This window comes from Leucoraja erinacea, chromosome 3 (genome assembly GCF_028641065.1).
Source record: "Leucoraja erinacea ecotype New England chromosome 3, Leri_hhj_1, whole genome shotgun sequence".
In the NCBI taxonomy this organism is placed as follows: Eukaryota; Metazoa; Chordata; class Chondrichthyes; order Rajiformes; family Rajidae; genus Leucoraja; species Leucoraja erinaceus.
In genome coordinates, this window is record NC_073379.1 from 82,282,278 (window position 1) to 82,540,532 (window position 258,255).

General features: G+C 41.9%; 3 protein-coding genes across 3 annotated transcripts; 1 reads left to right on the forward strand and 2 right to left on the reverse strand.

Annotated features, from left to right (window-relative positions):
* The first annotated feature begins 13,926 nt into the window (after nucleotides 1-13,926).
* Nucleotides 13,927-75,648, forward strand: LOC129695778 (retinal dehydrogenase 2-like). The gene is made up of 13 exons (XM_055633083.1): nucleotides 13,927-14,237; nucleotides 15,255-15,359; nucleotides 38,852-38,992; nucleotides 40,965-41,094; nucleotides 44,107-44,168; nucleotides 53,245-53,373; nucleotides 57,254-57,367; nucleotides 58,839-58,941; nucleotides 64,247-64,431; nucleotides 64,906-65,070; nucleotides 68,404-68,561; nucleotides 68,677-68,751; nucleotides 75,277-75,648. Exons 1-13 carry the CDS (start codon nucleotides 14,145-14,147, stop codon nucleotides 75,347-75,349), a joined length of 1,533 nt encoding a protein of 510 aa, XP_055489058.1. The 5' UTR covers nucleotides 13,927-14,144; the 3' UTR covers nucleotides 75,350-75,648.
* Nucleotides 75,649-81,915: 6,267 nt separating this feature from the next.
* On the reverse strand, nucleotides 81,916-137,397 carry tmc2b (transmembrane channel-like 2b). Its single transcript, XM_055633084.1, has 18 exons — nucleotides 136,705-137,397; nucleotides 133,220-133,366; nucleotides 130,657-130,747; nucleotides 128,805-128,886; nucleotides 121,936-122,042; nucleotides 120,023-120,121; nucleotides 119,163-119,305; nucleotides 118,768-118,915; nucleotides 115,061-115,249; nucleotides 110,440-110,619; nucleotides 105,392-105,538; nucleotides 105,006-105,134; nucleotides 104,595-104,662; nucleotides 99,422-99,661; nucleotides 93,960-94,085; nucleotides 89,354-89,432; nucleotides 87,803-87,914; nucleotides 81,916-82,496 (listed from the first exon to the last, which is right to left on the reverse strand). The coding sequence occupies exons 1-18, from the start codon at nucleotides 137,214-137,216 to the stop codon at nucleotides 82,267-82,269; spliced, it is 2,829 nt and encodes a 942-aa protein (XP_055489059.1). The 5' UTR covers nucleotides 137,217-137,397; the 3' UTR covers nucleotides 81,916-82,266.
* A 54,460-nt stretch (nucleotides 137,398-191,857) lies between these two features.
* Nucleotides 191,858-246,787, reverse strand: tmc1 (transmembrane channel-like 1). The gene is made up of 20 exons (XM_055633086.1): nucleotides 246,609-246,787; nucleotides 230,032-230,088; nucleotides 226,113-226,566; nucleotides 223,523-223,666; nucleotides 218,853-218,943; nucleotides 217,998-218,079; nucleotides 213,590-213,696; nucleotides 209,545-209,643; nucleotides 208,164-208,306; nucleotides 204,907-205,051; nucleotides 203,268-203,462; nucleotides 202,462-202,641; nucleotides 202,208-202,363; nucleotides 201,377-201,505; nucleotides 201,159-201,226; nucleotides 199,663-199,902; nucleotides 199,128-199,253; nucleotides 197,269-197,347; nucleotides 195,305-195,392; nucleotides 191,858-192,228 (listed from the first exon to the last, which is right to left on the reverse strand). Exons 1-20 carry the CDS (start codon nucleotides 246,676-246,678, stop codon nucleotides 191,972-191,974), a joined length of 2,910 nt encoding a protein of 969 aa, XP_055489061.1. The 5' UTR covers nucleotides 246,679-246,787; the 3' UTR covers nucleotides 191,858-191,971.
* Between the last annotated feature and the right edge of the window lie 11,468 nt (nucleotides 246,788-258,255).

Consider the following 258,255-nt stretch of genomic DNA (forward strand, 5'->3'; position numbering starts at 1 on the left):
TCGACACACCATTGCCAAATTGTGTTGACCAACTTGTCGCATGATAACGATTTTATGCCGCCCATATGGTTAATGTAGGCCACCACCATAGTATTATCTATTTGTAACCGTACATGCAAGTGATGCATATTTGATGCATATGCTTTTAAACCATAAAAGGCACCCAACATCTCTAGATAATTAATGCCCAGTGTAAGTAGTAATGATGACTCTGGGTTAGTCCATCTACCACCTGTGGTGGATATGGAGTTAGTTGCTCCCCAGCCTTGAGCACTGGCATCTGTTTGGATAACTAACGTAGGGATAGTGATGATAATAGGGCTGAAACTATGCCAAATGTTTTTTGCCCACCACTGTAGTTCTGATATTGCTTCAGTGGGTAACTTCATGACACGATCATAATGACCTGCATGTCGTTTTAGTGCCTGTACTTTTGCTCTTTGTAAGATTTGATAGTGCAAAGATCCGAATTGTGTAGCCGGAAATGTTGCTACCATTTTCCCAATTACTCTTGCTACTTGTCGAATAGTTGGTCGTTCGTTGACCATTAAATTGTTGCATGATTGTGCCAATTCAACTGTTTTGTCTCTTGGTAATGTTACCGTCATGTAGACTGAATTAATTGTGAAGCCCAAGTAGTCCATGGTTGTGGATGGCTTCAACTTAGATTTATCTGGATGTAAGACAAATCCCAGGCCTCTTCCATATCCTTCATTTGCTTTGTGAGATCTTTGCCAAAGAGCAGTGTGTCTGGCTCAGTGGCTGGGGTTTTGCACAACCCCGCAAATTTAGGATTTATGGCAGGTCTTATGATTTGTTTACGAAGGTTGTGGTCATTTCCGTATTGTCCACGGAACGAGCAAACGATGTGATGGCTGACGTCAGGAGCCTGAGGATCCGCTGCAGTTTTAGCTCCTGGTTCCGAATATTTGCCCCAACGTGCCTCCAGATTTGGCTGTTTACAGCCGGCACTTTAAGGGACTCACAGTTCTCTGGAGTTGTATACGTTTCTAAGGCCTCATTGACCACCTGCTCCTGTAGGGGCCTGTTGGAGAGGTGGTTAATGCTGGCCGCTAGTTTGGCCTCTAACAGCCTTCCTGCACGTGGGGTTGCCACGTAGCGGTCCACCACACCCAGCAGCTCTTCCTGTTCCTGCACCCCTTGCATACTCCCGACATCTTCAGCCAGCGTCCCCTCTTCTTGACCAGCCCAGTCCTGGTCACCAAAGCTACCCTCGGGTAAGGAGGAAGCAATGGGCAGTGCACAAGACACTGTGGAGGGAGTGCCTGAGCTCCCTCTGCGAGAGCGCCCCTCACGCAGCGTGACTTGCTGGAGCTCCTGCTCCAGGAGCCGCTCCATGCAACTCAGGCCGCTATTTCTCCCCCGTGCGGGTGGAGAGACATCCCCGTCCGACAAGTCGGAAACAACCGGCCGGCCGCTTCTTCGGTAGCTTTACATCCAGCCCGCTGCTCAGACGCTAGCGGGACTGGGCTCGGCACGGTGTCGGGGATGGTGGAGCGCCCGGTAAGCGGTCCTACCACCTGTTGCTGCCCCCCCCCCCCCCCCCAGATGGAACACTCCTCCATTGGAGTCGAGCGGGGACAGGGTTGTTCAAGAGCCTTTGTTCTCTGCCTGAAATAAAGCAGAAGGCTCTCTTGAGAAAGAAAACCCAACCTCAGGGCACTTACCTGACGGTCCGTTCTTTCACCCTGTAGTGGGAGCGCCTGACTCCCGATGCGGCCGCTGTTGCACTGCTGAACGCAATGCCGCGCATGCGTGCTGAATGGGCTCTTCACGTAATCTCTCACATGACTCCGAAGTAAATCACATTTTCACATATTACATATTTGTGGGAGGAAAAAAAAGAAAAAACAGCAATTTAAAAAAGACACCACACAACAGTAAATTAGTACAGTAAGTTTGTCCCTGGTGAGATAGGAGTTTACAGTCCTAATGGCCCCTGGGAAAAAACTCCTTCTCATCCTCTCCGTTTTCACAGCATGACAACAGAGGCGTTTGCCTGACCGTAGCAGCTGGAACAATCTGTTGCTGGGGTGGAAGGGGTCCCCCGTGATCTTGTTGGCTCAGGAGTTGCACCTTCTGATGTTTAGTTCCTGCAGAGGGGCGAGTGTAGTTCCCATAGTGCGTTCGGCCGAACGCACTACTCTCTGCAGAGCCTTCTTGTCCTGGGCAGAGCAGTTCCCAAACCAAATTGTGATGTTCATCATCTGGTGGTCTTCCCATGCCCCTGCTATACTTGTCATTTGAGGTGGTAGAGGTTGGAAGCTTGGGAAATACTGTCAGAGTAGTCTAGACAAGTAAAGTCAGAGCATTTTGTAAAAAGAGAGCACTAATGGAACCTTTGGTGGTGGAGTGATTACATTTCCAGGCTGGAGGATGGGGTGCACAGGTTCTTTTGTGGTGTGGAGGGCATTCCATTATGTTTGTACCTTGTTTGTGCCTTGTTTTTGGCTTTTGGGTGGCAGGAGATGAGTCACTCATCACAGGGGTAATCAATCTTTAGACTTCGAAGGTGGACACAAAATGCTGGAGTAACTCAGCGGGACAAGCAAAATCGTTCCTACGCAATCTTTAGACGGTGGTGTGGCTGCTGTATTTTATTGGGCTGGTCTACTTGAGTTCCTTGCCAATGGTGACTCCAAGAATATTGATGGTGGGTGATACAGCATGAGTAATGTTGGTGATGGACACAGCAAGTGTAATGTTTTTGCATATCAAGGGTAGTTAATTAGATGTTGGAGTAACTCAGCGGGTCAGGCAGTATCTCTGGAGAGAAGGAATGGGAGATGTTTCGGGTCGAGATCATTCTTCAGTTCATTAGATGCTTTCTAATTGGAGATGGTCATTATCTGGTGTTCTGTAACAGGAATGTTGTTTGCCTCTTATCAGCCCGTGTCTGAATATTGTCTCAGTCCTGTGACACATCGGCATGGGCTTCATCTGCTGAAATTGCTTGTGAAGCTTGTGAAATTGCAGATTGTGCAATTAATCATGAATATCCCTGTCTGACCAAACTGGAATGAAAGTTGATAACAATTTTGTAAGAGGTTGAGTAGGTTGGGTCTCTATTCCTTGGAGCGCAGGAGGGTAAGGGGTGATCTTATAGAGGTGTACAAAATTGTGAGAGGAATAGATCAGATAGATGCACAGAGTCTCTTGCCCAGAGTAGGGGAATTGAGGACCAGAGGGCATAGGTTCAAGGTGAAGGGGAAAATATCTAATAGTTATCAACAAATGAGTCATACAATCACTCACAGTCATACAATCATACAGCATGGAAACAGGCCCTTTAGCCCACCTAGCCCATGCCAACCGAGATGCTCCCTCTACGCTAGTCCCATATGAACATAGAAATTTCTCAGCAATGTTAGCAGTAGTAGGAAATACAAAACTAGAGTGACACAATGTCATCAGCAGCAGAACAGATGTATTTGCAAAGAAATATACAATGAAAATAGTTGTCAACAGTAAATAGCCAACAACAAAATGGTATGCATTTGGCCTGTAATCTCTGATGAGCATGTTGACAATTATGTTGGTAATGCTGTTACAGCAACAGATACTTTGTTCAGTGTATGCAAAAGTTTTTTTTTGCTATCAGATGAAGGTAGCTTGTACATGACGTTCATAGTAATTCATGAAGCTGACATTGAATAACAAACTACATCTACCACCACAGTCACTCTACATGCACAGAGCAATTTGCATACAAAAAGCACAAACACCTAAATTACAGAGCAAGAACTTTAAGCATTTAAGATTATAAGCTTACCTGTTTAATCAAAACAAATGCATAAATAACCATAAATATTAGGAGTTACAGAAATCTATCAGATTACTTAACCAATTCTGGGCACCATGTTATAGTAGCAATGTTACAAAATTTTGAGATTTAAAAAATCAAGTCTGCAATTTATCCCATCAGATAAAGCATAATAATAAGTTTAATTTGACACCTAATTCACTTTCATATCTCAAGTAATAAAAAGGTTATGGCCATTTTCATACTCGGAAATTAGCATCTTGTTCCCTATTGATTTTCTATGGACATAACAAAAAAGCTGTGATCGTGGACAGTCAAAAGCCCATAACCTTCTTAAAAATTAAGAGAACTGAATGAAATGTTCAGTTATCATAGATTGAACCATTCTGAAACAAATATAAAATAATCTAACTTGGATGACCTGAAATTAAAGCATATAATTAGTTAGTTACCCAATTGTAGCTAATTTCAAACTTCAATTTACTAGATCTAAACATCTATCCATTTCTTAATAAATGATTAACATTTTTAAATAGCCCAAGTGTCCAAATAATATTCACAAATAATTCACAATAAAACATGATTTTTAAATCTCATTTACATCAATTTATAGGCCAAATTGAAGGAATTTAGTGTTCAATTGCTGTAAATTAAAGTCAATTTAAATCGGCTTTCTAGTGGGTTCATGTGGAACGCGCTGGTTTAGAACGTTCACATTGCGCTAGATTTATGCCCTCAAATGCCCAGAAAAATACTGCGGGATATAAAGAGCCCAAAATGAGCTACTCGCTATAGAAAACTTTAATAACAGGGTTATATACATGCCCCATTTAATGTAAAAATAAGGTACATACCTTTAATTGTTTGCTTTATAAAACCCTGGGGCTGCGAGAGGTTGCGAGTTTAGAGAGTGATTTTTAAATTACTCTAACTATTTTACAAGGCCATAAAAACTAATAATACCTTTTGCGACGGGGTCTTTCAGCGATTTTCCGTTAATGATTTACTAGGCTGAACATTTTCGATTGCAACAGCCTAGTAAAAATCGCGTTTTAAACCCGCCCCCTCTAAACAGCGCCAAAATCACACACAAGGGGTGGGGCAGATGCTCAGCCACGATTCAGGTAGGTTTTGTAACATACCTAGTTATAGGAAAGATATTGTCAAGCTTGAAAGGGTTCAGAAAAGATTTATGATGATGTTGCCAGGACTAGAGAGTGTGAGCTGTAGGGAGAGGTTGAGTAGGTTGGGTCTCTATTCCTTGGAGCACAGGAGGATAAGGGGTGATCTTATAGTGGTGTACAAAATTGTGAGAGGAATAGATCGGATAGATGCACAGAGTCTCTTGCCCAGAGTAGGGGAATTGAGGACCAGAGGGCATAGGTTCAAGGTGAAGGGGAAAATATCTAATAGGAATCCGAGGTGTAACATTTTCACACAAAGGGTTGTGGGTGCAAGGATCAAGCTGCCAGAGGAGGTCGTTGAGGCTGGAACTGCCCCATCATTTCAGAAACAGACAGGTACATGGATAGGACAGGTTTGGAGAGATATAGACCAAGTGCAGGCAGGTAGAACTAGTGAAGCTGGGACATTGTTGGCCAGTGTGGGCAAGTTGGGCCGAAGGGTCTGTTTCCACACTATCACTCAATGAGTCTATGACAATAACCTTATTTCAAGGTAACATAAATGCATGTTATTTTATTCATCTTCTTTTGTAGCTTAAAATAATGAAAATGATGGTCCATGAATACTTGGTAAATTGTGGGAAATGAGGAATTAATACTGAAAAATTCATGAAAAAATAAAAACACTGGGATTGGAACTCATCACAGCCTAAAACAGAACATGTTCCCTGCTGTCAGTCCAACCTCTCTCAGGTGTATCCACCTATCACTTGCTAGACTTTGTCTTGTCCCCACCACTCGTTTCCAACTTTCTCCCCTCCTACTGCAATTAGTCAGAAGAAGGATCCCAACCAGAAACATCATCTGTCGATTCCGTCCACAGATGCTGCCTAACATGCTGAGTTACTCTAACACATTGTATTTTGCTCAAGATTCCAGTACCTGTGATTCCTTGTGTGGCCAAGTCATTTAATTAATGCATGAGATTGGATGTGAAATGCATGACATTTCTAAGAATTTATTTCAAGAGGTCTAGCATATATAAACAGGGATGTAATGCTGAGGCTTTATAAGGCACTGTTTTGACTGCATTTGGAATATTGTGAGCAGTTTTGGGCCCCATATCAGAGTAAGAATGTGCTGGCATTGGAGAGGAGGTTTACGAGTATTACCCCAGGAGTGATTGGGTTGACATATGATGAGTGTTTGACGGCATTGGGCCTGTACTCACTGGAGTTTGGAAAGATGAGGGGAGACCTCATTGAAATTTACCGAATAGTGAAGAGTGGATGTGGAGATGATGTTTCCACTAGTGGGAGAGTCTAGGATTAGAAGTGATAGCCTCAGAATAAAAGCATGTACCTTTAGAAAGATGAGAAGGAATTTCTTTATCCAGAGGGTGGTGAATTTAAGGAACTTATTGCCACAGATGGCTGTGGAGGCCAAGGAATTTAAGGCGGAGACTGACAGATTCTTGATTAGTACGGGTGTCAGGGGTTATGAGGAGAAGGCTGGAGAATGGGGTTGAGAGAGAAATATAGATCAGCGATGATTCAATGGCAGAATAGACTCGATGGGCCAAATGGCCTAATTCTGCTCCTATAACTTATGAACATGAATTTAGGTATTGATTAGGTGTAAGGTATTGATTGAGCTAGATTAATACAATTACATTAAATAAAGACTGATATGTCAAAATGTTACAGTACTTGCAGCATAGGAAAACAGCATAAATAATTTCACAAAAACTATAAATCTCAAATGCAATTATTTAGTTTTGATTTGAATCAATGCTGTGAATACAAAGTTGATATTATGTGAAAAGATCTGGCACAGTCAAGAATGTTCTCCTTCTATACTATTGGATCTTATGCCAGTCGCTACATTGGAATATGCAACATCTCATTATTTGAAAAGATCTTGAGGTCTCATTACAAAGTTGCCAGTAGATTGGTTGTGAAGGTCACATGGAAAAGTGGACTGAGCTCAATATCGTAATGTTTTTATTCTCTATTTAACCTGTAGAAAATGTTGAATACAGCAATGAAATTTCTAGCTATGTGGGAATTGTGGGAATTTCCAACGATGCAGACATTTGAATTAGACATAATGCTCTACAATGAGATTATGCAAAGCTTTAACTACTCCTATTACATTTTTATCTAAATTGGTAATCTAGTTAAGAAACAAAAGTAGCCCTAGTACTGAGTCCTGGTCACAGATCCCCAATCAGAAAAACGTTTGCACCAATTAGTTAGCTCACTTTGGATTCCACATGTTCTAAAACTCCAGGCCAGCCTGCCATGCTGGAGTTTGTTAAAGGCCTTGCTAAAGTCCACATTGAAAACATCCACCACCCTGCCCTCACCAATCCTCTTGGTGACCACCTCAAAAAACTATATCTGATTTGTGGGACGTGAGTTCTGCACGCTATGCTGACAATCTCTAATCAGCCTATGCCTATCCAAATGCTGGTAGATTCCATTTCTCAAAGTCCCCTCCAAAAACCTTCTCACCACAACGACAGGCTCACTGGCCTGTAGTTCGCTGACTTGTCCTTGCTGCTCTTGAATAATGGTACAACATTCGCCACGCTCCAGTCTTCCAAAACTTCACCAAGAGTGAAAGATAATGCAAATATCTTTGCAAGGACATCCACAATTTCCTTCCTCGCTTCCCACAAGGTACAAGGATGCATTTGGTCAGCCCCTAGGGACTGTGAGGTTATGGATTTATGCCTGAAATTCCTCATCACCAAGTTTTAGAACTTCAAAAGGAATGCCATTCACTTTGAACAAAACACAAAACACTGGGCGGCATGTTGCACAGCAGAAGGGTTGTTGCTTTACCACGCCAGAGACCCGGGTTCGATCCTAACTATGGGAGCATTTGTACATTCTCATGTGTGGGTTTTCTCCAGAAGTTGCGGTTATCTCCCACAATCCAAAGACGTACAGGTTTGTAGGTTAATTGGCTTGGTAAATTGTAAATTGTTCCTAGTGTGGGTAGGATAGTGTTAATGTGCAGGGATCATTGGATGGCGTGGGCTCTGTAGGCCAAAGGGCCTGTTTCCATGCTGTATCTCTAAACTAAACTGAACTCGCCAAGTAAGGCAGCATCTCTGGAGAACATGGAAAGATTGAGGCCTTTTTCAGATTGATTGTAGTAGGGAGGAGAATGCTGGAAAAGAGTGGGACATATATTCCACTTAGGTACCTTACATCCTTTTTTATGTTCTAGCCTTTGTCCACCCATCTGTCAATCAAAAAACTCCTCTCACCTGTATCCCTTGCCAGACTTCATCCCATCCCACCACTTTTCCAGCTTTCTCCAACCCCTGCCCCCCCCCTGCCCTCTCAACACTGCAATCAGTCTGAAGAAGGGTCCTGACCTGAAACGTTGCCTATCCATGTCCTCCAGAGATGCTGTCTGACCTATTGAGTTACTTCAGCACTTTGTGTATTGTAGTACTTTCTATATTCTGCGTTCTTTCCCTTGTGATTTGGTAGTTTCCAATACAGGAAAAATCTCCATTTGTAGTTGATTATCTTCTCCATCTCCTGTTTTTAGTTTAGTTTAGAGATACAGTACGGAAGCAGCCCCTTTGGCCCACCGAGTCCACGCCGATCAGCGATCCCCACACATTAACACAATCCTACACACACCAGGGATAATTTACACTTATACCAAGCCAATTTACCTACATACCTGTGTGGGAGGAAACCGAAGGTCTCAGAGAAAACCCATGCATGTCACAGGGAGAATGTACAAACTCTTTACAGACAGCACCCTTAGTTGGGATCGAACTCGGATCTCAGGACCCCTTGTTCTCGACTTCCACAACATCGGGGACAATCTTCCTGCATCTAGCCTGTCCAACCCCTGAAGTCTAGAGCTCTATGTGACCCCTGAATGACTTCTATGCCATGTGAGAAAAGCTGACAAGGGTGTGGTTGGCAAGGGGGGGAATTGGGAACGATAAACCCAATGAGGGTCACCTTCTTCCAAAATGGAAGGATCTCCTGTGGCATTCTGTCCTGCACCTGGGTGGAACTTTGCTCAGTCAATCATGTAATCTAATGGATGCCAGTGACTAGACTGGAGGTTTTTGTGTTTATCACTCTAACCAAACAGGCTGCTAGTTTTGTCAAGACCATGCTCCATGCATTTTGGAAGGAGGTGACCCTCATTGGGTTTAACTTTCCCTATTCCCCCCCTTGCCAACCACACCCTTGTCAGCATTTCTCACATGGCATAGAGGTCACTCATGGGTCACATAGAACTCTAGACATTTGGTTTAATGGTATGTACCACTGTCATCTTCAAGAGAGACAAGATCAAAATCTAAGCTGACACTTGGGGATTCCAAAAATGGAATTTGCAAAGAGGATAAATCATTTTTAAGAGTGTAAGGTACCAAGTGAGCCATGTTATTGCAGTAACAAGAATAACAAATAGTGCTATGTCAAAATTATAAAACAGTTTTAGCATAGAAAAACAATCCAAGATACTTTTAAAATAAAATCTTAAATCAGGAGCACTACTTCTTAAGGTACACAAAAATGCTGGAGAAACTCAGCGGGTGCAGCAGTATCTATGGAGCGAAGGAAATAGGCGACGTTTTGGGCCGAAACCCTTCTTCAGACTGATGGGGGGTGGGGGGGGAGAAGGAAGGAAAAGGGGAGGAGGAGGAGCACGAGGGCGGGGGATGGGAGGAGACAGCTCGAGGGTTAAGGAAGGGGAGGAGACAGCAAGGGTAGCAAAATTGGGAGAATTCAATGTTCATGCCCTCCGGACGCAGGCTACCCAGGCGGAATATGAGGTGCTGTTCCTCCAATTTCCGGTGTTGCTCACTCTGGCAATGGAGGAGACCCAGGACAGAGAGGTCGGATTGGGAATGGGAGGGGGAGTTGAAGTGCTGAGCCACCGGGAGTTCAGGTAGGTTCTTGCGGACTGAGCGGAGGTGTTTGGCGAAACGATCGCCCAACCTCCGCTTAGTCTCACCGATGTAAATCAGCTGGCATCTAGAGCAGCGGATGCAGTAGATGAGGTTGGAGGAGATACAGGTAAACCTTTGTCGCACCTGGAACGACTGCTTGGGTCCTTGAATGGAGTCGAGGGGGGAGGTAAAGGGACAGGTGTTGCATTTCTTGCGGTTGCAACGGAAAGTGCCCGGGGAGGGGGTGGTACGGGAGGGAAGGGAAGAATTGACAAGGGAGTTGCGGAGGGAGTGGTCTTTGCGGAAGGCAGACATGGGGGGAGATGGGAAGATGTGGCGAGTGGTGGGGTCACGTTGGAGGTGGCGGAAATGGCGGAGGATGATTTGTTGTATTTGCCGGCTGGTGGGGTGAAAGGTGAGGACTAGGGGGACTCTGCCTTTGTTGCGAGTGCGGGGATGGGGAGAGAGAGCAGTGTTGCGGGGTATGGAAGACACCCTGGTGTGAGCCTCATCTATGGTGGAGGAGGGAAATCCCCGTTCCCTGAAGAGTGAGGACATTTCCGATGCCCTGGTGTGGAACGTCTCATCCTGGGAGCAGATGTGGCGTAGGCGGAAAAATTGGGAGTAGGGGATGGAGTCCTTACAGGGGGCAGGGTGGGAAGATGTGTAGTCCAGTTAGCCATGTGAGTCAATGGGTTTGTAGTGTATGTCGGTCAGAAGTCTATCTTGAGCACTACTTCTTAATATGACTGAAATGACAAACAGTTATATCACTATGATGTTTGTATGACCCTAATACGTGCAAATGGATATTAGAATTACAGGATCATTACAGCACCACAAGAAACCATTTGGCCCATTAAGTCCCTTACAGATTCCTAATAGAGCACTCCAGCCAGTCATATTTCCCTGCTCTAAAACTATATTCCTACAAATTATTTTCCCTTTTGAAAGCACTTGCTGGTTTTGTTCCCACCACCTCTACAGGTCATAACCTTGTTATAAATAAGTTTTTATTCACACCTGCCTTGTACATTTTATCCAAAATATTAAATCTGTTCCTCTAGGTCCCTGAGTTCTGCTAAAATAGAAACAGGCCTTGAAGATGTAACTAGGAAAATGGACATGGGAGAGCCAGTGGATGTAGTGTACCTGTAGTGTACTTTCAGAAAACATTAGATAAGGTCCCACATAGGAGATTAGTGGGCAAAATAGGGCACATGGTATTGGGGTAGGGTGCTGACATGGATAGAGAAGTGGTTGGCGAACAGGAAACAAAGAGTAAGGATTAACGGGTCCCTTTCAGAATGGCAGGCAGTGACTAGTGGGGTACCGCAAGGCTCGGTGCAGGGACCGTAGCTATTTACAATATACATCAATGATTTGGATGAAGGGATTCAAAGTAACATTAGCAAATTTGCAAATGACACAAAGCTGGGTAGCAGTGTGAACTGTGAGGAGGATGCTGTGAGAATGCAGGGTGACTTGGACAGGGTGGGGAAGTGGGCAGATGCATGGCAGATGAAGTTTAATGCGGATAAATGTGAGGTTAAAAACAGGAAGGCAGATTACTATCTAAATGGCGTCAAGTTGGGAAAAGGGTAAAGTACAACGGGATCTGGGGGGTCCTTGTACATCAGTCTATGAAAGTAAGCATGCAGGTGCAGCAGGCAGTGAAGAAAGTGAATGCCATGTTGGCCTTTATAACAAGAGGAATTGAATATAGGAGCAAAGAGGTCCTTCTGCAGTTGTACAGAGCCCCAGTGAGACCACACCTAGAGTATTGTGTGCTGTTTTGGTCCCCTAATTTGAAGAAGGACATTCTTGCTATTGAGGGAGTGCAGCGTAAGTTTACAATGTTAATTCCAGGGATGGCGGGACTGTCATATGCTGAGAGAATGGAGCAGCTGGGCCTGCACACTCTGGAGTTTAGAAGGATGAGAGGGTATCTCATTGAAACATATAAGATTGTTAAGGGTTTGGACATGCTAGAGGCAGGAAACATGTTCCCGATGTTGGGGGAGTCCAGAACTAGGGGCCACAGTTTAAGAATAAGGAGTAAGCCATTTAGAACAGAGACGAGGAAACACTTTTTCTCACGGAGAGTGGTGAGTCTGTGGAATTCTCTGCCTCATAGGGCAGTGGAGGCAGGTTCTCTGGATGCTTTCATGAGAGGGCTAGATAGGGCTCTTAAAAATAGCGGAGTCAGGGAATACGGGGAGAAGGCAAGAATGGGGTACTGATTGGAGCTGATCAGCCATGACCACATTGAATGGCGGTGCTGGCTCGAAGGGCCAAATGGCCTACTCCTGCACCTATTGTCTATTGTCTATTTACCTTTCAGTCCAAAATATGCATGCTGAGTATCTATACTAACCATATTGATTTGCCCTTGCCCTGTGGCCTTCTATACTTTGACAATTGAAGTGTATGCTTGTAGTTTGTTGAACTAATGAGAATATCTTGCCTCTATTTTACCCATTCTAAATCAGCCATGATCTTATGTATTTCTTGAATCTCATCTCAACCATATTTATTCCAAAGAGACTAGCCTCCTTTTTTTTCAGTGTAACCCTGGGGCTGAAATTCCGCCTGTGGTCCAATCACAGGTTCAACATAAGTTTGTATTTATGAACGAAGTCACTTTGAAGGACTTTCGACATCTAATTTGTCCGTGTCTCACACTACTCAGAATTGTTGTGCTCACTTTAAATTATCTCGCATAGAAACATAGAAAATAGGTGCAGGAGTAGGCCATTCGGCCCTTCGAGCCTGCACCGCCATTCAATATGATCATGGCTGATCATCCAACTCAGTATCCCGTACCTGCCTTCTCTCCATACCCTCTGATCCCTTTAGCCACAAGGACCACATCTAACTCCCTCTTAAAAATAGCCAATGAACTGGCCTCAACTACCTTCTGTGGCAGAGAATTCCAGAGATTCACCACTCACTGTGTGAAAAATGTTTTTCTCATCTCGGTCCTAAAATATTTCCCACTTATCCTTAAACTGTGACCCCTTATTCTGGACTTCCCCAACATCGGGAACAATCTTCCTGCATCTAGCCTGTCCAACCCCTTAAGAATTTTGTAAGTTTCTATAAGGTCCCCCCTCAATCTTCTAAATTCTAGCGAGTACAAGCCGAGTCTATCCAGTCTTTCTTCATATGAAAGTCCTGACATCCCACGAATCAGTCTGTCTGCCATGATCTATCTGTTCCCACTTTCTCTGTATTAACATTTGACTGCTGGATTATGACCATCTTGCCCACAAGAATGTTCTTGCAATCAACCACTTCTTCACCTTTTCACAGTATGTCATAGGTACAAGCTTTGTGCTATTGTGAATTTGGATTTGCTTTAACTTTACATTCCATTGACTAATATATTGGTCAGCATTGTTTTAATAAACAATGACATCACCAATTATTCCGGGATGCATGACTATTGGTTCATTTGTTTCCTACATTACAAGAGTGACTAGTTTTCTATGATATGCTATTGGATGCAGAATATTATGGACATCTCTACAAATACAGGGCCTGATGACGGGGCCCGGGCCTGAAACGTTAACGGTTTCCTTTTGCCCAACTGCTCCCAGACCAGTTGAGTGCTGTCAACATTATATGGGTTTTTTTGTTTCAGATTTGCAGCATATGCAAGGTTTTTGTGCGTGTTTCTAACAATCGTTTTATAAGAAAACCTGCTTTTCATTCCCCTTAGAACACTGGTTTTAATTGACGTCTATCAATTTGCCTATTGCTAAAAAAAAACCCGCTATGTTTACCATTTTATAAGTACATTTAGCGAATTTAATTTAGATTTTGTATTATATCCAATTGCTAAAGTTGCTTTTTAGTATTTAGTTCTCAAATCTCTTATACAGATCTTACAGGATTACTTGGATCATAGGTTGTTGCAACAAAATATGTTACCATCACATGTTGGAACCTCACGTTCCAAGTACTGATTGGAAAGATCATGAATGTTGTTTCAAGCAGCCGTGACTTGGCTTGTTCTATGTGGCGCTGATGAGGGGTGTGGACTTGCCCTTTGGACGCACCATGTATTGTATCGCACTTTCAGCCAATCGCTTCCAACGAATGTTCCCAGTGTTTAATAACTCTGTTTCAACACCTTGCGACTGACAGCAAGAGCAGGAAAGTACTGCAAATATTTCGGGTTTTATTTTTTGGAAGGGGGTGGGAGGGGGGGTGGAAGAATATTATTTGGAGAGCTTGGTTGTGCCTGAACCTGAACTGTGCCACTCCAGGAACACAAGCGAACCAGCGCAACATGAGTGCCCCGACAGCCGCCCGCGAAGCTACAGCGCCAGGTCCACTTAGTGCGCCCGTGCCGTTGACTGAGTTGGAAATCAGACACACAAAGGTGAGTGCGGTCATTTCACTCCACACTCTCCATACTTCTACAACTTCCCGGACATGAGCAACCCCTGAGCGCCGAGTTACCCCTCTCTTCCATTGTAACCTCACTGAAATCCATCCCCATGCACTTAAATGTTAACGTGGAATAAGTGCCCTCACAGATTATATCGGGCTCATAGGTTTTCCCTTTTACATTCTATTGGCATAATCGGGAGGGGATGGGGGTCAATGGTGGTTAATATTGAAGTTGTTTTCATTTACATTTTCTGATTGGGAAAGAAAAAGCACAAGGTGAAAGTCCTGACTTGCGCCTGATCAGCTACCTCGGTGGACGTGTATGGGAGCCACCTGCCCAGACACTAACGGGCAGACAGTAGGTCTATCGGGGCATCAATTCTTCCCCACCCCTATTCTCAAATTGATATTTTGGGATTACGGGGTCAAAGCCCCCTTCAATTTGCCACGATCTTTAACATTGGAAAGTAGAGCGACACGGGAAAATGCGGATCCTGGAAACTTGAGCAAAACACAAAGTGCTGGAGGAACTCAGTGGGTCAGGCTGCAACGGTGGAGAGATGAGATGGGCAGGCGACGTATCGGGTCGGGAGAACTTCTTCAGACTGGAGCAACAGTCTGCAGCAGAGTCCCCGAGCTGAAATGTCACCTGTCCATTGCCTCCGCAGTTGCTGCCCAACCCGCTGAATTACTCCAATCCCGGCAGCTACAAGCTCTTTGTGTTTTCCTCAATATTAAGAAGCATCTGTGTCAAATGCATGACGATCAGTAGTAACCTTGAGACCCGCGCAAGGTTCGGTATCAACTTGAAAATCAGGTCAATCTTCAAATGGAACCGCTTCAAATGGTTGTTACTTATTTACTCCAAGTCATCAGTAACACTTGGTTGACCGCATCCTGACTGCAGGGAGCTGCACCGTGATGTCTCGGGCTCTCAGCCCGCCCGCCGTGCCGGTTCTAGCTGTTGCCGCCCATTTGCAAGTGTTTGCTTTTTTTTTTGTCGCAGATCTTCATAAATAATGAATGGCATGAATCCAGCAGCGGCAAACAGTTCGCAACCTGGAACCCGGCCACGGGGGAGAAAATCTGCGACGTGGAAGAAGGCGATAAAGTGCGTGTACTTCATTGTTTCAATTACTCCCCCTTTTTCCCCCCAGGCGGGAATGTCAAAGAGCAGAGGGCATAGCTTTAAGGTGATAGGGGCAACATTTAAAGGAGATGTGCAGGCGATGTTATTTTGCACATAAAGTGGGTGGGGGTGGGGCCTGGAAAAGGCTGCAATGGGTGGTGGAGGAGGAAGATAGGACAATGGCACAAGAGGCTTAGAAATAGGCATAGAGGGATATGGATCATGTGTGTGCCAAGAAGATGAATTTAATTTGGCATAATATCTGGGACTGACATTGTGGGCTTAAGGGCCTGTTCATCTGATGCACTGTTCTAAGTAATGGTTCAGATATAATGAGACCACATCTAGAGCAGTGTTATGCCCCTGTCCCACTTAGGAAACTTGAACGGAAACCTCTGGAGACTTTGCGCCCCGCCCAAGGTTTCTGTGCGGTTCCCGGAGGTTGCAGGCGGTTGCCGGAGGTTGCAGGTAGTGGAAGCAGGTAGGGAGACTGACAAAAACCTCCGGGAACTGCACAGAAACCTTGGGCGGGGTGCAAAGTAACCAGAGGTTTCCGTTCAGGTTTCCTAAGTGGGACAGGGGCATTACAATATAGGTCTCCTTAGATAGGGTAGAGCAGTGGATGTTGTCTACATGAATTGCAGCAAAACTTTCAACAAGGTCCCTGGATGATTGAAAGATTAAGGCAAATGTGATCTACAGAGACTTGATAGAATGAATTGAAAATTGTTTATTTTAGTTTAGAGATGCAGCATGGAAGCAGAACCTTCACCCCACCGTGTCCGCGCTGACCAACGATCCCCGCGCACTAACACTATCCTACACACTTAGGCACATTTTACAATATTACTAAGCCAACTGGCCTACAAGCCTGTACGTCTTAGGAGTGTGGGAGGAAACTGGAGCACTCGGATAAAACCCACATAGGTCATGGGGAGAACGTACAAACTCCATACAGACAGCACCGAGAGTCAAGATCGAATTCGGGTCTCTGGCGCTATAAGGCAGGAACTCTACCTCTGCTCCACCGTGCCACACAATTGTTCTGGACATAAAAGAACGAAGATAGTGACGGAGGGACTGGAGGTCTGTGACAGGTGGTGTTCCACAGGGATCAGTATATGAACCTCTTTTTTGTGATATATATGTTTCAGAAGATAATGTAGGTGAACTGATCAGTAAGTTTACAGATAACACACTGTTGGTAGCGAAGAAGGTTGTCAATGGATGATATTGATTAGTTGCTTATATGGGTGGAGATTGAATTTAATGCACACAAGTGTGAGATGTTGCACTTTGGTGGTCAAATGTATGAACAGTATATAGTAAATGGCAGGAACCTTAGGAGCATTGATGTACAGATGGATTTGGCAATGCATTAACATAGTTCCCTGAAATTAGCAACACAAATAAATAGGATGATAAAGAAGGCGTATGGTATATTTGCCTTTATCAGTCAGGACATTGAGTATAAAAGTTGGGAAGTCATGCTGGAGCTGTATAAAACATGGGCCGCGGAACCGGTGGGGCTGGGGGGGAGGGGCTGCAGCCCCTCCACTTTTATAGCTTCATAATCCGAAATTATCCGGCCCGCAGGCGTATTTTTCCCTTCTTCTGAGGACCTCTGCATCGAGAATCTCAGAACAAGTGCACAGAGAGCGCGGCAAAACCATGACCAGCCGTGGCGGAAACCAACTGCCCCCCAAAACCCTCCCTCCCCTCCGCTCATTGGTCAATTACAGCGCGGTTCACAGTCGAGATATGGGGCAGTGAACGAAGTGCCGTGATTAGTCGCCGAGCGGAAGAGAGGGCCCAGACAGAGAGTCGGCTCCGAGAGGGAGGGAGAGTCGGCCCCGAAAGAGAGGGGGAGAGAGAGAGAGAGAGAGAGAGAGAGAGAGAGAGGGGGGGGGGGATGGGGGGTATATCCCCCCCCCCACTTTTTTGAGATGGCCTTTATTATCCCCCATTTTTTTGGAGGTCGAGCAACAACAACCAATAATAATTGTGCCACCCTCCCCCCGCTCCTTCATCGGGTAGCCCCGAGACCGGTGATCAGTGAACGCTCAGCCCCCCCCCCCCCCCCCCCCCCCCCCCCCCCCCCCCCCCCCCCCCCCCCCCCCCCCCCCCCCCCCCCCCCCCCCCCCCCCCCCCCCCCCCCCCTTTCAAAAACATTCCGCGCGCAGCCCCTGCAAAACGTTGGTTAGGCCACATTGTACGATAGTGAGCATTTCTGGTCACCACACCACACCACAGGGAAGATTTGGAGGCTTTGGAGAGGGTGCAAAAGAGGTTAACCAGGATGTTGCTTGGTTTAGAGAGTATTAGCTAAAAGGAGAGGTTGGATAAATGTGTATATAAAAGTATATAAAATTATGCGAAGCATAAATGGCACAGTCAGCCTTTTTTCCCAGGGTGGAAAGAACATAAAGGGCATAGATTTAATTGAGATATGCAACCATTTGTTGAGATATGCAAGTCAAGGTTTTTAAACAGAAAGGTAGGTGCTTGGAACTTACTGCTAGAGGAGGTGAAAGAAGCGGATACGATAGAAAGCATTTACGGTACATCTAGACCAGCATATGAACAGACCACGGTTGGAGAGATATAGACCGTGTGCAGGCAGATAGGATTACTTTAAATAAACGAGTTTGGTATTCCGACTGCGCATGCCCAGGTCATAGGTCACAAGCGAAAAACACTCTTGGCAGCCATGCCGCTGCATGGTCATATAATTGTGCCTCAATTGATCCCGGGTCTCTAGTGCCGCAATCGCTGCCGAACCACCACTGGACCATCCCCGTCCCCTCCCGAGTGCACCCAACCTGTCAGGGGGCGGCCACAGGCTTTGGGAGTCAGACGGGAGCGGCGCCCCCAGGCCCACAGCCAGCGCGGAGAAGCAGCGCTAAATTCAGCTAAACTCTGCCTTTTAACCTACCAGCCCTATCTGGACTTACAGGAACGACGGCCCAGGCTTACAGTCAGCGCGGAGAAGCAGGGTTAACTCCACAGCCCTGGTGTCCAGGCAGGGCTGTAGATTAACTCGTGAGACAGGTAGAGTTGAGCTGGATTTAGCCCCTGCTTCTCCGCGCTGGCTGTGGGCCTGGGGGTGCTGCTACCGTCTGACTGCAGACGTCTCTGGCCGCCTCATGGACGGGGGGGGGGGGGGGGGGGGACTCGGGGATGGGGGGGGGATGGTCCAGTGGCGGTTTGGCAGCGATTGCAGTGCCGGAGACCCGGGATCGATCCTGGCTGCAGATGAGGCGCAGGTCTATGTCCATGTCGCGGCACGGCCGCCGAGAGTTTTTATCGCTTGTGACCTTTGACAAATCCCATGATTCCTTGCATTTTTCGGAATACTGAACTCGCTTATTGACATCACTGTCTGTGCAGACATTGTGGGCCAAACAACCTGTTTCTATGTTACACTGTCCTATGTTCTATTTAAAGAAGAATGTAAATACAATGGAAACAGTTCAAAGAACGTTCACCAGACAGATATCTGGATTGAACAGTTTATGAGAAAAGCTGGGACAGTATTTTTCTAAAACCACAGGACTTAGAAGATTGACTGAAAACTTGATTGAAATATATAAATAGAATCTTGAAGGGTTCGGACAAGATGTGAAATGGATGCTTTCTCTTGTGGGAGAATGTGGAACTAGATTAAAGATAAGAGATCACTCATTTAAGACAGTGAAGGTGTTTTTATTTCATTCCCAGAAGTCTTTGAATCTTTGGAACCCTCTTAGTCATGGAGCCTTACACCAGGGAAGCAGGCCCTTCGGCCTATCTTGAACATGTTGACCAAGATACTCCATTTCAGCTAGCCTGTCTTTGATCCATACCCCTCTAACCTTTCAAGGAAATTGTAGGTAAAATTCTTGAACATTTTTCAAAGCAAAGATAGATAGGTTCTTGAATAACATGGAGTGGAAGCTGTTGGGGATAGTCTGGAGTGTGATGTTAAGGTTACAGACAGTCCAACCATGACTTATTGAATGGCAGAAAAGGCATAAATGACTCAGTATTACTTGTGCATGTTGATTTAGAGTGCGATTTTCGGTTGTGGAACTGGCACACGTGTTTGAAGCTCGTTTTGATCTGGGAGACATTGACTGAAGAAAATAGAATCAGGTTTTCGAGAACTATACTGGATGTTGGTGCAGGAGTAAGAAAGGAGATAAGTTGTATTCTACCATAAAGAGAGGGGGTCATAGTATTACAGCATGGAAACAGACACTTCGGCCCAACTTGCCCACACTAACAAACATGCCCCATCTATACTAGTCCAACCTGCCTGCGTTTGGCCCATATCCCTCTAAACCTATAGTATCCATGCACCAGTCTAAATGCTGAGTCCTCTAAAAACACACATAGAGGACAGTGGCAAAAATGAGCTGTACTGGTCGGTGGCAGGAGTTAAATCCCAAGGTTGCAGAATGTATCACCAGACGACATGTGCACCAACAGGACCACTAGCCACAGACACAGTTTAATTCATTTACCTGGCATTCGCATTCCCTGACTCAAATATTTAACATCGAAGCAAGACTCGGAGACAGATTCCACAGCTTGTACACACTGGCAGCTCTTCAACCCAGATCCGGATAACACCTGAAAATATTGCACAAAGCTTAGCAACTTCCATCACAGGAGGAAACCACAGAGAACCAGAGGTAAGAACAGCTTACAGACAGTAGCTTTATCAGAGCAACCATGACAATTGGATGTTTAATGGGATATGGGTTAAATGTAGGAACATACGACTAGCAAAAATGGGTGTCCTGGTCTGCATGGATGAGTTGGGCTGAAGGGTCTGTTTCCATGCTCTATGACTATGTTCATTCTTACTTTCATCCCCACATCACCTTCCCACTCTTTCCACTCTCTCATTTGATTCACAAGCTATAGATAGCATAACCATGTTCAACATACTCTTCCCTCCACTTGTTGGACCATAACCCAATTCTTAGATTAATGTGTAATTGCAAGACGTAAAGGAGATGGCAGAAAAACATGAAGAATGCAAGTGAAGACTCAGTCTTTTAGTTTGAAACCAACCAATAGCTTGGATACATGTAATTTAGAGATTAAGTCGGGAGTCTTTGTGAATTAATAGCCTGCAGATAGTGCAAGTGAAAAGATAACTCAGGTGGCAGTTTACCCGAAGATAAGGTCACATATGTTCTTCTCCTGGGATTCGGATGAGAACTCGGAAGTGGCAATCTTCATAAAGGGATAGAATATGTAGTCTGAAATTGACAAGCCTGCCAGAAAGACCGTATATGATAAACAAGTGCGGAAGAGTGCGTCCCTAGTCTCTATAAGGGCAATGCCCAAGAGATAGTGGTGACCCAGTATGCAAGTGGTGGGCACTCCATTAACACATGTATGGGGAATTAGCTCAAGTAGCTAATCCTCATTGCACTCCACAATGAACCATCTTTGGAGCACTGAATGTGGGTAGGCAGAGTGTCACAGATGGATTATTTTTACATTTACACAAGCGTGCACAGAAATCCAAAAGTTGCAGAATTTCACAGATTAAGGACAATGCTTTTGAATACCAATACTTTTGCTGCCGTTGTTTCACGACATGCAGGCTATTAAGCTTAGCAGTCAAGAAAATAAGAACGTTTATTTTATAAATAACATCTAGTGCACATGGTGGCACACGCCTTACAGCGCCAGAGACCTGGGTTCGTTCCTGGCTATGGGTGCTTGTCTGTGTGAAGTTTGTACGTTCCCCCTGTGACCTGCCTGGGATTTCGCCAAGAAATTTGGTTTCCTCCCACACTCCCAAGACGTACAGGTTTGTAGGATAATTGGCTTGGTATAAATGTAAAAAATGTTTCTAGTTTAGGATAGTGCATCTGGTCATTGCGGACTCTGTGAGCATTTTCTTCATCTTTTAAGATACCTAAGCACCTCAAGGATCATAAGCTCATCGAGTTCTGGTTACTTAATTATATCGAAAACCATTTTTCCTTATATACGAATCTCATTTATCCAACTTTTACTACAACCTTCTTTTCCAAGATTGGCAAGATATCAGGTAATCGCTTGGATGTGTATTACATTACAAGGTCATCTATTGTTTGTGGTTAATCACTAGAGCCACGATTGATATTTGAAGATTGGGGTGCATGCTTGCTAGATTGCAATTATACCACAAAGTGCAAGGATCATTGAAGGTCACATGAGATTAGATAAAATAAAGTGTTACCCCTGTGTGGTCTATCTGCCTGGCGACCAATTTTACAGATATGATAATGAAGAGATTTTCTGCTTCTACTACAAAATTGCAAGATGAATTATGAAGTGCTACGAGATCCAGTAAAGTGCCTGAATATTTTAAACATGTAAATGTATCGTAAATCACAGTAAAATGTACTTAGTGTAAATTCAATATCTGGAAAAAACTTGCACTTCACATTTTCGTATACTCAGATGACTGATCACAAGTAGTTAGTAATCCTGCCACTCTGGTTCATTGAGTCACATTCTTGTCCATAAATCAAAAGGCTCTGGTTGAAATCCAACCCAAAAGATTGGAATATAAAAATTCTGGGCTGACATCCCAATGAAAGACAGAGGGACTGCTTGAGTGTTGAATTTGATATATTTTAAATGATAGATTAAAGTAAACCTCTCCCTGCTCTTAGACAATGGTAAAATATTTTATGACTCTACTTCACATTGCTATTATGTTTGAATGTTTTTGTTTCTCAATCAACATTACTAAAAAATAACTATTATTAAATGCAGTTTGTGGGAGATTGTGTACAAAATGGCTACATTGAATTTCCTATATTACTAGCTGTCACAACTCTTCTAAACTCGAATGTAAATAGCACCATGAAAAGGAGAATGGAGAATAAGCTTTATTTTATTTTGCTTGGAGCTTTGTTGTATAATGGAAAACTGACTGCAAACTGCATTATAATGTTCTTTGCCAGTATCTTACAAAGTAAAAGCAGCAGTATCATGGATATTGGAGGTGTACGACTTCTATTGTATTTTTATGGATAAACATCTTGGATTCTCCAGTTGAAAAAAAACGGCACTGTCTTTCCTAATCTTAATCAACCTGAAATTAACCTTGCATATAGCACAGCAAAACACAAAGTGCTGCAGGAACTCAGTGGGGCAGGCAGCATCTGTGGAGGAAATGGACAGGCAACATTTTGGGTTGGAACCCTTCTTCAGCCTCATCTCGACAATAATCTTAATCTTACTATAGCACAGTACTGGCACCTGGATGCATGATGTGATGATCCAAATAGCCATTTACTTGATAACTAGTTATACTTTACATTCACTTTACTTTGCAGTTTGCTTTTGTCTCAACTAATGACTTTAGAATGTGAGAAATACTGATCTAATTTATGCACCACAACCTCCCATAAACAGCAGTCTAATAATATTGAGATAATGTTGAACGCAGTGAAAATATTAGCCAGATAATATGGCTACCTACACTGTTCTGCTTTAAATTAGTGACATGGGATATTTTACATTCCATTAAGATCACAGTTGGGCTTTAGTGTAATGCCTTATCTGAAAAAGGGCATTTTCAACCATGTAACACTACAACAGTATTGATTTGGAGTGTCAGCCTAGATGTTTGCACTCAAGTCTCTAGAATGGAACCTGAACCCAGAACATTCTGAATATGGTAAGACCCTCAAACATTGGAAGCACACCCCTGTAGCTTCAGGGACAGTTTCTTCCAAACTGGCAACTGAACCATCCTAACAATGACCAGAGAGCGGTCCTGAGCCACTATCTACCTCACTGGAGACCCTCAGACTATTTTTATTGGACTTTACTGGACTTTACCTTGCACTAAACATTATTCCCTTTATCGTGCATCTATACACTGTGGATGGCTCGATTGTAATCAAAAGCTTTTCACTGTGCCTCGGCACATAGAAACATAGAAAATAGGTGCAGGAGTAGGCCATTCGACCCGTCGAGCCTGCACCGCCATTCAATATGATCATGCTACACGTGACAATGAACTAAACTAAAACTAAATTAAACATTATTATGAATATAACAGCAGAATTAGACCACTCCACCCCTCAAGCCTGCCCCGACATTCAATACGATCATCGCAAATCTTCACTTTGGGCCATTCCCCATAGCACCCCATTCCCTGATCTTTCAAAAATGTATATGTTTCCTCTTTAAATACCCCAATAATTCAGGCTCCACAACCCTATGGGGTAAAAAATTCCAGAATGTCACCATTCTCTGTGAGAAGTCACTATGCACCTCTGTTTTAAATGATCACCCCTAATCGTGTAACCACGTTTCCTGCTCAAAATTCTTCCACTGTAAAAACATTCTAATATGTGAAGATACCAGCCATTTTATTGCAGTGATCATCTTTGTTGTGTATTTGTGTATTTGGATGCTTGGACTTAAATAAGGTTCGAACACGAGATAACGTCTTTATTGCAGAACGCCACATTGAGTCTCCCTGCACATGCGTACTTGCACAAGACATCACAAGACACTAATTACATATGCTAATTATCACATACCTAACACTCCTCCCCCTTTAACTTGGAGGCAGCTAACACCATTTATATTACATACTTAACACTATTTGACATGAAATATAAAGGAAAACCACCAAAATAAGGTTTGATAATAATGAAACCATTCCTGTTCAATTACTAAAATGTAATTACAAAGAACTTTGTTGAGGTAACTTACATAAATATTTTGTTAAAGACGCAAAAATCAATAATTTTTTCAACAATGCAGTTTGTACAATTTACAATTTACAAGCTTCATAACAGCTTGGATCGGGTCATGGGACACAGTCTAAATACAGGATGAGTGCAATTGTTTATAATATTAGGACTGCATTTGACAATTTATGCAGGAGGAAACTTCATTAACCATTCTCCACCCTTTATTGATATTCTGTTGACGGCCCTACTTTGTTTTGGCCTTTTCTTACCTGCAGTTCCCTCCCCTCTACTTTCAGTCTGAAGAAGGGTCCTGACCCGAAACATCACCCGTCTTTTTTCTCCGGAGATGCTACCTGACCCGCTGAGTTACTCCAGCACTTTGTGTCTATCTTCAGTATAAACCAGTATCTGCAGTTCCTTTCCACACATTTCATTAACCTGAAATCTCTAGAATGAATGGCAAAATTCTCTGTTGATTGGCACAAATATTCTTAAAGGTGGCAGTGTAGGTTGATAAGGTGATTACAAATGCATTTGGGATACTGTCTTCAAAGTCAGGACACAGAATACAATAGAGAGATTTTGCTCCAACTTTATAAAACATTGGTCAAATAACTGGAGTACTGCACGCATTTCTGATCATCACACTATGGCAAGATGATAGCACTGGAGATATAGCAGAGAAGATCCACCAGGATCTTGCCAGATATGGGGAGATTCAGTTATAAGGAGAGACTGGGGAGGCTAAGTCTGTTTTCCCTCAAACGGAGGACATAAAGGGTATATGAATTGAGGTTAACAAAATTACAACAGGGTAGACTGCAAGAGTTATTAGAGGTGGATAAAACTAGAAGACACCAACCTAAGGTAAGGGATAGAGGGGTATCTTTCTCACGCAGAGAATGGTGAATATCTAGAATATACTGCATAAGGGATTGGTATGTCACTGACAGCATTTAAGAAGTGTAGGAAAGAACTGCAGATACTGGTTCACATCGAAGAGAGGCACAAAAAGCTGGAATAACTCAGTGGTTAGGCAGCATAGAAACATAGAAATTAGGTGCAGGAGTAGGCCATTCGGCCCTTCGAGCCTGCACCGCCATTCAATATGATCATGGCTGATCATCCAACTCAGTATCCCGTACCTGCCTTCTCCCCATACCCCCTGATCCCCTTAGCCACAAGGGCCACATCTAACTCCCTCTTAAATATAGCCAATGAACTGGCCTCAACTACCCTCTGTGGCAGAGAGTTCCAGAGATTCACCACTCTCTGTGTGAAAAAAGTTCTTCTCATCTCGGTTTTAAAGCTCTCTAGGGAAAACGAATAGGTGAGACCCTTTTTCAGACTGAGAGTCAGGAGAAAGCGAAATGAGAGATACAGAAGGTACAGAAAAAAATATTCATTTCCCACGCCATTACTTCTACTATTTAACTGGCTCCTGTAAGCCCATCACCGTCATTTTGCAAATCACTGCCATGCAGTGGACACAGCTTGAATCAGATTAATCCTTACGCAATCAATCCCTGACTTCAATCGTTTAAGATTTCTCATTAAGGTGAAGAATAAAATCATCTAATCTAAATGATTTACAGCACTTCCTATTCTTCACTAGCAGAAAGCGAGGAATGGTATCTATGAGGATAAATTGTAAATGTAATGTAGAAATTCAAAGAGATGGGCTGATATCGTTAATCATGAGAGGAATAGATCGTGTAGATGCACCGAGTCTCTTGCCCAGAGTAGGTGAATCGAGAACCAGAGGGCATAGGTTTAAGGTGAAGCGGAAAAGATTTAATAGGAATCTGAGGAGGTAACATTTTCACACAAAGGGTGGTAGGTGATGGAATAAGCTTCCAGCGGAGGTAATTGAGGCTGGGACTATCCTTAAATTTAAGAAACAGTTAGACAGGTACATGGATATGACAGGTTTGGAGGGATATGGACCAAACGCAGGCAGGTGGGACTAGTGTAGCTGGGACATTTTGGCCGGTGTGGGCTAGTTGCGCCGAAGGGCCTGTTTCCATGGTGTATCACTCTATGACTATTTCTACTTTATTCTTTAATAAAGTCGAGTTTTCTTTAAAAAATAAGTATGTTTGGGGTATTTTAGTCATAGTCATAACTATGACTAAAATACCCCAAACATATAGGAATGTTACAACATTTTGAGATTTTCAAAATCAGATAAAGCATAAAAATAACTTTAATTTGATACCTAGGTAGACTAAAATGCTGGAGAAACTCAGCGGGTGAGGCAGCATCTATGGAGCGAAGGAAATCGGCAACGTTTCGGGTTGAGACCCTTCTTCAGACTGATGTGAGGAGGGGGGAGGGGGGAAGAAGAAAGGAAGAGGTGGAGACAGTGGGCTGAGGGAGAGCTGAGAAGGGGAGGAGAAAGTAGGGACTACCTGATATTAGAGAAGTCAATGTTCATACCGCTGGGGTGCAAACTGCCCAAGTGAAATATGAGGTGCTGCTCCTCCAATTTACGGTGGTCCTCACTCTGGTCATGGAGGAGGCCCAGGACAGAAAGGTCGACTGCATTAGTGCTACCTCCTGCAACCACACACAACTCACTGACTTCATCCATTTCACCACTAACTTCCATCTGGCACTCAAATACACCTGGACCATTTTATCATGTGATCATTTTATCATGTGATCATTTTCCACTTGTAGCTATTCATAGTTGGTCTTAGGCGTGGAAGACTGAGGTCGAGGGGGGTCGTAGGATGTCGTAGACATAGTTGTAGGAGGTCATAGGAGGTCTTTCACTTAGGCGAGTCAACACGACCTTGACATTTTTTTCAATTCGTCTAGGGTCTTCTAAACTCGTGGATTAGGTCGTCCAAGTGGGACAGGCCCTACTTCTGGTCCTCCTTTGACTTGACAATACTGGCAGCCTCCAGAGTTTCGATTCGTTCTTTGAGGACAAGATTGTCAAATTCGAGGCGTCTCACATCCTCTTCCCTGTCCTTTAGTTTATCATGAACTTTTCTGTACTAGTGAATTGAAACAGCTTTCCTCTTTTTCTTACTGCCACGAAACTTGAGCAATTGTCCGTGTGCTTCTTTGTGTTTTAATATTTTTATTATTTTATACAATTTTTTAACAAAACAGAACAAAACAAACAAAAAAATAAAAAATAAAAACTGAAAAAGCCAACAGGAAAAAAAAGGATGGAAAAAAAAATAATTATAATTTAAAAAAATAATAATAATAAAACAAAGCCGCGAGACATAACAGTATTGGTACAATCCACATCATGCTACAGTCTTGCATTGCAAAAGCAGAAGTAAAGGTCACAGGACTACATCACTGCAGATAATATGAAATTATGAAATTATTGGACTTTGAGATGGTTGATAAATGGTCCCCAAACACTTAAAAAGTTTAAGTCCATGTGCTTCTTTAAGTCTCAAAAACTCTGCCTTGGTTTCAGCAAGCTCTCACGCAAAAATGTTCCCACGTAATTTGGCTTTGAGTTCCTGAATCTTTCTGCCCTTTAAATCTATTTGGTGTGGCTTTCTCTTTAAAGGGGCTGTCCCACTGCGGCGACCTAATCCGCGAGTTCTCACAGGTTTGCTCTCGACTCATACTCGCAGCATGGTCGACACGAGGTCCTAGGAGGTCTTTGTAACTCCCCTTCATGCTCGAGAGTAGTCCCCGCGTACTCAAGGCCTCAGCTAGGTCGTGCCGTATTTTTCAACATGTTGAATAATGCCTGCGAGTAAAAAAAGGTCGCCATGGAAAAAATCAATACTTTTTTTTACTCATAGGTTTAGTTGAAGTAGGTCGTAGTAGGACAGCAGTTTATTCATAGGTAATCGAGGGTAGTCGAAGGTAATCGAAGGTAGCCACCAAAGGTAGTCGTAGTTAGTCTTCAACATAGTCGAAGGAGATCGAAGGATGTCATCTTCACTCTCCACTATTCGGTGTCTAATTTTCCCGAAGCTAGTCGAAGCTAGTCAAAGCTAGTCTTCAACATAGTCGAAGGAGGTCTTCTACATGAGATTTTTAGTGCAAGAGCGACCTTGGATGTGGACAGAAAGTTTAGCCTTTTCTTCATTTTCTGTTTCCTTGGTGAAAGAATTAGAAATTCTCTGCTACATATTGTTGAAACACTAGATGTCGATGGCATTGGTTCAGGTGAGGCAGCAGCTGTCATTGGCGTTGCTAGATTCAGTGGCGAATGCAGACTATGACTGTCATCGTCCATGTCCTCAGTGTCTTGAAATATGGGGGCTTGGCTTTTGGTTGATGTCAAGGATTCAGGATCTTGGGCACCAGGCGGAGGAATATCATCTAAAGAAATGTGTTCACTGCCTTCTGGAAGTTTAAAAGTTTCATCACAAATTTTCATAAATGCTCCAAGTTCCTTGGGATTGCTGAGTTTTTTAAACTTAAGCAATGTCTGGTTAATGAGAGCCTTCACCCTTGAGTTAACAGCAGCAAATGAATATCCTTCTGCATCCGACAAAGAGAAATGTGAACTCAGCGATTTCTCCATTTCAGACAGACTTTTTCCAAACGAGGTATACAAGTACAAGATTTGTCCATTTTTAAGATCCCTCTTAAACTCGGGCATGACAGAGAAATTCACTTCAAGGTGAATAGCTATGCCTTGCTGGGCTTTTGGATTGACAATTTTGCACTTCTTCTTCTGAGACATCTGTTTAAAATGTAAAGAAAAAAAACACTGAACAGCATTAACAAAAACAAGTTATTATTTGCAGTTTTAGAAAAAAAGGTAGAAATTATAAAGTTAAACGCTAAAACAAATAGTAAATACCCAGCAAAAAAATCATATTCTTCAGTTTCATCAAATCTTTCTTCTTTCTTTTAAAGTCTTTTTATTAATTTTTCAAAAAAAAAATAATGATAAACATAACAGTGATATTGAAACATAGGGATCAGGATTACATTAACACCAAATGTAACCTGACTATAAATCCAATGTCAAAATATACACTGGGTATGGGGAATAGCTATGAGTAAATATAGATAAACGGCTAAAAGAGAACTTGTATATATAAAAACAAAAAGTTTTAAAAACAATAGAAAAACAAAACCTCCTAAACTAAAATAAGCAAAACAAAACAAAACAGAATCTGGGCTGCAAAAAAAAAGTCAACAGTTTAGACCCGTTTGTCGTCAAATCCGTTCCACCGTATAAAGGTAAAAAATTATTATAACGGTTGGAGAGGGAACAATTTATACCGTGTGAAAATATTGAATAAAGCTCTGAACTAGGAGCTTTTGAATATTTTTTATCAATTTCTTTAATCTCATCAGCCAATATACGTATTTCATTTTTAATTTGTTTTTTTAATCCCGAGGAGTATGAAATCATTTGTCCACGAATATATGCCTTAAAAGCATCCCAGACTACCCCATGGGATATTTCTTCAGTTGAGTTTGTTGAAAAGAAAAAGGCAATCTGTTCTTTAATAAAATTAACAAAATTCAAATCTTGAAGCAAAGTAGTATTAAAATCGCCATTGTTTAGCACTAGAATTGGAATCACACATTGATAGATAGTTTCAATGGTGCATGATCAGAGATGGCAAATGCATCATACGCACACGCAGTGACCGAAGAGACTAACCGGGAGTCTATTTTACTTCGGAGTCACATGAGTGACTACGCGAAGACCCCGCCAGCACGCATGCGTGACATAGCGTCTCACGCAGTGCAACAGCGACGGGCGGGGGAAGAGCTCTCCCGCGGCAAAGTTTAAAACGGGACCTGCAGGTAATCGTATTCTGAGGTTGTTTATTTCGAACCCTTGCTGTGTTCTGTGTTTCAGCAAACATGGACAAGGGAAGGAAAATAAAGAAGGTCGCGTCCCACACGACTGTGGCGGACCAGGAAGGTTCCAGCAGTGGGGGGGCGACCGACGGCACCGGGAACGCATTCCCTGCGGTCCACAGTCACTGACTCAAACCCTGCTCAGCCGAGCCCAACGCCACATACTGCTCAAATCGAACCAGCGCAGCGGGTTGGAGGCAAGGCGAAGCAGAAGTCGGTGTGGCCGATAGACTCGGACGCGCTGCCCGAGAGCAGCAAAGGTGACCATCTATCCCGCATGGAGCGGTTGATGGAGCAGATGCTCCAGCGAGACTTGCTCTGGGAGATGGAGCAAGCTCGCCATGGGAGTGCTCACACACCCACAACAGCACCGTATTCGGCGCTGTCCATCGCATCTCCCTCGACAGAGGGGAGCGTTTGGGGCCAGAGCTGGGCTGGCCTGGAAGAGGGGATCATGGCTGAAGATACCAGCAGTGTGCTGGGGGTGCAGGACCAGGAAGAGCTGCTGGGAGTGGTTAACAAGTTTGCGGTACCACTGCAAGCGGGACACCATCGCAGGCCAAACTGGCGGCCAGCATAGACTACCTGTCCTTCCACCCTCTGCAGCAACAGGTAGTCAATGAAACAATGGACAAATACATACCTCCAGAGAACTGCATCTCGCTAAATTTACCCGCTGTCAACAGCCAAATCTGGGGGTACATTGGGCTGGGCATAAGGACCCAGGAGGTGAAGCTTCAGAAAATATTAAAACTTCTGAATTCAGCCATAACTTCCTACGCTCGTTCTGTTGATGGGGTTGAAATGACGGGTAACCAGCAGGACACACTGGCCCTACTGTGTAATACACAGTATGAAATAAACTGCCTGCGAAAGAACACCATCAAACCTGCCCTCAACCCCAAATTCGCAGGATTGTGCAAAACTGCAACGGCACAACCATAGATACTGCTGTTTCGAAAAGACTTGTCCAAGCAAGTAAAAGTACTGGACGAAGAGTCTAAAGCCGTTGGGCTTATGAGGGCAGCTGCAGGAACGAGCAAAACCACACACCCCAGACGGCAGCACCCCTATGCATCCACCAGCTGGCATCAACACCAGGGTGCTGGTGAAAGCATGAGGGCTGCACATCAACCACAAAGGTCTTTTTTAGACCAAGGCCCAGAGCGGCCTTCATGGAAGATGGGCCAACCCCACACTCCGGCGCCTCGACCAGTGAAGAAACAGGCCGAAGAAATGAACAAACCACCGGTAACCATGGAGGTAGGTGGGTCTGGTTCCTTCCAGAACATAAAAAGTGTAGGCCCTGTACTAACAGATGGAAGGTTACACTTGTTTTGGGAAGCATGGATGACTATCACATCTGATAAATATATACTACAAAGTATTCAGGGATACAAAATTGATTTAATCCAAAAAAGTATGCCACCAGTTCAACATTTACCTGACATGCAGAGATGGTGAGGTTACATGCTAAAGGAATTATAGAGAGGACGGTGCATGATTCTCTGGAATTTGTATCAAACATTTTTACAAAAACCAAGAAAGATGGTGGATGTCGCATCATCATTGACTTAACTAGACTGAATACTTTTGTTAAGTATATACATTTCAAAATGGAAACATTTGTTACTGCCAAACAACTAGTTTCCAAAGGATACTTCATGGCATGCATCGATTTAAAAGATGCATACTATTCAGTACCCATTCATAAGGATAATCGTCGATACCTAAAATTTAACTAGATGGGGCCACAATGGCAGTATAAAGTGTTGCATAATGGATTAACATCAGCCCCAAGACTATTTACCAAGATATTGAAACCAGCCTTGGCAATACTAAGGAAACAAAAACATATTGTTATGCCATATCTTGATGATATTTTGATTGTGGGGAAAACCCTGGAATTAGCTAAATCAGCAGTTTTAGCTACCAAACATCTGTTTGAAACACTGGGGTATATCATCCATCCAGGTATATCTAAGTTGACACCATCCACAACTATGGACTATCTGGAATTCACAATTAACTCTGTCCACATGTCTGTAAAATTGCCAAAGGACAAAGCAGCAGATTTGGTGAAAGCCTGCAACAAATTGAGTGTTACTGATGAACCATCTATTCGACAGGTGGCAACAGAGTGACAGTGTGATTGGAAAATTAGTAGCAGCATTTCCAGCTACTCAGTTTGGACCTTTGCATTACCAAAATTTACAGAGGGCAAAGGTGCAAGCGCTAAAACAACATGCATATCATTTTGATCAACCTATGCAATTACCAGCCAAAGCAATTTCAGAGTTACAATGGTGGAAGGAAAATATTTGGCATAGTTCCAGCCCCATCGTTATCAGTAACCCATCATTCACATTACAAAGGGATGCCAGTGCTCAGGGCTGGGGAGCAACTAACACTGTATCTAGTACTGGTGGTAGATGGAACACACAAGAATCATCACTACTACAGACACTGGGTATAATTACTTAGAAATGTTGGGTGCGTTTTATGGGCTAAAAGCTTACTGTTAAGCTATGCACCATTTGCATGTCCGCCTACAAATTGACAATACCACGGTGATGGCATATTAATCATATGTGTGGAATAAAATCGATATCGTGTGACAAACTGGGTCAATACAATTTGGCAACGGTGTGTCGAGAGACATATTTGGCTTTCAGCAACTTACCTACCAGGTAAGCTCAATACTGTGGCAGACATCAGGTCACGAAAATTTAATGACAACACCGAATAGATGTTGAACCAAAAAGTATTTGCTGATATTACAATGCGGTATGGTACTCCTGATATCGATCTCTTTGCATCCAGACTGAATCACCAGTTACCAACATATGTCGCTTGGGAACCAGACCCTGAGGCAGCAGTGATGGACCGCTGAATTGGAGAAAAAAAAATTCTATGCCTTTCCCCCCTTCTGCCTCATCAGTCGGGTCCTACGCAAAATACAAATGGACTCGGCTTCAAGTATTTTGGTAGTACCTGATTGGCCTACACAGCCATGGTTCCTTGTGGTCCTCGACATAGTCTCTGAACTGCTCATTACCATTTCCAAAAGACCAGATCTTTTGGTCCATCCTGTTACGGGTGAAAGTCATCTGTGCCATGACAGGATAAATCTGTTGGCTTGCAGAATTTGAAAAGACCTTTCTTGGATCTGGGATTATCGGACAGGACCATGAACATGATCACGGCGGCCTACCGAGAAACTACTAAGAAGCAGTACCTCTCCAGCATTCGGAAGTGGGAATCGTACTGCTCAAGGACTGGGGTAGCATACAAATCAGCTACAGTTACCAACGTCCTGGAGTTCCTATCCAGCCTTCACTTTGATGAAGGACTGAGTTACAGCACTATTAACAGTGCTAGGAGTGCTCTGTCAGCATATTTATGGCAGGCACCGGGGACATCAGTCCATGGGATCCCACCCTCTAGTTGCCAAACTAATGAGGGGTATCTACGACACCAATCCCCCCAGACCAAGGTACACCCAGATTTTGCTAAGGGGTTGGTCACCAGCAATGTCCCTGGCCCTGGAACAGCTCACACTAAAAACAGTCATGCTGATGGCTTTGGTCTCAGCTCAAAGGGTCCAGTCCCTATACAAATTAAGATTGGACAATATGAAAACATCAACTGACAAGATAACCTTCCGTATCTTGGAGTTGGTCAAGCAAAGTAGACCGGGAATTTCGGAACTGAGTTTGGAATTCCGGGCATAACCACCTGGCCCCCGTTTGTGTGTCATGACACACCTACAGCTTTATCGTAAGACAACAAAAGCCTTAAGAGGAAGCAAAATGGCATTATGGGTCAGCTTCAAACAGCCTCATGGACGGGTGTCAGTACAGACCATCTCAAGATGGCTGAGACAGGTTCTGAGGGCTGCTGGGGTGGATACTGACATTTTTAAATCTCACTCCACCAGGGCAGCAGCAACATCGGCGGCCAGAAATATGGAGGTACCAATGAACCACATCCTGGCGACAGCAGGATGGTCTAAGGAAAAGACTTTCCAAATATTTTATAATAAGCCGATCGTCAAACCTGCAGTATTTGCAGAAAGAATTTTAAGTTCTGCAAATATATAATTTAGCCTGAGGGAGTATTATTTTCTTTGTTTAAAAAATATATCGTTATTGTTTTTAAAAAATTGATTCATGTTTAATTACGATAACATACTTCCTCCCTTGGATGACTTCGGCAGTGAGTGAAGCATGGATTTGTTCCACGGCATGAAATCACAGATCTTTAAAATCTTCACGTAGTCACTCACGTGACTCCGAACTAAAATAGTAAGATTAAACGAGAGCTTACCAGTTTGAAGAATGATCTTTATTTTAAGAGGAGTTACGTCGAGGGATTACGTGCCTTCCACGCCCACCCTCTTATAAAGGTCAACTGGTATCCGAGTTCTTCTTATCTTACTATGTTTATTTCATTACTATTACTGTGATTCCACACCGCTGCTTTGAAGAATGTCGCACATGCGTGCTGGCGGGGTCTTCACATAATCCCTCAACGTAACTCCTCATAAAATAAAGATCAAAACTTCAAACTGGTAAGTTCTCTTTTAATCTTACTATTATAATGTAGTCAATCCTGGAGTAACTATGATATACATGAGAGAGAAAAGAAAATTCTTTATCATTTGGGTGTAAGAATCTCCAAACTTCTATTAAATTGATCTAATCAATTAAATTAATCTAAATTCAATTACTAGATCTAAACATCTATTCATTTCTTAAGAAAAGGCTAAAAAATGTTAAATAGCCGAAGTATCCAAATAACAAACTGATCCCATTCACACAAGAATTCACAATATAACATGCTTTTTAAATCTAAATTTGTCATGAATTTATATGCCAAATGGAAGGAATTCAATGTTTAATTTCCATAATTCAATCCAGAAACATCCACTCTCAAGATAAACAAAATCATTATTTTTTGCCCAATACATCTGACTAAAACTGTACTATGGATATTTAGTATGAAAATATTGGTCATGGATAGACAATAACACAAAATATAGATGATTTAGATGTTCTTATGACATGATTGTGCAAAAAAATAATTAATTTGATTATCTTGAGAGTGGATGTTTCTGGAATGTGATCGATTGGAATGTGGCCATTGCTGTAAATTTTAAACCCATATCGGCAGGCAAGACATGGCCGGTTCGTATGGAGGCCTAAATAACATTTTTTGCATCATAAGATTAAAATAACGCCACACCAAAAAGCAAGCTAATATGTTACATAAACGACATCCCTTTTGTTTTGCCCTGATATTGTGATCCGTGGTGTTGAAGACGTTAGAAGTCGCGTTTAACTTCATTCCAGCGATGCAATCGTCAGTAAATTATTTTTTAAAACCGGGAACGGAAGAGGGAACAATTTTTCTTCATCAGCTAACAACCCGAGGAAATCCCTCTCCGACAACCAATATAAACTAGCATTTTAATCCCGCCCTCTCCCACCAAGATTTTGTAACAATGCTAAAACATACCAAATTTTTTAAAGAAAACTCAACTTTATTCTTTGAAGATACAAACAAAGCACTGCATGAATTAATCTTTTTTTTTGGACCTTGCTTTAGTTAGTTCACTGAACTTTTGTTCTGAATGCTAATGACCAAATTGTGAGGGGGCAAAAGTACAAACATAATGATATGTGCAAGTTGGAGCTGCAAATTAAATTATTCTATTTAAAGGGGAGAATTCTGTTTATGGTGAATGAAAAGGTACAAATTGATTTAATAATAAATTACCACCACATTGAGTTTATTTGATATTTGACCGTACAGGAAGCAAAGATGAAATGCAATTTAATTACCTCAGACCATTTTTTTTGGCTGATTACTCAAAACTCGGTTTTAGGTGCATTTATTCACATAAAGGTGGCAGAATGGATAATGTCAGGAGTTCTTTTTTAACCAGTTGTGAGGGAAACAAACTGTTACTGCAATTATTGCATGTTCTAGATTTCCCAAAGAAAAACGTTTATTTCCCACATTCCTTCCATGTTCCTCATCATGTGCTCTGCATGAAGATTATATGAACGTACAGAATGTTATAAATAGCCCATGTTGGAAATGTATAGCTTGCCAGTTTAGTTCTGATCAGCCCATCCCACTTTCACGACCTAATTCACAACTTCTGTCGAGTTTGCCCTTGACATACTCGCAGCATGGTCGTCATAAGGTCGTAGGAGGTCGTATGTAGGTTGTGATGCTAGGTGTAGGTACTCGTGGCATCAAGTAGGTCGGGGCATTTTTTTCTAGCCTGATGAAAAATATCCACGAGTAAAAAAGGTTGTGAATTAGATCGTGAAAGTGGGACAGGCCTTTTATGAAGAATTTCAACCTCAGGTACATTGAAATGATTGCATCTGATCTTGGGATCCTAGTTGGTTATTGTAGTACTACAGTCTTGAGGTATAACCTGCAGTTGTGCTTTTTTTAATTAATAAGTTACCTGTTGCTAGCATTTGTCATCCATTCTATTTTCTCCAAGAAAGTGGCCGTGAGTCTTTTGCTTTGACTACATTGAAGTTTATTGAATTTGTCATTTTCGTAGATCAGTATTTACCAGTATCAGATGTGAAACTGGAGTCAGAAATCAGGTAAGGGTGATGTCCTTCCGAAAAGAATATTAATGAACTAGTTATTTTCATTTAACAGTTCAAGACCTCAATTGACTTGTGATTCAGATCAGTCAGAATATGATAAATAGTGAAATAACTTTAAGGCACTGGAAAGTCAGCCCTCTTTATATAAAGTAAAATTCTGTATTGTGTTCTTAAACCATAGCCACTTCATTTAAAAAATGGAATGTGTTACTAGCAAGTCTTGTGAGTACCCAAGTTTGGTGTAGTAATTCAGGAATTCTTCATTTTGTTTACATGGAATTCCAGTTTCCAAGGTGTAAATATCACCAACAATTTGTTCTGGTCTCAGTGTAAAGATTGCGACGCCCCACGGCAGAGGCCTCTGCAGTCCGTCTGTCTTTTTAAAATTTTTGTCCTGTTGAGTGCATAGTTTGGTTGTAGTTTATATATTGTATTTAGCTGTGTATATGTGGGGGGCGGGGAGGGGGGTGGGAAAACTTTTAAATCTCTTCCCTGTACGGGTGACCCGACCTTTCCCCTGTCGGGTCTCTGTTGTTGTTGGGGCCTAGCACTGTGGAGCGGCCTCCAACCGGAACGACCTGGGGGCTCCAGTCGCGGAGCCTGCGGACTCACCATCATGGAGCTGGCCGGCTTCGGAGCGTGGAGAGCTGTGGTGGCGCGCGGCTGCGACCCGACTTAAGAGCTTCGGAGGCTCCAGCCGCAGGCCCAGTGGATGGTGACATCGGGAGCTTGCGAGTCCCTGGTGGGAGACCGCATTTCAGAGCTCCCAAAACGGTAACTTCTCCCGCCCGAATTGCTGGGTTGAAAACGACCTTAAATTGGGGGCCTTACATTGCCCGGCGCGGCTTTAACGGCCGCGGGACTTGCCATCGCCCGCTGGGGGCTTTAACATCGGGAGAAGAATGGAAAACAGGGGAGAGACAATGACTTTGCCTTCCATAACAGTGAGGAGGAGATTCACTGTGATGGATGTTTGTGTAAATTGTGTTTATTTTATGTCTTGGTTTTTTTTTCTTGTTGTATGACTGCAGAAACCAAATTTCATTTGAACTTCATTTGAGGTTCAAATGACAATAAACGGTATTGTATTTATTATATTGTATTGCATTGATATTACAGTTAAGAGAGCATACCAATGCCTCTACATGATTCAAAGGCTAAGGATATTCATCTTTTCTCCAATGACTGTTACCAATTTCTACAGATCCACCAGAGAAAGCATCCTATCTAGTAGCTTCACAGCTTAGTATGGTAATGGATCTGTATTAGATTGCAAGAAATTAGAGAGAGTTATGAATGCATCCCAGTATATCACACAAACCAACCCCCTCCCAATTAACTTCATTTATATTTCATGATGCGTCAGAAAAGCAGCCAACATAATCAAGGACCATTCACACCCCACCCTTTCTCCCCTCTCCCATCGGGTAGAAGATACTGAAGCAAGTGCCACCAGATTCAAGAACACTGTTATCAGACTCGTGAAAATACATTCATCGACAAGACTGAACAAAATGCAATATGGTACATCGTATGTCTTGTGGGGGCATGCTGTTCACAAAAGTGAAAAACAGCCTCATAAATCAAAGACGCACACCCGAAAAAGCCAATAATTTTACAGCCAATTTTTGTAACGCAAATATTTGTAAATTGAGGAATCACTGCACACCATACTACTTTTTAAAAATGTACTGATGCTGTTGGAAGCAAACTGCAGCATCATACTGAATCTGTATCAAAGGAATAGGTGGTCAGTAATCACAAAATAATGGTGCTGAAGTTCTAGCCATGTTCACTTTAGCCTGAATTATTTTGGTTTATCATATCCCTATTCTTTTAATAGGTCTTTTGATTTGTCATAATCTTTTCTCCTCATAGTGAACAACTATATTTAGACAATAGCAAACTGAATATGTATGGTGAAGTGGGTGTATATATATAGCCATTATGTCAAGTGGTTAGGCAGCATCTGTGGAGACATGAAGAAGGGTTTTGGCCCGAAACGTTGCCTATTTCCTTCGCTCCATAGATGCTGCTGCACCCGCTGAGTTTCTCCAGCATTTTTGTCTACCTTCTGTGGAGACATAACTGGATCCACATATACTGCCTGACCTACTGAGCTAATTCTGCATTTATTTCAGATGTTCAGCATTTGCAGGTTTAGCTTTCAGCAAATGCTTTTTCTTATGAAGCGTCTTAATTTTAAAAATGGTTTTATAAATTATTAAAATGTTTAAACAGTGTCTTTCCCACATTGTGCAATTGTAAAATTCCAGAGTAACAGCTCGCGTTATGAACTGTTTCCCTCAAGGTGGACGTTGATAAGGCAGTGATAGCAGCCAGGGAAGCGTTCCGGATTGGATCCGTATGGCGTAGAATGGACGCTTCTGCAAGAGGAAGGCTTTTAAATAAACTTGCTGATTTGCTGGAAAGGGATCGTGTTGTACTAAGTGTAAGTTCAATGTTCCACTTTCACATTGGTACATATGAAGATTCCACCATTATTTTACTTCTACACCATTAGACTGATATCACATTTAACAAATTGTCTTGTGATTTAGAAATTATTTGCAACTGTGTGAATTAACTTTTCTTTTCCTACAGTTTCATAAAGTTACACTGATGCATTAGACAAACTGTTGCTGGTTAAAATCAGTGGTCGATAAGATTTGATCTTATGCGGTGGTCAGCGATTTGATGTGACTCCAATTAAGAACAAAGATAGACACAGAGTGCTGGAGTAACTTAGCGGGCCAGGCAGCATCTCTGGAGAAAAAGGATGGGTGACGTTTCGGCTTGGAACCCTTCTTCAGACTGAAGTCTGATAGAGTATGAAGAAGGGTCCCAACCCGAAAGGTCACCAATCCTTTTTCTCTAGAGATGCTACCTGACCCGCTGAGTTACTCCAGCACTTTGTGTCGATCTTTGGTATAAACCAGCATCTGCAGTTCTTTGTTTCTGTCGATTAAGACAGTTACAATATAATTGCCTGCATAATATCATTGCACATAAATATGAACATGATAATTATGAACATGTTATCCAACACGGCATATGCTTGAAGCAATTTTTTAGTACAGGTATCAGGTCAAATAACTGATCACTCCATAAGTTCAAATTATACACCATGTTTCTTTCTGAAATATTTGATTATGTTGGTGTTGCAAGGCAGAGAACTATCAAGAAGACTTTGATGGAAGAAGTGCATGAGAATGCTTGCTAAAGTCATCTCAAGTAGCTGAAGTTGACAGAGAATCCCCAATCCCATGTTATGCCATTACAGGTACCCTCCTGAAGAAGGATATCCTGAACTCTAACCTGAATACGTCTTCTCCAACTAGAACATTTTTAAGGCAGAGATAGATAGATTCTTGATTAGCACAGGGGTCAGAAGTTATGGGGAGAAGGCAGGAGAATGGGGTTAGGAGGGAGAGATAGATCATTCTTGATTGAATTCTACTCCGATCACTTCTGATCTTATGACCTTACCTTCTACCTGTACTGCTGCTCAGCTTTCTAAACCAAACCTCTTGATCCAAAGCTTCAACATATACCCTCAAACAGAGTACATGTTTCTCAACACAAAACCTCTCCTAAAACAGCCGGTCCCGAATGGCCACTCCATTAGTGCCTGCCTTCCTTTTATACGCCTCTGCCTGACACTAACAGCTGTTTTGTAAATCTCCCGCACTGCCCCTTCTCTTAGCTCCTCACTCACTGCTGAAGTTGACTTGACCTCGCACCAAAGGATGCTGTTTCCGTAGTAGAGTACTCCCTCACAATACGAATCTGTGTCTTATGGGTGCTAGCAAGTGTGCCACGTGCCGTAAGATACCCAGTGTCCCACCTACCATTGTATGCACAATATTGTTGGTTGATATACTTGAGTTTCTGGTCAACTGTGACCACCAGGATATTCCTATAAGCTCCAGAAAATGTATTCATTATCACAACATCACTATTGAAATGGCTTTGTCTGCTCTTGTGTCAATACTATATACCACCACTAACACACACACACACAAACATTTTCCAATTACAACCCCATGGGAGACTTGAGCTATTTGTCTGTAAATAATTAATGAGGGAGAATTCAAACATCAGCCACAGAGAGACTGATTGAAACTAGTTGCATTACCGTATTTTTTAATGTTACCATAATTAATGGGAATAATCAACTATTTCAATTTGGCAAGAGAAAGGATTAGGTCTTACTTTGTGATTACCATTCAATTAATGGTTAAAATTATACTGAATGGCTGACAACATGAAAAAAAGTTTTTACCTGCTTTGTAATTCTGAAAGTATGATTCATTTTAATTTTTCAGTTTTTCAGAAGATTTTACTGATCAATCTTGCAAAAATGTTCAAGCTGAACAAAGTGTACATCAACAAATTTAAAGTTTTGTTTCTTTGTTTCTAAGACAATTGAATCTATTGATGCTGGAAAGCTCTTCCTTCAGGCATACTTTGTTGACTTAGATGGTGCAATTAAAACATTACGTTACTATGCTGGATGGTCTGACAAAATCCAAGGACGCACCATTCCTGTTGGTAAGTATTTATGGCCAATAATTAACGTTCTGATCTGCCCTTGAAACAGACATTGTGGGAATTTTCTAATAATGTAAGAATGTTTGCAGAAGAATGTTTATTTTTGGCCAAATTATTTTAATCTCCCTTTCCAGAATCAGAAACACCTTATCTTGGTACATTACTCCCAGTACATTTTTTACTTATCTCCCTAATTGTTTTGTTAGAAAGTCAATTTATGTAAAATATTCAATTGTTTCCCTATATCTGACTTCAGAACAAGTAATATGTTTAACTCTTCAGTTCAGGACCAGGTAAAGATAGAAAAACCATAGGCAATTGTGGGAAAAACACAGGCAAATGAAACTGGCTTAGTTATAATACCTGGTCGATATGGACAGGTTTGACGAGGGGTCTATTTCTGTGCTGCACGACTCTATAACTCCTTGATTCTAATAAATGCTGGCATTACCAATTACATCCACATCCAACAAACTGGGGGGGGGGGGGGGGGGGGGGGGGGGGGGGGGGGGGGGTGGGGGGTACACCCATTAAATGCTATATTTAAGAGGGAGTGGTATATTTAAGAGGGAGTTAGATGTGGCCCTTGGGGCTAAAGGGATTAGGGGATATGGAGAGAAGGCAGGTACAGGATACTGAGTTGGATGATCCGCCATGATCATATTGAATGGCGGTGCAGGCTCGAAGGGCCGAATGGCCTACTCCTGCACCTATTTTCTATGTTTCTATAATTAGTTTACTAATATATTCCCAAAAACCTAACATTTATTCTCATTGTACATCATTATTTAGAGTTAATTTACACCCTAATCTGCTGTAAGCATTAACATCTTTGCATAACTTAGTGGAATAGACATTCTTTGTGACCATAAATAATAAATTGTAAAATTGAAAGACATCACCATAGAATAATTTTCTAGGGTTACTTCTTCTTGCGTATGGCGTGCACAGCCTAAAGTTGTAGGACAACTTGGTCTATTTGATCTTACTTGAATTTGTTTGATTGCATTCGTCGAAACAGGGCAGACCACGTAAAGGTTGCAATCTCCCACCCCACTAGGGTTACCATATATCCATACCAATGCATTTTACAGTAGAGATTACTAGCAATACCATTCTGCTCCCTGTTCAGAAATGCTTGTCAACAACAATTACTATGTCAGCTGAGAATATTTAGTGTAGTTGAAACAATAAATCAAAACTTGGAACTCCAAAAGATATCAGTCAATGGTATCCTATAGAAACATCAATTTTAAACTTGTTTTTAATTTTAGCCGACAAAAATATATGTAGGAGCAGTTAGTTCAAAAGGTTCCCATGCCAGAAATCAGTATTTAAGCCCAACGTACCTAGTGACATTATTCAACTTATTAGTCTTCATGGAATTTTTAATATATCTGCTATTTTAAACCTCCAGATTGCACACACTTCTTAGTTTATGTCCTCATTGCTGCATGATGCTCAAAAGTAAAGTGATGGATTAAATTCTGGCAATGATATGGTGCTACAGCCTATGAAAATCTTATTGTAACTACAGTCAAAGGTTGAGAAAAAGTTTTAATAGCTCCACAGGAAAGTTGATGAGTATCTGGATAAAGTTAAAACTTTAGTCATTTCATGGCTATGGTGGACCATGTTTGTACTAATCCAAAGTGTTTCTCAGAATGTAACAGCATCATTAAGGAAGGCTGCTGGCACAGCAAATTCCTGAATTAAATGTTTCTCTTCTATTTTCTGATCTCTTGATATGTTTTAAAATGATCTGCTTATAGTAAATTATGTCAAACGGAAGCATACCTAATTTAAACATCAGTTATCACATCCATGTCTTTCAATGTTTCAAATAACTTGGTCACTGACATGAAACCATTTCCAGTACCTATTACAGTCACAAATAAATCATCTCAGACAGATCAGCAGAGTCAATCTTTGAATGTGGCTTTTTTAACATTAACTTAAGCTTTATTGTTTATTTTTAAGGGCAAATTGCCAACCCGGGGTTTCAATTTAATAGTAAGATCATTTGAGCTAAAAAATACATGCAAATATCATGAATTAAAATTGCAGTAGAGATTTGCAGTAATCCTTTCTACCATGCAGATTCACGTGTTCTTCTGTGCTTTGAGGTATATACAATATTTCACAGACTAAAGGTAAATTGTCCGTGTTCTTCCATATTGTGAAAAGTTCACAAAGTTGCTAAAGATCTATCATAAAACAGAACATCCTACTTTCGTCAAAGCAAAGAAAAACTGCATATGCTGGAAATTTGAAATATAAATGGAAATTATTGAAAATACCCAGGCAGCTTCCAGGCCGAATGAAACCGTATCAGCTCTTCAGGTCATGAATTCTGATGGGGCTTTGGATCAGGATCTCTCTCTCCACAGATGCTGTCTGTCCTGCTGAATGTTTCCATTACTTTCTGTTTTTTCTTAATCACATATTCAGTTCAGTGTTGCTGAAAGCAATTACTCAGATGTTGAGATTTACATTACACTATGCAGTTTAAAAGGAATTTAGAGCTTAAATTCCAAAAGGAATGATTTCTTTTCAGAATGATCTAAATTCTAAACAACGTTGAAATTAATAATAATAATAATAATAATAATAATATATTTTAATGTCATTGCACATAAGTGCAACGAGATTTGGGTATGCAGCTTCCATCATAAGTTACATCATAACTTAATTAACTACTAAAATTTAGATTTTGATACCCCGAGAACATGGTTTGTAAAGGCATTAAACGTGTGTGTGGAGTATTGTGATTGGGTTAATAATATTATTAACATGGTAAGTGGATGCATTTTATTGTGCATGTAATTTTACAATATGATACTTGTCACAACCAATAATTTCCAAACCATATTACAAATGCAAAGATCAGTCAGTTACACATAAATATGTTTTCATGTACATTATTTAAATAAAATATGCAGGGACCGTGCAAATATTTGCTCATGTTATCTCATGAATTTGTCATTGAGTTAAATTAATCTTTTCTATTAGATGGTGATTATCTCACATTCACAAGGCATGAACCAATTGGCGTGTGTGGACAAATTATACCTGTGAGTAATAACTGTAATCTTTACTTTGTAATGATTTCCGTAAGGAGCTTGACGTTCGGTTGTTATGTGCGAAGTAACAAAATAATCATCAGTATGTAAACATGAGGACTAGTTAGTGGTCCTTTTTGGAAAATTGTTCTTTCATATTTGGGAGTCACCTACAGGTTTGTTTCAAATCAAACAGAAATGCCCCTTCAATGTCAAGATTCCCAACCCTTGACACCTCTTGGAAAAATCTTGTATCTCTCTATCTTAACAAAACCCTGAAACCTTATCTGTTTAATCTAGCCATTCACCACTTGTCTCTTCTTTGGTTTCATGTGTGATTATGTAAGAGTAAAGCAATGGAATATTTTCTACATTGCCAGAGCTACATACATATCAATTGTTATTGTTGAAGTTGAAGCCCTTTTTTCCTCCTGTTTATAGATTTATCATGCCCACTTGATAACCCCAATGATATACTTGCATCTACACGATCAGTTTTTTTTTAATGTGCTTGTCAACATGTAAATTAGATAGTACTTTGGCTTTGGGCTTGGTTTACTTGATTGAGCGCTTATCTGGTGTTATAGCACGTACTTTGTGTTTTAATTGTCATTTGTAATAACCCCAAATACACTGAATGTGGATAGTTTAATTACATATGTTCATAAGCAAAATGTTCTAGTACTTTTCATCTTTGGTTGTTTAGTTCATATTCACTGTAATCCAGTGTTACAGATTACAGGCGTGCAACCATTTTCCTTTTCATCAAATTACCCAGCTGTGCTCAGAATACAGCATTTTTCTATGACAAACTTCTGAACTTCACTGACAACTTCGAGTTCAACCATGTTGAAAATGAACTCCAGGGCATCTTGTTAAATTATTAAATTGAGAAAGATGTGAATAATGGAGTTATAAAATAATCCTTTTAGGTTGCCTTGTGTTGTAGCATATTAATCACATCCATTTTTATTAGGTTTTTTCCAATTAATTATTCCCAAGAAATCACCCAACAATGCTTTAAACTATAGGTGTCATATTTATCAAGCACAATGATCATTTATTGCTTTATAAAGTTCAGCCAAATGACCAGCCATTTAATTAGATTTTATTATTAACAGTTGGGCAGGCAACCAAATTAAATGACATGAGTTTGACTGAGGACTAAATATAAATAATGAATGCTTGCTACTTCAAAGATTTCAAAGAATTGTAGGTGCTTGTACATAATCAATTTCTGGTGAATATACTGGTTAATTTACATTGGTTGCACGGGGAGTTAATTTTAAGTCATTACTAACTTACTGATATGTATCACTGCCAAGAGCAAGGTTGGCTGGAAGCTCATTGGCATTTTAACAATGTTATATTTGCAGTTTTAATCACATTAGGATAAGAATTTTACTGTCTTCTGTGCGTCAATGTTGACATTAATTTTGTGGGCTTCCTTTGAACTCATACAGAGCAATATCTTCTCTTGCAATCTACTCGTTGATGCCACATTCACAACGGGAAGCTGGTATTGTAGGCAGTATGGGCCAGAGGATGTTGTTATAGCCTTTAATAGTAAGATTAAACGAGAACTTACCAGTTTGAAGTTTGATCTGTATTTTATGAGGAGTTACGATGAGGGATTACGTGAAGAAGCCCGCCCCAGGACGCATTGCGGCATAACTTCAAAGCAGCGGTGTGGAATCACAGACAGACACGTATTTGAAGTAACATAGTAAAGAATAAAGAGACATCAATTATCAGTTTGATCCATGTAATGAGGGTGGGAGCGGAGGGCACGTAATCCCTCATCGTAACTCCTCATAAAATACAGATCAAACTTCAAACTGGTAAGTTCTCGTTTAATCTTACTATTTTACTTCGGAGTCACGTGAGTGACTTCGTGAAGATTTCAAAGCTCTGTGATTTCAAACCGTGTAACAGTTTTATATCACTCGCTGCCGAAGCCTTTGAGGGAGGAAGCGTGTTATCATAATCAACCAATGATTCTGTTTATAGGAAAAACCAATGGTATTTTTACAATAACACTGAAGAATTTTAAATGCTCCCCTTGGCTAATTTGAACATTTGCAGATTGGAATCTTCCTGCAAATAAAAACAGGTTTTGTCAACAGTTTATAATAATTTATTTCTCTGAACGTTTTACCCCCACTATTCTGCTGTAGCCAGGATGTGGTTTACAGGCACGTCCATTCTTTTGCCGTTGACGTGGAAGCTTCTCCTGTGGGATGACAACTTTGTACATGTTAGTTTTATCCCAGGAGCTTTAACCTGCTTGAGCCATTTCAAAAAAGGCTTGTTACCTGACCACAAGGTTTTTTGTGACCAACCCACAAGGCTTTTCATCTCCCTCGCATAATTAGGTTGTGTCTATGTAAGGTAATAGGGTCTTGGCACATACCGTGTTTTCTGGCGGGTAGCCCGGTTTTATGACTGGATAAGGTGTTCCTGGTCTGGTTTGACCATTCCCTGAACAAATGATAGAGATCTGGTCTGAAGCTGTGAGCATGGTGTCCAGTTGAAAATAGGAGTAGTGACTGGACACTCTGTGCTGCTCCATGTGCCTTTAACATATGTTTTTAGTGCATAGAAGGTTCAGGTTTAGGGCTCTGGCTGGTGGGATCCCCTGAAGTGTGGTTAACCACTGTGACATCCCATATATAGGTGTACCTAGTCTAGGGTTTTAGAGTTTTAATACCCTTCAAATTTACCTCCAGCCAGTGACCCCATGGCCTGTTGTCCTGTAGCTGTTTTGAAAAAGAACAGGCAGGGTAATTCTAGCTGTGTTGATGGCACTGTAGCCGAATCCTTCATCATGATGAAGGTTCTCCAGGAATTCCAGTTCGTAGTACCTGTATCGGATGAGTAGGTTTTCCCCTTTATCCTTGCAGTACTTCTCTTGATGCTGGACAATTGTTGTAGTCCAGTGGATGTTCAAAAGGATGCTGACATGGTGTCGATTATTCAGTATAACAATCCCAGTCCCAGAGGCTTGCGCAGAATCTGCAGCTCAGGAGCTTATTTCTCATGGCACAGGTTGATTTGTGCCCGGCTCCGATTGTTAATAATTCTGGGTACTGGAAAACACCATCCAAGTTTCAACAGCCATGTCATGGCGTGAAGTGAAACAAGGGCTGCGTAAGTCCGTCAGGTACTATCAAATACCTGAAGCAGAATCCTTTTGTACTGTGCGTTGTTCTCGATTGGTGAGGCAGAAGGGAAAAAATACATAGAATTAATTTCACCAATGCAGCGTGAATGCATTTGTCTATCAATATTATAAATACATTCTTGAATGGCAACATGACCTATAGGTCAGAAAAGTTAATATATATAGCTGACGATCTTTCTGCTGGAACTATCTGTCCCAGAGAAATTTTTTAATGAGGATTCCACTGGCCCAGGGTCTGGTTTCCCCCCGCGACATACATAGGACATCCCCGAACACCTGGTGATATAGCATTGATGCAAATAATCAATATCAGTTTCACATTCCATTTTTATTGTCATTGTCAGTGTACAGTACAGCGACAATGAAATGTATTAATATCTGTTGCATCATATAGCTTAATAGTTTTGTTAACTTTATATGAAAAACATCTAATTGATGTAGTCCTTAATATTATGTGACCTGGTGTCTGTCACTGTATCTTGCTTACCGCCCAGGTAAGTTGTTGATAGTCAAATACATCTATGGATATACCATTGCCAAATTGGTTTGACCAACTTCTCATATGATACCGACTTTATGCTGCCATATGGTTAATATAGGCCACCTCCATAGTGTAGTCTATTTATACCCATACATGCAAGTGCTTTAAACTCATAAAATTCACCCGAACATTTTTTAGATAATTAATGCCCAGTATAAGTGGTAACCCCACCACTGTCTTTCTGATATTACTTCATGGTAACTTCATGAGATGCTCAATGACAACCTATATGTTGTTTTTGATACTAACATCTGAATGATGTAGACAGAAATGGTACCATTTTTTCCCAATTACTCTGTTATTTGTCGAGTAGTTGGTAGTTTGACCATTACTTTGTGCTTGTTTGTGCCAATTCAACTATGTTGTCTCTTGGCATCCTTATAGTTACGTGGACTGAATTAATATGAAAGCCAAGATAGTCCAAGAGCGCTCTATATGCTGGTAGGAACCAGACCCACCTACCTCCATGGTTATTGGCGGTTTTGTGTTTTCTGTTTTCTGAGTGCTTTTGTTCTGAGGATGTGCTGGCGACGTTGGGGGGGGGGGCGCATTTTCCAGGGGGTCCGCGGCGGGCCCTGATCTAAAAGATCTTTGGGGATAGTGCGGCCCCAAGCTTTCACCAGTCCCATATTCTAGACATAGACTGGTGGATGCTGTGAGGTGCTGCTGTTAGGGTATCGAAAGTCGTGGTTTGCTCGTCCCTTGGCCTGCCCTCATGATGCCGAAGGTTTTTGATACCTCTTGGATCTCCTTCAGCTTTTTGTTCAGATCTCTCCCAAATAGCAGTGAGTCTGCCTCCGCTGCTGGGCTTTGCTCAAGCCTGCATCTTTGAGATTGAGGGCAGGTGTTGTATTTCCCTTCAGAGATTATTTAGTTCGAAACTTTGGGCACCTTAATACCAGCACTTTCTGGTGGCATGTGTTGATCTCGTTATCTCCACAGAACAAGCATAGGCTGTGATAGCTGACATCAGGAGCCTTCGGATCCGCTGTAGCTTGAGTTTTTATGCCCGCATAAGGGCCCCCACAACTTCCAGATTTTGCTGTTTTAGGCTTATTCCCCTTAAGGCCTCATAGTTCTCTGGTGCTGTATATTCTTGCTGGCTGCCATTGTTTTGGCTCTGGCGGTGCTCCAGCCCGTGGGGTTGCTACGAAGCGGTCCACGACACCCAACAGCTGTTCCTGATCCTGCACCTCATGCATACTCCCGATTTTGTCCGCCTGCCCCATTTGCAGACCAGCCCTGCCCTGGTCACCAATGCTAGCCTCCTGCTCCAGCCCGTGGTATGAGGGTAGCAAAGGGCAGTGCCTGAACGACACTATGGAGGAGGTGCCTGTCCTGTCTCGCCGGGAGCGCTGCTGTTCCCGGTGGACCTTCTCCTCCAGGAGCTGCTAAGTGCAGCTCAGGCGGCTGTCTCTCTCTGCTTTGGTAGAGACATGTCCCCCTCCGACGAATCGGAGACGACCGGCCGTTTGGCTTCCTGGCCGCTTTCCCAGTCCGCCGTGTAGGCTCTGGCGAGACTGGCTTGGCTCGGTCTCAGGGATAGCGAAAACGCTCTGCGAGCGACGCTGCCGCCGGTTGCTGCCCCGCTGGTAGAGTTGGAGCGGGGCAGTTTCTCTTTGCGAGTTTTTTGCGTTGAGTTCCTGAAATCTGTAATAAAACACAACTGCAAACTCACCTTTCCAATGCCCAAGAGCCGCTCCTGCAGCTCAGGCGGCTGTCTCTCCCCCTCCTGGGTGGAGAGACGTCCCAGTCCGATGTCGGCTCCACCACCCGGTTTTACACAGATCCAGCCCGCTGCTCAGGTGCTAGCGGGCTGGCTCGGTCGCGGTGTCGGGTTTGCGGACCGCCCGCTAAGCGGTCCACCCCTGTTTGCTGCCCAACGACGTCCTTTCGTCCTGCGGGCAGGTGCAGCATTTCCCCCCCCCAAGCCCGCAGCTGATGCTGACGGGCTTGGTGCAGAGTCGGGAGCGGGCCGCTGATTAGCGGTCCTCGCTCTATCTGGCAATTCTAGCTGACTCTGCACTCGGGCTGCTGCTCACCTGCACTCGGGCTGCAGCGCACTCCACGCCAGCACTGCACAGTGGGTCCCCCTAACGGCTCCGCAAATGTCGGAAGCCTCCTCCCGCCCGCCTGCCTGCCTCACCTGGACAGTACTCGCGAGCGAGCGAGGACTGAGGGGACCCCAACGCAGTGCTAGCGCCGTCTCCTGCGCTCTTGATGTCGCCCCTGTGGAGAGTTTACCGGCACCGGCACAGCTCCCATTCATGGTCCGCCGGCGCTCTCTCTCCCTAGTAGCGTCTTTCCTCCCCTCCCTCGAACGGAAAACTCCTCCCGGAGTCCAAGGGGGCCGCTTGCACGCCCTGCGGGAAACAAGCAGACGCAAAGGGGCTGTAACAGTAAAGGTAAGTACTTACCTAAACTTAGATTTTTTTTTCTCGTTTCTTCGGGAGCCCTGACTCCCGGCTGCCGCTTTGCATGCCGAAACGTAATGCCGCAATGCGTCATGGGGCGGGCTTCTTCACGAAGTCACTCACGTGACTCCGAAGTAAAATATGTCCTACCATCCTTATTCCAAAGCTAGACCATGCAGGAACTTAGAAACAGAAACAGAAAAATAAAAAAGGAATAGGCAATTCGGCCCTTTGAGACTGCTCTGACATTCAATATAGTAATGGCTGAACCTCTTTTTCACAAGAGACTGCCACACCCTATATAACCTGACTGATTTCTTTGTTATCCCGATAACATGTTAATCCTGCTGGGACTGCAGCTATTTACAATATACATTAATGATTTAGATGAAGGGACTAAAAGTAACATTAACACATCTGCAGATGACCCAAAGTTGGCTGGCAGTATGAAGTGTGAGGAGGATGCTATGAGGATGCAGGGTGACTTGGACAGGTTGGGTGAGTGGGCAGATGCAGATGCAGTTTAATGTGGATAAATGGAAAGAGGAAGGCAGATTATTATCTAAATGGTGCCAAATTGGGAAAAGGGGAATTACAACGATATCTGGGGGTCTTTGTTCATCAGTCATTGAAAGTAAACATGCAGGTACAGCAGGCAGTGAAGAAAGCGAATAGCATGTTGACCTTCATAACAAGAGGAGTTGCGTGTAGGAACAAGGAGGTCCTTCTGCAGTTGTACAGGGCCCTCGTGAGATCACACCTGGAGTATTGTGTGCAGTTTTGGTATCCAAATTTCAGAAAGGACATTCTTGCTATTGAGGGAGTGCAGCGTAGGTTCACAAAGTTAATTCCCGGGATGGTGGGACTGTCATATGTTGATAGGATGGAACAGCTGGGCTTGTATACTGGAATTTAGAAGGATGAGAGGTGAACTTATTGAAACATATAAAATTATGAAGGGATTGGACACACTTGATGTAGGAAACATTTTCCCGATTTTGGGGGAATCCAGAACCAAGGGCCACAGTTTAAGAATTAAGGGCAGGCCATTTAGAACGGAGATGAGGAAAAACTTTTTCACCCAGAGATTTGTGAATCTGTGGAATTCTCTGCCTCAGAAGGCAGTGGAGGCCAATTCTCTGCCTGCATTCAAAAGAGAGTTAGATAGAGCTCTTAAAGATAGCGGAGTCAGGAGATATGGCGAGATGGCAGGAATGGGTACTGATTGTGGGTGATCAGCCATGATCATATTGAATGGCGGTGCTGGCTAGTAGGGCCGAATGGCCTCCTCCTGCACCAATTATTTATTGTCTATTGGAGGAGAAACATTTAGTATTCAGGGTGGTGAATCTATGGAATTCATATGTCACAGAAGGCTGTAGAGGCCAAGTCAATGGATACTTTTAAGGCAGAGATAGACAGATTCTTGATTAGTACGGGTGTCAGGAGTTATGGGGAGAAGGCAGGAGAATGGGGCTAGGAGGGAGAGATAGATCAGCCATGATTGAATGGTGGAGTTGACGATGGGCCGAATGGCTGAATTCTGCTCCTTTCACATCTAAATAAGAACCTCAAGGTCCTACATGGAGAGCAGACAGAAGCCCAGCATAAGTGGTGGAATGAGTACACCACCTGTCGCCACCTGCTCGAACAGTGGAAGTGTAATACGGGTCTACACTGGCCTCCTTATGCACCTCAGAACCCAGAAATCTAGGGTAAAAGCTACTCATTCTCTATCCCAAAGGACTGCATGAGAAGAAGATCACAACCATTTTGCAGTACCCCACCAGTCACTGCCTGTCACATCGAAAATCACCCATTTATTCCCATGCTCTGTTTTCCGTGTCAACAATATTAAGAAGCGTAGATGGGGTGGACAAATCGAATCTTTTTCCTAGGTTGAAAATGTGAAGGACTAGAGGGCGTACTTTTAATTGAGAAGGGCAAAGTTTAAAAGAGATGTGCAGGTGGAAGATTTTTACATAGAAAGTAATGTGTACCTGAAATGGGCTGCCAGGGGTGGTGGTGGAGGCAAATATGAGAATGGCGTTTAAGAAGCTTTAATAAAGGCACGTGGAAATACAGGAAATTGAGGAATATGAATCACGTGCAGACACAGGAAATTAATTTAATTACATCATTTTCGGCTTGGACAATGTGGACTGATGGGCCAATATGGACAGATGGGTTCCTGTGTGGTGCTGTTCTTTGTCCTATGTTCCCTTTCCCTGCTTTTTTAAAGGATATTGTAACTTTTGCCATAATCCGATCTGTGGTAGAATTTATAATGTAAAAACAATGCATCAAATCATTTATGACCACCACTTTCAGTACTGCAGATTATCAGGCCCTTGAGGATTATTTGCTTTTAGTCCCGTGAATTTCTCCAGCAGTACATTGTCACAAATACCAGTTTCCTTTCATTCCCCCTTTGAGACTCTTTCCTTAGCATTTCTGAACATTTACTAGTACAGGTATCATTGAAAGTGAACTTAACCAAAGTTTTTAGAAAATGGCTTTATCTTTTATTTTTTCCCTTTATCAATAAGCAAGTTCGGTATTCCGACTGTGCATGCCAGGTCAAAGGTCGCCATGCATAAACAGCCCCGGGATGCAGTGGACCATCATTTCTTCCATTTTAATACCTCACTTTTTCTTAAATGTTGGGATAGTTTCTGCCTCAACTATGGCAGCTTGTTCCATACACCCACCACCCTTTGTGTGAAAATGTTACCCTTCAGATGCCTGTTAAATCTTTTCCCCTTCACCTTAAACCTTTCACCAACAAATTTATTTGTTGATATTTGACTCTCTCAATATCAAAAATGTTTTACCCCATTATAATATATTATTCAAGTCTACAATTAAATAATTTTGTTCATAGTATTAGCATTCAACCTTGAATTAAAATTAATATTATTAATACAGTACATTTTTTTGTCACTTTAGTGGAACTTCCCACTTCTGATGTTTACTTGGAAGCTTGCTCCTGCCCTTTGCTGTGGCAACACAGTAGTTATCAAACCAGCCGAACAAACTCCACTGACTGCACTCTACATTGGAGCATTAATTAAAGAGGTACTTGGTTAAAATGTACTGATCTTCTGTAGAGATTCAATCATAACATTGCAAGGAGTGTGCTGTGGTAATGGGACAAGCTGTATATTAATAACAGTTCTATGAATGTTGACAGCAGCCAAAGGAAAATGGTACTGATCTTGGGTGAAAATATACAGGGGCAACTAGCAAATAGAAATGAAGCTCTTCCTGCAGATTTTGACAAATGTCAGCTAGGTTTTAGGACTCTTGAATGTACCAAAAAGATGAAGTTTTACGATATCAATCAGTAAGCTATTTGCCAAGATCAAAACAAGAAGCTGTAGTGGTGCCTGCTAGCGCACGCAGATATCGAACCCGGCGTTCGGAAACCGCGGTCACGTGACTCGGGAGGGGCTGTTGTTTTTGCGCAGTTTTTCCCTTGCGCGGGTTAGTTCAGCGCTGACCCCCGATGTGGCCAGACGTGTCTGATAAACCTGTATGCTGCAACTTGGGCTTTCGAATAAAGTCTTGTTGAAAACTTCAGTAGTCGTTTCTCAGACGGCTAAAAAGCTTTATGTTAAAACTGGAGATGCTGCCAGTCACTGCACACACACATTCTTTAGCCCTTTTGCTGAAATTTCAGGCAGATAGTTTTGTGACTCAGATTGCCACTGGGTTACAACTGGCACATATAATATTGACAGTTATGGTCAATTTGCCATATTCCTGCCTTATTACTCATATCAGCCCTGTTCAGAATCCAGATTGATTCTTAATTCAGGCATGATCTTATCTATGCTAGATTTCTAGGTTCTTGATTAATAAGAGGGTCAAAGGTTACGGGGTGAAGGCAGGAGAATGGGATTGAGTGGGAAAGATAGAATAGCTATGATTGAAGGGCAGAGCAGACTCAATGGGTCAAATGGCCTAATTCTGCTCTAATTCTGCTCTAATGAACTTATTTTTCAATCTTCTGCAACACTTGCAGTGTCAAGATTTGGATCATAATTCCTCAATTCATTCTTTCTATTATCCTCGCATTATGATTCTTTTAATCCTTTGGTTGCTGTTTTGGGATCAGCTATCACTTTGGTTTCAAATTGGTTTGATTGCAAATGGTTAAATTCAGCAGCGAGATTGTTATCCATAAGTCACAGCAGGTAAATTATTTACCAGAACTGCAGACATCGAACTGGAATTAGTTGATCGTTTTTCTTTCACTTCATACTAAAGGTCTAGGTCAAGTCAAGCTTGAGTTGTTATCCTCAGGCACCCAACCCAGTAATTGTCATTAAATGATGCAAAGCTTACTGGGTTACTGATTTTGGAAATTAACTGTTAATCTGAGGTATATATTTTTGAGAAGCAAAATTTCAAAGCTATTGTGTTGCATTATATCTGTAAAATTAAAATACTTAACATTGTTACCAAAATGTTCTGAGGTTTCTATTAACATGGATAAAAGAAACTTTCGATTTCTCATCGTCAACTCTACAAACAGACTTTGACATGGTTCCAATTCGTTAAAATACAGGGTGGTTCGTCATTTTCGCTTGTGAAAATTAAAAATTAACTTTCATGGGAAAAGTGCTTTGATTTTTTTTGAAGACAGGCTCAGACAAATGTCCAGGGCAACAGTGTTCTTTGTTTTTCTACTCTGTCTAAAAGTAACGTTGAATTTAAAACTCTACAGATCATTAATTGTATTTCAAATAGCCCCATGAATTGGCCCTTCTTGTTGAGAAATCTAGGTAAAGGACTGAGGCCTTGAGAGCAAACATAAACTGTTTTTACAAACTATGTAACTCAAGAGGTGCAGTACTCATGAGTTACACCAAGCCTGAATTTTAAAAGCCTATTGTGCATTGTTTAAAAATATTGCTTTGCATTTTGCAGTTTATAAAAACCACTCTGCATGATCCAAATAATTGTCCAGACTCACTCAACAATATAGGATCAGTCGGAAATCATCATACTGGCATTTTAAAGGATGTAATATTTTTTAACAACATTTATGACATGATCATATTTTAATATTGTAGAGGATTATGTTTCAAATCATGATTTCATGGGGAAAATTCAGAGTTTTGTTGCATAAAACATTCAGCTTCTTGTTCCTGTTGAATTTTACTCTGCATTATGCAAAAAATTGTAGCAATCTGCTTCTTGTAACCAGCACAAGCTGATTGTTTGCTCAATCTTGTTTCAGATTACAATCAAATCACAATGAGCATAGACAGGCCCTTCAAAGTTAAGTTTAAAGCCAGAACATTTCCTTCCCTCCTCAACAAGGCTAAAGAGCATTAGGTTGGCACACAAACTAATAAGTGGATTAAATGAGGCCCAAGCTTGAAAACATTTTTGGATTTCGTAACTATGACTGATTTCATAAAAATGGATGCACTCTGCTGACCAACTTCCCATTGTCCTTATGTTACTAATATTCAAAACAAACAAACTACACAACTATTAAACTAGATTTTAATGGTTCAATGGTATTATATTGTCAAATGTACCTAAGTACAGCAAAATCCCTTTTTTGCATCCTGTTCAGTAAAAATCGTACTATACTCAGGCACAATCATACTTAAGTACAGGAGTGGAGGAATAGGAGATTATACTGAGACAGTGCACAAGAGTTGCCATGTTTCCTGTGCCATCTTGTACCCTTCAAGTTCAATGTTTTTATACTGTAGTGTCTTAACTTGGCAATAAAGACACGTTGTCGTGTTGGAGTTACAGGGGTCGGCCTGGCCAGGTGATGGTGTCGATGTCTTCCACCACTGCTCCACCACTCCATACTGCTGCAGGCCGTGTCTGATCCGCACAAGTAGCCCAATAGAGCAGATCATGATTCAGTTGATCCCCAAGCTGCTGCAGGGCCTTCAGCGGCCCACTCCACCAACACAGCGATCTGGACATGTTGACCCATTGACAAGCTGCACCTTGCCTCATACGGCCACCAGTCAGCCTCCATGCCCCTTTTACATCTTGATGAGCAGAAGCAAATGTTTAACTTTAAGGGCAGCACAGTGGCACAGTGGTAAAGTTGCTGCCTTACAGCACCAGAGACCCAGGTTTCATCCTCACCATGGTGCTGTTTGTTACTGAGCTTGTATGCTCTCCCTGTGACTGTAGATTTTCTGTGAGTTTAAACTAAACAGTAGCATTTACGCAGTTTAGGGAGGCAAGTGGATATGCAGGGAATTGAGAGATATGGATCACATGTAGACAGAGCAGATTAGTCCAATCTGCCATCATGTTCGGCACAGACAATGGGGGCTGAAGGGCCCATTCCTGTGCTGTACAGATCTATGTTCTATTTGCATCTGGCAGATTCTAGAGAATGGTGCAATGAATAATATTGCAATAATAATAATACCACAAATATTTGTCAGATTTCAACAAACTGGAGTGGCAAGGAGGCGCAGCGGTAGAGTTGCTGCCTGAAAGTGTAGAGTCCCGGGTTCGATATTCACTCTGGTTTCCTCCCACATTCCCAGGGTGTACAGGTTTGTAGGTTAATTGGCTTTTGCAAATTGTCCCTAGTCTGTAAGGCGGAACTGGTGTACGGGGATCGTTGGTCTGCATGCATTCGGTGAGCCGAAGAGCCAGTTTCCAAGCTGTATCTCGAACTAAACTAAACAAATCAAGTGTCATTCTGAGTACCATTTACTGGGATTTAAATGAATAATCTCTTATGATGTGTTGAAAACTAAATTGATAAATACTGCTCCATGAATGTAATTTTCTGCAGTTTCATTTTTGTGAATGTATTCTTAATATTCTAGCAATGTTGGTAATCTAAGACAATTGGATAACAATTATTGAGTATATTACTACGCTTTATAAAACAAATTGCATAAATATCCATACCTAATTCATTGTAAATTCATATGACTATTAATTCACTGTGTAGGCAGGATTTCCTCCTGGGGTGGTGAATATTGTACCAGGATTAGGAAGAACTGCCGGAGCAGTTATAGCCAGCCATTTGGACATAGATAAAGTTGCCTTCACTGGTTCCACTGAGGTACATGGAATTAAGCATTTAAAACTATGCATCATCTCAAAGTGATTTAGATATCTGTTTTACATAATGTTGTTAATTATTGATCTTTCTAAATAAGAACCCATTGAATGCAGAGCATATGTAGAAACTTGTTATGCACAAATTAGCTGCACATTTTATCCATTAAATTGTGATGACTGTTTAAGTATAGCTTCATTGATGGTATAACATGGGGTATTTTGCAATTGTGAATCGATTATATAAATGAAAATCCTCCCTTTCATTGGAAGGGATGGGCTGTCATTACTAAATAATACATGTTCTCCCAAGGCAAAGTGCATAGCAGTTGACACCTAGAGCAGCAGATGCAATAGATGAGGCAGAGATTCACCTGCACCTCCTCCAACCTCATCCATGCATCCGCTGCTCTAGGTGTCAACTGCTCTACATCGGCGAGACCAAGCGCAGGCTTGGCGATCGCTTCGCCCAACACCTCCGCACAGTCCGCATTAACCAATCCTCTGGCTCAGCAATTCAACTCCCCCGCCCATTCCGTATCCCACCTTTCTGTCCTGGGCCTCCTCCATGGCCAGAGTGAGTCCCACCGCAAATTGGAGGAGCACCACCTCATAGTTCGCTTAGGTAGTTTACACCCCAGTGGTATGAACATTGACTTCTCCAATTTCAGGTAGTCATTGCTTTCTCCTTCCCCTCCCCTTCCCAGCTCTCCCACAGCCCACTGTCCCCGCCTCTTCCTTTCTTCTTCCCGCCCTCCCCCCCACCCTCACATCAGTCTGAAGAAAGGTCTCGACCCGATAGGTCACCTATTCCTTCGCTCCATAGATGCTGCCTCACCCGCCGAGTTTCTCCAGCATTTTTATCTACCTTCGATTTTTCCAGCATCTGCAGTTCTTTCTTAAACATTCCACAAGCAAGGATACAGTCCAATTCTCCTACTAGAGCATTGTATCTTTGGAACTATTATGCTGAGGCATTGTTCAATTCTGCAATCTGTATCATTTCCTTCACTCTCTCTTTTGCACTTGAGCTTGACCTGATTGTATTCATGGTTAGTCTTATCTGATTTGATCAGATAACAAAGCTTTTCACTGTCCCTCAGTATATGTGATAATAATAAATCTCCACCTAAACCTAAAGCATTGAGTTTAGCTAAACTGAAATCAATGCTAAGATCTTCTAGTTTGACTGGTACAAACATATTCTGCTTCTACATGAGCAAAGATAATTAGGAAGATTTTTTTAAAAGGCTATTGTCTACTTATGGCTAGGAGCTTTGCCAAAAATCTGACCCATACAAAAATAAATTTCATGGAAAATATTTTCTAATTGTTGCCACCTTTCCATTTGTGCCTATGAAATATCATTCAGTAAATGTCAATGTTATTAATTGTATATGACGCATTTTAGTGCATTGCATATGTAGTTATTTTATTTGGTCACATTCATGAGTATAATTGTCATTTCTACCCAGATTGGTAAAAGAATACAGCAGGCTGCAGGCAAGAGTAATCTAAAGAGAGTGACGCTGGAACTTGGAGCGAAGAATCCAAATATCATATTTGCCGATGCAGACTGTTAGTATTTAAAGTTATTTATTACCTAATATTTCATGCTTCTCAGATAACTTTCCTGTTTTTCTTATTGTGTTCACAAATTTAGGGGATATTAACAATATTGTATTATTCTCCATGCCTTTATTTGTTAATAAGACCTCAATATTGCTTTTGCACATTTTGATTAATGAATAGTAAATTATCTGAGACACGTATTCAAGTCTGGATGTCGAGTGGCTTGTACAATTACTTGAGTGGATAGTGTTTCCATGACTTTGGTACCTTTGTCTTTCCTGGTGATAGATGTTAGCAGTGGGGGGAAAAATGAGCAAAGCACTTACAATGTTACCACACCTCTCCTAGATAATACATAGTAGCTACAGTGTGCTAGAGTGGGCTATGGAAATCAATATCAGTGGCAAGAACACCAATCATTTGGAATGCTCTGGTCCTTGGTGGTGCTGTTCAAGGTGAAAGAGAGGATTGTGTAAACTTTGCTTTGTTACAATTGTTCATTACCTAGCATTATGGAATGTGGATGTCAGTCCAGGTGAATATTGTGCAATTTCTTCATGTTCTTACTTGGTGGAATGTGTTTTATTTGTCCTTGTGTTTTCTTGGACTTTTTTTTTCAAAGTATAATCACTGAGATTATAATTTTAATTTAGTTGTTTAGTTTGGAGATACAGCGAGGAAACAGGCCCTTTGGCTCACTAAGTCTGCACCGACCAGCAATCCCCACACATTAACACTTCCCTGTACACACAAGGGACAATTTACACATACACCAAGCCAATTAACCTACATACCTGTACGTCTTTGGAGTGTGGGAGGAAACCGAAGATCCCGGAGAAACCCCACGCGATCACGGGGAGAACGTGTAAGCGCCATACAGACAGCGCCCGTAGTCGGGATCGAATCCGGGTCTCCGGTGCTGCAAGCGCTGTAAGGCAGCAACTCTACTGCTGCGCCACTGTGGCCACCCGTTAATTAATTTTGCAATTAATATTGTTTCAAAATTAACATGCAATGGGATAGATTTGAATGGTCAGCATGCAGAATATTCAGCTTACACATTAACCACCTTTTCCTCTCTGAACAATTAGTAGTTGCATGTATAGTCAGACATCTTGTATGTATGTTGCATGTATTATATACTGGTAACCAAATACTAAATGCAAATTGGAGAAGCGGTATCTCATATTTTGCTTGGGCCTAGTGATATGAATATTGATTTCTCTAATTTCAAGTAACCCTGACATTCCCTCTCTCTCGATCTCTCCCCCACGCAAGTCGCACCAGCTTCTCATTTTCACCCAACAAACAGCTTGCAATGGCCTGTTTCCTTTCTCATCGTTACTTTTTTGCATATCTTTCATTCATTGTTCTTTATCTCTCTACATGATCGTCTATATGTCTCGTTTCCCTACCCTAACTAGTCTAAAGAAGGGTCTCCACCCGAAACGTCACCCATTCCTTCTCTCCAGTGATGCTGCCTGCCCGCTGAGTTCCAGCTTTTTGTCTCTTCAGTTTAATCCAGCATCTGCAGTTCCTTCCTACATTGCTGAATTTCACCTTTTTACCTGAAAGGGAAAGCCTACAATGTAGTGACATTATAATCAAATTGCAGCAACATTTGGCCGTATTACTACTACTACTATTTCTACTATGACATTTGGCGATAATTGTTGCTACATAGACAGACAGGGCTTAGGCAGAAATTACTGGGGAGTTAGTTACAGAATAATTAATTTTATTTTCTCACCATTTATAAACTTCAAGTGATAAACTAATTTAGGGCTCTGATGGACTGCAATGCAGAAGTTGTTCATTTAGAAGTCCATTTCTAATTTATTAACAGTGACCAAAATTCAATCGGTGATTCATTAACCAGGAAGCAACTGTTATATATTATTGGCTGAATCTTTTGTTCTCCGTTTTGCTGTCATTTTAGCTGTGAAGTATAATAATCACTGATGATACCAATATTTCACGTGGAGTAACATCGTTAAATCTTGTAATTCCAAATCTGCCATTGAAATAACACCATTAGGGAAGCTTATTGTGATAACCTCAGGCAACATAGTACAGCAATTAAAGTGCCACAATGTACCTTACATCTTGCTAAATTAACTATTTAAACTACTTTGCAATGAAAGATAACTAATGAAGTAACCATTATTTATCCCATGTTGCAATCATAGAGTAACACAGCACGTAAACAGGTCCTTTGGCACAAAATACTATGTCAACCAAGATGCCCATCTACACTAGTCCCACTAGCCCACATTTGGCCCTTATCGTCCAAACCTTTCCTATCCATGTACCTGTCCAATTGTATTTTAAATGTTATTGCACCTGCCTCAACCACTTTCTCTGGCAGCTCATTCCATGTACAGACCACCCTCTGGGTTAAAAAAGATGCCCCTCCAATCCCTTTCAAATCTTTCCCCTTTCACCTTAAAACTATGCCTTCTAATTTCTTATTCCCGTTCCCTGGGAAAAGGATAGTATGAATTCACCTTTATCCATGCCCCTCAGGATTATACACACTTAGTTTCCTATATTCCAGGGAATAAAGTCCTAGCCCTTCCAACCTGTCCATAGATGCAAAATGGAAAAATAGCACGTCAGATTCCAATTTGGCAATCCATGGAATGAACATGGAACATAGAACATAGAACAGTACAGAAACATGCCCTTCAGCCCATTATGGCCATGCTGAACATATGCCAATTAAACTTGTCTCCTATGCCTGCACATGATCTATATCCCTCCATTCCCTCCATATCCACGTATTCCCATCTAAAAGCCTCTTAAATGCCACTGTCGTATCTGTCTCCACCACTACCCCTGAAAGCACATTCCAGCCACACACCACTTCTGTGTAAAAAAACTTGCCCCACACATCTTCTTTGAACTTTGCCCCTCTCAACTTAAACCTTGACATTTCCACCCTGAAAGAAAGATCGTATTCATACTTCTCATAATGTTATATACTTCTATCAGATCTCCACACAGAACCTCCAGTTTTCCAGTAAAAACAATCCAGGTTTATCCGACCTCTCCTTATATACCTTCTATTCAGGCAGCATCTAGTATGCCTCTTCTGCACCCTCTCTGATGCCTCCACATCCTTTCCTTAATGGGGCAAGCAGAATTGCACACAAGAATCCAGAACTGCATACAATACTCCATTTTCAGGTTTTCCCCTCATACAACCTTTCTCTTTCTCTTGCGAACCAACCCAGTATGCACCTATTTCTCTCATCATTTCCCACCACCCCAGTCGCCCTGCTCCGTTCCCCTGCTTCATCTCGCTTCATCCTCTCATCTCCCATCCTCAAGTAGTATATTTCCTTTTTATCACATTTCTCCTCTCCCCCTTTTCCATATCCCTCCCTCTGGCATTATATTTCACTATTTCACTCCTTGTCTTTCCTTATCTGATACCCTTTTGTCTTCTTTTCATCTTTGGGCTTTGTTACTCACTCCACCATGTGTCAATCACCCCTAAACTGCATCCACCTATCACTTACTTAGCTTTGCTCCACCCGCACCTCTCTTTTCCACCTTTCTCCCTCCTTCTCCAATAATTCTCAAGAAGAGTCCCGATATTTTCTCCACAGATGCTGCCTCGGCCACCAAGTTCCTCCAGCAGTTTGACTGATGCTCAATATTACAGCATCTGCAGTTTCTTGTATTTCTCCCTATGTCCTGTGCGCTTGAGTCCTGGCAACATTCTCATACAATAAATCTTATTTGCATTCTGTCCCATAGCAGGGTAACCAAGACCGTACAAAAATACTCCAAGTGCTATCTCACCAACATGTAGGACAACTGTGACATAATGTTCCAACTTTTGTACTCAATGCCCTGACTGATGAAGACCCACATGTCAAACTCCTTCTTCACTATCTTGTCCACCTGTGATGCCACTTTCAGGGAACTATGTACTTGTACCCCAACATCCTTCTGCTCTACAACTTTCCCAGAGCCCTACTGTTCATTGTAAAAGTCCTAACCTGATTTCAGGTTCTAAAATCCAATACTCTGCACTTAACTGAATTGAATGCCCCGTTTGTCCAGCAGATCAAGGTCCTGCTGTACCTTTTGACAATCTTCTTCACTGTCGATGATACCTCCTGTTTTAGTGGCATCTGCAAACTTACTAACTATGCCGTGCATTCTCATACAAATTGTTTAAATGGATGAACTCGATGGATATTGTGGAACTCCAGCAGTCGCAAGGCAATAGTCCAAAAAATCAAACTTTCTCCATCATTCTCTACTTCCTACCATCAAGACAATTATGTGTCCAATTAGCCAGCTCTCCAATCGATTCATGCAGTCTAACCTTCCAGACTTCATGACCTTCTATCATGAGGGACTTATGGGACCATCACATAAACATCAACTGATGAACCTCATAAACATCACCTTTTTTAGGTAAGGGGGGAAAGGTGAGAGGCAACTTTTTTTACACAAAGGGTGGTAAGTGTATGGAATGCGCTGCCAGAGGATGTAGTTGAGGCAGGTACTATCACAATGTTAAAGAAACATTTAAACAGGTGCATGGATATGACAGGTTTAGAGGGATATGGGCCAAATGCAGGCAGGTATGACTAGTGTAGCTGGGGCATGTTGGTCGCTGTGGGCAAGTAGGGCTGAAGGGCCTGTTTCCATGCTGTATGACTGACTCTAACTAGCTCTTGATCTGAGGCCTTTGAATTTGTTGTGAAATGTTTAGCTGTCAATACAAAAGCCTGACCATGAACAACACCTCATGTGAAGGACACTATATGGTTAACAATACACAAGTTACGGAGAAAATATTATAAAGTAATCATGGATCTGTTATTCTAACAATGGATTATGGATTTTCTTCCAGAATTTCAATTTTCTCTAGGTAAAAGTTCAAATAGGAATTGTTAAATGTAATTTCATAGAACTTTAATATTTAGCTGGGGTAAAGGACAAATGTAACTGTTTTACTGTATTCCATAAACTATTATCTACGACTAATATATGGTTAGAAAGGTAACTATGGCTATTTGCTTTCAAAGGTCATGTAAACATTAGTTTAATGAATTTTTATACTTTAACGAATAATAATTTCACCCGACTAGTCAATAGGACTTTAATGATTATTCGAATTACCACACGAATGATGTCTCTAAGAAAAATCCCTTTTAGATTTTAGAGTTAGATTTCCTTTGAAGTTTGGTTTTGAACACTGACAAACAACATTTTACAAAATTTCCAAAAATGATGTTGCACATTTTCAAATATGAATGACTTTGCCAACCTGACTTGTATTTTGCAGTGGACTTTGCCATAGAACAAGCTCATCATGGTCTGTTCTTCAATCAGGGACAGTGCTGTTTGGCAGGATCCAGAATATTTGTGGAGGAATCTATCTACAAAGAATTTATCTGCAAGAGCATCACCCGAGCAAAGAAGCATGTTATCGGAAATCCTCTAAATGGAACAGTCACCCATGGTCCACAGGTATTAGAGAAAAAATAAAACACACGGTAAAGTGAGTGGTGGACCAGTTATGCACACTTTATTCTGGTAAGAGCTGGACTGATAACCTTAATCATTTCGTGAGGCCGACTCTTATAAAAGAGAAATGAGGCTTGGCAAATTATCACTTTCATTGACTCCATTTACACTTCACGCTGCCTAGTGGTAGCTCAAAATTAATGTTAAATATAAAAATGGAATCTGAGCTAAAAAAAATAAAGTCTCTAAAAACAAAGCAGGTGTATCAGCAATCAGAATTTGAAAACATTGGGTTTTGACCAGCAAAACAATTGTTATTCATTTAATTGTAATCCAGCATTCATGTCCTTTTTACTATACTAAGTGATTGTGTATGGAACAATTTCTCTACAAAAAACTGTCTGAGATAGAAGGCACTCAACATTGAACTGGTTTGCATGATGTATTAATTCATTTTCTCTGATAACACTTTGACAGATTGATAAAAAACAGTATGATAAAATTCTCGGTTTAATTGAGAGTGGGAAGAAGGAAGGAGCCAAGCTGGAATGTGGAGGATTGCCCTGGGGAGATAAAGGCTTCTTCATTCAGCCTACAGTTTTCTCAGAAGTTACAGATGAAATGCGCATTGCCAAGGAAGAGGTAATGCAGCTATTCATGTCAACTTATAAAACAGATAAACATTTCAGATTTACGTTCCTAAACAATTCATTATTTAAGAAAAGCATTTTGGCATAATGTTTAGTGGAGTAGGATTCTCATTCTGCTTTCTTTAGTACCTGGTGTACAAGGTGAATAAGAATGTTGACCTTGAATTATGTTTGATTCCAGTCTACTTTCAATCAGTGAGGTTCCCCAGTCTTGCTGATTAAAAGGCAGAGTTTCTAGATGGTGGAGGGCTTCATGTTAATGGATGATCAGCTGGCAAGCTGCTATCTAACAAAGGAGAAACACAGCTCCTGGTACCAGCCACACAATATCACTTAAAGCAGCCATGAACTCTACAGCTCAGATAATTGTTTTCCCCATCATGTGGGAAAAAAAATCTGAAAATCTTTTAAAAGATGGGAGTATTAAGGGAAGCATTTTGTTTTAAAGCAAAGATCTACAGTTTATCCAATTGCATTATGTTTTATTATGACCATAATAACCTTGATCTAATGTTTGCTTATGATTCCAAGGGCATTGCAAGGTTCCATGTGTATCCAAGTCAACCAAGCATTCACAAGAACAGCGAAAGTTGGCAACAGTTTTAACTTGAGAACTTTATGTTGCCTCACATGATATCCACAGAAATCCAGGCAAAAGAAAAAAGGGCTGAGTGTCAACACATGATAGGAAACATTGTTTACCAGCTTATGAAGTGTCATAGAACATAGAACATTTGAAAATATAGCACAGGAACAGGCCCTTCAATAAAGGGGACTATAGAGCTATGAGGGAGGAGCTGGCCAAAGTTGACTGGAAAGATACACTAGCAGGGATAACAGTGGAACAACAATGGCAGGTAGTTCTGGGAATAATACAGAAGGCGCAGGATCAGTTCATTCCAAAGAGGAAGAAAGATTCCAAGGAGAGTAAAGGGCGATCGTGGCTGACAAAGGAAGTCAGGCAGTATAAAAATAAAAGAGAAGAAGTATAACAAAGCAAAGATGAGCGGGAAGCCAGAGGATTCGGAAACTTTTAAAGAGCAACAGAAGATAACTAAAAAGGCAATACAGGGTGAAAAAGATGAGGTACGAAGGTAAGCTAGCCAAGAATATAAAGGAGGATGGTAAAAGCTTCCTTAGGTATGTGAAGAGGAAAAAAATAGTTAAGACCAAAGTTGGACCCTTGAAGACAGAAACAACAAGTGAATTTATTATGGGGAACAAGGAAATGGCAGACGAGTTGAACAGGTACTTTGGATCCGTCTTCACTAAGGAGAACACAAACAATACATCCCCAGGGCCTGATGGTCTGCATCCCAGTGTACTTAAGGAAGTGGCTCTGGAAATCGTGGACGCATTGGTGATCATTTTCTAATGTTCTTTAGATTCAGGATCAGTTCCTGTGGATTGGAGGGTAGCTAATGTTATCCCACATTTTAAGAAAGGCGAGAGAGAGAAAACAGGGAATTATAGACCAGTTAGCCTGACATCGTTGGTGGGGAAGATGCTGGAGTCAATTATAAAAGATGAAATAGCGGCATTTGGATGGCAGTAACAGGATCGGTCCGAGTCAGCATGGATTTACGAAGGGGAAATCATGCTCGACTATTCTTGATGTAGTGTACCTGGACTTTCAGAAAGCCTTTGATAAGGTCCCACAAAGGAGATTTGTGGGCAAAATGAGAGCATATAGTATTGGGGGAGGGTACTGACATGGATAGAAAATTGGTTGGCAGACAGGAAACAAAGAGTAGGGATTAACGGGTCCCTTTCAGAATGGCAGACAGTGACTAGTAGGGTACCAGCCGCAAGGCTCGGTGCTGGGACCGCAGTTATTTATAATATACAATACATTAATAATTTAGATGAAGGGATTAAAAGTAACATTAGCAAATTTGCAGATGACACAAAGCTGGGTGTCAATGTGAACTGTGAGGAGGATGCTATGAGGATGCAGGGTGACTTGGACAGGTTGGGTGAGCGGGCAGATGTATGGCAGCTGCTGTTTAATGTAGATAAATGTGAGGTTATCCACTTTGGTGGCAAAAACAGGAAGGCAGATTATTATCTGAATGGTGTCAAGTTGGGAAAAGGGGAAGTACAACGAGATCTGGGAGTCCTTGTTCATCACTCACTGAAAGTAAGCATGCAGGTACAGCAGGTGGTGAAGAAAGCAAATGGCATGTTCGCCTTCGTAACAAGAGGAGTTGCGTATAGGATCAAAGAGGTCCTTCTGCAGTTGTACAGGGCCCTAGTGAGACCACACCTGGAGTATTGTGTGCAGTTTTGGTCTCCAAATCAGAGGAAGGACATTCTTGCTATTGAGGGAGTGCAGCGTAGGTTCACAAGGTTAATTCCCGGGATGGCGGGACTCTCATATGTTGATAGAATGGAGCCACTGGGCTTGTATACACTGGAATTTAGAAGGATGAGAGGGTATCTTATTGAAACATAAGATTATTAAGGGATTGGACACGCTAGATGCAGGAAACATGTTCCCAATGTTGGGGGAGTCCACAGTTTAAGAATAACGGGTTGGCCATTTAGAACGGAGACGAGGAAAAACGTTTTCACCCAGAGAGTTGTGAATCTGTGGCATTCTCTCCCTCAGAAGGCAGTGGGGGTCAATTCTCTGGATGCTTTCGAGAGAGAGAGTGAGATAGAGTTAATAAAGATAGCAGAGTCAAGGGATATGGGGAGAAGGCAGGAATGGGGTACTGATTGTGGATGATCAGCCATGATCAGCCATGAATGGTGGTGCTGGCTCGAAGGGCCGAGAGGCCTATTCCTGCACGCATTGTCAATTGTCTATTGTCTATAATGTCTGTGCAGAACATGATGCCAAGATAAAACTAATCTCTGCCTGCACACATTCCATATCCCTCCATTCCCTGCATATCCATCTTCCTACACAACTGCCTCTTAAATGCCACTCTCATATATGCTTCCTCCACCACCACCTTAGGCAGAGCTTTCCAGGCACCCACCACTCTCGGTGTAAAAAACATTAACGCTATGCCCTCTAATCTTTGACCTTTCCGTCTTATTTCTGACTGTTTACTCTATCTATGCCTCTCAGAATTTTATATACTTCTATCAGGTCTCCCCTCAACCTCCAGCTTTCTGGAGAAAACAATCCAAGTTTGTCCAATCTCATCTTGTAGCTAATATACCTAATTTTTCCATGCCCACGGTAGTTTCTATTGATTGGATGTGTTAAGATTACTAACTATATTATTGACATTTCTGCTAATATTGAAGGAATGCTAAAATAATCATGCATATATATTTTCCTTAACAACTTATTAACAACTTTATAATACAGATCTTTGGACCAGTGCAGCAGATAATCAAGTTTAAAACAGTTGACGAAGTTATTCAAAGAGCCAACAACACTCATTATGGTTTAGTTGCTGCAGTTTTCACCAAAGACATCAATAAAGCATTTACCGTGGCTTCAGCTCTTCAAGCTGGGACTGTGTGGTAAGCAACTCTTTTGAAGTAATTACAGAATATGTTAACAATGTTTGGAGTTATGTACGAATTGTATATGCTATTGCATTGAATTCTACTGGTGAGCATGTTAATCTTTCTACAGGGTTAATTGTTACAATGCCATGCATGTTCAAAGTCCTTTCGGAGGGTTTAAAATGTCTGGAAATGGCAGAGAAATGTAAGTATTTAAACAGTACTTTCATTGAAATTTAACTGTTGATGCTTTCATTTCAATTTTTCACCGTGCAATGTATATGCAATATTATAAGAAAGAAAAAAGCATTAGTTATGCAGTAGTGTTAAGAGGGATGTGAATTAGGCATATGTAAAAAAAAAAGGAATGACGCCCTGCAAAGAAAATTTAAGGAGCTAAAAAGAAAGTTGAAAACAGGAGCTCAAGGGTTATAATCCCACATGAACTTTGGAGTCCAAGTCCGCAGCTCTCTGTAAGTGGCAACACAAGTAGATAGAGTGGTAAAGAAGCCATATGGTCTGCTCAACTTCAATAGACAATAGGTGCAGGAATAGGCCATTCGGCCCTTCGAGCCAGCACCGCCATTCAATGTGATCATGGCTGATCATCCACAATCAGTACACCGTTCCTGCCTTCTCTCCATATCCTTCAACTCCGCTATTCCTAAGAGCTCTATCTAACCCTTTCTTGAAAGCATTCAGGGAACCAACCTCCAATGCCCTCTGAGGCAGCGAATTCCACACACTCACAACTCTCTGTGTAAAAAGGTTTTTCCTCATCTCCATTCTAAATGGCTTACCACTTATTCTTAAACTATGGCCCCTGGTTCTGGACTCCCCCAACATTGGGAACATGTTTCCTGCCTCTAGCATGTCCAAACCCTTAATAATCTTATATGATTCAATAAGATCCCTTCTAATCCTTCTAATTCCGAGAGTATACAAGCCCAGTTGCTCCAATCTATCAACATATGACAGGATCTTACAAAAACTTACAAAATTCTTAAGGGGTTGGACAGGCTAGATGCAGGAAGATTATTCCCGATGTTGGGGAAGTCCAGAACTAGGGGTCACAGTTTAAGGATATGAGAGAAGTCTTTTAGGACTGAGATGAGAAAATCATTTTTTACACAGAGAGTGGTGAATCTGTGGAATTCTCTGCCACAGGAGGTAGTTGAGGCTAGTTCATTGGCTATATTTAAGAGGGAGTTAGATGTGGCCCTTGTGGCTAAAGGGATCAGGGGGTATGGAGAGAAGGCAGGGATGGGATACTGAGTTGGATAATCAGCCATGATCATATCGAATGGCGGAGCAGGCTCAAAGGGCCGAATGGCCTACTCCTGCACCTATTTTCTATGTTTCTATGTTTCCCGCGATCCTGGGAATTAACCTTGTGAACCTACGCTGTACTACCTCAATAGCAAGAATGTCCTTCCTCAAGTTTGGAGACCAAAACTGCACACAACACTCCAGGTGTGGTCTCACTAGTGCCCTGTACAACTGTAGGAGGACATCTTTGCCCCTATACTCAACTACTCTTGTTATGAAGGCCAACATGCCATTCACTTTCTTCGCGGCTTGCTGTACCTGCATGCTTACTTTCAGTGATTGATGAACAAGGACCCCCAGATCCCGTTGTGCTTCCCCTTTTCCTAACTTGGCACCATTACATAATAATCTGCCTTCCTGTTTTTGCCATCAAAGTGGATAACCTCACATTTATCCACATTAAACTGCATCGGCCATGCATCTGCCCACTCACCCAACGTGACCGTCACCCTGCATTCTCATAGCATCCTCTTCACAGTTCACACTGCCACCCATCTTTGTGTCATGTGCAAATTTACTAATGTTACTGTTAATCCCTTCATCCAAATCATTAATATATATTGTAAATAGCTGCGGTCCTAGCACCGAGCTTTGCGGTACCCCACTAGTTACTGCCTGCCATTCTGAAAGGGACCCGTTAATTCCTACCCTTTGCTTCCTGTCTGCCAACCAATTTTCTATCCATGTCAGCACCCTACCCCCAATACCATGTGCTCTAATTTTGCCCACTAATCTCCTATGTGGGACCTTATCAAATGCTTTCTGAAAGTCCAGGTACACAACATCCTTGTCCATTATCCTGGTTACATCCTCAAAAAAATTTCAGAAGATTAATCAAGCATGATTTCCCCTTCGTAAATCCATGCTGAAACGGACCGATCCTACTACTCCCAAATGTGCCGCTATCTCATCTTTTATAATTGACTCCAGCTTCTTCCCCACCACCGATATCAGGCTAACTGGTCTATAATTCCCTGTTTTCTCTCTCCCGCCCTTCTTAAAAAGTGGGATAACATTAGCTACCCTCCAATCCACAGGAACTGATCCTGAATCTACAGAACATTTGAAAATGACCACCAATGCGTCCACGATTTCCAGAGCCACTTCCTTAAGCACCCTGGGATGCAGACCATCAGGCCCTGGGGATTTATCAGCCTTGAATCCCATCAGTTGACCCCATACCATTTCCTGCCTAATGTGAATCTCCTTCAGTTCCTCTGTCGCCCTAGATCCTCTGGCCACGATTACATCAGGGAGATTGTTTGTGTTCTCCTTAGTGAAGACGGTTCCAAACTAGCTGTTCAACTCATCTGCCATTTCCTTGTTCCCCATAATAAATTCACCCTTTTCAGTCTTCAAGGGTCCAACTTTGGCCTTAACTAGTTTTTTCCTCTTCACGTACCTAAAGAAGCTTTTACTATCCTCCTTTATATTCTTGGCTAGCTTACCTTCGTACCTCATCATTTCTCCCCGTATTGCCTTTTTAGTTATTTTCTGTTGCTCTTTCATAAGTCGGGCATTTGGTATAAGAGTCAGGAAGTCATGTTGCGGCCTTATAGGATTTTGGTTAGGCTGCATTTGGAGTACTGCATGCAGTTCTAGTTGCCCCATTACAGTAAGGATGTGGAGCTGTGGAGAGGTGGTTAATAGAATTCCTGTTGCTACTTCGTACTCATAAGTCGGATGCATTTGGTGGTCGGGCAGGAAGTCATTTTACGGCCTTAGTTGCTTTGGAGTAACTGCAGCAGTTCTGTTGCCCCATTACAGTAAGATCCTGTGGAGGCTTTGGAGAGGTGGTTTACTAGAATGAGGCCTGGATTAGAGCCAGCAAGTGTAGGTTTAACGTGAGATGCAAAATATTTAAAAGAAACGTCCTGTGTAATTTCTTCTGCCAGGGAATGCTGCGTATATGGAATGAGCTACCAGAGGCAACTGTAAAGGAGGGTACAATGTTAATATTTAAAACATTTAGATGGGCACATGCAGAGGAAATGTTTAGAGGGATGTGGGCCAAATGCAGGTGTATAGGATTAGTTCAGCTATAAAACGTGGTCGGCAGGGAAGTATTGAACCGAAGGACCAAATTCTGGGTTGTATTACTTAGACCTTTGCGAGCCTCATGGTCCACAAACAGAAGGGAGACTGGAACCAACACATGATAAAAACCAGTTATGGTTAAAATTCAAATAATTTTGCAGTATAAGATTTTTTTTTTTAACAGCAGAAACCACCATTGGTTAATGGAATAGCCTTCTTGGAAGGCTTCCGAGCACAATAAAATACTGTGCCAGGTCTATAATTTTCAAAGTTGATATGTTTTCTCTCTCTACATACAGACAACTCTTAGTCCAAAGCCGGGTCTTGGTGCTGTGAGGCAGCAACTCTACCGTGCGCCATAGGGACCAAAATTCAATCCTACTTCCTCCATTTGGAGTACTGCATGCAGTTCTAGTTGTCTCATTACAGGAAGGATGTGGAGGCTTTGGAGAGGTGATTTACTAGAATGAGGCCTGGGTTAGAGCCAGCAAGTGTAGGTTTAACGTGAGATGCAAAATATTTAAAAGAAACGTCCTGTGCAATTTCTTCTGCCAGGGAATGGTGCGTATATGGAATGAGCGACCAGAGGCAACGGTAAAGGAGGGTACAATGTTAATATTTAAAACATTTAGATGGGCACATGCAGAGGAAATGTTTAGAGGGATGTGGGCCAAATGCAGGTTTATAGGATTAGTTCAGCTATAAAACGTGGTCGGCAGGGAAGTATTGAACCGAAGGGCCAAATTCTGGGTTGTATTACTTCGACCTTTGTGAGCCTCATGGTCCACAAACAGAAGGGAGACTGGAACCAACACATGATAAAAACCAGTTATGGTTAAAATTCAAATAATTTTGCAGTATAAGATTTTTTGTTTTAACAGCAGAAACCACCATTGGTTAATGGAATAGCCTTCTTGGAAGGTTTCAGAGCACAATAAAATACTGTGCCAGGAAAATATTGTGCTATGCTGAATATTTCAAAGTGTGATATGTCTTCCAGGTATAAAAACCCATACAATCATAGGGAGAATGTACTAACTACATACAGACAACTCTTAGTCAGGATCAAAGCCGGGTCTCTGGTGCTGTGAGGCAGCAACTCTACCGCTGCGCCACTGTGCGGCTCCAGGGACCAAAATTCAATCCTGACTTCCAACGCAGTTGGTGGTGTTTGCACTCTCTCCTCCCATTTGCAGAGAAGTGGTGTTACCCCCCCCCCCCCCTTCCCCCCCCCTCCCCCCAGAGGTGTCCCTGCTCAAGGCACGTTTCGCTGCCCACTTCCCAAAGAGTGTGTGGTTTGTTATTTTAATTGTTCATTGTCAAAGCGCACCTCTTGTCCCATGGCTAAGTGCAGTAGAATTTAGATGGTGATGTGGGTAGCTGGTGTCTCTGCGTACTCCTCGATGATGAGGTTGATGCTGGAATACATGTCAGGGTGCAGAATAAAGTAGGCTGCTCCCTCTGGCCAGGGTACTTGGCAAGGTCTGTATGTACAAACATATGCCTGATAGGCGGCCTGATTCTGCACTCTCTCTCGAACATTGAAAAATACCCTAAACAGCTAGGATAAATCAAAGTATTTGCAGAATTGAATATGAAAACCATTTGAAATCCATTGAAGCAATGAAATAATTTGAATTAGCAATTACACACATGACTTCAAAAAATGTAAATTTCCTGAAACATAACTCCCTTCCTTGAAGCTACTCCTTTCTAGTGAGAGGGCGGGAAATGCTAGAGTTGTGCCAGGTCCGAACCATTTCAGGTTTAATGCTGAAGTTAACTTACCTTGGAGGGAAATTTAGGATATTGATGTTTTCTCAGTTCCTCTGGATTTCAGCATCAGAGCGTGGCCTCTCAGGTAATTCAGGACCACTGTGGTTTGCTCAATTGGGCCTTGAATATAATTTGGATTGTCGGCCTGGGCCCTCCTTGTGCACCACCAGCAAAGACACAACCTCCGGGAATCGTGACAAATATCAGAGGTGAAGAAATTAGTGAATGCAGCCTCATCGATGAGATTGGTTGTGGTTGTTCCCCATAAAGATGATTTGAATTAAATGTCAAGAACAAATTTAAGGCAGCATAGAATTTCCCAAAGACATGCTAGGATATTCCATTCCAGTCAAAACCTAAGGATTTATGTTTCCAATCATTAAATAGAAAGATTTGTTTAAACTATCCCCTCCATATTATTTTAAGAACATCTCAAATTGCCGCACGCTGCTGCAAAATAGAAATTGTGACTGCTCCTTTAAGCAGTAGGTTTCCACAAATGTGGATTTGGTGTGAGGAGTGACTATTGATCAAGCCAGCATGCTTTAATGCTCTGTTGAAATGTTGCTGTGTGATTTTTTTTCTTTGTCTGAGGGATCCAGGGTGGTTGCATTGTGATGTCTCATTAAAAAGGCATCAGATGTACTGAAGCAACAGCCTAGATTTATGTCCTGGTCCCAGGAATGACACCTGAACCTTAAAACATCTGACTCGGAAGTGAAAGCACTGCCAACTAAGTCACTCACACATAGATTCAGGTGTGCCCAGTTACTTCTATCAAAGAAGTTCGAGAACAAATGACTGAGTACAGACTCGAAGTCTGAACAATCAAAAAGGCTGAAAGGAATCCTAACAACACACTTGAGTCAAAACAACTTCTTTCCTGGGTTTACTGTGATTGTTCTAGACTAGGCAAGTGGAACTGTGATCCTTCATGTGTAAAATATCATTGTACTTGTCTATAAATGTATCCTCCACTTTATATAATATAAAGGAACAGATGCGAATCATTTTCAAACATAATTGAAAAACCAGTGGCTGTCTTTCCCTAGATTTGGAGAGCTCCTTCCTTATTAATTTGGGATTCAACAGATTTCAGAGGCCACATGCATTGTCTCTCCCATCTCCCTCGCATATCTTGAACAATCTCCTTTTCAAGAGGGTAACTTGCTTCGAGAGGGGATTCACACATTTTGCAATTGATATTCCATCTGTACAAGGGGCATTTTTAACAACAATATTAGTTGCAGAGGTAAGTCTATCTCGCATCAAAAGTTGGCTCTTCTTTAAAGGCCAGCCGCCATCCAATCAAATCAACTAACAATGGATTTTGCAACTGACTGTCAATTCCACTGGTGGTCTGAATCTCTGCAGAAATGGTCCATGTGTGAGTTAAAGGAGGTTAAGGCAAGTCAGTCCTCCCCACAGTGGACCTGGATGTGAATGTAGTCTTTGTTTTGCTCAACTGAGGGAGTTTGGCTAAGATGGTCAAATACGCAAAATATCTACAAATAACTACAAAATGTTGTCATCTTTTTTTGCATCAATTACAAAAGCAGAATTACTAAATATAATTATTTCTTTCTAGGGGAGAATATGGTCTTCAGGAGTACACTGAAATTAAGACCATCACCATCAAAATTCCACAGAAGAATTCCTAAAATATTTAAAATGGTTGAATAATTAGAAAGAGACTGCGATCTGAAACTTTTAAAGTCTAAAGTTAAACATCACATTTCATCTGTGTAGTTTCACAATAAACACAGCCCAGTATCTGACAGCTGTCCTGTACCATGAAGTATGAATAATATATCGAAGTAGAACTTACCTGTTAGTATTTACGCAGCAAAAAAAGTGATTAAAAATTATAGTTCTACCAGTTTATAGTTTGGAAATTTTGTTTTGTGCATTTTGGGTATTTACCACTTAATAAAAGATTTATCTTATCTAACTTTTCTAATCAAAATTCTGAGGTCCATTTTCCTGACTGCAGAAATGTTTATTGATGTTGTAATATTTGTTTCAATTCGCAAATCTATCAAAATAGCTTTGAAATTCATTTACTTCTCCACTTGCTTGAAGTGTACTTGTTTATCCTGCAGATTATTCCTTTCATTATTTTTTCCGATAGACAGAATAGAAGATGGTGGTTGTGATATCAGAACAGAATCAATAATATTTCATTGCATGGGATCAGAAAATTTAGAACAAGGGCGGTATAGTGGCGCAGCTGGTAAAGCCGCTGCCTCACAGCTCCAGAGACCAGATCTCGGGGGCTGTCTGTATAAAGTTTGCACCCTGTGACCATGTGGGTTTCCTCCAGGTGCACTGGTTTCTTCCCACAACCCAAAGACCTGCGGGTTTGTAGGTGAATTGGCCTCTGTAAATTGTCTTAGTGTATAGGGAGTGGATGCAAAAATTGGGTTCATAGAACTAGTGTGAACGGGTGATCGATGGACGGCATGGACTCAATGGGCCGAAGGGCCTATTTCCACGTTGTATCTTTATCTCTAAACTGAAATTTCAGGACAAATAAGCTCTAACAATCAAGGTTCAATCATTTAACTGGATCAAGGGGGCACAAGTCACATTATAGGTATTGGTTTATTATTGTCACATGTACCTGAGATACAGTGAAAAATATAAATACTGTGGCTAAAGGATGGGTATCCCACAGCAAGTAATGGATCTTCTGTCTCTCCAAGGCCTTTCCCTCATCTACAAAGCACTAGTGAAGGAATATACTTGGCTTGTGTAAAATATATCATGGACAACTAAAAAGGGAATGGACAACATGATTTTGTTTTAAAAGCGAGGAAAAAGGTAAAAACAAGCACAGATCCCAGTAACTGGAAATGATGCAATAGACAAAGGTGAGGAAAAACATCTAAAATAAACAGGGTGAAAGCAGTAGTTTGTGATTCCCCAACTCACAATCCCACTGCAACCCTGAATCTTCCGCATTGCCTCATTTGGTCTCTTACACAATAGGATTCTGGGATGTGAGATGACTACCCCATTACGCCTAGTCATTGGGATGCACACTCCAAGCTAATGAACAATCTCTAAACAGCATCACCCAACATTTATCCATTTAAAATACAAACTTCTGCAGATGCACCATAGAAAGCATACTGTCAGGTTGTATCATGGCTTGGTATGGGATCAGTTCTGCCCAAGAACACAAGAGATTGCAGAGAATTGTAGATGTATTCCAGTCCACCACACAGACCAGACTTCCCTCCGTTGACTCCATCAACACTTCACACTGCTTCAGGAAAACAGCAAACATAATCAAAGACTTGTCCCACCCAGTCATTCCTTCTTCTCCTTGCTCCAATCTAGCAAAAGATTCAGAAGCTTGAAAGCACACACCACCAGCCTCAAGAACAGCTTCTTCCCTTCTTTTATCAAGCTTTAGAATGGTCCTTTGATAATCCAGTCTGATTCACCTCGACCTCATTGCAGACATTGGACTTTGTGGAACTAATGCACTACAATGCTGAGACCAACATTCTGTACTTTGTACCTCCCCATTGTACATGAGTTTGACTTGATTGCTTATATTTAATATTATTTGATCAGTTTGGTTTCTTGGTCCTCCAAAATATTCCAAATGGAATTTAAACTGGAGTTTGGATAGAATGCAAACAAAAGCTTTTCATCATACCTCACTACACGTGACAATAATAATAAACCTAAAAACAACATACTAGAATTAAACTCTTAGAATGTGCATTTTCATTAAAATCGTTTGGGATACATTTTTTCTCTGTTATATATTATTTTAATGGCTGCTATGGTCAAATATAGGCATCACAACCATTTTGTGCTTGATTTGTGTTGGCCCAATTATTCTGTAGAACATTTTACCATTACTACCTCCACTAAAATAACATAGTTATATATGTCACTACAGTGTTACAGTTCTCAGAGGATCAGTTCTCAGCAGGTTTTAAATGAAATGTTTCACTGATTTCTTAATTCAAAAATTTACTTACTCCTGCAAATTTTGCATTAAACCAAACAATATCCATTTGAATCCAAACTTCCAGCCAGGGTTCTTTTGTTGGAAGCAGTTAAATAGTTGATTGATAAACAACTGTTTACACACTTGTCACGGAGGTACAGGCTAACAAGGAGCTGGAGTGGCCCCATAGCAGAAGCATCCATGTCGCAGGGCTGGAAAATGGAAGTATCCTGAGCTAATTCTGCTATCACCATCATCTATTGCAACAAGTGATGGTGTAGCAGCATATTTTTATATTGTTCAAGAGATTACTCCCTCTAGCCACTAAGGAGATTACATGGTTAAAGGAGAATGTCGTAATATGCATGTGAGCTCTCCCTGAGACCTTCAGAGTTTCTTCGCAGATAAACACAGTCTTTTGATTAATAGTTTCTTTATTATTGAAGAAAAACAATAAGGGATACATCCGGCCTTATATTCCGACTCGTACACTCTAATCTTCGTCAAACTCCAGCATATCGCTTAAAACGTTAGAAAACACCTCGTGTCTCAGTTAAACGTCACATGGTCGAAGGGTAAACCTTCCCTATATAAGTCCAAAACTAAACTAAAAACTAAGGTTCTGCGCAAGAAAACTAGCTCCCAACACGCCCTAGAATACCTCATAAATCCCAATCCCATAAAGGGCCTGTCCCACTGACGTGACCTTTCAGCGACTGCCTTCAACCATCAAGCTCGAGGGCACTTGACTGGAAAACCTTGAGCTGGATCGACCGTCAGCGATGAAACCGCGAGCTGGATCAAGCGACCGCACATACACACACACATACAGTGGGGGCGCTGCAAGCCGGTGCCCTGTCAGCAGCGTCTCCGTTTGTTTCTACCTTTTTTTGTTTTTTTAGTATGTTTTTACAGTAGGTTTTTGATGTTTCTCGGTGTGTTTTGTGTGGGGGGTGGTGTGGGGGAAACCGCTTCGGTCGCCTCCTCCACGGAGAGGCGAATTTTTCCAGGTCGCCTCCCCCGTGGCCTAACAGCAAGGATCGGTGCGGCCTTTCCCGGAGACGCGCCCGGGTCTTCAGCGGCGGGCGCAGTGCGGACTCGGCGTGGAGCGGGCGAGCCCTCGCTGGGGCTCACTGGAGGGGGGCGCTCCGTTTCGCTGGCCTGCGGCAGCCGGCAGCCTGAAGCCGCGGTCTGCAGAGCTCCAGCTGGCGCGCAGTCTGCAGCCCAGGATCCCTCGTGGGGAACCCGGGGGGAAGAAGAAGTTCCGAATGCCGGCCCGCGGCCAACTTCTACCGTGGGCCCGGCGTGAACTTACCATCACCAGTGGAGGGGAGCTTCGACCGCCGGCCCTGCAGACTGCGGTGCTTCTGGCTGTGGCGCGAATTTTAAATCTTCGACTGCCGGCCTGCGTCCTATACCAGCCTGAAGCCGCGGTCTCTGGTGGGGAAGAGCCGATCCTGGACTTACCTTGACTTTTCCCTTGTCCTTTATCATCTGGACACCCGCAGCGACGGCTGCGGAGGGTTGAGGTCCCGACCACGGGGGAAAATGGAGGAGGACTGGCCAATTTCTGTGCCTTCCACCACAGTGATGAATGCTGTGGTGGATGTTTGTGTAAAAATTTTATTGTGATTGTGTGTTCTTTATTACTGTACCGCTGCTGACAAATTCATTTCACTTGCACTTTATGTGCAATGTGATGAATAAAACTGATTGATTGAACTGATTGAGTGATTGATTGACACACACGCACACACACACACACACAAACACATCGCAAAGGCGGGGGCCAGGAAAAGCGGGGGGCGCTGTCTGAACTTCACACCCGCAATGAACAGGAAGGTAAAAGACGGCTGCACAGTGTACGGTAAGTCCTTTAGAGTGTGGAGGGTGGGGGGGAGAAGGGGAGAGAGGGGGAGAGAAGGGAGGGAGAAGGAGTGGAGACACTTATAAGAAGTCAGACAACATTTAATAAAGTTTAGCGGGCACTTAATATTTCCGGTCGGTTTTTCTTGGTCCTGAAAACTCCAATTAAAATGCCCTGTCAGCGAAGGAGATTGCCTACGGCTGCCCTCGACTGCCTGTAACTGCATAGCAACCCCATTCCACAGCACTATGAGTTCAAAAGAACCATGCTGACCAATTTTTACTTGCGGAAAATATTTCAACATGTTGAAAATCTTTCCTCGACCAAACTGGGAATGTGTATGTGGGAACTTCCCCCGAGCATGAGAGTTCCAGTGACCTCATAGGACCTCCTCGGACCACGTGTCGACCATGCTGCGAGTTTGAGTCGAGGGCAAACTCTTCTAAACTCGCAGATTAGGTTGCCGCAGTGGGACAGCCCCTTAATAACGGGCAAATGCCATAATTAATGACACACAAAATAAACCAAATGGCAATTACAGATGGCTCCCAATGATTGTCGCCGGAAGCTTGCGTCCTTTCCAGGACAGATGACAGCGATGTCAACATTTGAAACATGGAAGATGGACAGGAAAGAAGGAGAAGCAGCTGGAGTAGGCCACTCGGACTTTCGAGCTTAGTCTGCCATTTAATAAGATCAGGACTGATCTGATTATACGCTCATCTCCACAATCCTGCAGTCCTGTGGTAAACTACCTATCTCTACCTTAAAATGTTCAAACACTCTTCCAACATCATTCTTTGTGGAAGAGTTCCAAAGACTCATGACCCTTGACTCATGAGAAAGATTTGGCCTCATCGCTGTCACAAAAAGTGACTATCTTTAAATAATGGCCCTTGGTTCCCGTTTCGGTCACAGTTATAGACAATAGGTGCAGGAGTAGGCCATTCGGCCCTTCGATCCAGCACCGCCATTCAACATGATCATGGCTGATCATCCCCAATCAGTACCCCGATCCTGCCTTCCCTGCATATCCCCTGACTCCGCTACCTTTAAAAGCCCTATCTAGCTCTCTCTTGAAAGTATCCAGAGAACTGGCCTCCACATAAGGCAGAGGATTCCACAGACTGACAACTCTGTGTGAAAAAGTGTTTCCTCATCTCCGTTCTAAATGGTTTATCCCTTATTCTTAAACAGTGGCCCCTGGGTCTGGACTACCCCAACATCGGGAACATGTTTCCTGCCTCTAGCATGTCCAAACCCTTAATAATCTTATATGTTTCAATAAGATCACCTCTCATCCTTATCAACTCCAGAGTATACAAGCCCAGCCACTCCATACTCTCAGCATATGACAGTCCCGCCATCCTGGGAATTAACCTTGTAAACCAATGCTACAGTCCCTCAATAGCAATAATGTCCTTCCTCAAATTAGGAGACCAAAACTGCACACAATACTCCAGGTGTGGTCTCACTAGGGCCCTATATAACTCCTGAAGGACCTCTTTGCTCCTTTACTCAACTACTCTTGTTATGAAGGCCAACATGCCATTCGCTTTCTTCACTGCCTGCTGTAACTGTATGCTTACTTTCAATGACTGATGAATAAGGACTCCCCAGATCCTGTTGTACTTCCCCTTTTCCCAACGTGTCACTATTTAGATAATAATCTGCCTTCCTTTTTTTGCTACCAAAGTGGGTAACCTCACATTTATCCACATTAAACTGCATCTGCCATGCATCTGCCCACTCCCCCAACCTGTCCAAGTCACCCTGCATTCTCATAGCATCCTCCTCACAGTTCACACTGCCACCCAGCTTTGTGTCATCTGCAAATTTGCTAATGTTACTTTGAATCCCTTCATCTAAATCATTAATGTATATTGTAAATAGTTGCGGTCCCAGCACCGAGCCTTGCGGTACCCCACTAGTCACTGCCTGCCATTCTGAAAGGGACCCGTTAATCCCTACTCATTGTTTCCTGTCTGCCAACCACTTCTTTATCCATGTCAGCACTCTACCCCCAATACCATGTGCCCTAATTTTGCCCACTAATGTTGGAATGATCGGTCCCACATTCTCCATTTTCAGATCCGAATAATCATATATATTTCTATCAGGTCACCTCTTATGGTCTTCTCCAAAAGAATAACAGACCATTTAAAAATCTGCTCGATTAAGCTTTCTATTAAATCCACTTGGAAATAATATAAAATTAGCCTGAGTCCTTGACAGCTTTTTCTAAATGTTCCTTAATTTTATACTAAAGTTCTTTAACTTTATTTTTCACTTACATAATAAATAATTAGCAAAAGCAGATACATAATAACTATTGAGAAGATTTAAAGTACGGGCAGATATAAACGTCATCGATTTATTGAAGAAATGCAACAAAACTTGCATGCAGTCAGAAATCAAATGTTTAGCACGTGACAAAAGCTGAATTACTACCCTATTTTAATATTAAACTTGCTTGAAAATGAGTAACTGAACAGTTATAACATACAACAATATAAAATCAATTTAGAAGAATCTGCAAATGTTGAGGAAATATCCATCCAGCATAGTCTACTACAGTTCAAGTACTTTTATTTCTTATAGAAAATGGCAAATTTATTAAGGGCCAGAGAAGTAGTCTGATAATTAGATTAAAATATTGCCCAGAATAATGCATGTGTTTGACAACAATCCCTTGTTGGCAGATCTCAGTACATTGGGTGGATGGATACATCTCTCACATCTCAACGTCTTGGTTGTCTCGGAGGCGGTCCACGAGGACGTGGACCTGGTGCTCCAGGTCTCTGTTGCCCTTGTTGGCGGGGTGATTGCCTTGGGTTAGGTGGTTTTGTTACTACCATTCGTGGAGGTTGGGGGGCCAGCGTCATTTCCTTTCCTTGTCTTCCATTAGCTTTTGGGGCTCCATTGGTGGCAACAGGCTGTTTCTCAATCACCTTTTTACTTGTGTCTGGTTCTTTGGATATAAAAGGAAGTAAATGTGTCTTTATCTCAAAAAGGATTTAATAGATTGAATATAAAACATGATAGCAAATTAGCAGATTGGAGAGAATAGATTGAAGCCCTTTTAATAGTAAGAACATCAAAGATTATGGGGAGAAGATTGGAAATATTATTATGGATAAACGGAAGGTCGAATGGCAGATTCAGATTCAGATTCAGATTCAATTTTAATTGTCATTGTCAGTGTACAGTACAGAGACAACGAAATGCATTTAGCATCTCCCTTGAAGAGCGACATAGCAAACGATTTGAATAAAAAATAATAAGTGTTCGGGGGTGGGGGGGGGGGGGGGGGGTTGGTGATTGGCAGTCACCGAGGTACGTTGTTGAGTAGAGTGACAGCCGCCGGGAAGAAGCTGTTCCTCGACCTGCTGGTTCGGCAATGGAGAGACCTGTAGCTCCTCCCGGATGGTAGGAGGGTAAACAGTCCATGGTTGGGGTGAGAGCAGTCCTTGGCGATGCTGAGCGCCCTCCGCAGACAGCGCTTGCTTTGGACAGACTCAATGGAGGGGAGCGTGGAACCACGTGGAGCGTGGCAGAGCAGACTTGATGGGCCAAATGGCCTAATTCTGCTCCTATAGAGTCATAGTCAAACAGTGTGGAAACAGGCCCTTCAGCCCAACTTGCCCACACTGACCAATATGTCCCATCTTGACTAGTCCTACCTGCCTGCGTTTGGTCCATGTTTCTTAAACATTGCTATATTACCTGCCTTAGCTACCTCCTCCATCTGTTCATTCAATATACCCTCTGTGTGAAAAGGTTACCCCTCAAGTTCCTATTAAATCTTTCCCCCTCACCTTAAACCTATGTCCTCTGGTTTTTGAATCACCTACTCTGGGCAAGAGATTCTGAGCGCCTACCAGATCTATTCCTCTCATGATTTTGTACACATCTATAAGATTACCTCTTATCCTCCTGCACTCATGGAGTCCCAGCCTACTCAACCTCTCCCTATAGCTCAGACCCTCGAGTCGTGGCAATATCCTCGTAAATCTTCTCTGCACCCTTTCCAGTTTGACAACACCTAATAACTTGTTAAATCTGTGTTTATTGGGTGTTTTGTTATTTTATTCTGTGTTATGACTGCAAGGCACAAAATTTCATTCAGACTGAAAAGTCTGAATGACAATAAAGGATACTTGATACTTGACCTGATAACATGGTGCCCAGAACTGAACACAATACTCCAATGCAGCCTCACCAACTACGTCTCATATAATTGCATCATGACCTCCCAACTTCTATCCATAATACTCTGACTGATGAAGGCCAATGTGCCAAATCTTCATGCCAAAATCCTATATGACCACCCTATCTACCTGTGGTGCTACTTTCAACGAAATATGTACCAGAACTGCTAGATCCCTCTGCTCTACAACACTACCCAAAGCCCTACCGTTCACTGTGTAGGTCCTGCCCATGTTAGTCTTCACCTCACATGCAACACCTCACATGTCTCTGTATTAAATTCCATCAACCATTCCTCAGCCCAACTGATCAAGTTCTTGCTGCACTTTTGCCAACCATCACTATCCACATTACCATGCACTTCAGTGTTAATTTTGTGACATATGTCTTATGATGTTATGAATAAAGTTGTGAGTCTGTGGAATTCTCTGCCTCAGAGGGCGGTGGAGGCCGGTTCTCTGGATACTTTCAAGAGAGAGCTAGATAGGGCTCTTAAAGATAGCGGGGTCAGGGGATATGGGGAGAAGGCAGGAATGGGGTACTGATTGTGGATGATCAGCCATGATCACATTGAATGGCGGTGCTGTCTCAAAGAGCTGAATGGCCTACCTGCACTTATTGTCTTCTGTCAATTGAATAGCCCAAATAAATTGCCATTATTAAAGAGAAGGAGTACAAGAAACAAACACATTGAATTGATCGTGCAATTCCAATTTGCAGGTTTAGTTCGATATTTATTCATGAGACATTACTGCAAAAGGGTCCAATCTTGGACTTGAACATGTGGCCTATGTGAGGAAAGTATTAGTGGGCAAGAGTTTCCTGACAAGAGGTTCATAAGGAATGGAAACATCATGGGGGAAATTAAGACATGGAGAGTAATTCAAGACTCCATTGGGATTGTGTATGGGCTGACAATAGCAGCTCTGAAGTGATGGGATGCATGGATACAGGGTGTGTCACAAAACTGCAGAGACTGGAAATCAGAAATAGAAAGTGCTGTAAACACTGAGGTCAGGCAGTATTTTTGAAAAGAAAAAACAGAATTAATGTTTCAAGTTGAAGACCCTCCTCTGCACAGGAGAAAATAAATGCAGATTTATTTCCCACTATGTGGAACACCTATGTTCAGTCTGCATGGGCAGTTCAGAAATGACCATTGTTTGCAGACTTTAATATCTGAACTGTCGAAGAGATGTCAAAATTGTAACTACCCTGTACTTTAAACTAACAGAAATCCTGGAAAAGCTGGAAGTACAGTAAAATAAGGCGAGAGGTGATAGACATAGAGTCGTGGAGTGATACAGTGTGGAAATAGGCCCTTTAGCCCAACTTCCAGGCTCGAAGGGCCGAATGGCCTACTCCTGCACCTAATTTCTATGTTTCTATGTTTCCCCACACTGGCCAACATGCTCCAGCTGCATTTGTCCCACCTGCCAGCGCTTGGTCCATATCCCTCCAAACCTGTCCTATCCATGGACCTGTCTAACTGTTTCTTAAACAACCTCAACTACCTCCTCTGGCAGCTTGTTCCATACACCCACCACCCTTTGTGTGAAAAAGCTACGCCACAGATTCCTATTAAATTTTTTCCCCTTCACCTTAAACCTATGTCCTCTGGTTGATTATAATCCAAACCAATTTGAACTCCTGGTAATGGTTAAATATTTGTACCCAAAGATCAAATATAACACAATTGTAGTTCCATTTGTAGTTGTATGTGTTTTCCCTTCACTGATCACGCTAACATTTTTTGCACTTCCTTTGGTTCTCAAGCAACTGTTGCATGACTGACTCTCGTAACCTACAAGTGGGTCATGGTGGACACTTTCACAATGAAAACAACTGTTAGCTCAACAGAAACAGCTGATCTTTGAAAATTATGCTCATGCTATTATTCCTGATAATTATGCCATTAACTAGACCATAAATGGTTGATATGACCTTCGTATTTAAAACAGCATGAATTAATGTATTTAGTTCTTGTTATCACTATTATTTGTATGACAATCATTTTTCTCCAGATCATAATGGGTTTGTAGTGATAAGCACATTGAGCAGTGTCCTTCAGCAAATTCAACTGGATTCTTCTGACGGGGGTGAATTGCACTTGCTTTGTTTAAGAAAGAACTGCAGATGCTGGAGAAATCAAAGGTAGACAAAAATGCTGGAGAAACTCAGCGGGTGAGGCAGCATTCTGAAGAAGCGTGTGAAGAAGGGTCACGACCCGAAATGTCACCTATTCCTTCGCTCCATAGATGCTGCCTCACCCGCTGAGTTTTCCAGCATTTTTTGTCTACCTGCAATTGTTTTGTGGTGTGATTTGTGCATTGGATGTGCATGGAATAACATTATTCCACACAACCCCCTCCTTTAGAGTGTTGCCCAGGAAATTAGACGGTGTTGTTCTGTGGCTCATCAGTAACATGGTAGTAACTCTTCACAAATATCTTTGCATTAGTTACTGGAAACCCCGCTGCTATAGATCCCTTTTCTTCCATCTCTCATTGATGCCATTCCCACCTATCTTACCCACTGAATCCCCATTCAACCCGAGTCCATTCATGACTCCTAACTCTTCAATCAACCCTCAACATAACATAATATTTTGCCCCCAATCTCCTAATCATATCCGACCTCCAACCAAGCCCATGACCTCCAGTTCACAACAATCCTCCACTGAGACCCAGATACAATTCTATCCACCCTCCATGACACCTGATCAAGTCATTCAATAAAACATGACAGAACCAAGCCCTTCAGTGCAATGGAACCACACTCAGTATCAGGATTCCTTTACATTAATCCCATATTATTCTCCCGAGATTCACATCAACCTTTCTAAATTCTACCAATAACCAACACACAAGGGACAATTTTATAGAGGACAATTAACCTACCAACCTGCATACATTTGGGATCTGGGAGGAAACAAGAGAACATGGATGAAAACCATGTGGTCTCAGAGTGAACATGCAAACTTCATGTAGACTGCACTATCGATCAGGATCAAACCTGGGTCATTTCTTCACTGTCAATAAAAAATATTAGGCTAACAGCTTTGAGGGAAATTAAAAAAAACTCTGCAACATTCGGATATTAATATTTCTTCCAATAAAGAAAAGTATTTTAATTTATGGATAAAATATCAAGAATATGATTGGACATTTAGAATATAAAAACTAGAAGGTTCAAAAAATGAAAAGAAAATGGAAAGCAATGTAAAGTATAAATAATATTATTTTAAAAAGTTTCTAATCTAGTTAATAATAAAGTTAATAGTGACAGCTTTAGTAAATTTGCAATATCAAGTTTATTTTAGCATCATAGCTACAAAAAGTAAACTTCAAGAAATTAACATTTCAGAGATAAAGATTTCAGGGTAAAGATTTAATAGGAACCTGAAGGACAATTTTTTTCACACAGACGGTGGTGGGTATATGGAACTGCCAGAAGAGGTGGTCGAGGAAAGGACTATAACAACATTTAGAAGTCATTTGGATAGGTACATTGATAGGAAAGGTTTAGAACAGAGGTTCCCAACCTTTTTTGTACCGTTTACCCCTGGCAACTTTAATAGCACATAACAATGTTATTTCACTTATTTATGAACAACTAATGATGAACAGATACCGATATACCAGAACCAAACATAGTCAGTCAAAGAAAAAATATGTACAAATCCAGAACCAACAAATTCACCCCCTGGGTAGGCAAAATCTACCCCCTGAGGGTAAATTCACCCCAGATTGGGAACCCTTGGTTTAGAGGGATATGGGCCAAACATGGCAGGTAGGACCAATGTAGAAGCGACATCTTACTCAGCATAGGCAAGTTGGGCCGAAGGGCTTTTCTCCATGCCGTATGACTCTCTGACTATGATTCTATCTAATTTAAAAATCTACTTAAAAAAAATTGAACTCACATTTATATATTACAGTTATTGTACAAGTAACATTTCAACCAAATAACACAATGCATGCATTTGGTATAATTCCTGAATAAAGAGTAAAATATCAATGATTATTAAGCTATATATTTTATCAAAATAATATCTTCGGTTCCTACCTGTTTCAGGTTTGCTAGAATTTGATTTCTTTGGTAAAAGATCTTCTAAATCTTGAAGCATTGGATTGACAGTGTTTTTATTGTTCCTTTTATTCTTTTGCTCTTCACGTTGCTTTTGTAATAAAAATAAATTGTGCCATATTTTTAATACACCTAAATATATTTAAAGATTGTAACGCAACACTTAAATGTTAGCACAAGGGAACAGCTTACAATTTTTAGATATTTACCTAGCAAAGTATCTTAACTAAACAAACATGCACAAATGGAAATTGGATTGCTTTGCACTTATTTTTAGTGCTGTGCAAACCAGAATTGTTGCAACCCACAGTAAATCATTCTGCAGAGAAGACGTACCACTCACAAAACTGGGCCAGGCACTTTCTTTCTGGCAGTATTTAGAAACAAGGAACTGCAGATGTTGGTTTATACCAAAGATAGACACAAAGTGCTGGAGTAACTCAGCAGATCAGGCAGCATCTCTTGAGAAAATGGATACGTAACGTTTTGGGTCAGAACAGAGACAAGGAAACACTTTTTCTCAGAACGGAGACGAGGAAACACTTCTTTAGAACGGAGACGAGGAAACACTTTTTCTCACATAGAGTTGTGAGTCTGTGGAATTCTCTGCAGTGGAGGCCAGTTCTCTGGATACTTTCAAGAGAGAGCTAGATAGAGCTCTTAAAGATATCAGAGTCAGGGGATATGGGGAGAAGGCAGGAACGGGGTACTGATTGGGGATGATCAGCCATGATCACATTGAATGGCGGTGCTGGCTCGAAGGGCCGAATGGCCTATTCCTGCACATATTGTCTATTGACCCTTCTTCAGACTGTATGTAGGGGGGTGGTGGGAGGTGAAGGGTTGGGGGCGCAAAACAACCAGGACCAATCAGGGCCAGTCACAAATTCCCTCAGGCAGGGTGGTGCCCGTTAAGGCCATTGTTGGCTGGGGGAGGTGTGATCTCAAGAGAAAAACAATGTGGTGAACTGTGGAGCTGGTAAAACAACTAGGGTGGAGGAAAGGGGCAAGAGCGGAGGGAGAAGGGGAGGGTAGTAAGTAGGTGACTTAAAATTAGAGAATCCTGGCATCCATCCCACTGCATCTAATGTCATGCAAGTTGAAGACTTCTTGATCTGAAATGGATCTCCCAGGTCCAGAAAATGACTGTCATGTGGCAATCACAATGAAACATGGTGTAAAAAAAAGCATTGATTCTGAATACTGTACAGAGATGTTGGAGTGGCTGAGATAAACTGGGATCATTCCCACTAGGACATGTAGATTGCATTCATGCCCCTTTTTCATGGAAGAATACACTAACATACTCTGCCTATACAGAAGAGTTGATGTCCAAACTTTAGAAGTATACTATTTAATGGATACACTGCATAGCAGGTGTGTACTGGGAGAAGACAAATTTCTACCCTGAAGAATTTTAATACTTTAAATAAGGGTTCTTTCTATAAAGCATAAATGCAGAAAACCATGCATTCCATGTTTGCATAATAACTGTACATTCAGTGTGACTAGTTTTTAAGGTGAACTTACCATTTGCATCTTCTTTTTTAACTCCAGATTTGCCTCCTTATATGTTTTTGAGGTAGCATTAAGGTAGTATATGCCTAAACTGCAATTTAAACACAGGTTGTAAGGATGTCATGGTGCTTCATGAATATCGGACACCTATTACTAGTTCATCTTTAATCTTATAATATACATATAAGCACATTACTCTTTGTTCAAAATTACAATTATGATGACAACACTGATTTTTGTCATTTTGACTGATCAGTCAATAACAGAGAGCAACTGAGGCTGGGAAAAGGATTATTTTAAATTATGTTTCTAAACATTTTACTGAGAGCAAAATAAAGATTAGAATATTCAGTTGTGCTTGAATTTGAAATGCAAACAAATGTATTTAAAACAAATTTAAATATATACGTTGAAATGCTTATCTGAAGAATTTAAAATTCTTACACTTACAATTAGTTTTATGAGAACCAGTGAAAATACTAACCAGTAAAAGCACATCATTAAAAATTCACTCATACCTCATGAAACAATCTGTGATTCTGTTTTTTTGCAGAGAAATAGTTCATAAATACCAGATGGTTTCACCCACTCATTGATTTCTCTTGACCATGATGAGGAAATCTTCAATGTGGAAATCAGTACTTTCTTTAGCCAGAGGATGGTCAATCTGTGGACTTCATTGCCACAGATGCTGTGGAGGCCGGGTTATTGGGTATTTTTTATGGTGGAGATTGATAGGTTCTTAATTAGTAAAGGCCCTGTCCCACTTTCCCGAGTTACGAACTATCCCGGAGAATTATGGTAATAGCCGTTTGTAGGTACTCGGGGCTATTTTTTTAACTCGTGGACATGGTCAACATCTGTGAGTCTTACATCGTTCATTGTCACACACATACTGTGCAGTGAAATGAAAGTGGCAATGCTCGCGGACTTTTGTGCAAGAGACAAACAACCAAACAAACTATAAACACAATCATAACACACATATTCTTTTACATAATAAATAATGGAAGGAAAAACGTTCAGTAGAGTTAGTCCCTGGTGAGATAGGCGTTTACAGTCCGAATGGCCTCTGGGAAGAAACTCCTTCTCAACCTCTCCGTTCTCACCGCATGGCAACGGAGGCGTTTGCCTGACCGTAGCAGCTGGAACAGTCCGTTGCACGGGTGGAAGGGGTCTCTCATGATATTGTTGGCTCTGGAGTTGCACCTCCTGATGTATAGTTCCTGCAGGGGGGCGTGAAGTTCCCATAGTACGTTCGGCCGAATGCACTACTCTCTGCAGAGCCTTCTTGTCCTTGGCAGAGCAATTCCCAAACCAGATGATAATGTACCCGGACAAGATGCTTTCCACCGCCGCTGCGCAGAAGCACTGGAGGATCCTCGGAGACACTCTGAATTTCCTCAATTGCCTGAGGTGGTAAAGGCGCTGCCTTGCCTTACTCACGAGTGCTGAGGCATGTGATGCCCATGTCATATCCTCGGATGCCCCGAGTACCTACGGCTGGCATAACAAGCCGCTACGAAATATCTACGGACTCATATGGCCTCCTATGGACTCGCTACCGACATTCCCTGACATCCCCCGAGTTCGAATCAAGGGGAAAACTCGGGAGTTTGTGAGTTAAGGGCCTGTCCCACGAGCATACGACTGCATGTGGCAAGCACGACCTAACATGGTTGCTTGAGTCGTACGGCCTCGCGGGACCGGTCCCACTTTGATCGCCAGAGCCGTATGGAGTTGTGCGGAGCTGGTCCCGACATCACACGGGGCTCCGAAAAACTGACACTGTTCAAAACTTCTGCGCGGCAACGGCCTGCCGGCCCGCAGGCGCTTTGAGGCCGTACGCACTGCCCCGACGGGCGCACGCACCATCTCGACACCGTACGCACCGTCTCAATGCCGTACACAGCGTCATGACGGCGTATGTCTAGCGCAAACTTCCCGCGGACTTCGCTCGAACTTCACGTCAATTCGTATGGGATCACTCGACCTCCGCGCGGCACCCGCTTCCGGTTTGGTCGCGCTTGCCGCATGCAGCCGCATGCTCGTGGGACAGGCCCTTAACTTGGCAAAGTGGGACAGGGCTTTAAGGGTATCAAAAGGAGAAGGCAAGAGGATTGAAAGTGAAAAAATAGATCAATCATGATCGAATGGCAGAGCACACTCAATTGACCAAATGGCCTAATTCTGCTCCTATCTCTTATGAACATGAAAAGATTATGGTTCCAAATTTCGCCAATAGATCCTGCCTGTTCCATATTTCTTGTTTCTTCATAATTAACTCTTCTTATTACCTAGTAAAGCTAAAAAAAATGATGCTCCTTTTATGTGTACATTACAATTTGCATTGGGCTAAATTAGATTTAATTTTATTCCCTGTGTTCACAATCAGGTCGCTGGCAAAAGGAATGAAAGAAAATGTTTGACGATGATCCATTTTCCTCTCCCAAATATCCCTGTTCACTCCAATTATGGAATCTAAAAAGTGCATGCTATAGAACATTAAATATGGTTTGGAGTGGGCTCGCTGTGGAGTGCCCTCACTCAAGTAGTTTACTACTTTCTGAGGTTGCAAAAAATTGTCTGTTGAATATTTACTGGCAACAAGACTGCAGTACCCAACAGTACCCATGAAGTAACTATATTACTATTAATGTTTCTGTAATGCATTCTCTTATAATTCTCCCCTGCAATTATTAGATGTCATATGGGCACAGGTTCACCTATGTAAATCCAAATATATTGAAAGCAGCTAATTGAGGGAAATCCAATTTGTTTAGACAAAGGCTTTGTGCTAATCACTTTGTCTTGAGAGCATATTTTTTTAAGTACCAATTAATATCATCTTTTTCTTGCTGCAGGTAATTAGTTGTCATAATTTTACTTCTTGGACAGGTACCATTAGGCAATGTAATAGCGGTAGCATAAAAAAGTACAAATAATCATTCATTTATGGACAGTCTGATATATTATTTATAAAGCGCTTTCTTTCTAGTCATCTACACTGCAATCCTCATTTGAAGGATTGCCACATTGTTCGTGTTTAATTTATGTGTGGCGGATCCCTTCCAATGCCTCACCCAAATGGACATAACTCAAGTGTCGGCTTTGCCCTTGAATGTTGGCAGAGCAGTCATTCACGTGAATGTATTTGATCAGCCCAGTTCTGCCTTCAGCCAGTACTCATGAATAAGCACAAAACATTTTCTGTAGGACTCGAGATCAGCAATTAAAACTTACTTTCTCGTACTTAAGGGAAGGTCCCAATTTGGGGCATTACAGCTGAAATAAGAGCAGCTTGTTTTCTTCTGCTAAAGATCAAACCCAGAAGATCATAGCTCTGCTACTCTGTGGATTAATTCAGGCACAAGGAACTGCAGATACTGGAATCGTGAGGAAAACACAAAGTGCTGGAGGAACTCAGCGGGTCAGGCAGCATCTGCAGAGGGAATGAACAGGCATCATTTCGGATCAGGACTTTTTTTCAGTCTGAGGAAGGGACCCAATCCGAAACATTGCCTGCATATTCGCTTATCAGGCGTTGACTGACCCGCTGAGTTGCTCCACTAATTTGTGTTTTGCTTTGGATTAATTCACTGGGCCAAATCTAGCAGATCTCAGATTTCACCCCTTCCCTCTCTCCCTCATGATCATTGCCTGTAGTTTTGAGGGTGAAGGCCTGTCTTGCTGGTCTGAGGCATCCTGACTCCAGCCTCATGACCTAAGTGACAGCAGGGCCTCAAATGGTGTAGGGAGGAAATCCTACCCTGAAACATCACTGAAAATTGACATCAGGCAAAGCCCCACACTAACATTGAAGTAAAAGGTGAAGGATTTTTAGTTCTGCTTTTCCTTAATTGCATTAATATCAATTTGGGCAGTACACTAGCTCAGCGATAGAGTTGTTGCCTTACATCGGCAGGGATTTGGGTTCAATCTGAACTACAGGTGCTGTAAGAAGTTTGCATGTTCTTCCTGGAACTATATTAGTTTTCTCCGGGTGCTCTGGTGTCCTCCCACATTCCAAAGGCGTACACTTTTGTTGGTTCATTGGCTTCTATAAATTGTCCCTAGTGTGTAGGAAATTGCTAATGTACGGGGTGATCATTAGTCAGCGCTGACTTGGCAGGCCGAAGGGCCTGTGTCCATGCTGTATCTGTAAAATCTCTAAAGTTTAAAGTCAAGCAATATTTAATATTATTAAGAATTAAGTAAAAACCTTAAAAGTTAAAAATTATTATATTTTTTTAAGTGAAAGATAAAATGCATAAATAATTAGGACCTTCAATAAAACTAAGATAGTTTCAAAGAAGGAATAGATGTTTTGTTTCCTGGAAATCAATGAGGTGCTGGATCCTGCATCAGGCCTGTCTTGTTCCAAGAGGTGTATGTGCAGGGAATCTCAGCAAGGTAAAGTCTCTCCATGGACTCCATGCTACTGTGGGTCTTGTGGCAGATCATACAAATGCAATGCCATCTATCGTTTAGTAACTTTGGGAGTTCTGTGCATGGCAATACATGTACAGAAGTCTCATTTAAAAGGCCTTTTTCGTACAGCCATTAACATTCCATCAATTAGAGGCTTTGGTTTTGTTGAAGAGAAAATTAAACTTACACCATCAGTAAGATCCCGGGCAGAATCAATCCTGGATTTGAAGCATAACCAAAGAGTTTCCCAACAAAGGCCGGGAAGTCATGCTCAATGGTTTCCATAATAACCTCAAACATTTTAGCCTTCCCACTGTAAGAAAAAAGGCAAAGAGTTAAATTGCAACGTGATCTAAATAACCAGGTCTAAGTAAACATTGCACATTAATGACAAATAATTTGTGTTGCTTAAAAGCAGTTATCATTCATTTTTAGATTGTCCATCTGTTCCATGCAACAAAACATTTATGTGGGAATAAGCATAATGTTACAGGTGCTGTCATAACAGCATGGCATTCAGTAGAAAAGCTCACTCCTGGGTAATGAGGAACAGGCACACAGGGCTGCAGCACAGGGGTTCATACATGTTCCTTTTCAAAGCTATTCCCAGCTACATTCCATGCGTTGGACCCATTAATGGGAAGTTATTTGTAACTATTTCAAGAAAGTACAGGTATAGAAGTTCATAAGTGATAGGAGAAGAATTAGGCCATTCGGCCCATCAAGTCTACTCTGCCATTCAATCATGGCTGATCTATCTCTCCCCCTCAACATTCTCCTGCCTTCTTTCCATAACACCTGACACCCATACTAATCAAGGATTTATCCATCTCGGCCTTAAAAATATCCGTTGAAGTTATGGGTGACGGTAAGAATGTAAGACTGTGACTACCTAGACAGGTAATTTAGGAGAATCCTGAGGGTATCATAATGCCTTAAGCTGGAGTGCAGAGAAGATTTAGGTTTAGTTTTTTTTTGTAATTGTCATGTGTACTGAGGTACAGTGAAAAGCTTTTTTTTTGCATGCTATCCAATCAGATCAGATAATACTATACATAAGTAATATCAAGTCAAATCCAAGTACAATAGGTGAAGCAAATGGGAAGATACAGAGCAAAGATCCTATAGCAGATCTTTGATACAGAGTGCAGAATTAGGTCTCAGCATTGTAGTACATCAGTTCCATAGACAAAGTCTGATTTCTGTGATGGGGTAGATGTTAATCGGACAATACCTGAGTGTATGGAAGTACCATTCAGAAGCTTGATAATAGAGGGGAAGAGAATGGTGTCAGGACCTGAGGGCCTAAGCTACAGGGAGAGATTGGACAGGCTATGACTTTATTCCCTGGAATGCAGGAGGCTCAGCTTATCTCAATGAGGTGCATAAAATCACGAGGGAACAGATAGGTTGAATTAATAAAGTATTTTATACAGGGAAGGGGACTCAAGATCCAAAGGACATAGGTTAAAGATGAGAGGGGAAAGACTTATTAAGAAACTGAAGGGCATTTTTTTCTTACAATCCACCCCTAAGTGAACAACCATGATCCAAGCAGTGTCACGACTGAGGAATGGGTATTGCAACGATTAAAAGCTGAGGACGGTTCCCAACCCGAAACATCACCTATCCAAGTTCACCAGAGATGCAGCCTGACTCGCTGGGTTACTCTAGGTTTTTTTTTGTTCTTTCCTTGGTAAACCAGCATCTGCAGTTCCGTGTTTTTACAAGCACATTCCTGCTTTTGGAATTAGAAAGGAGCTGTCATGGACGGACGGGCCTGTGCACTTCCGTTCTATCTTTTCGCATTGGGCAACGTGTCATAAGGCCGTCAAAGAAACAACATCACCAGAAGTGGAATTCTGTAGGAGTTTCTTTCAGGAGGACTACAGCTGTCAGTGAAAGCAGCTGATCTCGTCTTCACAAAAGCAATAAGAATGGGCAATAAATGCTAGGCTTGCCAGTAAAATATGCATCCAATACAATAATAAAAACTGATAAGTAGCATAGGTAATCAGGCATCAAATGCACTCTTATCTCAGGCAAACCGCATATGTTATCAACCATCAGAGACTACAAGTTCCATTTTTAAATCAACAATTTTGATTGTTAATTGTTCTTTCATTGCTCAGGGTCGTAAACAGTTGACACAGGAGATGGTAAGCATTAACTCATGTCAGCATGATCTCTAAACATTATTGAAAGCATAAAACAAAGGGGATCATTCAGTGCGTCATGTCCATGGCAGATAAGTAAGAACTATCCAACCTAAACCCATATTACAGTACCAGGTCACAGCTTTCAAGTACACGTCCACGTATCCATCTATTATGTGACGATGTGGCATTATATGGAGTACCCAAACTGCAGCCTAACTGGTGTTGCCTTGTAGATCTAGGAAAATCTTCCTGTTCCTAAAGCTTCATCTAATGTAGGGAAATGTCTTGTATGTTTCTTTAACAATCTTATTCACTTTTCCAATATGTATAAAGATTTCTGGACATCCCCCCAAAAGTCACTTTGCTGGTCCACAACGCTCAATATGTTTGACATTTATTGCATATTCTCTTGCTGTGATGTACCTCCACACTGATTTTTGGGGTAAATTTAATTTCCCCAGTTTTCAACCTAGCTGGCCAGACCATCTATATCTTCTTAAAGATTAAAGCTTTCTTCCTCATTTCCAACCATTAAGTCATTTTATTTCATCTGCAAACTTATTTTCTCCCGTTCCTTCTATATCAGTCTAAATCATTGTCAAATTAGCCAAGGTATTGAGTGCTGAGCCATTATGGAAACCCACAGGTAAAAGCCTTCCTGACTCCAATATTTTATATTTTAGTAATAGCCTGGAATATGATTTTTGTCTTTGCTGCATGGGTGGTCATGTGGCAGAGTAGATCACCCCCTTGTTAGAACAGCTGTTTTGTTTACTTTTTGTTTGGCCATGCTGTAATTATATCCGACTCCCACTGAAGCACGCATAGAATCTAATTGCAGTCTGACAAGTTCACAATATGAATATAGGAACAGGTGGTTCTAACAATCATGGTTGAAAGGAAAGTGTAGGCAAAAGCTAGATTTTTCCTTTAATATATTGCTCTTGAGCTATTGTGACTTTGATCTTGGCAAGTCAAATATGAATCAGAGTTTTGAACTTTCGAGATAAATATTAACTGTGCAAGTATACCCAATGTCTGTGGGTGTGAAAGTACAGTTCATTCAGTGTTATTGGAGGAGGAAGTTAATTGGGTCAGGCAGAGGGTCGTGGGAAAGTGACAGTACTTACAATGGTACGATTTTATATTTCTGTGAGATAGATCAATGAAATATTTAGTATATTGTCCAACTCACCTTGTGCAATATCATGGGAAACTCAGTTGTGCAATTTCATGGGAGAATCAATATTCAAAGTCTTGCATGGGGCACACTTTGTGTATGTTTGTAACATAAAACTCAACACCCTTATCGTAAAGAAATTGTTCAATTTGTTGCAAACAGCACCATAGAGGTTGTTGACAAACAAATCAAGATGTTTGCCCTTTAAACTGTATATCTAATGCCTGGAAGATTTGCCTATTAAATGATCATATTAAATAAATAGGAGGTAGATAAAAATGCTGGAGAAACCCAGCGGGTGAGGCAGCATCTATGCAGCGAAGGTATGAGACCCTTCTTCAGATTGTTCCAGCATCTGCAGTTCCTTCTTAAATTTTAATTAAATAAATATGTCTTGCTACTGTCTAAGCCTTTTCATTATTGGTTGTTTCACGATGTAGGAGGGGGAAAAGATCACACAGTGGGCTATTATATTTAAATGGAGACTACAACAATTTATAGAAAAATTGGATATCTTTTTGAAAATAGGTAATGTAAAATGCTATGGGGAAGAGCTGAACATGGAATGAAATACTGTTTGAAAGGGTTAATAGAAAATTAACTTCTGTGCTATAATGGTCAGAACTTACTTGATAACATGATCCAAATTGGTCCTATTAACACTATGTTGATGTGATGCTGCAATTGCTTCTCCTTATCTATATATTACTAAAATTCTGTTCTTGACCGGTTTTGGCGATCTGTTCTGCGATTTCCGAGAGAACGCCGCCACCTACGGCCGTCATTTTTGGCCACCTCGCTCAGAGGCCCCCTCCGCCGTATGTGGGCCGAGGATTTTTCCCGTCGATGAAATATGACGGAGATATTAATGTTTTTACTAAATTCCCCATTCTCTCTGCTGACCCCGCTGGAGGCAGGGGAAGGGACTATAAAACCAGGAAGTGGTGTGCCTCAATCAGTCTCTGCAAGCGGTGTGCCTCAATCAGAGCTTTGAATGACACTGACAAATGTCTACAGCACTGTGAGTACCCTTAATTTGGTTTGAAAATGAAAATATGGTTAGAGGTAAAAAAGCACTGCCTGCAAATAGTTGTTTGGGTTTGGGTTGAAGTAAAAAGGCACTCTCTCCCCCCCCCCCCCCCCCCCCCCCTCTCTCCCCCCCCCCCCCTCCCCCTCTCCCCCCCCCCCCCCCCCCCCCCCCCCTCCCCCCCCCCCCTCCCTCTCCTCTCCTCCCCCCCCCTCCATCTCCTCTACCCCCCCCCCTCCCTCTCCCCCCCCTCCCCCCTCCTCCCTCTCCTCTCCTCCCCCCCCCCTCTCTCCCCCTCTCCTCTCCCTCCCCCCCTCCCTCCCCCTCCCTCCCCCCGCCCCCCCTCCCCTCCCCCCCCCTCTCTCTCTCCCCCCCTCTCCTCCCCCCCCCCTCCTCTCCTCCCCTCCCCCCCCCTCCCCCCCCCTCCCCTCTCCTCCCCCCCCCTCCCTCTCCCCCCCCTCCCCCCCTCTCCTCCCTCCCCCTCCCCTCCCCCTCCCCTCTCCCTCTCCTCACCCACCTCTCCCCTCCCCTCCCTCCCTCTCCTCTCCCCCCTCTCTCCTCCTCCTCTCCTCTCCCCCCTCTCCTCTCCCCCCTCTCCTCTCCCCCTCTCCCCCCCTCCCCCCCCTCCCCCCTCTCCTCCCCCCTCTCCCTCTCCCTCTCCTCCCCTCCCCTCCCCCATCTCCCCCCCCCCCCCCCCCTCCCCCCTCCCCCCCTCCCTCCCTCTCTCCCTCTCCCTCTCCCCCTCCCTCTCCCCCCCCCTCTCTCCCCTCCCTCCTCCTCTCTCACCTCCTCCCTCTCTCTCTCCGCCTCCCCCTCCTCTACCCCCTCCGTCCTCCTCTCACCCCCTCCCTCCTCCTTAACGCCCTTCTCCTCTCTCTCCCCCTCCCTCTCTCCCCCCCTCACCCCCTCCTTCTCTGCTCCTCCTCCTCCTCTCCCCCTCCTCCCCCCCCCTCTCCCCCCTTTCTTCCCCCCCCATCCTCCTACCCCCCTCTCCTCCTCCTTCCCCCCCCCCCTCTCCTCCTCCCCCCCTCTCCACCCCCCCCCCTCTCCCCCCCCCCCTCTCCTCCCCCCCTCCACAACCGCACATTGGGGGAACAGACCCCCAACGGGTCTGCACTTGATCTAGTTAAGTTAAAAATTCTTGGGTAAATGCACACTAATTCAGGTATCAAAAAAAAATAATAGAGGCATATGATATGCAGAAAACTAATCCATCATTGTTTCGTTGTGTAGGAGAGAGGACATTGTCTTAAAACGGGACTAGATTGATTAAAACTGATTACCTGAATGGTCCACAATCAAACGAGGGTGTAAATGTCATTATAGTGTAGACTACTGGCAATAAACTGAGGAACAAAATCAACAATAATAAAGACATGTAGAAATTATTGGATCCCGATGCCTTGAAAACTCGTGACTGCGGGACATTACAACACATAACAGCCCAGCACTGGAAGTACATGGATGTCAACAGCCGTAGAATATTGATGCCAATCAATCCGGGCGAATAAAAGGTGCCCATCCTGAAAAGAAAGAAAAATACTTTTCAAATCAATATAAACCTCATGGATGCTAGAGCCAGCAGAACTGGAACTCGCTTGGTCCTATTTTATGTCTTCCACTGCCTCTGGGAGTTTAATAATTGAATTTATTTGATCATTATCACATGGTTGCTTTGTGGTAATTTGTAATGATGTTTCTAATGATGTTTGTTTGTTTCCTTGCATTTACAAGGAGAACATTGAGGTACTTAATTGACTGTAAAGTAATATGATACCATTCCGAGGACGTGGAAGTTACTACATTTCTCTTCAGGTTTCCATAGGTGCTGCTGGTTCTACCACCACCTCCATCTGCTGGTAGAATTCCAGTTCTGCAGGAACTTCTTCAATATTAACACCACAAAGGACTGAAATGTTCACTAAACACACTGCCATTCCACAGAGATCACAATCATTTAGTATTGTAAATGCAAGGAGGTTTAAGGCTGGTGCACATGAGTGCAAAACACAAAAGTCACAGACTTTTGCACAGCTGATTGCTGTCACACTCTGACAGTGCTCCAGTGCTCCGGAACACACCGAGACTCATCGGTCGGCGGAACCGCTACCCCGCCCGAAGGCACGTACGTCGGCAGGACCAGTAACCCACGCGATGGTTCATTGGACGGCATAAGCAGGAAAAAGCTGGAGATGTTGGGATGAGAGGAGCTAGGATGGTAAACTAGGGTTATGCCTCCAGCATCTTAAAGGTAGGCTGCAGGAGATGTCCCCAGGATACAAAGATGGCCGGGCAAAGAGAGAAGAGGGAACTGCTCGAGTACATTGAGCTCGCAGGCCGACCGGACTTTGGACGTTGTATAATGGCACCAAAAATGGCTATGCCCACATATGTAATATATGCAAAAAGAATTTTGCTATGCAGTTGCATATGTGACAAATAAATCACTGTTGAATACTGGACCTGATTGCTGGAGATTGACCCTTGAAAATATTCCAGCTGTTACCATGGGGAAAGTTGGCAACTGAATCATGTGCCTGGCTAGGACTGACACATTTCCAGTCATTCCATTCATTTCAATGGAAAGAGGTTGGAAAGTTGCACATAATTTACATGTTTTACTTAATTAAATCAATGCAACATCACTGTATCGTTCAATGGTTCAATGGTTCCTTTATTATCAAGTGTACCGAGGTACAGTGAGATTTTCTTTTTTTGGCATACACATCAGTAAGCCACCGGGAGATCAGGTTGGTTATTGCGAACCAAACGGAGGTGTTCGGCGAAGCGATCGCCAAGCCTACGCTTGGTCTCACCGAAGAGTGGTGAATCTCTGGAATTCTCTGCCACAGAGGGTAGTTGAGGCCAGTTCATTGGCTATATTTAAGAGGGAGTTAGATGTGGCCCTTGTGGCTAAGGGGATCAGGGGATATGGAGAGAAGGCAGGTACGGGATACTGAGTTGGATGATCAGCCATGATCATATTGAATGGCGGTGCAGGCTCGAAGGGCCGAATGGCCTACTCCTGTACCTAATTTCTATGTTTCTATGTTTCTATGATGTAGAGCAGCTGACATCTAGAACAGCGGATGCTATAGATGAGATCCCACCACTTGCCACATCTTCCCATCTGCTCCCCTGTCTGCTTTCCGCAGAGACCTCTCCCTCCGTAACTCCCTGGTCAATTCGTCCCTTCCCTCCCGAACCACCCTCTCTCCAGGCACATTCCCTTGCAACCTCAAGAAATGCAGCACTCGTCGCATTACCTCCCTCCTTGACTCCATTCAAGGACCCAAGCAGTCTTTCCAGGTGCGGCAGAGGTTCACCTGCACCTCCTCCAACCCCATCTATTGCATCCGCTGCTATTTGGGTCGAAACCCTTTCTCAGATTGCGAGGTCACCCATCCTTTTTCTCCAGAGATGCTACCTTACCCGCTGAGTTATTCCAGCATATTGTGTCTGTCTTCAATATTTCAATCAGGTTGATCTCAACTTCCATACTCTTATCCAATGTTGAAAGCCCAGGATTTGATACGTTTTTTTAAAACCATGTTTTCAACTCCCCTGCCACTTACAAAGCAATATGAACAAATACCCTCAAATCTCCATTTTCCTACACCATTTTAGAATTGTGCCCCCTAGTTTAAACTGCCTCTTACCATTCTCCTGATAAAAGTACAAGATTTCTCACTTTATGTTATTAAGTTTTGTCGGCCACGCATTATGCTGTTTATATCAACCTTGAAGACATTATTTTCCTCAAAGCTCCAGGTTTGACCATGCCATGCCAATTTACACTTATCATATTTGAATCACGTTATATTCTCGCCACATTCCCCTCCATACTCCCACACTACCACTCACTTTCTTTTCTCCACTTCTCTTTCTTTCCGGAATATCTTTATCCGGAATATTTGGAATCAATTGCTGCTTTTATGAAATATTTGCAATTGACAGAAACAATGTTTGAGTGGTGTTAATGATCGATTAAGACTGGGGTTTAGTTTCACTTCCTCATGAAGTATGCTGGTGGGAAAAGTACTGCACTGCTCAGAGCAACATCAATCTGAACAGCGATGACTTATTTACCAAACTTATCGCAGGGGACTTGGTCAAGGTAAGATAAGGATAGTAGATAATCAACATACAAACACAGCAGGTTTGATTAAATATTGGGCAGTTCTCATATTTTCTGTGAAAGACCTAAGGTTCTTCTGAGTGAAAGCAATTTCAGCTAAGCTAGTGCTTATCCAAATAACGAAACACTTAAAATTACTGTAGGTAAATTATTTTGGCATTAACTGAAATATATTCTGTCAAAATTAGGTATAATCTTTGAATTAGTACATTTGCATTGATCTTATTAGATATGGATATATTTTTGCCATCAATAAATATAAACAGCACAAGTCCATCTTACTCTTACATTTCCACAACTTTCACATTTCCAAATAGCCTTAAAACAATCTATGCAACATACATTTTGCTTTCTATGCAACATACCACTAACTTCCATCCGGCACTCAAATACACCTGGACCATTTCCGACACTTCCCTACCATTCCTTGACCTCACTATCTCCATTGCAGGTGATAGACTTCTGACCGACATACACTATAAACCCACTGACTCCCATGGCTATCTGGACTACACTTCTTCCCACCCTGCTTCCTGTAAGGACGCCATCCCCTACTCCCAATTCCTCCGTCTACGCCGCATCTGCTCCACGGATGAGGCGTTCCACACCACGACATCTGAAATGTCCTCATTATTCAGGGAACGGGGGTTCCCCTCCTCCACCATAAATGAGGCTCGCACCAGGGTCTCTTCCATACCCCGCAACACTGCTCTCTCTCCCCATCCCCCCACTCGCAACAAGGGCCGAGTCCCCCTAATCCTCACCTTTCACCCCACCAGCCATCACATACAAAAAGTAATCCTCCGTCAGTTTCGCCACCTCCAACGTGACCCCACCACTCGCCACATCTTCCCATCTCCCCCCATGTCTGCCTTCCGCAAAGACCGCTCCCTCCATAACTCCCTTGTCAATTCTTCCCTTCCCTCTCGTACCACCCCCTCCCCGGGCACTTTCCCTTGCAACCGCAAGAGATGCAACACTTGTCCCTTTACCTCCCCCCTCGACTCCGTTCAAGGACCCAAGCAATCGTTCCAGGTGCGACAGAGGTTTACCTGCATCTCTTCCAACCTCATCTATTGCGTCCGCTGCTCTAGATGTCAGCAGATCTATATCGGTGAGACCAAGCGGAGGTTGGGCGATCGTTTCGCCGAACACCTCCGCTCGGTCCGCAATAACCAAGCTGACCTCCCGGTGGCTCAGCACATCAACTCCCCCTCCCACTCCGTCTCCGACCTCTCTGTCCTGGGTCTCCTCCATGGCCACAGCGAGCACCACCGGAAATTGGAGGAACAGCACCTCATATTCCGTTTGGGGAGTCTGCATCCTGGGGGCATGAACATCGAATTCTCCCAATGTTGTTAGTCCTTGCTGTCTCCTCCCCTTCCTCAGTCCCCCTGCTGTCTCCTCCCATCCCCCAGCCTTCGGGCTCCTCCTCCTTTTTCCTTTCTTGTCCCCGCCCACCCCCACCCCGATCAGTCTGAAGAAGGGTTTCGGCCCGAAACGTTGCCTATTTCCTTCGCTCCATAGATGCTGCTGCACCCGCTGAGTTTCTCCAGCTTTTTTTTGTGTAACCTATGCAACATACACCATGGCCTATTTCCATCAAAACCCCCAGCCCCTCTCTATTGTGTTACTTAATGACACTGGCCAAATAAATAATATTAAATGATCCAAATAATGATCCATATTGTCGCTCAGAAATGTTTCTAATAATCTAACCCACCTGAGTTGTTCAATCTATCCCTTTCACCCTTTTAAAACAATGGTGCAATGTTGACTATCCACCAGCATCTTCTGACATCACATTTCCAACTGGACTAGATGGGAAAATAATCATCTAATAATTCCACAGAGCTTCTCCTAGCAGCTTGGGAAGCATTTTATCCACTGATTTATCAAGGGAATTAGCAAATATTCCAAATCCCTTAAATCCTCTCTCATTATATCTTCTATGCCAAATTTACATATCTCTTATAATGTTTGCGCCATTATTTTAGACCGTATTTTTTTATGAAACAAACACATTCTGACAACAATATTTTTCTCACAGACCCCTTTTCTTTAATTCCTCTTAATCTTTATATTTTCATTAAAAAGCCATTGAGTTTTCCTTGATTATTTGCAAGCTTGGTTCTGACCATCTCTACGTGGCACATCCTACTGCTCTCCGGCTCGATAGCCACGTTTTAATCCGGACTCGCGTCTACTGCTCCCACTTATTTACAGGTCACAGGCAGACATGCTCGGTTAGCCCATTGGGAAAAGATTAGCCAAATGGAGTTTATTAATCATATGGCTATAAAGAAAGGCTTCCTTACCATATCATTCCTTGATTGAAGATAAGTCCCAGAACATTTCCACTGATATCAAATTCAGTATATGAAGGCTGAAAATTTAAGAGCAAAAGTTGCAAGGTTAATAGAAAAAACTAATTGTAACTTTGTTTTACAACAAACTATTAACAAAGGAGCCATTTGTCCAATGGGTTCATTAAATATCCAGTATACTAGCCATTGTTCATTAATGAATTAATTTTAAACTTTGGTACTAATCAAAGTGCAGATAATATACTGTGGAGCACTGAGCAAGTTCATCTTTACATGTTTAATTGTGATTAGATGAACACAAATTTGACTCGATCTTTAATCAAGTATCAAATATAATATTACATAGAATGTTAGTCATTGTTAATTTACTCAACATATTTATTTTGATAAATAATACTTAACAAATCCATACTCCAGATCCCAGCACCAGCAGTAGTTAACAAATCTGACAAATAAGGCTCGTAGGAAATCTCCAACAAATATACTGCCGTAATTAACAAGAATGTCAGACACAGTGAGCTTCGTAAATTCCTATAAATTGTAAATAACAAAAGATATTCAGTAAATAGTGCAATCTTTCAATACATGGTTAAATTTATTAAAACATAATTTCCCCGTTTATACTGCTGTCATTTATATAAATTTGAACAAAATATATTAATTCATTTTGGAATTTAATACAGATTATGTGACACCGCATTGTATAATGTGCTACTAACATGTAAAACACAAATAAGAAACAAAACATTCTGAAGTCCACATCTGCAGTATAGATTCAGTTGACGTACCATTCCAACGCCAGTCTCCCAGCAAGGCCCTCGGGGGAAATCCGCAGGATCTATTTGTGGAATTCCAGGGGTTGAACTATTAGATGTGAAATTGAAGGCGTTCATCATGGCTAAAGTTTTGTTTTTTATACTTTCTTCCTCTGCCAACTGAACAAGTGAAAGAAAATGTCTTGTTTAAAAATACAATTGTACACCAAAACTATTTTAAAGGTATAGTTTAGATAGGGATGTGTCAGAGTCCTCATTATTTTCAGAATCATAGGACATAAAACAGTATAGTACAGGAACAGGCCCTTTGGCCCACAATAACCATGCTGAGAATTATGCCAAATAAACTAATGTCATCTGCCTGCACATAATCCATATCCTTACATTCCTTGCATATCTACAGGCCTAGTGAAAAGCCTCCTAAATGTCACTGTGGTATCTGCCTCCACCACCAACCCTGGCAGCACATTCCAGGCACCGACCATCCTGTGTGTAAAAAACTTGACTCACACATCTCATTTAAACTTTGCCCCTCTCAAATTAAAGCTACACCCTCTAGTCTTTAATATTTCAACCATGGGAAAAGGTTCTAATCGTCCACCCTATCTATGTCTCCCATAATCTCATACTTCTCTCAAGCCTCCCCTCAACCTCTGGTGGTCTTGAGAAAACAATCAAAGTCTGTCCTATCTCTCCCTGTAGCTAATACCCACAAATGCAGGCAATCCTCCAGTGGAAGACTGAAGTTGTGCTCCCTCGTGTATGTTTAACACTCTCAAGGGAAAATTGAGATAATTTATTAAAATTACTATTCCTTGCTCCACACTGATTTATTTCCTATCTCTCAGGAAATACCTCCTCTCTCCAAAGCCAATAAAAATCCCGAAACCCAAGCTTGCAAAGGCCTGCATTCGTATTCTATTTAATGTACCAATAAACATGTATACACAGTATGATATACTTACACAAATAACAGTAAATTTAAAACAATTTATATTTAGGAGTAAAAAACAAAGTGCAGGAAGTAGGTATGTTATAAAACTTACCTTCAACGGCACTGCAGTTCTGCCACTGGCCGTGTGCGCGAATATGGCGCATTTGAGTGGGGGGGCGGGGGGGGGGGGGGTGGCAGGATTAAAATGCCGTTTTCTCCTGCCTGTCCGAGATATATTTTCTCGGGCTACTACCTGATGTTGAAAATTCGTTCTGACTGCCGTTCTCGGAATTTAAAAAAAAAAAAAACGCAGGACAATTTAAGCGCTGGAGTAAAATAAAAAGCTACTTCTAACGCCGTCAACGCCGATAACGGGACGGATCTCACGTACGGGACAAAACATGAGGTTAATCATTTATTTTACATATAAACTGGCTACGTAGGATTACTTTAATCAAAATTTCATCGGCAAAAATATGATTATGTAAATATATGAACCAGCAGTGTTTTTCCTGCCGATATGGGGTTTAAATTCACCGCAACCGCAACGTTCCAATCGATCGTGTTCCACAAAAACTCATTCGCAAGATGATTTGAATAGCCATTAATTTACAGGACTTAAACAATAAATTCCTTCCATTTGGCCTATAAATTCATGACAATGACATTTAAAAATCATGTTATATTGTGAATTGTTGTGTGAATGTTATTTGGACACTTAGGCTATTTAAAAATGTTAACCTTTTCTTAAGAAATGGAAGATGTTTAGATCTAGTAATTGAATTTTGTAATTAGCTACAATTAGGTAACCAACTAATTATATGCTTTAATTTCAGGTAATCCAAGTAAGATTGTTTCATATTTGTTCCAGAATGCTTCAATCTATAATAACTGAAAATTTCATTCAGTTCTCTTAATTTTTAAGAAAATTATGGGCTTTTGACTGTCCTCGATCACAGCTCTTGAGTTAAATCAATGGAAAAGCAATAGGGAACAAGATGCTAATTTCAGAGTATGAAAATGGCCATAACTGTTTTAATACTGAAGATATGAAAGTGAATTAGATGTCAAATCAAACTTCTTTTTATGCTTTATCTGATGGGATAAATTGCAGACTTGATTATTAAAATCTCAAAATGTTGTAACATTGCTACAGGAAGAATTCAGCAGGTCAGGCAGCATCTGTGGAGGGAATGGATAGTCGATGTTTCAGAGTCTGAAGAAGGATCCTGGCTTGAGGCATCGCCTATCCATTCCCTCCACAGCATCTGCAGTTCCTTGTGTCCTTCTCTTTATATTTAGGAGGTTGCACTTAACAGCCAACAGTAACTCTTGGAGGATATGATACAGCAATTTGGGAGGTCAAAAAGTGGCTCCTGGTATCTTCTGGCCTTAGCTTTCCAAATTTTCATCACAAGGTGGCTTTCAAATATTACAAATATTACAACTAAAGTGTTTTTCTTCCCTGTGTTCATTTGCATCCATTGTTTTGTGAATAAGATTGATTTGCATACAAAGCTCCTGTGGTTGATTAATTCCCATATTTTTTCTCTTTATTCTGGTCAGATCCAAATAATTCATGTTCAGTACTAACAGGACCCCCTTGTTGAATTTTTGATAAAGTGTAACCATGGCCTGGTTTGGGAACAGCTCCATCCAATACCGCAAGAGATTGCAGAGAGTTGTGATCGTAGTCCAGTCCATCACACAGAACAACCTTCCCTCCATTGACTCCATCCATACTTCACGTTGCCTCGGCAAGGCCATCAACATAATCAAGAACCAGTCTCACCCCAGTCACTCCCTCTTCTCCCCTCTACCTTCAAGCAAGAGTACATAAGTGTGAAAATGCGTACTCAAGATTCAGGGACCGTTGTCCAACTGAACAGTCCTCTCATCAGCGACAGTGTGGACCTGACATTTTATGTACCTCATTGGAGTCCTTTGAACCATATTTAATTGTACTTTATTGGACTTCAATGTTATATATTGCACTAAACGCTGTACTTCTATCCTTTATCTGTGCACTGTGGATGGCTTGATTGTATAGATTTTTCTTTGACTAGATGGCACACACATAAAAGCCTTTCATTGTACCTCAGTAAACATGACAATAATAAGAAACAAAACCAAACTAGGCTCCAGATTTCCTCAGCACAGACGTGAAATATCATAGAAAAGCTAATGTTACGTAAAGAACAACATGTTGCAATTCAAGTGCTGACTTCTGGAATATGAAAGGTTGACATTGCCATATCATATTCCAGCCTTGACTATTGTAAAAGTACAGCTGCCACACAGAAATCAGGGAAATGCAGAAATTCATCAATATTAATAATCCACCTAAAAGCACTTCTTCACTTTGAATTTTCCATGCAAAATATATGTTTCTACTGCAGTTGTACAGGGTCTTGGTGAGACCACAGCTGGAGTATTGCGTACAGTTTTGGTCTCCTAATCTGAGGAAAGACATTCTTGCCATAGAAGTACAGAGAAGATTCAGCAGACTGATTCCTGGGATGTAAGGACTTTCATATGAAGAAAGACTGGATAGACTCGGCTTGTACTCGCTAGAATTTAGAAGATTGAGGGGGGATCTTATAGAAACTTACAAAATTCTTATGGGGTTGGACAGACTAGATGCAGGAAGATTGTTCCCGATGTTGGGGAAGTCCATAACAAGGGGTCACAGTTTAAGGATAAGGGGGAAATCTTTTAGGACCGAGATGAGAAAACATTTTTCACACAGAGAGTGGTGAATCTCTGGAATTCACTGCCACAGGAGTTCATTGCCTATATTTATACTACTAAAGGTATCAGGGGGTATGGAGAGAAGGCAGGTACAGGATATCGATTTGGATGATCAGCCATGATCATATTGAATGGCGGTACAGGCTCGAAGGGCTGAATGGCCTACTCCTGCACTTATTTTCTATGTTTCTATGTTTATATGTTGAACTTTCCTGATGAAAATATATGTTTATATGTTGAACTTTCCTGATGAAAATATATGTTTAAAATATATTTGTGCGATGAAGAGAGAAAAGCTGTATATTTTTTAAATGGTTCCACATAATTATATCACATATAGATTGACATTGAGCCATTAATGTTTTTATGCAGTCTTTAAAACCATTTAATTTATCTGTGGTCATGAATTACATTCAAGGTTAATGACACCAGCTTCTACGAAGCAGCCAGGTTAAACGGCTAGTGATGTGATTATGGTTGAAACAGATTTTCACTTAAACCTTTGCTTTGTTTAGGAGAAAACTTTAAATTTAGAATAGAAGATAAGTGCTATTTTAATGAGATGAAAAATGAATGCTACAAAAGCAAGGCTGTTTGTAATCTTAACATTGTTTCTGAATAGAGCTTGATTTGCAAATGTTTTTAAAAAACACCCCGATTGCAGCATATTATTCTTTTATATTACAGTATATGAAAGGTCTCCTACTAAGGCAATTATCAATGAGCAAAGCCAACCTGGATGTACCTGACTAGGCACCACCAGCAACCACCTTTCAAGGGCAGCATAATGGCACAGCCAGTACAGCTGTTGCCTCACAGCACCAGAGGCCAAAGTTCAATCCTGACCTCGGGCGCTGCCTGTGTAGAGCTTGTGACGACATGAGTTTCCTTCGGGTGATCTGCGTTCCTCCCACATCTCAAAGACATGCAGGTTTGTAGTTTAATTGGCCACCATAAATTGCTCCTAGTGTGTAGGATGTGGATGAGAAAGTGAGATAACATAGAACTTGTGATTGATGTTGATGCATGAACTCAATGGGCCGAAGAACCTGCTTCCAGCCTGTATCTCTCAATCAATCAATCAATCAATCAATCAAGGCATCTTGTCTTTCAGAAAATTGAAGGCATCTTGTCACTATCATTGGACGGCAAGATGTAGCCCCATTTTCTGTGATGACAGAGCTGCTACTAACAAATATTATTGTGATTACCAACTGGCAATATTCCCTTTGCGTGTTAATATGTAAGATTCTGCCTCCTAGCAGTTATTTTAATGGCATTATATAATTTATAAAAATGGCGACCCAGTTGAAAGTCACCCAGAAACAAGTGTGCACCTGAGTGAGCAGAAATAGATTCTACGAGAGTTTCTTACCTGTGATTGGACTTGATCAATAAGAGCAAGCAGAAATGTGTACAGATTACCGAGAAACAGGGCAAACATTCGCCACAGCTGCCATTTCAATGCAATACGGGGATGATAATTTTCCAGACCAGCAATTGATTCAAATAGTGGAGGAACAAACATTCCCAACAATGCCATAACGATATCAATCTATAAAAATAACATATTTAATAGATAGTTATTCATAGTAATTTGGACCTGCAAAATTATCCAATTTAAGTTGGTTACAGACTTATCACTAAACGTTTAACATTTATAAATTTATATCCCGGATCTGTCTTCACTACGGAAGACACAAACAATCTCCCAGATGTACTGGAGGACAGAGGATCTAAGGGGTAGAGGAACTGAAATAAATTTTCATTAGGCGAGAAATAGTATTGGATAGGCTAATGGGACTGAAGGATAATAAATCCCCTGGACCTGATGGTCTGCATCCAAGGGTCCTCAGGGAGATGGCTCTAGAAATAGTGGACGCATTGTTGATCATTTTCCAATGTTCAATAGATTCAGGATCAGTTCCTGTGGATTGGAGGATAGCTAATGTTATCCCACTTTTCAAGAAAGGAGCGAGAGAGAAAACGGGGCATTACAGACTAGTTAGCCTGACTTCGTTGGTGGGAAAGATGCTGGAGTCAATTATTAAAGAGGTAATAATGGGCCATTTGGATAGCATTAAAAGGATTAGTCTAAGTCAACATGGATTTATGAAAGGGAAATCATGCTTGACTAATCTTCTGGACATTTTTGAGGATGTGACAAGTAAAATGGATGAAGGGGTGTCAGTGGACATAGTGTATCTAGACTTTCAGAAACCCTTTTATAAGGTCCCGCACGGGAGACTGGTGACTAAAATTAGAGCACATGGTATTGGGGGTAGGGTGTTGACATGGATAGAAAATTGGTTGACAGACCGGAAGCAAAGAGTAGGAGTGAACGGGTCCTTTTCAGAATGGCAGGCAGTGGCGAGTGGCATGCCGCAAGGCTCGGTGTTGGGGCCACAACTGTTTACCATATATATTAATGATTTGGAAGAAGGAATTAGGAGCAACACTAGCAAGTTTGCGAATGACACAAAGCTGGGTGGCAGTGTGAATTGTGAAGAGGATGTTAAAGAGGTTGCAGGGTGACCTGGACAGGTTGAGTGAATGGGCAGATGCGTGGTAGATGCAGTGTAATATAGATAAATGTGAGGTTATCCACTTTGGCAGCAAAAACAAAGGGGCAGATTATTATCTCAATGGGGTTAGGTTAGGTAAGGGGGAGGTGCAGCGATACCTGGGTGTCGTTGTACACCGGTCACTGAAAGTTGGCTTACAGGTACAGCAGGCAGTGAAGAAAGCTAATGGAATGTTGGCCTTCATAACAAGAGGATTTCAGTATAGGAGTAAAGAGCTTCTGCAGTTGTATACGACTCTGGTGAGACCACATCTGAAGTATTGTGTACAGTTTTGGTCTCCTTATTTGAGGACGGACATCCTTGTGATTGAGGCAGTGCAGCGTAGGTTCACGAGATTGATCCCTGGGATGGCGGGACTGTCATATGAGGAAAGATTGAAAAGACTAGGCTTGTATTCACTGGAGTTTAGAAGGATGAGGGGCGTCTTATAGAAACATATACATTTATAAAAGGACTGGACAAGCTAGATGCAGGAAAAATATTCCCAATGTTGGGCGAGTCCTGAACCAGGGGCCACAGTCTTAGAATAAAGGGGAGGTCATTTAAGACTGAGGTGAAAAAAACGGTTTCACCCAGAGAGTTGTGAATTTATGGAATTCCCTGCCACAGAGGGCAGTGGAGGCCAAGTCGCTGGATGGATTTAAGAGAGAGTTAGATAGAGCTCTAGGGGCTAGTGGAGTCAAGGGATATGGGGGGAAGGTAGGCACGGGTTATTGATAGGGGACGATCAGCCATGATCACAATGAATGCGGTGCTGGCTCGAAGGGCCGAATGGCCTCCTCCTGCACCTATTTTCTATGTTTCTACGTTTCTATGTGATACAGTAGGCACAAAAACATGTCAAATTGTTGTCTCAAGCATATTGTTGTCTCAAGCTTTGTCTCAAATAGCTCCTGAATAAAAGTGAGCTGCTATTTTCAGGATAGTTTCATATTAAGTGATCATAAGGTCATAAATCTGAAGGGTCTCGATCCGAAACGTCACCTATTTCCTTCGCTCCAAAGATGCTGCCCCACCCGCTGAGTTTCTCCAGCATTTTTGCCTACCTTCAATTTTGCAACATCAGCAGTTCCTTCTTAAACATAAGGTCATAAGTGATTGTAGTAGAATTAGACCATTTCAAGTCTACTCCGCCATTCAATCATGGCTGACGATTCTCTCCCTCCTAACCCATATTCAATGGATACATTTGTTAACAAACATTAAAATCCATCATGTTTCACTTTTAAGATACCATTTTAAATGAAATAAAATCAACAGTGGGCAACTCTGCAAATAAAAATACATTTCATATTCTATTAATATGTAGATGGCCATGCTAGAGAAGGAAGAGTCTTAAGCCCTTCTTGGGAAATACAGCAGGACTTGTGACTGAAGTGTTAGTGGGGAAACACTGAACCAGTGACTATCATTCTATTAGTTATGCAATAGTTATAGAAAAGGATAGGACTGTTCCTAAAGTTGAAGTCCTAAATTCACATCCAAATCATTACTATAAAGAACTGACCACAGTGGACCCAACACCAATCCCAGTGGCACAAAGCCAATCTTGATGGTATTAGACAGGAACATTCAAACGTTGTTTGGGTGAGGCTGTTTTCAGGTAAAGGGTTGTCGAGTAAGTGGGAGGTTTTTAAACACAAGATAGTGGGAATTCAGACGAAGCATGTTCCACTAGCGGAATTAGGGAACATTGGATGGCATGAGGTATTCAAGCTCTTGTCAAAGAAAAAGGAGGAGTCATATGTCAGCTATAGTCAACTGGGATCAGATGAATTCCTTGACGAGTATTGGATGTGTATGCGGTACACTTAAGGGGGAGCGCAGGTGGACAAAAAGGGAGGTGCGAGAAACTGCAATGCTGGTTTACAAAAAAAAACAGTGCTGGAGCACTCAGTGGGCCAGGCAGCATCTCTGGAGGACATGAATAGGTGACGTTTCAGGTTGGGACTCTTCTTCAGACTGATTGTAGTGTGTGGGAGAGACAATATCAACATGCATTTGGAAAGCCAATGACTGATTAAGGATAGTCAACATCGGTTTTTTTTGTGTGGGGAATAACCACTTTTATAGTTTTTTGAAGAGGTGACCAAGAAGATTGATGCGGCAAAGCAGTGGATCAGTGTCTACATGGGCTTTTACTTTGACACGGTACCACAGTAGGAAGGTTTGGAAGGTAAGGTCACAGAGGATCCAGAGCAAACTAGCCAATTGGACATAAAATTGGCTTGAAGGAAGCAAAAACAGGGTGCTGGCAGAGGGTTGTTTTTCAGACTAGAGGCCTGTAATAAGTGGTGTGCCACGGGGATTAGTGCAGCAGGTTCCACTGTTGTTTGTGTTTATATTAACGGTTTGGATGTGAATGTAGTTGGCATAGTTAGTAAGTTTGTATATGACACTAAAATCATGTGGAAAGTGAAGAAAGTTATCTGGGATTACAACAGAATTTTGATCAACTCGACCAATTGTCCAACAAATGGCGGTTGGAGTTTAGTTCAGATAAATGCAAGATGCTGCATTTTGGTGAGAAAGATCTGGGTAGATTTACACAGTAACAGTCTGGATTTGGGCTTATTATTGTCACATGTACCGATCTACAGTGAAAGGGTTTGTTTTGCATGTTACCTAATCAGATCAGATATACCATACATAGATACATTCAGTGTAAATAGTAGAGCCATGAGAACTGTTGTGGAACAGAGTGACATCTAGGGGACAGAATCATAGTTTCATGAAAGTGGCGACAGGTGTAGACAAGGTGGTGAAGAAGTCATTTGGCATGCTTGTCTTCATCAGTCAGTGTATTGAGTAAAGTACTTGTCATTTTTCAGTTGTTAGTACAGCAAGACCACATTTGGAGCAGTACTGTGTACATTTCTGGTCACCCTGCTTTAGGAAGGATGCCATTAGACTGAAAACGGTGCAAAACATGTTTTACAAGGAAATGACTGGGTCTGGGGAGTTTGTGTTATAAGGAGCGACTAGGTCTTTATTCTGTGAGGGATGAGGGGTGATTCTTTATAAATTTATAAAATCATTAGGTGCATATGTAAAGTGAACAACCAGAGTCTATCCCCGGTGTGAGGGACTCCAAATCTAGATGACGTAGGCGGAGGGTGAGAGGAGAATGATTTAAAAGGGACATGAGGAATACATTTTTTGCACAGAGGGTAGGGCAAACATGGAATGCGCTGTCAGAGGAAATGGTACAAGCAGGTATAATTATATTTTAAAGACTTAGGCAGGTACATGGATAGGAAAGCTTTAGAGGGATATGGGCCAGGCATGGGCAAGTCAGACCAGCTTGGTTTGGCTACTTCATGGGCTGAAGGGCCTATTTTTGTGTTGTGTGACTGGGACTCTTGAAAAATTATATTAATTTTATGTTAGTAGTTGTAAAGGAAAACTTACCTCATTTTTCTGATACCAGGTTAATTCAGCCACTTTTGAATAGGTCTGGGATTTTCTCACAACATAAAAAATGAGGTACCCACTTCCAGCAAGACAACAAAATATAAGAAAATTGGCCAGAACAATTAAAAATCTCTTTAGGTGGATATTTTCATCTTTTTGGTTTTCTTCTTCATCCACAATGGATTCCTGACAAAATAATGTGTATAAATATTTAAAATAACTAGTTATGCTTATTGTAAACATGCATGGATTGTTTGCCAAGAAAGCAATATGATCATATTTCTGAAGTTGTGGAGTATTTAGAGTCACTGCAGAGCATTGAATATCTGTACTTCCCCAGAGGTTATCACCCACCCCCAAGCACACACAGAGCTCAGCTGGATAGATAAGGGGTGGACACTTAGGTGAGTGCAGTCTAGTCTCACAGTCCACCATGTAATGGGACTGATGGTTATGAGTGGAGGAGGCACTTCAAAGTTTAGAGATGCAGTCATCCGAGGGAGTTCAAAATGGGAATAGATGTGCTTTTTCTGAAACTATTGCACTATGTTCCACATGGAGCATTGCATCCCAGGTGGCAGTATATTTTAAAAAAATCACTCACTACGGTCCATGTTGTAAACAAATTAGGTCAATTGGGTCTACACAAATTGTAGAGGGCAGTGGACTCCAGGATACTGATGTGATTAGATGTACTTGGGTATTCTGAGCATAATTTCAAAGTCCGATGGCATGAAACTTGCAATTGAGTAGTGAATAAATAAGCAAATAGCAGGATAGACAAAGTAAAGTCAGTAGATGTTGTTTGCCTAGATTTACAGAAAGCCTTTGATAAGGTACCTCACATGTGAGGCTGCTAAGGAAGATGAATGCCCACGGTATCAAAGGGCAGATACTAGCATGGATAGCAGGTTGGCTGGATGGCAACCAGTGACTAGTGGAGTTCTGCAAGGATTGGTGCTGGGGGTCGCACCCTTTAGGTTGTATATTAATAATTGGGACGAGGGGATAGAAGGCTTTGTGGCCAAATATTCGGATGATACGAAAATAGGTGGAGGGGCAGGTAGTGTGGAGAAAGCAGGAACTCTGCAGAAGGACCTGGACAGGTTTGGAGAGTGGACAAAGAAGTGGCAGATGGAATATGGTGTAGCAAAGTGTGGCATCATGCATTTTGGTAGTAAGAATAAAGGTGTAGAATATTTTCTAAACGGGGTGAGAATCCAGAGGTGCAAAGGGACTTGGGAGTGCTGGTGCAGGATTCCCAAAATGTTAATCTGCGAATCGAATTGGTAATATAGAAAGCAAACACAATGCTAGCATTTATATCAAGAGGGCTTGTATACAAAAAAAGGGATGTTTTAGGCTGAGGTTGTAATGATGTAGCTGGTCATGCCGCATTTGGAATATTGTGAGCAATTTTGGGCACCATATCTGAAGAAGGATGTGCTGGCTCTGGAGAGAGTCGGAAGGAGGTTTACAAGAATAATCCCAGGAATGAGTAGGTTAACATATGATGAGCGTTTGACAGCAGTGGGCCTGTACTCGCTGGAGTTTTGAAGAATGAGGGGGGACCTCTTTGAAACGTAAAGAATAGTGAAAGGCTTGGATAGCGTGGATGTGGAGAGGATTTTTCCACTAGTGGGAGAGTCTAGGACTAGAGGTCATAGCCTCAGAATTAAAGGACACACTTTTAGGCAGGAGATGAGGAGGATATTTTTTTAGTCAGAGGGTGGTGAAGCTGCAGAATTCTGTGCCAGAGAAGGCTGTGGAGGACAAATCTGGATATTTTTAAGGTTGAGACAGATAGATTCTTGATTAGTATGGGTGTCAGATGTTATGGGGGCGGAGGTCTGTAATTGCTCCCGAGGAGGCTGTTCGAGCCAATTACTTTGGCAGATCTAGAACCGGGTAAGAATGGCAAATTTCCTTCCTTTAAGGAAATGAATGAAACAGATAGGATTTTTTATGATAATCCTGGTCACAATCACAGAGTCTGAACATTAAAAAAAAAATCCATGCTTAATTTGATTATTCACTTGTATTTAAATTACATGGTTGCCATACTGGGACTGAAGCTCATTAAATACTACCTATTAGTTCCATTGAACCAAGTTGGATGCTGACCTTGGGTGCTGCCTGCTTGGAATTTGCATGTTCTCCCCATGACCGCATGAATTGCCTCCAAAGGTCACGGGAATTGGCCTTTGTACATTGCCCTAGTGTGTATAGGTGAGCAGTAGAACCTGGGGCCAGTTGATGGGAATGTGGGGACAATACAATTGAGATTAATGTAGGTTGGGTATAAATGGGTACACAATGGGTGTTTAATTATTGCATGGATTTAGTGGGCCAAATGGCCTGTTTCCAAGTTGTATGACTATGATTCCCTATAATTTTAGAATATGCTCAAACTCTGGTGAGGTAATTGAGGGGGAGGGGGTCTTTCTTGTTCTCCTTGACTAAGACTTTCATACCCTTTTACACCTCAAGATATTTCCCCTTTAGATTTATCTGTTGCATAGACAGGAGCCCAACAGTCAATCTCTGCTCATGTGAAGCTCCTCAGCCCAGACAACATCCTCATCAGATTGCAGGAGGGTCCCAACTGAAAACGTTGTCTGTCCATTTCCCTCCACAGATGTTGCCTTAACTACTCAGTTCTTCCAGCAATATGATTTTTACTCAAAATTCCAGCTTCTGCAATTCCTCCTGTCTCTGGCATCCTCATAAATCGCTGTAGCATTCTACAAATGCCATCACATCATTTTGGAACAGGGTGAACAATATTGAACCTACAACCCTGGCTGTGACAAAACTAGTCTTCGACCTCCTAGCCTCATAAGCCTCTATTATGCAAGACATACAGAAATGTGAAAACGCATGCCTCCAGATTCAGCGAAAGTTTCTTCCCAGCTGTTATCAGGCAACTGAACCATTCTCTCACCAGCTAGAGAGCGGTCCTGACCAACCATCTACATCATATGAGAACTATCTTTTATCGGACTTCAATTGACTTTAACTTGCACCAAACATTGTCTTTATCCTGTACCTATACACAGTGGCCGTCTAGATTGTCGTCATGTGCAATCTTTTCACTGACTGGATAGCATGCAACAAAAAAGCTTTTCACTGAACCTTGGTACATGTGACAATATACTAAACTAAACAGGACTGTACATTTCTGTCCCATGACCTACGAACATTTCGGAGTCCATGAGATTGAAATCTGAAGAGTGAAATTTTCATCTGTGGTCGACTCAGGTACAATGCTCAAACATTAGTGCACTTCACCTGAGTTGTTCCAGTGCCTGCCGTTAGCGTTACGAGCCGCTAAGAGATGTCCCCGAGCTCCGACGTACCCGCTACGTTCATACCAAGTTTAAAAAAAAATCAAACTCATGGTAAGTTTCTACCATTCTACGTGCTTACCACGAGTTTGATTTTTTTTTTAAACTCGGGAGAGCACTTGAATTAACTCGTACAGTGGGACAGGGCTTTTATAGGGAGAACATGCAAACTTCACTCAGATAACATCCGAGGTCAGGATCGAACCTGGCTCACTGGCAATGTGAGGGAGCAGCCCTACCAGCTGTGCCACAAGTTGTGGCAGAGGGGAAAACAATCAAATTATAATGATTTTACAATCTAACTAACACACAGTAGGAACAATCAACGTGCATGGACATTAATTTGGCCAAATTTACCTTAAAGCTGGTTGTAATGGATGCAAACTTGTTATCTGCTGTTTCAGGATTTCCAATTAGATAATCCCAACTTGTAAACATTTTCCAGCTGAAGTTGAAATCTCCATCATCTCCATCAACTCCACTTTCATTTGCATTTCTTGCCATTCTGTACAAGATCATAATTTTCATTAGACATGAATGATACTTTTAATCAGAACTTTCTACACATAACTTCACATGCCTGGTGACAGGTGATAGTCACACAAAGTTCAGTCTTCATAGTTTACAATGTCAATTGACTACTGCCATCCATGACTTTCTATAGAATAATTGCTCTGCCATAGTCCTGGGTGTATTCCGTGACAGTTACACAAGAATCTAACCAGTCTCACTACTGCTTAATCAATACTCACGTTCTGATCACAACCATGAGGCTGTATCCAAACGAACCCACGCCAACCATGAAATAAGACAAGGGTAATCTATACTTGAAAACACCAATCATTCGCTGATTATTGTAGTAACCGTAGAAAAGTGCGGAGTACTGTATATAGCCCTGTAAAATACAGATTTTGTTATTTTACAATCATCCTGATTCACACTTAAAAGTTCAAGCATCATGACTTAATCTTACAACACATTATGCCATACTGAGATACTGAAAATACTTCTTTTTAACATGTTGTAATAAAACATTTAATCCACTAACTTTTTCAAGATGTCATTGAAAAGATTAATTGCAATGAAGTTTGTAAAATTCTCCTATAAAGAATTAATTACTATAAAAGTACATGAACTAGTTGAATATTAAGCTAACTTTATTGGTCTAAAAGATCTTTAAGGATTCAATTTCTAATGAAATGTGACCTCACCAAATTTGGATATGATAAAATAATTACAATTTGAGCCTTGTGATGTCAAAATGGATGTACTTTACAAAATGTCAAAATATATGAAAATTACAATATTTTGAACATATAGTACATGAACCCATTTGGTTTTACATATTTTTTTAAATTCTTTAAATAATTAAAAACAAATACAATAGGTACACAAAAGAAAAGTCAACAGTTGGCAGCTTGCATTTGGAGGACAAAGTTCCAAACTCAATATCCTTCTGTATTGCCTTTGATGAACTGACACTGAAAGGCTGGAGACATTGGGGCATGTTGCTTAGATCAGTGCTACTAAATGTGTGACAGTAATTTTGGCGCATTGAGTCGCTTCTGAAATTTAATGGCACCAGATTTTGAACGTGGGGTGCAACACTCACCCCAAACTCCCAAAGTATTGAAAAATCCATAGCAGTCGGCTGTTCTGCCCTTGGCACAGTCTTCCGAGGAATTGTGCCATATTGCAGGCCCATCAACATCTAGAATATATAACTGTTATCAACACCTTTTTAGGATTTTCTTTGATTTTCAGCTATAGCTCATAATTTGGTGTCATATACAAAAGATGACAACGTTTTCGTTTGGCAAAAGGCAAAAACATGATAAACAGAAGTTGCCCCAGGACTGAACGTAAATAAGCAAGGCATAGCAGGGTATGGAATAATGCAGGCGAGTGGGATTAGCATGGATAGATAGGCATTATGGTCAGCATAGACGTGATGGGCCAAAGGGCCTGTTTCTATGCTGCGCTATAATTCTATAACTCTATGAACCTTCAGCATTTATTGTAGCACATATTCAACCCATGGTGAAAAATTGTGATTTGTTTTTCTATCCTTTTTTTTCTTTTCTAAAACTTTTTCTAATACCTCTTTTTTTTTACCCTCACTGCACACCATTTCAATTTCACAAGTAATGTTTCACATAGACCCCTGACAAAGACTTCTCTAACATCTGTGAGGAATACAATGTAGAAACAAGGAACTGCAGATGTCGGTTTGCATAAAAAGACACAACACGCTTGAGTGACTCAGCTGGTCAGGCAGCATCTCTGGAGAAAATGGTTAGCTGATGTTTTGGGTCATGAATCTTGTTCAGACTGATTGTGGTTGGGGGGAGGAGGGTTAGAGAGCTGAAAGAGAGGAGCAGCAGGACAAAGCCTGGCAAGTGAGGATGGGAGAATGGCGTAGACGATGGGGGAAGAAGGAGGAAGGTTTTGGTAAGTTAGCTAACATTGTTTGTAAGCTACTCAAATGGAATATAAGGTGCTGTTCCTGCAGGTTGCATGTGGCCTCACTCTGGCAATGGAGGATGCCCATGACGGATAGGTTAGCATGGGAATGAAAGACGAGTTAAAATGGTTAGTAAATAGTTAACCAAGAACCCAGATGCAGTATCTTGCCCAGAGTAGATGGATGCACAGAGTCTCTTGCCCAGAGTAGGTGAATTGAGGACCAGAGGACATGGGGGAAAGATTTAATAGGAATCTGAGGGGTAACCTTTTCACACAAAGGGTGGTGGGTGTATGGAACAAGCTCGTTGAGGCTGGGACTATCCCAATATTTAAGAATATTTAAGAAACAGTTAGACAGATCCATGGATAGGACACGTTTGTCGGGATATGGACCATACCTGGGCAGGTGGGACTAGTGTAGCTGGGACATGTCGGCCAGTGTCGGCTAGTTGGGGCGAAGGACCTTCCCATACTATATCACTCTACGACTATGACTCTAACAAGAAGATCTAGTAGGCTTTGGTGGGAGTCTAAAGTATGCACATTTCTAGCCAAACTTTTCACCAGGATTTAATGGAGGATATCAAGAAATTAAGACCACTCAAGGAAAAAGAGAGTAGGCGGAATATGGGGTTTCGTTAAAGCAAAGAGAGAGAAATTTCTCCCCTAAAATATTTCATTTTTGACTATAACTATCTGTTTTTATTACATTTCTACATTCCATTCTAATAGTCCTACATTTCATGTCCAAATGATTAAAGCTCATTTCGTCTTTGGCTTCGTTCAACAGATGATCAGGGTTTGGCATTCCATTTTGTGTATCTCCTAATTTCTATTCCCAGTATCTATGATCATTGTGCCTGTATACATTTGCAATCTTTGTCTTTTTTTAAATAATATTTTTTTAATTATTTAATTCTGCCAAGTATGATTAAAATTATTTATGAATCATATTTTCTGTATACCATGGAGAAATAAATCACAAAATAGAAACTGATTTATTTTTAAATTCCATACAATTTTATGAAACTGAAACTGAAACTTAAAGCCAAGACCCACCTCTGGAACGACAACCAATCCAAAAGTTAAACCAAAAAGAACCAAGTTCATCCCATAGAGCCACCGTAGGAAAATAAAATATGAGGCTACAGAAGAACCAAAGTGACCTGTGACAGAGGAAAACATTTTGTAAGTCCCTTATAATTTAATTTACTTTCTGAAAACATATAGATATTTTTTTCACTGTACATCAGCCTGAATGAAATAAAATGTTTCATGTTACTTCTTATAGAAACTTACAACATTCTTAAGGGGTTGGACAGGCTAGATGCAGGAAGATTGCTCCCGATGTTGGGGAAGTCCAGGACAAGGGGTCACAGCTTAAGGATAAGGGGAAATCCTTTAAAACCGAGATAAGAAGAACTTTTTTCACACAGAGAGTGGTGAATCTCTGGAACTCTCTGCCGCAGAGGGTAGTCGAGGCCAGTTCATTGGCTATATTTAAGAGGGAGTTAGATGTGGCCCTTGTGGCTAAGGGGATCAGAGGGTATGGAGAGAAAGCAGGTACGGGATACTGAGTTGGATGATCAGCCATGATCATACTGAATGGCGGTGCAGGCTCGAAGGGCCGAACGGCCTACTCCTGCACCTAATTTCTATGTTTCTATGTTTACTTCACAATAAAACGTGTGGTCAAAGGTGGGAATCAATGATTAGCAGGGGTATCAGATTACAAAAGAGTGAAAAGACATGGTCAAAGAAAAAGTAAAACACAAAGTGATGTAGGCGCTGAGTTGGTCAGGAGGATTTGGGGAGGGAATGGGCAGGCAACATTTCAGATCAAGACATTTCTTCAGACTGAAGAAAGAATAGGTTTAGAAGAAGTCAGTAAACATCAACTGCGATCTATTGAATAGTGATTTTAGAGTTCCCTGGTAACAAGGACCATATGATTGTGCACAATGCAGTTTCTCAATCATAGCTCAGCTGTTTAGATTCAGTTCACGTCGCCTTGATAAGGATGAGAGGAGAGGATCACAGTGTACAATAAAATAGTAAGATTAAACGAGGACTTACCAGTTTGAAGTTTGATCTGTATTTTATGAGGAGTTACGATGAAGGATTACGTGAAGAACCCGTTCAGCACGCATGCGCGGCATACTTCAAAACAGCGGTGTGGAATCACAGATAGACACAGTTATTGAAATAAACATAGTAAAGATAAGGAGACATCAGTTTATCAGTTTGATCCATATTATTGAGGGTGGGAGCGGAGGGCACGTAATCCCTCATCGTAACTCCTCATAAAATACAGATCAAACTTCAAACTGGTAAGTTCTCATTTAATCTTACTATTTTACTTCGGAGTCACGTGAGTGACCACGTGAAGACTTCAAAGCTCTGTGATTTCAAACCGTGTAACAGTTCATACTTCACTCGCTGCCGAAGTCATTCGAGGGAGGAAGTATATTATCGTAATCAACGATGAATATGTTTGTAAAAACAATAATGGTGTTATTAACAACAACAATACCAATTGCTCCCCCGGGCTTAAATTATATATTTTTTGCAGATTCTTTTTCTGCAAACGATACAGGTTCTGTCAGTGGTTTGTTATAAAAGTTTGGAACGTATACTCCCTAGACCACCCTGCAGTAGACAGGATGTGGTCCATAGGCTCGTCCATCCTCTTAGTCACTGACGTGGAAGCTGTCCTGGTGGAATAAGATGTATACACCTTAGTATTTACTCCAGCAACTCCCAGTACCTGCTTGAGCCACTAGAGATAGTTTAGCTCGTCACCCGACCAAGAGGTTTATTGTGGCTGACCCATAAGGCTTTTTCCTCTCCCTCGGTATTCCTTATTGTGTCGATGTAGATCTCTAAGTGGGTCATGACACATAAAACGTGGTTCAGGTGGGTATGCCCGGAATTTCATGACTGGACCTGATGTTCCTGGTCTGTTCTGTTTGGCCAACACTTGAATGGGCATGTGACACTATCTGGTGTTATAACCAATGTTGTCCAATCGCAGTAGATGGGAGAACTGGCTCTTTGTGTTGAGGTAAGGCCACCAGCATGTCCATCTTCAGGGTAGGCTGTTCCAGGGTGAGTGACCTGGCTGGTGATCATCCCCTAAGGTATGTCAGGATTTCACTGACATCCCAATTTGGGTGTACCTATTTTTGGGGAATGGATTGAATATACCTCTCCTGTATCTGATCACCAGTGAGCAGTACCCAAGTTGAGTAGGCTGACAGAACATTTCCTTCATTGTGGTGAAGACCTGCCAGGAGCTCCAGTACAGTTTTTTGTTGTAGTTGAATGTGTAATTCCTGTTTTGGAAAACAGTGTCCCATTTCTTGATGCTCCTCAGGTATGTTCCCTAGGATATGCGACGGAATGCTGTCATCAGGTTGATAGTGCTGCTGATCCAAGCACAGCAGTGGTCTTCCCAATTCTGCAATTCTTTTAATGACCATATCGAGGATCACTGGGAACCATGCCTGTGGACTTGGTCCACTGTAATTTGCGTAGTACCCGACTGATGAAGCCGTAGTACCTATTGAAGAGGTAGAAGGAAAGGAGAACATAGAGATTAGATTCCCCCCACCCCTCAATACGCGGGAATGTCTCCATTGCCGCTGCCTTGAAATTGGTTTCATGTGACGTAAGTTAGTACGTGGTGATTTAATTGGATATAAGGAATCGATATCTGGTGTCCATATTGCTTAGTAATTTCAGCAAATATTTTTGGTTTAAATGTATGTTTACAGTATTTAGCTCACCTGATAGGTGAGTTACTGATGGTCAAAACATGTTTGACGACATACGGTTACCAATTGTTAATAAATTGTCACCTAATATCGATGTTCTCCGCCCAAGTGGTTTGGTATATGCCACCACTGTGATGTTGTTAACTTATAAACGAACATGCAAATTTGGTGGATTACTGAGCAAATGCTTCACTAGAATTAAGTAAGTTAATATATAACACGTTTAAGTCAATTCACATTGGCACTAAGTATTACAAGCTCAGTAACACATCAGGACACATAAGATGTTACTCAAAGCAGGTGGAAGTGTACAACCATAATCCTTCCTGCCGATAAATGCCATGATAGCACTCCAGATTAATCCATTTGCCCCCATATTACAGGTATGGAGATAGTTTTGAACACTAGTATCTTAGCTCATAGGAAAGGTACAATGTTCAGTAGCTGGTAATGCTGCTACTATCCCAATTACTTTGCCATATAGTTGATTGGTGGTTAATGTTACCATAACTGATAGTCTTAATGAATTCCAGATGACAAAGTTGTGGATGGTCAACGTAAATATCTGGATATATGGCAGTGCCCGCTAATAAGTTAGTAGCTAATGCAGCTAAAGCTGTATCCAAGGATAGTGTGTCGTTAATATATAGACATGCCATGACGGAATGTTTCTTAAGTGTCAGGGCTGGTTGATTCTGGATAGCTTTGACTTAAATGCCGCAATGCTCATCATGGTTACTCCATCCAGGTAATTGCGGTATATCCGAAACTTATATGAGAAGGTACTGAATAGTATGCATCTTCAAGGTCGATGTATACCATAAAGTATCCTTGGTTCCATGGTGGTAGTTACAAATCCCATGAATGGGTATACCTGGTGAAATACTCAAGTGGTTTATCAATGATGGTGCGACATTCACCGTCGTGGGAGGGTAGACCCCTTGGGGTGCTTGCTGAATTGGTGGCAAGATATTATTCTATTCCTCTTGTATTTATTTTTTGGTATATAACTACCAAGAGTGATAGCTTCCTAACCAGGCGTGATTCACCCACCCCTTGTTAGTACAACCCTTCACCTTTATGTGATGGTAGGAACCATACTTATGAAAAAAAATGAAATGAAATGATTCAATTTATTGTCATTGTCAGTGTACAGTACAGAGACAACGAAATGCATTTTTAGCATCTCCCTTGAAAGGGAGACACAGGGCGTCGCGGTGTGCCCGCGCCTGCCGCCGTAACATTCCATTACAGGCAAAGGTGGGTGAAGTGTCTTGCCCAAGGACACAACGACAGTATGCACTCCAAGCGGGATTTGAACCGGCTACCTTCCGGTCGCCAGCCGAACTCTTAGCCCATTGTGCTATCTGTCGTCCTAATCTTATCTGTCTTCATTGTTGTTTTCTTCGGTTTCTGGTTCCTTGTTCTTGTAGGGACGATGTTTGTTGGGGGGTGGCGCATTTTCCCCGGGGCCTGCTCTGGGCCGTGGCCTAAAATGCTACGGGTTTGGCATGCAGGCCCCGAGCTTTCACCAGTACCATGAGGTAGACGCCCCTGGTGGACGCGGAGAGGTACTGCTGTCTGGTCTTCTGTGTGGTGCTCATTCCAGACTCTGCCCTCTTGTGCCGAATAGTTTGAACACTTCGTCCAGTTTTTTAGGACTGGTTTGGTAAGTGCCAGGTAGCAGGATCTGTGCTTGTGAGGTCGGCGTTCTCATAGTCCTGTTAATTTCATAGATTGAGGGCAGGTTTGTGACTTCACTTGAGAAGTTATGGGGTATACCGTTGAACAGTAGGGTCAGGTGTTTTGCCATACTACCCTGCCCTTCTGGAATGAGCAGGTGGACATGATAGCCGACGTCAGGGTATCAAATGCATTTTTTAAATATTTAGGTTAAATGCGCTGCTCAATGTATCCCCCAATAATGGCGGGCACTTTGAGTAAATGCAATTTAGGGGAGGCGTGATAAAACCAACGCCTCATGGCTACCTGTCTTGGAGAGGTTTTTTGGAAAAGACAGGTAGTAGGCTGGCCATCAGTTAAGACTGAAGCCATCTCGCTCGTGGTGAAACCACGTAGCGGCCACACCCAGCAGCTCTTCCTGTTCCTGTACCTCAAAGCATACTCCCGATGTTGTTCAGCCAGTGCCCTTCTTCTTGACCAGCCCAGCCCTGGTCGCCAAAGCTGTCCTCGAATGAGGAGAAAGCGATGGCCAGTGCATGAGGCTCTGTGGAGGGAGTGCCTGAACTGCCTCTACGAAACTGCTCCCCATAAAGCAAGTCTCGCTGGAGCTTATGCTCCATGAGCCGCTCCATGCGGCTCAGGCGGCTGTCTCTGCCCTAAGCGGGCGGTGAGACGTCCCCGTCCGGCGAATCGGATACCACCGGCCGGATGTCTTGACATCCAGTCCACTGCTCAGGCGCTAGTGGAACTGGGCTCGGCTCGGTGTCGGGGATGGCGGAGCGCCGGGTTGGCGGTCCTACCGCCCTCTGTCCCCCTGTGATGAGACGCCTGTCTGCTGGAGCCGAGCTGGGGACAGGTTTCTTGGAGAGTCTTGTTCTGTTCTTTTTTCTTGGCTGTTGGAACAAGCAAAGAACTCTCCTTTGCCAGTTAAACCGACCTCAGAGTAGACTTACCTGATGGTCCATTTTTAAACTGTAGCGGGAGCGCCTGACTCCCGCTGTTCTCTGGACTGGAACCCGGCACAGCTCCCTGTCTGTGGACCACAGCATTTGCGGTCAAGGTGGCGTCTTTCCCCCTTCCGCGAACGGAACACTTCTTCCCCGGAGTCCAACGGGGGCCGCTTGCGTCCGGACTGGCACCGGTGCAGCTCCCTGGTGGCGCTCTCCCCCTTCCATGGACAGGAGTTCATGGGGGCCGCTTTCGTCTGCTGCTTTGCTCCACCTGGAGCAACAAACAGACGCGAGTCGCTGTTAACCTGAAGGTAAGACTTACCTAAAGCTTCCTTTCAGGGTTGTAGCGGGAGTGCCTAACTCCCGCCTGCCGCTGTTGCCTGCTGAAACGTAATGCCGCGCATGCATGCTGAGCGGGTTCTTCACGTAGTCACTCACGTGACTCCAAAGTAAAATTTCTCTCAATGATATAAAAGCAGTTTCTCAATTTCCATACCACCTAGGGAGACTGACAATGATGCAGATGGAAGTGAAATCACACAACAATGAAAATAATATTTTTCAGATGTTGGTATAAAGCACTTGGCAGGAATCACCAGAGGAAAACAGATCATAAAAAACTATCAATGTGCCTGATGTGTATTTGACCTAAGATATTCATAGTCCCCCTTCCACTAATCCTTTCGCAACAGAACCATTACAAATATTACAGTAATCTAAATGGAAGCCTGATTTTCAATAATCATAAATAACCATTGTCTGTTATTTTTTTACTTGGAACATTCAATATTATTCAGTAGAAATGGGAAGCCCATGATAAGTAGCTCAAAAACGGTGCAGAAAACAAACAGCTGGAAGAAGTTAATGGGTCAAGCAGCATCTGTGGAGGCAAATGGATGGTCAGCACTTTGGATGTTAAAAAAATTAAGAGAAGCACTTGAATCGCTGGGATCCTATATCATTCATCCTGGATTTAGTTAAATCTCCTCCCTGTCAAGTTGATCTCTAACTGGAGGCTGGCAGTGTTGTGTTTCACATGAATGCCTGCTCCTTCCAAGGAGAGTGAATCGGACGATGACTCACAAGAATTGTGCAAGGATTGAATGTGTGTTATTTTGGGTTTGCAGGTAGGTGGGTATTAGTGGCGAGGTAAATCAGGACACAGACCCCTTATTAAATTAAGGAAATGCTTGCACACATTCACCCACTACTTCAATTGTATTTCAACGAGTCTGATTAAATGTGAAATTGTTTTTTAATTTTTTTTTAAAGTAAATTGGGCCATCAGTAAAACCTGTGGAAACACCTCTACATCACCTGAGGCCAAGTCACTTCAGGGAATGCCTGTGGCAGCAAGGCATCAAACTATAGTGGATCCACTAAGCCACAAATCATCAGCGTGGAGCCAAAGATTGTACAGAGGTGAACATGTGAAGTGGTTCTGACCAAAGTCAATACTGCCAACTATTGTTGCACCATGTGTAACTACAATATATTAATTTTAACAAAATGAACTTACTCTCAATTTCTTTTATTTTCATTTCCCAAGGTATGCATGAAGTCTTAAAATTTTCAAAGTCCCTTTGAAACTTGATCCATTTCTGAAATGGAAACATTATACAAATGAAGTATAAACGTATGAACTTCAAAAACTAAAATTACCCTGAACAGACACATCCTGCAGAACAAAACCCTGCATGTGATGTTTAAGCAAATAGTCCTCACAATGTTAATTTCGGTTTTCCTCACTTCTACCAGCAAAAAATATGTAATTTCATTTGTCATTCAGCCAAGACTGCCTTATGCAGAGAATCTTGAGGCAGTACACCCGGACAAAATAAAATAATTTAAATTATATAATTATATAAAATTTAAATTATATAATTAGAAACTGGATGGTAACTGGAAAGGGCTAACAAAAGGGGGTGATATTCAATGTGCCAATAATTGTATTGATCACGAGCTGTTGCAAAATCCTGTCTTTCACATATTCAATGGCATTATCCAGTCCAGAATGGCAGGATGGTGAGAGAAATCAATATCATAACTCTTGTGTAGCAGAAATCACACTCTTCGTTAAGTAAATTGCAAATTGCCATTGATATAAATATTTGCAGCCCACATCCTCGGAGATTTTAATTTCCACATCAAATGTTTTAAAGCCAGGAATTACATAAGATAAAGCTATAACCCAGATCTTCCAATCTACCTCATTGAAGTCCCTGCACTTTTTTGTTATCTGCGCTTTCTCTGTAATTGTAACTGTAACACAATAACTGCAACTGTAACACAATGAATAAGGGTTCTGACCTGAAACGTCACCTATTCCTTTTCCCCATAGATGCTGCCTGACCCGCTGAGTTACTCCAGCATTTTGTGTCGATCTACACTACAATATTATAACACTATATTCTGCATTCTGGTATTTTTTTCCTTGCACTACTTGTACTCACTTATTCATGGCATGATTGTACTCATGTACAGTATAATATAACTGGATAGCACACAAGTTTTTCATTGTATTTTAATATACGTAACAATAATAAACCAATACTGATCATTTCCTTCATCGCCACTACAACTACATTTTCTTCCTTCTTGCTTTTAACCTACTAATTCTAAAAGGTGCACCTTGCGTAATAAGAAACAATTAGTTTGGTCACTGGAATTTTTTCTGGAACCTTTAAGAACTGAGAAAACCATACAAAGCTGCTCCCTAGTGCCACACTATGGGTTCATTCTCCCACGTTAACAGCAAGTTGGACCACTGCTGGAGCTAACCTTAGGAGTCTTAAATAAATATAAATACTTTAGAGAGATATCAGCATCTATTACAACTTTACTCAGCCCATTGGTGCAGAGCATATGATCATGTATCCAACTGGTTATTGTCAATGTCTAAAATGTATATATCAACATAGAAACATAGAAAATAGGTGCAGGAGTAGGCCATTCGGTCCTTCGAGCCTGCACCGCCATTCAATATGATCATGGCTGATCATCCAACTCAGTATCCCGTACCTGCTTTCTCTCCATATCCCCTGATCCCTTTAGCCACAAGGGCCACATCTAACTCCCTCTTAAATATATCCAATGAACTGGCCTCAACTACATTCTGTGGCAGAGAATTCCAGAGATTCACCACTCTTTGTGTAAAAAATGTTTTTCTCATCTCAGTCCTAAAAGATTTTTAAAAGACTAAGAATTTTGTAAGTTTCTCAATCTTCTAAATTCTAGCGAGTACAAGCCGAGTCTATCCAGTCTTTCTTCATATGAAAGTCCTGCCATTGTACAACTGCAGTAGAATCTCCTATACTCAAATGGTGAACCTTTAGATATTGTTTGAAATAAAATGAATGTCAGATACTAACCTTCGTCATCATCACTTTGTAGGCATAAAACTTTCTACCTTTCCCCTTCCCCAGAGCTCCTTCAAAATTTTCTACAAATTCTTGAGATTCCCTGATAAATAGAAGTTAAAACTGATTAATTAAGTTCATAGCAACTGAGGGATCATTTTATATGTTCAAAAAGGGTAGCGTTATTCAGTCCTTAAACTCTATGGGATTTTCCTGACTCCATACTGTAAGTTCCAGACAGAGACCAGAAAATCCACCAGGAAATTATTTCAAATTTGTTAGAAACCTGAACATTTTTACTGAGAAATTCATCCACAGTCAGTGGGGCTAAATGTGGCATATTTAGTTTAGTTTAGTTTAGTTTAGAGATACAGTGCAGAAAAAGGCCATTTGGCCCAAAGGTTCATCAGATCAGTGATCCCCGAACCTTAATGCTATCCTACACACGAGGGACAATTTGCAATGTTTACCAAAGCCAATTAACCTACATTGGTGTATGTCGTTAGAGTGTGGGTGGAAACCGGAGCACCTGGAGAAAACCCACGCAGTCACGGGGAGAGCATACAAGCTCCGTACAGACAGCACCTGTAGTCCGGATCAAACATGAGTCTCTGGCACTGTAAGGCAGCAACTCTACTGCTGCGCCACTGTGCCGGACACAAAGGCCATATACTACATACACTATGCCAGCAAGATGTACAACCCTCCAAAATGTTATCTCTACACTTTGATGTTTTTATATGATGTGTTTAGTTCCACAAATAATCAGGAATGGTTCCAGGGGACTGGAAAATAACGAATGCAACTTCACTGCTTAAGAAGGAGTGAGACAAAATAAAGGAAATTGGTAACATTATAGAGTTTATTATTAAGGGTGTGATTTCAGGGTACTTGGAAGCACATGATGAAATATGCTGAAGTCAGCATGGTTTTGTGAAGGGGAGATCCTGTCTGACAAATTTTGGAATTCTTTGATGAAAGCAACAAGAAGTGTAACCAAAGGAGCGTCAGTGGATTTACTTGGCTTTTCAGAAGGCCTTTGATAATGTGCCACATGTGAGGCTGCGAAACAAGGTAGGAGCACATGGTATTAGAAGCAAATACAAGCATGGATAGTAAATTGGAAGGCAAAGAGTGGGAATAAAGGGGACCTTTTCTGGTTGGCAGCTGGTGTTCAGCAGGGGTCGGTGTTGGGTCCATTACTTTTCAAGTTAAATGTTCATGATCTGGATGATGGAAGCGATGGATTTGTGGCTAAGTTTGCGGATAGAAACATAGAAAATAGGTGCAGAAGTAGGCCATTCGGCCCTTCGAGCCTGCACCGCCATTCAATATAATCATAGCTGATCATCCAACTCAGTATCCTGTACCTGCCTTCTCTCCATACCCCCTGATCCCTTTAGCCACAAGGGCCACATGTAACTCCCTCTTAAATATAGCCAATGAACTGGCCTCAACTACCTTCTGTGGCAGAGAATTCCACAGATTCACCACTCTCTGTGTAAAAAATGTTTTCCTCATCTCGGTCCTAAAAGATTTCCCTCTTATCCTTAAACTGTGACCCCTTGTTCTGGACTTCCCCAACATCGGGAACAAAGATGATACAAAGATAGGTGGAGTGGCGGGTAGTGATGCGGAAGCAGTGAGTCTGCTGAAGGACTTGTGCAGGTTGGGATATGGATACCTAATTCATTTTTAAATCCACTTCACATAACCTGTCTTCTCAAGAAATCAACGATTTGCATTGTGCCCTCTAATGCCCTCTGCTGAAGATGGCTAATAAAGTAGGCCCATTCTGTTCACTAATGCAAAGGTTCATCTGAACTAAACAAATACACAGATACTTCTTACTATAATCTAAAGATTGATTTTGCTTGTAAATACCACAATTTCTTCCCTTGGAGGCAAAAACTAATTAACATGCCATTTCACAATGAACAAGTCTTAATATGTTTTCGGACTAAAGTAATCTCGATATTGCTTAACCATTTCAATTTTCAGCTGCTTTAAGGATTTATTTTTCAAATTAAATATTCTGTAAAATCAATTTGTTCAAATATACAAAATATAGCAGATTTGTATTATAGACTCATGCACATTATTTTAATTAATACACCCATATCTCAAATAAAATAAAATGATGAAAGAATTTCATACAAGCATATTTACACACTAATATTTACAGAGGACAATTTCAAAATCTATTTCTTTAAAATTAAATTCACTTATTAGTATTAGGTTACTGCCAGTGCACTGTGTAAAGAAATCCCAAATGATCGTAGATCGTAAAATTATGTTAGACCAGGTACAGCACAGGAACAGACTGTTCAGCCCACGTTGATTGTGCTGGACATGATCTCATCTACCTGCACATGATCCAAGTCCCTCTGTTCCCTGCATATCACTGTGCCAATATAACAGATCCAATGTTAATGGAGCTAGGCTTGCTTTGCATTATTTGTTTCTTTTATTTGAGACAGGTTTGTCCAAATCATTGGCTATCAAATTCTGCAAAACATCAATTTAATTACAGCACATATTATTTAATTATTAACCTAAACTGCAATTCAGTTACTTTAATTTTGTTAGTTTTCTTTTCATACGCCAGGCTTTATTCCGTATGGTTGCTATTAGCTTCTTTTTCTCTTCCACTTCTTCCAAAACCTTGGCAAGTTCCCCCTCTGACAGAGAATCTTCACTGTCTGACGAATCTGATGATGAGCTGCACCAAAAAAAAAAAGAATGCCATGTTTGTAAATACTTCAAGTTCTAGATGACATTAGGGGAATTATTCGGATAGATTTTCAACTGTTATGTGGGCTTTAAGAATTGCTGGATGAACTAAAAATAGCAAAATTTATTGACGGGGTTGTACGTTCCTGCAGAATCCATTGGACATTCCTCCCATTTCTTTTAACCAGCCAAAGCCCAGAGTCAACCTTGCCCACTGCTAACTCATAAAGTTTGCTTAAATCAGCGTATAAATTTGATATATTAGCTGAAAAGAATGACAGAAGCTTTGTACACATGACTGTCTAAATAATGTCTAAAGAGCAGTTTAGCACAGAAACAGGCCCACAATGTCTGTGTTGGGCACGATGCCAAGATCAATTCTTATCTACCAGCTTTCATTCATTTCTCTCCATTTCTCACCTACCCATGTGCCTATCCAAAAGTCACTTAAATGCCACTATTGTGTCTGCCTCTACCACAACCATCGTCAGTGCATTGCAGGCACTCACCATTCTGTGTAAAAAGCTTGCCCTGCACATCCCCTTTAATTTTTGCGCCTCTCATCCTAAAGCTATGCCCTCTAGTATTTGATATTTCCATGCTGAGAAAAAGATTCTGACTGTCTATCCTATCTATGCTCTCATAATTTTACACGCTTCTATCAGGTCTCCTCTAAACCTCCAGTATTCCAGAGAAAATAATAAATGTCTGTCCAACCTCTCCCTGTTTTGCCCCCTAGTCCATGCATCATTCTGGTAAGCCTCCTCTGCACCCTTTCCAAAGCCTCCATATCCTTCCTGTGTGGGGGTGACCAGCACTGCATACAATACACCAAATGCAGTCTAACCAAAGTTTTATCAATTTCTAATAATGCATCGAGTTTATTTAGCGATTAATTGAACAGCATAGACTTTTTCATTCAGAGGTGTGCACTGACAAGGTGCTGCAAATGTTAATATTAAGCTTGCAAATAACTATGGAGATTATTCTCCTCAGCAAGGTCCTACATGTGATAAGGCCATCTGCACCACAAGCACCATGGTAGGAATATCGAAACTTATTCCTGCTGAAAAAATGAGAGAAAAAATACAGTAAACTAAGCCTCAAATCTAAACTTTGCACAAATTGTAAGCCTTTGAATCTTTTACGTATTCTATAGATTTCTGAAGCATTCAAGTACATATAAAACAAATATTTTAAAGCAATTACAAACTCAAAGCACAAGAAAATTTCAAAAAACTGTTGCACAAGAAAAGATCAAAAAAGTCAGTAGAAATATTTAAAAGCCACTTATTAAGATTAAATTTTTGTAGACACAATAAATGAAATTTTGAAGATAACATATTGTTAGTCAGTATTCTAGCAGTCAGCTTGTCATATAATAATTTTGCCCATGAGATAAAATTATCTCCCATGTTAAATTTTTGCAATACTTTATACAGATATTGCTATTCTACTTGATCAAATGCTTTTTCTGCGTCCAATGAAATAATTGATACATCTTCTTCTGCACCTTGAAGCACATTGAGAATTGTCTAAATTATCAGATCATTCACATTTTTTAAAGTAAAAAAGGTATGACTGAAGGTATTTCCCATTCATAGACAGAGAGGGATAGACAGAGTTGATGTGGACAAGCTTTTCCCTTTGAGAATAGGGAAGATTCAAACAAGAGGACATGACTTCAGAATTAAGGGACAGAAGTTTAGGGGTAACATGAGGGGGAACTTCTTTACTCAGAGAGTGGTAGCGGTGTGGAATGAGCTTCCAGTGGCAGTGGTGTCGGCAGGTTCGTTGGTATCATTTAAAAATAAATTGGATAGGCATATGGATGAGTAGGGAATGGAGGGTTATGGTATGAGTGCAGGCAGGTGGGACTAAGGGGGAAAAAAAGTTGTTCGGCACGGACTTGTAGGGCCGAGATGGCCTGTTTCCGTGCTGTAATTGTTATATGGTTGTATGGTTATATATCCTTGTTTCTCTTGAGACCAGGCAGTAAATTTTCAGATGTGTTTATGCAGTAAGTATAGGGTATGAAGCTCTGGTTTCCTATTTATTGTAGACATATGGAATTTCTTGAGGACCAGCATCAGAGCCTTCTCCTCACTAGTGAATTTTGAGGGCAATATTTATGCATGCATGGAAACCCAAAAGTTGTTATTACACCATAAAGTCCAGCTCACATTTCATATTTGGATAGATAATGGCTAAAGCAGAAAATAAATAACATACAAAAATTAAATAACATGCTTTTCTTGTGCTGCTCATTAATTTATTTCATCCACTCATCACCAGGCAGTATTGCTCTAACAGATGGTGGTGGGTATATGGAACAAGCTATCAGATAATGTAGTTGAGGCAGGATTTAAAAGACACTTGGACCGGTACATGGATAGGAAAGGTTCAGAGAGATATGGGCCAAATGTGGTCAAATGAGACTAGATTGGATAGGGCATCTTGGTCGGCATGATGAGTTGGGCCAAAGGGCCCGTTTCCATGCTGCATGACGCTATGACTATGAGTACATCAAGATTCACATACTTTGGGTTACTGTGTAACTCATATGGAAAATGTCTGGTACAAGCTAGTGAGTTTATTTAATTAATTCAAATATAGCATTATTCTAAATTGGATGTTACAGTAGAAGATGATGGAAGCTCACAATATCTTTTGTCAGCATTTTAAAAGAGAAATTAAAATGTTTTAAGTCAAGATTCTCAGTCAGTGCTAGTAGGAAGTCAACATCCAATACACCACACACTGACAAATGTATAATGTATTTCCAATATTTACTATTTTACTAAACACTCTTTAAAAATGTGCTTGATCATTGTATGATTCAAATCCTCCAGAATCGCATTTTGCTGTTATACCATAAAATGTAAACCTCTTTGGGTGCATTATAAATATAGACAGAAAGCAAGAGTGTCAAGACACTTGTTAGTTGTACTTGCTTGTGTTGGAAATGTTAGGCTTTGTTCATTAACTACTTCCCATGACCATAATTACAAAATAAACGAAGCATAAAATGAGTCATCTGGTTTTCTTTAATCCCCCTTTCCTTATTCAAACTTAAAATATACTACCTTTCTAGATTATCTTTCTCCCAATTAAATTTTTGGTTCATATTTTGTGCCTTATGATGTAGAATATTTCAGAAAATGAATTCTGTTCTGTAAATATATGGACTCAGCATCATGGAATAGAAAATGCCAGACTCACAATTACTGATTCCTCTTGCATTCAAATTCTTCTTTCGAAAAAATTAATTTAATATCTGTGCAATATAAGGGCAATATCCTCATACAGTAAAGAAGAACCAAGTACCTGGAGGGTTTGCCTTTCTTTTTTCCATTATGTCTCTCGCCCTTCTTATCACCTTTTTTGTTTCCTTGTTTTTCCTTCTTATTATCTTCATCTTTCTGCTTCTTGTTCACATTGTTTCGATTATTACCGCGGGCGGGGGTCCTTTTTGTTTTCGCATTTTTTCCCTTTGGTTCACTGTCATTGTCACTTTCTTCCTTTCTGTTATTCCTATTGTTTCTTGCTTTTACCCTTGAATTTTTAGCTCCCCCTTTTTTGCTTTCCTCTTCTTCGTCATCATCGTCATCTTCTTCTTCGTCACTTTCATGGCCTCTATTGTTTTTGTTTCTCTGTCTATTTCCATTCTGAACTGGGGGTCTCCGCCTATTGTTTCTTCCTGTGGGTTTGGCATCTTCTTCTGAACTTTCTTCATCCTCAGATGCTTCAGGCCGGTTTCTGCTCTTCTGTTGCCTTCCTTTCTTCTCATCCTCCTCTTCTTCTCCATCAATCAAAACATAACAATAAAATTGGGACATTTAGAAATTCCTTTCATAACTTAATCGACAAATAGGACATCTGATGACTTAAAAATCCTTGGGATATATTCCCACTAGTCACAAAACCAAACCTCAGCAAGTTTCTACATTTTCATAAGAGGAAGAGATTGTCAAAGTGGAGAATAACTGGAAAGATCAAAACAAGCGCATATGGCATATTTTAGTATGTAAAAGAAAATTAAACTACATTTATGATTTACATCCATTCAAGTAAACTTGATTTTGAATAAACCACTTGTTAATTGTTCTGGGTGTAATTTTAACTTACATGTGTAACTAGTTTAGGTAATTGCCTGGTTGAAGCAAGGGACCTGATTGTACCTATGTTTCATTGCATTACAAAATTTAATGATATTAAGCGATATAGAATTTTTCACAAATTCAGATCACCCTCTGAATTTACATTTCACTACTCTCTTAATCTGACATCCTTTCGTCTCATTTTCATCTTTAACTTTTGTGATTTACTCCACCCATCTGGCAGTCAACCCTCCCCTCCCCTCCCCTGCATCCACCCATCATTTGTCAGGTTTTATCCTGCCACCACCTCTCTTTTCTAGCTATCTCTCCACTACTACAATGAATATGTAGTGGGGCAAGGCAAAGCCTGGCAAGTGATAGGTGTTCACAACTGTGGAGGGAAAGATGAAGCGATGAATCAGCTCAGGTCAGAATAGCCCTACCCATTCTCTCCACAGATGCTGCCTGACTGGCTGAGTTACTCCAGCACTATGTTTTACTATTGAGGATGCCGTCTTCATGTAGAATTATTTGAACTTTAGTTTTTAGAAGGCCAAATATGAATGGTTTCTGGTAGCGATTGTGAAAAGTAGCAATTGTTTCTCTTACCATCATCTTCCTCCTCTTCTGTCTCGTGGTCTATCTGAATTCCAACTGCAAGTGAAAATATTATTTTGATTGAGATTAACTGTTTTTGTCTGTATAAACATAAAGCAGCTAGTATTTTGTTATATTTTTTAAAAACTTCAACGATTGGATTTCCATATACAATACAAACTAAGACCTAGCCCAACCTTCTACTGCAGTTGTTCAGTGTATTGGTGAGACCACATTCTACTGCAGTTTTACAGGGTATTGGTGAGACCACACCTGGAGTATTGTGTACAGTTTTGGTCTCCAAATCTGAGGAAAGACATTCTTGCCATAGAGGGAGTACAGAGAAGGTACACCAGACTGATTCCTGGGATGTCAAGACTTTCATATGAAGAAAGACTGGATAGACTCGGCTTGTACTCGCTAGAATTTAGAAGATTGAGGGGGGATCTTATAAAAACTTACAAAATTCTTAAGGGGTTGGACAGGCTAGATGCAGGATGATTGTTCCCGATGTTGGGGAAGTCCAGGACAAGGGGTCACGGTTTAAGGATAAAGGGGAAATCCTTTAGGACCGAGATGAGGAAAATATTTTTCACACAGAAAGTGGTGAATCTCTGGAACTCTCTGCCACAGAAGGTAGTTGAGGCCAGTTCATTGGCTATATTTAAGAGAGTGTTAGATGTGGCCCTTGTGGCTAAAGGGATCAGGGGGTATGGAGAGAAGGCAGGTACAGGATACTGAGTTGGATGATCAGCCATGATCATATTGAATGGCGGTGCAGGCTCGAAGGGCCGAATGGCCTACCCCTGCACCTATTTTCTATGTTTACAAGAAGAGGTTGAAAATTGGGCTTCTGTAAATTGAAATGTATGAAAAGGCACAAGGCATAGAGATTCTCAACAATCAACCCTTTGCTCATTCTGCAAGAGAATACTGTTTTGTGTACAGCTTGTGGTTCAGGGTTGTAAAGACTTAGTATGCAGTTTGTGCTTCTGTACAGTACACCTCTCATTGGATATATGTACTAGAGGACCAAGAGCTCTAGATGGTGCAGGGTGATTTGAAGGATGAGTCAGCGATAAGGAAGGCAAATACAATGCTAGTGTTCATTTCGAGGGAACTGGCATGTAAAAGTAAATCTCCCCCCACCCAACCTTACAACTATGTCATCTAGTTCTTGATTACTCAACTTTGGGTAAAATACTCTGTGCACTTGCCCTATCTATACAACTGCTAATTTCAAAATTATGCCCTGCATATAATAGTCAAGATCGTCAACATAAATTAAAGAAAGAGTCAATTATACTTATATTGACCCCCGAGGGACACCACTGTCCACAGTTCTGAACAAGGCACCCGTTCCTCACTTCCCATCAGGGTTGACCTGCATTTATCCCCGTAATTCCTTCGGTTTCAATTTCACCAGCAAGTAATCTTTCATAGAATGACACGCCACCTATTGTTCTCCTTGCACAGTTACTAATTATAAAAGATTTTCCCTCACAAATTAAAATAATGAAGACCAATATCGCCTGCTATCATTTGTTCAAAATACCTTGTCAAGTAGATTGAACAAGTGCCAAAAATCACCGTTAACGAAAAAATTAATTCTCCCAGGTAAACGAATCGCATGTAACGTTCTAAATATAACATTCAATGCTTAGACATTGAGCCCTCTTGTCAACCATTAAATACTCACCCTCTTCCAAATCCTCAATTTTTTTGTTCTTGGGTTTATTGTTATTTACCATGATCACCTCGTCTCGCCAGCTTCTCAATAAAGTAGATATTTCTCCTTGCCTTTAGCCTGTAAAACCTACGTCTACTGCGGCGACTGCTGGTACTCAGATAGAGTTGAGAGCAACGCCTGGCGGTTGTTTGGTCTCCAGGTGCTGTGACAGGCAGCATTGTCAGTGACCCGGTAATAAACAGAGGCACCAGGTACAGTGTCAAGGAGAGGGTGCCTGCATCTGGCAGATATGACTTCTATTTAACGTGTGTGCAGGATTTATAGTTCATACAACGTTGAGACTTGAATCTTTCTTGTAACGTGTTCCTGTCTTATTTTATGAACTGTGAATTCCGAGCAACACACCGTGCGGTAGTTTCATTTTGTAGCAAAATGTAGCTGTCCGTTGCCCAGTACTGAGATGCCGAGATGTATGCTCTCATGCTGAACATTTATTTAATATCACCTGAAATTAACTTAATATTAAATGAAACTTTAGACACGATTGAAGGATGTTTAATGTGCCACATAAATGGCCATTGCGTCAGCAAGCGGGCTACCTAGTTTTAGCTGGGAACTCAAAAATTGAACAGACACAACATGCTGGAGTAACTCAGCGGGTCAGGCAGCATCTCTGGAGAGAATGAATCGGTTGACGTCTCGGGTCGGGACCCTTCTACCCAAAAGTGGACCTCGTATGTACAAAATCTTCTAACCTCAAGCAAAGCTAGAAATTATGTTATTTTTGAGACAACGTGATTTTATTTTTTTTATTCCACTCTTGTCTCCCTCTTTCTTTCTCTCTCTCTCTCTCTGGCTCGCTCACAGGGATTCACTGCTGTCTGTAGATTTGAGTTAGTCATTAATTATCTTGACACCTTTCCTTCGGCTCCTTTCTAACTTATGTCTCAGGTTTCACAGGGCTTTGTTTCCAGGGGGTCGGGACGGGACTGGAGTTGGGAGGAAAAGGTTGGGGGGCGGGGGGCGTTGGGGTGACTTAGTACGGGAGACAAGTGTAGGAGAGCTGTACTGACTGTGTGGGCAGACACTTTGGTAATGATTGCCCACTGTCGAGGACTTCATAATGCAGAGAGCATGATTATAAACAGTTGCCACAAAAAAAAAGATTTTGTGTGGATCTGGTATATCTGGGTATTGAATGCGCTTCTGGTCTGCAGTGTGCAATAGTCACCAAAATACACTGCATCTTTAGAAAGGAAAAATACAAAACATGTCAATCCTATGCCATCCAAGTTGGCGTCTTGTGGTAGTCCTATTTACCAGCATGTGGCCCATAGCCCTCTAAACCCTTCCCATCCATGTATCTGTTGTTAATAACCTCAAGAAAATATTAAGTGAACTTGAGCCTGCTTTAGTCTCCTGGGTCCAACTCAGAGAGAAGTCTCCCCCCTTTTTCCAGGGTTAATCGCTCCACTGTTTATAATGCTCTCTGCATTATGAAGTCCTCGACAATGAACCCCATGGGCAATCACTACCAAAGTGTCTGCCCACACAGTCAGTACACCTCTCCTACACTTGTCTCCCGTACTAAATCACCCCAACCCCCACTCCCCCCGCACTCCCCTCCCCTCACCCCTCCTCCCCCCCCCCCCCCCCCCACCTTTCCCTCCCAACTCCAGTCCTGTCCTGACCCCCTGGGAAACTGAAGGGAGCGACAGTCAACTGCCACGGATACAAATAATGTCATACACAGGAAAGGGCAGATGCTGGTTGACAAAAAGTGAACACACAGTGCTGGAGTAACACAAAGACGCAACAGAATTTTGGAAACGTCATCCCGTCACCCATTCCTTCTCTCCAGAGATGCTGCCTGTCCCGCTGAGTTAAAGAGTGCCCACGGTAGACTCACGAGTCACTACGGTAAACTCACGGGCTACTACGTTCTTACAACGAGTTTAAAAGTTAAAATTTTTTACTTCAAGAGTAAATTTGACTCGTGGAAATCTTTCGTCATGTTGAAAGATTTTCACGAGTTAACAAGTTTCCCCGAGTACCTGCCGTTAGCGTTACGAGTTCCGACGTTCCCGCTACGTTAATTCTACGTGATAACCACGAGTTTGATTTGTTTTAAACTGGGGCTCACTCATGGGTGTGGTCGCACCATGAGACAGGGGTTTTATTTAGATTTTTATGTGGGCAAGTTTGGTGAGATGATCCATGTCCAAGTTGTCGAGCTGTGACTTGAAGAGTGACAAGGATGGTGCACACCTGGTGGTGTCAGGAAGGATGTTCCACGCTGGGATAGTCCATGGATATAGTGACTATTTTTGTTCGCTCTAATTCTAGTATAAATAAAGTGACCTGAGGACTGTCTTGTAGATTTCTGGTTATTGGATTGAATGAGGTGAGATATGTTACTGGGGATGATGCCATGAGTCTCCTTGTAGACAGTACACAAGTGGGCTTTGGTGTTTTTTGACTCCAGCGACTCCCAGCCAAGGTGATTTAACTTTTCGGAAACACTTGAATGTCGTGAGTGGTCGTTATAGACAAACCGGGCTGCACGCCTCTGAACCTTGTCAAGGGTGTCAATGTAATTTTTCTGGCGAGGGTCCCATATTGTCTAGCAATATTCCAACAGTGGGCGGACAAATGCTTTGTATGCTACATCCTTAGTTGGTTTGTCACAACCGGATAAGTTTCTCCGGAGAAGGCCCAAAGTTCTGTTTGCTTTTGCGGCAATCCGGTTTATGTGTCTGTTCCAGGCTAGGCCAGATGTGAGTTCAACTCCCAGGTATGGGTGGTGATCAACTTCTTTCAGCAGGCTGTCTCCCATCTTACAATACAATACAATTCAATACCGGTTATTGTCATTTGAACCTCAAATGAAGTTCAAACGAAATTTGGTTTCTGCAGTCATACAACAAGAAAAAAACCAAGACACACAATTAACACAATTTACACAAACATCCATCACAGTAAATCTCCTCCTCACTGTGATGGAAGGCAAAGTCATTGCCTTTCCCATGTTTTTCATTCTTCTCCCGAAATTAAAGCCCTCGGCGGGCGATGGCAAGTCCCACAGCGGTTAAGGCCGCACCGGGCGATGTAATGCCCTGCGCCAGGTCTTGATGTTGGAGCCCCCGGCGAGCGATGGCAAGTCCCGGGGCTGTTAAAGCCACGCCGGGCGATGTAAGGCCCCGCTCCGGGTCGTGTTCAACCGTAATTCGGGCGGGAGAAGTTGCCTTTGCGGGAGCTCCATAAAGCGGTCTCCCACCAGGGACCCGCGAGCTCCCAATGTCACCGTCCACCAGGCCTGCGGCTGGAGGCTTCGAAGCTCCGGAGTCGGGTCGCAGCCGCACGCCACCACAGCTCTCCACGCTCCGAAGCCGGCCAGCTCCATGATGGTGAGTCCGCAGGCTCCGCGACTGGAGCCCACAGGTTGTTCCGGTTGGAGGCCACTCCACGGTGTTAGGCCCCAACGACAATGGACGACCAAGAGCTTTGGCTTTATCTTTTGCAGCTGAAATGGTGGTTTAGTTCATGTGCAAAGGTGAAACTCCAGAAACTTCCTTTAGCTTGGATTTTATAAAGTTCCAGAATGGTCAGGTGTTTTCGGTCTTGACGCTACCACCAATAACATCTCTGTTGTAGGATATATGAGCAATACGGAGATGAGGAAACACTTTTTCACACAGAGAGTTGTGAGTATGTGGAATTCTCTGCCTCAGAGGGTGGAGGCTGGTTAGAAACATAGAAAATAGGTGCAGGAGTAGGCCATTCGGCGCTTCGAGCCTGCACCGCCATTCAATATAATCATGGCTGATCATCCAACTCAGTATCCTGTACCTGCCTTCTCTCCATACCCCCTGATCCCTTTAGCCACAAGGGCCACATCTAACTCCCTCTTAAATATAGCCAATGAACTGGCCTCAACTACCTTTTGTGGCAGAGAACTCCAGAGATTCACCACTCTCTGTGTGAAAAATGTTTTCCTCATCTGGTCCTAAAAGATTTCCCCCTTATCCTTAAACTGTGACCCCTTGTTCTGGACTTCCCCAAATCGGGAACAATCTTCCTGCAGCTAGCCTGTCCAACCCCTTAATTTCTCTGGATACTTTCAAGAGATATCTAGATAGGGCTCTTAAAGATAATGGAGTCAGGGGATATGGGGAGAAGGCAGGAACGGGGTACTGATTGTGGATGGTCAGCCATTATCGCATTGAATGGCGGTGCCGGCTCAAAGGGCCGAATGGCCTATTCCTGCACCTATTGTCTATTGTCTATATTACGAATCCTCCTGTCAATGTGCCCGTGAAGTTGTCTGAAACTAGCCAAGCAAGAATCAGTCATGTTTTTTTTTGCCTTATTATATAGTTTCTTCCTGTTAATATCTCTCTTTGTGGAGCTGTTGACCCATGGGTAAGAAAATCGACTGGAGCTCATCTTAGAAGGGTTATGCTTCTCTAATGGACGAAGGAGAGCACTTTTAAAAGCTGTGTATAATTCTTCAATTGAGCTACTTTTTATTAAGTTATTAGTCAAGTTCTCACAAAACTGTTCCATGTCGCTACCAACTCCTGCTTTGTTGGCTTTTACATACAGGTAAACTTTGCGTCTTGTTGGCCTGGTAATCTTTGGTTTCACAACTGCTCCAACGACAACCATTTTGTGAGCGTTGATACCACATTTAACATTAACAAAGTCTGCAGCAGCAGGAGCATTGGTAAGGGACGTCGAGAAATACTCTCTCTAGTAGTCTTTTCTACAAGCTGGTGGTGATTGCGATCATTAAAGATGTCTATCAAAAACTTACTTATGGCAGGGTGTTGACCACAAGGTTTAAAGACTATCCAATTCTTTAACATAGTCTCTGTCTGATGAGGGAGGCCTGTAAAAGGCCCCTATGTACACAGGAGATACACCTTTAACACAAATTGAGATCCATATCAGCTCGCAGTCTGTTTGGAGATTGGTTTCAACAGATGCAACAAGGGTTTTCTTAACGGCTGTGAAAACATCTCCCCCTTTAGCATTTTGACAATCACGGCGGAGAAAGACATTGAAGTGTGAAGGGAACACTTCACCAGTCGCAATGGAGTAGTTTAACCAGGACTCTTTATCAATCACCAGATCCAGGTCTTCCAGAGCCAAAATTGCTTCAAAATTGGGAAGTTTGGCCATGATACTCCGACAGTTTAGGTTAATTATCTTCAGGCTCATCACAGTTGATTTCTTACGCTTCAATCCTGGCTTTGATTTGGGTTTACTACGTGACTTCTGGGGCTTGGGGCTTGAGGAAAAAATGGGTTCTCCTAATGCAGCAATGTCAACACTAGAATTGTCATTGTTGGTTTCAAAAAACAATAGAAGTCTTATTCAGTGGTTCAAAACTGTTTGAAAGTTCAATGTCCAACAGGCTTTCAAAGAATGATGTTTAAAAATTTGACATGCCACAGTTTATACATATCCAAGGGTATGAAGGATGGTTACTAAAAATGTCATACATGTTGACATCCATGTCTAAGCAAGATGCGTGGAACCTGCCATTACAACGCTCACATTCTATGACTTTTTGACCCCATTTGGCGGCTTTATGACACTATTGGCAGGGGTGCTTCAAGGGCCAAGGACCTGAATTCAGTTCAACATCTTAGTAGTGCAGAAAGACAAATGTGGACCAGTGGTTGAGTTGATAGCGTGAAGGGTTTCGATGGGGTTTTAAAATATTAAACATTTTGATAGCATGAAGGGTTTAGATGGGGTACAATTCTTCAAAAGTGTTCAGGAGAGTTTTCTTAAGCAGTATGTGGAGGCCCCCACACGCGAGAGGGCAACGCTGGATCTAGTATTGGGAAATTTGGATGGGCAAGTTAATTAAATGTGTGTGGAGGAGCCTTTTGGGACCAGTGACATCAGTTCGATTAGTTTTAAATAGTTATGGATAGGGACGGAGAGGGCCTACATGTTAAAATGTTCAACTGGGGTAAGGCCAACTTTGAGAGTGTGAGAGAAGGTCTCACTCAAGTTGACTGGAGCAGGTTATTTGAGGGGAAAGGAACATTGGCCAAGTGGGATGTTTTTAAAAGTGTACTGAAGAAAGCTCAGGATGTGTACGTCCCCGTTAGAGTGAAGGGCAAAGCAGGCAAACATAAGGAAGCTTGGCTGATGAGGGAAATTGAGACATTAGTCAAAAACAAGAAGGATGCATGGGACAGGTATAGGCAGCTGGGATCAAGTGCATCCCTGGGGGAGTTTCGGGAACTAAGGAGTAAACTAAAATAGGAAATCAGAAGGGCTAAGAGGCCAGGAGATAGCTCTGGCAGGTAACATTAAGGACAATCCCAAAAGATTTTATAAATACATAAAAGAGAAAAAAGTAACTAGAGAGAGATTGGGACCTCTCAGGAATCAAAGCGGTCATCTGTGTGTGGAGCCACAGGAGAAGAGCAAGGTACTACATGAGTATTTCTCCTCCGTATTTACCGAGGAGAAAGATAGTAGGATGGAGGAAATTGGAGCAGTCAGGGTTACCGTCGAAGAAGTACTGAAGGTACTGTTGTGTTTGAAGGTACACAAATCTTCAGGGCCTGATCAGATATATCCGAGGACATTGCGGGAAACAAAAGTGGAAATTGTGGGAGCCCTGGTTGAAATTTGCAAATCGTCCTTAAATATACGGGAGAGGTGCTGCAAGACTGGAAGATGGCAAATGTTGTGCTTCTTTTCAAGAAAGGCTCCAGGGAAAATGCTGGGAACTATAGGCCAGTGAGCTAAACATCTGTAGTTGATAAGTTACTGGAGAGAATTCTGAGGGATAGGTTATACAGGCATTTGGATCCAAGGACAGAGGGAGTTAGATGTGGCCCTTGTAGCTAAAGGGATCAGTGGGTATGGAGAGAAGGCTGTACAGGATACTGAGTTGGATGATCAGCCATGATCATATTAAATGGTGGTGCAGGCTCGAAGGGCCGAATGGCCTACTCCTGCACCTATTTTCTATGTTTCTATGTTTCTATGACAAAGGAATAGACAGAGCCAGGAGACGTTGATAAAGGAAGAGTGTTGAATTGTATGAAATGATTAAATGGAGAGGCCAAAATTGTTCCACTGGCAGTATAGGTGGAATAGGGGGCAGATTGTGTAGATATACTGCAACAACTGCAAATAGAAAGACAGTGAACAGAACAGGCAGAGACAAACCAGAATCGCAAACAAATGAAATTAATGGATGTTTATGTTAAAAGAATAAACTTACCTGATGAACACAATATGCTTACAATATAAAGAACAGATTGTTAGCTAATGTGAGCCACAGCACCACCCTAAGAGAGGGCCAGACAGACACAAGAACATAAGAAAGGAACAGAAATAAGCTATCAGCCCTTGGAACCTTCTCTGCCATTCATCAAATCCATGGTTGATCTTCAATTTCAATTACATTTTTCTGCACTATCCCCGGAATCCCTTGATCCCCTTACTATCCAAAAATCTATCAGTCTTGGTCTTGAATAAACTGAAACGCCGCATCCATCTCGGTAAGAGTATTCCAATTGTTCATCATCTCCTAAATTTCTCATAGAGTATTAGAATCACAGTACATGGAAACAAGCACTTCGGCCAAAATTGCCCACACGTACCAACATGCCCTGTCTACACTAGTCCCACTTGCCTCTGTTTGGCCCTTATCCCTCTAAACCTTTCCTATCCATGTGCCTATCCAAATGTTTCTTAAGCGTTGTGATTGTACATGCCACAGCTACCTCCTGCGGCAATCCAACCGCCCTTTGTGTAAAACAGTTGGTCAATTTGAAAGTATGCATGCTGAGCTTCTATACCAGGGAAAATAACTGATCTGTGTCTTACCTGTCAAGCCATTTAAGATTTTTGTATGTTTCCATGAGATCTCCTCTCATTTCCCTGAATACTTGACATTCTCTCCTCCGATAGTAAGCTCACCTTCTCTGAAATTATGCTAGTAATTTTTCAGAGCACTCCCTTGATGGTCAGTACACCTTTTCTTGGGTATACCAAGATCTTATGCAAATGCTGTAAGACTCCCTTACTCTGATGATGAATTTCTCATAATAAAGGCTAAGATATCACTTGCTTTCCTAACTGTTTGGATCCTCTATCATCTGCCCTGCACTACATCTCCATACCCAGACAATAAAGGTTCATGATGAGACCCTGACAATTGACGGGCCATAACCCAGTGGCCCTAAATATAATATCATCTCCAATGGGCAGGCCATTTCATTAGTTATGCCCAATATGAGACTATCAAACTCCATCGGTAAGAATTTACTTGAATAAACAATTCAAGGATGTTCTCAAAGCCTTCTTGAAAAGTGTAACATGCCCACTGTTATAATACCTGGCCCATGACTGTTCAAAATGGACAAGGACTATTTAGGATGGCATTGAGAACTTTAAATCCAGTCACTGTGAGAACATAGAGCCCAGTATGTATAAATAAAGAAGTGTAGCATCTTGCAAACTACCTACCTGTTCAACACTTCCAGCCTTCAGATCCCACCTTGGTCTCAATCAAACATCGCATAATTCACTGATCTGGAGTGGAAGAAAGTTCTCCTTCATTCTGAGGGGCTTCCTAAGATGAAGAAACAACTGGTAAGTAAAACAGTCTAAAATACAAAATGAAGAAATTAACATATTTGTCCAAATCCTTCACTAAAATGGCAATTTCAATTTTGGTAGTATCATAGCAGTGCATGTTTAGAACTTCTGGACAAGCATAGACAAGCATGTCGGTCCTTTATTATTGATTGTCAGTCCTTTCCTGATTCTACTCCAACTTTGTTCTTTGCGTGAAGTCCAGCTGTGTAGCATAAATGTGCATACATTCCTCAGCACAAGACTTCATTTAGGTACAGACGAATGACTGTGAGGGAGAAGGGTAAGTATAAAGTGATTCCTTGTTTTATAGATTTTTAACTGTTTAAATATAATAATATAATTCACAGAAAATATTTTTATTTGCATAGCACCTATTGGGTCCTGACCCAAACATCACCAATAACCATATTATATCCACAGAAAAGATGCTGTCTGACCTGCTGAGGGATGCTCCAGCACTTACTCCAGCACTTGGTGTGTTATTTTTTTTAAAAATTATAACCATTTTGGCCTGTATTAAAAGTCAACCAAGGACCCTATCCCAGCATTTTGGTGGGATTACCAGTTAGACAGGAACTTGGAGAGGACAGGTTTGGAAGGATATAGACCAAACGCAAGGAGGTGGGAATAGTGTAGCTGGGACATGTTGGCCGGTGTGGGCAAGTTGGCCTGAAGGGCCTGTTTCCACACTGTATCACTCTATGACTCTAAGTATTTTATGTAATATTCAATCCTGCGAGAACTTTAATAAACTGCTTCAAGTTCTATGTAAGTTGCTTCTCTTTAATCTTAATTGTTATAGAGTTCACACTTCGTAGGTTTAAATAATATTCTGTTTCTGCAATGTGCAACATAATACCAGAGGCGTAATGAGGTAATCACTTTAAATTTTAATTAGGCTTTAAATTCCCTTTCATCACTTTGTACGGTGCAAGGTTATATTTCTCAAACATAATTGCATGAGCATATTCAAAACAACAGTTCAAATTGCACGCAATATAGTTAACAAAGGATGGCTCATGAAAATACTTCTACAAGTATAATAATTTTATAACAATATAAACATCTGAAAGTAATCAACTGAGCTGAAGATAGGTGGCATATTTAAAAAAGGGAAAATATATATTTACCTTGATTATTATGACAGAAATATTGATCAATGGTGAGAATTATGAATGTTCAAAAGAATGAAAAACATGATTGTCATTGTTGATGTTATATTTAACATAATATTTATTTGGTATGGAAAATGAATAGCATTAAATAAATAAAATAACTCCCTCATTAAAGTGAAGTAATGCAATCTACTAATCAACGGTAACGTTACTTCAAGAAAAAGTAATCTAATTCTGTGATAATTAATAGCTTTTAAAAAGAACTCATGCAATCTACTAATCACTGGTAATGTTACTTGAAGGAAACGCAATCTAATTCTGTGGTAATTAATAGTTATTAAACAGAATCAAGAACTACTTCATCGTACCAAGTCCACACACAAGATTAGTTGTTCAGCCAGTTGTTTGGCATCTGCATACAATGGTGTCTGTCTTGTGTGTCTTGTGCTTCTTGTACTTCTTGTGCATGGTGGTGGAAAGATTGGTGAAAACAGGGCCGTGACGTGAATGCTCTTTCCTTGACCCCATCAAGAACTACTGATGCTACAACATCCATACATCTTTGTCATCGGTGTGGGGGAATTTTCATGCCCGGATTGATCTAATCAGCCATCTGCAGAAACATATTTAAACAGATTTGGAACAGGTGAGGATTATAGAATTAAAAATACTCCCAGGTGCTTTAAATTCAATGTAACTACTCACGTCCTCATGGCATTTTATAATTCAAATAATATTTCTTGTGAACATATGAAGTTCACAGCTTGAAGGAATAAGGTTTGTATCTTCTTTAGTCACTTCCCTAGCAAAAGGTTGATTGACATTCCTTTGCAAATTTTGGGATTGATAAATATACTTATTCTGCAAATTACTGAACATGATTTTTGTGTCAAATTAAATAGACAATGTGTAAACGCAATGTTGATGCAAGTTCCAATTTTCACAAAGTGGTTTACTTTGATCAATTAGTCGCTTTTTCTCACTGCCCTCTGAGGCCATGTGTACATATTTAACAATGCAGATTTTCTTGCACACAACTACATTTTCAACAAATTCCAGATCGTTATTCGTCAACTTTCATAACGGTTCAATGAGGTTTCAGATTTTTTTAAAAGCCTTTGATTTACTGTGACCTGATAATCATCATTGAATCACAGGAAGCCACAATAGATAGCATTATGTGGAGAACTGGGCCCCAATGAGGGAGGTGACAAGTGAAAATGCAATAAGGCCTTGCAAATCTAATTGGAAACACTGGCATAAAGAGTATCTCTTTAATCTAGGGACCAGTAATGTGATTACTAATTTATTTTCCAGATCCTAGGCTAAATACATCATTAGATGCGGGGAAGGGACAATAAAAAGAAGAAAATTCTATCAAATTACTTTTGCATTGTTATTTATTTCTAATTTGCCCCTCCTGGAATCCTGTGTACTTAGTCAATGATTGAAGTGTAGCATAGCTGAACTGTGTAAATGTTTGCTTCTTACTTCCCAATATTTACATAACGGCTTGGAAAAATAGAATCTGGACAATGACTGAATGAGATGGAGTGGGGGATCGTGATCTAGATTAAACCATAAATATTAGTCTCAACACTGAGAAAAACTCCTCTGCTCTTCTTCAGAACATTTTCATGGGATCTAAAGCATTCTCCTGAGAGAGTAGCAGACCTCATCTTAAACATCTCCTTGCTATAAGATTTGTTTTAACTCAGCACTAACTAGCAATAACCACTTGGCTGGTCCAGAAAATTGAAAGATTTCTAAAAGATCAGACTGGACTCAATTCAAATTATTCAAAGTTTTAGAAAACTTTTCAGGGTTGGTCTATTCTGTACCTGGTTGTTATTTCGGTTTGGTTCAGAGATATAGCACGGAAGCAAGTCCTTCAGCCCATCAAGTCCATGCCGACCAGCGTTCCACGTACACTAGCACTATCCTACACACTATTTACAACTACACTTTGCAATTTAACCTACAAACTTGTACGTCTTTGGAATGTGGGAGGAAACCGGAGAAAACCCGTGCAGTCATGATGAGAATGTACAAACTCCGTACAGAAAGCACATGTAGTCAGGATCAAACCAGGCTCTCTGACAGTGCAACTCTACCACTGTGCCACCGTGCCACTGAGTTTCTCCTCGGTGTTCAGGCCAATATTTATGGTTTAAGCAAGATCACGACCCCCAGCCCCCATCGCATTCGGTCATTGTCCAAGTGTCCACCGTGATATGAAAGAATTCAAAGTTCAATTTTTTCAATGAAGCAGGAACCTAGATTTCCTTGGAGGTTGGGGTGTTAATGTACAAAAACAAATTTCATCTGCTCCCAACCCAGTGAAAATAGTTTAAATATAGTATTTACCAATATGCATTCTACAAAGGTGGCCAAGAAACTAGGTGGGAAAATATGTCAAATCTGCATTGAGAATGTGCATAAAGCAGGCTGATGGTTCTGTTTGAATGTTTCATTCCCAGCTATATAGAGTCATGATATGGCAAAGTAACATTGTTAACATTAGGAACCACAATGGGTGGAAAATATTCAATCCAGAAATATACAAATCAGAAAATGATGTTTAGCTCTAGGTTTAGGTTTATTATTGTCACGTGTACAGAGGTACGGTGAAAAGTATAGTTTCGTTTTTGCACAGTTTTGGTGATAAAATAATAAATCTAACTATAATATTTTATCCAGTTTCATTTGTGCTGCCGTGACATGACGTGAAACATTAGATATTTAATTTAGCTTCCATGGTGTTACATTGACACCCAAGTATCAATTTATTAATGTGTGTATCCCGGTAACAGTGTCATAAATTTTTCATGTAAAGAGCTATCAATGTTGCGGCACTCATGAAAAATTTACATAGAGCAATCAGTGAGCAAACCCTATCCTTTTTATACTATCATATCATTGTTATTTTCTGCAATTAAAATATATGGCACTTTAATCTTCTGACAACATAATTCTTCAAATTCACTACATTTGTAGGTGTGCAAAATATTCTTTAGAGCACTCTCTATTAATTCTCAATCATCCTTACATTTAGGTTTCAGCATGACAGTGTTATTTTGTTATTTTAAATCGTTATTTTGTTCCATATTTAACAGCCGAACACATATTGTTGCAACAAAAGCAGTAAATGCTGGCGACACTCAACAGCATCAGTGGAGAGAGAAACAGCTTTCATGTTTTGGGTCAACGACTATTCACCAGAACTGGAAAAGTGAAGAAAGATGAGAAGTAAAATGTAAATCAATGTGGACATGGTAAAAGAGAGACAGTAATCCAATTTGTGATAGGGACAGAACTTCAAGGTGACTGGAAGAGAAGTGGCAGTGAATGGAATAGTTTAATGGAGCAAAGAAATGCAGATGCTGAAACACTTGTTTTCTGCCTTTTCCAGTATTGATGAAGAGTCCTTGAGCTGAAAGATGAGCTGTGTTTCTATCCCCAGTGATGCTGCCTACCCTGCTGAGCATTTTCAGCAGTCTCGGTTCATGTTTTGGATTTTCAACACCCTCTCCAAATACATTTTGGTGCTCTGTTGCATTCTGCTATTTACATGGTTGTTTAATAAATGTTCTTGGGAAATTTAAGTTAAGACACAGATCTGAAATAATGTGACATATTTTTTGAAAATGCAGTAACTTATCCTAGATTTAAAAGCAGTGCTAATAATGATAAACATTTAATTTAAAAAAAATTCTTACTAATCCAATTACTGTATATCACCGGATAGCTCCGTCATCTTTTTTGGCATATTTTAGTGTGTTTTAAAAGTTTGTGTTAATGTTCTCTGGTTTGTTTTACATGAGGGGTAGGGGGAGGGGGTCGGGGGAAACTTTTTTTCAATTCCTTACCTTGCCGGAGATGCGATTGTTTTCCGATCGTATCTCCGGTCGCTCTGCGGCCTAACATCATGGAGCTGGCGGCCTTGATCGAGACTGACTTTGAGCCCCACTGTGGGGCCGTGGACTTACCATCAGAGCCGATCCCTTGCATGGGATCGACGTTCCAGCATCGGATTTCACCATCGAGGAGCTCGCAGTCTTGGGTAGAGACAGATGTCGAAAAGCTCCAAATGACGTGGAGGGTTTCGAGCAGCCCCGACCCGTGGTCAGATCGCCCGGCGCGGGAGAACTAAGATTCCCCCCGATGCAGTAGCTTAATCGCCCCGACACAGAGGTCCCGATCGCCGGCTACGGGAGCCAAGATCGTCCCATCAACAGAAGGTTTGAGGCACCTGACCACGGGAATACAAAGAAGGGAAGATATTGAACTTTTTTTTCGCCTTACATCACAGTGAGGAATGTGGAGGAGTCACTGTGGTGGATGTTTATGTTAAAATGTATTTTGTGTGGCTTGTTGCTTTTTACTGGTATGACTGTATGGCAAATCAAATGCCTTGTTTGTTGCAAATATTACAATATGCCTAATGTAAACTTCGACTCTGATGATTGCATTTTGAAAGAAAATGGAAGCAAGGAGGCGAATTACAGAATAGTTTGAGTAATCCCTCTTCTGCAAACTCGGGGAATAATGAACCAGGTGGGTTGCTACAGGCAGGGTCAAATGTTTTTGTTTAATGTCAGTATAATTGCACGGCACAAAAGACCTGGCGGGCCGCAGAGCCAAATGAACAAAAGACCCGGCGAGCCGCGGCCTGCAATGCTGCTCATCCCCCAATGATCAGAGACCCGATAAGATGGAGCCGGTGATGACGGGTGTGAGGACCCGGGTAGGACAGGGACCCTAAGGTCGGCTGTGGGAGGTGCTCCCCGGGCACAAAGGTGGACAGCTGAGGAGAGGAACGTAGATTTACTGGTCGATCCAGACATCCAAGGAAGGTGATACCAGGGGCTTGCCTGCATTGGGCACTGCGCATAAGACCCAGAGCGCAGACATGGCACCTCCGCATACAGTCTCAGTGGACTATTGCTGTACACTTTGCTAATCTGGGATTGTGTTTAGGTGTGGCAATACTTTACTGGACTGTATGTAAGAAATTAATTTCACTACGCGTGTGTACTCATTGACAGATGTGAATGGCTTCTTCAGCGTACTCTGCCATCTGATGCCCAAAGAGAGAGACCTCACCCTACAAGAGCCAAGACCGGGCGCGGACTCGTCAAGAGTAACGTAGTCAATCCTCACTGAACTAATGTATTGTACACCTCCTCTACCCTTGGACTGGTACACCTGGCTCCACCCTACAGTAACCTCCCTGGGACAATCCTGCTCCCGCTCCTGACCAAGAGAAGTTGAAAAGGCCACGTGTCAACACAATCTCAAGAAGGTCTCAGGAAAAGACATCTGAGCTTCAGTCAATATCCTCAATCCAAGTCCAAGTTCAAGTGAGTTTATTGTCATGTGTCCCTGTATAGGACAATGAAATTCTTGCTTTGCTTAAGCACACAGAACATAGTAGGCATTTACTACAAAACAGATAAATGTGTCCATATACCATGATATAAATATATACACACATGAATAAATAAACTGATAAAGTGCAAATAACAGAAAATGGGTTATTAATAATCAGAGTTTTGTCCGAGCCAGGTTTAATAGCCTGATGGCTGTGGGGAAGTAGCTATTCCTGAACCTGGATGTTGCAGTCTTCAGGCTCCTGTACCTTCTACCTGAAGGTAGCAGGGAGATGAGTGTGTGGCCAGGATGGTGTGGGTCTTTGATGATACTGCCAGCCTTTTTGAGGCAGCAACTGCGATAAATCCCCTCGATGGAAGGAAGGTCAGAGCCGATGATGGACTGGGCAGTGTTTACTACTTTTTGAAGTCTTTTCATCTACAGGGGGCTTAAATTGCCGAACCAAGCCACGATGCAACCGGTCAGCATGCTCTCTACTGTGCACCTGTAGAAGTTAGAGAGTCTTCCTTGACAAACCGACTCTCCGTAATCTTCTCAGGAAGTAGAGGCGCTGATGAGCTCTCTTGATAATTGCATTAGTGTTCTCGGACAAGGAAAGATCTTTAGCGATGTGCACGCCCAGGAATATGAAGCTCTTGACCCTTTCAACCATTGACCCATTGATATAAATGGGCCTGTGGGTCCCCCTCCTACTCCTTCCAAAGTCCACAATCAGTTCCTTGGTTTTGCTGGTGGTGAGGGCCAGGTTATTGCGCTGGCATCATTGTCCACATCTAGGAAAATGAGAATATATCAGGGGACCATATGATATGATAGAACTTTATTTATCCCAGGAGGGAAATTGGTCTGTCAATAAAACACAACAAGATACATAAAACATTAAATTAAAGTGATGAGTGGAAAGTCCAGGATTGGGGGGTGGGCGGGACGGGGAAGGGAGTCAGTCTACCCCACTACAGAAGGGGGAGAAGTTGTGCAGTTTGATAGCCACAGGGAAAAAGGATCTCCTTTTTCCTTGTGGCGTTCCATGCTGCATCTTGGTGGAACCAGTCTGTTGCTGAAGGTACTCCCCAGGTTGACAATTGTGTCAAAGGGGGCGGTGAGCTATATTGTCCATGATGTTCCACAGTTTGAGGAGCATCCTCCCCTCGAAGACCATCTACAATGAATCCAACTCCACTCCCAGGACGGAGCCAGCCTTCCTGATGAGCTTGTTGATACTGTTGGCATCTGCGGCATTTGCCCTGCTACCCCAGCACACGACAGCGTAGAAAATTGCATTGGCAACCTTCGATTAATAGAGCATCTGCAGCATCTTACTACAGACATTGAAAAAGCGTGGGGGGGAATGCCATGAGGGAAGGGGAAGAACAATGGAGGACCTGGCGTGGGCAGATCGTCATGAGGGAGGGGGGGGGGGAAACAAAGGCGCGGATACTTTGTAATTTTTTCAGTGCCCTTTATGTGTTGACTATTTGCATACCTTGGATATGCAAGCAAGGAATTTCACTGTGACTTGTCACATGTGACAACAAAACATTCATCCATTCATTCAGTCATTCATTCATTCATACATTCATTCATTTAACCATATAACTATATAACAATTACAGCACGGAAACAGGCCATCTCTGCCCTACAAGTCCGGGCCAAACAACTTTTTTCCCTTAGTCCCACCTGCCTGCACTCATACCATAACCCTCCATTCCCTTCTCATCCATATGCTTATCCACTTTATTTTTAAATGATACCAACGAACCTGCCTCCACCACTTCCACTTTAGATGCTATAATTGTGACTAACTTCAAGAAAGAACACAAGACTGATTCTTGCTTCCAACAAGAAAGATTATCCTCGAAAATCTGAACTACCTCCCACATTATGGAACCACCTCAAAGCAAAAGCGTCAATGAAAAATTCACCACTGCTTTAAATGCACCAGTAATGGCATTTGTTCAATTGAGGAAAAATGTGTCTGAGATCAAGACCTCAGGCAATGCTTGTGGTCTGCAGTGTAGCAGTAATTCACTTTCTCCTATATGCTTCTGGGACCTGGACTGTTTGCAGCAGACATTTCAAAGCTCAGGAAATATACCACCAATGCTGTCTCTCCCAAATCCTCCAGGTTCACTGCAAGGATGAGCAAAATAGCATTGGTGTCCTTTCCCAGAGCAACATCCCCAGCACCAACCCCCTTGTTGCACTTAGGCAGAGCTCATCATCCAGGTGCCCAACATCAGAATTCTGAAGCAGACATGTTGGACTGTGATCTGTCACAGGAAGAGATTATCAGGAGGGCCGATAATAATATTCATGGCTGTGAAGTCCTTGAAGTGTCCATGAATAAATACAACAACTTGGGTGGCACGATGGCGCAGCGGTAGAGTTGCTGCCTTACAAAGCCAGAGACCCCTGTTCGATCCTGACCCCAGGTGTTGTTTGTACGGAGTTTGGACATTCTCCCCGTGACCTGTGTGGGTTTTCCCTGAGTGCTCCAGTTTCCTCCCACACTCCAAAGACGTACGGTTTTGTCAGCTATTTGTCTTTGGCATAAATGTAAAATGTCCCCAGTGTGCGTAAGATAGCGTTGGTGTGCAGGGATCGCTGGTCGGCGCTGACTCGGTGGGCCAAAGGGCCTGTTTCAGCACTTAACTAAAAATATAAACTAATCTAAACCTCACTAACTCCTGGAAATCCCCACAAGTAGAAGAGTATGCCATCTCACAAACTACTCTCTATATCCATTTAGCACCTCCTGACCCTCCGTGGAAGACTGTGCAGCTCCCCAGCAGTTTCATCAACCACCTCAGAGCCGAGCAGAAGGAAGATTCCCAAATCCAGAGGGACTGTCTGTGACAAAGCCATTTGTTACTTTAAACCTCGCAGGGGAACAAGAGTGCCCCCCAGTGGAAATGTTCTATATTTCATTCTTTTTAAAACAGTTTTCAGACATTTATCAATTCAATTCAGAATCAAATTACAGATTTTCAAATTATATCCCTTGTGATATTAAAGAGACACTTAAAATATTACGGCAACTCCAATTTCAAGGGCGAAGCTGCATTTAGTGGAGGGTTCATTCACTGAGGCACTATGAGTAGAGTTTAAGAATAAGACAGGTGTAATCACAATGATGGGGTGATATTAAACGTCCCCCAATAGCCAGCAAGAGGTAGAGGAATAGGCAGGTTATGGAAAGATATAAAAACAACAGAGTTGTTGAAGTAGGTGACTTTAACTTCCCTGATCTTGACTGGGATTTCCTCAGTGCCGAAGGTTTAAATGCAGTAGAAATTGTTAGGTGCATCCAGCAGGATTTATTGACACAGTGCCTATCCAACCAGGAAAAGGGGCATACTAGACCTTATATTAGAAAATATGCCAGGCCAAGTGACCGGAGTTTTAGTGGGAAAGCATTTTTGGAAACTATGATCATAACTCTATAAGCCTTCAGATAGTTATAGACAAAGATAAGCCTTGACCACAAGGGAAAGTGTTAACATTGAGAAAGGTTAATATAGTAATAATAGGCAGGAGCTGGGGAGTGTAGATTGGGAGCAGTTCTAAATGGTGCCCCTGTCCCACTTAGGAAACCTGAACGGAAACCTCTGGAGACTTTGCGCCCCACCCAAGGTTTCCGTGCGGTTCCCGAAGGTTCCCGGAGGTTTTTGTCAGTCTCCCTACCTGCCTCCACTACCTGCAACCTCCGTCAACCACCTGCAACCTCCGGGAACCGCACGGAGGTTTTCACTGCTTCAAGATGCCTGCAGTGGATAGTCAAGGTCTCCAAGCATATTGGAAGATATGGATCACTGCTGCAGATAGATCATGTGGTTTGTGCTAAGCTTTGAGTTTTGATCTTGAAACAACCACTTCCACAATTGACAGTGAAGATGGCCGTGAATTTCACCATCAATGTCAACTTTCACTGAGAGGTGACGGCTGAGTAGGACCATTATTATCGAAGGGCAATGTGGTGCAGTAGGGGCAGGTTGGTAGAGGATTTTTGTCTTGCAATTCTTAAATGTAAGGCCCAGCCTTTGCAAAATACAAGAATAAGTGAAAAATACTTGGAGCTCAGCCTCCAAGAATTTGCAAGCTGAAGCATCATCTGCATACTGCAGCTTGGCTACTGAGGTGCAGGTGACTTCGCATCAGGAGTGTTATTGTCACAGGTTGATTTATTTCCCATTACTTCTAAAGATTAACTCCATACACGTGGGTGCTTGTTGGAGTTAAGTTACAACATTGTGACAAGGTATGAATGAATGAATGATGAACGAATGAATGATTGAATGAATGAATGATTGAATGATTGAATGATTGAATGAATGAATGAATGAATGATTGAATGATTGAATGAATGTATGAATGAATGAATGAATGATGAATGAATGAATGAATGAATGAATGAATGAATGAATGGATGAATGAATGAATGAATTAATGAATGAATGTATGAATGAATGAATGATTGAATGAATGAATGAATGATTGAATGTATGAATGAATGAATGAATGAATGAATGAATGAATGAATGAATGAATGAATGATGATGAATGAATGAATGAATGAATGAATGAATGAATGAATGATTGAATGATTGAATAAGTTTATTGGCTAAGTATGGACACATACAAGGAATTCGCCTTGGTGCTTATTAGGCCAATAGCACAATATCACTGGTATTGTTAGTTAGGATCATAGCCTGCATGCCAACATGAAGCAAGTGTAAAATGGTGATGAATTTTCACCGTGCCTGCTGACATGCGGAGTCAAAGGTTTTAGTGAAGCCAGAGTGGTCACCAGGGTTGCATGAATACAGTGGCTGGTGCAGTTCACTCCATTTGTCTTGGAAATGTTGCACACTGATGATCATGTCCATTGCAGACTCAAGAGACTGCTGATGTTGGCATCTCCAGCAACAAATGGTCTGCTGGAGAAACTCAAAGGGTTGAGCAGCATCTCAAGGTTTCTTTATTATACACTGTAACAAGCTGCAGTGAAATACTTTTTATTCCATGCAGATCAGCAAGATTATCACCATACATAAGCACAATCCCCCGATTAGTACAGAATGTACAGCACAGCCACTGAGTCTATATGCAAGAGTTGCTACTTTGGCACCATTATACGGTCACAACTGCAGCTGGCCACAATGGCCCGTCACTTCCAGTCCGGTCACCGTGCGGACCGTCATCCCTCTCTTTGCACGGCCTCCTTCAGCCTCCTTCCCTGGGGGGTGCCTCCCGCAGCTACATTGAAGGTGCAGAAGGTAAGACGCCCTTCCCCCTCCCCCCCCACGGTTCTTCCTGCCAGGCCTTTTGCCCAGCATCAGCCGTCGTCCCTCAATTGACATTCCCTCAATCCTCCGTCATAAGGTCATAAGGAATAGGAGTAGAATTAGGCCATTCGGCCCATCAAGTCTACCCCGCCATTCAATCATGGCTGATCTATCTCTCCCTCCTAACCACATTCTCCTGCCTTCTACCCATAACCTCTGACACCTGTACTAATCAATCCCTCCCTCCTTCCCTCAATCCTCTGCTCCGGTGCCCAGTCTACATGGTTCGAGCAGGGGCCGGGTTCCCTCTCCAGGGTGGGTGCCCGGTTCTGCACAGGCGAGCTAGGCCTGCTGTTTGAGCACAGGCACAGCACACCGGAAGACCTCTGCTCCATGTGCGGCACCCCGTGAGAACTTCTCACCATGCAACACGTGCCAGGAGGCCTTGGTCATGCCGAAACTAATGCTGTTCCAGGTAAACGCAATGTAGTGGAACTGATGTAGATTTTCAACCCAAATTGTGAACAATTCCTCCCCCCTCCCGCACCCTCCAGATGGACAGAGTTAATATTGATATTTGGAGTGTACGTCTTCTGATAGTAAACATGGCGATCACAAGTGGTAAAGATCAGATTATGACAGCAACACCTGCCTGTGTTTTCAATCTGTGTTTGTGATAACCATTCTCTCTGCGGAAAATGGAAAAAATAATCTTGGCCCTATAAGCCCAAAGCATTGGGCAGCTGATGAGCATGTTCTAAGCCGTAAAAAAAAACAAGAATGGGTGCAGTTATAAGGTCATAAGGAAGAGTAGAATTAGGTCATTCGGCCCAACAAGCCTACTCTTTCATTCAATCATGGCTGATCTATCTCTCCCTCCAAACCCCATTCTCCTGCCTTCACCCCATAACCTATGACACCAGTACTAATCAAGAATCTATCCATCTCTGCCTTAAAAATATCCACTGATATAGCACTCCCAGGACTGGAGAATAATAAAAATATATCCCATTAAAGCAGTCTCCTCATTTTATTGCTTCTCCCTCTGCAAGGACAAGGAAATCTTATTTCTAGACTTTCAGGGTAGCATTTCCTGAAGTCTATGAGCAAAATCTGTCTCCGAATTTGCTTGGTGGAATTGGTTGCATTTCGGACCCTATTTCAGACTCACTGAATTTTGGTCCACTGAATTACTCCAGCAATTTGTGATTATTTTATAAACCAGGATCTTCAGTTCCTTGTGTCTGTCAAAATCTATACATAACTAAAACTCTGATCTTGTGCTCTGATTTGTGTTTTTTAAAATCTTTGCGCAAAAACGGTACATGATAGCGCTATGATTTTTCGCCACCTAACTCGCCATTCTCATCTGCTCATATGCACCAAGTTTTGTTCCAATCGATGGTATAGTTTCAAAGTTATTAAGGTATGAAAATCCTTTAAATCGCGCATGCGCAGATTAGTCTCTTGTCAGTGACCGGCACACAGATTGGTCTCCTGTCCTATCATTCACCGGCAGCACCCAGCGTTGCCCGGCGTTGTACGGCCACAGCCGCACAACCAGTCGGCCAGAAGTGGCCACAGCCAGAGCCGCCGCAAGCCACAGCTGCAGCCGTCACTGCTCCGGAAAAAAGGAGCGGCAACCTCGAGATCATAAGTAGGTATGTTACAAAACCTACCTGAATCGTCATTGGAAATCTGCCCTCAGCCAGGTCCGCGATTTTGGCGCTGTTTGGAGGGGGCGGGTTTAAAACGCGATTTTTACTAGGCTGTACTAATCGCAGATGTTCAGCCTAGTAAATCATTAACGAAAAATCGCTGCAAGACCCGGTCGCAAAAGGTATTATTAGTTTTATAGGCCTCGATAATATAGTTCTAATAGTTTTTAAATTACTGTCTGATTCCGCAACCTCTCGCAGCCCCAGGGTTTTATAGAGCAAACAATTAAAGGTATGTACCTTATTTTTACATTAAATGGGGCATATATATAACCCTGTATATCAAGTTATCTATAGCGAATAGTTCATTTTGGGCTTTTTATATCCCGCAGTATTTTTCTCGGCATTTGAGGGCACTAATCCAGCGCGCTGTCAACATTCTAAACCAGCGCGTTCCACATGAACCCACTAGAAAGCCGATTTAAATGGGCATTTATTTACAGCAATTGAACACTAAATTCCTTCCATTTGGCCTATAAATTAATGTAAATTAGATATAAAAATCATGTTATATTGTGAATTATTTGTGAATAATCTTTGGACACTTAGGCTATTTAAAAATGTTAATCTTTCCTTAAGAAATGACCTTTTGACAATCCAAGATCACAGCTTTTTTGTAATGTCCATTGAAAATCAATAGGGAACAAGATGCTAATTTCCGAGTATGAAAATGGCCATAACCTTTTTTAATACTTGAGATATGAAAGTGAATTTGGTGTCAAATTAAACTTATTGTTATGCTTTATCTGATGGGATAAATTGCAGACTTAATTTTTTAAATCTCAAAATTTTGTAACATTGCTATCATAAGGAGGTGAAAGGGAGAGTGGGGGGATTGAGGGAGAGGAGGGGGTTTGGAGGGAGGATGGGGGAAAAGGGAAACTGGGAGAGGTGAGAAGGGAGAGTGGGGGAGATGGGATGGGGGGATAGAGGGAGAGGATGGAGGGAGGTAGGGAGTGGGGAATACCTGGGGATGTGAGGAGGGAGAATGGGGGGGGGGAGTGGAGTGGGTAGGGAGGGACAGGGGGGGGAAAGTGGGGAAAGTGGGGGAGGTGAGGAGGGAGAGGAGTGGGGTAGGTAGAGAGGGGGGGAATAGTGGGAGATGAGGGCAGTGGGGGAGGTGAGGAGGGATAGTGGGGGGGATAGGGGAAGTGAGCAGAAGGGGGATAGAGGGATAGGAGGTGGGGTAGGGAGGGGAGAGGAGTGAGGGAGTGACAGAGGGTAGGGGGTAGAGGTGTTGGAGGGGCAAGCAAAGGGGAGAAAGGAGCAACACCCTCGAGATCCTGGGGAGGTGAGGAGGGAGAGTGGGGGAGGAACGGGATTGGAGGTAGGGAGTGGGGAATAGTGGGAGAGGAGGGCAGTGGGGGAGGTGAGGAGTGTTGATGAAGCCAAATAAAGTTTCAAAAATAAGAAAAAATTAAAATAGGTTTCTGGGCTAGCTTATAGCTTATATTTAGTGTCAAATTAGGCTTGCCTCAGGTTGCAGTGTGTGGGATAATAAATACCATAACATTGTCTCCCAAGTGAGGAAGTGACAGAGAAAGAAATAGCTAGTCACATCTTTGAAGTAAGATGCCGTAAAACAAATGGCCAATGTTTATGAGGGGCGAAGTGACGAGAGAGGAACCAGGGAAGTGGAAAGATAAGATGACATAAAGCAAATGGCCTATGTTTATGAGGGACCAAGTGACAGAGAGGAAGCAGCGAAAAAGCTAGGGTGATCTCTTTGGAGATAAAATGACCTAAAGCAAATGGCCAATGTTTTTAGTATATCTTGTACCATGTAAACAAAAGGCCTTTGATGTGATGCATTCTGTGGAAACCTTTTCCTGTACCTCTGACCATGACTAATGTCTGTGGAATGTGCTAAGGGGACAAAAAAAACCCTATTTAAGGCAATGTAATTCTGTTGTTCAGAGAAGGGGACCGAGGACAGTCGAGTGTCTACATTGGTCACTTAGCTGGAATTCTCGCTCCCTTCCATCGGCCGATGTTAAGTAAAGTTTTGAACTGGTCTACCAAACAGTTTGTGTGGTGTCTGTTTATTAAGAAGCGAACCTGGTTTAGTAGTTATAAAAGTAACTTTTTCAGTGTTAGTGGGCTGGATAGTGGGAGGTGAGGAGTGAGGGATAGAGGGATAGGAGGGGGGTAGGGAAGGGAGAGGAATTATGGAGGGAGGGAGGGAGTGACTAAGGGTAAGGGAAAGGAGAGGGAGGGAGATGGAGGGATTGGGGAAGGGAGGAGGAGAGGGGAAAGAATAAGGAGGATGAAGAGGAGGGGGAGGAAGTGCTGGGCAATGAGGGAAAATGAGCCATGCCTTTGCAGTTAGGGGCTATGAGTGAGTGGTGGAATATTGCATTGGGAGAACGGATTGCATTGGGGAACGGGTGAGTGGTGGAATATTGCGTTGGAGAATGTGTTGCGTTGGGGGACCAGGCCTCCAGTGTGACGGGGACCCAACAGTACAGTCTAGTACTTAATTGAAAGTAGGCATGCAGGTGCAGCAGTCAGTGAAGAAAGCGAATGGTATGTTAGCTTTCATAGCAAAAGGATTTGAGTATACGAGCAGGGAGATTCTACCGCAGTTGTACAGGGTCTTGGTGAGACCACACCTGGAGTATTGCGTACAGTTTTGGTCTTCAAATCTGAGGAAGGACATTATTGCCATGGAGGGAGTGCAGAGAAGGTTCACCAGACTGATTCCTGGGATGTCAGGACTTTCATATGAAGAAAGACTGGATAGACTTGGCTTATACTCACTAGAATTTAGGAGATTGAGGGGGGATCTTATAGAAACTTACAAAATTCTTAAGGGGTTGGACAGGCTAGATGCAGGAAGATTGTTCCCGATGTTGGGGAAGTCCAGGACAAGGGGTCACAGTTTAAGGATAAGGGGGAAATCCTTTAAGACCGAGATGAGAAAAACATTTTTCACACAGAGAGTGGTGAATCTCTGGAACTCTCTGCCACAGAGGGTAGTTGAGGCCAGTTCATTGGCTATATTTAAGAAGGAGTTAGATGTGGCCCTTGTGGCTAAAGGGATCAGGGAGAGAAGGCAGGTATGGAATACTGAGTTGGATGATCAGCCATGATCATATTGAATGGCGGTGCAGGCTCGAAGGGCCGAATGGCCTACTCCTGCACCTATTTTCTATGTATCTATGTATCTTAATATTTCCTTAGAATTTTGGATATAATAGTGTTATCATCTAACACAAAAGGAACTCATTCATACTAATGCGCGTGAGATATCTCCTTAGTGAATACCTTCTCCTACAACCGTAGGAGATGCTATATCTCCTCCCTCGATTCTGTCCAGGGACACCGACAGTCCTTTCAGGTTAGGAGAATGGTTCATTTGCACCTCCTCTAACCTCATCAACGGTATTCATTGTTTCAGGTGTGGACTCTTATACATCAGCAAGACCAAACGTTTCGCTGAGCACCTTCGCTCAGTCACCTGAGCCCAGCGGATCTCCCGGTTGCTAAACACTTTAATTCTCCTTCCCATTCCGATGCTGACCTTTCTGTCTTGGGCCTCCTCCGTGTCAAAGTGAGGCCAAATGCAAATTGGAGGAACAGGTTCTATTTTAGATAGCTTACAACCCAATGGTATGAATATTGATTTCTCTAACTTTAAGCAACCCTTGCATCCCCTCTCTCTCCATCCCCCCCTCCCCCATTCTAGTTTCACTGGTGGCATGGTGAGTTTTATTGTCTGTATAACCCATTTTCACCCAGCCCACATGTAACAATGGACAGCTTCTTTGATCATTGTTACCTTTTTGCATATCTTTCATTTATTTGTTCCATGTCTCTCTATATCCGCCTATATCTCTTATTACCTTTTTCCTTGACTCTCAGTCTGAAGAAGAGTCTCGACCCGAAACGCCATCCATTCATTTTCTCCAGAGATACTGCCTATCATGCATTTTGTGTCGATTCTTAGTGGGTCTATTCAATTAGTCCAACCTCCCCACTTTCCCATCACCCTGCAATATTTTCCCTCAAGGATTCTTGCAATTGCCTTCTCAAACTACAATTGGATCTTCGTCGAAACGAAACCTTTTCTAAGCACTGCATTTCAAATCATTAAAGCTAGTTGCTTAAATACAGTATCTGTTTCTTCAGTAGCCTCTGATTATTTTGCCGGTGACCTTTACCTGTTCCAAGATCTTCTACTCCAGAAGCTACATTCCCCTTTATGACTGACAGCACACATCATAATTTTGAAAGCCACCATCAAATCCCCTCATAGCTTTTCTATTCAAAGAGAATATCCCCAACCACTCCATTATGTCCATCAAAGAAACATAGAAACATATAAAATAGTTGCATGATTGGGCCATTTGGCCCTTCGAGCCAGCACCGCCATTCAATATAATCATGGCTGATCATCCAAATTCAGTACTCCGTTCATGCTATTTCCCCCTATCCTTTGATTCCATTATCTCTAAGAGCTATGTCTAACTCTCTGGTACCATCTCTGGTACCGTGTTATAGTAAATCACTTCTGTGCTCTACCCAAGGCCTTTGTACACTTCCAAAGGTATATTGTACAAAAGTAAAGATCATAGGTGTTTTACAAAGGTTTCACATCATTTCCTTGCTCACCATTGTTAGAAACATTTACTGTATATTCTTAATTTGTCTTGCCCACTGCAAAGATTTATTTTGAGATTCATCCAGGTTCTTTGATTCTGCACTCCCTGAAAAGTTAATCCATTTAGGTTTTCTTATATTTTCTCATAATTCCGACCAAAATGGGTTAAATTTAACCGGCTGCTTTTATAAATTTATTTCTGTTGTCCTGTCCACCGTGTGTACTGCTTTATTGAGTTCCATGTCAGCTGCAGACATTGAATTTATGCTTGTGTTTTTAAGCAAATATTGAATTGAATTGAATTGAATACATTTTATTAGCCAAATATGTATACATACAAGGACTTAATATCTACATTAAATGAATAAGGAGCCTCATAAACCTTCAGCAAAGCACAGCATACCTCCATACAGTTAAAAAAAATGCCATTCATTGGAATCCTTTTTGTTTTGTCTCGGTTTCCTAAGTCCATATAACATATAACCATATAACAATTACAGCATGGAAACAGGCCATCTCGACCCTTCTAGTCTGTGCCGAACACATAATCTCCCCTAGTCCCATATACCTGCACTCAGACCATAACCCTCCAATCCCTTCCCATCCATATAACTATCCAATTTATTTTTAAATGATAAAAACGAACCTGCCTCCACCACCTTCACTGGAAGCTCATTCCACACAGCTACCACTCTCTGAGTAAAGAAGTTCCCCCTCATGTTACCCCTAAACTTCAGTCCCTTAATTCTCAAGTCATGTCCCCTTGTTTGAATCTTCCCTACTCTCAATGGGAAAAGCCTTGTCAACCCCAAGTCAACCTTGTATTCATATTGCTACTGCTGGTCTGTATCATTATTATCCTATCATCTCGCAAAGTCCAACAAAAATCCTAAATTTTTCAGGTTCGTTGGCATATTTGCCCTTTGTTATAACAGGCTTTATCATGGGAATTCAGATTGTACCCTTTATATGGTTCAATATCCTTACATTATGGAAGTGAAAATTGTAATTGGTTCTCCACATTTGTTCTTACAGCCTGCTCGGGATTGGAAAATGGACGTGGACTTGGGAAAAAAAGTTTGTGTTTCCCCCAGACATTGTGGCTACAACACTCTGGCCAGATATGGTCCTGTGGCTCACAACAGCCAAGTTGGCATACATTGTGGAATTGACAGTACCATGGGAAGATGGTGTTGAAGAAACGTATGAGAGGAAAAAGACCAAGTACATGTGCACAACCTTTTATCCGAAAGCCTTGGGACCAGACACTTTTTGTAATTCGGAATTTTTCGGCTTTCGGAATGGAAGATTTTTAGCGTAGATTTTAACGGCTGGCTCAGTGGTAGAGTGCTCGCTCATATCCGCAAGGTCGCGAGTTTGCGCCTCGATCCCGGCAGTTACTCGATCGCGAGTTTGAGTCTTCAATGTAGTTTTTTCTTGCAGAATAGGAGAGAATAGGAAGGGTTAGGCTGGGATCATTCTCTGCGAGATGATCTTAGTGCGGGAGACAAGTGTAGGAGAGGTGTACTGACTGTGTGGGCAGAACTTTGGAAGTGATTGCCCACCATTCTCAAAAGCCCCTGTGTCTCCCTGTCCCTCCAACTCCAGAGGAATCCGCTCCCCGATGGGCCGCTACGGCGACAAGTGGCAGTTCGCCCACAGCCCGAGCTGCACCACCCCAAGAACAAGACGTACCTTGCACAGCATCAGCTTCTGCCTCTACAGGGAGCGTGTTCCTCTGGAGTTGGAGCGGGGCTGGGCTGGAGTTGCTGATCTGGGATCTCCGTGCTTGCAGTGGGCCTGGGGGTCGGTGTCCCGATGAGGGGGCGCAGCTCGGGCTGTGGGCGAACTGCCACTTGTCGCCGTAGCGGCCCATCGGGGAGCGGCTTCTGTTGGTCCTGACGTCTCTCAGCTCCTGTCCAAGGGGGTGACCGGAGGCGTCAGGACCAACAGAAACCCGCTCCCCGATGCGCCGCTACAGCGACAAGTGGCAGTTCGCCCACAGCCCGAGCTGCGCCCCCTCATCCGCAACCCGGGTTCCCCTGGAGTTGGAGCGGGGCTGGGCTAGAGTTGCTGCTGGCTGTGAGTCTCTGGAATCTCCATGCTTGCAGTCGGTGTCCCGCTGGTCCTGACGTCTCCGGTCACCCCCCTGGACAGGAGCTGAGACTGGGAACTGTATCATCCTTGCCCCCTCCCTCTGCAACTGCAAACAACCCCACTCTCCTGCTCACCTGCAAGGGCGGTACAGTTCCCAGTCTCAGCTCCTGTCCAGGGGGGTGACCGGAGACGTCAGGACCAGCGGGACACCGACTGCAAGCATGGAGATCCCAGAGACTCACAGCCAGCAGCAACTCTAGCCGGTGGCCGGAGACATCACAGCCTGAGCTGCGCCCCCTCATCCGCAACCTCAAGACCAAGACGTACCTTGCACACCATCAGCTTCTGTCCCTACGAGGAGCGTGTTCCTCTGGAGTTGGAACGGGACTGGGCTGCTGCTGGCTGTGGGTCTCTGGGATCTCCGTGCTTGCAGTGGGCCTGGGGGTCGGTGTTCCGTTGGTCCTGACGTCTCCGGTGACTGGCACTGTGCTGCTAGCATCGCCGACGTGAAGACAGTGCAAAGCCCCCGCGCCGGTGCAATGGGCGGGGAGCTGGAGAGGGGAGGGAAGGGGTCACACACATGGCCGGGAAGCAGAGGGGTGTAGGTGGGGTGAAACTGAAGGGAGCGACAATCTGCTGCTGCCTGCCCGCTGAGTTAAAAAGTTCCCACGCAAGACTCACGATACACTGTGTATCGTGAGTCTACCGTGGGAATTTTTTAACTCAGCGTGCGGGCAGCAGCAGATTGTCAATTTTTAACCCTCCCGCACAATATACCCTCACCTTCTCTTTTATGAATGGGGATTTAGTTCCCCTTTCTTCGAGGACCGACCGGAGGTTCCGCTGTCACCTCTGCGGGCCGCCCTCGGCGAACGTCTTCAAGGACCTTTCTTCAAGGACCGAAAAAATGTCCGCTATTCGGAGCTTTTCGTTATTTGGAATTTCGGATAAAAGGTTGTGCACCTGTACTCTGAACTGGCAACTGACGCTGCCAGAATGGATGGAAGACCAAGATTTTCCCTGCAGAAGTGGGATGCAGGGGACATGTTGCGACATCTACGACCAGTCTATTGAATAAAATGGGGGTGAGGGGTCGCTCCCTCCAACAAGCAATCAAGTAATTGTCAAATTCAGCAGAAAAAAGCAGCAATTGGCTTTGAATTAAAAGGAAAGACAACAATTGGGCTGCAAGATGAAAACAGGAGAGTATGGAACTGAGGGGGGTCTACCTGGGGCACCAGGTATCACCGTTGAGCCCTCTGGAGACGTTGAGGGCTTTTCAATGAAACATCAAAGAAGGAGGGTGCCCACCTGATGACCCCAATGACATACCTACCCTACCTTTCACCACTCCAATCGACTGCCAATATCAAGTGCCGACTTAATACAGGGATTGAAACATCATCCCATTAGCTCTACTAACTTAAACAGATTTGTGATATTCTCTTCCTTTTCCTGTAGCCAATAACCCCTTTGCTTTCTTTCTGGACGTTTTTCTATTGAGGTTTGGTTTTTTAAGTCTGCAATATTGAATACTGAAAGCTTTTGAAATCTCTAAAAACATTTTTATTTCTCAACATAACCTGTTCTTTGACTATTTAATGTGTAATTACTGCCTTTAATTGATTAGTTAAGTATGCCACTTACTTTTTACTGAATTTGATTGTATATTTGGGGTTGATTTCCAGTCTATGTCTAACTGTAATTTATCATGCTCTTTCTTTAAAAAAAAAACAGGTCTGGAAATGACCATTTTCAAATATACAACAACTCAATGGAAAATCATATTTTCTGGAATTTCTGATTCTCCAGGTCCTTTGAATACTTCCCATCATTTTATATTCCTTTCTTCTTTAACTTAATCTTATTTTTTTATTAAATTGTTTAATTGTCCCTTTTTATTCTACATCTCTGATATCACCTTTATTTCATGCCTGTTCTCTCTTGCAGCAAACCATGCATAAACATGACAAGAACCAAATCAACGATAACTTAAATATTTTAAAATGTTGTTTAAGATTAAGTTTGCAGACACATGTCAGAGGGAAAGAGAAAGAAAGACTGGGAGAGAAGGAAAGAGGGAGAGAGAAGAAAGAGGGAGAGAGAAAAAAAGAGGGAGAGAGAAAGAAAGAGGGGGAGTGAGACAGACAAAGCTTTTTGCTATTTCTTTTTTCTTAAATTACATCACAAAATGTAATCATTCTCTATTTTCACTAGGAATTAGGATATGCAAAATTGGACAAGATTATTAAATAAGCGAAGATTAAATATTCAAACTCATTTAGGAATTAAAGTTATCGTCAATGGTCACAGCATGAGATTGTCAGTTAATTACTTATTCAAATTAGTGAAAACAAAAACGTTCCAGCTTACCTTCAAATTTGATCATTTCAATTCAGAACAGTTTCAGAATAATAATTATAATTTTTCCTCGTTGCTGATGAGTTTGGTGATCGGATGGTGCAACGGCTCTTTCACAATCCTGCAGCTACCGAGTAAGCCATTACATTCAGATTTATATTCAATTGACTGTAATTTAATCTAAATGCTCACTACCCTGATTTACTTTTAATGAGTTGAGTGAAAGGATACACACAGACTGGATTTCATGTCAATTGACAATGAAAGTGGCTTCTGAATAATTTAACCGGCTCTCTCTAATCCATTGCTGAATTTACAATAAGCAGCACTTGGTCTTTTTCTTTACTTTTACCACATTGCTCTGGAGTGAACCTGAAATTCATCATAAATTCTCCTTAACTCCCACATTAACCAGTGGAAATTGGGCATGTTATTTCCGAGGCGAGGGCATGGATGATTTGCTTTCTCCAAAAACTCATGATCGGCAAGATTGGTCTGAATGAATGGTACAAGAGACACACCATGGGTTTGACATCTCTATTCAGGAGCTCTTGATAAAATTATATGAACTTCTACCAAACTTGCAGCAAGTATGTATTTTAACCTTACCCATGTTAAATGGGGTCAGGTTGCATTATAGTAAAGATATAATTGTGGCCCATAAATACAGAAATAAACTAAACAGAAGAAGGCCTTGAGTCAGAGGTTAGTTAATATGTGGAACTGCTTGCCACAGAGGGGTGTGGAGGCCAAGTCACAGCAGGCAATGAAGAAAGCTAATGGCATGGTACACAAAAAAGCTGGAGAAACTCAGCGGGTGCAGCAGCATCTATGGAGCGAAGGAAATAGGCAACGTTTCGGGCCGAAACCCTTCTTCAGACTGAAAGCTAATGGCATGTTGGCCTTCATAACGAGAGGAGTTGAGTATAGGAGCAAAGAGGTCCTTCTGTAGTTCTACATGGCCCTGGTGAGACCACTCCTGGAGTATTGTGTGCAGTTTTGGTCTCCTAATTTGAGGAAGGACATTCTTACTATTGAGGGAGTGCAGCGTAGGTTCATGAGGTTAATTCGTGGGATGGCAGGATGGTCATATGATGAAAGAATGGAGTGGCTGGGCTTGTATTCACTAGAATTTAGGATGAGAGGGCATCTTATAGAAATAGAATTATTAAGGGATTGGACATGCTAGATGCAGGAAACATGTTCCCGATGTTGCAGGAGTCCAGAACCAGGGGATACAGTTTAAGAATAAGGAGTAGGCCATTTAGAACTGAGATGAAGAAAAACTTTTTCACACGGAGAGCTGTGAATTTGTGAAATTCTGTGCCGCAGAAGGCAGTGGAGGCCAATTCGCTGGATATTTTCAAGAGAGTTGGATTTGGCTCTAATGGAATCAAGGGATACTGGGGGAAAACAGTAACGGGTACTGATTGTGGATGATCAGCCATAATCACATTGAATGGCGGTGCTGGCTCGAAGGGCCGAATAGCCTACTGCACCTATTGTCTATATATCTATGTAACTGAGTGGATGTTTTTAAGGCAGAGATAGACAAACACTTGATTAGAGCAGGTGTCAAGGATTATGGGGAGAAGGCAGGAAAATGGGATTAGGAGGCAGAGGTCAGCCATGATTGAATGGCGGCATAGACTCGATGGGCCTAATGGCCTAATTCTACTATAACGTGAATGTGAAAAGAGGGGTTATTGTGTATTTGGTGGTTTAACCACCTCTTTCTTCACTGATCCCTGACAATTTGATAGGCAGATACGGAGACACAGCATACAGAGATACAGAGATACAGCACAGGGTCTTCAGTCCACCATCAGACCATCAACCATCAATTTACCCTATTCCTACACTAATTTAATCCAACTTTATTCTCTCCAGACTGTCATCCACTCCCCCCTCCCCAGATTCTGCCACTCACCTACAGCCTTGGGGCGATTTACAGCGGCCCATTGACTACCAATCCGTACATCTTGGAATGTGGGGGGAAACCAGTACACTCGGAGGAAACCCACATGGTCACAGTGAGAATACGCAAACTGCACACAGACAGCACCCAGCATCAGGATCATACCCTGATCTCTGCCGTCGCAAGCCAGTGGCTCTACCAACTGCACCACTGTGCCTCCCTGTTCAAGAGGCTCTGAAAATGACAGAAAAGTAACAACTTTGATTCCAACAAGTCTGAATAAATACCCAAAAGCTGTGAAAATATAAGTTATAGCTCATAACAGAGAGAGACATCAGAGACTGTAGTGTCAAATATTACGTCAAATTAGTGCAAACCCTCACCTCACATAATGCTGATAGTAAGAACTCTGGATTGTCATCTTGCACAACCAGTGATAATTCAACCATAGTCAATTTTTAATCTAAACACAAATAGTTTTACAACTTTCCAGTGGCTGTTCCATACAGGAAAGCCAAATGGGTTCTTAAAGACTAGCTGAGAATTGGGGCCGCTGGATTGTGTGGTAACTTGGTTTTATAATAAACACTGGGATATATTTCTGTCTGTTACCTTTTGGGAACTATGCCTTTATTTTTTTATTCATGTGATGTCAACCTCAGTGATGGCCAGCATTGACTGTTAATAACTAAGTGGCAGTAATCTTTTTTCTTCAACTTTTGCAGTGCTTGTTCTGCAGATATTCCCAGAATGCTGTTATATAGAGAGTTCCTGGATATGGACACAATGACAATGGACCAAGATACTTCCACGTCAACACGGCATGCAACCTGGATGGAAACCTCCAGACGATGACACATCTCCTAACCATATCCTGCTAGATGATAAGGGTCACGGATTTGGGAGCAGCTGTGGCGGCTGGATAGAGTGGATGTGGAGAAGATGTTTCCACCACTGGGAGAGACTTGGACCAGAGATCATTGCCTCAGAATTATAGGATGTTTCTTTAGGAAAGAGATGAGAAGGAATTTCTTTAGTCAGAGGGTGGTGAATCTGTGGAATTCATTCCCACAGAAGGTTGAGGAGGCCAAGTCAATAGTAAGATTAAACGAGAACTTACTAGTTTATTTTATGAGGAGTTACGATGAGGGATTATGTGAAAAAGCCTCGGCGATTCGCATGCTTGTCAATCTTCAAGGCAGCGGTGTGAAATCACAGATAACACCAATTGAAGTAACATAGTAAGATCAGAGAAAACTAGAACTACCAGATGACCTTTATGAGGGTTGGGAGCGGAGGGCACATAATCCCTCATCGTAACTCCTCATAAAATAAAGTTCAAACTTCAAACTGGTAAGTTCTCGTTTAATCTTACTATTTTACTTCGGAGTCACGTGAGTGACTACTTAAAGATTTCAAAGCTCTGTGATTTCATGCCATGAGAAACGAGTCTACACAACCACAACTGCTCCATTGACAAATGAGGGAAACATTCATAATGCATACAGCCATGACATAGATTTAAAACATGCTGATGCTGTTAAATGAAGTAATAATAATAGTCACATCCCTCATCCGGATGGAACCTATAAACAGAACGTAAAATAAAGTTGACAAATACCCCTGGTCTGGCAACGGGTTATTATAAAATGTTTGGAAATTTGTTCATTTGACCATGCTGCAGCCGTTAGGATGTGGTCCAGCGGAACGTAGTTAACCCTTGCTGCTGCTGTTGTAGCAGCCCTGGTGGAGTGAGATCTGGAATCAGTATCTACTCCTGCATAACTCAACTCCGTTTTATCACCTGGAAATGGTCTGAACAGATACGTTCTTATAGAGTTTTTGGTAACTAACAATCATAGCTAGCTCAGAGCCTCGAAGGCTTTTGGTGACCTTGACGTATTGTTGTATATGTGTGCCCTTACATAACGAAAGGTCCCTGGGTATGCCTTGCCCTATTTTGAAACCTGACACCCCTACTGCTCTGCTAAGTGAATTATAAACATAAAATACTATACATATTATTTACAGACGTAATCATCCTGTCCCGTCGTAATTATGTATGCAACTGATCTGTTGCGCTAAACCAGCGCCAGGAGGATAACTACCTAATGAGATCCGGTCAAAGCTAAGAATGTAGCTGGAACCCCCTGGTGAAATAGTGTTAACACAATGTCAACATCCCATACTGCATTGTACTTGTCCTGGGAGAACGTGTTAAAAATATCCTTTACTAACTCGATATCCGGGGTGAACCCAACAGAGTGGATCTCGTTTGCTGCAGCAAATCTGATGGAAAGCATGTTGGCACAGTTAATGACCCTATAACTCAATTATTGTCAAAGACCATTTAAAATGAACTCCAAGACATCAGTAATCTGTACCATTTTAAGTGTAACATGAGCATTAAACAAACGCTTCCCATCTCCTGAAGAAGCAAAGTACTGCTTTTTTGGTACTATCCCAGCACTCTGAACACATACAAGGATAGGTGTGACAACCCAAGCCGTAGAGCAGTGTATTGAGAATCTGTAGAACATAAATTGATTTTATCATGCAACGGCTGATTTCCCGAGCCACAGGCTGAACCAGCAAAGTTACGTTTAGAATAACCATATAAGGTTGTATTATTATTCCCGACAAATTGGGAATCAAAGCTGCATAGGCCAATCACACAGTAGGAAACCTAAAGCGGGCTCTTGATGACTTTATTTGAAGACCCGACTGATGAAGCAAAATGGAGGAAGACATAAAAGACCATTCCTCCTGCTTGTAGCGAGAATGTATCTTTCGCCACTGTTTATGCCACATATTTTTGCAACCTGTGAATTAGCATGAAACAACATATCTATATTCGGTGTTGCATTGGATCAGAATTTCATAAATACGGTGTGGTGCAACACCCATTGTGTGTTGTCATTGATCTGTACTTGATGATACTCCAGTGGAAAATGAGATTATGTACCTATTACAGGATTATTTTATTTAATTGTACCCACGTGACTATCATATGCCACCATCATAGTGTATCAACATGGTTGAGCATGCAGATATGCGTATTCGCTCAATCACTCTTTAACCCATAAAATGCACGTTGGGTCTATCGATAGGTGATACCAATCACTGAAGAATTAATAACTCATGCAAATCTCCTCCACCTCCAAACTAGAGATGACATTCGCAATTTATCACCTTAGGCCATTAGCATCATTTTGCAATATAATGAAATATTTACTGATCAAACTACTGGAGCAATGCTGAATACTGTTTGTCCATCATTGTGACTTTAGTAGCTTCAGCTGGTAATAGCAAAGGTGTGTTAATAATGACCTACATGGCACTTTAGAGTTTGCCATTTAGCATGCTGTCAGTTCTCCCACTTGCATAGCTGCATCACATCTATTACATTGCCAATTAGTCTTAATGAATAGAAAGCTGCTTTATAACAACAAGGCTGGTCCAGGTTTCTATTGACTCCAATCTGTTGCCCAGGGCGGAGTCACAGGCCAACTAATAGCCAAAGGCAAATCCCAATGACCAACTAGTCCATTTGATAACAACTTAATTTTAACTGGATAGAGGAGCCCAATTTCTCAAATAGCTTGAGACTGAATTTTTAGCAAAATACAGCGTCAAAATATCATCCAGACAATACATAACAAGTGTTTTTGAACTCTGAGTAGTTCTCTTTGAATGATTTATTGTCATCATACTGTTAAATTGCCTCATCATAGCAATGCTTCCAAATATATCCGATGATCACTGTAAATGGAAACACCCTATGAAATCAGTTTGTTAATCAGCCATCTTTCATAATGAACAAGCCCTGAATGGCAACTCTGGCCCGATTCCCGAGCCTGTCTTGCAAGACAATCCCGGCCACAATACTGAGCCTGTCGGATAATTCTAACCTGTCCCAAGACAACTCTGGCCATAATTCTGAGCCTGCCTCAAAAGACAATTCTTGCCACAATTCTGACCCTGCCTTGAAAAACAATTCTGCCCATATTTCTGACCTACTTGGAATGCTAGTAATGTCCAGTTTTACCTGGTTAAATGCCTCTGAGTAGATGACAATGTCTTAATCGTTTGTGTATTGTACAACCAAGTGTAAATCTTACCAACATGTAAGTGGTCCCTTAGTTGTAGAGTAGAACTGATAGAGTGCGTGGAACCTCTGGCCAGCTTTCATGATGCCACCAGTTTATGTGAACCGCTTACTGCCGATGAAGACGTGCGGTGCGCTGTCACCGAAAACTATGAAGCCTTGCTCGTCGTTGGCCTTAATTGGTCCAACAGCTTGTGCTGCGTCCTCCAGGTTTTGCCTGTTGAATAGGTCTTACCTGAATAGAAGATTCGGCGGCTGGTTCTAACGTCCCCTGTTCACTGCATTGTGTTGGGATGGCAACCTTGCTGCCAGGAATGGTACCTCTGACACATGCCCTTCATCCCCTGGGGTATGCTCCAAGGCTATACCCTCAGCCTCGGCGTCAGATTTACACTGACCCGGCATGCTCTCCTCCTCCATGAGGGAGACATTAAGCAGCCCTGCTACAAGGCGCTGCTGGCGCGGCCTCTCAAATAGGCCAACGCTGTCATGGACTCGGCGTCAGCCTAATACTGACCTGGCGGCTTCCATCCCTTGGGGTATGCTGCTCTGCAATACCTCCAACTTAAGGGTCAGAACAAAACTGCCTTGGTAAGCTCACTTCCTCCATGAGGGAGACATTATGCAGCCCTTCTACAGGTGCTGCTGCCATACATTAAGCAGCCCTGTTACAAGGCACTGCTGGCACGGCCTCTCCCATAGGCCGGCACTGCCATAGACTCAGCATCCCCATTAAACAGCCCTGTCCAAGGCACTGCTGGCGCGGGCTCTTACATAGGCCTGCGCTGCCACAACTCCTGCTGTTGGAATGTATCTAGATGGAGCCTCCTCTCCATTAGGAGATCCATCCTGGCCAACCTCCAAATTTTTTCTCATTACCGGAAGGGAACCCTCCCGGCACCAGGGCTGACCATTTTGGTCGGTTTACCCCATATCTTGGGGACCACTGCGGTCTGGGAGCCACATTACTGCTGGATTTCCCCTCCCCGGGAACCCTAACGTCTATTTGTATTACCGGAGGGAAACCCTCCCGGCACCAGGGCTGACTGTTCCGGTCCGTTTAACCCCTATCCTGGGGACCCCTGCGGTTTGGGAGCCACATTACTGCTGGATTTCCCCTACCCGGGAACCCCAGCATCTATATGCATATCGGAGGGAGACCCTCCCAGCACCCAGTCTGCTGGATTTCCCCTCCCCGCGAACCCCAGCGTCTGGAAGTCACTGACCGTCTTGGGAAAGGGGGAGACGCAGCGAGACCTGGGTGTCATGGTACACCAGTCATTGAAGGTAGGCATGCAGGTGCAGCAGGCAGTAAAGAAAGCGAATGGTATGTTAGCTTTCATTGCAAAAGGATTTGAGTATAGGAGCAGGGAGGTTCTACTGCAGTTGCACAGGGTCTTGGTGAGACCACACCTGGAGTATTGCGTACAGTTTTGGTCTCCAAATCTGAGGAAGGACATTATTGCCATAGAGGGAGTGCAGAGAAGGTTCACCAGACTGATTCCTGGGATGTCAGGACTGTCTTATGAAGAAAGACTGGATAGACTTGGTTTATACTCTCTAGAATTTAGGAGATTGAGAGGGGATCTTATAGAAACTTACAAAATTCTTAAGGGGTTGGACAGGCTAGATGCAGGAAGATTGTTCCCGATGTTGGGGAAGTCCAGGACAAGGGGTCACAGCTTAAGGATAAGGGGGAAATCCTTTAAAACCGAGATGAGAAGAACTTTTTTCACACAGAGAGTGGTGAATCTCTGGAACTCTCTGTCACAGAGGGTAGTTGAGGCCAGTTCATTGGCTATATTTAAGAGGGAGTTAGATGTGGCCCTTGTGGCTAAGGGGATCAGGGGGTATGGAGAGAAGGCAGGTACGGGATACTGAGTTGGATGATCAGCCATGATCATATTGAATGGCGGTGCAGGCTCGAAGGGCCGAATGGCCTACTGCTGCACCTAATTTCTATGTTTCTATGTCTTGTCAGTGACTGAGATCGCAAAACCCGACATTCCCCAGCTATCCACTTCCGCGGTCAGAACCGGGATTTCCCCACAGCCCATAGCTGGTTCCCTAGTCGGCCTTCGTGAAGCATCCGGCAGGAAACCTCTGTAACAAGAGGTTCCTGCAAGAAATCAAAAACAGGTAAGAAATACAAGCTTACCTGAAGTTTAAACTTACCGTTGGCAGGTGCAATGTTCCTGCCAGTCCGGTGCTTCGCCATGCTAGCGTCGTAAATGACGCGCATGCGAACTGCCGGGAATTCTTCACATAGTCACTCACGTGACTCCGAAGTAAAATAGATAGTTTTAAGGCAGAGATAGCTTCTTAATTAGTACGGGTGTTAAGGGGTTATGAGGAGACGGCAGGAGAACGGGGTTAAGAGGGAAAGATAGATCAGCCATGATTGAATGGCAGTAGACTTGATGGGCCAAATGGCCTAATTCTGCTCCTATCACTTCTGAACTTATGAAACCATGTTGATGTAGTGCATCTTCAAGGTGGTGCACAATGGCAGATCGGGTGACTATCAAGTGGACAGCTTCATACTCCATGTTGATGAGCTGCATGAGTATTGTTGGCATTTTATCACAATTTTGACGTGGCTAATAGATGGTAGAATTATTATTTTGGAAATCAAAGGTTGTTTCTCTTTCAAAAATAAATGACCTTCATAGATGATGAGACATTCAGGAATACTAATGTCACCTAATCTCACAAGAAAAGATAGTTAGGCCTTTTTGTTGTTTGGGATGATGCACCATGGTATACTGTAGTCCATGGCATTGTACACCATGGTATACTGTAGTCTATGACACTGTGCATCATGGTATACTGTAGTCCATGGCACTGTGTACCATGACAATAGATAATAGACAATAGTGTGGCTGTCCCTGGGGGTTAGGCCACTCCTTGGGTCATCCCCCTCTGCTCTTGAGGGACAGGGACGCTTGTCGGCCCACAAGGTTTTCCCTGGTCCTGCTCGCGGGCGTTCTGGTTGTTTGCGATGATTCATTAAATGACTTCTGAACCTGTCTGACATCTGGCCTTTTCCTGACCTCATCCAGGCCATTACAACTGGTGACCCCGACGTTCATCACGCATCGTTCATGGAAAACAACGCCGTTGCGCTGAAGCTCCCGACTTTGTGGACTGAAGAGCCTGATATTTGGTTCCAGCAAGCAGAGGCACAGTTTGCTCTGCGAGGGGTGACGGTAGATGAAACTAAAAAGTACTTTTACGTGGTCAGTACTCTTGACCAGGCGACTGCGAGGCGGGTTAAACCTTACCTCAGCGTCCCCCCGGCAACTAACAAATATAGGGGCCCCTGCTTATCAAGAGATTTGGCCTTAGCGAGTCTGAGCGGGCAGCTCGGATTCTCCGAATGGACGGCCTAGATGACCGCCGGCCGTCGGCCCTCCAGGAGGACATGCTCGCCCATATGTGTGACCATGAGCCCTGTTTTTTATTTAAATATGCCTACCTTCAGCAGCTGCCGCCAGACATCCGCCTGCAGCTCGCCACCGATTCCTTTGCTGACACGCAGGCACTGGCTGACCAGCTGTGGATGCCCCATCAGCGGGACCTGGAAGCCCTAGCCATCCTTCCCGCGGCGTCGGGAGACGCAGAGCAGGTCGGGGCCGCTATCGACCGGGTCTCGGATGCTCCTAGACGACCTCCACGGCGGAATCCAGCCGCCATCGGGCATTCCAGTGCAGGCACGTCTCTCCGGCATGGCCCGTCTGCAGTTCCATCCGACGCCATCAGAGGCCGCTGTAGTTCAGCCTAGCCAACTTCACCTGCTATTCCACCAGACGCCAGCAGAGGGGGGTTGGTGCTATTATCACCGATGCGGGGAAGCTGCAGCTTGGCAATGTCGCCCCCACTGTGCGTTCCCGGGAAACGCAGGGGTCGCTCGTGAGTGATTCCATCGGCGGCCGGCCATATTCATCGCGTCTTCGCCTGGGATCACCGCACCGGGGGTCGGTTCCTCGTGGATACTGGGGCGGAGGTGAGTGTGCTGCCTCCCTCCATCGCTGACATCCGTGCGAACAAACGCAGCCCTCTCCTCACCGCGGAAAATGGGAGCGCTATTCGCACCTACGGAGTTTGCACCATCGCCCTCAACTTTGGCCACAGCTGCTTTTTGTGGGAGTTTGTCATCGCCGACGTTTCCCAGCCGCTGCTGGGCGCCGACTTCCTTCGAGCCCCTTCACTCCTCGTGGATGTCAAGCGGCATCGCCTGGTGCACTCCATCAAGGGTACCTCCTCCAGTGGCTACTCCGTCCCCTGCACCTGTTGGTCGGTTGCCCGTACCTGCGCCGGGCATGGTGAGCACCCAGGCTGGTTGCCGCGTGCGCCTCCTGTCCGTTTTGTGCCTCTGGTTTAATGTTGTTTTATGAATTATCGCAAACAACCAGAACGCCCGCGAGCAGGACCCGGGAAAATCCTGTGGGCAGACAATCGTGCCTGTCCTTCAAGAGCCGAGGAGGATGACCCAAGGAGTGGCCTAACCCCCAGGGACCGCCACAATAGACAATTGGTGCAGGAGTAGGCCATTCAACCCATCGAGCCAGCACTGCCATTCAATGTGATCATAGAAACATAGAAAATAGGGGCAGGAGTAGACCATTCGGCCCTTCGAGCCTGCACCGCCATTCAATATGATCATGACTGATCATCCAACTCAGTATCCCATCCCTGCCTTCTCTCCATACCCCCCTGATCCCTTTAGCCACAAGGGCCGCATTTAGCCCCCTCTTAAATATAGCCAATGAACTGGCCTCAACTACCTTCTGTGGCAGAAAATTCCACAGATTCCACAGATGTAAAAAATGATTTTCTCATCTCGGTCCTAAAAGACTTCCCTCTTATCCTTAAACTGTGACCCCTTGTTCTGGACTTCCCCAACATCGGGAACAATCTTCCTGCATCTAGCCTGTCCAACTCCTTAAGAATTTTGTAAGTTTCTATAAGATCCCCCCTCAATCTTCTGAACTCTAGCGTGTACAAGCCGAGTCTATCCTGTCTTTCTTCATATGAAAGTCCTGCCATCCCAGGAATCAGTCAAGGCTGATCATCCCCAATCAGTAACCCGTTCTTGCTTTCGCCCCATATCCCCTGACTCCACTATCTTTAAGAGCCCTATTTAGCTCTCTCTTGAAAGTGTCCAGAGAACCGGCCTCCACCGTCCTCTGAGGCAGAGAATTCCACAGACTTACAACTGTTTCCTCGTCTCCGTTCTAAATGGCTCACCCCTTATTCTTAAACTGTGGGCCCTGGTTCTGGACTTCCCCAACATCGGGAACATTTTTAGTTTGTTAAAAGTTTTGTTTTAATGTTCTTCGGTTTGTTTTATGTGGGGGAGGGGAGAGGGGATTGGGGTAATTTTTTTTCAGGTTCTTACCTTGCCGGAGATGTGATTATTTTTCGGATCACATTCTCCGGGCTCTGCGGCCTTCCATCGCTGAAGGTGAAAGCTTCCTCGGACTGTCATGAGCCCGACCGCAGGGCGTGGATTTAGAATCGGAGCTGATCCCTTGCCTGGGATGGCTCCCACCACTGCCACCGCAAAATCAACATCAAGGGCTCGCAGTTTCGGGTGATACCGAGTCGGGAGCTCAAACGTTGCGGAGGTTAGATCATCCAGCGCGGGGGAGCTGACATCCTCCCGATGCGGGAGCTGATCGCCTCGACGCGGGGGGCCCGAGCGCTGCCGGCTACGGGAGTCAAGATCATCCCGTCAACGGGGGCTCGAGGCCCACGACCGAGAAAGAACTAAGGGAAGGACTTGAACAATATTTCGCCTTCCATCACAGTGAGGAATGTGTAGGGGTCACTGTGGTGGATGTTCATGTTAAAATTTGTTTTTGAAGTGATTTGTTAATTTTAATTGTATGACTGACCTGACCAATGAAATTCCTCATATGTTGCAAAACATATATGGTAAATAAAATGTGATTCTGATACAAGCCCAGCCACTCCATTCTCTCAGCATATGACAGTCTCGCCATCCCGGGAATTAACCTTGTAAACCTACACTTAGGAGATTAGGGGTCCAAAACTGCACACAATATTCCAGGTGTGGTCTCACTAGGACCCTATACAACTGCAGAAGGACATCTTTGCTCCAATACTCAACTCCTCGTGTTATAAATGCCAACATGCCATTTGCTTTCTTCACTGCCTGCATGCTTACTTTCATTGACTGATGAACAAGGACCCCCAGATCCCGTTGTACTTCCCTTTTCCCAACTTGACACCATTAAGATAGTAATCTGCCTTCCTGTTTTTGCTACCAAAGTGGATAACCTCACATTTATCCACATTAAACTGCATCTGTCATGCATCTGCCCACTCACCCAACCTGTCCGAGTCACCCTCCATTCTCATAGCATCGTCCTCACAATTCACACTGCCACCCAGCTTTGTGTCCTGCAAATTTGCTAATGTTACTTTGAATCCCTTCATCCAAATCATTGATGTATATTGTAAATAGCTGCGGTCCTAGCACCGAGCCTTGCGGTACCCCACTAGTCACTGCCTGCCATTCTGAAAGGGACCCGTTAATCCCTACTCTTTGTTTCCTGTCTGCCAACCAATTTTCTACCCTTGTCAGCACTCTACCCCCAATACCATGTACCCTAATTTTGCCCACTAATCTCCTATGTGGGACCTTATCAAATTCTTTCTGAAAGTCCAGGTACACTACACCCACTGGCTCTCCCTTGTCCATTTTCCTAGTTACTTCCTCAAAAAATTCTAGAAGTATACAGTATACTGGTATACTGTAGTCCATGGCTGTGCACCATGGCATTCTGTAGTCCATGGCACTGTAATCCATAATATAGGGTAGTCAATGGTACTATACACCATGGTATATTGTAGTCAATCATATTGTGCACCATGGTACACAATAGTCAATGATACTGTGCACCATGGTATAGTATAATCCATAGGATGTACACCATGGTATACCGTAGTCCATGGTAAAACTCACCATGGTATACTGTAGTCCATGGTATATACACATGGTATACTGTTGTCGACGGTACAATACACCATGGCATACTGTAGTCCATGGGACTGTGCACCATGGTGTCTGGTAATCAACGGTATTATACACCATGGTATATTGTAGTCCAGTAGTCCATGGTACTGTACACCATGATATACCATAGTCCATGGGACTGTGCAGCATGCTATACTGTACATGAGAATGAATGAATGAATGAATGAATGAATGTATAAATAAGTTTATTGGTCAAGTATTCACATACAAGGAATTTGCCTTGGTGCTCTGCCCGCAAGTGACAACAACATAGTGACAGTTAGGAGTGAGATTTAAAACATTAAACATTAATAATAAAACATGTGAATTAAATAAAATACCAGAGCAAAAGGAGGCTACAGATTTTTGGTTATTGATTAAAGCTACGACTCGTGGAAAAAAGCTATGTCTGGCTGTGGCAGCTTTGATAGTCTGGACTTGCCTTCCAGAGGGAAGTGATTCAAAGAGTTTGTGGCCAGGGTGAGAGGGGTCAGAGATGATCTTACCTGCTCACTTCCTGGCCCTTGCAGTGTACAGTTCGTCAATGGAGAGAAGGTTGCAGCCAATAACCGTCTCAGCTGATCGGAGGATTCGCTATAGCCTCAGGATGTCGTGCTTGGTGGCTGAGCCAAACCAGACCATGATGGAGAAGGTGAGGACAGACTCTACGATGGCCGTATAGAATTGGACCATCATTGCCTGTGGCAGATTGTGCTTCCTCGGCTGCCGCAGGAAGTACATCCTCTGTGTGACTTTTTGACTGTGGAGTCGATGGTAGTCCCCCATTTAAGGTCCTTGTAGATGATGGTTTCCCGGAACTTCAAATACTCCACAGGTGTGACTGTGATGTTGTTGATGGTGAATGGGGTGAGGGGAGGAGGAGCTATCATAAAGTCTACTATCAATTCCACTGTCTTAAGAGCATTGAGCTCCAGGTTGTTGCGATGGGACCAGACCACCAGCTGCACCACTTCCTGTCTGTAGGCAGATTCTTCCCCATCCTGGATCAGTCCAATCAGGGTTGTGTCATCTGCAAAGCTTGACAGACGTGTCTGTGGAGGTGCAGTGTGATCTTTTCCAGGATATCAGTTTAGCGCAGGAGTAACAATGTCCAAGTAGTAATCAGAGTGCATTGTGTTGCATTGAAGCCTCACAGCTTCAGTGACCCGGGTTCAATCCTGACCTCAATTGCTCCCTGGGAGGAGTTAGCATGTTCTCTCCATGTTTAAGAAAGAACTGCAGATGCTGGAAAAATCGAAGGTAGACAAAAATGCTGGAGAAACTCTGCGGGTGAGGCAGCATCTATGGAGCAAAGGAATAGGTTTGGGTCGAGACGTTTCAGTCTGAAGAAGGGTCTCGACCCGAAACTTCACCTATTCCTTCGCTCCATAGATGCTGACTCACCCGCTGAGTTTCTCCAGCATTTTTGTCTATGTTCTCTCCATGAATGCCTTGGTTTCCTCTCGGTGTTCCATTTTCTTCCAATCACAAACAAGTGGCGGTAGATTAATTATTTTCTTCTAAATAATTCCTTAATGAGTGTTAATGGCAAAACCATCCAAGGAAGTTGATGGACATGTGTGTGAGAGAATACATTGCAGTAAAGAAAGGGACTGCTGGGTTTGTTTACCTGGTCATCTGCACAGATCTGACTGCATTGTTTCTTCATCATGACAGGGTAACTTTTATTATGGAATAGACAATTAAAACATTGAAGCTATGATTTACTTGTGTAGGCCACCAGGCTGTTTAATAATATTTTCTTCCTAATGTTTACTGTTACTGTCCAAATATTTTATTAGGGTAGGCCTGGAGGAGGTAAGCCCTCAAGGATAGTGTGTGATAAAACATAGGAAGGTGGGAACAGGGGCAGGCAATATATTCACTCTGCCTGCTTTTCCTGTACAGAGCCCTAGTGAGACCACACCTGGAGTATTGTGTGCAGTTTTGGTCCCCTAATTTGAGGAAGGACATTCTTGCTATTGAGGGAGTGCAGCGTAGGTTTACAAGGCTAATTCCCGGGATGGCGGGACTGTCATATGCTGAGAGAATGGAACGGCTGGGCTTGTACACTCTGGAGTTTAGAAGGATGAGAGGGCATCTCATTGAAACATATAAGATTGTTAAGGGTTTGGACACGCTAGAGGCAGGAAACATGTTCCCGATGTTGGGGGAGTCCAGAACCAGGGGTCACAGTTTAAGAATAAAGGGTAAGCCATTTAGAACGGAGAGGAGGAAACACGTTTTCTCACAGAGAGTTGTGAGTGTGGAATTCTCTGCCTCAGTGGGCGGTGGAGGCCGGTTCTCTGGATACTTTCAAGAGAGAGCTAGATAGGGCTCTTAAAGATGGCGGAGTCAGGGGATACGGGGAGAAGGCAGAAACGGGGTACTGATTGGGGATGATCAGCCATGATCCCATTGAATGGCAGTGCTGGCTCGAAGGGCCGAATGACCTACTCCTGCACTTATTGTCTATTGTCTATTGTCAATGAGGCCCGTGTCCTAAATCCCTTTACCTACCTTTTCCCTGTGATATTTACAAATTCAAAATTTCTAAACTCATTCCTTGAAGTCCAGATTTTTTAGAAATCAGCCCGAGGTGGGAGATTGCAACCTTCATGTGGTCCGCCCTGTATCGACTAATGCAATCAACCCGACATGCACAATCAAATAAGATCAAATAGAACAAGTTGTCCGACAACTTTAGGCTGTGCACGCCATATGCAAGAAGAAGAAGAAATCAGCTCTTATCCTAAATATCAAACCACGCAGAAATTACACAGCAATTTCTCACCCAGTACTTCCTCCCATAACTCGTAAAATCTGCCCTTGCTTTCCAGGAATGACGTAATAGTATGGAGAATCTAGATTTGCTATCTTTAACCTGTGAACTAATGCTGATTCTGAGTAACATTGAAATTAAAGGGTACTGAATGTGAGGTGTTCTTAATTGTTTCAAAGAAATATGCAGCACTGTCACTAAAACTGCCTGTTTCAGGAAATTAATGAATAAATATAAATACGTTTTAATTTCCTTCTTCCAAATTTCCTAAAGTATATTGATATCATCTTATAAATAAACATAATGCATGTTACAACTTAAGGGCCTGTCCCACTTGGGCGTAATTTGCACATCATTTACGCGACATCATTTACGCGTCACGGCGCACGACGAGCGAGTCATGACGCGCACGTGATGCACACATGGTGCGCATTACGTGCGGATGGTGCGTATTACACTCGCATGGTGCGTGGTGACGTAGGCAGTGACGAGCGGTCGCGCGCAGCGCCCCAGGATTTTGGGAAGTACAAAATCTTTGCACGCCATCTACGTGACGTGCAAATGATGCCCAAGTGTGACAGGCCCTTTAGATAGAGTCAGCTAATTCTTTATTAGTAGAATTGTGTGACGAAAACAAAACATTGGACTAAATTTCAGGTCAAATTTACAGGGAAACATTTTAATTAGATGCTAGATTCAAATTTATGAACCAAATTATATGGAACACTAAACTGGAATAGATGTGATTAATGGAAAAAAATAAAGTCTTCTTTGTTCTTTTAATATTTGATCAACATTTAGATAATATGGGCAGAACATGGGAAGGTAATATAATACTGGTTAACTGCTCCAAAGACAGCCACATTCACTATCAACATTATTTTAAATGGTAAATATAATTTTAGTTACCTTTTAACTTTTAGTTAATTTTAGTTAAGCATGTGCTCAAAGCCTCCACTCCTCATGAGGTCATAAAGGGATAGGAGTAGAATTAGGCCATTTGGCCCATCAAGTCTATCCTGCCATTCAATCATGGCTGATCTATCTCCCTCCTAACCCCATTCTCCTGCCTTCTCCACATAACCTCTGACACTTGTATTAACAAAAACTCTATCTTTGCCTTAAAAATATGCACTGACTTGGCCTCTGCGGCCTTCTGTGGCTACTATTATTAGAAGTTCCATTTCTCATTTCTACAAAGATCATAAATAACTTTCTTGACATTCATTTGTAATGGTTACACTTCCCATAATCTCTAACTCACAGTTGGTCTCACGACACTTAATCTGTTCTGATATTCTTTTAACCTCTTCTTTCAATGTAAATCTTGACATGCCATTTTTGTCCCTCAACTACTAATCCTTGAAATGAAATAAACACTCACAAATGCCAGAAGGGTTTCTATCTCTGTTACCTATCTCCTTCTCTCCATAGATGCACCCACTGAATTTCTCCAGCATTTTTGTGTACCTTCGATTTTCAAGCATCTGCAGTTCCTTCTTAAACACTCACAAATGCCAACTGACAATTAGTTCCAGATTGCTTTTACGTCATTTTGTATCCATGGTCACTTATATTAAACACATCCGTTGCTTAAACTACTCGATGTATTTTGTATTCTATGTATATGTGCTATGTGCTATCCATTCATCACTTTATAACACTGTCCTGTAATGGGCCGTTTTAAGGTGGGCGGCACAGTGGGTGACCATGTGGATGCCACCGTGGCACAGCGGTAAAGTTGCTACCTTACAGCCCCGGAGACCTTGGTTCGATCCTGACTATGTATCTGTACGGAGTTTGTACATTCTCCATGTGACTGTTTGGGTTTTCTCCAGATGCTCCGGTTTCTTCCCACATTCGAAAGACATGCATGTTTGTAGGTTAATTGGTCACTCTAAATTGTCCCTAGTGTGTAGGATAAAACAAATGTATATGGTGATTGTTGGTGGGCGCGAACTCAGTGGGCCGAAGACATCACCCAGATTGCACAATATTAGCAGCACATTATACAGCTTAACTATACTTTTATCGGCTACATTATTTCACCCTATAATGGACATTTCCTTTGTATGTACCCCCCCCCCCCCCCCCCCCCCCCCCCCCCCCCCCCCCCCCAGAATAACTTTATTTCTCTCATTATCAGTTTTGAAGAAGGGTGCTGCTCTTAAAAATAGCAGAATCAGGGGATATGGGGAGAAGGCAGGAACAGGGTACTGATTGGAGATGATCAGCCGTGATCACATTGAATGGCGGTGCTGGCTCGAAGGGCCAAATGGCCTACTCCTGTACCTATTGTCTATTGTTTCTCTTTGCATAGATGCTGACTGACCTCCTGACTTTCTTTCCAGCAATTTCTGTTTATATTTCAGCCTTCATCTGGAATTCTTTTTGATTTTTGTTCTCCATTATAAAGCTCTGATTGCTTAGCATTATTTTTAAACTGCATAGAAGTAGAATTTTGATGCCATATTGCCTTTGGTATTATTGAGTTATAAGAAATTTGAACCTCATTAAGTCTTGCTACAAATACCATGGTGATAGTTTAGTAGATTATTATATTTCAAATGTTATTGCTTTCCATTTTTAACCTTGTAAGAACTATAAAGAATTCAGAACAGCTTATGACAACTGAAACCTACCAGTACTGAAAAAATAAATAAAAGGAAATGAATTAAATGCACAGATCCAGCCTTTTGTTTTTATCAGTCATTTCTGCCTTCCTGATTTTAGATACTTAACAGTATGCTTCTCATTTTTACATTCTTCCCATGGGTATGTTCCTGGCACCTAATAGCTTTTAGAGTATCTCCTCACAGCTATCGATGCCAGTCTAATATCCCAGCATTACAGGAACAAAAATGTACTTTAAACTTCTACCTTCCTACTGAGTCCATTTAATGCCTCCTCAGTGCTTTTCCTCATTTTCCAAAAATAGTGATCTAACGCTTAGTGTTAGATTTTATCAAATAAATGTAAAGAGCACATGGTGAATGAAGCATGGCGGGGATCATTTTAACCACCATAACGTAAGTTAAATGAAGAGGAATCAAAATTATTTTTTTACATTTCTCCCAATTTTATTTTCACTACCCAGTCGGTAACAATTTCTCTCTTTCCTCAAGGATTATTGATGTAAAATATTTTCCTCTGTGGATAAAATCGATGCCTTCTAAGCTGCCTAAGTGTGACAGGCATACCTGTAAATAAACCCACAGAAGAAACTGTAAAGCTAAATGATACTACTAGCTGGCAGATTAATTCAGCTATCCCCAATAATGTGTTAATCATGGCCACTGAGCTAGCTGCCTGCAGCTGCTGATATTTATTCCAAGACATATTCATTTCTGTCTAATTTGGCTTTCATTCTTGCTTGGAATTAATTGAAGCAGTGCTGAGAAGAGCCCAATCAATTAGTGCGATGTTGTAGTTTAATCCCATCCATGACTAGATAGGATAATGACATATTAATGACGTTTGTGCACATTCAGGGTAGGCTGCATTATCATTTCTAGTCCCTGATATTGTTTTCCGTTATTGGGATGCATCACAGCATGGTTTGGGAACAGCTCCATCCAAGACCGCAAGAAATTGCAGAGAATTGTGGACGCAGCACAGACCATCACGCAAACCAACCTCCCTTGCATTGGCTCCATTCACACTTCACCCTGCCTCGGCAAGGCCACCAGCATAATCAAGGACAAGTCTCACCCTGGTCACTCCCTCTTCTCCTCCCTCATCAGGCAAGAGGTACAGAAGTGTGAAAACGCACACCTCCATATTCAGGGACAGTTTCTTCCCAGCTGTTATCAGGCAACTGAACCATCCTACCACAACAAAAGAGCAGTCCTGGGCTACCATCTACCTCATTGGAAACCCTCGAACTATCTCTAATTGGACTTTACTGGACTTTACCTTGCATTAAACATTACTTAATTTTGTACACTGTGAATGGCTCGATTGTAATCATGTATTGTCTTTCTGCTGACTGGTTAGCAAGCAACAAAAAGCTTTTCACTGTACCTGTATCCACTGTAAACTAAGCTAAACTAAACTAATCTAAACTGTGTAGATTTCCACACTGTTGGTGTAAAAAATATAGACATATTGTGTAAGGAGTTATAGATGTTTAATTACATTGGGATGGTCCCTCTTTGAGGAGAATGATGGGAGTACTGCCTACCCCTTCTGATACTCTTGGCAGGTTTTCTGCGCCCATCACTCCCAACGTCACCTCATGGTGTGCAAGGCAAATCTGCTGACATTTATCTGGTTGACTTGGTCTCTTTGCCTCACTCTTCCCTGCTGTCATTTGTCTCCTCTATTGCAGCCAAAGTGTATGTTGCTGCTTGGGTTCTAGGAAGGGCTAGCAAATGTTCTCGGATTGCTGCACAAAGCAAAGGGAGCCACAATAATGCAGTTATAAAATATTTTTTGGCCAAATCGGTGATATTTTGCAAGGGCAGCATAGTGGTGCGGTGGTAGAGTTGCTGCCTTACAGCACCAGAGACCCGGGTTCAATCCTGATTACGGATGCTGTCTGTCTGTATGGAGTTTGTACATTCTCCCTGTGACCGCAAAGTCGCCAGAACTTTGCAGCAGATTGTTTCTGGGGTTCATTAAAAGTGAGTGCAGATTGTGCACATAGGTCAGCAACAAGCTGACCCACCATCTGAGTAGCAGCAAGCTCTCTGCCATTACTACGGAGATTTATCTTAAACTGCTTCTAAATTTGCAGCATTTCCTTTGCTATCGACTAAAAGAGTATTTTTCAGGTTTATATTCCAATAAGTATAAAATATATTGGACCACATCATATTCTAACATCCTATCAGATATGCCTGTTAACCAAACTATATTGTACATAAACATAGAACATAGAAATTAGGTGCAGGAGTAGGCCATTCGGCCCTTCGAGCCTGCACCGCCATTCAATATGATCATGGCTGATCATATGTCATTGTCAATGTCAAAATGTCATTGTAACTGTGATTTGATGCATGCAAATATCTTGGATATCACTTGAATGATGTTCTTTATTCTCAAGAAGTAATTAAAATCTGTTGTAAAAGTTTAAGATTTATTGATTGGTTTTAACAACAGTAAATCATCAGTCCCATGCATCAGTCCCTCTATCCCCATCATCTATAAACTGCGCCACCCCTGGGCATCCGTGGTCGAGCTCCATAATATTGATGTGGTCCAGGATACCGTGGTTGGCCTGGCAGTTGTCCAGGGTTTCTTGGCCTTGGTGGTCGAGTAACAGCGACCCGCGGTGGAGCAACAAGTCTCATTCCCCTGTCACTGGGTAGACAAGCACTAGGATTTGAAGGCTGGTTAGAAGAATTAACGCCATTCCGTATATTGTCCACCTGACCAACAGCTGCACGCGTGGTATCTGCATGGAAAACAGGGATTTAGGTGTTCTTTACTATAAATACTTTTCAAATGCATTCACCTTCCTCAAAATTGAAAAGGAATATATTATTAATCTATACCAATTACGAATCACTTGCTGTTTTGTTCCTCTTCTGAATATCTCCCTCCTATTGGGTGCCTCCTATTTCTTATTCATATGCAGCCCTTTGGATATATAATTTGAAGGTATGATGATATATTCCGCATTTGCAAAGTCAATGTGTTGCTGAACATTGTCGACACCTCACTCAATCCCTTTTCTGACTGATTCGTCACACTCCCTTTACAAACTCCAGTGATGGATGAACTGACATTTCCGATTTAACACAAAATTAATCAAATTCACTGTCTTCATTCCATTCTGACCACTGTTTTTTCTGATCTCCCCGGCCACTGTTTGATTTAGTAATGGACTGTAACAGTCCTTGGCATTGTATCTGATCACAAACCAAGCTTCCGATCGCATAGCTGTTGCCAACACCAAGATAATCTACTTACTTGGAGACACAAGGAACTGCAGATGCTGGAATCTTGAGTAAGACACAAAGTGCTGGAGGAACTTAGCAAGTCAGACAGAATCTGTGGAGGGAATGAATCAGTCTAACGAAGGGTCCCGACCCAAAACATTGCCTGTGACCATTCCCTCCACAGATGCTATTGACCTACTGAATTTCTCCAGCATTTTGCATTTGCAATCAAGATTCCAGCATCTGCAGTTCCATTTTACTGCTCCATTGTAAATTCTCCTCACAGTATGTTCTGTGAAATCCTCTCTCATTACTCCCCCTCTGTGATTCCTCCCGCTTTCCTGCATCAATCTAAAGAAGAGTCCTGATCCGAAACGTCACCTGTCAATTCCCTCCAGAGATGCTGCCTGACCTTCTAAATTCCCCCAGCACTTTGTCACTTATAGAAACATAGAAACATAGAAAATAGGTGCAGGAGTAGGCCATTCGGCCCTTCGAGCCTGCACCGCCATTCAACATGATCATGGCTGATCATCCAACTCAGTATCCTGTACCTGCCTTCTCTCCATACCCCCTGATCCCTCTAGCCACAAGGGCCACATCTAACTCCCACTTAAATATAGCCAATGAACTGGCCTCAACTACTTTCTGTGACAGAGAATTCCACAGATTCACCAATCTCTGTGTGAATGTTTCTTTTCACATCTCGGTCCTAAAAGATTTCTCCCTTATCCTTAAACAGTGACCCCTTGTCCTGGACTTCCCCAACATCGGGAACAATCTTCCTGCATCTAGCCTGTCCAACCCCTTAAGAATTTTGTAAGTTTCTATAAGATCCCCCCTCAATCTTCTAAATTCCAGCGAGTACAAGCCAAGTCTATCCAGTCTTTCTTCATATGAAAGTCCTGCCATCCCAGGAATCAGTCTGGTGAACCTTCTCTGTACTCCCTCTATGGCAATAATGTCTTTCCTCAGATTAGGAGACCAAAACTGTACGTAATACTCCAGGTGTGGCCTCACCAAGTACAACTGCAGTAGAACCTCTACTTTCCTGTTCTCACATTTATCCACATTATACTGCATCTGCCATACATTTGTCACTCACCCAAGCTATCTGTCACCCTGCAGCCTCACAGCATCCTCCTCACAGCTAACACCGCCCCCCAGCTTCCTGTCATCCACAAACATGGAGATATTGCATTCAATTCCCTCATCCAAATCATTAATATATATTGTAAATAGCTGGGGTCCCAGCACTGAGCCTTGCGGTACCCCACTAGTCACTGCCTGCCATTCTGAAAAAGACCAGTTTACTCCTACTCTTTGCTTCCTGTCTGCCAGCCAGTTCTCTATATCATTGTTTTCTCATCTGTTCCACCCCTATCTCAGTTCATTTGCTACTAATCCTAATCCATGCTTTGATTGTTGGCATACTTGATATTACAATGTCATAATAATACTTTGGTAATTATCATCAAGGTCCACCTGTTCATTATCAAATGTGTTCTTCATTGCTGGTCCAACCAAAGTGTTTCATACTTCTCCTTGAATCATACAATTAGAGAGATACACACACAGAAACAGGACCTTCATCTCATCAAGTCCATGGCATCGACGAAGCACCAAGTGTAACTCTAATCCTACCCAAACCCACTTTAGTCTTTGCACTTAACTATCAACTCCCAGTTTCTACCAATGGCGGCAAATTACAATGAATGGTCAACCAACCAACCCGCACACGTTCTGGATAAGGGTGGAAACTCGAGCATTTAGAAGAACCCCATGCAGTCACAGGACAAACATGCAAACACCACGCAGAGGCCAGGACTTGACCCAAGTCTCCTGAGCTATGGAGCAGTAGCTGAACTAGCTGTGTCACTGTGTCACCTTTACATTGAATGGCATCATATTTTCGCTTTCTATTGTATCCTGAAGTCTTATAATATCTTATGATTATTCACTATTCTTATTCACGATGTCTTATGATTATTCATTATTGTGGCCTTGTCAAACATAAGTTTTAGCACTACATGCTACGAATCCCAGTTGTGGAGACACTGGTATCGTTGTTTCGTTGTAGGACATTGATCATTCTTTTTTATTCTGGATTTTAATTCATGTATTGTGGTTTTTTTAAATATATATAATTTATGATGTTTTTATAGGTGATATATACTGAGGTTTTATATGTATTTCATGGTGTTTTTATATGCAATGTATTTTTATGTAATGTTGTCCCTTGTCTGGACCTTGAGTCTGAAATAAAGTTTATTATTATTATTACTAAACTATCAAACTTGACATTATCTATGGTTTATAAAAACTGAAAAGCTGATTAATGCCAAAGATTTCCTATTCTGCACACTCACAGTGAGTATTAGTTGCAGAGGTGTTAATACCCTCTCTCACTCATTTTAATGCCAATTTGGAACTGTTCTTTGCACTCAAAATTCCGCCAAACTCTTGTGCCAGATTTCACAGCTCCATTTTACTCCAATATTCTACTATAACAAAGAAAATGCCTTTCCAAATTACAGAGAACTGTTTTCAGCATTCATTTTACCGTTAATCTCAGTTCGTTTTCCATACCTTTTTTCAATGAATTTTGCATTTGTTCCATTTGATTTGCTGCAGCATCAGCATTCTTTTTGCTCCTCTTTTTGTTTTCTTCACTTTGCTGTTATTAATTCAATCAAAAAAAAAAAGTTATTTTTAAAGCATAGTCAGGGAGAAATTCATTTTCAGTTGTTTGTATTAAACCCACACTTTAGAAGTAGCTAAATGCTTCTCAAAATTGGTTTTAACCACGTCAAGAGTTCTGGAACCATACCTCTAGCTAGAAAATAGTATGTCACTCTGCTGGTTAGGAAAGGTGAGAAAAGGAAAGCAAGGAAATAAATAATGACCAGGAGAAGGAGGGGAAGTCCTTGAACCTGACCAGGCTCAGAGAATGCCTGACGGCAGGTGATGAGGATAATATGCAGATGTACTAAGTGACAACGTGTGGTGAACAGCTTTGCACAGGAATTATGTTGGAATTGATTTCTCTAACTTTGTAACCCTTGCTTCCCCCTCTCTCCATCCATCCGCCATCCAAGTTGTACCAGCTTCAAAGTTGTCTTGTTGACTCTCATTGTTTGTAACTCGTTTTCACCTAGTCCCAAGCTAACAATGGCCTGTTTCCTTTATCATTGTTACATTTTTGCATATCTTTCATTAATTTGTTCTATATCTCTAAATCACCGTCTATATCTCTCGTTTCCCTTTCCCCCCGACTCTCAGTCCGAAGAAGGGTCTCAACCCAAAACGTCACCTATTTCTTTTCTCCAAAGATGCTGTCTGACCCATTGAGTTACTCCAGCTTCTTGCGTCTATCTTTCAGTTTAGTTTAGTTTAGATTAGTTTAGTTCCGTTTAGTTCATTTTAGTTTAGTTTAGTTTAGTTTAGTTTAGTTTAGTTTAGTTTAGTTTAGTTTAGTTACACCCTAGTTTATGGGTTAACTGTTCAGAAGTTTGTTATCAGAGTGTTTCGAGCATTTGCCTTTTTATTCATTTAATGAGGATCGGGAGATTGAATTCAATTCACATTTGGTTCAATCAATATGCCTCTTCCCCACTCTCCTCAAGATGAAGGATATGATATGATCTGATGTGGTGGGAATCGACCCAGACGTGTCTTTAAGACATACAGATAACATGAAATATTTAGGACAGACACAAAATTTCCAACAGGAAAATATGAGAATGTAAGAACATCAGAAATAGAAGCCGAAGTGGTAATTTGCCCCTTTGATTTGGTTTTAATCCTGCTCCACCAGACAACAAGACCATGGGTTACATTCTAGCTCAAGTACAAGGGGCTGTGTGGATATGTATGATTATGTATTTACAGCTTGCTGTGCATTTCCATGCGGTATTGGCACATAATGTCCTAAGTCGCACAACATTCATACATTTGGAAGTGCAACCTATTGTCATGGCAGGAGCTCTTAAAATGTTCCCCATCTTGACAACTGCTGTTTCAAATTGTGATGTTATTGGTTCAACTTTTTATTAAATGGCTTCAGCGGGGACTGAACATGAAATTGCATCCTGAGGGACAAAGTGCATCATGCGGTCAGGGGTTAGAATGCGAGGCAAAGAATAGAATGTCTGGCCCACCTCCCATCAATTAATGTCATACCCATCACGTAAGACCATTGATTGTTTTCACTGGAATGGTTCCCAACACTGGATTAGGTAAGAACAGTCTCGCCTTGCACTTGAATAGACTTTCTTCCTTCCTTTAAGGTATGCTTTTGGTGACAAGACCCAGATGGTTTTTGAAAAGCATACACAGGCATAACCGTTGCAGCAGTACATCTAAACATGCATCACACAACAACTGACAACACTGTTTCATTTCAGCTGCATCTGAATATGAGCATAACAATGACATTTCATTGCCGTCTACGTGCGCACAGAAGTGCTGGTCACATTTAGTGATCACATTTCCATTTCCAAACAACTGCATAAAAACATGCATTATTTTCCTTTATTAATGCAAGTACTTACATTTTGCAATTTCTTCTTCAGTTCCAGGTTTGCAGCCTTGTATGATTTAGAAGTTGTCTGAAGATAATATATAGCCAAACTACAAAATGGTAAGAATTACATTAATGTTAAATTCTCTAATCTGACGGTAGGAGTTTGCAATTCAAAAATAATTGAGTTACGTGTCACATAGGTGTAGAGGAAGTTCAGACATTCAATTACCTTGAATTCATTAATTATTACAATTGATAACATCCAGTTGTACATTTCTTTCCCACAGACCTAAACATTTGTGATGTTAGTTCAAACGCAATGTTATTTTAATTTTTATACAGTTATTCCCAAGTATATTTGGTTAGGTTTAAATGATTCTCTTCTTACGATATTAATTATTCTTTCACTAAAATTCATTCTCTTCCAGCCCCAAACACAACCAGTCACATCATCACTTCCTTTATCAATGGCTTGATGTGCATTGGTTGTTAGTTAGACCTTTATCACCTCCTTCAAGTTAGTGCATTATGAATCCTTGCAATATCGTCCACTATTAAATTGCAGAGTTCTACAGTGAAGACTAATAATATCCTTACTATAAAATCTAAATTTGCAATAGATTTTACATTAATGATACATAATATTTTGGAAAAGTATTGCAGATCAAATCTGGGCTTTTCAGATCAACAACCCACTATCCAAACAGCTGAACTATTGGGCGGATTTCAGTTACAGGAACATTTCTAATGTATACATAGCAAATTTGCAGATGACACAAAGATGGGTGGCAGTGTGAACTATGAGGAGGATGTTCATAGTCCAAAGATAGCGGAGTCCGGGTATATTGGGAGAAGGCAGGAACGGGGTACTGATTGGGGATGATCAGCCATAATCACGTTAAATGGCCTACTCCAGCACCTATTGCCTATTGTCTACTGTCTATTGATGTGATGAGGATGCAGGGTGACTTGAACAGGTTGGGTGAATGGGCAGATGCAGTTTAATGTGGATAAATGTGAGGTTATCCACTTCGGTGGCAAGAACAGGAAGGCAGATTATTATCTGAAAGGTGTCAAGTTAGGAAAAGGGGAAGTACAACGAGATCTGGGTGTCCTTGTACATCAGTCACTGAAAGTAAGCAAGCAGGTACAACAGGCAGTGAAGAAAGCTAATGTCATGTTGGCCTTCATATCAAGATGTGTCGAGTATAGGAGCAAAGAGGTCCTTCTGCAGTTGTACAGGGCCCGGGTGAGACCACACCTGGAGTATTGTGTGCTGTTTTGCTCTCCAAATTTGAGGAAGCACATTCTTGCTATTGAGGGAGTACAGCGTAGGTTCACGAGGTTAATTCCCAGGATGGCGGGACTGTCATATGTTGAAAGAATGGAGCGACTGGGCTTGTATACACTGGAATTTAGAAGGATGAGAGGGGATCTTATTGAAACACATAAGATCATTAAGGGATTGGACATGCTAGAGGCAGGAAACATGTTCCCGATGTTGGGGGAGTCCAGAACCAGGGGCCACAGTTTAAGAAAATGGGGTAGGCCATTTAGAAAGGAGATGAGTAAAAACATTTTCATCCAGAGAGTTGTGAATCTGTGGAATTCTCTGCCTCAGAAGGCAGTGGAGGTGGATTCTCTGGATGCTTTCAAGAGAGAGTTAGATAGAGCTCTTAAAGATAGCGGAGTCAAGGGGTATGGGGAGAAGGCAGGAATGGGGTACTGATTGTGGATGATCAGCCATGATCACAGTGAATGGTGGTGCTGGCTCGAAGGGCTGAATGGCCTACTCCTGCACATATTGTCTATTGTCTATAGCTGAAGATATATATGACACATTCAAAATTACAAACTGAAAAAGAAAGGTTAAATTGAAATACTTACACCATGAGTAAAATGAAAGAAAGAATCAAACCAGGATTGCTTGCTGCACTGAAAACTTTTGCAAACCAGGCTGGAAAATCATTGTCCAATGTTTCTTGAATAACATCAAACATTCTATATTTCCCACTGTAATGGAAAAATCACAACACATTAATCACCTTTGCTTTAACCTGCTATGATACTTACTTAAAGCCAAAGTCAGATGTTTCTTTGATGGCTATTTCAGTAAAATGTTTTCATGGCTTTTGCTGAATTTTCATTACATTTTCCTAGACTCGTACTAGAATTCAGCAGATTCACTGGCAAAATAATACAGCTTTTAACTATTAACTTGATCAATTAACCTCTCATTGGACTTATTCAGGACTAACAGCTTCAACCACGATAGCAGGAGGGGTGCCCCAACTTAGAGCATTGATTGTAAAATTTACAGTGCTCTTCCCCAGGTTGCTATCTGATGACTCCTGCCAGGAATGTGAGATCAATGCCACAGTGCAATTGGAGACATTGTTAGGTTTGAAGCAAAATTATTCACCTAAATGGTCCACAATCAAAAGATGGTGGTATCGAAACAATTGTGTAAACCGCAGGCAGTGTTGACAGGAACAAGATAATCAGCAGCATAGCCATATAGAAGTTATTGGATCTTGATGCCTTAAACACTCGCGCATGTGGAACGTTGGTACACATAACAGCCCAACACTGTAAGTACATGGAAGCCAGGAGACGTAAAACGTTGATAGCTGGAAGGCACGGAGCGTAAAAGGCACCCATCCTATGGAAAATAAAAGGAAAAGGAATTGTTGCTTTATGTTCCAACATTACAGATCTATTTTTCTTCAATTACAAACAGCAAAGATAATCCTATTCGGTTTGAGTTTAGTTTATTGTTACATGTACATTGAAAAGCTTTGGTTGTGTGCGAACCAGTCAGTGGAAAGACAATACTTTTGAGCCATCCACAGTGTACAGATACATGATAACGGGAATAAGGTGTGTAATGTTTAGTGCAAAATAAAGCCCAGTAAAGTCTGATCAAAGATAGTCCAAGGTCTCCAATAAGATATATTGTAGCTCAGGACTGCTCTCTAGTTGCATATAGGATGGCTCAGTTGCCTGATAGCAGCACTTGGTTCCATATTATTAAACTTGCATGGATGCATTTGAATAAATCAAGAAGGATTTTTAAGCAGTGTGTGGTTTCCCTGGAAATTATTATTGTGATAAAATATGCTAATTAATTCATTGGCTGTTTTAAAGAACAATCTGATATGTTAAATTTGTCATGAAATACATTTTTCCATTGGATAATAAGATATGTTGTTTTTTTCTTGTCCTGCTATTCCCAGTAGGGAATATCTATTTATTTAAATTAATTATTTTAATTAATTGCCTGTTCATAGAGTCATAGAGCTATACAGTATAGAAACAGGCCCTTCACACCACCTTAGTACTTCTAATACTTCTGTTAACATATAAGGTAAGGAGTTATTATTAATTAACATATCTTATATGTCTGCAGGTCTGTAACCACCAGGGAACTAACAAGCAGGATTTTAAAGCAGCAACAATATTCCAATAGAATATTTATCTCGTGGAAGTAACTGAAAGTAATGTCATTCATTTCTTCAAACCTTCATCATTTTGACTATTTTTAATTCAGCAAAATGCATCTGGGATTACAATAAATTATTTAATTCAGTTATTAATTTTTGTAAAGTCATCTATACTCATATTTCAATTTTAAAAAATCCAAATTAATTGGAATATCTGTTAATAACATAAAGTCTAAGCATTACTGTCTAGGAGGCCCTGCAATAATGACAATATCAAATAAGAGGTGTGGCAGGAGGTTAACTTGCTGCCTTCTTCTCTTAGCTGAATGAACCTTTCATTTTTCATCTTGCGAGGATCTTGAGCTGAATTACGAAGAGTTTGATAATAGATGTTGGCTTCAGTTTCTTGAGGGCTATGTGAAACACAAGTTGAAAATAAATATCTTAGAATGTACAACCTTCCTGCTCCACCCACCATATCATGCCTTGATTGAAGATCAAACCCAAAACGTTCCCGCTAATGTCAAATTCTCCATAGGAGGGCTAAACAAAAATAATAACTTTTTTCAATCATTTCTGCCAAATATTTATCATTATTTATAATTGTTCATATTATGTTGTACTTTTGTTACAGGCAGTGCATGCATGTGTCTGCATGTCTGTGTGGCTGTGAAAATATAAGTCAGTTCTTACAAATCCGTACTCGAGATCCCAGCACCAGCAATAGTTGACGAATCTGACAAATACAGCACGAAAAAAGTCACCGACCAGTATAGTTATGACGGTAGTCAAAGTATCTGAAACGGTGAGTCGCACAAACTCCTGCAAGAAGGCAGAATTACACAGTGACATTGGTATATTTCTCAGGTTCCAGTAAAAATCTCTGCCTGAATTACAATTGTTATTATCATGACACAAGACTTGTTTTGCCCTTGAATAAGATCAAACCAAATTAATGTTGCAAGTGAAAAATTAAGATAACTAAAGGCAAAATTACATTTATTTCCCTGAAGGCAGTATTAATACAGAAGGAAGAATTACAAGGTTAACGCTCAAGATATTTCTGTTCCTTACTAAATTTGTGGATCTAATGACATTGTATTAACTGAGGACTCAAAAAAAATAGTTTGGGCCATTCCTAGGTTAAGCTTATGACCCTACTCACCCCACCCATACTTCTTGTCATAGATTGTATTCTGCATTCTTTCAAATAAACAACTCAATACTTTTTTTTTAATGGTTTAGTCCACTTTGTTTGCTGCAAAAGCTGTCTGTTGGTAGATTTAGGATAGACACAAAGTGCTGGAGTAACTCAGTAGGTCAGGCAGCATCCCTGGAAAGAAAGGATGGGTGTCGTTCCGGTGATTACCCTTTTTCAGACTGATGTACATTTCATTAATCAACCTCCTGAAAACCTAAACCCCACTACAATGTACAACTTATTTCTGGAGATCTTGGGAACGAGTTCAAATGACAGAGATCTTGGTGATTAAAGTTAGCAGTCATTGTTTTAACAAGAGATACCTGTCCCACCATCGTCTCCCAACAAGGTCCTCTAGGTACAATTGCAGGATCTACGTCTAATGGAGGACGTGTTGATGAGTTCCCTAACCATGTTCCATTGTAAAGACTGTTTTCCCAGATTGTGATATTGTATCGAATAATCTTCTCTTCTTCGAGCTGAAATGAAAGAAGCAACATGATGTAAAATAACTCCTTCAGCTTGAAATGTAATTTTGAGTGTGAAGATATAACGATAGCTATTGCATTATTCTTACCTTGAGATTAATTTCATCCAACAAAGCAATAATAAATGTGTAGAGATTACCAAGAAACAAAGCAAAAATGCGTCCCAGTTGCCATTGGAGTGCAATCCGTGGGTGGTAATTTTCTAAAGGACTGATGATGTCAAATAACATTGGACAGAACATACCCAGCAGTGACATTACCATATTTACCTAACAAAAACAACATGTTAGCACATATTGTAATAACATCACATACAGTTTAATCAAATAAATACTGCTGAGCATCAGTATAATATTTCAATCATTTAAAAAACAATGATCTGACTCAACATGGATAGGCCAGGTTTGGAGGGATGTGGACCAAAGGTGGGATTAGTGTAGCTGTGACATGTTGGCCGGTGTGGGCAAGTTGGGCCAAACAGCCTGGTTCCACACTGTATCTCTCTAAGAGAGAGTTCAATATAGATCTTAGGGCTAAGGAATCAAGGGATGTGGGGAGAAAGCAGGAATGGGGTACTGATTCTGGATGTTCAGCCATGATCATATTGAATGGTGGTGTTGATTCGAATGGCCGAATGGCCTACTCTTGCACCTATTTTCTATGCTTCTATGTTTCTATGTTTCTATGACTCGATGACTCGATAACAAATATAAAATCTTCAGAATAATCATATCCAATCATGGGTTTTAATCCCAATAACATTTAATAGGGCAATGTTTTTAAAAACATCATGTGAAAACAGAAAAAATGCAGAGAAATCCTAATACTTAGTTATGTTACTGATTACAGATGTTGAAGAGATTCCACATTGAAGAAAATTAGGTTGGACACTAACTTCATTTCTTTCCCACCATCCGTAGTCTTCCAGTCCTTGCTGTGCAAACTTCTGAGACCTTCTGACGACAAAGAAAATCAAGTAGCCACTTCCTGCCAAAGTGAGGAGCACCAGGAAATTGGCCAGAACCCGTAAGAACCTGGTTAAATGGATGTTTCCTTCTTTCCGATTCTCTTGTTCTTCAAGAATGGATTCCTGTGTTGAAGGAAATTATTTCAAGTCATATGTAAATGTCCAAAAGTACCTGTCCGCAAGAAGGCTTGCAAATCTTGGGTGAATAGGTTATGTTAGATATATTTTTAGGTTCACTAATCTATCAGTGTGCAGCAGAATGTGAACAGAATTAGCAAGTGTCCGTCTATAGTTGTGTGGAAGATCCGTGCCTTATCAATACTAATCCTGTAGGTGTAAGCAACTTGAAATCCAGCAGGGGTCACGTATCACATTGAGCATAATAAAAGCGCCTCAAAGAAAATCAATTGAAAGATTGCTTGATGAATATTTTAATAACTTTTTTTATGTCAATGATAAAATGAATTACCCATAAGAAAATGTCTTCTATACCTGTGAAAAAGTGTGGAACTAAACAAACTATAATCCCAAAATTGATTTTGTTATGTTATCTCAGACCTATATATGCTTTAAATGTCATTAACAACATTCCCCTCTTCTCATTTCCTTGTGACCTATTCACTCATGTGCCCATCAACTCTCTTTTGATTCATTTCATGCCATTTACTGACACTAAGGGTTAATTCACTGGGGCCAATTAACCCACTCACATAGTTTCGAGATGTGGAAGGAAACACGAGCATTTGTGGAAACATGTATAGTCATGAGCAGAACATGCAAACTCCACCTAGACTTGACCTGAGGTTAGGTTCCTTGGAGCCCGTGAGGCTGCAACACTAGATGGGTTTGATGCACAGAGTCTCTTGCCCAGAGTAGGTGAATCGAGGACCAGAGGACATAGGTTTAAGGTGAAGGGGAAAATATTTAATAGGAATCTGAGGGGTAACTTTTTCACTCAATGAGTGGTGGGTGTATGGAACAAGCTGCCAGAGAAGTAGTTGAGGGACTATCCCAACATTTGAGAAGCAGTTAGACAGGTACGTGGATATGACAGGTTTGGAGGGATATGGACCAAATGCTGGTAGGTGGGACTAGTGTAGTGGGGACATGTTGGCCAGCGCGGGCTAGATGGACCGAAGGGCCTGTTTCCATACTCTATGACTCTATGACTCTAATTGCTGTACCAATCTGCTGTCTCATTGCCCTGTCATATCCTTTAGTAACCTTTTTATCTTTTCAAATCTCTATGGGGAATCAAATGATAATCAATTTACTAATCAAGGATTATTGATTGTGCACACTTTAATGTTATAAGTATTGTTGTGGCACGGGTGATTTATTTTAAGCAACAATAATCTTACATTCAAAAACTGACATTGGACGATTCTCACCTCCTCTACCAAATAAGAATGAAACCTAGGATTTGATACTCTGAACAGCATTCAAAGTAGTGGCCATTACTAAAAAAAATGACTCAAACAAATCACTTGATGTCTGAAGTATAATGCTAAGTTTAGAGAATTAAACTTTAAGAAGGTATGAATGACAACAGCAAAGTAATATGTACCTTAAAGCTGGTGGTGATGGAAGCAAATTTGTTATCTGCAGTTTCCGCATTGCCTATCAAGTAGTCCCAGCTTGTAAACATCTTCCAACTGAAGTTAAAGCTTGTGTCATCTCCTCCGCCCTCCTCATTCGCATTACTTGCCATTCTGTGAAGATGTTATAGCTTTATCTTAGGGGTGTAATGACAGCTAATTCATTATTATATTCAAGGACACAAGAACTATGTCACAATAAGATTTAACTGGCTGCTGGGTATTTGGCAGCAAGTTATGTAGTGAAAAATGTAAAACCAAGTCCAATTACAATGACACTCAACCTTTTTCCTCATGCATTTCCATACTATTACACACAACAAAAGCCCTCCATTCACTCAGTCAACACCTGCCACAGCTATGAATCACGTCTTCTAATTCCCTAATTATCAAGAAAGACTGGATAGACTCGGCTTGTACACGCTAGAATTTAGAAGATTGAGGGGGGATCTTATAGAAACTTACAAAATTCTTAAGGGGTTGGACAGGCTAGATGCAGGAAGATTGTTTCCCGATGTTGGGGAAGTCCAGAACTAGGGGTCACAGTTTATGGATAAGAGAGAAGTGTTTTAGGACCGAGATGAGAAAATCATTTTTTACACATAGAGCGGTGAATCTGTGGAATTCTCTGCCACAGAAGGTAGTTGAGGCCAGTTCATTGGCTATATTTAAGAGGGAGTTAGATGTGGCCCTTGTGGCTAACGGGATCAGGGGGTATGGAGAGAAGGCAGGGATGGGATACTGAGTTGGATGATCAGCCATGATCATATCGAATGGCGGTGCAGGCTCGAAGGGCCGAATGGCCTACTCCTGCACCTATTTTCTATGTTTCTATGTTTCCCTCCTTACAGAAAAATAGATGCCACACATTGTCTATGTCTATGTTTTATCGGTCTATGATATGGGGAAAAAAGGAACAAAAAATGAAATGCAAAAAGCATCCCACAAGTACTTTTTCACTACTGAGATGGATGTTTTCAATACGAAAAAAAATTCATAACTTTCCATTTCTGTAGAAATAAAATGAAAAAACTTTGAACTACTCCCATGAGGAATTACTAACATTCAAATCATCCTGTTTACTGCAGATGTGCGGAACAAAATGGTTTGCAAATAAGTCAATAAAAAGCTGCAATTAACGTTCAAATAATGAAAAGAACACGCCATGATCAAGACAAAAACTGATTAGATGTGCTTATCTTGATTGAATGTAGTGGTGCGGAATGACATGAGCCCCACAGAATGAAACCTGACATTCTCTCCATTATTTACCTACTCAACACATTCTTCCCTTTATCTTTCTTACCCTAGTTAAGCAGTCTTTTGTGTGAATATTGACCATGGGTACAGGTGTCAGGTGTTATAGATTGAAGGCAGGAGAATGGGGTTGAGAGAGAAAAAAAGATAGATCAGCCCATGATTGAATGGTGGAGTAGACTTGATGAGCTGAATGGTCTAATACTGCTCCTATCTCTTATGAACCATTCAAGAACCTCGGAAAAGAGAATCAAACAATGTTGCTGAACAAGTTGACCTCCACTATTCGATTCTGCGACAACAGCTTGATCAATCCATCTGTCCCAATTTAATAAAATAATCTCTAATTGCTTGAAAAAGCACAGTATGAGATTCAACCCTGGTTAGTTATATTACATTATTTTTAAATAACTGAAGTGCAGATATACAAATGAAATAAGGAATTTCTCAACAGGAGATTTTTATGATTTAACAAGTTCTGATCGGGTTGGTCTGAAAAATATCATCCCAAACTGATGGTGACACACATTAAGAGTTTCTTATTTTTCCTCTCAGTGTCCATTAGCTCATAGCCCCAAATGAACATTGTGCAATAAATAGTGTTGATATATCCATGTATGCATTTTTTTCCTTTTTACACATTTGTTTAATTGAAAAATCTAAAGTGAGATTTATAATTTGATAATGTGACAGACAGAAGCAAATGGCAAAATTATTCCATGCGATTCATTCATGCTGCGATCAGGACTCATCAGCAGATGTACTTTTTATGCATTTGTGAATCACATTCTCCCATAATTGCAGCTCCATACTGACCTTTAGCTATCTTCTTGCTTTTTTATTCTCCAGTTAATTAAAAATTTGATGAGAAGAAGCAGTACCAGCGATTTAATTAAACGTATTAGCTGCCTATATGAAATCAGTTTTCTTATGATGATGGGGCAGGTTGAAAGGTGTTGCTGTCAGGTTAAATTAAAATGCTACTGAAAGAGTGACAATCACTCCAGGGGCAACTCTGCAGCCACTTTGAGTGACCAACACAGCACAGCTATTTGATTAGATTATACCCACTATTGCAATGTGGCTAAGTTTTGAGTCAATCCAATCTCTGTGTGACTATGTGAGTGGGATAAAAGTCGATGGCAATGGGGTTATTTCTATTATGGCTAATGTGTCTATGTCCTGATTTTCTTAACATAATTTCAAAACAGGAAAGCACGATAGTTACAGTTTTAATTACAGTTGTCAGCTTCATAAGGCCTGATCTGACTTTAGTCTGACTTTAGTGGCTAAATGCCAATCTAAAATGACAACATTATCTTCACAGATGAAGTCAACAATGGTGAAATAAAATGTAATAAAAAGGAACTGCAGATACTGGTTTATACAAAAGATTGACACAAAATGCTGGAGTAACTCAGTGGGTCAGGCAGCATCTCTGGAGAAAAAGGATGTGTGGCGTTTCGGGCTATGTACCTTCGGACAGGGTGAATGATGGCCCATTCTATTTCTTGTGTGCCAATTTCATTTTCTTTTAAGATCTCTTTTTTCATTAATTCATGGTGCCACAAACTTGACATCCTTTGGCTGATTTGAAACTTTGGTCTAATACTTTGAAACTTTGGTCACAATAAGATGCCAAACAAAGTTTTTCACTGACAATAATAAAGATAAACCTAGATGTAGATGCTCTGGGGCTCACTAAAGATTATTAGACGATATATTATGCAGACAGTATTGCATGTATCCCAATATACAGCAGATACTATTGTCACCCCTATCATCAACTGATCTCACATCTTAATTGACATTACAATTTATTTGAAACCAATTTTGATCCAAATATGTTATTATTATAAATTACAGATCAATATTAAAATTATTTAAAAAATCATGGTTTGAATTTGGTGTGTAGGCTGTTTGGACCACACTTCCAAGAAAATATTTTAACCAGGAAGATGGAACTTACGTTCTTATCACCACCATGAAGCTGTATCCTATTGTACCAATTCCTACCAGGAAGTAACTCAAGGGAAGCCGGTACTTCAGCCACCCAATTGACCGCTGATGATTATAGTAACCATAGAAAAGGACGGAATATTGTGCATAGCCCTAGCAAAAGAATAAATAATTTACAAACTGTATTCTTCACACCAAATGGTCAAAGCTCTTACATTTAATTAATTCATTATGTCATAGAGTTATAGAGCACAGGAACAGGCTCTTCAGCACAACTCATCCATGCTGACCATGTTGCCTACCTGAGCTAGTCCCATTTGCCTGCTTTTGGTCCACATCTCTCTCTATGTACCTGTCAGAATGCCTTTAAAATGTTGTAAACGTATCCATCTCCCCCACTTCCTCTGGGTGTTCATTCCATATACCCACCGCCCGCTGTGTGAAAATATTATCCCTCTATGTACCTGTACATGTTTCCCCTTTCACCCCTATTTTTCTCCTGTGTCCACTATCACCTTAAACCTATCCCTGCGGTTTTTAGACTCTCCTACATATTTCCTTACAATAATGGAGGCATTTCAGGTCAATGGGATTATGCCAATGCTCAGCGCACCTTCATTAATCTAATTTCTTAACATATTTCCCTGCAACCTGTTCTCTCACACAAAATCATCAACTTCACCCATGGCCCAGATACTATCTCCAGTGGCAGACTAACCTGCACATTTTTGGGATATGGGAGGAAACTGGAGCACCTGGATGAAATCACATGGTTGCAGGAAAAGGTGCAAACATCACACAGACAGCAACAAAGGTTGTGTTTAGTTTGAAGGTAGACACAAAGGTAGACACAAAATGCTGGAATAACTCAGCGAGACAGACAATATCTCTGGAGAGAAGGAATGGGTGATGTTTCTGGGTCGAGCCCCTTCTTCAGATTATGTTCAGTTTAGTTTAGTTTGGAGATACAGCGCGGAAACTGGCCCTTCGGCTCACTGAGTCTGCGCCGACCAGCGATCCCCACACACGGACACCATCCTACACACACTAGGGATAATTTACAATTTTACCAAGCCAATTAACCTACAAACCTGTACGTCTTTGGAATGTGGGAGGAAAAAGGAGCACCCGAGAAAACCCACGCCGGTCACGGCAAGAACGTGCAAACTCCATACGGACAGGAACCATTGTCAGGATCAGGCCTGGGTCTCTGGCTCTGTAACGCAGCAACACTACTGCTGCGCCACCGTGCCGCACGCAGGTTAGGATCCATTTTGTATCACTGGTGCCATCTGCACTTATACTACAATGAACTAAAAATAAAAAATACATTCTGGCACAAAATATCTTCTTCACAGACATAGCTCTTAATAAAAAAAAGTTAAACTTACCCCAAAATCCCACAAAGTGGCAAAGTTCATGGCCGAGTGCTGTTCATTCTTTGGAACAGTTTTTCTAGGTATGCTACCATAGGGCTTTCCCATTAGAGCCTAAAATCAAAATATTGAATTATTTAAGCCATACCTTAGTGAAGTGCACTTCCATATAACCATTCCAATCTCAAAAACTGATGTGATATTTAAATAATAAAATTTGAACTTCATCGGTTCACTGCAATTGCTAATTCAGAATACGCAACAACACAGATTAATTTAATAATCAGATTGTTATTGATGGACAATATTTGGATTTGAAGCTTTTCTTGGTCTTTTTCTTTCGGTCGTAAGTTCCAGTGCAAACAATTGTCTTGGATATTTTTTCGGTTAGCAGCTGTAACATGCAGAAGTTCAGCAAAATCCAGATATTAACGTTGTTTCCTTTGTTCTTAGAATCATAGAATTATACAGCTCAGAACCAGGCCCTTCGGCCCAAGATGCCTACCTGAACAGTTTCATTTTGCCTCTGTTTGGCCCATATCGCCAGTGTCGGGGGTTCGGCCGGCGCGGCCTGTGAACTTTGGTCGTTGCAGTCTTCGGGGGGGAAGCGGCCGCTTCAGTCCAGGCCGCTGATGGATGTTCACCGACGCCGATGGTCCAGCTTCACGGCAAGAGGGCCTGAAGACACCGGACTAGCTGAGGAGGCCAGATATAGGCCCCGACCTCGGGTGGACTATGAGGGGGAGAACTGGATATTTTTGGTGCCTTACCTCACAGTGAATTCTGCTGTGGGGGGACGTTTCATGTTGATTTCTATAGTGTACTGTTTCTGTGTCTTTTTTCTTTTTCTCTTTTTTCTCTTTTTTTGATTTGTATGGATTTATTGCATTGATCTGTTCAATTAATTTAATCAATCTCTGTAAAGCACTTTGGTTCAAATACTGGTTTTGTTGAAAAGTGCTATATAAATAAATATTATTATTATTATTATTATTATTATTATTATTATTATTATATCCATGCACCTGGTCAAATATCTTTTAAGCAGTGTAACTATATTTGCCTCAACCTTATTGTAATATTTCAGAAGGGACAAATAAGATTCTTGCAGCTGGCCTCCAATGATGTTTGCCTTTATTTCCTTCTGCAGTTGTACAGAGCCCTAGTGAGACCTAGTGAGACCTAGTGAGACCTCAAATGGCAAATGAACACCGTCACTCTCGTGAAGAGGTCTCATCAGCGGCTGTATTTCCTGAGGTCTCTACGGAGAGCTAACGTCTCACAGCCGCTGCTGCTGTCCTTCTATCGATGCGCCGTGGAAAGTATCCTCACCTATGGAATCCTGGTGTGGTTTGCCAGCTGTACTGTGGCTGAGAGGAGGGCGCTGCAGGGAATTATAAAAACTGCGCAGCGCATTACAAACGCTAACCTGCCCTCCTTGGATGACATATACAAGGCGCGATGCTTGCGCAGGGCCATAAATATCAAGAAGGACACATCACACCCTGCCAACCACCTTTTTACTCTGCTACCCTCCGGGAGGCGATTCAGGTCTCTGCAGGCTCGCACTGGTAGACTAAAAAATAGTTTCTACCATTGTGCGATAAAAGAGCTTAACTCCAATGGTGAACACTGGGAAGCAAGAAGTAACTTCGAGGAATACCGCTAAATTCTTTTAATCTCTTTTAAAAATGTATTTATATTCTACTATTAACTGTACATATGTGCATTGGTGTCGTGTTGTATTTCTTTTAACGGAGGAGAAGCATATGGAATTTCGTTGCTCAGTTTTGTGCAATGCCAATAACCATATTCTATTCTATTCACCTGGAGTATTGTGTGCAGTTTTGGTCCACTAATTTGAAGAAGGACATTCTTGCTATTGAGGGAGTGCAGCGTAGGTTTACAAGGTTAATTCCCGGGATGGCGGGACTGTCATATGCTGAGAGAATGGAGCAGCTGGGCTTGTAGCTTGTACACTCTGGAGTTGAGAAGGATGAGAGGGGATCGCATTGAAACATATAAGATTGTTAAGGGCTTGGACACATGTTCCCGATGTTGGTTTGAGTCCAGAAGCATGGGCCACAGTTTAAGAATAAGGAGTAAGCCATTTAGAACGGAGACAAGGAAACACTTTTTCTCACAGAGAGTGGTGAGTCTGTGGAATTCTCTGCCTCAGAGGGCGGTGGAGGCCGGTTCTCTGGATGCTTTCAAGAGAGAGCTAGATAAGGCTCTTAAAAATAGCGGAGTCAGGGGATATGGGCAGAAGGCAGGAATGGGGTACTGATTGGGGATGATCAGCCATGATCACATTGAATGTCAGTGCTGGCTCGAAGTGCCAAATGGCCTAATCCTGCACCTATTGTCTATTGTCCATTGTCTATTGTCTATTGTCTAAAGGGCAACCACAAAAAGGTTTTAACCCAACTCCTTGCGCATGATACTCCAGTCTCAGGGCCAATCCACTCCATCCAGATTCACTGAACTGATATATGACTCAGACAACTCTCTATTGACCACATTACCATGAGTACATAAAAAGCAGCAGAAGGTGACTGTCTGTAAGTTCATCTGAATTTCATATCAGCGGTTGTAAATAAATCAAGCCTAGGTTCAGCAATGTGAACAGTGCAATCTTGGCCCAAGCACGTTTGACTCCATGATCTTACAAAAATGGGCCAGTCAAACTCTCAGCTGAACCTAGCTGCAAAATGTGAAGGCTGCCAGGCAGGAACTGGGCAGGCTGCCAAAACGGACCTGCAGGGCAAATCCTTGACAGTTACAAAGAAGGCTGAGTAATGTTTGCTAGGTAACAGTATGTTGCCATTAGCTCGTTATCGAGTGGCAGTTTCCTGGAATTCCATCACCAATAAAAGAGTAGTTCCATTGCAAAGAATGCAATAATTCATACACTCCATCTACTCTCAACAACTAAGAACAGGTAATAACAATGTTTGCTCTATATTCTCTACGAGAAGATATGGTTAAAAACAATGACTCCATGAAAACTATTCTGGAATACGGACTTTAAAATTGGGGAACTGTGCCGTGGATAGATCTACATCTCCGAATAAAGATTTGAAAATTTCTCTTTTAAGGGGCCTTCTCTCCTATTTCTACTTTCCACTTTTTCTTTTTTTTATATACACACTTCACGTTTTTCTATTCTCTACCAACTATTTTTCCTCTTTTTCCCCTTTCTATTGTTTTCTTTATCTTGTCTTGCTTACTTCCTTCTCAAAATATAAAACTAGAGGCTGGACATAGAATGGATTACGGTATGACATAGTTGGCACCTAAAATTAGGTTCCACTGTACTGTTTTGTACTGTATTAACTTCTAATGAAATAAACAACAACAAAAAATTTGGGAACTGAGTCACAGCCATTGTTCCTACCTATAGTTATAAAATTACTTGTTCCAGACACTTCAACAATCTGTCCAAACATGTATTGGCACATTTAATTGAGAATGCCATCACTCTGCAAATAATAGGTCAGAAATTGCTATCATTAGATACCACTGGTAACTGGGTTTATAAGCAAAAAGAAACATGAAATCAAACATTTACAGCCACAGTACATACTATAATTCAATGGGGAATAACTCATCTGTAGTTCTTTTGCCTGATCTTTCCTTCACAGGTGTAAGATGCAATATAGTCACAGTTGGGGATTGTCGAGCTCTCTGAGCTATTTATTTGAGAACGTGTCTGGTAGTAAAAAGCAACAGAAAATTGACACAAAAACGTTTTGGGCCGACACCCTTCGTCAGAATCTTTGGGTCTGAAGAAGGGCCTTGACCTGAAAGGTCGCTTATTCCTTTTCTCCAGAGATGCTGTCTGACCCGCTGAGTTACTCCAGCTTTTTGTGTCTATCTTTTGTTTAAACCAGCATCTGCAGTTCCTTCCTACACAGTAAAAAGCAACATTTTGATCAAATATCCAGGTAACAAGTAACGTTCATTGTCTTATGAAACCATGTTCATTTTGTTGAAGGAATTCCATAAACATTTAATTAGAAGCTTTTCAAATGAAACTATAAACAGTAATTAACTTTACCTCTGGGATCATGACCAAACCAAATGTTAATCCAAAGAGAACCATATTGATCCCATAGATCCATCTCAAGAATATGAAATATGAAGCAACAGAAGATCCAAAATGACCTAGTAAAGCCAAAATAATATGGTTATAACAAGCTACAAAAAGTCCAATATACCTATGAAGGAAAAATTGAAACTGACATGGTGTATCTGGATTAGTAATATCACAGTACAATAATAGTCAGATAAGAGGAAAATATTGATTTCCATCTGGAAGTGATGATTTTGATGGTACCAAGAAAGTATATTTACACACCTTTAATGAAAAAATGTCAGAGAGAACCCTTCGTGAGATTCATCCACTATCTCCAAGAATATAGTTTTAGAACAGCATAGTAAAAACATGGCTTTCCACTCTGCATTTCTTGCACAAGATATCTGTGCCTCTTAAAACATATAACAAATCAACAACCAGACAACATAGGTTTATGGTGAGAGGGAAAAGATTTGATAGAAATCTGAGGGGCAGCTTTTTTCACAGAGGGTGATGGGTATATGGAAATGAGCTGCCAGAGGAGGAAGTTAAGGCAGAAAACTCTAACAACAACATTTAAAAGATTTTTGGACAGATACATGGATAGGAAAGGTTGAAAGGGATGTGGGCCAAATGTGGGCAGGTGGACTAGTGTAGATGAGGCACCTTGATGAGCATGGTCAAGCTGGGCCTAATCAAGTCAAGTAGCCTTTATTGTCATTCAGAGCTTGCGGTCTGAACAAAATGTTGTTGCCTTGCAGTCCTACATATAGTAAAAATGACAAAAACACACAATAAACACAAATTAACATCCACCACAGTGAGTTCACCAGGCACCTCCTCACTGTGATGGAGGCAAAAATCTTAAGTCTTTGTCTCATCCCTCCTTCCTTCTTATTCTCCCTCTGCGCCGAGGCGATCCAGGCTTCAGATGTTATGACCCTGCCGGGCGATGGTAAGTAATGTCAGTCCCGCGGCTGAATCCAAGCTCCGCGAAGGGCCGGTTCAACTCTGTGGCCCGGGGTGGTCGAAGCTGCCGAAGATGTGGCCCTCCAATCCAGCAGACGCAGCTGTTGTCGCAGGAGCTCCAGAAAACAGGTCACCTGTGCCCCAGGAGCTCCCGACGATGTCGTCCACTGGGCCCGCGGTCAGGCTGAGTGGCCGCTGCCGCCGGAACACTGCCCCAGCTCCGAGGCCGGGTGGCCGCAGCCCCAGCTTCGAGGTCTGAGGCCCAACATTGGGAACAATCTTCCTGCATCTAGCCTGTCCAACCCCTTAAAAATTACTTACAAAATTCTTAAGGGGTTGGACAGGCTAGATGCAGGAAGATTGTTCCCGATGTTGGGGAAGTCCAGAACAAGGGGTCACAGTTTAAGGATAAGGGGGAAATCTTTTAGGACCGAGATGAGGAAAACCTTTTTCACACAGAGAGTGATGAATCTCTGGAATTCTCTGCCACAGAAGGTAGTTGAGGCCAGTTCATTGGCTATTTTTAAGAGGGAGTTAGATGTGGCCCTTGTGGCTAAAGGGATCAGGGGGTATGGAGAGAAGGCAGGAACAGGATACTGAATTAGATGATCAGCCATGATCATATTGAATGGCGGTGCAGGCTCGAAGGGCCGATTGGCCTACTCCTGCACCTATTTTCTATGTTTCTATGTTTCTATGTCTGGTTGCCGCTGCCACAACATCCGAGGCCGGGTGGCCGCTGCTGTCGGAACACCACAGCTCCGGAGTCAGACCGCTGCCGCTGGAATGCTGTCCCAGCTCCGAGGCCGCCAGCTCCACTATTAGGCCTCGGCGCAGGCGGAGACGGAGACGGGGGAATACGACAAGAGAAGTCGCATCCCCCCGAAGGAAGAGGCCGAAAACATGTTCCCCCCCCCCCCCCCCCCCCCCCCCCCCCCCCCCCCCCCCCCCCCCCCCCCCCCCCCCCCCCCCCCCCCCCCCCCCCCCCCCCCCCCCCCCCCCACACCCACACACACACACAACTAATAAATCAAAAAATTAACTAAAACAGGACAAAAGAACAACAAAAAAAGAAAAAAACAGACGGGCGGCAGGCGAGCCGCAGCTGCTAAGGCAGTGCCGCCAAATAATAGCCAGGCCCCTGTGTCTATCTAAAAACCTCTTAAACCCTCTTCATTTCTGCCCTGGTAACGCATTCCAGACATTCACCACCCCATGTGTAAAGAAAACGTACCCATCCCTTTTAAATGTTGCCCCCCTCATCTTAAAGCTGTGCCAACTAGTCTTTGACATTACCTTTCAGGGGAAAAAAGTTTTGACTGTCTACCCTACCTATACATCTCAAAAATGTATAACCTTCTATCTGGTTTCTCCTCAATTTCCAACGTTCTAGAGAAAACAATCTAAGTTTTCTCAATGCTGTGCCAGGCTTGGAAGCACAAAGAGGAATGTGTGTCCAGCCTAGTTTTGTGGAAGCGTGGTTTTGAAGTGTTCATGCACTAAAAGTCAACATCACTCACACTGGTTCACAATCCAGTTAGGCCTTTAGTTCTCAACCCTGTCATTGAATAGCAGATAGCTTTGATATCTTATCCATTATTACATCTACTTCTGTAAACTACACTTCCTGCAAAAACTAGATCAGACTACATGAGAGGGAGAGGGAGAGCAAGCAATTTGAGCTTCCATGATGTCATTAGATTGTTAAAACAAATCCTATTCCTATTCCCCTCCTGGGTTGAGTGATAATGGTGTCCCATCCTGGGACATATTGAACTTACCTTCAGATTCCACAGTCTGACTTTGATAAACAAAAAATTCTGGAGTAATTCAGCAGCTCTGGAAAAAAAGGAATAGGTGGTGTTTCAGGTCAGAACACTTCTTCTGACTGAAGAGGTCTAAATAAGGGTTCCGACACAAAACGTCACCTATTCCTTTTCTCCAGAGATGTTTCCTGAATGACTGAGTTACTACAGCATTTTGTGTTTATCTTTGGTATAAACCAGCATCTGCAGTTCCTTCCTACACAGTCTGACTCTGTGCAGAGGTAGAATAGAACATTGTTGGTACTGTTTTTTTCATGTATAGGTAATGTAAAAGTTAGAGGAGAAGACACTGGAGTAACTCAGTGGGTCAAGTAGCATCTCCCAAGAACATAGACAGCTGATGTTTTAGGCCCAGACCTTTCTTCAGACTCACTTGGGTCCTGATCCAAAATGTCACGTATCCTTGTCCTCCAGAGATGCTGCGTGGCACACTGAGTTACTCCAGTCTTCTGGAGTACTTTGTGTCTTCTTTTGCAAACCACCATTTCCAGTTCCTCGTTTCTAAAAGTTATAAGGGTGGTTGTGGAAATGTGGACAGAACAATGCTATCTCCTCAACCTTGACGAAAGGAAAGTTGGCAATTTAATCTTGAGGATCTCTTTATCTTCCTGATAGCTGTTAATCTACTCCTGTCAAGTGAGAAAATCATGTTGGATTCCTCCTTGGCCAATAGAAGATCTACAGAATGCAACTGGACTTTGTTTCACAGCTCCAAGTGCCAGCAAGTTTGTAAATCTCTTAATCAAAATTTCAGTTCAAATCATCTGGTATAATGTGGAATGACAAATAAATATGTTGCCTTAATGGTGAAAATATTAAGCAAAGTAATTTTCATAAACCAACAGATATGAACCCTATCATGAACAGTCATTGAGCAATGAATTCAAAGGACAGAGGAAATAATCCAAAGTGAGTTCAGATTTTATTTGCTTGTATCAAACTTCTATAAAGAATTCCAGCCATGTAATGTTGAGCAATTAATCGCAGACGTACTATTGGGTCTACTCTAAAACATTTTTTTTTTTTTATTAGGCTTTGCTTTAAAAGAGAAGTTGGAATCAAACAGAAAGAAACAATAAAATAATTAGTGTGTGTAAGTTTATTTTGTAAATGTTTAACATCCAAAATCATCCTAGATCGACATTGCCTACACCATAAATGTGGTAAAAATGAAGAAACAAGAAACTGATTTACACAAAAGGACATAAAGCGCAGGCATAACTCAGCGGATCAGGCAGCACCTCTGGAGAACATGGATAGGTGACATCCCAAAACGTCACATATCCATGTTTTGGGACTGCCTATCCACGTTCTCCAGAGATGCTGCCTGATCAGCTGAATTACTCCAGTGCTTTGTGTCTTTTTTTTTAAACAATAAATGTGATAGTAGCTGTGCATTCTTCCAATACTCAGCTCCAAGCAACTGCTTCCATAGTGCTTAGTGCTGTTGAACAGGAATGAGTTTCTTGACATTAATATCAAAACTTTAACAATCCTACAGAAAGCAGGCAGCATGCCAAACTATCTTCATTCTCTGACAAATATGCAAGTGTGTTTTGAAAGAGAACTTGACCATCCTTAATTGCTCCACTTACTTTCAATTTCTTTTATTTTCATTTCCCATGGAATGCAAGCAGTTTTGAAGTTCTCAAAGTCACGTTGGAATTTCATCCATTTCTGAAAGTAGAAATTTTGAGATATAGTAATTTTCTCATCATCATCATCATCAGAAAAAAATATCAAATCATCTCTTCAATCAATCCTGCACTAACTAAGACAGCAGAGTGATACCCTGTTTCTAGACCAGCTCTATTCCTAAAATATTTATTTTCAAAAAATAACTCTCCCGTCACACTCCGAGACATTTCTGAACTAAACTAAACCAAACTAAACTAGACTGGGGTTGGTGTTGAGCCCAATTGCTTTGAGCAGGAGTTTTTTTGCAGAAGATCATGTTTCACCACAGATCAATCACATAATGAAAGCTGGGGATGTCCTCAAAGCCAAATGGGAAAAGGAGATGGTGAATACTTTGAATAATTCCTCAACCAGACTGCTTCAACACCAGGATTTCAAAAGAAATATATCAAAAGACATTCTACATAGACTAACCGTGACAAGGAAATTCAACAAACTTCAACCAATAAAGATGCAGTAGGTTTATAAAGGCACACAAAAAAGCTGGAGAAACTCAGCGGGTGCAGCAGCATCTATGGAGCGAAGGAAATAGGCAACGTTTCGGGCCGAAACCCTAAGGGTGGGTTTCGGCCCGAAACGTTGCCTATTTCCTTCGCTCCATAGATGCTGCTGCACCCACTGAGTTTCTCCAGCTTTTTTGTGTACCTTCGATTCTCCAGCATCTGCAGTTCCTTCTTAAACACGGTTTATAAAGGCAATGGATTAAATCAAGGAGCACAGCTGTAACTGTATCCCAGTGTTAAGACACTTACTTTTGTCATCATTACTTTATAGGCATAAAATCTTTTGCCTTTCCCTTTCCCAAGTGCACCTTCAAATTTCTCCACAAATTCCTGTGCTTCTCTGAAAAATGGACAGAGATATCTCATTAAAGTTAAAGGTAAAACACATAGCAAAACCAGTCTGTAAATTTAGATTTGTTGTGGGGTTTGTTCTACTTCAACAGGATGATTAGCATTAAAGAGCATGGCACTATCAGAGTACACTTTCAATAGACCAGATCAATTATTATTTTACTTATTTGTCTATGAGACAATGTGAGGCCAGACATGCACACATCCTATTCCCTCAAGCCATTCATGTTTAAAGTGATCATCCTTGGAAGTTAATGACAAGATAACTTTCCAAGCAAGTAAACAAAATAAAGCACATGTGCTGGACAAAATCTCTCCTAGTATTACTCACAAGACCATTTAAAATCTTATTGGCAAATCATTTTGCTGCAGAAATAATGACTTTACTGAGTTTGTGGATTGGAATTTGGGGTTCAAATGTGAGCTAACAACAATCTGAAGAATTGATTGCTGACAGAATATCCAACCACTAAAAGGACTGCAATTAACAAAATACTGAAGCCTATAGCCAGTTATACTGTCATTTACATCTAATCATATCAGCAAAATGATATATGATAAAAGTCTTACATAGAATAGCAGGATATGGGTCATTTGCAGACGTGAGATTAATTTCACTTGGCATCAAGATTGTATGGGCATTGTGTGCTAAACAGCCTGTTCTTGTACTGTACTGTTCAATGTTTTATGTTCTAACGTGAAACCAACAACTGGCATATATTAATAGTCTCTTAAAGGTCCTTCAAAAGTAGACCTTACCATACTACTCTAAACAAGTTTACAGGCCAAGTAATTTTATATTTTCTTTAAATAATATTAAGTTAGATTAGCATTCTTGCAGGTAATCTGCTATAGTTTACTAGTACAAGTTAATGAACCTTGAGATGTGAACATGGATATGTCTTAGTATGTTCATGATTTAAGTTGCAGAAAAAAGAACATGCTGGAAAGACTCAATAGGTCTGGGAAGAGTGACCAAATTTGATCTGGAAACCATTATAACCAAACTCTGAGAATTCAAGGAATAGGTATAGAAGCAAGCTAAAGTACCTATAGGGAACGGCGCATGCTGTATGTACAGGCAAATATCCTCTTGCGTAAATTTGGTGCGTGTGCAGATGTGGTGAAGATGTCGCTATTTAGAGCATACTGCACACCCCTCTACATTGCGCACCTGTGATCGAACTATTTAAAGACAAGTATGCAGAGACTAAAGGTGGCATATAACGATGCCATGAGAACACTGCTAAGGCAACCTGGATGGTGTAGTGCCAGTAATATGTTTGTGGCTGCAGGAGTCAGTACTTTAGAAGCTATCCTAAGACACCACATCTATAAATTCATTTGCAGGATAAATGACTCTAAAAATGTGCTTATTGTGGCCTTGACAAACATAAGGGTTAGCACTACACGCTACAAATTCCAGCTGTGGAGACACTGGTATCGTTGTCTCGTTGTAGGACATTGATCATCTTTTAATCTGGATTTTTAACTTAAGTATTGTGGGGTTTTTTTAAATATAAATTATGATGTTTTTATGTGATATACCATGATTTTATATATATTTATGATATTTGATATGCAATGCATTTTTAATGTAATGTTGCCCCTTGTCTGGACCTTGAGACCGTAATAAAGTTTATTATTATTATTATTATCATTATTATTATTATTATTTCCATACCCTCTGATCCCCTTAGCCACAAGGGCCACATCTAACTCCCTCTTAAATATAGCCAATGAACTGGACTCGACTACCCTCTGTGGCAGAGAGTTCCAGAGATTCACCACTCTCTGTGTGAAAAAAAGTTCTTCTCATCTCGGTTTTAAAGGATTTTCCCCTTATCCTTAAGCTGTGACCCCTTGTCCTGGACTTCCCCAACATCGGGAGCAATCTTCCTGCATCTAGCCTGTCCAACCCCTTAAGAATGTTGTAAGTTTCTATAAGATCCCCTCTCAATCTCTTAAATTCTAGAGTATAAACCAAGTCTATCCAGTCTTTCTTCATAAGACAGTCCTGACATCCCAGGAATCAGTCTGGTGAACCTTCTCTGCACTCCCTCTGTGGCAATAATGTCCTTCCTCAGATTTGGAGACCAAAACTGTACGCAATACTCCAGGTGTGGTCTCACCAAGACCCTGTACAACTGCAGTAGAACCTCCCTGCTCCTATACTCAAATCCTTTTGCTATGAAAGCTAACGTACCATTCACTTTCTTCACTGCCTGCTGCACCTGCATGCCTACTTTCAATGACTGGTGTACCATGACACCCAGATCTCGCTGCATCTCCCCTTTTCCTAGTCGGCCACCATTTAGATATCCTTGTCCAATGTCCTTGATTCTTACAGAATTCAAAAAATTACTAATTCACTGAATATACACAACCCATTGGAGACAGAGTACATCAAAGAGGCACAAACTTCTGAATGAAGAAGTATCTCTTCATCTTAAACCCAAAGGGTCAATGATCATCCTACAATGCTCCCTGCAACTTTAAACAGCAATCTAAGATATGTGAAGAGGAAAACAAATGTAGGGAAGACAAATGTAGGTCCCTTACAGTCAGAAACAGGTGAATTTATAATGGGAAACAAGGAAATGGCAGACCAGTTAAACAAATACTTTGGTTCTGTCTTCACTAAAGAAGACACAAACAATCTCCCAGAAATACTAGGGGACCGAGGAACTAGTGGGAGGGAGGAACTGAAGGGAATCCACATTAATCAGGAAATGGTGTTCAGTAAACTGTTGGGACTGAAGGCAGATAAATCCCCAGGACTTTATGATCAGCATCCCAAAGTACTCAAGGAGGTGGCCCCAGAAATCGTGGATACATTGGTGATCATTTTCCAATGTTTTCTCGACTCTGGATCAGTTCCTGTGGACTGGAGGGTAGCCAATGTAACCCCACTTTTTAAGAGCGGAGGAAAAGAGAAAACAGGGAACTATAGACCAGTTAGACTTACATTGGTAGCGGGGAAGATGCTCGAGTCCATTATTAAATATGAAATAGCAGTGCATTTAGAAAGCAGTGACAGGATCGGTTAAAGTCATCATGGATTTATGAAGGGGATCTCATGCTTGACTAATCTTCTGGAATTTTTTGAGGATGTAACAAGTAGAATGGATAAGGGAGAGCCAGTGGATGTGGTGCATCTGGACTTTCAAAAATCCTTTGACAAGGTTCTACACAAGAGATTAATATGCAAAATTAGAGCAATGGTATTGGGGGTAGGGCATTGACATTGATAGAGAAGTGGTTGGCAGACAGGGAGCAAAGAGTAGGAATTAACAGGTCCTTTTCAGAATGGCAGGCAGTGACTAGTGGGGTGCCACAAGGCTCAGTTCTGGGATCCCAGTTATTTACAATATATATTAATGATTTAGACAAGGGAATTAAATGAAATATCTCCAAGTTTGCAAATGACACAAAGCTAGTTGGCAGAGTGAGCTGCGAGGAGGATGCTATGAGGCTGCAGGGTGACTTGGATAGATTGGGTGAGTGGGCAGATGCATGTCAGTTTGCACTATAATGTAGATAAATGTGAGAACAGGAAGGCAGATTATTGTCTGAATGGTCAGATTAGGAAAAGGGGAGGTTCAACAAGACCTCGGTGTCCTTGTACATCAGTCACTGAAAGTAAGCATGCAGGTACAGCAGGCAGTGAAGAGAGCTAATGACATGTTGGCCTTCATTGCGAGAGGATTTGAGTTTAGGAGCAAGGAGGTCCTACTGCAGTTGGACAAGGTCCTTGTGTGACCACACCTGGAGTATTGTGTGCATTTTGATCTCCTAATTTGAGGAAGGACACAAATTGCGGTTGTGTTTGTCAATGGATATCACAACTAATGAAACAAAGTGAATGGTCCACTGACACTTTTTAAAGTTTCCTCCAGTCTATCAACTTAACTATATTGCAATATGAAGATATGGGCAATTAAAAAATACATTTTAGGTTTAAGTTTAACCTTACATGTCCAATGCATACTGAGCAGGTGTGTAACTTAAAAAACGTAGCTTGCTTGCCCTTTCAGACTTCAAAGTGTTCCATTCATCTCCAATATTAATTTGTTTTGATTTTGCAAGCAGTTATGCATTCTTCTAAAACATTTCCATCACAAATCTGCACCTATCAAGATTCCATTAACCCTTCAAGAACCAGATAGAACTTGGACAAGTCTGATCTGGAGAGCTACTGTGAGCATACATCTAGGTGACATCTGACATTGGCCTGAAGGAGGGAGAGCACCTTCTGGTAAGTGATTGCTGCCCCTGCCATTCCCCATCCTGAAGCAACACTTCTTATCATTGGCCTTTATGTTAGCAGATGGCCAAGGATCAGCAAATCTTTACCCGGGACTTTAAGAGAGGCCTGGGATGGAAGATACCTGAGGCCTGAAACTATCACTAATCATCCTCCACACTAATCACCCTCCATTCCTCCAGGCTGCCTACAACTCGCATTAGATTAAAATCAATCCCAATTATTTTTTGAGAATTGGTTACTTACATCTTCTCAATTTTTAAGATTTGACTGTAATAATTCATGACACAGAAGCACTTACTTTAGTAGTTGTAATTTCTGCTTCATGGGTGAGGGCTTGTTTCTTAAAGTTGCAATGAGTTTCTTCTTTTCTTCCACTTCTTCCTTCAGTTTATCCATATCTTCTTCTGTAAGTACTTCTTCTTCGTCTGATTTTTCTTCAGAGCTAACAATCAAGAGATAAACATATCATGATGACGCAATGATTTTCAGATGGAACTTAGAAATATCAATAGACACAAAATGCTGGAGTAACAGTGGGACAGGCAGAATGCCAATGATGCATCACTGCTCTGCAAGGTATTCTTATTTCACTCTAACCAGTTTTCATTTTTGTAATACTACAATGAAGATCAATTACTGTGATTACACTACTGTGATCTCACCTCCTCTCCACATCCTCACTGAATTGAAATGACAAACAGTGCACCAAATCAGCTTTGACTTCTTTACATTCCAAGGCTCTCTTTTCTTCAATGAAGTTGTCAAAGCATCATCAAATAATAGCTTCATAATTAATCATAGTCATAGATTTATGTATCAAAGGATTGAGCTGCCAGAGGAGGTTGTTGAGGCAGGTACTATAACAACATTTAAAATACACATGGACTGGATAGGTTTTGAGGGATATCGGCCAAATGCGAGCAAATGGGACGAGCTTTGATAGGGACATCTTGGTCAGCATGGATGAGTTGGGCCTTGATTTCATGGCTCCCTTTAGCTCTCCTAATTACTTGTTACCTCTCTTGCTTTCTTTATATTCATCAAGGGCCTTCTCCAATTTCAGCTTCCATAACCTTACATATGCTTCCTTTGTTTTTCTGACTAAATCTATTTATCTGGAATATCAGAGGTTGAGGGGAAACCTGATGCAAGGATGTAAATTTAATTGAATCAAGGGATATAGGGTGAAAGCAAGAACGGGGTACTGATTTTGGATGATCAGTCATGATCATATTGAATGCCGGTGCTGGCTCGAAGGGCTGAATGGCCTACTCCTGCATCTATTTGTTTTTTGTTTCTATGTTTTTATGAAAGGCATAGATAGGATAGGTAGTCAGAACCCAAGGTGGAAATCCAAAAAACCCAAGGATAAAAATTTAAGATGAGAGAGGGAGAATTTAAGAGAGATGTGTGTGGCATTTTCTTTCTTACGAAGAGAATGGTGGGTGTCTGGAACATACTGCCAGGGGTGGTGGTGGGTGGGGACAATCACGATAGTGGAGTTTAAGAGACATTTAGATAGGCACATGGATATGTAGGACATGAATGGATATGAATCATGTGCAAACAGAGGAGATTAGTTTAACTTGACAAAATCTTCAGCACATTGTGGGTGGAAGAGCCTGTTCCTGTGCTGTGTTGTCCTTTGTTCTTTGTTCTATTAACAACATCTCGTCATCCATGATTCCTGAATCTTACCATCCTTATCTTTCATCCTCACAGGAACATGCTGTTCCTGTACTCTAATCAGCTGGCCTTTTAAAGACTCCCACGTATTAGATGTGGATTTACCATGAAACAGCTACTCTCAATCTTCCTTCTTCAATTCCTGCCTAATATCCAATTTAGTTTAGGAATACAGCAATAGAAACAGGCCACTTGGTCCACCGAGTCCATACTGACCATCAATCCAGTTCTACGTTATCCAACCTTCTCATCCATTTCCCACCTACAAATCCGCATATCTTTGGGATGTGGGAGGAATTCCTCTAGAGCACCCAGAGGAAGCCCACATGGTCATAGGGAGAACGTTCAAACTCCACACAGGCAGCATCCAAGGTCGGGATCAAATTTGGGTCTCTGGCGCTCTAACAGCTGCACTATTGTGCAGTGCACAACTGTTTTAATTAGCCTTGCCTCAATTTAGCATTTTCACCCGTGGTCCAGTCTTATCCATATTCATAATGATCTTCAGACTTGCAGAATTACAGTCATTCTACCCAAAATGCCCCCTCCCCACTGAAACATAGATCACCTGGCCTGGTTCATTCCCAATACTGGGAATTGTATTATGGCTCAAACTATTATGGCTCAAACTCTAGTTGTACTATCAATGTATTGCTTCAAGGAACTTACCTGAATGGAGTCACAGTAGATATTGGGGAAGTTAAAATCACCCACCATCATAACCCTGTTCCACTTACATCTTTCCATCATCTGCCATTATATCTGTCTCCCTAGTTCCTGCTGGCTAATGGAAGGCACAAGGTATAAGCCCATCATAGTGATTACATCTCTTTTATTCCTGACTGGTCTTCCTTGTTTTCCTGGGAATTAAGCATGAAGGTCATTGGTGCAATATCAGCCATGCAAAGTATCCCATTAAAACACGCATGAGTGTTGGAGGTTATGGGGAGAAGGCAGGGGAATGGTGTTAGAAGGGAGAATAGATCAGCCATGATTGAATGGCGGAGTAGACTTGATTGGCTGAATGGCCTAATTCTTCTCCTATCACTATATGATCTTATGATCTTATACAGAATGGTTTACATGCTCCATTTATTTATGCATCATAGAAACACATCACCTGCTCTAATTTTCTTAACAGTCCAGTTACTCTCCATATTTCATCCGTCTTGTTCAAATTTCTCCAAAAATGAGAGACCTACCTTGAAACTCCTTTCTCTTCAACTTTCTTTTGCTTGCCTCTGGTCTTGCCACCTTTTGCTTTGGCATTCTTAGCCTTCTTCTTGTCCTTGGCCCTGTTATCCTCCTCTTCACTGTCGCTGTCCGCTTGCTTTTTACCCCTTTTTTCTTTCCTTCTCTTGTTCGCTGCCTCATCACCGTTACTATTATCATCAGAATATTTCTTCTTAGATTTTATATTTCTTCCATTCTTCCTGTTTTTATTCGTTTCTTTCTCTGATTCATCGTCATTGCTTTCCTCTATAACTTTGTTCTTACTTTTCATATTCTTCTTTCTACTTTTTGCTTTTTTCTCATCTTCCGATGAATCAGTTTCGTCTTCAGATTCATGTTTAGTCTTTTTCTTTCCATTTTCTTTTCTATTCCTTGGTGCTGTTTTCTTGATGTCCTCTGATTCCACATCCGAGTCATCGTTGTCTTAATGAAGAATGAGCAACATTGCAAAGTTAATCAGCAACTCAAATTCAAACACACAGTGATGTGGACAGAAAATAAATCCCCCTTTAACATTATTAAGGTGCTTTTTGCAGGGAAATAAAGAGTAAGGCTGTTTTCCTGATGTAATTTAAATATTTTTTCACTTCTCACAAATGCATTTAGTAATGGTTAAAATAATAAGAGATTTAGAATTTTACATCTTAAAACTCAATGGATAGTTTTAAGGCGGAGATTGACAGATTCATGATTAGTCGGGGTGTCAGGGATTATGGGGAGAAGGCAGGAGAATGGGCTTGAGATGGAAAGATAGATCAGCCATGATTGAATGGGGGTGTAATGGCCTAAATCTGCTCCTATAATTTATGAACTTATGAATTTATGAAAGGGCAGACCATAATCATTCCAAGTGTTCCAACCACCAACATAAAAGATTTTAGAATAAACAATACAAAAAATAAAACGTCACTTTTAATCAAGAAATATCTCTCCAATTCTGAAGAAGGGTCTTGACCCAAAACGTCGCCTCTTACATCTCTCCAGAGATGCTGCCTGTCCCGCTGAGTTACTCCAGCATTTTGTGTCTATCTTTGGTTTAAGCCAGCATCTGCAGATCTTTCATACGCATATCACTCCATTTGTTAGATGATTAACTAAATAATTTTGTCTCCTCCATTAGTTCAGATAATATCACTATTTAAATAAGGAACTTTAGAGTATCTCCACTTCTTTCCAAAAGGCAACACTGGAAAAAATTCCTGAAGGAAAATATATAAAAATATCTGAAACAATACAACAATACAATACAATTTATTTGTCATTTGAACCTCACATGAGGTTCAAACAAAATTTGGTTTCTGCAGTCATACAAGAAAAGAACCAAGACACACACCAACACAATTTACACAAACATCCATCACAGTGAATCTCTTCCTCACTGTGATGGAAGGCAAAGTCTTGTCTCTCCCCTGCTCTCCATTCTTCTCCCGATGTCAAAGTCAAAGCCCCCGGCGGGCGCTAGCAAGTCCGCGGCCATTTAAAGCCACAAGGAACTAAGGCACAAGAGGCTCAGGCTCAAGTTTGAGGCTCAAGTTGAACAGCATCTGTGGGGGATTGTTAACATTTCACATCAAGACCCTGCATCGGGGCTGAGAGTGGAAGGGAAAGATAATCAGTATTAATAGGAGAGAAGTGAAGTGAAGGGCAGATGGAACCAGAGAGTGGAAGGGATCTGGTAGGTGAAATATATGGGTGCTAGATGGATGAAACCAGGAGGGGAAGGATGAAAAAGATGAATGGGGGTTAAAGAGAAGCAGGGCGGTGGGTATATGGAACAGGAGGAAATAGTTGCTGCATAGAAACATAGAAACATAGAAATTAGGTGCAGGAGTAGGCCATTTGGCCCTTCGAGCCTGCACCGCCATTCAATATGATCATGGCTGATCATCCAACTCAGTATCCCGTACCTGCCTTCTCTCCATACCCCCTGATCCCCTTAGCCACAAGGGCCACATCTAACTCCCTCTTAAATTTAGCCAATGAACTGGCCTCAACTACCCTCTGTGGCAGAGAGTTCCAGAGATTCACCACTCTCTGTGTGAAAAAAGTTCTTCTCATCTCGGTTTTAAAGGATTTCCCCCTTATCCTTAAGCTGTGACCCCTTGTCCTGGACTTCCCTAACATCGGGAACAATCTTCCTGCATCTAGCCTGTCCAACCCCTTAAGAATTTTGTAAGTTTCTATAAGATCCCCTCTCAATCTTCTAAATTCTAGAGAGTATAAACCAAGTCTATCCAGTCTTTCTTCATAAGACAGTCCTGACATCCCAGGAATCAGTCTGGTGAACCGTCTCTGCACTCCCTCTATGGCAATAATGTCCTTCCTCAGATTTGGAGACCAAAACTGTACGCAATACTCCAGGTGTGGTCTCACCAAGACCCTGTACAACTGCAGTAGAACCTCCCTGCTCCTATACTCAAATCCTTTTGCAATGAAAGCTAACATACCATTCGCTTTCTTTACTGCCTGCTGCACCTGCATGCCTACCTTCAATGACTGGTGTACCATGACACCCAGGTGACACCCAGGTACCATGACACCCAGGTCTCGCTGCATCTCCCCCTTTCCCAATCGGCCACCATTTAGATAATAGTCTGCTTTCCCGTTTTTGCCACCAAAATGTGGCAAATACAATAACAACATTTAAAATACATTTGGACAGGTTCATAAGTTCATAAGTTATACAAGCATAATTAGGCCACTCAGCCCATCAAGCCTACGCCTTTCAATCATGGCTGATCTCTTTTTCCCTCCCAACCCCATTCTCTGGCCTTCTCTCCCCATAACCTCTGACACCCAAACTAATCAAGAATCTATAAATCTCTGCCTGAAAAATACCCATTGACTTGGTCGTCACAGCCTTCTGTAGCAATGAATTCCACCGATTCACCACCCTCTGACTAAAGAAAATCCTCTTCATCTCCTTTCTAAAGGTATGTCATTTTAATCTGAGACTATGGCCTCTGGTTCTAGACTCTCCCACTAGTGGAAACATCTCCTCCACATCCTCTCCAGAGATGCTGCTTGTCCCGCTGGGTTACTCCAGCATTTTGTGTCTATCTTCAATTTAAACCAGCATCTGCAGTTCTTTCCTACACATTATCTCCACATCCATACTATCCAGGCCATTCACTATTCGACAGGTATATGGATGGGTAAAGATTCAATATTGGTCAAATGTAGCCAAATGGGACTAGCTGAGATGGGACATCTTGGTCAGCATAAAAGAGTGGTGCTGAAAGGCCTTCTTCCATGCTGTATGACCCTATAAGGGAGACGACAAAGTTTGACCTACTCTTAGGGAGATGTCGACAGTATCGCTGACCAGGTTGACCCTTGCAACACCGAGTTGGTGCTGCCGCCAGGGCAATGGGCCTTTAAGGCTATATCGTTTCACTATATCAGATGAAAACTTGTATATTCAATATCATCTCCCTAATACTGTCCCACTTGTGGTGTACCCTGTCAAAAAGAACTTCTCATTTCTGGCAAACATGCAGTGAGCAGAATTCAAGCAGTATGTCTCCATAATGTTCCTTTACTTTAGTTTAGTTTATTGCCACATGTACCGAGGTACAGTGAAAAGCCTTTGTTGCTTACTGTTATCTCACACAGTTATCACACATTGCCCACTGACAAAAGCCATAAAAACAAGGTGAATGTGTGAATTAGGAGGCTGGGATGGGATGGGGTTTAGTGAGTGATGGTTGCAAGCATAGGATCTGAGAAATGCTTGATCTGTAGAAACATGGTAAAACATGATAAGTACTAAAGGGTTGTTCACTACTATGACATTTTATATTAAGTCAATAGTTGTAATTTACCTACAGATATTTATATGGAATAAGACATTGCTTGTGCATAATTGTACATGTAATAAGATCTCACCTGTTTCTTCATCTTGTTCCTCATCAATACTTTCCTCATTATCCACTTCAATACTCACTGTTGGAAAATAATTAACAAGACTGTGGTGTCAGTCTGTGTTTTCAACTCTATAATTACTAATGGTTTAGACTCAAGCACTCAACTAAAAAAAATACGTATAAGATAAGACTAGTGGGTCTCGACCCGAAACGTCACCCATTCCTTCTCTCCAGAGATGCTGCTTGTCCCGCTGATTTACTACAGCATTTTGTGTCTACCTAAGACAAGACTAACTGGTCTCTCAAGTCTGCCCTATGCAGTTAATGTACTCTAGTTCTAATGATTTACAATATTTACCAATATGTAAATGCACTCTTGGGAGATGCAAAAACAATTAAAAACAATTACTGTGGTTCATTTAGGGAGAAAATAAAACTCCAATATTTCTTTCTAATTCCTTCATAGGTCCAAAAAAAGGCTACAGTGAAATTGTCAATACTTATTTAAATGTATCATGGTGCCCAGCACCTGACTGCCATATTCTGAATGTCAACTCAACAACTGGAGAGAATTCTGAGGGATAAGACACATAGGACACATGTGCGCTTCATTAGACACGAGTTGATTAGGGATAGTCAGCATGGTTTTGCACATGAATTGTCTAATTTACCAATTTACAAACCAAATTCCTCATTCAAAACATATTTGGACAGGTACATGGATAGGAGAGGTTTGGAGGAATATGAGGCAAACATGGGTAGGCTTGAGTAGCGTAGATGTGGTATCTGGGTTGGCATGGACTGGTTGTGCAGTCCATGCCAACAATGAAATAATCCATGATTCTGGTTAAGGAGGGCAGGCCAAGGGCCCTCCACTCCTGTCTATCAATTTTTCTAGAGTCTTTGCTGCGCTTCTTTGCGTTGAAGGGAAACATCATTTTTGCAAGATTAATAAATTTACAAACTGGGTATCTTCTATAATGGATCAGAGAAGGAACTGCAGATGCTAGGCTTGATCGAAGGTACACAAAATTGGCATGGACTGGTTGTGAAACCATCCAACAATGAAATAATCTATTTCTGGTTAAGCAGCAGCATTGTGTCATCAATTAAAATTGAATCTGAATCTGAATCTATGGAGCGAAGAAAATAGGCGACGTTTCGGGCCGAAACCCTTCTTCAGACTGATGGGGGATGCGAGGGGAGAAGGAAGGAAAAAGGGGAGGAGGAGGAGCCTGAGGGCGGGGGGATGGGAGGAGACAGCTCGAGGGTTAAGGAAGGGGAGGAGACAGCAAGGGCTAGCAAAATTGGGAGAATTCAACATTCATGCCATCAGGATGCAAGCTGCCCAGGCGGAATATGAGGTGCTGTTCCTCCAATTTCCAGTGTTGCTCACTCTGGCAATGGAGGAGACCCAGGACAGAGAGGTCGGATTGGGAATGGGAGGGGGAGTTGAAGTGCTGAGCCACCGGGAGTTCAGGTAGGTTATTGCGGACTGAGCGGAGGTGTTCGACTACCCTACCATTCCTTGACCTCACCATCTCCATCGCAGGGGACAGACTTCTGACCGACATACACTACAAACCAACTGACTCACATGGCTATCTGGATTACACGTCTTCCCACCCTGCCCCCTGTAAAGACTCCATCCCCTACTCCCAATTCCTCCGCCTACGCCGCATCTGTTCCCAGGATGAGACATTCCATACCAGGGCATCGGAAATGTCCTCATTCTTCAGGGAACGGAGATTCCCCTCCGCCACCATAGATGAGGCTCGCACCAGGGTCTCATCCATACCCCGCAACACTGCTCTCTCTCCCCATCCCCGCACTCGCAACAAGGGCAGAGTCCCCCTGGTCCTCACCTTTCACCCCACCAGCCAGCAAATACAACACATAATCCTCCGCCATTTCCGCCACCTCCAGCGTGACCCCACCACTCGCCACATCTTCCCATCTCCCCCCATGTCTGCCTTCCGCAAAGACCGCTCTCTCCGCAACTCCCTTGTCAATTCTTCCCTTCCCACCCGTACCACCCCCTCCCCGGGCACTTTCCGTTGCAACCGCAAGAAATGCAACACCTGTCCCTTCACCTCCCCCCTCGACTCCATTCAAGGTCCCAAGCAGTCGTTCCAGGTGCGACATAGGTTCACCTGTATCTCCTCCAACCTCATCTATTGCATCCGCTGCTCTAGATGTCAGCTGATTTACATCGGGGAGACTAAGCGGCGGTTGGGCGATCGTTTCACCAAACACCTCCGCTCAGTCCGCAATAACCTACCTGAACTCCCGGTGGCTCAGCACTTAAACTCCCCCCCCCATTCCCAATCCGACCTCTCTGTCCTGGGTCTCCTCCATTGCCAGAGTGAGCAACACCGGAAATTGGAGGAACAGCACCTCATATTCCGCCTGGGCAGCTTGCGTCCTGATGGCATGAATGTTGAATTCTCCCAATTTTGCTAGCCCTTGCTGTCTCCTCCCCTTCCTTAATCCTCGAGCTGTCTCCTCCCATCCCCCCGCCCTCGGGCTCCTCCTCCTCCTCCCCTTTTCCTTCCTTCTCCCCTCCCACCCCCCATCAGTCTGAAGAAGGGTTTCGGCTCGAAACATCGCCTATTTTCTTCGCTCCATAGATGTTTCTGCACCCGCTGAGTTTCTCCAGCAATTTTGTGTATCTTCTATAACTTGTTGTTGAAATACTTAAATACAGGACTTTCATGAGTTGATGACTGTATTTTTTGAATCCCTCTACCTGTGATCCAGTGCTGCTGGTGATTAATGGGACTTGGACCACTACAGCCTTGGGAGTGATCTGCCTGGTCCATGTTCAGGGCAATTCCTCAAGGAGGCCTTTGAGCTGATAACCCAAGCCCTTTCTTCCCCTTCTGCTCTCGGATCAGGAAAGCCAGCAGTAATATGTTTTTTTGGGTGGGAGGAAAGCTGAAAGAGAGGAGAGCCAGGACAAAACATTTGAGGTAATAGGTCCTGCCTCTCCTCTCTTCCAGCTTTCATCCCTCCCCTGTCTACAATCAGTCTGAAGAAGGATCCTGACCAAAAACATCACCTCTCCATGTTCTCCAGAAAGCCTGCCTGACCCATTTAGTTACTCCATCACCTTGTGTCCTTTTGTGTAAACCAGCATCTGTACTTCCTTATTTCAATTATTATATCTCTCTATCCCATTCCCATTCAAACCCGTCTGTCTTTGGCCTTCTTATTTGCTACATGGAGGACAAATGCAAATTGGAAGAACAATATTTCATATTCAGCTTGCATAGTTCACACTATGTGTGAACATTGAATTTTCCAATGTCAGATATCCCACACTGCTCTTGTCTCCCACAAACACTTTGTTTTCTTCTCCTTTTTTTCACCTTTGTATCCTCCAGCCATCACCTGATTCCATCTTCACATCATCCCTTCCCCCCATCTTTTTCACCTACCACCTACCAGCCTATATTCCAACCCCACCGGTCTCACTGTCAACTGGCAATCTTTCGCATTTCGTCTCAGAGCAGATGCAGGTTGTCGACCCTTAAAGGGCCTGTCCCACTTACGCATTCTTGGCTCTCAAATTATGCGACCTCGTGGTTGCTTGAGGCGTACGGGCACCATATGGCCGTGTGGGGCAGGTCCCACTTAGAAGAGCGGAGGGGTATGGAGTTGTGCGGGGCCGGTCCCGATATCGCGCGGGGCTCTGAGATTCTTGCAGTGAACTTCGCGCACCAACGGCCAGTCGCGGAACTGACGGCCAAAGTGGGACAGACAGTCAACACGACCACAAAGTCGCGTAATATGCGTGCCAAGGACACGTAAGTGGCAGGCCCTTAACATTCCATTATACGTAACATTTTCTGGAGAACTGAATTTTAGATAGCCATGGAATCATTCCTATTTTTGATTTGCAAAATGTGTGGCGAATAATGAATTGGTATTTGTGAAATAAAGGCTTTATATACTAAATTAATCTATCATATAGAGATTAAAAGTGATATTTTTTACAAATGGTCTAATACACCAAAGCAACTGAGTTCCAAAATTAGCCTTATTTGACAATGTGTGCGTTGTAAGTGTAATTGGCATGTATTAGTGTATAGAAATGACAAGATTAATACAGAAAACAATAATTGCAACATTAAGACTATTCTTGGAAATCCACACCTATTGAAATAAAAAGAAAACATGCAAAGACAAATATGTACATATTTTGTTATTAGTGCCTATAAATAAATATGACTTTTGCATTCCTTTCGTTCAAGACCAATGCAGTCATATTCCCAACAAATTAAAATAAGACCTATTTTTGAAGAAAATCATCTCTCAGTGCTTTGCAGAATAATTAAAATTAAACATAATGAGTATTAGTAAGTCTTTTTTTTAAGCCTTTCTTCTTGCTATAGCTAGAGCATTCAACAAAGTTTACAACTAACTATATGCAAAGGCATTGCAAGCCACAAAGAACTAAAGCAATTTAGTATTCACTAAAGATAATTCTGATAATACATAGTATCATCTAAAAAGAGGTTACTTCCACAATCTTTACAACTATCAATCAATTCATTCATTTTATTTTAGAAGAGTTTAATTTATCACAACAGTTTTTTGTCCATTACCATCACTTGCTTTGGCAATCAGTTTTTCATGTCGCGGCATTCCACTGTTCCAAGTTGTCTGATTAAGACTGTTAAGCAATAAATTACATCACAAAAGTGAAGGATATTCCAGTATTTAGCATGAGAGGCAACTTATTTGAATTGCTAAAAGCACTTTCACCTGCTGCTCGCTGCTTTCACTGAGTGAAACATGATAATAGGCTATTAAACCATTTGCTGAAAGATTCATGAAGTTTTGGGTTACTCTTACGTGCAATATTACAGAGGTCACAAAATAGTCAGGGGATGGATCATAGAATCATAGAAAATGTACAACAAAGAAGGAAGGCATTTGGCCTATGCTGTTCATGTTGGTTGACAGTAACCCAACAATGCCTTACCCCACATTTTTCCTCTTGATCTGTAGTCCTGCATGTCTTCACTTGCACAACAAAAAACATTTTAAATGTGATGAGGGCTTCTGCCACCCCCATCCTTTAGACACTGAGTTCCAGCTATTCTAATTTAAGATAAGGTTATGTTAATATGGCATCAAGAAGCCCGGTCTATTGCTCCAGAGTCATGAGTTCAAATCCTGTCATTGCAGCTGTCAGAATTCTAATTTAAGTTGTTAAATAAATTTGAATTTTCATTTTTTTTTTAATATTGGGGTCGATAATGACTTTCAAGAATGGAAATCGTCTATCCTGTATGTGACTCCAACCCCAAAATGTGGTAGTATTTAAATGCCGCCTCAGTTCATGGTCATTTAGGGATGGATGATTAAAGTCAGATTTAAGGTGATGTCTGCATCCCATGAATGAATAAATGTTAATGTGCAGTATGTTCCCTTCCTCAGGAAAGATTATATTTGTCATAGAAAGAGTGTCAAAAAGGTTCACCAGGTTGGTGTAGAAACAAAGAACTGCAGATGCTGGTTTACAAAAAAACCCACAAAATGCTGGAGTAACTCAGTTGGTCAAGCAAAATGGCGAGGTGAGGTTTGGGTTGGAACCCTTCCTTATTCCAAAGACATGCAGCTTTGTAGGTTGTTCAAGAAGGAACTGCAGATGCTGGAAAATCGAAGGTACACAAAAATGCTGGAGAAACTCAGCGGGTGCAACAGCATCTATGGAGTGAAGGAAATAGGCAACGTTTCGGGCCAAAACCCTTCTTCAGATGTTGGAGGGCAGGGGGGATCACAGAGAGGGGGCAGTTAGAGAGGAGGTTGTGGAACTGTCATCGGAGAGAGGAGGAGAACTTCTTCAAAGTAGGCATACCTTGAGGAGATTTCGCAGTGGAGTAGACAAAGTGTTCAAGAAGGAACTGCAGATGCTGGAAAATCGAAGGAACACAAAAATGCTGGAGAAACTCAGCGGGTGCAGCAGCATCCATGGAGCGAAGGAAATAGGCAACCTTTTCGGGCCAAAACCCTTCTTCAGTTTTTGTTGGAGGGCATTTGTAGGTTAATTGGCTTCTGTATATTATCCCCAGTGTGTAGGATTGAGCTAATGTGCAGGTGATTGTTAGGCCAAAGGGCCTGATTCCTAGCTGTATCTCTAAAATGAAAACAAGATCAAGGGTCAGTCATAACTTCATTGAAGGCAGAGCAGGATCAAGAGAATACATAATCTGCTGATGTGTTTCTAAGTTTGGCCATTAGTATTTTGCTTCAAATGCCCACATTTCAAAGAAGGGAATTGAAATATTTGTTTTATATTTTCATTGAAAATATGTATTTCAATTCTACTTTTGGCTTTAGATTTCAGGTGAGGAGGTTAACATAACTTTCAGTAACAGGAGAGGGTATTACATATTCTAATCATTTGTAAATGTTCACAGTTGATATTAATCGACTTGTTTTTTAAGACTGTGCCTTAGTTATAGATGCTGTGATGTCTAAGCAACAGAATATATTGCCCAAACTACCACCAAGCCAAATAAACCAGTCTCTGTAGTTAACTGTAGACTTTGCTGAAAAAGTAATTAACCTTCACTGTCTTCTTGAAAAATAGTATTATTAATTCCCACCTTTTATTCAACCAATGAACTCTGGTCCATTAAATACGAGTGATTATCTAATATATCTCACTTTCAATCACACATTTGCAATTCAATCACACATTTGAAACCTATTAAGCTTTTAGGATAATGGCCATGATTGCTGATGATTTCATCATCTTTACCTTACAAGCCTGACATAAATTCTGGGATCTCCGCCTATACCTAGTCTGACATGGAAATCAGAAAGTTCCAGCATAGGTCCTGTGATTCAACTTCACAGCATGACTCATCATGGAGTACAATAAAAGAGCAATAACTTGGTCGAATGGCCCTGCAGCTATGATATGACCTCACCAGGAAATTCTGTGCCAGATCTAGTCAAGTGGACTTTATCACCATATGCACATGTACGGTGAGGTACAATGAACATTTTGCTTGCAGCAGAATCACTGGGAGATTATTATAGAAATATTCCAGAAAATTGTTTTATGATTTTTTTTTAAATCTCTAAGAGCTTGTTAATTTAGATTTGAAGGCTGTTTGTGTTCTGAAAATATTTTAAATACTTTTTTTTGCTTTAAACCTTTTAAAGCTCACCTTTTATTTTTTTAATTAATTCAATATTAGTCTCATAAACATTCTGAAGTTTTTAACTAATTTACTCCAAAGAACAGTCTCAACCCAAAAGATGTTGAAAATCATTTGTAAATGTTTGAAATCCAGTCTGAAAAAAAGTCTCAATCCGAAATGTCACCTATCTATGTTCCCAGAGATGCTGCCTCACCTGCTGAGTTACTCCAGCACTTTGTGTCCAGAAGCTTTTTACAAAAATATTAGCCTTTAGCAGTGCCAATTAATTGCTGCAATGTGACTCAGATGAGTCTTTTGTTTCCACATGTGTTATCCTGATCATATCTTACAACCTTTCTAATGCTACAGGGCACAAGCAATAAATAGTCCCATTGTTTGCCTGAAGCTTTCTTGGGGATGGAAACTTTAATCAAAGAATTGTTAGCTCACTGCTGACCAAAAAAATTGGGCCATGAATTTGTGACAAATTTCTCTGATGCTGCTTTACTTCTAACAGTTTCTGAAAATCAATCGCTGTGTCAAAAAATGGACACATGATTAAAACAGACGCAAAATATATTCTTTCTTGAATTTGCAGGGATAGGGAGAGAGGGCAGGCAAGTGAAATTGGCTGCATTGCTCATTCACAGAGTTAGGGATGGAGTCAACCAGCCAAGTGTATCTAACATTTTTAAGGGGTTGGACAGGCTAGAAGCAGGAAAAATGTTCCCAATGTTGGTGGAATCCAGATCCAGGTGTCACACTTTAAGAATAAGGATTACAGAAGGCCAGTGGAGGCCAATTCACTGGATGTTTTCAAGAGGGAGTTAGATATAGCTCTTAGGGCTAATGGAATCAAGGGATATGGGTAGAAAGCAGGATCGGAGTACTGATTTTGGATGATCAACAATGATCATATTGAATAGCAGTACTGACTCGAGGAGCCAAATGGCCTACTCCTGCACTTATTTTCTTTGTTTCAATATTTCTGTGGCCTCCTTCCTTTCAATGTTTCTAAGTGGCCTCCTTCCTTACTGATTCAGTACAGCACAGTGGCACAGCTGGTTGCTAAACACTTTAATTCCCCCTCCCATTCTCATACTATCCTTTCTGTCCTGGGCCTCCTCCACTTTCAGAGTAAGAACCAATGCAAATTGGTTGCACCTCATATTTCGCTTGGGCAGCTTACAACCCAGCAGTATATATATTAATTTTTCTAACTTCAAGTAACCCTTGCTTTCCCTGTCTCTCCATCCCTCCCCCATCCTAGTTCTCCGACCAGTTCTACTGTCCCCCTGATTAAATATTACTGATTGTAAGCCGCATTGTCACCTTTCCCTCAGCTAATAATGAGCCATTCTACATTTCCTTATCATCATCTGCTTTGATCTGTCAACTTCACACCTTAACCTTCCATATCTCTAGACTCACTCTCCCCCCTGACTCTCAGTCTGAAGAAGGGTCGCGACCTGAAACGTCACCCATTCCTTCTTTCCAGAGAAACTGCCTGTCCCGTTACTTCAGCATGTTGCGTCTATCAGCTGGTAGAGCTACTGCCTCGCAGTTTGAGAGGACTGGGTTCAATCCTGATCCCAGGTGCTGACTGTGTGGATTTTGTGCATCCTCGCTGTGACTGCATGAATTTCCTTAGCTACTCTGGTTTCCTCCCACATCGCAAAGGATAAGAGAGAAAGAGAAGTGACCAACAGTGCTCCAGTCACTGAGAAGCCTTTAGATATTTAAGTAGAAACTATTAGTGACGTAAAGTATTTTTGAACTTGATGGACTTGTTTCTCAGAATACAAATATTTTGTGAATCCGAAAACATGATCTTCTCCTGTGGTTGCAAAACATATGAACTGAGTTCCAAAATTAGAAAGGTATTGGGACAGGTAAATGCAAAACATATGTACCAGAATAATGAAAAGGGAATGGTGCAATTTTAATGACGTCTTATTCAACAAAAAATGTTTTGTCGGTAAATGCGCAGGGTGATTCAGCACATGCCTGCTGAAACAGGTCATGTAATGAGTCAAGTCAAACACACGTCAAGATACAACACATATCTATTAAATCTACATACAGCAAGTATCTGCAGTCATCACATCTCCGAGCTGTTATTCATTTCTGAATAGCGTAAGCAGACTCTTGATAATATGAAGTAAATAGTAGGCAGAGTTACTAACAAATACTATAATTGGCTAGTATGAAATAGCCAATCTACATCCTTCCTTCTAGAAACAAAAGAAACATTGGTGGCTAAGCAATATGGGAGGGATATTAATAATACATTTGCAGAATTACACAAAATCGCCATATCTAACAGGTGGCCTGCGAACCCTTCCGGCCCGAGCGCGGTACGAGTTCGCCCCACCTCCTTTCAATGGAGAAGAAACCGGGGAGGGAACTGGGGAAACGACCAGTGGCCCAACAAGCAGGGAGGGTGACGAGATTGGCGAGCTAGGCACCATGCGCCACGGGGAGACCGCGGTAGGAACAGTAGGCGGTAGTGGGGACGCGGGACTGACTGTGGGAGGGTATACAAAACGCGAGACATCAGGATATGGAGTCGCAAGACGCTGTTCCTTCACCGGAAGGATATGTTGACGGTTGCGTCTGTAGATGGCTCCATCCGCTTCGACCAGATAGGAACGCGGCTTTTTTGGCACGGCCGTAGATGTGGCCCAAACGTGCATAAGCCCTTGTTTGTCTGGCGATGGACCACTTGTCCACGAGCGAGAGGTTTAAGTGGCTTGCTGGACTTGTCAAAGAAGCGTTTCTGCCTGTCACGTTTGGATTGTAGTTGCTTCTGAACCGTAGTCGGGGAACAAACTTGTTGCTGCAGAATCTGGTGGGACACAGGCAAGGCAGCAAGGGTCTGGCGAGACATCAGTTGTTGGGCTGGGGAACCCAGTATGGGATCCTGTGCAATGTTTCTTAGGTTAAGCAAGTCCAGGTACACGTCTGATTTGGCAAGGCACGACCACTCCATCAGTTGTTTTGCACTCCGGACCGTGCTTTCAGCTGGACTCTGGGAATTCGGGGCTGCTGGTAATATGTTGAAAGTCCCAAATGAACAATAAGGGGGAGAGAAACCTTCATGCCACACGGTAGCCAAAATTAACTGAGAGCCATATGTTACTGAAAAACATATTGAAAACACTCAAAGCATGTAATCCTCCTACCATGCTTTTATTGGGCTTTTATTTATTTTTATTGGTATGACTGTATGGCAAATCAAATTCCACGCTGGTTGCAAAACATACTTGACTAATAAAGTATGAATATGATTTATTTTCATCAGTTATATAATTATAAATAAAATTATGATATATTCAAGCATTTCTGTGAAAATTCTTCATGCTTAGCTCAATCACAGGGAAATTTACAGTTATCAGACAATCTGCAAATTAACAGGTATCATAATCCATAGAGGCAGGCAATAAAATATTCCCCAAGGAATCTCCCGACATGAGGTTAGAGATTTTTAATTAGCTCAACCTCAGCATGATCGAGAAAGGCAATCAACCTGCAATTAACAAAGAACTGTCTTGGGAAGAGCAATTAAAAATTAAACAGATGAAGATCGACCTCAGCCAAGAACAAAATAGATACAAATTAAACACTTCTTGACACATTATTTTTTTTAGAAATGTGTGCTATTTTCATCCACAATGATTATTGAAACTGTTTGAAGAGATGAATTTGAAGTTTGAATTTTTGTATGACCTTTTTTTAAGTTCAAATGAGAGGAGTGCCAATTGTGTTATCTAAAGTTTTGTCAATATGAAGTTGGTGGTCCTTTTCTTTCTCGTTATCTTCCTTAAGGGCAGCAGAGTGGCACAGCTGGTAGAAATGTTGCCTCGATCCTGACCTCGGGTGCTGTCCGTGTGGAGTTTGCACGTTCTCCCTGGGACCACATACGTTTTGTCCGGGTGCTCCGGTTTTCCTCCCACATCCAAAAGCCATGCAGGTTTGTAGGTTAGTTGGCCTCTATAAAATTGTCCCTGGTGTCTAGGGAGTGGATGAGAAAGTAGGATTATGTAGAACTAGTGTGAATAGGTTTTGTTTAATTTAGTTTAGAGATACAGCATGGCAACATGCTCTTCGACCCACCTAGTCCACGCTATCCATTTATCACCAATTCACACTAGTTCTACGTAATCCCTTATTCATATCCACTCCATACACACGAGGGGCAATTTGCAATGGTCAATAAACCTACAAACTCACACATATTTGGGATGAGGGAGGGCACAGAGTACCCGGAGGGTTATCGATGATCAATGTGGACTGAATGGACTGAAGAACCTGCTTTCATGCTGTATCTTTAAACTAAACTAAACCGAATTTCATCCAAATTATTGCTGCCTTTTAAAATAAATTTTAATTATCTTGACGACATCATAAAGCACTTAAACAATTATTTGTAGAGTATAGTGAAATTTGAACAAATGCTGCTGATAATTTATGAATTTATGCCCAGTAAAAATGAATCAATTAATTTTACTTTTGTAAAGACTGGCTATAAAACTACAGAACAGCTGCCTAATTTAGAAACAGCATGATTTTCAGTGATGTTGATGGCTGATTTGCAATATACTCTTTAGATCCAGGTGGCAAATTGAAAATCCATCCAACCTTGTTGCTGATGGGGGGTCAAGATGTTAGTGTTAGACGCAAGAAGATTAATTCTTTCAGAGAATAAGGAGCAATGTTCGAACCACAGATGGGGAGTTGATCGTAATTTTTTCATGGATGCTTTTTGGGAAACATTTTTCAATTTGCTCTCTATGTATATTTATAAAGCCTAAATTCCTATCCACTCTTTTTAACTGCATTCTTGTCCTGTCCCTAACATACGGTGACTTCTACAGATAGAATCCAAGATCACCCCTGAATTAAAATTTGTCCCCTTTAATTAGTCTTGCCTATCCTTGGCCTACCTATTACAAAGTGACATTCATTTTGCGACTGTCACATTAATGTGAATCTAGGCATTCCATGAGTAAAGCCAGCAAAATGAAGTACTATTTAATTTGTTCTAACATGTTCTAGTGTGTGCAAACATTTCTTCAAGTTTACAGGAGTCTGATGTTTGAGAGTCTTGTGGGTACTGATTCATACTACTCCACGCTGCCCTTTATCTACAAGTACAACAGCACTATCCATGATGTGTGAATTCTACTTGAGCTCTTGTCTAGACACTCATGGGATTGTTTTTGCACAAATATATTGCTGCTCTCCCTGAAGATAGTGAATGTTTTTGAAATGAGGCTTAATGCAGGACAACAATAATGATCAAATCAGTTTTGTCAATTATGAGTGTAACTCATGTTCCTATAATGTCTCGAACTACTGAACATACAATAAGTCATCCCAGCGGAGAGTCATATCAATTGACTGAAGCTAGTCGTCCAATTATTGCTCCAACATTCAGTCTGAAGAAGGGTCTTGACCCGAAGCGTCATCCATTCCTTTGCTCCAGAGTTGCTGCCTGTCCCGCTGAGTTAATCCAGCATTTTGTGTGTACCTTCAGTTTAAACCAGCATCTGCAGTTCTTTCCTACACATTGCTCCAACATTTCTGACTTGCTAATCATATGTAAAAGTTGTCAGTGCATTGCCCTTTATAAATCTACCTTTCCTCATCACCCTTTAATTTCTTAAATGTCTAGTTATCTAATTTTCCCAATCTGTTCACAGAATTATGGGCGGCACAGCAGTAGAGTTGCTGCTTACAGCGCCAGAGACCCGGGTTCGACCCTGACTACAGGTGCTGTCTGTACGGAGTTTGTATGTTGTCCCTATGACCACATGGGTTTTCTCCGGGTGATCTTGGTTCCTCTCACATTCCAGACACATACAGGTTTGTAGGTTAATTAGCTTCGGTAAAAAATTGTAAATTGTCCTAGGATTGAGCTAGTGTATCGCTGGTCGATGCGGGCTTGGTGGCCAAAGGGCCTGTTTCCACATTGTATCTCTCTAAAGTCTAAAGGATCAAACTTTTCACATTGAGAGTAGGACAGATTCAAACAAGAGGACATGACTTCAGAATTAAGGGACAGAAGTTTATGGGTAACATGAGGGGGAACTTATTTACTCAGAGAGTGTGGAATGAGCTTCCAGTGGAAGTGGTGGAGGCAGGTTCGATTTTATCATTTAAAAATAAATTGGATAGGTATATGGACGGGAAAGGAATGGAGAGTTGTGGGCTGAGTGTAGGTAGATGGGACTAGGGAAATATGTGTTCGGCACGGACTTGAAGGGCCGAGATGGCCTGTTTTCCGTGCTGTAATTGTTATATGGTTATATGGTTAAGTGTATAATATGTGTATCTGATAATTATTTCCTAGGAGGAGGAAGTGTCACATCTGCACCATGGTTTCTCTGTAACGTTAATTCTGTATTACGCAGAACATAGAACAATACAGCATAGGAGCAGGCTCTTCAGTCCACAATGTCTGTGCCAAACAAGATGTCAAGATAAACTAATTTCATCTGCCTGCACATGATCCATATCCATTCATTTCCTGTATATCCATGATTCTCAGCTTGGGTTTTGCTCCTTCACATTAGATGTTAATGATGTGCTCATTCCCGCCATCAAGAAAGCTGTTGACCCCTTACTAGCCTTGTTTCACTTTGTTGATGAACTGAAGCTTAGGTATTTCATTATTACCACTTCTATCATTTGGTTGCCAATAGAGCAAAACCTTGCGTTTGCAGTTTTAAGACCATCCCTCAACACTTTCATTGGGAAAGCATTTAAGATTGTTGAATGGAATTTATGCCAAGAGTCTCGGGGATTGTTTGTTGGTGACCATACACTGATCCCAAGTCACATCTTCTGAGGTCAGCATTGATAAAAACGTTTAGATTGTGCCCTTCTCATGACTATGTAGCCCATCATTCGGAGTCATAATGTAAATTGTTAAGGACCTGCTTGCACACAGATATTTTGCTATAACTGAGGACCTGTTGCCCCAGTCTTAGATAGTGATCTTACTTGGGGCTCTTGTCAATTCATGCATCCCATTTTCTATTTGTTGAACTCTCAACATATGAGCCAAAATAACAAATGCATTCCACATTTCAATGCCTTATTGAACTTACAAATGCTTGGAACAATCTCAGGATCTAGTTAGATGGATCAATTCCAATGCCCACAAATTTAAATTTAAGAAAGTCCAGATTATTCCATAACATTAGTGAGCAAATCTCAGATGTATCCAATTCATTAGTAAACCAAGTGTCCAGAAAATCTTTATGAGTTTCACACATCTCATCAACCCACCCATCGTACTGGAAACCCATCAGTGGATTTCTTCTCAAAAGTACAGCCTTCCATTGGATAAGCATGGACCACTGTTTAAAGTGTGCAATACAATTATTGACTTTCCACAAATGAGGGATATTGTCTTGTATGTTATCACAAGGCCAATGAAATTGGATTCACAATGCCTGTCATCAAGGAAGTTGACCGTGTCCTAAGTTGTGGAGACTTAGTACAAATATGATACATCAAAGAAATTAGGAGAAAGAAGGCAAACTACAGGGCAATGTCTGCGCTTCCAGACCTGGCAAATCTACATAGGCAGTGAAGTCAATCCACTTTTCCTTAAAAAATACAGAATAATTTGCCAAAGAGGTATTAGACAGTGGGTCAAGGGAGGGTACACAATGTTAACAAGTAGCCAGAAAATATTAGAATTGAAAGAATAGATGACATTGTTGAACATTGGATAGCTAATATTATCCTTCTGCTGAAAAATGTAGGGATCAGATCTCTTTGGTTATGCTGATGAAATAAGTTCTGGCACAATAAGAATCATGTGTGTGTGTATAATATGATGCTTTCTGAGACCTTGCAACTGAAAGCAATTTATCTGGAGAAGCAGGTTCCAAGATATGTAATTCAACAGCATTTGGTTTTGCAGAAATGCACTCCATATTGGAGCATGCCAGAAAATCCCCACTTTCCTGCTCTCTTTGACCTTTCCTTTGCCCAATACATACAATAAGACTTCTTTAAAATTGTACAACTGAAAAAAAAACATTTTCATTAGCTTTGAGAGATGGGAAAATATATTGGAAAACACTCCTAGACAAAGCAATATTGACAATATTTAACACCACAGTCCATTCTAGTGCCATAATTGATGGTTCACAAACAGGAGGAAAATCCATAGTATCATTTCATACTCCGAATTATATATTTCCACACATTGTTTGCCCATAAACATTGCAACTTTGCATTACAAAAATAGTTTGTATTCTGTGAGTCAGATTAAAAGCACATCAAACAGTGTCCTGAAGAGTATTTGCCTGGTCACATTTAGGTATTCCTAATAAGTCCGTCTATCATATATTGTTACATTTTGAGTATGATTGCTGAGCCAACAATTCAGTACTGTAGTTTGGGATGGACCTATCTGCATACATATTTTTCAAGCAGTATTTTTCTCTATTTTACCTTGTTTTCATCCCTAAATGCAATTGTTTCATCTGTGGTACTTCTGCCTTCAACTGTCAAGTTCCAAACCTAAAAAGTTCCCTTCCACAGCTCTTTGAATTTCTATCTTATTTTACTGCTTTAAGAAGCTCCTTAAAACCTACCATTTTTGATCAAGCACGTGATTACCTGCTTCAATATCTGCTTCAATAACGTGGCTGAGCATGAGGCTGAAGAAGGGTCCCAACCCGAAATGTCACCTGTCCATGTTCTCCAGGGATGCTGCCTAACCCACTGAGTTACTCCAGCACTTTGTGTCTTTTTTTTAGCATCTTCTTGTTTTGTTTGAATATGCTCCTGGGAAGCAATTTGAAATTATTTTCCTACAATGAATACATTCTACGAATGAAAACTGTGTAGTCTTCAAAAAACATTTCTGCACCACCTTAAAGTCAGAACACATTGGTTAAAGAATGGCTCCAATAATCAGTTAGTCGTGCCCCTAATACTTATACAAGGATTTGAAAGCGCATATTTCAATGCGGTATTGCAGATGTTAATAAAGTATCGGTGGTGTCAACATGCAAATAAAATGTAGCTAAAGCTCCACCATCTATTCAATACAAGTTAATAAATTCATCTCACATTGATAGGAGTCATAGATGGAATTTTCCATTGACCCAATAATGAATAACATCTAAAATAGATCAGCTGGTCATTCAACTAATTTGTGATTGTAAGATCTTATCATGAAAAAAAATAGTTCACTTGTTTGCACACTTTACAACCTTCACTCCAGTCCACATGCAAAGTACTTTGTTGTTCAGCACTAAATCACTTTTAAGTGTTTTGAAAAACTTATTCGTCTAATTGCACAACTGAATGTCCACATTCTTAAATCACATGTTATAATGTCAGTGAACATTTGAAGTTGGTTATTAGGATGGACAGAGTTAAGCCAATTACTTTCATTCTTACTCACATAAGTCAGATCGAAGTGGTAATGTGTCGTTAGAAGAATTTGGGTTATATACTCTCCAAGTTCCTTTCATTTTTAGTGAATAAATATTGGTTTCACCCAGAAGTCACCATCCAGGTCAGCAAAAATTAATCAACAGCACATACTGTCCTGTCAATGATCCTCTCGTGGTCACTTGATACATCAGTATGTCTCTTTTGTGTGACATCACTTTAGCCAGCAAGCAATGCAGAGGCTAATTTAGCTCAGGAGGCTGACCTCAGCTATCCACCCATGTATGTTATCCATGTTTACGATAGCAAAACAGAGGTTCATTATTTGTTTTATATAAAAAGCCAGAAATTTTTTACTCAGATTTTATGAAATATTTCTTTATTTCCATATGACATCATGAAAGTCAACTCTATTTGCAATTACTTATTTCACTGCTATCTTTGTTTTCTTTCATTTATTCTGATATAAAGTAGACAAAACAAAATCCCAGCAATATAAGTACAACTTCCAGGACAGAGAAAGTAATTGTGCAACAGATGGCTAAAAAGTAGCAAGGTAAGCATCACAGTTTAATTCTTTTCATATATAATGTTGTAAAAACTGATTATAATGCATCTGAAGGTAGACCATGGGCACTGCTGGAGATCTGGTAGATTCTATATTCAATATCTGTTTCTGGGCACAAGAGTTTCAAACGAGGATGTTTACTCTAATTTGTTTAGCCAGGAACTTGTTACATGTAATGCTTATTTGTATCAGGGAATGCAATTATATCCTCTGGTCATGTGATATATTTATATAACGACATAAAAACACACCACACTTCTCTCCCTCCTTAAAGAAAGCATGTGTAAATACTGGTTATAGTTATATATTGACATTGTAGATTCACTTTATTGGCTGGCTGGCTTGCTTAGCCAATTTGATGTCTTCAATTGTACACTTGTCTCTTGAGCTATAGTTGTGCTTCTTCCATGGAGTTGAGGAAATGGCTACTTCTTGATGACTCACACGGACATTTCTGAAGTAGATTTCCACTAAATACTTCTTCAAGCTGTAGATCACATTGAATGCCGGTGCTGGCTCGAAGGGCCGAATGGCCTACTCCTGCACCAATTGTCTATTGTCTATTTGGACTATGTCACTGTGGTCCCACTGTTTGTATTTGTTATATTCTAATGAGTAATTCTCACGCTCAATTGAAAGTGTTGTTCTTTTCTTCAAAATATTGTCTTCTGATTTAATTGCTGCCGTTCCGAATCTCCCTCCCAAGTTAAGCTCTACAGAGCTCAATTATGCATAAAGACAATGATGCATTAACAGCTCTGCTAGTTAAAAACTAGAATGAGCGATATGGCACATTAACAGGAACTTAGTCAAACAATATCTCTTTGGGAAGCTAAAGTAACCGTGGCACACTCACCCCTTCTTGGCTTCATTTCTCACAGGTACAGGTCTCTTTGCCATCCATTGGGACCAGGCAAAAATGGAGAATTTGGTAAATGCTTGAAGCCGCCGTCTCACATAAAGCTCTCAAATAAATCCAATGGCAGCAGCAAACCATTGTTTGGCATTAATTCTGCCAATGTTCTGTGTGTGGTGAAGATACATCTCAACCCAACAATCATTTTTTTCTGTTCTCATACAAGAACCTACATATCTGATTTCAATCAATTTGGTGTATGCATCAATCAGTACATGGAAATCCATGTTCCATACCTTAGCCCAGCTTTCCATTGTGTGCGCTAATTTTATTAATCACGGGGCAGAAAACTGAAGTATTCTTCCACCTTCTGAACTACCCTTGAAAAAAGATGTCTGGATCTTTCTGAGGAGCCATTACATTGATGATGTACTTCAGGGCTAATTTTCATAAGTAATATTGCTTTCTTGTATTCCCTCTTTGCCATGTTCAATAACTATTTGAAATAATATTATTGATCTTGAAAAACATTTATTTCCTCTCCGTACATAGAATGAACAATTTATACATCTTATTATACACATGCAAGAATGTCTAAGATTATTGCCCTTACCTCCACGTTATGGCCTGCCTCTTCTCTCTCCCAGCTTTCTACCTGCCCCCAACCCCTTCAATGATCAGTCTGGAGAAGGGTCCCAACCAAAATGTCACCTATCCATCCAGAGATGCTGCCTGACCACTTACTTATTTCAGCACTTTGTGTCCTTTTATGTAAACCAGCATCTGCAGTTCATTGTTTCTACAGATTGTCTAAGATACCTATTGTGTTTCAATTGCCATTTTCCCACTAATACTGTGCCTCTTATGTGTTTGCATTTTTCAACTTCTTCCAGTATACATTATTTGCTGTAGCTTTAAAAACAAATGCTGATCTCAAGTAAGCAGAAAATGTTGTTTAAATGATCTCTCCCTCCCTTCCTTCATGCTTGTGGTCAAACCCATGCTAATAAACTTACAGGTCCATTGTTGTGGAGCTGTGACCATCTGGTCCTGTTTCCATGCTGTTTGCTACTGTTTCTGATGAGTTTTGGAAGTCTCAAAATGTCTAGTTCAGAGAAGCTTTGCTCAAAATGTACGGGATTTTTTTTTCATCTTTGTTTAACTTCTCCAAACCTCATTGGTAATTGTATTGTCTCCTAAACTCCTGCTGGAGTCCTGATAATTTTCACCTACATTAATAGTTACGGCACACATGAACATCAAACAAGTCTCTTTATTCTAGTTTTAACAACAAGGAACTTTAAATGTGGCATCTAAATTATATATTTTGAGCATATTGGGAACATTTAGGAATTGTCCTGAAGAAAAGGAATAGCTTTATTTGGGGTGAGAGCAAATAATCGCCAGATGGAAAGCGGGGAGGCAGGGTATGTGAGGAGGGGTTAGTAGATTGTGGAAATGAGAAAGGGAGACAATCTGAGGAAAAGAGGTAAATGAAAAGGGGAGTGGGGATTGAAATGGAGGATAAATTGAGGAAGGCAGCTATGGGATGAGAGATAGTGGTAAGGAGATGGGATAGTGACCTGCAGGAAGTTCAGGATCAGGGTGGATGAGGTTGTGAGGGAGGAGGGACAAAGTATAGAATATGCACAAGATTGTGAGGGAGGGGGGAGATCAGAGTGTGTATGTGTGTGCTTTAAGTGTCTGCATCTCTGTATGTTCATCCACATATTTGTACATGCTCTGTCTGTCCAATAGTGTGTAATGTTCAATTTTCTTTGTCATTTGTATCGTTGCATAAAACTTGGCTCTGTTAAGAGTGGGGTTTAACCCACAGGTATTTTTCATACGTGGAGTGGAAGTAATCCCAAGGAAGCACTTATCCATACTGGGCAGAGACCAAGAGCAATTTGGTGACATAGATTGGTGCTGAAAGAGTGGTGCAGAGACTTGTCAGGGCAATTAGTTTGTCTGGAGAATGTGTTAATAAAGGGAAAACAGACAAGGAAACCAAAGCAAAAATGCTGGTGCTGTGATACAGGTCACAACAGTGACTGGAAATCAGAAATAAGGATAATACCTACTGAGTATTTCCAGTATTTTAAATATATATTAATAGAATCAAGCTTTTTATTAATGAGCTGGAAATCCTCAAATATCTGAGGCTGTAACTACAAATATTTCTGATTTTAATCCCATTTGAGCTATTATTTGGTCTTTATTTCAAGACAATTATACCAACCATATGGAAAACAAAGAAACATAGAAAATAGGTGCAGGAGGAGGCCATTCGGCCCTCTGAGCCAGCACCACCATTCATTGTGATCATGGCTGATCATCCCCTATCAATAACCCGTGCCTGCCTTGACTCCACTAGCCCCTAGAGCTCTATCTAACTCTCTCTTAAATCCATCTTGTGACTTGGCCTCCACTGCCCACTGTGGCAGGGAATTCCATAAATTAACAACTCTCTGGGTAAAAAAAACATTTCTCACCTCAGTCTTAAATGACCTCCCCTTTATTCTAAGACTGTGTTCTAAGACGAAGGATGCAGCACATTTTTATCAGAAACATAGTAATACATGTGGACTTTCCAAGAGTCTCCTGCAATTTATGAAAATTACCAAATATTGGTGACTTCCTTGTGAATGTTGAATAACCTAAGTTCATGCCTGCATTTTTAGATTGTCCGTGTAAGAAAGTGCGACTATTGAACTCATCCTCAGGAAGCTGTTGAATTCCAGTCGAAAGTTTCAAATGAATATTATTTTTTGTTTGGCAATCAAGTTGTTGTTTGTTATAGCTGTTGCTATATTTAGAAAAAGACACAAAGTGCTGCAGTAACTCAGTGGGTCAGGCGGCATCTCTGGAGAACATGGACAGGTGACATCTCGTGTCGGGACCCTTCTTCAGACTGATTGTGGTGGGTGTTGGGGGAAAGAGAACGCTGGAAGAGAGGCGAGGGCTGTTGTCATAACCTGTGTGGAGGGCGGATTAAGAATATTCCAATAAGGATCAATCAGAGTTTCTATGATGCATAAAATGCGTCAGCATATTCAAGTGGACAGAGGTGAGAAGGTATTTACTGAGGTTTAAGCATTGGAGCGAGGCAGCATCTGCTAAGTGGGTTAGTTCAGTTTAGTTTATTGTCATGTGTACCGAGGTACAGTGAAAAGCTTTTGTTGCATGCCAACCAGTCAAGCAATACATGATTACAATCGAGCCATTCACATGCAAAGAATGACAACGGAATAACATTTAGTGCAAGATAAAGCCAGTAAAGTCTGATCAAAGATAGTCCGAGGGTCGCCAATGAGGTAGATAGTAATTCAGGACTGCTTTCTAGTTATGGCAGGGTGGTTCAGTTGCCTGACATGTTGCTTGGGCAAGTTAGTGTTTCATGGACAACATATGAGTGGTGGCACAGCTGCGAACGAGAGCGTGACAGTGATATTGCAATGTGAGTATGCAAGAAGACAAGAGCGGTGCACCCCCAGCTTGTTTGCCTGTCCCTGTTGTGCTGCAGCACACGTGCCTGTACCCTGGCAGCTCTCTGTCTCTCTGGGCCAGGCATCATCTGCTCTTCCGGGAAAAGGGGGAGGGGAGAGAACGCGGCGACCCTCGCGCTCGCTCGGCGACCAATCGGAGCTCCGCGCCGCTGTGTGTGACGTCACGGGAACGGGTTTAAACAAAAGAGAGCGGCGAGACTTCCGCCGGAGAGACGCGGAGCGGAGGCGGCAGCGAGGAGGTGGAGCCCGCTGCACTCATTCTCATTCACATGACGGGGAGCAGCGCCGGGAGGCCGCACCGGGGACAGTCACAGAGCCGCCAGCAGCAGCAGCAGCAGCGGGAGCCAGCAGGCCGGGGACACACAGTGAACCAGCTGGCAGGGCGGAGCCGAGTAGAGGCCGCGCCGGGGAAAGGCCGAGACAGGTGGCAGTAGCAGCAGCAGCGTCGTGAGGCCGCGCCGGGGGAGAGTGAGGCGGCAGCAGGAGCAGCAGAGGCCGCGCCGGGGGGAGAGTGAGAGGAGCTCGGGCCCAGAGCGATCGAGGGAGGGGAAGCAGCGGCCCGCGGTACGGAGCGGACGAAGCGACGAAGCGAATTGTGAGAGAGAGAGAGGTCGGGCCCGGCGCCGGACCAGGTGAGCCCGGCTGGTGGAGGGAGGATGAATAACGCGCCGCGCGCGGCTCCTGTGTTTGTTGGTCTGGCAGCGGCGCTGGCGGAGTGTGAGCCCGGCGCCGAGTGCTGGTCTGGCGGGGTGAGGGATGTGTGTGTGTCCGGGCCGCTGCCCGCGGTGTCTCCTCCCCTCCCCTCCCCTCCCCCCTTTCTCGTTTGGAGCGGAACTCGGAGGAGATTTCTCTGTTTCCCCTCTTGGTGGGGCTTTAAATGCTCGACGAGTTTGTGTCGGGGGACGAGGCTTCTCGTTGATTTGCTACACCGCCTGGTGTGGGGTGTTTTCCACTCGCTTCTATTTTAAGTAACGCCGTCATGTGACGCGCTGGGCTATGGTACGGCTTACTCCTCTGACTGGAAATTTGCTTCAGAGATGAGTTATTTTTAAGACTTTACCCTGTGCCAGGTGATCGGGGAAAGGATATTTTAAGTTTCTGATGTTGGCATACACCGACCTGACGTTGGCGGTTGCTTTGTCAAAGCTCGTCATGGAAGAGTAACGAAATCGACCACTCACTCCCTCCAACTTGCTGTGTCATTTAATGACTGGCTTTTCTGCCTCCATTTTCCTGCTTTAACCCAGTGTGTCTCCGAACCTTCACAGCCCCCTAGGATAGAGAATTCCAAAGAAATGCCACTTTCTGCAATTTAATCTTTTTTATTATTAAGTAACGTACCATTTTTTGGAGGGGGGGGGGGGGGTTTGTACATGTTGGTCAGACAGTTAAAATGTTTTTCATTTTCTCAGTTGATCCTGTGGGGTGAAGATAACTTCAACTTTATCTTAACTGACATTTTGTACTCCCTCTATTTTGAATTTCATATATTTTAAGGTGAAACTAACAATACACCAAAGCCTTGCCACATTATCTGTTTTGCCAGACAAACGGGTCATGGCTGGGAAGGTGGAGGGCCGAGATACCACCCCACAAAGTCTGGCTCGGGCAGGCTGGAGTTCTGCAGTACCGGCCACAGATGGCAAATTCGACCCGCCACTCGGCAACGGGAACAGAACTGGCTCTGGCTGGGCTAGAGTTTCAGAGCGTCAACTGTAACAGGCAAATTTTGCCTACTGATCGGCATGGATATTCCGATGTGGTTCTGATTGGCCGCCTCACCCAGCCTAGATGACCCAGGGGGGGTATTTCAAATATGCACTCGTAATTTTGTCTGGATTAAAGGAGTGCTGGACAGCCAGTTGCTGGAAAATCAGTGGTAGGTCTGCATTTCAGATAGGATCACATAATAAAATTTTATTGCAATGGAATTTAAATGAAATATAAACTGTTCCTTCCAAAATGCCTGATCTACGATATGTTGGCTTTTAGCAAATTCTGTACAAGGACCATTAAGAGCCATGACATTTAATGGCTTCTACTTGAACAAAATGGGTTGTGCAATTTTCACTTCTCCACATTGTACTCCATCTACGATGTTGGAGCCTACTCACTTGGTTTGCGTATGACCTTTTCTAAAGTTGCTTTGAGTTGATCAATTAATCTTGGTTGGAGCCTTCTGATGGGCAGGACAGCAGACTTGATACCACATGATCTATGTGAAGGCAGTTCATTGGCTCCCATCAATGAGAGCAATGTCATAAAGTAGTTAATTATTTTTCTCTTGCTGCAAATGTTAACCAGGATAAAATGAGAAATTGTATTCTTAGCCACTTTCAGGAATGGCTGATAGATTATACGCTGTTTTCAAATTTATTATGTTGGTTTTCTGATGGTTATTTAAGCCATTCCACATACACTGAATATTGTGTATTTCAGTAAGTCTTTTCCTGTTACTTCTGCAGTTCCTTCTCCTTTGTTAATCGGTTTCATGGATCTTCTGACAGTATAACTTGTTTGCTTTATCTCAATGCTTTTTAAAACAAAAAATGAATACTCTATTGTCACCTTTCTGACACTGGACAAGCTGGAATAGTAAAATCTAGCAAATGTTTGTGTTGAATTGGAATATTGAGTCATTGTAATCATTTGAACAAGACATTGGGCCAGGACATCTGACTTGCTGTTTCTGACTCGCTATGATGCACACTTCTAGGCAGGGTTTCCTTCAACATGGCTTAATGCTTTAACATTCATTAAAAGCCATGTATGATATGATACAACATTAAACCTTTATTTCTGGCTTCAATGTATAATCATTTAGATCCATTTAGGGTTCTAGTAAATTTGCCAATTGCATTGAAGTTCTTTATTCAGAGCTTTTTCTATATGTCAAGTCTGTTTGAGACTTTGAGACAAAAGGCACCAATTGCAAGTGCTATTTGTTTGTGTGCTTTTACAAACAACCCATCAAACATTATGCCCCTGTACTTGTTTTTTTCCTTTGATTATGCCCATGTACTGGGATTGATCTGATGACGGTCAACACAACTGTCCCACCCACTGAATCAATGGATTGCAAAGCACCTCTTTTGCTTGCATTTTGCATAACTGCTTTGAGAATAGTTGCATGTTTCTTTGGTATAGTACGAGTCATCTAGTATTGTGCACGAGTGCCTACCGGTACTGTGCAGGAAAATTGTACTGTCATTGCTGTCTACTATTGTAGTAGATAAGCGTGTGTAGTAGCCTCGGTAATGCTGCAATGCATGAGCTGCTATGTCCTCCTGAGAAAGTGAATAACTGGTTTCTATTTTCAGATTCTGACTTCATTATGTTTCAAATTATATATTCCATGCCAAGATCTTGTGAAGTTCTATGTTATGTAAAAAAAAAAAAAAATTAAATTATGCTAGGGATTGTTTAAAGCAAACCCATCATTTTGGGGATTTTTGTGCTTGAAGCCGTTGTTTATTAGTTCTTCGTGCAACTATTACAATCCGTCAGCAGCAAATGTTTCATCTACTGGCCCTTTTCAGGGCTCCTGAGCAGAAATAGACAAACTTCCTGCTGGAAAAAGTTGTTCAAATATTTATTTGTATGAGCAGTTTTGCAATCTAATTTATCCAACTCATTGAATACAATGGATTGTTATAACCGGAATGCATAATAATAGATTTATATATTAAATTTTGAAGTTGGTGGGTTGTACATAAACATTATGAGGTTATTATGAAGGTAGCCATACCATTTACCTGGAACTAAGAACAGTGGTGCACAACTTTCTTGCAGACCGAGTAATTTAGTCGCATTGTGTAAAATGTTTTGACTGTTTACGTTGTTTTGGTCATGTAATTATATATATATATATATATAATGTGTATGTATAGAAACTATCCATTCAGATAGCTATTGAGCAACAAGCTTGATTTTCTAAGTGAAGACAATTGTTTAGCTTGGCAGCACAGGTTGCATTTTACAGGTTCAGGACCAACTCATCAATTTAATGTTTTCATTTCAGTAAGAAACCTTTCTCTCAGGATACAGGAGGCATTGGTTAGGTTTGGGCAGCAGGGATCCAATATCCCTGGATGAATATAGGCCATTGAGGAGTATATTTAAGAAGGTATTCATGAGGGCGAAACATAGAAAAATAGGTGCAGGTTTAGTCCTTATTCTTAAACTATGACCCCCTGGTTCTGGACTCTCCCAACATCGGGAACATTTTTCATGCATCTAACCTGTCCAATCCTGTAAGAACTGTGTGTTTCTATAAGATTCCTTCTCTTCCTTCTAAATTCCAGTGAATACAAGCCCAGTCGACCCATTCTTTCATCGTATGTCAGTCTGCCATCCCAGGAACTAACCCGGTGAACCTACGCTGCGCTCCTCAATAGCAAGAATATCCTTCCTCAAATTAGAAGACCAAAATTGCACACAATACTCCAGGTGCAGTCTCACCAGGGCCCTGTACAACAGCAGTAGGACCTCCTTGCTCCCAAACTCAAATCTTCTCAATGAAGGCCAATATGCCATTAGCTTTGGGCCTGAAGAAAGGTTTCGGCCCGAAACGTTGCCTATTTCCTTCGCTCCATAGATGCTGCTGCACCCGCTGAGTTTCTCCAGCATTTTTGTGTACCTGCCATTAGCTTTCTTCACTGCCTGCTGTATCTGCATGGTACAGCACACCCAGGTCTCATTGCACCTCCCCTTTTCCTAATCTGACACCATTCGGGTAATGGTCTTGACCCGAAACGTCACCCGTTCCTTCTCTCCAGAGATGCTGCCTGTCCCGTTGAGTTACACCCGCATTTTGTGTCTACTATTCAGATAATAATCTGCCTTTCTGTTCTTGCCACCAAGGTGGTTAACCTAATTTATCCACGTTACACTGCATCTGCCTGCTCGCCCAACCTATCCAAGTCATCCTGCAGCCTCATAACATCCTCATCACAGCTCACACTGCCACACAAAAATGAGAATAGTGTAGCTTGGGAAGATAAGACTAAGGAGAATCCAAGATTTTGTGTGCACAAATGGAAATGGGATAGCTAAAGAGACTATACCCCTCTGAAACAAAGTTTTGTGGAGCTGCAACAAATGGGAAAGCTTTGTAATGAATATTTCTCCTGGTATTATCTATGAAGAAAGACATGAAGACTAGCAAAATTGGAGCAGTTAAAAATAACATCTTGTAATTGAATTTCCTAGAACTTGTGAAGATGGATTGATTGCACAGGCCTATTCAGCTATATCCAGGGAGGCTGGGGGAAATCCAGGAGCCCTGGTTGAAATAAATCATCATGAGACATGGCTAACATGCCAGAAGATGGATAGCATATTTTGTGTCCCAAATTCAGGAAGGACTGCAGAGAAAAACTGGGACCGATAAACCTAGCATCTGTGATAGGAAAATTACTGGAGAGGATGCTAAGGATGAGGATTTGGAAAGATTGGTTAATTGGGGATGGTTTGTGTAGGCACTAAAATAAATGGCAATGAACAGAGTAAAGATGGTTATCAAGTTATAATCAGGATCTTGATCAGCTCACTTCCCCAGCTGATCAACAACCTGGTTGTCAGATTTCTGGATGCGAGGGAATTCAGGATACCTTCAAAATCCAGGGAATATGAGGATAGCACAGGAAAAAAGCCAGATTTATGAATGAATGAATGACGGTCAAGAATGTTTAATTGTCAGGGTACACAAAAATGCTGGAGAAACTCAGGGGGTGCAGCAGCATCTATGGAGCGATGGAAATGGGTAACGTTTCGGGCCAAAACCCTTCTTCAGACTTTAATTGTCATATTTATTGACTGAACAATGAAATTCTTTCTTGTAGCAGATGGCCAGGCTCATAGATGCAATGTACTCTGATATATAATCAAAAGTTCAATAAATAATGATAATGCTAGGTAGTGCAAAAACCTAGTCTGTAGAGTGACCAAGGCCAGTCCATGGAAATTCATGGTGGCCGAGGTTAAAGTAGTGTTAAGAGCCTGGTGGTTGCTGGAATGTAGATAGCTGTTCGTGAACCTGGGCTGTTATACCACCTTCCTGATGGTAGACAGCACATTGAATCTTCTTATTCAAGTAAGAAAATAAGAGGCTTGCATGGACTTCATGATTGCATGGATGTACTAGGCCCAGGATGGATCTTCAAAAATCTATCCAATTCCAAAAGCCTGGAATGTTAACCTGTTGCTCTCTACTGCTATGCATTGGTGAAGATTGGTTTGTGGGTCCTTGGCTTTCCCTCCTGACACCAACAGCCACTTTGGTCTTGCTGACATTGAGACCAAGATTATAGTTCTGACACCATTCAATCAGATTTTCAATCTCCTTCCTGTACTCTGACTCGTGATTTCCTGTTGTCAGTGGTATCATGGCAAATTTAATATGATGTAATTGTCTACTCAGTCATGGAAATAGCAAAAGTAGAAGAGGGCTGGGCACACAACCTTGAGGTCCTCATGTAATTAAGAATAAAGTGTTACTGCTGATTCATGCTGATTGTGGCCTATCAATGAAGAAGCAGAGGATCCTGTTGCACATGGATGAGCTGAGACTCCGTTCTGAATTTATGTTTGAAGGGTAGACACAAAGCTGGAGTAACTCAGTGGGGCAGTCAGCATCTCTGGAGAGAAAAAGTTGGTGACGTTTGGAGGGGATGGTAGTGTTGAACGCCAAGCAACAGTCTGAACCACAGACTGGATCACACCC

Bases quoted from the DNA above. Each gene is read 5' to 3' on its own strand.
- LOC129695778 (XM_055633083.1), top strand. From the start codon at position 14,145: ATGAGTGCCCCGACAGCCGCCCGCGAAGCTACAGCGCCAGGTCCACTT. The intron at 38,993-40,964 runs GTAAGTTCAATG...TTTGTTTCTAAG, and splicing joins GGGATCGTGTTGTACTAAGT to ACAATTGAATCTATTGATGC. The intron at 53,374-57,253 runs GTACTTGGTTAA...TTCACTGTGTAG, and splicing joins TTGGAGCATTAATTAAAGAG to GCAGGATTTCCTCCTGGGGT.
- tmc2b (XM_055633084.1), bottom strand. From the start codon at position 137,216: ATGTCCCAATTTTATTGTTATGTTTTGATTGATGGAGAAGAAGAGGAG. The intron at 128,887-130,656 runs GTTAGTATCTGA...TTTCCATTTCAG, and splicing joins ACAAAGTGATGATGACGAAG to AAATGGATCAAGTTTCAAAG. The intron at 82,497-87,802 runs GTAGGAACCGAA...TTATATCCAAAG, and splicing joins TTCTAGCAAACCTGAAACAG to AACCAGACACAAGTAAAAAG.
- tmc1 (XM_055633086.1), bottom strand. From the start codon at position 246,678: ATGAAAGGAACTTGGAGAGTATATAACCCAAATTCTTCTAACGACACA. The intron at 218,080-218,852 runs GTAAGTGTCTTA...TTCTACTTTCAG, and splicing joins ATAAAGTAATGATGACAAAA to AAATGGATGAAATTCCAACG. The intron at 197,348-199,127 runs GTAAGTATTTCA...ACCATTTTGTAG, and splicing joins TCTTTCATTTTACTCATGGT to TTTGGCTATATATTATCTTC.